General features: G+C 49.7%; 6 protein-coding genes across 13 annotated transcripts; 1 reads left to right on the top strand and 5 right to left on the bottom strand.

Moving 5' to 3' along the window:
- Window positions 1-35,537: 35,537 nt before the first annotated feature.
- On the bottom strand, window positions 35,538-44,036 carry MGST1 (microsomal glutathione S-transferase 1). Its single transcript, XM_066590726.1, has 4 exons — window positions 43,879-44,036; window positions 39,296-39,413; window positions 36,902-36,996; window positions 35,538-35,905 (listed from the first exon to the last, which is right to left on the bottom strand). Exons 2-4 carry the CDS (start codon window positions 39,410-39,412, stop codon window positions 35,659-35,661), a joined length of 459 nt encoding a protein of 152 aa, XP_066446823.1. The 5' UTR covers window position 39,413; window positions 43,879-44,036; the 3' UTR covers window positions 35,538-35,658.
- Window positions 44,037-67,376: 23,340 nt separating this feature from the next.
- Window positions 67,377-74,177, bottom strand: LOC136611270 (uncharacterized). Its single transcript, XM_066590725.1, has 2 exons — window positions 74,098-74,177; window positions 67,377-68,605 (listed from the first exon to the last, which is right to left on the bottom strand). The coding sequence occupies exon 2, from the start codon at window positions 68,601-68,603 to the stop codon at window positions 67,692-67,694; it is 912 nt and encodes a 303-aa protein (XP_066446822.1). The 5' UTR covers window positions 68,604-68,605; window positions 74,098-74,177; the 3' UTR covers window positions 67,377-67,691.
- Window positions 74,178-79,637: 5,460 nt separating this feature from the next.
- Window positions 79,638-95,519, bottom strand: DERA (deoxyribose-phosphate aldolase). The gene is made up of 9 exons (XM_066590724.1): window positions 95,409-95,519; window positions 94,473-94,570; window positions 94,258-94,405; window positions 92,874-92,969; window positions 89,506-89,640; window positions 88,721-88,849; window positions 81,688-81,800; window positions 80,172-80,321; window positions 79,638-80,016 (listed from the first exon to the last, which is right to left on the bottom strand). Exons 1-9 carry the CDS (start codon window positions 95,437-95,439, stop codon window positions 79,960-79,962), a joined length of 957 nt encoding a protein of 318 aa, XP_066446821.1. The 5' UTR covers window positions 95,440-95,519; the 3' UTR covers window positions 79,638-79,959.
- A 6,475-nt stretch (window positions 95,520-101,994) lies between these two features.
- Window positions 101,995-110,348, bottom strand: STRAP (serine/threonine kinase receptor associated protein). Its single transcript, XM_066590723.1, has 9 exons — window positions 110,184-110,348; window positions 109,137-109,272; window positions 108,980-109,061; window positions 106,198-106,270; window positions 105,728-105,827; window positions 104,972-105,109; window positions 104,766-104,902; window positions 104,537-104,686; window positions 101,995-102,345 (listed from the first exon to the last, which is right to left on the bottom strand). The coding sequence occupies exons 1-9, from the start codon at window positions 110,293-110,295 to the stop codon at window positions 102,284-102,286; spliced, it is 990 nt and encodes a 329-aa protein (XP_066446820.1). The 5' UTR covers window positions 110,296-110,348; the 3' UTR covers window positions 101,995-102,283.
- Window positions 110,349-110,422: 74 nt separating this feature from the next.
- Window positions 110,423-196,209, top strand: EPS8 (EGFR pathway substrate 8, signaling adaptor). 8 transcript variants are annotated; one of them, XM_066590714.1, is made up of 22 exons: window positions 110,423-110,520; window positions 161,305-161,407; window positions 162,401-162,472; window positions 163,911-163,975; window positions 165,320-165,381; window positions 165,528-165,689; window positions 166,408-166,557; window positions 170,625-170,707; window positions 173,699-173,835; window positions 173,949-174,022; window positions 174,551-174,671; window positions 177,336-177,424; window positions 178,163-178,237; window positions 178,321-178,469; window positions 178,551-178,728; window positions 178,951-178,985; window positions 182,932-183,034; window positions 183,525-183,668; window positions 192,386-192,596; window positions 192,919-193,099; window positions 194,157-194,286; window positions 195,663-196,209. In XM_066590714.1, the coding sequence occupies exons 3-22, from the start codon at window positions 162,411-162,413 to the stop codon at window positions 195,774-195,776; spliced, it is 2,325 nt and encodes a 774-aa protein (XP_066446811.1). In that variant the 5' UTR covers window positions 110,423-110,520; window positions 161,305-161,407; window positions 162,401-162,410; the 3' UTR covers window positions 195,777-196,209. The 8 variants fall into 8 exon arrangements, with proteins under 8 accessions (XP_066446811.1, XP_066446818.1, XP_066446819.1 ...); XM_066590716.1 differs by lacking the exon at window positions 110,423-110,520 and adding an exon at window positions 130,565-130,589; XM_066590720.1 differs by lacking the exon at window positions 110,423-110,520 and adding an exon at window positions 130,568-130,585.
- Window positions 196,210-220,674: 24,465 nt separating this feature from the next.
- RERG (RAS like estrogen regulated growth inhibitor) lies at window positions 220,675-257,132 on the bottom strand. Its single transcript, XM_066590713.1, has 5 exons — window positions 257,089-257,132; window positions 246,278-246,410; window positions 233,763-233,819; window positions 232,337-232,410; window positions 220,675-224,769 (listed from the first exon to the last, which is right to left on the bottom strand). The coding sequence occupies exons 2-5, from the start codon at window positions 246,336-246,338 to the stop codon at window positions 224,362-224,364; spliced, it is 600 nt and encodes a 199-aa protein (XP_066446810.1). The 5' UTR covers window positions 246,339-246,410; window positions 257,089-257,132; the 3' UTR covers window positions 220,675-224,361.
- Window positions 257,133-288,358: the final 31,226 nt, after the last annotated feature.

The following is a 288,358-nucleotide window of genomic DNA, read 5'->3' as shown; positions in this document are numbered from 1 at the left end:
AGCTTCTCTTGTCCCCGCGACATTACCGCCGCTCATTCAATTACATTCAGATTGTTTAATAGAAAATATAATTGCTTCTTCATACAGAATTCCCATTAAGGCGAAGTAAAACCCTGCGGTGACGTGTCAGCTGTGCGAGGAATCAAAGGCACAGCGACGCTGCTCACTGCCACGACGCGCATCCGGCCACGTTTTTAGTTAGTGCGGTGGCTAGCTCAGCAGATAGATAATGCTGATGGCTGAAGATTGAATGTCTGATTACCATAAGCAATTTACATTTTATTGATCTGCCCTTCTGAATGTTGCAATTGAGCAAGGATGTTGGGTCCTCTGACTTGTGCGCCGCATTGCGAGGCCGAGATGTGGATTACTCTCCGGATCAATAATCATTCAGTCAAATTAACAAAAGAACAGAGCTATTAATGAGCCACAGGGCAAAAAACACTTCATTTATTTATTTGTCCACTGATTATAGCAAGAGCTCCACCAATCATAATGTGACCACCATCAGTCATAAGATTACTTCCATCAGTCCTAACAAAAGCTTCATCAGTCATGATGTGACCTCAACCAGTCATAATGTGACTTCCACTGTTCATACTGTGACCACCATCAGTCCCAACAAGAGCTTCACATGTCATGATGCTTTCTCCACCAGTCATAATGTGACCAGCATCAGTCCTAACAAGAGCTTCACCAGTCATGATTTGACCTCAACCAGTCATGACGTGACCTCCACCAGTCATAGCAAGAGCTTTACTGGTCATAATGTGACCTCCACTAGCCATAATGTAACCTACACCAGTCATAATGTGAAATACACCAGTAATATCAAGAGCTCGACTAATCATAATGTGACCTCCACCAGTCATAATGTGACCACCATCAGTCGTAACATGACCTCCACCAGTCTTAGCAAGAGCTTCACTGGTCATGATGTGACCTCAACCAGTCATAGGCTGGATTCACACGAACGTATATCGGCTCGGTTTTCACGCCGAGCCGATATACGTCGTCCTCATCTGCAGAGGGGGGGGGGGGAGGATGGAAGAACCAGGAGCAGGAACTGAGCTCTTGCCCCCTCTCTGCCTCCTCTCCACCCCCTCTCCGCCCCTCTGCACTATTTGCAATGAAAAGAGGCGGGACGATGGGCGGGGCTAAGTGACGTGAATTAGCACCGCCCCATGTCCCGCCTCTCCCCATTGCAAATAGTGCAGAGGGGCGGAGAGGAGGCAGAGAGGGGGCGGGAGCTCAGAGCACTGATCCGCCCCCTCCTGCAGATGAGGACGATGTATATCGGCTCGGCGTGAAAACCGAGCCGATATACGTTCGTGTGAATCCAGCCATAAAGTGATATACACTAGTCATGATGTGACTTCCAAGAGTCTTAGCAAGAGCTTTACTGGTCATAATCTTACCTCCACTAGCTATAATTGACCTCCATCAGTCATTATGTGACCACCATCAGTTCTAGCAAGAGCTTTACCAGTCATGATGTGACCTCAAGCAGTCATAATGTGACATACACTATTCATAATGTGACCTCCACTAGCAATAATGTGACCTACATCAGTCTTAAGCTTCTTTCCTACGAGCGTATATCGGCCGCCGTTTTCACGGCTGGCCGATATACGCTACATTGGGAGAGATAAAACTGGTGAACGGGCACACAAATCAAACGTTTGTGCACCCGTTCAGATGGCATGGGTCCCGGCGCATATACGCCGAGACTACCATGCCGTCATCCCTTTCCCCTCCCTCCCCATCAAAGGCTCACCTCTGCTCTCCTCACTGCTCGTTCTTTGCAATGGGCGAGGGCGGAGCTAAGCGCCATCCCGTCCCGCCTCCTTCCATTGATGGCTATGGACAAGGGGGGGAGAGGGTGGGAGCCAGCAATGGGAGGAGGCGGGACAGGCCTCGTCCCCCTCCTTTTGCAAAGCGCCAGTGGGGAGGAGAGCAGAGGTGAGCCTGCATGGGGGGAGTAGAGCAGAGGAAGGGAGTTTAGCAGCCACGCTGTTAAACTCCCTCCCACCTCTGGCCGCTGCTATGGGCTCCCATAGGAGCCTATGCAGCGGTCGACGTATTTTGGCCGAAAAGATTGTTCCAGGACTATATTGGCCTGGCTGGGCGCTTTTACATCTCAGGAATACGGCCATGTGATCTGATGTATTAGAATCCAATGCATCAGATCAATACATATATCGGCCGGCCGATATAGGCTCGTGGTAAAGAGCCCTAAAGGTGTCTGTGTGCAGACAGGCTCCTGTCTTGAGCACTCCCAAGTGGAAGACTTATAGAAGGCCCGCGGGAAAGAGCTTACTCATGCACCTTGCAACCACATATATAAAACAAGGTCACATGACAAACGAAAGATACATTTCCAGTCATAACCCAGACAGTAACCCACTCAGTGCTGCAGCTATGCAATACACAACATATTCACTCACATAGAAGACACAGACAATACATAGGCACAAGACACACAAAGATCATTCAGAAACATCTAGAAACTTCTGTATATTAACTTTTGTACACTACATAGCCAAATGCATTGGTCAATGTATTCCGGCCCAAAAGATAGTTCCAGGACTATCTTTCGAGCCGACGTAAAAACGCCCGGCGCTATATTGGCCTGGCCGGGCGTTTTTACATCTCAGGAATCAGGCCATATGATCTGATGCATTGGAATCCAATGCATCAGATCACAGCGTATATCAACTGGCCATAAAAACAACCGGCCGATATACGCTCTTGGGAAAAAGCCCATAATGTGAGCTTCACCCATCATATTGTGACTTCCATCAGTCATGATGTGACCTGCACTATTCATATAGTGACCTCCACTAAGCATGATGCTACCTCAACCAGTCATGATGTCACCTGCACCAGTCATATTGTGACCTCCATCAGTTATAATGTGACCTCCACTAGTCCACTGGTGTATTTTGTGCTCTTGTCTGTGCAAATACAGAGTCTATTGGTGCAGGCACTGCTCATTCACACAGGCGGGGAATCACCCCGTCCTAATTTAAATGGCTAATTAGCCTAACTCAGTATCCCTGATTGCGGATATGCACAGCGTTTAGCACATACCCGCCCATGCAGATGTGCATGTTTGTGATTTCCCGTAGACCTCTATGGGGTTCTTTGGTGCAAAAACATGCACAAGATAGAGCAGGTCCTATTGTTTTGCGCCCGTGAAAACAACGGGAGGAGAAAAAAGATGTGAGAATGAACCCATTAAAATCAATAGATTCTATTCTCTGCGTTATGCGCACAGGAATTTCTCGCTTACAAAATTGTGATGTATCACGCTCATCTGGTTAAGCCCTAACGCTTGTTTTTTTGCCAAAACACATCGGTCCCTGTTCACACATGTGAGTGTTCTTACCTTTCTATGGATACATCCTAATAGAGATTCATTTTTTATGAGAAGTGTTGGAGCTTTACACATCGTTTTATGCATCATGTGACCTCCACCAGTCATGGTGTGACCTCTATTAACCATACAAGTAAGGGGGATGGAACAATACCTCTGCAGTGCCACCTATTAGAAGGCAGCATTCCTGCAAGTCAATGTTAGACTCTTTATACAAGCCTTGTAACATTAATTGTGAATTGAAAGCCTATTAACTATTACATGAGCTCTACCAGTCATATCAAGAACTGTGGAGTCATAATACGACCTCCAACAATCATAATATGACTCCAATTAGCAATTTCATGACCTTCACCAGCCATATAATGTGACCTCCACAAGTAGAAATGAGTGAACTTTTTAAAAGCTCAGTTTCACCAGTACACCGAAGCTCATCAAAAAGTTTGGTTCTGTCTGAGTTAGTTTGAACCGAATCAGTAGTTGATGAGAACCCCTAAAACTACTATTGAACACTGTCTAAGAGCCCTGAAACAAGAGCAATGGTAGACCTTCAATGGATGTGGCTCTGTGGTCCTGAGTCCAAATCTAATTATAGCAAGTCTTAGCAAGAGTTCCACTGGTCGCAGTGTAAGACTTGTTATAGTAATGTGCAGACCATTGATCCCTCACCCTCCTGAGTCATAGTGATCTAATAGGTTGTGTCCAAATACTGGCGGAGAAAAGCCACAGGCTTGTGCGCAAAAGTTTTGCAACTTTTCTTCCCAAAAAAGTGGGCAGGACTTGTTGGGAGGGGGTGTGGCACCCTGGCCCAACACATTTATGTATCATTTAAGCCACAAAGGGGACTTGTTATTTTGTGCAGCGCCAACTTATTCCACAGCGCTTTCAGGTAATTTTTATTTATTACCCCACACCAAGCTGGGTACTCATTTTACTGACCTTGGAAGGATGGAAGGCTAAGTAAACTTTGAGCCAGCTACCTGAATCCTGTGGGGATTGCACCTGCAACCTTCAGGTTGTGAGTAAGAGTTTAGGACTGCATACTGCTGCCTTAACACTCTGCACCACATGAGGCACAAAACAGTGGAAATTATGCCAGAAACGCATGCCTGGTCTGGACCTAGCGTACAGTTCTTTTAATGCACACAGAGGTGCTGGTGATCCGCTTAATGCATGAAGAGGCGTGCATTAGGAAAATCGGACTAAGACCTGCTCAGGAAATGCCAGAGGGGTTGTCTCGCGAAAGCAAGTGGGGTTAAGCACTTCTGTATGGCCATATTAATGCACTTTGTAATATACATCGTGCATTAAATATGAGCCATACAGAAGTTATTCACTTACCTTCCCTGCGCTGGCGTCCCCGTCTCCATGGCTCCGTCTAACTTCAGCGTCTAATCGCCCGATTAGACACGCTTGCGCAGAAGGGTCTTCTGCCTTCGGCTCGGTCTGGCATGAGCGGCGTTCTGGCTCCGCCCCTTCTACGCGTCATCGCGTAGCCCCGCCCCATCACGTGTGCCGATTCCAGCCAATCAGGAGGCTGGAATCGGCACACATGACGGGGCGAAGCTACGTGATGACACGTAGAAGGGGGCGGAGCCAGAACGCCGCTGCTGCCGGACAGACCCAAAGGCAGAAGACCCTTATGCGCAAGCGCATCTAATCGGGCGATTAGACGCTGAAGTTAGACGGAGCCATGGAGACGGGGACGCCAGCGCAGGAAAGGTAAGTGAATAACTTCTGTATGGCTCATATTTAAAGGGGTTGTCCCGCGCCGAAACGGGTTTTTTTTTTTTTTAAACCCCCCCCCCCCGTTCGGCGCGAGACAACCCCGATGCAGGGGTTAAAAAAACCACCCGCACAGCGCTTACCTGAATCCCAGCGGTCCGGCGTCTTCATACTCACCTGCTGAAGATGGCCACCGGGATCCTCTGTCTTCATGGACCGCAGGGCTTCTGTGCGGTCCATTGCCGATTCCAGCCTCCTGATTGGCTGGAATCGGCACGTGACGGGGCGGAGCTACACGGAGCCGGCATCCTGCACGAGCGATCCCATTCATAAAAGAAGAAGACCCGGACTGCGCAAGCGCGGCTAATTTGGCCATCGGAGGGCGAAAATTAGTCGGCACCATGGAGACGAGGACGCCAGCAACGGAGCAGGTAAGTATAAAACTTTTTATAACTTCTGTATGGCTCATAATTAATGCACAATGTACATTACAAAGTGCATTATTATGGCCATGCAGAAGTGTATAGACCCACTTGCTGCCTCGGGACAACCCCTTTAATGCACGATGTATATTACAAAGTGCATTAATATGGCCATACAGAAGTGCTTAACCCCACTTGCTTTCGCGAGACAACCCCTTTAATAAACTTCCCCCATAGTCTGCAGATTATCACCTATCAGGTGACATTTCTCAGTACTGCTCAGCACCACGGACCCCTCTACATTACTGATATGGCACCTGACAGAGAAGAAGGCGGAGCTCCCCTTGAGTAGAACTTTGTTGTTTGGGAAAAGACAGAATTAAAAGTTGAAGAGAACTTTGAGGTGACACAAGTCGAAGAGAAGAGGAATCTGTGATGAGAAGTCGTCACCTCTGCACAGACCCTCCTCTGATTATGAAGTGCCGTCTTCTCGGTGACAACAAATATCCTGCGCTATTTATCTCCTGAATGGTGGTGACAACTGAGGTAAATATTGATGATCCAGGCGCGGTATAGAGACAACAGAGACGCTCAGAGTAAACGCCACACTCTTGGAGCAGCACTGCCATCAGATGGGGGCTCCGCAGACACCTCGAAGGTTTATTGCATTTACAGAGCCCATCGTATACCTTCATTAATCATTATTGTGTCATCCAACTGATAACCGTCCTCAGAAGAGTTTCACTGGGGGCGGACGGACACATTAGGGATGCCCTAGAGCAGTTGTGATGATCCTGTGACACGCAGAGCCCTCCCTGCTAGCACACGCGCCGGCGGTTGCTCACCATAGTAATGAATTCCGGAAGGGGTGCCGTGGTTTCCCTGCCAGTATTCTCTCAGTGGTGCTGCTAGCAGCGCTGACCCTGGGCGCACACTGTGACGTCAATCTGCACCCCGGGATTCTCCTCCCTCCTTCCCTGACGTCTCCTTCACGGTTCTGTGAGAGCAGGGGAAGAGGTGTTCGTCACAGTGTGCACCTGGAATCAGTGCCAGGAGCAGCAGCGGTGCTTCAACAGGGTCTCAGGGACGCACTATCACTACTGGGGCTGATATAGGGGATAATATTAGTAACAGTATCATAGGGCCACTGTGGGATGTCACTATTACCACTGGGGCCGCTGTGGGATGTCACTATTACTGCTGGGGCTGCTGTGGGATGTCATTATTACTGCTGGGGCTACTGTGCGGTGTCACTATTACCGCTGGGGCCGCTGGGGCATGTTACTATTACTACTTGGGCCACTGTGGGGTGTCACTATTACCACTAGGGCTGCTGTAGGATGTCACTATTATTGCTGGGGCCGCTGTGGGATGTCACTATTACTGCTGGAGCCACTGTGGAATGTCCCTATTACTGCTGGGGCCGCTGTGGGATGTCATTATTACTGCTGGGGCTACTGTGGGATGTCACTGTTACTGCTGTGGCCACTGTGGGATGTCACTATTACTGCTGGGGCCGATGTAGGATGTCACTACTACTACTGGGGCTGCTGTGGGGTGTCACTATTACCTCTGGGGAAGCTTTGGAGTGTCACAATTTTCGCTGGGGCCTCTGTGGGATGCCAATATTACTGCTGGGACCGCTGTGGGGGGTCACTTTTACCGCCGGGGAGTGCTGTGGGATGTCACTATTACTGCTGGCGGCCGTTGTGAGGTGTTACTATGACTGATGAGGCCGCTGTGGGATGTCACTATTACTGCTAGGGCTGCTGTGAGATGTCACTATTACCGTTGAGGCTGCTGTGAGATGTCACCATTACTGCTGGGGCCGCTGTGGAATGTCACTGTTACTACTGGGCCGCTGTGGGATGTCACTATTAACTCTGGATCCGCTGTGGGATGTCACTATTACTGCTAGGGCCGCTGTGGGGTGTCACTTTTAGCGCTGGGGCTGCTGTGGGATGTCACTATTACCGCTAGGGCCGCTGTGGGATGTCACGATTACCGCTGGGGTCGCTATAGGGTGTCACTATTACTCCTGGTGCCGATGTGGGGTGGCACTATTACTGCTGGAGCCACTGTGGGGTGTCATTATTACTGCTGGAGCTGCTGTGGGATGTCACTGTTACTGCTGTGGCCGCTGTAGGATGTCACTACTACTACTGGGGCCGCTGTGGGGTGTCACTTTTACCACTTGGTCTGCTGTGGAATGTCACTTGTTACCATGAGAGCAGTCAGGTACCCCGGGTGGCAGTGGCGCGGCTAGCCGCGGCGTTCTGGGATGGTGTTGCGCCCACGTTCGGGTCGGCGAACAGCGGCTCCGGTGTGCGGGCACGGCTAGAAGAGGCGCGTGCGCTCTATCTCTGTGAGTTATAGTGGCATGATGGTGAGCGCCGCTGGCCTGCATGGTGGAGGACATGGGGAGCGGCGGTGGGCTGCTTTGTGTGGAGAACATGGTCAGTGGCGATGGCCTGCATTGGGGGAGGACATGGTGAGCGGCGCTCGGGTGGCTGAAGCTGTGCGATCGAAGGCTCCATTGAAGCTCTGCTGATCGGCGCCGGGGCGAGGCGCTCCAGCCGCGCGCAGAGTAATAGGAGTAGGAGGACGACAGCAGGGAGCCCTTACAGCGCAATTGGGGGGACAGTCACTCATGGCCTCAGGGAGGCCACAGAGGTGGGGGACAGTCAGTGACAGCCAATGGTGGTGGCGGTGGCTGACAACAATGCATCCTAGGACCTTCCAGGACCTTGTATTCTTGCACCAATCGGGAGCTAGGGGTGTGACAGGGGCATTCCTCCTGTCAAACCCCTAGCTTCTAGTGGCGTCAAGATACACTAATACCCTGTATACCCCTGTATACTCTAAGCTCCTCCTAGTGGTGGCTGTATACCTCCTGTGTCCTGTGAGCTACCCCTAGTGGTGGCTGTATAAACCCTGTGTGCTGTGGGCACCTCCTAGCAGTAGCTGTATAGCTCCCGAGTGTTGTAAGCTCCTCCTAGTGGTGACTGTATACCTCCTGTGTTCTGTGAGCAACCCTTAGTGGTAGCTGTATAACCCTGTGTGCTGTGAGCTACTCCTAGAGGTAGCTGTATACCCCTGTATGCTGTGAGCTCCCCCTAGTGGTGACTGTATACCTCCTGAGAGCTATGAGCTACTCCTAGAGGTGGCTGTATACCCCTATATGCTGTAAGCTCCCCCTAGTGGTGGCTGTATACCTCTATGTACTGTGAGCTCCTCCTAGAGGTGGCTGTGTAGAGTACGGAAGTTAATATACAGAAGTTTCTAGATGTTTCTAAATGATCTCTGTGTGTCTTGTGCCTATTTATTGTCAGTGTCTTCTATGTGAGTGAATATGTTGTGTATTGCATAACTGCAGCACTGAATGGGTTACTGTCTGGATTATGACTGGAAATGTATCTTTCATTTGTCATGTGACCTTGTTTTATGTATGTGGTTGCAAGGTGCATGAGTGAGGTCTTTCCCGCCGGATTTCTATCAGTCTTCCACTTGGAGTGCTCAAGACAGGAGCCTGTCTGCACACAGACACCTTTAGTCTGTGTGTAGGAAAGATGGAAGAGGTAGAGAGAATGGCATGTGTATGTCTCGGGCCCCTTCTACCCAGACTTCTTTACTAAGGACCAAGAGAGAAGCCGCAAGTCTGCGAGAGCCCATCGTGCAGTGCTGAGTGCAGATCCTAGTCTGTGAGTGTGTACCAGTAGAGAGTGAGAAGAAGAGTGACTGGGAGCAGAAACCCACAGTTATGTAGGCCTGTGGAACTCCTCTGTCGTCTCGTGATTCCTCCCTGTCACAAGTCCTCTTGCATCAGTATCCAATCGGTGGATGTAAATTGTTTTGGACTGTTTCCAAGATTGTTCAAGTTTCTTCTTCAAATAAACGACTTTACGGACCATTCCTAATTCAGCCTTTAAAAGTCAATTCTGTGTGTGTAGACTCTTTATTACGCTTCCTGGAATTCACCGCACCAGAACAGTGGTGTCACACGTGACAAAAGACTAAGGTAAATCACGGTTGGGTTACCCCCATTTAATAGCCTGTCCTTGGCCCCTTGGATGTGTACTTGGTTACCCTAAGAGTGGGAGACTGTAGAGCCTCATGACAAGGCCCAAACTATACCCCACTGTCTCCTAGACTGGGTCCCACTCCTCGGACGCTGCAGCTGTATACCTCCTAGTGATGGCTGTAAACCTCCTGTGAGCTGTGAGCTCCCCCTACTGGTAGCTGTATACCTCCTTTGTGCAGTGAGGTTCCCCTAGAGGTGGCTGTGCGCCTCTGTGTGCTGTGAGCTCCCCCTAGTGGTGGCTGTACACTTCCTGAGTGATGAGAGCTACTCCTAGAGGTGGCTGTATACCTCTACGTGCTGTTAAATCCCCCTAGTCATAGCTGTATACCTCCTATATGCTGTGAACTCCTCCTAGTGGTGACTGCATAACCCTGTATGCTATGAGCTCCCCCTACTGCTAGCTGTATATGACCTGTATGCTGTGAGTTCCTCGTAATGATGGCTGTATACCTCCTGTGTGCTGTGACCTTCACCTAGTAGTAAATGTATGTCTCTGCATGTTATGAGCTCCACCAACTGGTAGCTGTATACGGTCTGTATGCTGTGTGCCCTTATAGTGGTAGCTGTGTCCTTTTGTGTGCTGTAAGCTCCTCCTAGTGGTGGCCGTATACCCCTGTGCACGTGAACTCCCCTAGTGTTAGCTGTATATCCGTGTGTGCTCTCCCCAGTGGTTGCTGTATACTTGTGTGCTGTGAGCTCCCCCCTAGTGGTAGCTGTATACTCCTGTATGGTGTGAGCTCTCCCTAGTGATGGCTGTATACACCAGTGTGCTGCTCCTAGTGCTAGCTGAATACCTTCTGTTTGCTGTGAGCTCCCCCTAGTGGTGGCAGTATACATCCTGTATGCTGTGAGCTTTCCCTAGTGTTGGCTATTTACCTCCAGTATTCTATCAGCTCCTATTGGTGGCCATATACTTCCTGTTCGCTATTTACTCCCATGTTGGTAGCTATATACATCTGTGTGATGCGAGCTCTCTCAAATGGTAACTGTATACGACTGTGTACTCTGAAGTCCCGTAGTGGTAGCTGCACCATGCATGCTGTGAGCTTCTCCTAGTGGTATCTGTATACCTCCTGTGTGCTGTGACCTTCACCTTGTGGTAGGTGTATGCCTCTACGTGTTGTAAGCTCCACTTAGTGGTAGCTGTATACTTCTGTGTGCTGTGAGCTCCCCCTAGTGGTAGCTGTCACCCCTATGTGCTCCCTCTAATGGTGGCTGTATACCCCTGTATTCTGACTCAATAACATGGCTGTAAGCGTATCGGCTGAAGTAACTTCTCTTGTAGTTATGAACCAGTACTCACAGCAGGTATATGTTGTCAGACAGCATCCAACTCGACTGCAGAGGCATGTGAGAAGATTCCAGGGTTTATTCAGGTAGAAATCTTGTATAATGCACATTCAGCAGTAGGTAAAAAGAATGATGATTAGCCAAAGCACAGAGTAGAGACCTAACACATAGGCTACAGACAGGAAACTCCCTAGCAGGAGGAAAAGGAGGAGTTATGCAATACAGGGGGTACAGAGAACCAGAAGGGACAAACTAAAGAAGGCAAACACTTGCAGATACAGTACAGGTTATACATGTCAATGAATAGAGTCAGGTAGATGAGACATGACACCCTGTGTGCTATGAGCTACTCCTAGTGGTAGCTGTATACTGCTGTATGCTGTGATCTCCCCCTAGTGGTGTCTGCATACCCTTGTGTGCTGTGAGCTCCCCCTAGTGGTAGCCGTACACCCGTACGTGCTCCCTCTAGTGGTAGCTGTATACTGCTGTATGCTGTGAGCTTCCCTTGGTGGTAGCTGTATACTCCCTGTACGGTGTGAGCTCCACCTAGTGATGGCTGTAAACACCTGTGTGCTGCTCCTAGTGATAGCTGTATACCTCCTGTATTTTGCGTGCTCCTCTTAGTGGTGGTTGTATACCTCCTGTATGCTGTGAGCTCTCTCAAGTGGTAGCTGTATACCCATATGTACTGTAAAGTCCTGCAGTGGAAGCTATAGTACCCTTGTGTGCTGTGAACTCCCCCTAGTGGTGGCATTTTTACCATTGTCTGCTGTGAGCTCCCCCTAGTAGTGGCTGTATATCCCTGTGTGCTTTGAGCTCCCCCTAGTGATGCTTTTGTACCGATTGTGTGCACCCCCTAGTGGTGGTTGTATACACTTGTGTGCTGTGAGCTCCTCCTAGTGGTAGCTGTATGACTCCTGTGTGCTGTGAGCTCCCCCTGTGTGCTGTCAGCTCCTCTAAGTGGTGGCTGTATACCTCCTGTGTTCTGTGTGCTCCCCCTAGTGGTGGTTGTATACACCTGTGTGCTGTGAGCGCCTCCTAGTGGTAGCTGTATACCTCCTGTGTGCTGTGAGCTCCCCCTGTGTGCTGTAAGCTCCTCTAAGTGGTGGCTGCATACCTCCTGTGTTCTGTGTGCTCCCCCTAGTGGTGGTTGCATACCTCCTGTGAGCTATGAGCTCCCCCTAATGGTGGTTGCTTACGCTTGGCCGCAGCAAAAACCGCGAGATTTCCGCCGCGGAAAAAGCCGCGGCGGCTTGAAGCGGCCCGGCCGCTTGCTTTTCCGTTGCGGCCGGCGCTCCATAGAGGAGAGCGCGGCCGCGACGAAAATAAACAAAAAAGAAAAGTAAATAGACATGCTGCATCTTTTGAAGCTGCAGCCGCGGTTTCAGCCGGACTTACCGCAGCGGATTGGCCGTCCCATGTGGACGAGATTTCTGAGAAATCTCGTCCGCATGGCTGGCTAATCCCGAGATTAGCGGCCACGGGCGGATTTGCTGCGGCAAGATTCCGCGCGGCAAAACCGCGGCAAATCCGCCCTGTGTGAACCCAGCCTAAAAGGTATCAAATCTACAAGATGACTTGGTTTCTCTTGCTGGGAACAGTCACACTTAGTTACATTAAATTACATTATCTAGTTTTTAGCTTTGTATCAGAGATGATGAGGATGAAGGAGATGATCAGATATATGATGACCGTAGTGCCTGTTTGTAATATGCTGGGGGATGATGAGGGTGATGCTTCCTTTGGGCCGACTTTCTCCATGAGGACTGTGCATCTGTTACCGTCAGGATCTTTTCTCTCACCTTCACTGGCGAGGGGCACATACTTTCGGCCTGCGGGGCGGCTGTGGAGACAGATAAGCGTCGTCCTCCGGAACTAATCCCTTTGTTAGGTGGAGTGTGGATATCACTGCGTCCCGCACAGGTAAAGTATTGATGCCGCTGAGCGTTGTGTCGTGTGGGGAGGGGGTGCCACTGAGCCGAAACTGCTGGAAAGAGCCCCCAAAGACGGAATAAAGCCTTCAATACAAGAATCCCCAAGTCATAAGAACTCAGTGCAATACATACAGCTGACGGGAAAAGTAAGTGACCCCCCCCCCCCCAATTGTAATGTAACTAATAGCACACAGCTGTACTGCCTATCATCCACAGTGCAGGAGGAAAGTAAGTGAACCCCTATGTAATGTAACTAATAACACAGCTGCATCTTCCATCACACACAGTACAGTAGGAAAGTAAGTGAACCCCTGTGTAATGTACCTAACAACACACAGCTGTACCTTCCATCACACACAGTACAGGAGGAAAGTAAGTGAACCCCTGTGTAATGTACCTAATAACACACAGCTGCACCATCAATTATCCACAGTGCAGGAGGAAAGTAATATGCTCTATCCAATGGATTCTCCTCTATCACCTCCACCAAATGTTTCCTGTAGCTGCAAATAAGATTTGTACAGTGTTACAGAGATAGTGATTACAGTGCAGTTACCTCCAATGACCACATGTGGCATATTCTCTCATTGTGCTTTGTGTACGGCAGAGTCTGACTCCTCCCTCATCTTGCAGTGCAGTGAGGATTGGAGGTGAGGGAGGAGTCAGGCTCTGCACTGCATGGTATGTAGCATCTAGACCAGCAGCAGTGTGAGCTATCACGATTGGGAGTGCCAAATGGGACAGTGGAGGGGTGGTCTGCAGGCGTGCGGCCATTCAGCCAAAGATCTTTCTGCCTTTTTGGCCCCATAGTAATTACAGCATTCTACAGCCTCCAATCATAGTGTTGTGCATTTGTGATAAAATGTTCCCTTTTGTCTCTTCTATCTATAGAACATTTCCAAGCAGCATTGTGGATCATACCGGTGGTCTCAGGTAGACTAGAGATGGGCCACAGTGTTACGTTTGGCCAGTAATTGGGTATCCTACGTGGTCTCCTACCACGATCACGATCCTCGGTATCCCCATTGTACTCTGGGAGTGATAGAACAGGATAGTCCTGGCGAGAGTAAAACAGTCCTGAATGTCTTCCATCTGCAGATTTAACTGGGAATTAATGGATCGATGGTCTTCAGCTTTTGTAGCCTTTTCCATCTCTGTGTATCTCTAGAACACGTCTTTTGGAAGTTACTTACATCGAGGCCAAGCTAAATAGCATCATGAGGGGCATCAGAAGAGGTCTAGGGGTGCATGACGAGAGGATTGTTCTTCCTCTTTACAAGTCACTGGTTAGACCACACACAGAATATTGTGTACAGTTTTGGGCACTGGTACTCAAGAAGGACATATCAGAGCTTGAGCGGGTACAAATGCAAATGGGTGGACTACAATATCCAGAAAGGTTATCAAAAGAAGGTTTCTACACAACATAGAAGGAGGTTCTTTACTGTAAGAGCAGTGAAACTACGGATTTCGGTGAGGGTGATACGATATAAGAAGGGCCCGAACGTCTGTCTTGAGCATTACAATATTACATTTTATATCACTGATTACTCAGAAGGGTTGTTGATCTGGAGATTATTCCGACTGCGAGATTGGAATCAGGAAGGAATTTTTTCCCATAAATGAAGAAAATTGGCTTCTACCTCATTGACGTTTTTAACTTCCAGCTGTAACTGTAATCAACCTCCATTACAGAGGTCCATACTAGTATGTAGTGCATCATCATACTGTGATAAACTGTGGCTACATTCCTCTATAGTTTGAGGTCCCCAGTAGTAACAGTGCTCCCCTTGTGGCCCCAGGTAGTAACAGTGCTCCCCTTGTGGCCCTAGGTACCAAGCGCTCTCCATGTGGCCACCAGTTGTAATGGTGCTCACCATGTGCTACTGTAGTGACCCGAAGTGTGGCACTACAGTAAAAGTACTTAACTGCATGTCAAGATCCACTGTCCTATTTACAGCTCATTTAGCAAAGGGTAGTGATGCTGGATTTCATTTAATAGAAGTTGGTGCTAGAATAAGGAAACTAAATAGTTAATTTAACTTAGTCAATTCACTGTAAAACAATTGTTTTAGGATCTGTGCAAAAGTTTAGGCATGCAACATAAGGACCTTCCACTGTCATTGTTCCACCTGACCAGAAGAAGAAATGAGCTCTCAGATTGGTCGAGGAGTGGAGGTAACTGCTGACAATGTGAATCCTTTGTGGCAGTCTCTCTAGCTGTAGTCCCTGTAGCTCTGTTCTCTCACCAATGCTGGTTGTGCTGCGTCATAGAGCTGCGCCTCTCAAACATTGGCTGCCTTCTGTCTTGTGCCACTGTCCCTCTATAACAGGCACAGATTCTGCAGGACACGTCCTCTACATTCCCCCAACTTGACTTCGCATTCCTTTGCTCTCTTTCTCTCTCCCATCAATGCAGTCTCTCTTAAGGCTCAGCACCACTGGAATTGCAGTCCAGCTTGCAGCTCTTTATAATGTCAGGTCCTCCAGATTCCACATGTGATCTCTGAAGCCAATGGGAAGTCGCATACAACACTCCGTAGAAAAATTCACAAACTGCAGTAATGTGTAACAGCCAGTGGAGGTCGCCCTTATACCATCCAGATTATATACCTATAGGAACCGTAACAGAGCTCATTACAGCACAGACTCGAACCCTCCTTACAATACTGCAATCTTCATGAAATACAACTTTCTTTACATCAGGCTCTTGATGCTCTTCTTATGTCCTGCCACTCTCTAAAATCCATTGTAATGTACAATATGTAGTAATTAATTAGGAGGCGTTGAGCACCAAGTGTTCAGTGCGGCATAACCTATACTTACATAGAGACAATATGAAATATTCACCAACAAGGGAACATTTGCGCCATTCTTCTCTGACAGATCTTTAGTGCCTATGCCTCATGCCTCCAAGCAAGAACCAAATTTCAAATTGTCTTTCTACAATAATTCATAAGTCCTTCGCTGCTTCTGACACTTCTTAAAGCTCCTGAGTAAATACAGAAGGCAACAAATCAGTTTTTTGTAGCACAGAGGAGATGAAAGCAGCCCAGGCAGACCCTGAGCAGCGGCTGGAGGATCAGCTCCGACTTGAAAGTGCACACGACAATATATGAGAGCAGAGTGCCAGCCCAGGACCCTGGAGACTGTCAGCAGGGTGGACAGCAGCTCACCCAGGCTGTGGGAATATATGTATAACTGCACAGGGGCCCGGCCATGAACACATCCATCATTATGGATTATCAGTAGAGATGAGCGAGCACCAAAATGCTCGGGTGCTCGTTACTCGAGACGAATTTTTCGCGATGCTCGAGGGTTCGTTTCGAGTAACGAACCCCATTGAAGTCAATGGGCGACTCGAGCATTTTTGTATATCGCCGATGCTCGCTAAGGTTTTCATTTGTGAAAATCGGGGCAATTCAAGAAAGTGATGGGAACGACACAGAAACGGATAGGGCAGGCGAGGGGCTACATGTTGGGCTGCATCTCAAGTTCCCAGGTCCCACTATTAAGCCACAATAGCGGCAAGAGTGGGCCCCCCCCCTCCCAACAATTTTTACTTCTGAAAAGCCCTCATTAGCAATGCATACCTTAGCTAAGCACCACACTACCTCCAACAAAGCACAATCACTGCCTGCATGACACTCCGCTGCCACTTCTCCTGGGTTACATGCTGCCAATTCCCCCCCCCCCCCACGACCCAGTGTCCACAGCGCACACCAAACTGTCGCTGCCCAGCCTTCAGCTGCCCTCATGCCACGCCACCCTCATGTCCATTTATAAGGGCGTCTGCCACAGGAAAAGCAGGCACACACTGCAGAGGGTTGGCACGGCTAGGCAGCGACCCTCTTTAAAAGGGGCGGGACGATAGCCCACAATGCTGTACAGAAGCAATGAGAAATCCAATCCTGTGCCACCTCCATCTGGAGCTGCACACGTGGGCATAGCAATGGGGAACCTATGTGCCACACACTATTCATTCTGTCAAGGTGTCTGCACGCCCCAGTCAGACCGCGGTTTTTTATAAATAGTCACAGGCAGGTACAACTCCGCAATGGGAATTCCGTGTGCACCCACAGCATGGGTGGCTCCCTGGAACCCACCCGCTGTACATAAATGTATCCCATTGCAGTGCCCATCACAGCTGAGGTAGTAATGTTGTGCTTAATGCAGGTGGGCTTCGGCCCACACTGCATGCCCCAGTCAGACTGGGGTTCTTTAGAAGTGGAAACAGATGCATTTACAACTCCCTGTGGACCGACAGCATGGGTGGGTGCCAGGAAGCCACCGGCGGTACATAAAAATATCCCATTGCATTGCCCAACACAGCGGATATAACGTCAGCTGTAATGCAGGTGGGCTAATTCATTTGATTACACTGTAGGCGAGGGCCCACAAAAATTGCTGTATCAACAGTACTAATGTACATCAGAAAAATTGCCCATGCCCAACCAAGAGGGCAGGTGAAACCCATTAATCGCTTTGGTTAATGTGGCTTAATTGGTAACTAGGCCAGGAGGCAGCCCAGTTAAAATAAAAATTGTTGGAGGTGAAAGTTTCAACGCTTTAATGAACATTGAAACGTATAAAAATTGTTTAGAAAAATTATATGACTGAGCCTTGTGGGCCTAAGAAAAATTGCCCGTTCGGCGTGATTATGTAAGGTTTCAGGAGGAGGAGCAGGAGGAGGAGGAGGAATATTATACACAGATTGATGAAGCGAAAAGGTCCCCGTTTTTGATGGGGATAGAGAACGATGCTTCCATCCGCGGGTGCAGCCTACGTATTGCTTAGGTATCGCTGCTGTCCGCTGGTGGAGAAGAGAAGTCTGGGGAAATCCAGGCTTTGTTCATCTTGATGAGTGTTAGCCTGTCGGCACTGTCAGTTGACAGGCGGGTACGCTTATCTGTGATGATTCCCCCAGCCGCACTAAACACCCTCTCTGACAAGACGCTAGCTGCAGGACAAGCAAGCACCTCCAGGGCATACAGCGCGAGTTCAGGCCACGTGTCCAGCTTCGACACCCAGTAGTTGTAGGGGGCAGAGGCGTCACGGAGGACGGTCGTGTGATCGGCTACGTACTCCCTCACCATCCTTTTACAGTGCTCCCGCCGACTCAGCCGTGACTGGGGAGCGGTGACACAGTCTTGCTGGGGAGCCATAAAGCTGTCAAGGGCCTTAAAGAGTGTTGGCCTGCCTGTGCTGTACATCCTGCCTGATCTCCGCGCCTCCCCTGCTACCTGGCCCTCGGAACTGCGCCTTCGGCCACTACCGCTGTCGTATGGGAATTTTAGCATCAGTTTGTCCGCCAGGGTCCTGTGGTATAGCAACACTCTCGAACCCCTTTCCTCTTCGGGTATGAGAGTGGAAAGGTTCTCCTTATACCGTGGGTCGAGCAGTGTGTACACCCAGTAATCCGTAGTGGCCAGAATGCGTGTAACGCGAGGGTCACGAGAAAGGCATCCTAACATGAAGTCAGCCATGTGTGCCAGGGTACCTGTACGCAACACATGGCTGTCCTCACTAGGAAGATCACTTTCAGGATCCTCCTCCTCCTCCTCCTCCTCCTCCTCCTCCTCAGGCCATACACGCTGAAAGGATGACAGGCCAGCAGCATGTCTACCCTCACCAGTGGGCCAAGCTGTGTCTTCCCCCTCCTCCTCATCTTCCTCCTCCTCCTCCTCCTCCTCCTCCTCCTCACCGCGCTGAGATATAGACAGGAGGGTGCTCTGACTATCCAGCGACATACTGTCTTCCCCCGGCTCTGTTTCCGAGTGCAACGCATCTGCCTTTATGCTTTGCAGGGAACTTCTCAAGAGGCATAGCAGAGGAATGGTGACGCTAATGATTGCAGCATCGCCACTCACCACCTGGGTAGACTCCTCAAAGTTTCCAAGGACCTGGCAGATGGCTGCCAACCAGGCCCACTCTTCTGTAAATAATTGAGGAGGCTGACTCCCACTACGCCACCCATGTTGGAGTTGGTATTCCGCAATAGCTCTACGCTGCTCATAGAGCCTGGCCAACATGTGGAGCGTAGAGTTCCACTGTGTGGGCACGTCGCACAGCAATCGGTGCACTGGCAGATTAAACCGATGTTGCAGGGTGCGCAGGGTGGCAGCGTCCGTGTGGGACTTGCGGAAATGTGCGCAGAGCCGGCTCACCTTTCCGAGCAGGTCTGACAAGCGAGGGTAGCTTTTCAGAAAGCGCTGAACCACCAAATTAAAGACGTGGGCCAGGCATGGCACGTGCGTGAGGCTGCCGAGCTGCAGAGCCGCCACCAGGTTACGGCCGTTGTCACACACGACCATGCCCGGTTGGAGGCTCAGCGGCGAAAGCCAGCGGTCGGTCTGCTCTGTCAGACCCTGCAGCAGTTCGTGGGCCGTGTGCCTCTTATCTCCTAAGCTGAGTAGTTTCAGCACGGCCTGCTGACGCTTGCCCACCGCTGTGCTGCCACGCCGCGCGACACCGACTGCTGGCAACGTGCTGCTGCTGACACATCTTGATTGCGAGACAGAGGTTGCGGAGGAGGAGGAGGAGGAGGGTGGTTTAGTGGAGGAAGCATACACCGCCGCAGATACCACCACCGAGCTGTGGCCCGCAATTCTGGGGGTGGGTAGGACGTGAGCGGTCCCAGGCTCTGACTCTGTCCCAGCCTCCACTAAATTCACCCAATGTGCCGTCAGAGAGATATAGTGGCCCTGCCCGCCTGTGCTTGTCCACGTGTCCGTTGTTAAGTGGACCTTGGCAGTAACCGCGTTGGTGAGGGCGCGTACAATGTTGCGGGAGACGTGGTCATGCAGGGCTGGGACGGCACATCGGGAAAAGTAGTGGCGACTGGGAACTGAGTAGCGCGGGGCCGCCACCGCCATCATACTTTTGAAGGACTCCGTTTCCACAACCCTATACAGCAGCATCTCCAGGCTGATAAATTTTGCTATGTGCACGTTTAACGCTTGAGCGTGCGGGTGCGTGGCGGCGTACTTGCGCTTGCGCTCAAACACTTGCGCTAGCGACGGCTGGACGGTGCGCTGAGAGACATTGGTGGATGGGGCCGAGGACAGCGGAGGTGAGGGTGTGGGTGCAGGCCAGGAGACGGTAGTGCCTGTGTCCTCAGAGCGGGGTTGGATCTCAGTGGCAAGTTGGGGCACAGGGGGAGAGGCAGCAGTGCAAACCGGAGGCGGTGAACGGCCTTCGTCCCACCTTGTGGGGTGCTTGGCCATCATATGTCTGCGCATGCTGGTGGTGGTGAGGCTGCTGGTGGTGGCTCCCCGGCTGATCTTGGCGCGACAAAGGTTGCACACCACTGTTCGTCGGTCGTCTGCACTCTCAGTGAAAAACTGCCAGACCTTTGAGCACCTCGGCCTCTGCAGGGTGGCATGGCGCGAGGGGGCGCTTTGGGAAACAGTTGGTGGATTATTCGGTCTGGCCCTGCCTCTACCCCTGGCCACCGCACTGCCTCTTGCAACCTGCCCTGCTGCTGCCCTTGCCTCCCCCTCTGAAGACCTGTCCTCAGTAGGCGTAGCAAACCAGGTGGGGTCAGTCACCTCATCGTCCTGCTGCTCTTCCTCAGAATCCTCGGTGCGCTCCTCCCTCGGACTTAATGCCCTTACTACTACCTCACTGATAGACAACTGTGTCTCATCGTCATCGGCCTCCTCACCCACTGAAAGGTCTTGAGACAGTTGCCGGAAGTCCCCAGCCTCATCCCCCGGACCCCGGGAACTTTGCAATGGTTGAGCATCAGTCACGATAAACTCCTCTGGTGGGAGAGGAACCATTGCTGCCCAATCTGAGCAGGGGCCCGAGAACAGTTCCTGGGAGTCTGCCCGCTCCTCAGAATGTCTCATTTTCATGGAGTGAGGAGGCTGGGAGGAAGGAGGAGCAGCAGCCAGAGGATTCTGAGTTGCAGCAGTGGACGGCGCAGAACTCTGGGTGGACGATAGGTTGCTGGAAGCACTTTCTGCCATCCACGACAGGACCTGCTCACACTGCTCATTTTCTAATAAGGGTCTACCGCGTGGACCCATTAAATGTGCTATGAATGTGGGGACGCCAGAAACGTGCCTCTCTCCTAATCCCGCAGCAGTCGGCTGCGATACACCTGGATCAGGAGCTCGGCCTGTGCCCACACCCGGACTAGGGCCTCCGCGTCCTCGGCCGCGCCCACGTCCTCTAGGCCTACCCTTACTCCTCAGCATGTTGTATTACCAGGAATGCAGAAACACAACACTGTAATTTAATGTGCCGCTTATTGGCCTGTGGTTGTAGGCTGAGTTCGCTTACGGAACGCCAGGAAATAATTTTGCGCAAGCCTGCTGTAACACTTAGCTGGCTGCGTATTTATTTGGAGAACTACTACCCCCAGCAGACACAGACCCAGAACACTGAGCAGAGTGACAGGCAGGCCAAATAGTTTTTTTTCAAATATTTTTTTCAAAAGGACCACTGCGTATATTCAATCTATATATGTCTTCTGGCCCTGCCTACACAATTCTGTCCCTGATGTGTGTGTCACGGAACTGCAGTGTTGCACTGTTATTAAGTGCAACAGAGCGGTGATTTCAGAGCCAGGAAATAATTTTGCGCAAGCCTGCTGTAACACTTAGCTGGCTGCGTATTTATTTTGAGAACTACAACCCGCAGCAGACACAGACCCAGAACACTGAGCAGAGTGACAGGCAGGCCAAATAGTTTTTTTTCAAATATTTTTTTCTAAAGGACCACTGAGTATATTCAATCGATAATATATGTCTTCTGGCCCTGCCTACACAATTCTATCCCTGTAGTATTACTGCAGGGCGCAATGCTCTGCACGGCCGATATAGCAAAAAAAAAAAAAATGTGCAACACTGCTAAAAGCAGCCTCCACACTACTGCACACTGTTAGATGTGGCCCTAAGAAGGACCGTTGGGGTTCTTGAAGCCTACACTAACTCCTAACACTCTCCCTGCCTAACCACCACTTCTGTCCCTGTAGTATTACTGCAGGGCGCAATGCTCTGCACGGCCGATATAGCAAAAAAAAAACATGTGCAACACTGCTAAAAGCAGCCTCCACACTACTGCACACTGTTAGATGTGGCCCTAAGAAGGACCGTTGGGGTTCTTGAAGCCTACACTAACTCCTAACGCTCTCCCTACAGCAGCTCCAACACTATAGCACTGTCCCTCAGCTATCTCACAACGCATCTGAGGCGAGCCGCGGGAGGGGCCGATTTTTATACTCGGGTGACACCTGATCTCCCCAGCCACTCACAGCAGGGGGGTGGTATAGGGCTTGAACGACGCAGGGGGAAGTTGTAATGCCTTCCCTGTCTTTCAATTGGCCAGAAAAGCGCACTAACGTCTCAGAGACGAAAGTGAAAGTAACTCGAACATCGCGTGGTACTCGTTACAAGTAACGAGCATCTCGAACACGCTAATACTCGAACGAGTATCAAGCTCGGACGAGTACGTTCGCTCATCTCTAATTATCAGCTGTTTCTTTCTGGAGCCACACCTTAGCTACCCCCCAAATGACTACTTCTACAACCCCTATAGCTACACTCCCTGACTTCAACCACCAAACCTGCTATGGCTACAGCCCCGACTTCTTCCTCTGTATCTCCTATAACATTAGTGGCGAACCTATGGCACGTGTGCCAGAGGCGGCACGCAGAGCCCTCCCTGCTGGCACGCGCTGCCATTGGGGGCTCACCACGTTAGTGAATACTGGCAGGGGCCGCGGCTCCTCTGATAGTATTCACTCAGCAGCACTGCTAGGGGCGCTGATCCTGGCATCTTCTACTTGGTTTTGCGAGAACAGGGAAAGGAGGTGTCTGGCAGCACACTGACGTCACAGTGTGCACCTGGGATCAGCGCCAGCAGCAGTGTCGAGCAGAGGAGGGGGGGTAAGTATATGGGTCTCGGGGGGCAGGGGTAGCTATTAACACTGTAGCCGCTCTGGTTGGGAGGGTAACTATTACTGCTGGGGCCGCTCTGGGGGGTCACTATTACCGCTGGGGCAGCTCTGGGGGTGTCACTATTACCGCTGGGGCCGCTCTGAGAGGAGGGTTACTATTACCGCTGGGGCTGCTTTGGTTGGGGGGGTAACTATTACCACTGCAGCCGCTCTGGGGAGGGGGGGGTCACTATTACCGCTGGGGCCGCTCTGGGGGGGGGGGGGTCACTATTACCGCTTGGGCCGCTCTGGGGGGGGGGTCACTATCACTGCTGGGATATGTTTACACGAGGCGGAAATGCTGCAGAATGTCCTCAGCGGAAATGCCCGTGTTAAATTCCACAGCATTTCCGCATCCAAAAGCAGTCAAAATCTTCACCCGGTTTATTTTGAAACAGCCTTATCCTTTTAAGAATGACGGAGGTAAAAATCATACGTTGTGATAAGCCCTGCCCTGTGACATGTTGGCACTTTGCGATAAATAAGTGGGTTTTGGGTTGCAGTTTGGGCACTCGGTCTCTGAAAGGTTCACTATCACTGCCCTACAGCTACACCTCTGACTACTCCGCCTACACCCTCTATAGCTACACTCCTAACTGCTCCCTCTACACTCACTATAGCTACACCCCTGACAGCTCCCTCTATACCCCCTTAGCTACTCCACTGACTACTTTCTCTGTACCCCCATATATACACCCTTGGTGATCTCGTCATTGAGCACAAGTCTCAGCACTGTGTGAAAACATCTTGTATTTCATGGATTGCCGGCCGCTGACTGATGACAGGAATGTGTGGAGCGCAGCAGAAGTTGTGAAGAAGTGATGGTGGCGGCGGAGTTTTAAGCAATTCTGTCCCTAAAGATGATATGACAAGAAGTGTGAGGGGTGACGAAGAGATCTTGGCAGGAGAACGTCTCCTTCACAGCAGCAGCTTCATCCAAAAGGCTGAAGAGCGCAATCATCCCGATTGTCGGAAGCTGTGATGACACCGTATCTGCTGCTCACACTTCAGCACCTGCCGCCGGCACCTGCGGAGAGCAATCTACATTGGTACAACTTCATGTCACATCTCAGCCACTCGTGGTCCTTAATGCAAAGTCCCAGGAGACCCCACAGAGCCCAGGAAGAGCCGCAGCAGGAGCCGTCCTTATGGTAGGAAGTAATCACACCTGACGCTCTGCTGCACATAGGGCCACTTTACCTGCAGAGAACCCCAATGGGCACGATGATATGGGATCTAGAAGGCGTCTTGCAGGATGTAACCTGGACTAGTGCGACCTGCAGAGCTTCAGGATGGACATCAGGTCTCAGCTGTCTTCTTGTCTGATGAAGAACATGGCCCTTAATTACGCCCCTGGACCACCGGTGTAAATGAATCCTACAAGAAACAGAAAGACGAGACTCTAGCGGGCAAAAGAGTGCAAAACTTGTATCACTGAGCAGCAGAAAAACATCTCCAGGTCACTGGAGTCCAGATTCTGTTGCTTATGGGAGGGCAAAATTTTGCACAAGCAGCACTAATCGATGACCCCTTCCTGTCAACTGGTCAGAATATGTCAGTATAAGGGGCTAAGCCTAGCAGAAGCGTATATATGTATCTGCAGGACCTTCCAGGCTGGCCACCTGATTTAACCCCTTCATGCTCCACGCTTCATTACATCCTGGGACCACAGGGTCTGTATGGAGTCGATCCCATTCACACACAGTAGGTGCTGGCTGATTGTGACTGTTAACCCTTTAAATGCTGCTGTTAAATCTGACAGCGCCATTTAAATGCCCGATGAAAAATTAACACAAAGTTAGGTTATCAGGTCATTATTGCTGCAGTTTGTATGCCATGAAAACAAGACCCCCCCCCCCCCAATGACGTCAGAATTGCATTAATTTTAGCATTTTACTCTACTTACAGTTTTTTAAAAGCTTTTCAGTACATTGTATGGTACATTACGTAGTACTGCTGAAAAACATACCTCGTCCCGCAAAAAACAACAACACGCTCTCAGACGACGACGGATAAATAAGAGTTAGGATTTTTTTTTAATTATGAGGAAAAGACAAAAACAAAAAAGGGCCGCATTATTAAGAGGTTAATTCAGCGCTGCCCTGTTTAGTGAGTTGCCAGGATATTAAGCTCTAAACTGACTGGCTGAGAGACTGGGCTAATAAAGGGAAGTCTCAGAACTTTCCAGAAAGTGATGCAGTAGAAAAGGAGCAGAACAGAATGGTGTTCAATCCATCTGTTGAAGTGGCAGAGGCCACCAAGAAGTATGGTGAAAACCACAGAGCAGTCTCATCTATCCTGCAAGAGTGCAGAGAGGAGCTACTTAAAGTCGCAGGGCCGCGCCAATAGGGAGATCAGCTGCAACGCCATATCCCCATACTAGGGAGCCGCGATCAAGAGCCACAATTAGAGAGCAGCCTTCATTAAAGGTCTGTGAACGGGTGCTGAGCAGGCAAAGAAAAGGCCTGCTGCAGTGAATGAAGGAGCAGCCAAATCAAAGGGAGAAGATGACCCCACGGTGTGCAGGTAGAGAGGGAGTCTCCCCGTTGTTTTCCAACACCAAGGTGGCGGTGTTGAAGGTGGAATGCTGCTGGACTGTCAGTGTGAAAGCCGTGGCTCGATATTGAGTGCTACAAAAGAAGGGCTGTGGAGCACTGAACCTGGTGGATAATCCATGGCAGGACCAGTAATAAGTGATATTGCATATTTACACGTGAAATTGCGGTAAAGCTGCAACCCCAATAACCCGATGAGGCTGTTGCACATTTAACAAAGTTGTTGTTCTGGGTGATTCCAAGAAATTTAAAGTAAATCCACGAGAAGTGTATAGTTATGGGAAGGCTTCCGTGCATGTGTAGAGCTCCAGGATGTGTAGAGCTCTGGGGTGTGTAGAGCTTCCATGATGTGTAGTACAGCTTCCATGATGTGTAGAGCTTCAGGATGTGTAGAGCTCCTGCATGCATAGAGCTCCGTGCATGTGTAGAGCTCCGGGATGTGTAGAGCTCCAGGATGTATACAGCTCCGTGCATGTGTAGAGCTCCGGGATGTGTAGAGCTTCAGGATATGTAGAGCTCCGGAATGTATAAATTTCCATGCATGTGTAAAGCTCCGGGATGTGTAAAGCTACAGGCATGTGTAGAACTTTGGGTTGTGTAGTGCTTCAGGATGTGTAGAGCTCCACCATGTTTAGAGCTCCGAATGTGTAGAGTTCCAGGATGTGTAGCGCTACTCGATGTTTAGAGCTCTGTGATGTCTAGAGCTCAAGGATGTGTAGAGCTCTGGAATGTGTAGAGCTCCAGGATGTATAGAGCTTCAAGATGTGAAGAGCTTTACAATGTGTTAGAACTTCACGATGTGTAGAGCTCTGGGTTGTGTAGAGCTCCGGATTGCATAGAGCTCTGGGATGAGTAGAGCTCCATGCATGTGTAGAGCACTAGGATGTCTAGAGCTCTGGGATGTCTAGAGCTCCATGATGTGTGTAGCTTCGGGATGTGTAGAGCCTGGGAATATGTACAGCTCCAGGATCTGTAGAGCTTCATGCATGTGTAGAGCTTAGAAGTGTCTAGAGCTCTGGGATGTGAAGAGCTGTCTGCATGTGTACAGCTCCAGGATACGTAGAGCTTTGTGCATCCGCAGAGATCCAGGATGCATAGAGCTTTGAGGTATATAGAGCTCCATGCATGTGTAGAGCTCCGGGATATGTAGAGCTCCATGCAGTGTAGAGCTGCAGGATATGAAGTGCTCCGGAATGCGTGGAACTCCGGAATGTGTAGTGCTTCATACATGTGTAGAGCTTCAGGATGTCTAGAGATCTGGGATGTGCAGAGCTACTTGGATGTGTAAAGCTAGAGGATGTGTAAAGCTTTGTGCATGTGTAGAGTTCTGGGATGCATAGAGCTCCATACATGCATAGATCTTTGGGTTATGTAGAGCTCTAATATGTGTAGAGCTCTGGAATGTGTAGAGCTCTGTGCATTTGTAGTGCTTCGTGCATGTGTAGAACTCCAGGATGTGTAGACCTCTGGGACACGTATAGCTCAGGGATGTGTAGAACTCCAGGATGTGTAGAGCTTCAGAATGTATAGAGCTTTGAGATGTGAAGAGTTCTGGGATGTCTAGAACTCAGGGATGTATAGAGCGCGGGAATGTGTAAAGCTTCATGCAAGTGTAAAGCTTTGGGATGTACAGAGCTTCATGATGTGTAGAGCTTCATTCATGTGTAGAGCTCCGTGCACGTGTATAGCTCCGGGATGTGTATAGCTCTGGGATGTGTAGAGCTCCATGCATATGTAGAGCTCCATGCCGTGTAGAGCTCTAGGATATGTAGTGCTCCGGGATGTGTAGTGCTTTGGGATGTGCAGAGCTGTGTGGATGTGTAGAGCTTTGGGATGTATAGAGCTCTGTGCATGTGTAGAGCTCCGGAGTGTGCAGAGTTCCGTGCATGTGTAGATCTCCAGGATGTGTAGAGCTTCAGGATGTGTAGAGCTTTGGTATGTTTAAACCTCAGGGATTTGTAGAGTTCTGGGACATGTAGAGCTCTACGATGTCCAGAGCTCTACGATGTCCAGAGCTCTGCGATGTCTACAGCTCAAGGATGTGTAGAGCTCTGGGAAGTGTAGAGTTCCGGGATGTGTAGAGCTTCGGAATGTGTAGAGCTCCGTGCATGTGTAGAGCTTCGAGGTGTGTATAGCTCTGGGATGTGTAGAGCTCCAGATTGTGTAGCACTCAGGGATGTGTAGCGCTCCATGCAGTGTAGAGCTCCAGGATATGTAGAGCTTCAGGATGTCTAGCGCTCTGGGAGGTGAAGAGCTGTGTGCACGTGTAGGGCTCCAGGATATGTAGAGCTTTGTGCATGTGCAGAGATCCAGGATGTATAGAGCTTTCAGGTGTATAGAGCTTTGGGATGTGTAGAGCTCTATGCACGTTTGGAGCTCCATGCATGAATAGAGCTGCAGGATGTGTAGAGCTCTGGGATGTGTAGAGCTCCGGTATATGTAGAGCCCTGGGATGTGTAGAGCTCTATGCATGTGTAGGGCTCCATGCAGTGTAGAGCTCAATGAAGTGTAGAGCTCCAGTATATGTAGTGCTCTGGGATGTGTAGAGCTCTGGGATGTATAGAGCCCTGGGATGTGTAGAGCTCCGGTATATGTAGAGCCCTGGGATGTGTAGAGCTCTATGCATGTGTAGGGCTCCATGCAGTGTAGAGCTCAATGAAGTGTAGAGCTCCAGTATATGTAGTGCTCCGGGATGTGTAGAGCTCCGGTATATGTAGAGCCCTGGGATGTGTAGAGCTCTATGCATGTGTAGGGCTCCATGCAGTGTAGAGCTCAATGAAGTGTAGAGCTCCAGTATATGTAGTGCTCTGGGATGTGTAGAGCTCTGGGATGTATAGAGCCCTGGGATGTGTAGAGCTCCGGTATATGTAGAGCCCTGGGATGTGTAGAGCTCTATGCATGTGTAGGGCTCCATGCAGTGTAGAGCTCAATGAAGTGTAGAGCTCCAGTATATGTAGTGCTCCGGGATGTGTAGAGCTCTGGGATGTATAGAGCCCTGGGATGTGTAGAGCTTAAGGATGTCTAGAGCTCCGGGATGTGCAGAGTAGCATGAACGTGTAGAGTTCCAGAATGTGCAGACATTTAGGATATGTACAACTTCGTGCATGTGTAGAGCTCCAGAATGTGTAGATTTCTGTGCATGTGTTGAGCTCCAGCATGTATAGAGCTCCAGTATGTGTAGAGCTCCATGGATGTGTAGAGCTCTGGGGTGTCTAGAGCGCCAGGCTGTGTAGAGTTCTGTGCATGTGTAGAGCTCTGGGATGTATAGGGCTCCGAGATGTGCAAAGCTTCTTGCATATATAGTGCTTTGGGATGTCTAGAGCTTTGGGTTGTCTAGAGCTTCAGGATGTGTAGAGCTGCGTACAGTGGGGGAAAAAGTATTTAGTCAGATACCAATTGTATAAGTTCTCCCACTTAAAAAGATGAGAGAGGCTTGTAATTGACATCATAGGTAGACCTCAACTAGGAGAGACAACATGAGAAAACACATCCAGAAAATCACATTGTCTGATTTTTAACAAATTTATTTGCAAATTATGGTGGAAAATAAGTATTTGGTCAATAACAAAAGTTCATCTCAATACTTTGTTATATATCCTTTATTGGCAATGACAGAGGTCAGACATTTTCTGTAAGTCCTTACAAGGTTGGCACACACTGTTGCTGGTATGTTGGCCCATTACTCCATGCAGATCTCCTCAAAAGCAGTGATGTTTTGAGCTATCACTGGGCAACACGGACTTTCAACTCATTCCAAAGGTTTTCTATAGGTTTGAAATCCGGAGACTAGCTAGGCCACTCCAGGACCCTGAAATGCTTCTTATGAAGCCCCTCCTTCATTGCCCTGGCAGTGTGCTTGGGTTCATTGTCATGCTAAAAGACCCAGACACATTTAATCTTCAGTGCCCTTGCTGATGGAAGAAGGTTTGCACTCAAAATCTCACGATACATGGCCCTATTCATTCTTTCATGTATACGGATCAGTCGTCCTGGTCCCTTAGCAGAGAAACAGCCCCAAAGCATGATGTTGCCACCCCCATGCTTCACAGTAGGTATGGTGTTCTTTGGATGCAGCTCAGCATTCTTTCTCCTATAAACACGACGAGTTGTGTTTCTGCCAAACAGTTCTACTTTGGTTTCATCTGACCATATGACATTTTCCCATTATTCCTCTGGATCATCCAAATGCTCTCTAGCAAACTTCTGTCGGCCCCGGACGTGTACTGGCTTAAGCAGGGGGACACGTCTGGCACTGCAGGATCTCAGTCCCTGACGGCGTAGTGTGTCACGGCGTAGTATGGTAGCCTTTGTTACGTTGGTCCCAGCTCTATACAGGTCATTCACTAGGTTCCCCCGTGTGGTTCTGGGATTTTTGCTCACCGTTCTTGTGGTCATTTTGACCCCACAGGGTGAGATCTTGCGTGGAGCCCCAGATCGAGGGAGATTATCAGTGGTCTTGTATCTCTTCCATTTTCTAATTATTACTCCCACAGTTGATTTTTTCACACCAAGCTGCTTGCCTATTGCAGATTCAATCTTCCGAGTCTGGTGCAGGGCTACAATTTTGTTTCTGGTGTCCTTCGACAGCTCTTTGGTCTTCACCATAGTGGAGTTTGGAGTGTGACTGCCTGAGGTTGTGGACAGGTGTCTTTTATACTGATAAGTTCAAACAGGTGCCATTACTACAGGTAATGAGTGGAGGACAGAGGAGCCTCTTAAAGAAGAAGTTACAGGTCTGTGAGACCCAGAAATCTTGCTTGTTTGTAGGTGACCAAATACTTATTTTGCACCATAATTTGCAAATAAATTCCTTAAAAATCAGACACTGTGATTTTCTGGATGTGTTTTCTCATGTTGTCTCTCATAGTTGAGTTCTACCTATGATGTCAATTACAGGCCTCTCTCATCTTTTTAAGTGGGAGAACTTGTACAATTGGTATCTGACTAAATACTTTTTTCCCCCAATGTACATGTGTAGAGCTCCAGGCTCTGAAGAACTTCAGCACGTATAGAGCTCCAGGATAAGTAGAGCTTTGGGATGTGTAGAGCTTCATGCATGTGTAAAGCCTCGGGATGTCTAAAGCTCTGGGATGTGCAAAGCTCCATACATCTGTAGAGCTATGTGTATTGTATTGTGGATCTCCATGCAGTGTGAGTTCTGAGATGTGTAGAGCTCCGAGATGTGTAGACCTCTATGCTAGTGTAGAGCTCCTGGATGTGTAGAGCTTCAGGATGTCTAGAGCTCTCGGCTGTGTGCAAGTGTAGAGCTCCAGGATGTATAGAGCTTCGAGCTGTGTAGAGCTTCGGGATGTGTAGAGCTCTGGGATACGTAGAGCTCCGGCATATGTAGTGCTCCGGGATGTGTTGCGCTCAAGGATGTGTAGAGCTCCAGGATGTCTAGGGCTCCGGGATGTGCAGAGCTGCGTGAATGTGTGGAGCTCCAGGATGTGTAGAGCTTTGTGCATGTGCAGAGCTTCAGGACAAGTAGAGCTTTGTGCATGTGTAGAGCTCCAGAATGTGTAGAGCTCCGTGCATGTGTAGAGCTCCGAAATGTGTAGAACTCCTGGATGTGTAGAGCTCTGGGATGCGTAGAGCACCAGGATGCTGCACACTTGTTGCTCATTATGGTCGGAACCATTTAGAAGACAGTTGCCGAAGGTTCCGATAGATCGGAAAAAACATCCCATCCCCCTGGTACATCAGCACCTCTACTTAATCTACTGCAACTACAAGAAGCTTCCTGTCCACTGGGGCTGATATTCCTGCAGAGCGATGCCATCACCTTATGGAATTTAAGCTATGACAAATTGCTGCAGTTCTGAAGGGCCAAGGAAGGAGGTTCCAAAGTGCTACCAGATGGAGGGCTAATAATGGGGTTGTTCAGTGAACGTCTCACATAATCAACTGCAGAACAGAGCCTGCGAGGAATTGCGCAGGTCTCAGGCTGCAGCGCTGACGGCGGCTCCTGGAGGGGCAAGGACCTTATCAGGGATTCACATCCACTGTCACTTAATTGGGTTTTCCAATAAGTTCTGCACAAGAAGATTTCAAAGTTGTATGAAATGAGAAGTTGCTGATCCAGCTCTGATATAAGCAGAACGTCTCTACTGGACTCCTCAGTTCTGGATTAGCCTTCATGAGCCCCAACCCAGCACAGGACCTTTTGCACTTCCCTTGACCCATGTGCCACCACCTCTATGAAGCACCCCGGGGTGTTGGATGCTGTGAAATACCAGGGATAATACCAGGGGTGTACCTGCTCCGGTTACACTTGGAGGACTATGCAGCGATTGACCCCTAAATGCAGTGATCCGTGTCCATGGAGGGTGCGAGGAATTCCCAGGTTTTCTGCAGGTACAATATTTGCTTTCATCGCTGCATTCAGCAGCATCCACAACGAGGGAGATTCTGCACGTCAGCGTGAATTCTTCATCGTTCTCAGGAGACGTTGTGGCTTCAAGGGGAAATCTGAACAATTACAAGGAAGAAGTAAGAGCGTTAACGAATGCAGCGAGCGAGTCCTTCAGAGATGAGGCCTAAACAGGTCTGAGGAGGCGCTAATCACCGCACTTCTCCAGGAGAACCATCCAGAATCCATCAGAATCAGCGCCACTTGTCAACCTGAAATTAAAGGCACTTGAAGGAACTCGCTCAGGAGCTGCGCCATTATCATTATCAGATGTTTATTAAGTGCTTAAGATTCCATCTTCTCTAATTATATCCATGTGAGGAGGTAAAGACACCCTGGAGACGGCTGAGAGCCTCCGCAGCTGCATGATCCTCTGGGAATGTGCTGGCCACTCTGGAGGTCATATAGGGTATATATAGGACATATACTGTACATAGGACATGCGCTGAGACAGGAAGAACAAGGTAAAGACTCCCTAGCAGAGGCCGGCCACTATGGGGGGCATATAGGGTACATACAGGACACAGCAAATGTGCAAGAACACCAGCACAGAGTCCTTCACCCGACCCCAAACCATGGATTACAGCAGACAAGTGGCTCAACCGGCAAAGATGGTGATTGTTGTGCCTGGTATGCGGTGGCCTACTGTGCACAGTCTTAATGTACAGATCTGTGATGCCGCCTCATTGCCCACAGACTCTCTGTGTGACCGAAATCGTGCAGCTCCATCAGCAGCCATATTACAGAGCATGACATCTAGCAAATGGTCACATGATAAGTCTTTGAATTGTTCTTTGTACATATGAATCACTAGGTTTAAGACAAGGGGTTAAAGTCAGCATCCGTGGTGGTCTAGAGAAGAAGGGGTTAATAAGGTTATAAGGTAGTGAATCCTAGAATGGTGGAGTTGGAAGGGTCCTCCAGTATCATCGGGACCTGCAGGGTCATCGGGTCCAACCCCCTGCTCAGTGCAGGATCACTAAATCATCTCAGAGAGATGTCTGTCCAGCCTCTGAAAACTTCCATTGAAGGAGAACTCACCACCTCCTGTGGTAACCTGTTCCACTCATTGATCCCCCTCTCTGTCTAATATCTAATCTGTGTCTCCCCCCTTTCAGTTTAATTCCATTGCTTTTAGTCTTTCCTTGTACATATGACAATAGGGCTGATCCTTCTGTACTGTGACAGCCCTTCAGATATTTGTAGACAGCTATTAAATCTCCTCTCGGGCCTTCTCTTCTGCAAGCTAAACATTCCCAGATCCTTTAACCGTTCCTCATAGGACATGATTTGCAGACCGCTCACCATCCTGGTAACTCTTCTCTGAACTTGCTCCAGTTTGTCTATATCTTTTTCAAATTGGGGGTCCCCAGAACTGGACACAGTATTCCAGATGAGGTCTGACCAAGTAAGAGTAGAGGGGGATAATTGCCTCAAGTGATCTAGACTCTATACTTTTCTTAATACATGCCAGAATTGGGTTTGCCTTTTTTGCTGCTGCATCACATTGTTGACTCACATTGTTCAGTCTATGATCTATTAGTATACCCAAGTGCTGCTTAGCCCAATTCCTCCCATTCTGTATGTGCTTTTTTTTTCATTTTTCTTATCAACATGTAGTACCTATATCATTTTGTTATTCGTCAACCCCTTATCAAGCTTTTTTTGATCTTTTTGAATCCTCTCTCTCTTACCTAGTGTTAGCTATCCCTCCTAGCTTTGTGCCATCGGCAAATGTGATCAGTTTCCCCTCAATTCTTCCTCCAGATCATTTATAAAAATATTGGTCTAGGCCAGAGAAGGTGATAATGTCAGCAACTTTGGTGGTCTAGTGCAGAAAATTTCTATTTCATACCTGGTACCCAGTGGTTGCTGTCTCCTCCAACTTTGTCCTTGGGACAGAAGGCAGATCACTGAACATAACTAAGGAGGAGGATAGTTACTGAAACTGATTATAGGCACTAAAGCCTCCGTATGCATGTCAAGTTCTACAACTTTCTACTAGACTTCGAGTCACCATCTTCAAATTCCCTATTTGCTGTCAGTGAATGGGAGCATTCAGTATTTACATACAAAGATTAAAAAAACGTCTTGACCTAACACTTGTGATTGTTCCCAGCAAGAGAAACCACGTAATCTTGTAGATCTGATACCTTTTAATGGCTAACAAAGATACATGATGTAATAGCGAGCATGCGAACCTCTCAGGTTCTTCTTCAGGCTGAAAAAATTAGAAAAGTGTTGCAATAGTGCTGAGATCGCTGCCGGAGTAGCGAAGTATGGTGCAGGTTTTAGATTTAGTTCTGCACCTTCTAGCTCAGTAGGTGTGACGTGATGCAGTCACATCTGTGGATAATTAGCTGAGTATTTACCTGGGCTGGATACTGAGCTAAAGTGCTGTGAATTGCCAGTTGCTTGCTGTCTGAGCTAGTAGTAAGTGGCTCCCGTGGACAGCATGGTCTCCGCTGTGACGTGAACAGAGGACGACTCCATGTGCTGCGACTTCACCACCAGCTAAGTGTGGTGCTTCATTTGTGTTTCCTTTTGGGGTTTGCTTCGTCCTTTATTTTGTTGGCCAAATAGGGTTACTTAAGTCTCAGGAACAAGTGGAGGCCCGCATCTATCGAAGCTATCAGTCTGCAGTGCTAGGCAGGGCCCTCTACCTCGTCGTCACGTATTTAGGGAAAGACTTCCCATTTATTTTATGTTTATTTCAGTTGCTGCACTTTTGGGCTATAATCATGCATAATCGCAGATGATGCTCCGGCATGTCATTTGCAGATGTAACAAAAAGAAGATATTTTTAGCCTGAAGAAGAACCCGAGAGGTTCGCAAGCTCGCTATTGCATCATGTATCTTTGTTAGCCATTACCACACTTTTGTTTTGATTAGATTTAACACTTCTCACAGGTAAAAGTTTGTTACAAGGCATCAGTGTAGACCATAGTTGATGCCAATGTTTTAGAGTCCACTAGCCAGGAGTGTTGTCATAGGGACACAGGATCATTATTGTCAATGCAGAATGAGGAGAATATGGAGGTTTATGGGTCCTTTAAGGGTCATGCCGGTGATTCCTTCACTATGTAGCTCTCACCCCCAGTATATATAAGAGGTATTGTGGTACCTCCATTAGTTCTTCTTCTCTATCTGAGACCCCCAGACTCCTCAGATAGTCATGTGATATCAGTCCTGAACAGCTTAAATCTACTTTTGGTTATGTGTTCAGTTTCTAGTCAGTTTCTCAGTCTGTGTGATGCTGTTACAAGGATCTACCACTAGAGGGAAACATACTCCCGTCATAGTTACTGATGATGATCACACAGGAATAATAGAGGAGATCACAGCTCATCCTCCTGACTGGATATTTATGGTCCATAGCCTATTTAGGTGAATATGGAAGGTAACGATAATTAAACTGAACCCCCTGCAGGCAAAAATGGTACAGCCTCTAGCTAATGGTGTGCTGATGCATCATGGGATTGATATGAAACTGAAAGTAAAAAAATGCCAGCCTCAAGATGGTGACTGATCAGCATCAGACAGGGGGCTGTACTGCAGGGAAGTGGCTGCAATACACAGAGGAGACCTCAAGAGTCTGACCAGCGATTAGCGGGACAGGGATGGCAAAATATGTTTTCACTAGAGTGGCCTTTTAATCCTGCGATAGACAGGAAGATTGATGACAATACTGTGGTGGGTGTGAGATACAGCACCCACTGCTGTCCACATACATAGTATTCAGAAAAATGGTGCTAAGCTGCAGTACCGTACATGACCCTAGACAAGAGGGGCGCCATTTTTGGACACCAACTGATCTTTATTTCTAATGTTAAAAGGAAAGACAAAAAACAAGAAAACATTCACTAAAGACGCAAATGTGAGGGGCTCCTCGGACATCACGCCATCAGGAGGTGCCTTCAGATGTAGGCCAGACTGCGCACCGTAGAGTATGCCATGGATAACGTGACCAGGAATCCAACGAAGAAGGTCAGACCACGACTGGGTTGCGGAATAGGTGCCAGGTAGGCGATGGTGTGCAGCACGCGGCTGGCAACAAAGATGCGGAAATGCAGCAGAGCGTAGAACAGGTCCGGATTACTGAGCGTGTAGAGAAGACCCACAGTGACAAACGGGACGATGTTCTCAATGTCATTCAGGTGACACCTACAGGGGAAAAGCAGCCATCATTACTGGGGGGAGGAGCAGAGGGGGAGGCGGTTCTCTATCGGACGCAGAGCGCTAACGATACAAGGCTGCTGCAGATAACTTGGTGGCACCTTCATTGCAGATAACTGCGAGTCACGGTCGGGTATCCTAGATACATGTGGACGATTGGCGCCCTTATGCCGCTCCCTCCATCTCTAGCCCCACCTCTAAATCTGTATCAGGACTGACACCCAAAACCCAGATTCCGCACTCCACTGCGAGACGCTCCCATTGGACTGTCTGCGTCAGTGACATCACAACACCCAAACAGGAACAGACCCCCCAATAATAAGACTCCACCCAGTGACACAAGGGCCATTGATGCTCTTTCGTCTCTTGCATACCCGTGTCTCGGCGTCCTCCCTCCTTTCCCGGGCTGCACCCACTCCACCCGCCAGGATAGCAGCGTGACATACAATGTATACAGCAGCGCCATTATGGCAGTATACTACATGTCGCATTGGAGGAGCGCTGCCGTTACCTCACGCAACGATCACCACTTTTGGAGCCCGTGCGGGCGTCCTTGATGTGGAGAACATCGATTGCGTCATTTTGTTAACGTAACGTTACTTTCATACAATAAATGTTCTGTACGGAGAGAAAATATTAGCAAGAATACAACGGTGAGGAGAGCGACTCTCAGAAGCACAAGAGACATCGGCGCAGTGATTGCAGGGAGGTCTACTGCTGCCCTCCGGTGGCCTCACACCGCAGTGCACCTACAGCTACAGGCGCCACTCTCAGATCACTGCTGCAGAGCCACCAAGAAACAGACAGTGAAGTACGATCCACAATTACCAACAAACAAATTTCCATCTCTTGCTGTGCAGATGGGGAATAGTAACACCCCACATGGGAAAAGATGATGGCGCAGCGATGCTCCGCTAAGGATGGGAGTGTTAAGGGGAGCAACAATCAGACCCCCCATGCAGGCAGAGGGTTGGCAATTATTACCTGCGCACCCGCTCCACAGCTGGGTCCGTCCGGACATATTTTTTGAGGTCACCACCTTTGCTGACCATTGTGGCATCTTCAGGATTGGCAAAGACCTGGAACCGGGAGAAGATGGCTGGGTTTATTATGCTGCATTGCATTGTGGGTAACAGTATAGCATTGAACAAGAGTGCTACAGGTGAGGTTAATAGTCACTGACGTCCCTCATAACAGGTACACAGGAGGGGCATGTGCCCCGGGTACTGCATCCTGACAATACTTGTGCGAACACAAACTTTATTCAGTGATAAACAGGGAATGCTGGGAAGGAAGGGGGGAAGGGGGGGCTAATGGACTATATACACTTGTGTCAATCACCTTTCTACACAGATGGAGACCATTGACTCTAGGGTCCTTCAATAACTTTATCTACAGGCTCCTAGATCCCCGCTATGACCTCATCTAAAGGATCCTAAGGCCCCGTTATAACCTCATCTACAGGCTCTTAGGGCCCCGCTATAACCTCATCTACAGGCTCCCGGGTCCCTCTAAAACACATACTGGTCTCTGGGTGCCAATTCAACATTTTAGGGCCATGCTATGGTATCACCTCATCTATAGACTCCTAGGTCCCAGCTATCACCTAATCTACAGGCTGCTAGGGTCTAGCTATAACCTCATCTACAGACTCTTTAGGATCTGCTATAAACTTATCTACATGGCTACTAGGGCCACACTATAATCTCATCTACAGAATCCTAGGGCCCTGCTATCACCTCATCTATAGACTCCTAGGCCCCAGCTATCACCTCATCTATAGACTCCTAGGGTCCGGCTATAATATCATCTACAGGCTCTTAGGGCCCTGCTGTAACCTCATCTATAGGCTCCTAGGGCCCCCTATAACCTCATCTACAGGCTCTTAAGGCCGTGCTATAACCTCATCTACAGGCTCTTAGGGCCCCGCTATAACCACATCTACAGGCTCTTAGGGCCCCGCTATAACCACATCTACAGGCTCTTAGGGCCCCGCTATAACCTCATCTACAGGCTCTTAGGGCCCCGCTATAACCTCATCTACAGGCTCTTAGGGCCCCGCTATAACCTCATCTACAGGCTCTTAGGGCCCCGCTATAACCTCATCTACAGGCTCTTAGGGCCCCACTATAACCTCATCTACAGGCTCTTAGGGCCCCGCTATAACCTCATCTACAGGCTCTTAGGGCCCCGCTATAACCTCATCTACAGGTTCCCAGGGTCCCTCTAAAACACATACTGGTCTCTAGGTGCCAGTTCAACATTTTAGTATCCATGTTCCCTGAACAGAAGTCCCGAAAAACCAGTGATGTATCCAGACCTCAAAGAACTTGACCTCCTCCCACACCCAGTATTGCCCCTGCCCCGTGTTCTGCACCCAGCACTCCACCACCCCTCGTCTCACACCCAGTATTGCCCCTGCCCCATGTTCTGCACCCAGCACTCCACCACCCCTCGTCTCGCACCTAGTATTGCCCCTGCCCTATGTTCTGCACTCAGCACTCCACCACCCCTCGTCTCGCACCTAGTATTGCCCCTGCCCTATATTCTGCACCCAGCACTCCACCACCCCTCGTCTCGCACCTAGTATTGCCCCTGCCCTATGTTCTGCACCCAGCACTCCACCACCCCTCGTCCCTCTTCTCTTGTGCCCAGAATTCCAACAGCCCTTTGTCCTTAATCCTTAAACACCATTGAACCGCCTGGAGGTATTCAGACGTGCATTTTAGGCGCGTGAAAACAACGCAGCATTCTCTATTTCGGTGCGCATTTGCCCCGATACCACCGATTTGTGCAATGAACTGCACAATTTTGTGGTGAAAACAACACGCTGGAGACTAATTAAGGCTCCTCAGTCTTTTAAATCATGGCATGCGTGTGTATTACTCCGATGTGAATGGTTCCCAGCAGAGCAAAAAGTACAGTTAAATGTGCAGATACATGTGCAACAGTGCAACTTTTTGAGCAGTGAAGGTCACGCTATTGAGTGCGTTTTTGTGCTCACGCTCATGTGAAGCCACCCTAACGAGGCTGTGGACTCCAATGTACCTATAAGGCATTTCTTCCTTTCCACCTCTTTAGAGCTGAGCTTCCTAACTTGAAGGGTGGCAAGGTGCTCGGAGCTGTGCTGCCACGTGTGAGCTGTTGGACAGAGCAGTGTGAAGGAGTGCACCAGAGCTCAGAATACAAGATGGCATCTGCTTCCTGTTTTGGCACCACCCCCTCTAACATGCGCGGACTATGTCCTCTGGGGAAAGTATAGAACCAGTCGTCCCACGTCCGGATCTTGTCATGGGCCACATAAAATGACGTGCCTTGAGTTTTACACATGCTCTAGAGAGATGGCCTCAAAAGTGGGGTGTAGGTGATGACCCTTACCTTTCGGGTGACTCTGTAGAAGGCGGTTACCAGACTCATTAGCATCATTTTCACAAGAACGATGGTGGCGTAAGTGGCGTACGCTCTGAATACCTCATTATCTGCTAAGTGCGTCATCCTGAAAAACAAAAAAACATCAAACCAATGAGGACAATAAGCAATTGCCAGGGTAAAAGGCACCACACGTGAAGGTCAAGGGGCCATGGTTCCTGTAAGAATTAGGCACAAATGACTGAAACCAGAAAAACATTTCTTCGTACAAAACCAGATCTCCTCTCCTCTATGTGTACAGTATATGGGAGAGGTAGGGAAAGGGGTGCACAATCTCCTCTTCTCTGTGTCGATAGTGTATGTGGAAATGGGAGAACAGGATTTCCTCTCCTCTGTGTACAGTGTATGGGAGCAGGATCTCCTCGTCTGTATATACAGTGTATTGGGAGATAGAAATAGGGGATCAGGATCGCCTGTTCTCTATGTGTACAGTCTATTTGGAGATAGATGTAGGAAAGCAGGATCTCCTTTTCTCTATGTGTACAGTGTATACAATGGATAGAGATAGGGGAGCAGGATCTCTTTTCCTCTATGTGTACATTGTATTGAAGAGACGGGGATAGGGGAGCAGGATCTCCTTTCCTCTATGTGTACAGGGTATGGAGAGGAAGAAATAGGGGAGCAGTATTTTCTCTGTGTGTACAGTGTATGGGAGATATAGAGATATGGGAGCAGATTCTCCTCTCCTCTATATGTAAAGTGTATAGGAGAGATAGAGCTAGGGTAGCAGGATCTCCTTTTCTCTGTATATACAGTGTATTTGGAAATAGACAGGGGATCAGGATCTCCTCTTCTCTATGTGTACAGTGTATATAAAGATAGGGGAGCAGGATCTCTTCTGTGTGTACAGTGTATGGAGAGCTAGAAATAAAGATAGCGGCGCAGGATCTCCTCTCCTTTATGTGTACAATGTACGGAAGAGATAGAGATAGGGAAGCAAGATCTCCTTTGTGTGTACAGTGTATTTGGAGATACAGATATGGAAGCAGAATCTCTTCTATATGTGCAGTGCATGGGAGAGATAGGGGAGCAGGATCTCCTCTCCTTTATGTGTACAGTGTATGGGAGAGGTAGAGCTAGGGGTGCAGGATCTCCTCTTCTTATTCTGTACAATGTACGGAAGAGATAGAGATAGGGAAGCAGGATCTCCTTTGTGTGTACAGTGTATTTGGAGATAGAGATATGGAAGCAGGATTTCCTCTTCTCTTGTACAGTGTATGTAGAGATAAAGATAGGAGAGCAGGATCTCCTCTCCTCTATGTGTACAGTGTATGGAAGAGGTAGAGCTAGGGTAGCATGATCTCCTCCTGTCTGTGTGTGCAGTGAATGTAGAGATAGTGAAGCAGTATCTCCTCCTCTCTCTGTGTACAGTGTATGTACAAATAGAGATAGAGGGGATCCTGCTCCCCTATGTGTACAGTGTATGGGAGAGGTAAAGATAAAGAAGCAGAATCTCCTCCTCTCTGTTTGTACAGTGTACATGGGGATAGAGACTGGGATCTCCTCTCCTCTAGGTCTACAGTGTATGAGAGAGGTAGAGCTAGGGTAGCATGATCTCCTCCCCTCTGTACAGTGTATGTAGAGATATAGTGTAGCAGAATCTCCTCTCTCTGTGTACAGTGTATGTACAAATAGAGATAGGGGAGCAAGATCTCCTCTCCTCTATGTGTACAGTGTATGAAAGAGGTAGAGCTAGGGTAGCATGATCTCCTCCTCTCTGTGTGAACAGTGTATGTAGAGATAGAGACAGTGTAGCAAAATCTCCTCCTCTCCGTGTGTACAGTGTATGTACAAATAGAGATAGAGGAGCAGGATCTCCTCTATGTATACAGTGTATGGGAGAGGTAAAAATAAAGGAGCAGGATCTCCTCCTCTCTGTGTGTACAGTGTATGTAGAGATAGTGTAGCAGAATCTCCTCCTCTCTGTTTATACAGTGTATGTAGAGATAGAGATAGGGGAGCAGGATCTCCTCTCCTCTATGTCTACAGTGTATGGGAGAGGTAGAGCTAGGGAGCTTGATCTCCTCCCCTCTGTACAGTGTATGTAGAGATATAGTTTAGCAGAATCTCCTCTCTGTGTGTACAGTGTATGTACAAATAGAGATAGGGGAGCAAGATCTGATCTCCTCTATGTGTACAGTGTATGGGAGAGGTAAAGATAAAGGAGCAAGATCTCCTCTCCTCTATGTCTACAGTGTATGGGAGAGGTAAAGATAAAGGAGCAGGATTTCCTCCTCTCTGTGTGTACAGTCTATGTAGAGATAGTGTAGCAGAATCTCCTCCTCTCTGTTTATACAGTGTATGTAGAGATAGAGGAGCAGGATCTCCTCTAATCTATGTCTACAGTGTATGGGAGAGGTAGAGCTAGGGTAGCATGATCTTCTCCTCTCTGTGTGTACAGTGTATGTAGAGATAGAGATAGTGTAGCAAAATCTCCTCCTCTTGGTGTGTACAGTGTATGACAAATAGAGATAGAGGAGCAGGATCTCCTCTATGTGTACAGTGTATGGAAGAGGTAGAGCTAGGGTAGCATGATCTCCTTCTGTCTGTGTGTACAGTGTATGTAGAGATAGGGAGCAGGATCTCTGTTAGGTTGGCTACCCAGGGCACCCAAGCTATTGCTGTTCTGGACAGACGCGGGCGTCGCTCTGTTCCTCTGTGAATAGTCTTTTACTTTCCATCAGCACCGCAGGAGTTAACCCCAGTGCTCTCACCCAGCGGCCGCTATCTCCCTATTTAGCTGCACTTCCTTGCCTGAGTATTAGTGTTGTTTGTTTTCTTGTTCCCAGCTCGCTAGTCTGATCTACTGTGTACCAACCCTTGGAACTGTTTACCGGACTTGCCTGAACTCTGCCTGCCTTGACCCTTGGAATCGTGACCTGGACTTGCTAGAACTCTGCCTGCCTTGACCCTCGGACTTGTGACCTGGATTTCGTATATAATCAGCCTACTTCGATATAAGGTCTGTATCCGGCCTATCTCGTGTTGTGTTGCACCAGTGTCGCCAGCCCCCATGGGTCAGCCACCAACTACACCAGGATTACTCCAGTAGGTGGCGGCCTGGTCAGTTTCCCGCAGCAAAGGCCAGATCCCTGTACAGGGGTTAAAGGGTGAATACCATGGAAACACCAGGATAACGCCCTCATGTTTAGTCCAAAGCCAAATCGGTTAGTTGGCACAGTGGGTCCACACCCGCTCGTCATAAAAATCTCCTCACATCTATGTGTATAGTATATGTGAGAAATAGAGTTAAAGGAGCAGGATCTCCTCACCTCTATGTGTACAGTGTATGGGAGAGATAAAAATAGGAGGGCAGGATCTCCTCAGCTCTATGTGTATAGTGTATAAGAGAAAGATAAGGGAGCAGAATCTCCTCACCTTTATGTATACAGTGTATGAGAGAGACAGAGAAAGGAGAGCAGGATCTCTTCTCCTCTATGTGTACATTGCATGGGACAGATAGAGATACAGTAGGTGAACAGGATCTCCTCTTCTTTATGTGTACAGTGTATGGGAGAGATGGTGTAGCAGGATTTTCTATCCTCGATGTGTAGATTGTATGGTAGATATAGAGATAGTTGAAGAGGATCTCTTCTTCACCACAGTGTATTGGAGAGATAGTGTAGCAGGATCTCCTCTATGTGTATATAATGTACAGGAGGTATAAAGATAAGGGATGATGTAACTCAGGCTGATGTAAGGTACATATTAGGGAGGATTTACATGGTGACTCAGCAGATTTTTCCTGTGTGGAGTAAGGTTGTCAGTCATGTGAGGGAGGGGGGGTGAGGTCAGACACAAGGCAGCGGGTTTCAGTTATTTAAGATGGGGTGATTTTAAGCCAGTTTCTTCTTATGTGATGGTTATCACATGTTGGACCTATGTTATGAATAGTGGAGGTCAGGAAGGGGGGGGCACTTTTTCACATAGGTGGTGTATGTGTGTGGGTGGGACTTCATTCTCAAGTCATGTGACTCCTTCCTACATGTTATATAATAATCTTATAATGTGTTACTTATTGAACCCCTGGAAGGAGCAAATACTTCTGCATAGTGTGGCAACTGTCCCACCCTGAAGCAATTGAGAGAGGGGAATGCAGTAATACCATGTGATTACTGAAGGACTGTGAGAAACATGGAGAAGCTGTACACTTTTTGCACAGGGGCCCCTGCTGACTGTTTCCACCCCTGATGTTGAGTAATACATACATCACACCAACCTCGGATTGCAGAGCTCGCATAGCAGAGCCCACACAGTTGAGCCTGCACAGTTGAGCGCACATAGCAGAGCCCATACAGTTGAGCCTGCACAGTTGAGCGCACATAGCAGAGCCCATACAGTTGAGCGCACATAGCAGTGCCTATACAGCTAAGTATCCATAATAGAGCCCACAGAGCTGAGCATGCACCACAGAGTTCACATAGTAGAGCCCATACAGCTGAGCTAGTATAGCATAGTCCACATAACAGCATGCATCACAGAACATAAATAATTCAAACAGCAGAGTCCACAGAAAATTACTTGAATCCCACCTGAGAGCACTGAGGGTTCTGGAGCAGAACTTGCTGTGATCTGGAAACCAGACTTCCTGCTTCTCTGGAGACCACCCTCAGCCCACACCCCTAGTCTCAGCCTGTCCACCACAAGCCCACACCCCCTAGCCCACACTGCCTAATCCCAGCCTGTCCACCCCCAGCCCACACCCCCTAGCCCACACCGCCTAATCCCAGCCTGTCCACCCACACCCCTTGTCCCAATCAGTCCATCCTCAACCCACACCCCCTAGTCCCAGCCTGTCCACCCCCAACCTACATTCCTTAGTACCAGTTTGTCCACCCCCAGCCCACATTTCCTAATCACAGCCATTCCACCCCCAACCCACACACCTTGGTCTCAGCCGAGCCACCTACAGCCCACACCCCCTAGTCCCAGCCTTTTCACCCCAGCCCACACCCCTAGTCCCTTTTTGTCCACACCCAGTCCCAACCCTCTGCGCTCAACCGGTCCACCCCCAGCCACCCCTTTTCCTGGTTCAGGAGATACCACCCTTGAACCATTACCTTTACTACTAGATATACCTGTTCACCCCTCACACACCTGGAGTTTCATGAGTAATGAGGAATTGATAATTTCCAGTGTGATAGTAGAAGTCAATTATTGATGAGCTTCTCGCTGTCCTTTGGGTCATTGTTACTTATTGACTTGTATGGTGACTTATCCCCCATCCAGTCTTACTGGTCTGACTGGGAAGCGTTGCTCATGTATGTTGTAGTTCTGTTGGTGGGAACATTATTGGGAGTTTGCGGCTATCGCTGGTGTATAAAATTTAACGTCCATACTAATATTATAAATGCAAAAGTAACTCTGTCTGTCTGTTACCTTTTCACAGCTAAACCGCTGAAGCGATTTTGATGAAATGTGACAGGGAGATAGCTTGCATCTTGAGGAAGGTCATAGGGGACGTTTTATCCCGAAAATCTGTAGAGTTCGCTAGGGAGCGCGACAAGACAGATTTATTTGGTGATGCGCAGGCGCACCTACGCCGCGGTGCTGTGCCATGTGGTTAGGCAGAGGGGAAGGGGGTGCACATCATAAGCATGCCTACACAAACGGGCAGATACGTAAGGGCAGATGTCGTTGCCACACGTATGCGATTATTCAGCTAGCAGGGGATACTCGGCGTTGACCGGGATTAAAACTTAAATGTAAGACACATTACCATTGATTGAGATTTTAAAGAAAATCTGTGCTGTCCATAACAACCAATCACAGCGCAGATTTTATTTTATCTCAGCAGTATAAGATACCTACCAATCACAGTGCAGCTTTTATTTTACCTCAGCTGTGTAAGAAATTATTTGCTTTTGATAATCATATTTCCTACCCAGTTTTTGGTCTTCTTTTAATATGCCACGCAAGCGCAAGTCAGATGTAGCGCGTTGGTCTAGCAGAGCTCGAACTACAAATATTACTAGAACCCAAGAATCTGATGACTAAGAAGGCATCACCAAGCTGAAAGACAATCTGTTCTTAGAGTAGTAGAGACCCCAGAGCAGTCTCAGGCCTGTCGGATTTCAGATTATGAGCGTCACGCGTCTCTTAGAGCTACAGAGACATTGGAGCAATCTCAGGTCTGCCAAATCCTAGATGCTGACCATCACACATCTCTCTAAAGATACAAATTCCACGTGGTTAAAGCCACGGGTAACAAGCTAGTGGTTTAATAGTTTCTTTAAGAGACTAATGCCACAGAACTGCGCATATAGTAATATTTCAGGGCAACCTGATGCCTACGTGTACTGATAACTACCATGTGCAGTCACTTATACTCACTGTAACCTAACCTAACTAACTTAACCCACCGCAACCCTCTGTGTAAGAGCTTGACCAACTACGACTCTTTGTGTGATAGCTTGATTGACTCTCTGCAGCCCTCTATGTGATTGCATCATTCTTCATCATGTGGGGTTGATGAAAGGTCATCTTCTTCCGATCTATTCTATATCTTGTGGGGTTAATATGGGGTCTTCTTCCTCTGGTCTTTTCCTCATTTTCTGGTTCTGATGTGCGATCGTTTTCCTCCAGTCTGTTCTCCATTTTCTTTGTTAATGTGGAATCTTCTTGTTCACTTCTGTACTTTATATTGTGGGAATGATGTAGGATGGTCTTCCTCCAGACTATTCTCTATTTGCTTGGGACAATCTTCCTCTGGTCTGTTCTCCATCTTCTGTGTTGATGTGGAATCTTATTCCTCTGTTCTGTTTTTCATCTTGTGGGGTGGATGTAGGATCTTCTTCCTCTGGTCTATTCTCCATCTTTTGTGTTGATGTGGGATCCTTATCTCCTGTTCTTCATCTTGTAAGATTAATGCAGGATTGTTTTTCTCTGGTCTATTCTCCATGTTCTGGGGTTGAAGTGGGATCGTCTTCCTAATGAGGTTAATGTAGGATCTTCTTCTTCCTCTGGTCTATTCTCCATCTTGCGGAGTTGATATGAAATGTTCCTTCAGTTTATTCTCAGTCTTTGAGGGTTGATGTGGGATCTCCTTTCTCCAGTCTATTCTCTATCTTCTGGGGTTGATGTGGAATTTTTTTTGTTCTCAGTCTATTCTAAATCTATTGGGTTTAATGTATGATCTTTTTCTTTCAGTCTATTCTCCAACTTGTGGGGTTGATGTAGGATCATCTTCCTCCAGTCTATTCTCCATCCTTTGTGTTGATGAGGGATCATCATCTTCTGCTCTTCATTTGGTGAGGTTGATGTAGGATTATCTACCTCCAGTCTATTCTCCAACTTGTGGGGTTGATGTAGGATCTTTTCCTTTTGGTCTATTCTCCATCTTGCGGGGTAATGTAAGATCATTTTCCTCCAGTCTATTCTCTGTCTTGTTCGGTTGCTGTGGGATCTTCCTACATTCTGCTCATCTTGTGAGTTTGATGTAGGGTCTTCTTCCTCTGGTCTATTTTTTATCTTCTGGGGTTGATATGAGATCATCCTCCTCTGGTCTATTCAACATCTCCTAGGGTTGATGTGGGATCGTCTTTCTCCGGACTAGTCTCTATCTTCTGGGGTTGATGTTGGATCTTATTCCTTTGGTCTATTCTCCATCTTGTGGGTTCACTGTGCGATCTTCCTCCATTCTGCTCTTCATCTTATGAGGTTGATGTAGGATCTTCTTCCTACGATCTGTTTTCTGGGCTTGATGTGGTATCTTCTATCTCCAGTCTTTCTCCATGTTGTGGGGTTAATGTAGGATCTGTTGGGCCAGCTACCTATGTCTGCCGCCTCCTTGCTGTTCCGGGCAGACAAAAGCATCTGCTCCTCCTGTATGAATGGGTTTGCAGTGTACTTTCCATCAGCACTGCAGGAGTTAATCCTCCTCAGGGTAATAGGCAATTGCCCTCCTACTTATTAGCTGAGCTGAGGATCCACCTCCTTTGCCTTAGTGTTGGTGTGCATTTGCCTCAGTCACCCAGCAAAGGTCTCCTCTCTCTGACTTCTGTATCTGCCCTGATTTCTGGATTTTTACCTGGATAATGTTTGTTCTCTGCCTGCCTCGACATTGCACGGGATTCTGTTTACAGTTCAGCCTGTTTTGTGGTACTTTGCACTGGTGCCTCTGACTCCCGTGGGTCAGCTGCCATTCACACTGGGACTACCCCAGGTGGTAGTAGCCTGCTTGGTTTCCCACATCGAAGCCCGTATCCCTATACAGGGTTTAAAGGGTGAATACCAGGGAACCGTCAGAATAACGCCCTTAAGATTAGCCTAAAGCCAAACTGGTTAGTTGGCACAGTGCATCCACAGTCACTGTCCAAAACAGAATCTTCTTCCTCTTGACTATTCTCCATATTATGGATGTGATGTGTAATATTCCTCCAGTTTACTGTCCATCTTCTGTTATTGATGTGGGATATTTTTCTCCAATCTATTTATCTTCTGGGGTTGAGGTGGAATATTTTTTTTCCAGTCTATTCTCTGTCTTGTTGGGTCACTGCAGGATCTTCCTCCATTCTGCTCTTCATAGAATTATAGAATGGTAGAGTTAGAAGGGTCATCGGGTCTAACCTCCTGCTCAATGCAGGATCACTAAATCATCCAAAACATATGTCTGTCCAGCCTCTGTTTGAAGACTTCCATTGAATGAGAATGCAACACCTGCTGTGGCAACCTGTTCCACTCATTGATCACCCTCACTGTCAAAAAACGTTTTTCTAATATCTAATTTGTGTCTCCTCCTTTTAGTTTCATTTACACGCAAAGATGATCGCTCAAAATTCGTTCAAAAGATAGGAGGATTGACAGTTTGAGCGATCGTTTTGCATAAGCTGCTAATGGGCACTAATGACCATTAGCAGCTTATTACCTTCATTTGCATGTAAATGAGCCTCCCTGAGCTGTATGCAGAGAACAGCAGGTGGTCTGTTATCTGCATAGTCCCTTTGTTCTGCCGTGGGACTGCAGCTGAGAACATTATCAGCGCTCCTGTGGAGAGTCACAGTGTGCGGTCCCTGCTCTCAGCTCTCTGGCTGAACAATGGCTTTTAAACTCAGCTAAAAATCATCATTCAGACGAAAAGCAAATGATGGTAGCATTTACATGCAATGATTATCACTCAAAAGACATTGAGTGAATTTTGAGCAATAATCGTTGCGTGTAAATGAGGCTTTAGAAAGAGTAGAGGATAATTACCTCACATGATTTAGACTCTATGCTTCTCTTAATACTTCCCAGAATTCTGTTTGCTTTTTTTCCTGCTGCATCACACTGTTAACTCATGTTCAGTTTGTGATCTATTAGTTTACTCAAGTCTTTTTCAAATGTGCTGCTGCTTAGCCCGATTCCTCCCTTTCTATATGGGCATTTTTCATTTTTCTTGCCCAGATGTAAGACTTTGCATTTCTTCTTGTTAAATACCATTCTGTTAGTCACCGTGCACTGTTCAAGCTTTTCTAGATCTTTTTTTAATCCTCTTTCGCTCGCTCTTTCTTCTTTAGTGCTAGCTACCCCTCCTAGCTTTGTTTCAGCAGCACATTTGTTCAGTTTTCCATCAATTCCCTCCTCCAGATCATTTATAAAAATGTTGAACAACCCTGGGCCCAGGACAGAGCCTTGTTGTACCCCACTTAACACATTCTTCCAATTGGTTGTGCAGCCATCTATGTTCACTCTTGAGTGCCATCGCTCAGCCAGTTATGAATCCACCTTATCAATCCCATATTTGCTCATTTTTTGAATAAGGGTAGTTTGAGATACTTTGTCAAATGCATTACTAAAGTCAAGAAATACTATATCTACTACATTTTCCTGATCAACCCAGTCATTGATTCTGGCATAGAAGGGAATTAGATTAGTCTGGCATGTGTTACAAACCCCTGCTGGCTCTGGTTAATTAGTCTATTCTCATCCAAGTACTTGCATACCTCCGGTTTTATATTTTGTTTAGAGGTCTTTCCTGGTATGGAAGTCAGGCTTACAGGCCTGTAGTTTCCTGGATCCACCTTCTTCCCTTTTTTAAAGATGGGGACAACATTTGCCCTTCTCCTGTTCTCCAAGAATTACTGCAAGTGTTTCAGCAATTACCTCTGCTGCTTCCTTCAGTATCCTAAGATGTAATTTATCTTGACCTTGAGACTTGAATTCATTTAGGCTGGTTCACATGGGACGGATTTGCGGTGGAAATTCCATGGCGAATTTCTGTGCGGCAAATCCGCCTGCGGCTCCTAATCCCAGAATTAGCCAGCCATGTGGCCGAGATTTAACAAAAATCTCGTGCACACGCGGCGGCAAAGCTACGCTCAACCGGCGCTGAGGCGCGGAATTGACAGCCTCAGCATGTCAATTTTATTTATTTATTTCCGTTGTGGCCTCTCTCTTCTCTATGGGGAAAGAAAGCCGCAATGGAATGCTTTGAGAATCTCATTTCACAATATTCCCCAACCTTCTTGGACATTTCTGTTCTTAAGAACATCCAGCCATTGGATTCTACCTACCCTCTTTCTGAGTCCATTAAAATCTCCTTTCTGATATCTAACCTTGAGGTCTGTGTCTTCTCAGGTCTTCCTCCCCTAGTTATTCAACATTCAAGGATAGCATGATCACTGCCTCCTAAGGTCCCAGCCACCCTTACTTCCTCAACCATTTCCAACCTGTTGGTAAGAATTAGGTCCAAGATGGCAGATCCCCTTGTTTTCTCTACGACCTTTTGGAAGACAAAGTTGTCAGCAAATCTTGTGAGGTTGATGCAGTCATCATCCTCTGATCTATTCTCCATCTTCTGGGATTGATCTAAAATAATCTTCCTCCAGCGTATTCTCCATCTTCTGTGTTGATGTGGGATCATCTTCCTCTGTTCTGCTTTTCTTCTCCTGAGGTTGATGTAGGATCTTCTTCCTCCGGTCTATTGACTATCATGCTTGGTTGCTGCTGGCCACTCTTTCTGTGTACCGAGCTGCTGGCAAGGCTGGAAGTGGTGAACTATTGTCTGGCGCAGGCAAAATTGCACCTTTTCTGATAATTTGTTATAAACGTGGATCCATTTTCATCCTAAATATTATTGCCACTGTCTTTAATTTGGCACCAGTCGTACATCACTTCTGCCATTGAAGGCCGCACTGTGTCTTAGATCTTCTGATGGCAGCCATTACACAGAGAGACACTGCCACTGAAGCAGCTCATTCTAGGTTTCCCTTTTACTGTACGGGCAGCCAGAGGTGGGACAAGTCAGCTGGAAGCTTCGATGATCAGTTTACACATCTCATCGGGTCATCACACAGATTAGTGGGCACAGAAGTCACATAAGAATCAGAGGAAGATGAGGACAGTAGTACTCCAAGTGTTATCGGATAACCAAGGGAGCCCCCTTACCTGTCTGGACACATCTTCATGATCTTTCCATGATCGCTGAACAATCCACTGGGAGCTCTTGTAAAGTTTTAGGTCCCCCTGTCCACGGGTGTGGTAGAATAGCGACATTCCGCTGCCGTGGAGCAGGGGAGAGAACTGCCAGTTCTCTGCGGTGAACCTGACGGATAGGCTTACCTCAGAGAATCGCAGCAAATCGCAGCATGCCACGATTTGAGTCCCGCGGGCGGAGAATCGCTATTATTCTCTGCTCGTGGACAGGGGGCTGCGCTTTCCATAGCAACGCATTGGAAAGTGTGCACTGTGTTACTCGCAGCCGGATTATCGCTGCGAGTAATGCAATGCACTATCGCCCGTGGACAGGAGCCCTTAAATGTACTAATTGTGGCTGCAATTAACAGACTGTCTACCATGTACAGAGCCTTGTCTCAGGTCATGTGGTGTAGCCTCCAAAACCACAGATGTCTTCACTTCCCACCAACTGAACTTCCTGGACCTGACAAAGCGAGAGACAGCTCACAAACTCTTATCTTGTGTTTCATCACATCACTAAGATAGGAATGAAGGTTATCAATGGGAAAAGGGCAGAAAGTGGGGCAAACGTAACACTGAGGCCCCTCCTGGGAAAGTGCGCTACTTCATCTAGAGTCACTCTTTTAATGTACAGGTATATAAATAAGGTCATGAAATACAGCAAGGGCAGAACAAAGGGGTTCACTTTAAAGCTGTTACACTATGAAGCTCTCTACTGTAAGAGCGGTCACACTATGAAGCTCTCTACTGTGAGAGAGGTCACACTATGGAGCTCTCTACAGTAAGAGCGGTCACACTATGGAGCTCTCTACAGTAAGAGCGGTCACACTATGCAGCCTCTACTGTAACAGCAGTCACACTATGGAGCTCTACAGTAAGAGCTGTCACACTATAGAGCTCTCTACAGTAAGAGCGGTCACACTATTCAGCCTCTACTATAAGAGCGGTCACACTATGGAGCTCTCTACAGTAAAAGCGGTCACACTATGGAGCCCTCTACAGTAAGAGAGGTGACACTATGGAGCCCTCTACAGTGAGAGGTGACACTATGAAGCCCTCTACAGTAAGAGAGGTCACACTATGGAGCTCTCTACAGTAAGAGCGGTCACACTATGGAGCTCTCTACTGTAAGAGCAGTCCCCCTATGCAGCCTCAGTATTATTGGATCTTGTCACCACCAGGAAGCTTGGGGTTTGACAGGGCTTGGATGGATGAATGCCCCTGTCACATCCCTAGATCCCGATGGGGTGACTTCTGTAAGGTCCTTAAAGGTCCTAGCAGAAGCGTGTGTAGTGATATTGTGGCTGTGCTGGAGGGTTAGAGTAAGCGGTTAGTCTTCATATTAGGCTTACATAAGTAGCTGTAAATGCTGAAGCCTTTACAGCTAAAAATGTAAGCCTCATAGGGAAAATAACCCCTGACCCTAACCCTCCAGGGCAGGCAAAAATCACGACACAGGTTGCATCTGTCCCAGCGTTCCATGAGTCCTCCGTGCGGCCAGTTTTAGCCTGGCGCTGTGCTGGCTCTCGGTCCCGGCCACGAATTGCCCCAGTGACTGACTGTTCTGGTCGGCTGTCGGTGTGCGTCAACTGGCGCCTCTGCCACCGCTCCCAGTGTTGCCACAGTCCTCCTGACGTCTGTCGACGGCACTTGCAGGATTACATACACAGCCGCCGCTGCCAGTGTCGCTGGTGTCCTCCACCACGTCTGTATGTGTCGGCTCTCGCTGGCTCGCCGATGCATTTCTGCCATCTGAGAACGGCACTGGGTGATGTCCTTCACCGGCTCTGGCTGTCGTCCTGCCCTGTGTTAATTTAGTAATGCCTCCCAGCCAATCAGAAGCTGGGGGGGGGGGCGTTACTACATTGTTTGACAGCTGCTCCCTTGGTGGTGACAAGGTACAATAATATCTGCAACCCTTTACTGTAAGAGCGGTCACACTATGCAGAATCTACTGTAAGAGCATTCACACTATGGAGCTCTCTCTACTGTAAGAGTAGTCACGCTATGAAGCTCTACTGTAAGAGCGGTCACAGTATGCAGCCTCTACTGTAAGAGCAGTTACACAATGCAGCCTCTACTGTAAGGCTGCCTGTCAACAGGCATTGCGGTATGACCTACAGGCCACTTAAGAATGTCTTATGTTTGTCTTGTACATTTGTATTGTCAGCAACTTCTGTGTGCATGAAGTATGTATGATGCCCCTCTGCAGCATGGAATGTGTGCATGAGCTGTCTCTGTCTGGAAATGTATCTTTTTGAGTTGTCAGTCTGTGGTCACCTGACCATGCTTTATATTAATGTTTGCACAGTGTGAGTAAGTGTGGAGATTAGTCTGGAGTCAGCCAGAGCCTGGTCTAGCAAAAGTCTAGTTTAGTCAGTCTGTCTGCAAGTAATCTGGCCTAAAACACTTGGAATATCCGTTGGTGTGGCTTGGAAGCGTTGTGGAAGTGAGGCATCACCTGTCTCCATTGGACATTTCTGATCTCAGGAGGCAGGAACTAGGTAACTGGGAAATGTAGAACAAGGCTAGGTTCCAGCAATGGAACTGTCAAAGTGCTTGACTAGCCTAGTGGAGAGAGCTGCTGACTGAGACACAAGAGTTTATGGGTTTGAGCCCTTACAAGAGGAGTTTGCCATGCAGTATTTAGAGGTGTCTGAAAAGTGAGTGTTGGCAGGTCGAGGTTCAGCAGAGGAGAAGGTGTGTGATTTTCCAGGAGCTGAGCTGTGCAGATAACTAGGACGGTGGGCCTAATATTCATCCTGTGTTCTGCTGCCCTGTCTCAACACCAGTTCTGCTATAACCCGTGCTGTATTTCAGTTTATCAAAGATTTGACCCATAGCGGTCTTGAAGGCGTCTAGGTTGTTGAGGAGATTGCTGCCAGTCTTTATATATGTCGACGCCCAGGCTAGTGCCTTGTCAGTGGGGAGATTAATAATAAAGAATACCTTTTTCCGGTCAGTGGAAAACAGGGTATGCCGCATTTGGAAGTAGATCTGGCATTGATTTAAGAATCCTCGGTATTGGCAACGATCTCCTGCAAATTTAGCTGGCAGAGGCGTGCGGGCATCCAAGCCTGAATGATGCAAATCCAGCAGTTGTTTCTGTAAGGTAGTTATCTTCTTCTGCTGATCCAGTACGAAGGTCTGTAATCCAGAAAACTTCTCCTGGTAGGAGGCTCAGAATTCTACGGACTCCGTTTTGGGTGTGATTATTTTGTAAGCATCTTTCCGGCACTGGATTGGAACCGCTGTGTAGTAGCCAAGCCGACCACTGGAGAGTAGTCAGAATAACCGGGAGTCGTTATCAGGTAGTCACGGAATGCGGTACAAATGGATGAGATGGAAGCGTAGTCAATGGAAGCCAAAGGTCAGCAGCAGTAGGTATTGATATGCAGTGCAAAGGAGGAGACAGAGGAAGAGGCGCTTGATCACAGTCGTAGAACACAATAATCACGCACTGAAGGAGTGTGCAAGGCTAGGCTTTTATAGGAAGTGCAATCAGGAACAAAGATGGGGTCAGGACCAGGAGGGAGGAACTAGGTAACTGGGAAATGTAGAACAAGGCTAGGTTCCTGCAATGGAACTGTTGAAGTGCTCGACTAGCCTAGTGGAGAGAGCTGCTGACTGAGACACAAGAGGTTATGGGTTTGAGCCCTTACAAGAGGAGTTTGCCATGCAGTATTTAGAGGCGTCTGAAAAGTAAGTGTTGACAGGTTGAAATTCCGCAGAGGAGAAGGTGTGTGATTTTCCAGGAGTGGAGCTGCACAGATAACTAGGACTGTGGGCCTGATATTCATCCTGTGTTCTGTCTCACCACCAGTTCTGCTATTGCCCATGCTGTATTTGAGCTTATGAAACAGTTTAATTTACTGGATTACAAGTAAAGCAACATTGACGACCATGCCCGGTCAATTACTCTGTATGTGGACCATCTTTCCATAATCCAGCAGTAAGGAACAGTGGCGTCACCTGTGACAATACATCAGAAGAAGCCAGGTAAATAAGTCTCTGGTTACCCACACTTTAATAGCCTGCCCATGCCCCTGTTGGACGTACCCCTGGCTTCCCCTTCAGGTGGGAGACAGTAGAGCCACCGTGATAAGGTGATCCCACTGTCTCCTAGGCTAGACCTTGTCTCTTAGTCTAGAGGCCCCATAGTGTAAGAGCGGTCACACTAAGGAGCATATTCTGTCTACAGGCTTGTTGTAAGTAGTGATAGATGAGGCGGGGCTGTGACTACTTTGCAAACAGGGTATACTGCACTGGCTGTGTCAAATACAGAATACAATTTAAACTCACTACCCTCATCCATAAAGCACGGGCGCTGACCAACATTGCTTCCCTCATTTCAATTCACTACCCAGCCCGTGCCTCCGCTCTGCTAACGAAATCAGACTAAGTGCTCTTGTAATTCGAACCTCTCTTTCCCGCCTCCATGACTCCTCCAGAGCAGCACCAGTCCTCTGGAACATTCTACCAAAAGCTATCTGGGCAATCACTGACACATTAAACTTCAGGTGTGCTCTAAAAACACACCTCTTCAGGCAGGCATATCATATCCCCCAAACCAAAGCCCTCTGTACTTCGCCTGGTAACATGCATCCTATTCTACCGAATGCAATTCCTGCTAGCTGTAATCAACTGGCACCTGCAGTCATACCGATTCACCCACTATACGGCCCAATTTTACTATTGTCTATGTGTATAGCACCCCTCACTATCCATCTCGCCATATCGTGCACATCTCCAGCCCCTTTACCTTCTGTATCACCCCATTATTTGTAGTATGCAAGCTCGTTTGAGCAAGACCCTCACCCCTACTGTTTCCATCAATTGATTACTTCATGTAACCGTGGTCTTGTTTTTTTTCCCTCCTGTTTAGTAAGCACTGCAGAATATGTTGGCGCTATATAAAGATTATGGTTATATACACGCTGGTTGTCTACCGTAATATATGGGGGTGGCGCTGTGGCTTCCTCTCACACATAATATACAGGCTGGTTGTCAAGAGAAAAAGATGGGGCGGGGCTGTGACTATCAGACATGATATACAGACTGGTTGTCAGCAGTAATAGATGGGGGCGGGGCTGTGACTACCTCTCAGACAGGATATACAGGCTGGTTGTCAGTAGTAATAGATGGGGCTGGCTAAAAAAAAAAAAATCACCAAGTGAACCCCATACCTGTTGCCACTCATCTCTGACCTGTTTAGTCAACTGAATGGTGCCAACTGGTTTTCATAGTTCAATTTCCATGGAGCGTAGAACTTAATTTATGTATAAAAGGGTGATAAGTGAAAGATGGCCTTTAACACTGCCGAGGGACATTGTGAGTAGCTGGTGATGCCCTTTGGTCTGATCAATGCTCCTGCTGTTGTTCAGGCTCTTATGATGTACTTCACAAATTCTTCGGCTGTTTTTATCTTTATGATATTCTAATGTTTTCACTTGATTATGACTCATGTTTTGCATGTTCGCCAGGTACTACAGGGACTGCGGGAGAATTATGTATTTGTTAGAAAAGAAACATGTCTTTGCTGTTTAAGAGATTACATTTTTGGGTCATAGTTTTCAGAACAGTTTTTCTTGTACAGCACACGTATGAAGACTTTAACCCCAAAATAGATCCCCCTGTTTGTCCTGATTGGTTTCAGGGCGCAACTGAATAAATTCCAGCCCCCATTGCACACGTATAGAGCCATCAAGGTGCCAAAACGATAGAACACCCCCCCACAGGTGACCATATTTTGAAATCGAGACCCCTTAGCTCATTTATCTAGACGTGAACTGAACATTCTGATCCCACAGTTTTTTTTGCAAACAGTATTATAGAGCAGATGAAAAATTAATTATTTTTTTTTCCATAAATGTCACTGGGGAGACGCACCCCAAATTTTACAGCACTAGTTCTTCTGTGTTCAACAATACCCTCATTGTAAGCCCAATCTACTTATAGGGCACATGGCTAGGCCTAATGGAGGGAAGACCCATTGTGTCCACTTTCAGGGCACAACTAAAAAAAAAATTGACTTCTTAAAAAGAACCCCTTAGGCCTCCTTCCCACGAACGGATTTACACCGCGTAAATTCGCGGCAAAAATCCGCTGCGTGGCCCCCTGCTATTAGGTTCTATTGAACCTAATAGCACAATGCTCACGATGCGTAATTCCACCGCGGAATTACGCACCGCGATTTCTCCCGTCCTCACCCGCAGCATGCTCTATTTGCTGCGGGTGAGGACGGGCTGTACGCGCTGACGGCTTCCATTGCAGTCAATGGAAGCCGTCCGTTCACGCTATCTCCCGCTGTAACCAGCGGGAGATAGCGTGAAAAAACGCTTCCCCACCTACCGCCGCAGCGTCATTTGACGCGGCCGGCGCGTCACGTGACACTGCCGGCCGCGTCACGTGACGCGGTGGGCGTGTCACGCGACGGCGGTGGGCGGGGAAGCGTTTTCACTCTATCTCCCGCAAGTAAGTATAGGGGCTCTGGGGGGCGCCGTGACGGGCTTCACTGCGTAATATTACGCGGCGGAGCCCGTCATGCTCGTGGGAAGGAGGCCTTAGGGGTAATTACAGAGGCCTGGTTGGGATGGGCACATGGTGCAATAAAAACTGCTTCTCCCATGCTTTTTAGGAGGTATTTTTTGACCTCAGCGGCAGGGATGGGGTGTAAAAAGTAGTGCTATAGGAGGCTTTGTATGCTTGCTGAGGTGCGGAGGTCTCACACAGAAGGCGCTCAACAAGCTGCTCCTGGAATTGCAGGAAGGCGAGCGTTCCCGGGGCTTCTTGTAAATTACGTATTGCATGTGGCTTTCTGAATAATGCCAGGCTCACACGGCCGTATGTGGAATCCGCGTGCAGAGCCCCGCAGCGGATCCCAGCTGTGAGCCCGGCCGCATACTGCCCATAACTGCATACTCATACAGGCGGTCATACGCACTACATCTTTTTTTTTATTTAGATTTTTTGCGCCGTCGCTTTGCGATGACATGGGTAATTGGTACATCCGCGACCATAGAGCACAATGGGATCTAGGTCACGGATAGCTGCTGTAAAACAGAACATGCTGCATTCTGTTTTCTCTGAGTGGATTACATCATTCTGACAACTAATGTGAGTGGAATTGTGCAATCCAATGCATTTGATTGATCCGCGTATTACCACAGATCACACGCAGTTGTGTCCTTTTTATATTATTTGATAATGGCAATCATGTGATCAGGGACCGCTCATCGAGGCCCTCAGTCACTGCTCCAGGCTCTTGGTTACCTTTAGTAGCCAGGAGCAAGGAAATTTTAAATCAGAAGCCAGGGAAAGGTCTGTGGAGAAAAAACGCGGTGGGGGACAAAGCCAAAGGCCTATGTAAGTAATTTCATCTCCTTTTACAGATGTGATGCCTGAGGGGAGATGAAACGAACTTTTTTTAAGCTTTTATGTGATCGCACACCACAACCCCCCCATGACAGCTCCAGTCTAGCGGCTACCACCGGCAATCGATAGCACAGAGCGGTCACACACACAGTCCCCGCCTACAGGGTCAGTGTATTTTTAATGCCCTTGGGATTTAAAGGCCAAACACCCAGGACGTGAAAACAGGTAAGGGTGGTCATTAAGGGGTGAAGGCACAGGTTATAGCACTGTCGGGTCTACCTGAGGGAAAGCTTTTCATTCCTGTGCATACCAAGACTGCAAGTTCTTTCGGAGATGCACATCCTGTTGTAGAGGTAGTCACAGCCCCGGCCCCATCTATTACTACTTACAACCAGCCTATACATCCTGTCTGGGAGGTAGTCACAGCCCCGCCCCCATCTATTACTACTCACAACCAGCCTGTATATCCTGTCTGAGGGGTAGTCACAGCCCATCCCCATCTATTACTGCTGACAACCAGCCTGTATATCCTGTCTGAGAGGTAGTCACAGCCCTGCTCCCATCTAGTACTGCTCACAACCAGCCTGTATATCCTGTCTGAGGGGTAGTCACAGCCCATCCCCATCTATTACTGCTGACAACCTCCCTGTATATCGTGTCTGAGAGGTAGTCACAGCCCTGCCCCCATCTATTACTGCTGTCAGCCTCCCTGTATATCCTGTCTGAGAGGTAGTTACAGCACTGCCCCATCTATTACTGCTGACAACCAGCCTGTATATCATGTCTGAGAGGTAGTCACCAGCCTGTATATCCTGTCTGAGAGTGGCCAGTAGAGAGTGAGATGGACTCAGATGCCGTTTTTCAGACTGTCAGTTATACAAATCTTGAGAGACTGTCTCAGAAGTCTTTGGGTTTTCGGCAACTTACAGCCAGGGATAAGGTCTGCAGAACAATCTGTTTCTCTGTAAGACAGCAACCTGCCTGCCCCTACCCGAGAAAAGCATTCCTCTGACTCATTTACAGACATACAACTAAAGGCCCTTTTAAACGGTCGACAATCTTTAGGACGACCGCTGAGGTCACCGCTAAGGTCACCAGTGTTCGTGCAAAGCATTCAAACCGAAAGACTTGCCGCCAGCTCGCGGGCTTCTTGTCAGCTTCTCGCTCAGTGCTTCCCCCTTTTATGGGAAGCGCTAAACTTGGAGCATTCACACAGAACGATGAGCCAGCGGCCAACGCGTTCTTTAAAGCTGACGGAAAACTCCGCTTAATCAACTTCAAATGATAAGTGAGTGAATTTTTCACATTCACAACGAATCTCTTAATGATCCTTTTGTGCACTACTTCTATACAGAGTCTAGGGGACCACATCTGTACATGTCCCCAGGGGACCCATCTATGGAACCATATCTAGACATAAGCCTAGATGGCCACACCTATATGTGGGCTCAGGGGGCCCCATTCATACATGAGTCCAAGGGACCAAATCTGTAAATGATCCTAGTATGGCACATGCATGCAGGAGCCCAGGGACTACATGTATTCAGAAGCCTAGGGGGAACATTTCATCACATGCTACATTCCTAGAGATCGGAGTACTTTCATGCATTTGTTCTCCGACAGATACTGGAATTTGGATGATCAGAAGCACCCTGGTTTGAGCCCAAGTCTTCTAGAGGAGAAGCTACTGCTCCATGAGAAGTCACTGAGATCCTACAAAACTCTTCTGGCCTGGCTCTCATCACTTGGTCCAATAGTGGTGAGATTAATATACTGTGACCTTAGAAGGTGAAGGCTATATAGAGCTCACCAGGTGGGGAGCAATATTGAGACCTCTTGTGAGGGGCATATCCACTGGAGACTGCCTTATTTGGTATTCTATCTTTGAAGATTATATTGAAACCTTCCACAGGGAGACGCCAAATCAATGATCTACAAGGTGACCTAGTGATGTAGGTTCTGAAGCTACAGTCTTTAGTCATGTATATGTGTTCGGGGTCCCAACAGACACATTGTTACCCCCTCATATGCTGAACCACAGAAAAGCTTCTCTTTATAATCCAGATCATTCCATACGAGTCTTCAGGGCCTCAGTCACATGATGTAGTGTAATCAAGAAGACAGAGATATGACCACAGGAACTCAATTTACACTTAAAATATAGCACTTGTCCAGATAATAGTAATACAGGAACTAACTTTTGTCGAATAGTAGATGAGAGTACCCTCTGTCCACACTCAGGCTTTTTTATATGCGGTTTTTTATGTGATCTGGTGTTTTTGCCCTATTTCCCGGCTGGGGTAATAAATTATTTATAACAAGAAGCCGAGAGCGTGGACGATTTTTACTGCCTAGGCAGTTTCTCTTTCCTTTGGACTATCACCGCTCCACTTATTTAGTGTTGGGGGTTCCTCTTGCTGCCACCTGAATCCTTGGACCACCACGCAACCAGGAGCGACTTCTGTTGTCCTACAAATACACTTGGACTACAAGTGCTGAGCGGTTAGATCCCTTATTGCAGGTGTCCCGACTCAGTGCCCGGTGAGTCCTTATTTCCAAACTGAGTGATTTATGTTCCTATTTTATTTAAGATCCGCCTGGCACTTTCCTGTTTATTCTATACACAGTTTCTCATAGGGCTCATGTCCAGCTACATCTTAGCTCAACATTGTACACCACACATAATCCTTTTCTGACTTTATAGACCTTTGGATCAGGTTTATAGATGACGTCCTGGTCCTGTAGATGGGCTCACGTGAGGAATTCCATGTTTTTGTTCAGCACTTGAACAAGAACACCTTGGGCCTCTTCTTCAAGGCGGAGATTGATCCAGTGGCCATAACTTTCCTGGACCTTCAGATTGAAAAATCTGAAACAGGGACTTTGGAGACAACCATCTTCCGGAAGTCGACGGCGACTAATGCGCAGCTGCATTTTAGTAGCCACCATCCTCTGCCTCTCAAGAAAGGGATCCCAAAGGGTCAAATGATTAGGACCAGAAGAAATTGTTCACAGAATGAGGACGTTGAAGAAAAGACGCAACAGATGGCACACCGGTTCACTAATAGAGGGTACCCGGAAGAGGTTATAACATCTGCCAGCGAGTATGCAAAGAACTTGAACAGGGAGGATCTCCTGGCGAATCGAACACAAAATAGGAGATGGGCAGATCAGGGTGATTGGCACCTATGACGACCAGTCCGGCGAGGTGAAACGGATCCTCCAGAAATATTGGGGGATTCTCCTCAAAGATAATGATCTGGTGGACCACCTACATGATAAACCACTAATTACTTATAAGTGTGGGAGGAATCTACGTGATCGTCTGGTCCATAGCCATCTTCCAGCACCTAGTCCATCCAATACATGGTTACAAAGTAACCCTCCAAAAGGCTTTTTTAAGTGTTCAGGTTGCAAAGCCTGCAAATACATGCAGCGGGGATCCTCTTTCAAAAGCTTGGCAACTGGTAAGGTATACACAATAAGGGATTACATAAATTGTAAAACTAGTTCATGCCCCCTCGATTATGTGGGGAAGACCACTCAACAGCTTCGCAGAAGGGTCTTGGTGCATATCGGTAATATTAACCGTGGGGAATAGACAAGCATAGCCAACCATATTAGGGACAAACACGACAACAACCCAAATGCCCTGCGATTTCGGGGGAATTGAGGTCATTAAACCCAACGGCAGGAGAGGTAACTTAGATCTTAAACTTCTCCAGAAGGAAAGCGGGTGGATCTATAGCGGGTTGAAATCTTCCAATCCAAAAGGCCTTAATGAATGTTTATTCCTTACGTCATTTATTTGAGTACCTGCTGGCAAGAGTTGCAACCTGTCCAGATTGTCAGAAGTAGGTGAATATAACTATATTTATAATCCTTATAAGTTACGGAGTGTTGGTCCTTTTTTGAATATTACGATGGATAAGAGTATAAAGTTCATGGGACACTGATGTATAATTGGATACTCTCCCTCATTGGATTAGTTCAATGATGCTCTTTGTGGATCTGGATGGGACTTGCTCTAAATCTTATTCAAAGATATAATATAGAACGCCATAAATGGAGAGTAAGGAAAGGAATTATCCTATGGTGGTGTTTCAACACTGATGAATTTCCCTACTGTGTGATAGACCGAAGCCCGCACAATATTTACCCTAATTCAAACGTAATGACATAAGAGATACCATGAATAAGGAATATGGTAATTGGCCCCGTTACTTTTGTGTTACCAAACGGGGGTCAATCCATAAATTAAGTGACCTTCTGGTATATGGGATTCTATATCATGTGAGGTATTGATAATATATGATTTAAAGTGACCTCTATAACCTTCTGATATAAACCCCTGACTTTAGATCAAGTGAGGCATTAGAAATAAGTCTATCCTATACTAATCAGGTGACCTCTATAACCTTTTTATACATGTCATGTGAGGTATCGACAACATATGAATTGAATGACCGCTATAATTTTCTGATATATGGGATTCTATGTCGTGCACGGTATGGATAACATGTGCTTCAAAACCCCTATTCCACATTCCTCCCTACATGAGATAGTGCTATATGTTTGCTTATACATAAGGATATTCCTTCTCTTTCCTTAGACATTTAAAAATTGAATGCAAAGTATCATTCAGCTGACTTATCGATGTATTTGGCCTGATCTACATCGCTCTGTAGGGCTATAGGATGCCCTGTGTGATCAGCTGTTCCCTGGGGTCTTGTTGTCACGCTCGGGTCCTGCGCGGCTGTGGTGCTTTGGCAACTACAGCAGATTGCCATGGAGGCGCGTCATTGTGTCACGTGATCGGGGCACCCGTGTGTGATCTTGCGCATGCGTATCCATCACAATATTGCGAGACTTCGGAGCCCTGGAGACTCTGACACTGCATAGACATTGGTGTAGACAAGACGAGCCCCGGACCGAGGGAAGCAGAGTTACGGGTATAAGAGCCCTAGCATTCACAATACTTACCATCTCTGCTCATTTACTGTGTGACAGCCGATAGGGCTGGTTCATACCACCTCTCAGCTCCATCCTGAGGAAACAGCCAATGCATCTGGTTGTAGAAACGCGTTAGATGGAGAGTTTGGCAAGATAGATCCAGCCTCTCCTAATAGCTCTCAATTTTGGCAATTAAGTTTGAATCATCGAAAACTGTGTATGCCATCCAGGGTCAGAGGTGAAGCATAAGTGCTGGGCTGCATATTAGGAGATAGATTAGAGAAAAGCACACAACTAGAAGTCACAGTTTATCAAATTCACCCCTATAATGTCTAACAGCACGCATGTGGATATGTGTAGCGCATTAGTTAATATGATGGGTGCACAGTGAGCACAGAAATAAATTACTACATAAGGGGGAATAGATCAATCTACCCAATATTCAATCTACCCAATATTTACACATCAAGGGGTTTGATTGATCTGTCAGACCTACGTCTTCGTCCTACTTTAAAGCACACATTGTGGTGGGGGTACACGAGAATTAGAGTGGTCTGGCTGTACGATCATATCAGTATCCGGATCGATAATAAAGCCAGTTCACTGTGGTGCTAGTTTACAGCAGCACATCTCGATTCTCAGCCGTGAACCCCTTAAATATCCAAAAGGGTGTGCGCATTGGGCGCTTACTGTATATCGGTTCACGTCAATAGAAAGTCTTTGTACTTTATATGATAGAGCGCTCTAGCTATTGAATATTGGCTGGATGACTATGTTGAATATTCAGTGAGTAAGTGACAATAAAATCTAGTTGCGCATAGGACTGAGGAGTAGACACGGATATTGATATCGTCTATCTAGACAGACCATTGTCAACAGGGTACCTCAGAAGTTCTATTTTAAATTAGTGTGTGACTACGGTTACATTAGAGAGTGAAGTAATTACGCCAATTTTAAAAGGAATTAATAAAAGTTAGGTTTTACAATTAATGGTCCTTTTGGTGACTAGTCCTCTTGTCTAAAGGACTCTATTGCCACGGTGATAGTTTTCTGACTTCTCAGTTCTTTCATTCTCTGGTTTCCCAACACCACATTTAGTTCAATACAGCTCTAGTTGTCGCCAAATTTGGCACAAGCATAGATTATGTCCAAAATAGGAAAAGTAAAGAGGTCCCAACTCGATTATTCAATTCTAGCGCAAAAGAATTAGTGTCCAAATTTTACGTACAGAATCTAATTCCCTCACTTCCCAATGTTGTAGAACCATGAAATTTGGCACAAGCATTGCTTATGTCATACATAGGAAAAGCTAATAGGTCCCAACTTGATTATTCAATTCTAGCGCAAAAGAATTAGCGTCCAAACTTTACATACGGAATCTAATTCTCTCACTTCCCGATGTCATAGAAATATGAAATTTGGCACAAGCATTGCTTATGTCATACATAGGAAAAGCTAATGGGTCCCAACTTGATTATTCAATTCTAGTGCAAAAGAATTAGCGTCCAAATTTTATGTACGGAATCTAATTCTCTCACTTGAAATTTGGCACGAGCATTGATTATGTCATAAATAGGAAAAGCTAATGGGTCCCAACTCGATTATTCAATTACAAGCACAAAAGAATTAGCGTCCAAATTTTATGTACGAAATCTAATTCTCTCACTTTCCGATGTCATAGAAACTTGAAATTTGGCACGGGCATTGATTATGTCATAAATAGGAAAAGTTAATGGGTCCTAAGTTGATTATTCAATTCTAAGTGCAAAATAATTAGCGGCCAAATTTTACGTACGGAATCTAATTCTCTCACTTCCTGATGTCATTTTATATAAAGGAAACGTTGCATGGTTACAGCCACGTGGTGTTTCCTGGGTAACGCAAAGAACCACGCAAAATGGTGAACATATTGTTTTCCTCGGTATCTCTAAAGTAACGACGACTTCATAAGATTTTCCATGTGAACACCAGATAAACACCAGTACCAGATTAACTCGGGCGAAGCCGGGTATATCAGCTAGTTATATATATATATATATATATATATATATATATATAATCTCTTTAAACACTCATGTTGGTGCTCTAGGAAGTCTTTTGAGTACTGCTTATGGAACCATGAGTGATGGAGAAGAAGCTGATGCCACTGATTGTCCTCTGTCCAACTTATGCCATTATACAGATAACATCCGTTCACTAAACCTCCTCCCATCCTCTGTCATACATGGAGATTGGGATCCACTCATCAACTTCCTTTAAAGCGCTGCAGAATAGGTTGGTGCTATACAAATAAGATTATTATTATTTTGCAACGTACTTATCAGACTTGTCAAGTACACAACCGTCCCACCACTGTTCCAGCATCACAACTCAACAGTAGTCAACAAGCAAAACCCACTACACTGAATACACTGTGTACTTGTGTTGTGCAGGCATCAAGACTATATATTACACACACACACACACACACACACACACACACACACACACACACACACACACACACACACACCTTCTCTGTGAGGTTAGTTTGTGTTAAGGAGGGTAAAACCTATTACATTACAGAAACCTTACCTATATTGCCGCCCCCCCCCCCCCCCCCCCTTTACTTCACCTAGCTCCATCCCTGGTGGTCTGGCTAACTGTTTGAGCGTCTCTCTTTGTCTTATGCCCAGCCATTCACATAACTTCTACAGACAAGACACAAATACATATGCATGGGCCCTTCCCACACACAAAAATTTTCAAATAACAGCAAATCCACATTATTAATGATCATTTATCCAGCCTCCACATTTGCCTCTAAACCTTTTTTTTTTTCTTCTTTCGCAACATCAAGACAGACAGTTTTGGGTATACACACCTTTTTAAACACTCTTCGGTACTCCACTCCTCAAGTACCTGTACCAGACCCATGACCTCTGCTGCAGTCATGCCTCTGTCCCCAGGACAGATACTGCCTTGGTTCCCCATCCCAGATGGACAGAGTTGTTCCCGTAACGACATCACAGAGACTTTCTGGATAAGTCCTTAACCTGTTCGTCCGGAATCCCAGATTCCAGTTAAATCAGTCTGACAGTCTGTAGCCTTTCCTTTAGTCTCTCATCGTTTTAACACACAACCACAAAACAAAGAAGCACAACAATGTTAACATGAGGCAGAAGCCTTCAATGCAATGTGCTTCTATCTACAGGAAGTTTGTCTCAAACACGGTTGCACTCATGAATCTCCAGTTCATTCACGATAACCCTTGTCCAAACTTTGATTGTTCACTCTATTCCTGGTGCAAACTATTCGCTTACCAACAGGGCACATACCATCTACATCCAATGATGTATTTTGGTCATAATTTAACACCACCCAAAGAGGCACAACATGAAATACTAAACCATTATATATAAACAATTAGGCCGCCTGCAGACGGGCGGAAATTCCACAGCGGGATTCCCCGCAGAATTTCCGCCCGTACACACCTGCATAGGATTGCATTACAATACGCAATCCTATGCAGACGGCCGCGGTTTGTCTGCGCAAAATCACGTGCAGAAAACAAATCGTGGCATGCTCCAATCCTGTGCAGGGCTCGCAGAGCCCCACACAGAAATGTCACTCCCCTGCCACCGTCTCCGCTCTCCGCATGCACCGGCTGCCCGGCAGACGGCAATGAAAGAGCCGGAGCTGCGGGAGCAGGTGAGCTCTGTGCTGCTCTCTGCAGGCGCTCGGGTCGGGTCCCGCTGCGAGAATTCTCGCAGCCGCATCCGACCCAGCCGTCTGCAGCCGGCGTTAGATATAGAATTTTTTGATCTTGCTTATGTAACAAACCCTACACACACTGTTTGGACATTGTCTATTCATTCACACAGAATCCACTGATTTGGCAAGTGTAATGAAAACAGAGGATTATACCTTTCTCAGGATAGCAGACAGGGCAAACGTGTAAAAAGTATCTTACTCACCACAGTTTTGTCTTTGTCCGGTGTTTACCGTCCTCAGAACATTCCACTTGCCCGCATTCTCCACCAGAAATGTTAGTGTATTCGGTTTAATTTGAATACTACTCAAATTGTATCGCAGCTTTATCAATCAGGTATGCCTAATCTGTACTAGAATAGAACTTGGACAATGCAGATGTGGTTGAATCAGAGCTCTTCTAAACAGAACTTCCTTTTTTTTTAAATCTATACACAAATGAGAAATAATAACCAATCAGCATCTGACAATGCCCAATAACTATCCTATAACTGATTGACATGTATGTTATTTTTGTTACCAAATCATTTTAAAGAACAATATAGGATTCATGAATTTATTAATCTTATGAGCAAGTGGATATCTATGAAGCACATATAGTAATGCCTTAACCCTGGAGATTCTCCGCTCAGACAGGTCAAATAAAGTTCTGTCTATCTGCTGTTCCTCTTCTTGATATATTTCACAAATCTTAAACGAAACTGTAATAACCCAAAAGAAATAACGTATATAAAACAATGTGGATCGATTGTTCTTACATGCAGAATGGCGCTGATTTATCGACTGCATAAGTGACAACCGCTTCATCTATTTCTATTACATAAATCTGGCTCTATATTAGGAGGAGCAAGGCAGCTAATAGCAGAGAGCATCAGAGGGGAGGAGATGGGCCACCATGACAGCACAGGTGGGAGGTGCAGGGGCAGCAGAGTTTTGGGAGGAGAGGAACAGTGATGGATATGTCATCCTCTTCTGGGCTGTTAGGTGATGGCCACGGCTTGAGGGATATGACTGGGACACCAGATGGAGAGATGGGCAGCACTGGCCTGCGCAGAGGATCACTTTTCCGATTTCTCATGGTTTTGCTGAAACTGCCCCCTCGGTCAAGTGGGGGATGATTGGGGTCTTCCTTCTTGGAAGGGTTTGGAGTGCAGACGTTTGGTGGACTCTGGGTCTGAGTGGTCACATGCGTCAGGAGTGGCTTCGTACACAAGTTGTATTGATTACGAGTTGTCGCTTCTTGTCTATGCCGTTGGTCACAACTGTGAGATTCATATCCAGTGATGCGATGCAATGCTCTGCGCGGTTTTCCAGCATTTCTGGATAAAATGCTGTATGCAGCGAATCGATAGTTCCACCAGGACTCAGAATCCGCCGCAGCCAATGGCCTTCCGAACTGATGGAGGAGGTGCTGTGCTTGGGAGCTAGAGGGGATGAGCGGACGGCCGTGAAGAGTGATGTGTAATGGTCTGGAGTAGGAGCAGATGATGGGGACGTTCTCTACTGGCGCTGGCTTCAGCCTCCACCCACTGGTTTGCGCCCAGGACATGTTACTGCCGCCATGTTGTGCTGTGGACACTTTCTGACGGCTTTCTACATTTTGATCTCTTAGTCTGGAGACAGAGATTCCAGTGATACAAAGGTCTCGTGCGTCCACACGACTCGTGTGCTCATCGCTTGGAAGCTTCTGAAGCCGATAGCTTTGCACGCCTGGGTATTTTGGTGTTAGAGGACGACAATTAGGATGAATATTCTGCAGCTTGTTGGATCTCTGGGGGTCCATGCCTGCAAGGACAGAAGAGGAGTATACTATTATATCATCTGTGCGTCCGCCCCCCCGCCCCATCTGATGGTTACATGGATACACACTGGCCATCCGGATATCATAATCATCATGTCACTACCACATTGCGATGAACGACTTCCTCTGAACGTCTTCCTCTGGGCCTGCCAGTAAAAGGTGTTGAGGGACCACAGGATGGGAGTTCTAGTGCCTAGTCCACTCGACTGTGTTCATGCACCACAGACCCACCATTTCGATGGGCCTCTTCGCAGCACCAATTCATAGATTACCCCATACACACATGAGCAGCGCTGGCCAATAAGAGCAGCGTGTTGTGCGCCTTACCAGTGCACAACTTGCATTGAGTAGTCTGGGAAGCGGTGCGGCGATCATGCAAGACCCCCGAGGAGCCCATGGAAATGTTGGAGGTGGTCACCAGGTAGTATAACTCCCAACCTCTGGTCTCTGGCCAAATTATGTCCTAGGAGTGGAGATTCACTTAATGGCAGAGATCGCTGGACGCTCACCTTGCACCCCTCCGCCAGGAAGCTGAGATGAGGAGCTACTTATACGCTCCTCACACTAAACGTCCCTGTGCAACCTGTGACTGTGGGCACCTAGGACTCAGTTCAGTGGGGTCATCACCAAATCCTCCATCCTGCAGAGCCACTTTAGCACAGCGCCCCCACCACGTCACAGGCAGCACAAGGTAACTACAGCGGCTGGGGACAAACAAGCAGCACCTCACAGCTCGGCTGCGGGTTCACAGCCCTGTGTAAGTTTTGGTTGTTTCGGGACTTCTGTTCGCACCTGGCAGGCGACATGAGGGTTGTGTAACATGCAGCTGTATATATGACTGGATGGAGAATATAGGGACAGGTCAGAGCCCCCTCCTTGTCACCCTCCAGCCGGCGCCATCACGTCCTAATTACTTATTAATGGTCCCAATCATCCACTTAACAAGTGACAAGTGCTGCTGGTCAGACGTCTCACTCCTGGATCTCAGGAGCTAATAAAGACGTTTAACCCATACCGTCCTGCGCCAAAAATCAATCATTCACTGCTGTAGCATCTCGACACACCTGCAGAGCATTGCACCTGAATCAACTAAAATGTTGTATGTGGTGGCACCAACAAAAGAGGAACCCCTCCAGCGGCTGTGTAGAACGAAGGCCGCACCCCAAGCCATGAGACGGGTGCTACGCGAAATTCTCTACTTTGCAGTTTACTTCCACAGCTCCACCGAATCTGATTATTTCTCCACGAGAGAAAAGGAGTATCAGACGTTGTAGAAATAATGGCGCAGCCGCCGCTCTCCGTCTTTATAGAAAAACCTTCAATTTCTTCTGCACAAGGATGCACTGAAAGGCCGTGGCTGAAGCACCTGCCATTGTGAATGAGGTGCGCCATTTTGTGTGGATCATCACGGGAGGACATGGCTCCTTCTAGGATATACCATGTTCTTATGGCCCACCATGTCACTACTGCCACCACAGACACCAATCTTAGCCAATCAAAGCTAGACTAATCCATGCACAATCGCAGGCGGAGCCGCTCAGTTCCAGGGCTTCTATCTTAACCCTTTCATGGCTGAGGGTGCTTTGGAGGCTCCATGTCTTCCTCCTGATCTCTTCCATGGTACTCTGAGAAATCATTTATCCAACAACCGACTATGTCGTAAATATCGTATGTTTGACTCCATTTTATATGAGCGCTGTAATTAGGACAAGGAACGCTCTCGGACGCAGGAAGCGCAGAGGGTATCAAGCACGTAACCTGGCAGGGACTACGTTGTAGGCACATGACGTTATGCGGTGAGTCAGGAATTACTTTCTGCCACAAATACAACTATAAGGCGGAACAACTTCTCGTTGATCAGACAGGAGAATTTTTAACAGCGCCGGGAGCGGTTGCCGTAATAGACCGCACCGCAATTGGTCGCCAAAGCTGAAACAGATTTCAATCATCGTCAGTTGGGTGAAATATAGCAATAAACTGTTTTGGCGACCGGCGGCGCACCGTCATGGTCTACAAAGGAGTCCATTATGAAATTCCTCTCTTTATAAAAAATTTGTTTGTCACTCAGCGTCACTGATCTTGTACGGTCAGGATGACGACTGCGACGGCCAGTATGTACTTAAAGGAGTATGACTGCGTCTGCGAAGTGCTCGTCCACCTTCCCATTTCTGTCTAATGGCAGCAATCCACTCGTCGTCGCTGATGTAGCTGAGTTGTTTGTGTCCTGCACCTAGACATCATCACTGAGAGCAGACGGGTGCTGAACCGCTGCCTGGAGAACCGCGGAGCTCCGCGCTCATTTGGCGCAGGTTAATAACATTGTATAATGGTGGCAGACACTCCGTATCGTATTTGACCTTGAAGTCAGGATAAAACTTCCTCTCAGCCATGAAAACCCTCGTAGGAAACTTTCCTTTTTTCAGTGGCAATTAAAAAAAAATTCAGCTGAGCTTAAAGAGCGTGAATGGCGTCAAGAGGCCTCGCGGCTTAATTACAAGCTGCCAACTGCAATAACCAGATCAGCGTCTCCAATCTGCGCGGATCCTCCAGAAACGCAGCCACTCTTGTCTGTGTGCAGCTGAATATACAGAGCCCCCCACTTGTCTCTTCAGCCGGGAAGGGGGGGGGGGGGGGACTGCACACACCAATCCTTCCTTGACCGGAGAGGATCAATAACGTCTTGTGATCTGGTCATTATACGGTGGGAGGACGACTCTCGTCTCTTCTCTGCCCCACTCTAATTAACTAGACTTTAAAGGAGATGAGACACTAATGCTGACAAGGTTCCTGCTCCAGAGACCGTCAGATCAATTCATCTCACTCTAATTACTACTACATCAATCTCCAGCGCCGGCCCAACCTTCAGAGCGCTGCGCAATTTACTGACTAGCAGCAACAAAGGGCTCCAGTGCAACATCCCCAACACAGAGAATGGCAACACAACCGAGTGCAACATCCCCAACATGGAGAATGGCGACACAAGGCAGTGCAACATCCCCAACACAGAGAACGGCAACACAACCGAGTGCAACATCCCCAACATGGAGAATGGCGACACAAGGCAGTGCAACATCCCCAACACAGAGAACGGCGACGCAAGCCAGTGCAACATCCCCAACACAGGGAACGGCGACACAACCGAGTGAAACCTGCCCAACACAGAGAATGGCGATGCAAGCTAGTGCAACATCCCCAACACAGGGAACGGCGACACAACCGAGTGCAACATCCCCAACATGGAGAGTGCCGACACAAGGCAGTGCAACATCCCCAACATGGAGAGTGGCGACACAAGGCAGTGCAACATCCCCAACATGGAGTGGCGACACAAGGTAGTGCAACATCCCCAACACAGAGAACGGCAACACAACCGAGTGCAACATCCCCAACATGGAGAATGGCGACACAAGGCAGTGCAACATCCCCAACATGGAGAGTGGCGACACAAGGCAGTGCAACATCCCCAACATGGAGAGTGGCGACACAAGGCAGTGCAACATCCCCAACATGGAGAGTGGCGACACAAGGCAGTGCAACATCCCCAACATGGAGAGTGGCGACACAAGGCAGTGCAACATCCCCAACATGGAGAGTGGCGACACAAGGCAGTGCAACATCCCCAACATGGAGAGTGGCGACACAAGGCAGTGCAACATCCCCAACACAGAGAACGGCGACACAACTGAGTGCAACATCCCCAACACAGAGAATGGTGACACAAGCCAGTGCAACATCCCCAACACAGAGAATGGCGACGCAAGCCAGTGCAACATCCCCAACACAGAGAATGGCGACGCAAGCCAGTGCAACAGTTCCAACATGGAGAACTGCGACGCACGCCAGTGCAACAGCTCCAACACAAAGAACTGCGACGCAAGCCTTCCAGTCAAAATCTACACCAATGATCCAGATTTTGACTGTTTTTGGATTCGGAAATGCTGCAGAATTTGCAGCGGACATTTTCGCTACAGACATTTCACAGCATTTTTGCCACGTGTAAATATACTCCAAGTCATCTAGAGGTATGCTGCCTCATGCAGAGTGGCCTCAGAGGTAATAGTGACCCCCCAAAGTGGCCTCAGAGGTAATAGTGACCCCCACAGTGGCCTCAGTGGTAATAGTGACACCCACAGTGGTTCCAATACTAATAGATCCTCTCCCTGAAACAGATCTACTTACTTACTCCTGGTCTTCAGAGCACCACTGCTCCTCTTCTCAGAGCTGCTGCGGGCTGAAGTGTGTACACCCACGGCAGCGCCTCCTCCTTTAAATCATTTTCATCAACAACCCAATACAGTACAACCAGCTATGTCAGCAACTCAGAACACTGCGACACAAGCAAGTGCACCTGTCTCCAACACTGCTGTAAGACACTGCGACAAGCGAGCAGACCTGACTCCACCACCGCTATAGGACACTGCAACAGAAGTCCTTGCACCCGGCTCCAATAATGCTGCAGGACACCGACACAAGCCAGTGGACCAGAGCTACTACCGCTATAGGATATTGTAACACAAGCCATTGCACCTAGCTTCATCACTGCTGTAGTACACTGCGACACAAGCCAGTGGGCCCCGCTCCACCACCGCTATAGGACACTGTGACACAAGTGTTAGCTTCTGGCTCCACCACCACTGTAGGACACTGCAACACAAGCCAGTGAACTCAGTGCTACTACCGCAATAGGACACTGCGACACAAGCCAGCAGACTCTGTTCCACCACCACTGTAGGAAACTGCGACAAGTCCTCACAACCGGCTCCACCACCGCTGTAGGACACTGCGACACAAGCCAATGCACCCAGCTTCATCACCGCTGTAGGACACTGAGACGCAAGCCAGTGGATCCGGCTCCACCACCGCTGTAGGACACTGCGACACAAGCCAAACCAGTAGTAGTCAGCAGCACAGCCTGTTCACCATTGTTTTATTTACTGTGACACAAGCCAGTGCACCCAGCTCCACCACGGCTAATGGACACACGCCAGTGCACCAGGCTCCACCAATGCTAAAGAACACTGCGACACAAGCCAGTGTACCTGGATCCACCACCGCTGTAGGACACTTTGACACAGGCCAGCGGACCCAGTGCTACTACCACTATAGGACACAAGCCAGCAGACTCTGTTCCACCACCGCTGTAGGACACTGCGATGAGTCCTCGCAACCGGCTCCACCATCACTGTAGGACACTGCGACACAAGCCAGTGGGCCCGGCTCCACCACCGCTGTAGGACATTGCGACAAACCAGTACACCTAAATTCAACAGCCGCTGTAGGACACTGACACAAGCCAAACTAGTAGTAGTCAGCAGCACCGCCTGTTCACTATTGTTTTATTTGGTGCGACACAAGCCTGCGGAACCAGCTTTACCACCGCTGTAGAACACTGACACAGCTCAGCTCAGATGAGATCTCTCAGCGCGCTGTAGGCCTGATACTGTGCATTTAAAACAGGTTCCTGACATGTTATTACCTCTTGAGGATTTCCCGGTCCGGCAGGGATAGATACGCCATCTTTTGGGAGCCGCTATTTTTACTGTCGCTAACAATTTCTTCGTCTACGAAATAATGATGAAACCTTTTCCATTAGCAACAAAACGACCAGTCAGTAGAAAAACAAAGAAAGTCTGAAACAGTCTGTAAATCTACTCCTGACCCAAAACTAGTAAAATCATTTATTCTGACTGAAACTAGATCAATATCAGGATGCAAATTACCACCACCGCTCACAGTCTGCGGTAATACCCCTAGGCTACTACTCTTCCCGTTACCACACTGCAGGTTATACCCCTAGGCTACTACACTTCCCGTTACCACACTGCAGGTTATACCCCTAGGCTACTACTCTTCCAGTTATCCACACTACAAGTTATACCTCTAGGATACTACACTTCCCGTTATCCACACTGCAGGTTATACCCCTAGGCTACTACTCTTCCAGTTATCCACACTACAAGTTATACCTCTAGGATACTACACTTCCCGTTATCCACACTGCAGGTTATACCCCTAGGCTACTACACTTCCCGTTATCCACACTGCAGGTTATACCCCTAGGCTACTACACTTCCCGTTATCCACACTGCAGGTTATACCCCTAGGCTACTACACTTCCCGTTATCCACACTGCAGGTTATACCCCCTAGGCTACTACACTTCCCGTTATCTATACTGCAGGTTATACCCCTAGGCTACTACACTTCCCGTTATTCACACTGCAGGTTATACCCCTAGGCTACTACACTTCCCGTTATTCACACTGCAGGTTATACCCCTAGGCTACTACACTTCCCGTTATTCACACTGCAGGTTATACCCCTAGGCTACTACACTTCCCGTTATCCACACTGCAGGTTATACCCCTAGGCTACTACACTTCCCGTTATCCACACTGCAGGTTATACCCCTAGGCTACTACACTTCCCGTTATCCACACTGCAGGTTATACCCCCTAGGCTACTACACTTCCCGTTATTCACACTGCAGGTTATACCCCTAGGCTACTACACTTCCCGTTATTCACACTGCAGGTTATACCCCTAGGCTACTACACTTCCCGTTATCCACACTGCAGGTTATACCCCTAGGCTACTACACTTCCCGTTATCCACACTGCAGGTTATACCCCTAGGCTACTACACTTCCCGTTATTCACACTGCAGGTTATACCCCTAGGCTACTACACTTCCCGTTATTCACACTGCAGGTTATACCCCTAGGCTACTACACTTCCCGTTATCCACACTGCAGGTTATACCCCTAGGCTACTACACTTCCCGTTATCCACACTGCAGGTTATACCCCTAGGCTACTACACTTCCCGTTATCCACACTGCAGGTTATACCCCTAGGCTACTACACTTCCCGTTATCCACACTGCAGGTTATACCCCTAGGCTACTACACTTCCCGTTATCCACACTGCAGGTTATACCCCTAGGCTACTACACTTCCCGTTATCCACACTGCAGGTTATACCCCTAGGCTACTACACTTCCCGTTATCCACACTGCAGGTTATACCCCTAGGCTACTACACTTCCCGTTATCCACACTGCAGGTTATACCCCTAGGCTACTACACTTCCCGTTATCCACACTGCAGGTTATACCCCTAGGCTACTACACTTCCCGTTATCCACACTGCAGGTTATACCCCTAGGCTACTACACTTCCCGTTATCCACACTGCAGGTTATACCCCCTAGGCTACTACTCTTCCCGTTATCCACACTGCAGGTTATACCCCTAGGCTACTACTCTTCCCGTTATCCACACTGCAGGTTATACCCCTAGGATACTACTATTTCTATTATCCACACTTTAGGTAATATCCCTAGGTTACTACACTTCCCGTTATTCATGCTACAGGTAACACCCCTAGGCTACTCCTAGGATGTAAACTATAGACTAACAATGCCAGATGGACACTAGATGAAAAGGACTGTGTGTCACCTATAGCAGTTGTATTTCCCCTGTACTAATAGCATCTTCCAGCACCCACAGACCCCCAGGACTTCCTGTAGAGCCCGATCAGCATGAGGAAACAGAGATGGAAGAAGTCACAATAGATGACCGAAACAGGAGCGTAATCACATGAAGTAGGCGCGCAACGGCAGTCAGACAATGAAGCGTGCACGCGACGGCAGTCAGATAACTATAACTCTAGCTTTCCCCAAGTCTTTCCCTCATCTGTCTCTGACACGAGATACCGCTGTCCTTGACTATCCATAAAGATACCCCTAATAAAAATTGACCCTGACAAGCAATGGGAGGACACCAAGACGGAGAGACCAGAAAACCAAACGGAGCAGAGCTGAACTAGGAAGCAAGATAAGAGATACACAGACCGAGCAGAACAACAAAGTACAAAGTACAAAGACCAAAGTTGAAGCAACCAGAAGAACAAGACTACACTATCAAGAAAGAAGCTAGACCAATAGCAGATACTAGAAGCATACAAGGTCTACTGGCTAAAAATGCACATAGCTTACACCATAACCAGCACAGATAACAGGAAGATCCCCGTTTAGAGGAGGGGATCCACTGCTGATAATGATTCTTAGGGGAGCGTAAAAGATGTAAGCAATAATAAATAAGCGAATTATCCTTCACTGTTGGATCTCTGACTCCTTTACACTGGACAATGATTGAGAACGATCAAGCGATTATAGTCCCACGCAAAATGCCCTTAAAGAGATATTCACATCTCAGACATTTAGAGACACAACCACAGTATATACCATAAATGTCTGCTAGATGCAGTTTCCAACCTCTGGAATTTAACATGTATCGCCAGAATAGGCATCACCGGAGCCCATCCAGACTTAACGTTCTGCTCTTCAAGTGCTTCCTAAAACCATCTGCACCATCTACTCACCGGCATCGCCTCATTCATCCCACCAGCAAAAGGAAAGGAGCGTCCGGGCAGCGAGGAGATGAACAGACTGTTTACAGGAGGAGGCTGCATGGTAACAGTGCTCAGGCGGCATCCTCAAGGGACTCTTCTCCCTCATCTCATGATTCTCCATTGTGAAACAAACCAGTGCTGGGCCTGGAGGTGAACCTGCTCTTCAGCCATGAATGTGGGTGCAGTGCATGTAATTAACTGTACAACAATCAGCAACCACCCAAGAGCCCAGAAACACTGCAGGGTCTACAGCAAGGAAAAAGCTGTAGAAGTGCAAAGGTAGCAGTCACACCCCAGCCCAGGTGCCTGAAGGGACCTCAGGGGTGCAGAGGTAGCAGTCACACCCTGGCTCAGGTGTTTGAAGGGGCTTCAGGGGTGCAGAGTCCATACTTGCAAACAGTTCTAGGAAAGGCGCATAAAAGGGGTTGGTGGTTTGTCTGTATTCCTTGACATTTTGGGATAGTCCTCGGTGGGGTGATGACGGAGAAGTTTCTGGTCACATCCTGGTTCTAGCTTCTCCCCATAGGACACCTGTGCACCTTCGGCTCCTGCAAGGTGACAACAGACTGGGTTCTAGTCTCACTTCGGGCAGATAACTTCAGACTGTTGTCAGAGGCTCTGAAGGCGTCATCTATATATATCTACTAGTAATTATTAGGAAATAATAGTACTAGTGCTTCTGGTGGCGCAATGTGATACACAGCTGTAACTACATGGTACATGCATTATGATTCCCACACATCACACACAGCTCTACTACACCCACACATCACACACAGCAGCTTGATTCCCCCACATCACACACAGCTTGGCTCCTCCCACAGCAGTGACATCACCACAGGTCCTTCAGCCCACCGGATCTATGTGGTGGTGGTAGGTCAGTGTGTTCTGTCAGGACTGCTGAGTTGTGTCTTCTGACATAACGGCTTAGTTGTATTCTTATTTTATTATTTTTGTCCTCCCCTTCCAAGAGCCTTAACTGTGGTGTCCTTCTGTCGGTCAGACTCTGTGTTTTATATCTGTTGTAGGACCATCAATGGCGTCACCAGGGGGCGGTGCAAGGACGTTACAAGTGGCGGAGCATCAAAAGCACTCACACACATACATACATAGGCAAGTGGTCGTTAGTAGTTTGATAACACTAGTGTATTTGTCAACACATCCAGAGTCCTACCACCACTCCACACCAGATCACTTTATCCAGAGATCCACCATGTACGACGTCAGCTGGAGGGGCAGTTAACCCTTAGTTCCCGTTAGGGGCCCAGCTCCATCATTGCACCTGTTTGGAGTTTTCCTTTCAGCTCGTCTCTCGGTACTTTTTACTTAAAGTTTGTGGTAATTACGGAGCTCCATTTAATCCCTCTAATATGCGACACCATCCAGAATGCAGAATGAATGTAATTTGTGGTAAATAGTCTCCATCTGTATTCAATTACAAGAGACCCTGCAGGGAGAAGTACCTGGCAGCACGTACAGCGACAATTAGTGGCCAGGAATGAGCGCTCGGCGCCAGTTAGTGTCGGCGCCGCTATGTAATTTTATAGTCACAGGTTTTCAGCTTTCTCGGGCTCACTCATTAATTCTCTGCATCTCCATTGTGTCCATATCTGCAGCTGTAAATACCGGAGACTGCAAGAGACCCGACACGTACCAGCGGACGGCAGATCGCCACGCTTCAGAAGCCGCCATGATCAGATTTTTAAAAGGCCACTAACCTGCAGTCGCACCTCTACTTTCTGTATACTTGTTCTTGGCGTTCTCACGCTGCGGAGACACCAAAATCGGCACAAGGAATTGTTCCTCCAGAGCGCCACAGACATCTCCAAGCCAAGCAGCCAAGAACACCCTGTGAGGTGCCGAGCGTCTGAGGCGGAGGGGTCAATGCTTCCGAATGTAGTGCTGAAGACTAGTTGGATGGATGGTGGCAGGAGGAGTCGGTGCACAGCCCGCTGCACAGTGGAGAAGGAGACGATTTAGGCGTTTTGTTCTTGTCTTCACGTCACAAATGCAGAAAGGGTAAGTTGGCAGCGTGCTGGAGCAGTTTATCTCCAGACAGACCCCGCTGCTGAAAAAGTGAAGAGCAGCAGAGATGGATGTGGGTACAGAAGAGGCAAATGCCCTCATAAACCTGTCATCCGACACCGCCTCGCGGTTGACTCGCCTCATTTTGGCCCAATTTTGGATCATTAGAAGCCCCCTAAGCCACGTTGTCTAGGAGACACTTTAAGACTGGTCAGTGAGGTGCAAAGTGTCTAAAGCAAATAATAAATTTGACACTCACCACGTACAACAGCTTGTTAGCACAAATTGAGCCAGAATTGTGGAGCATTCAGCTCACCAAATGATTCCAGTAATTGGGAATGTAAGGATCATATGATATTTAGGGTCCACAAGTGTCTCACCGTCCACCCTACCCATCACCGCTAAACATCTAGCAGAATTTGTGCACTTCGCTGTAGACATCCACCTTTCTGAACAAGAGGCGCCTCCACTCTAAAGTTCTAGTACCCAGCAAGGAGCACACCGATCTTCATAAACAGGAGGCGCTCCGCAGTGCAGTTCTAGTACCCAAGCCCAGATGACAAATCATACTAGACAGAATGATGCAGAAAATGAAGATTTATTCAGAATTTAGGGTACAGACAGGAGTACACAATGTGCAGAAGATGCCTTACTTCTATCCTGGAGCCCCCAGAAGGGACTTTTTAGTGATGCCTCCCTGCTGTGTTCTGAAATGCAGGTGGATCCTCTGATAATCAGATGATGGAGAATAGCAGAGGCTAACAGTTAGAAGACGGGAAGCCTCATGTGGAATGCAGGACGGAGCATTGTGGCCCCCGCGACCTCTGACCTAGTCTTCGTGTGGGGGGGGGGGGGGGGGGATCCTGAGTTTCTAAGGCTGTACCTCAGTGAACATTGGGATGTCTCAGGCCATCGGTAGATCATGGTGCGCAGCGTACCGTCCGGTCACATGATGGTAAATCTAGAATAGAAGTTACAAGTCTGTAAATTAAGTGTGGTGCCAATAACATGGTGACCCCAATAGGTAGCCCCCTCAACAGTAATATCCCATGTAGATCTCAGTACTACCTGCATGGATCATCACACCCATCATGGACTATTTCAAGTCAGACTCACCTGTCTTTCAATATCACCCAGCAGAGTACTGGCCCCGACACGGAACAGGTGAGGCGTCAGCCAATCATCACCCAGCTCTTCCTTTATCAGTGACAGCCAGACCAGCGCTTCCTTGGCGCTACGGATCCCTCCGGCAGGTTTAAATCCAACCTAAGAGATAGTAATAAAGGAGATGAGAGGAGCAGCAGCAGAAGTCAGGTAGGTGCGTAAGTACGGCTCTGTACACATTTGCATTGTCCGTCTACAATCCCATAAATAGATTCAAAAACAGATGGACATGAAGGGTTAATTTTTTTTGAATGGCTCAATTAAACAGATTTTTCTAAAAACATAAAAAACAGCCTCAGCTTTAATTAATTTTGCGTCCGGTCGCATCCGTTTTCTTTAAAGGGGTTGTCCCGCAAAATGAAGTAAAGTTAAACATTTCTGTATGGCATGCGCAGACCAGCTGTGCGGCGCGAGCACGGTGGAGTGGCCCCTTCAATGGGACAGAAGAGGCAGACTGCGCATGCGCGTCTAATCGAGCCAGGAGAAGGATTCGGTCGGCGCCATGGCGACGCCAGCACAGGGGGGGGCCCCCTGTAGGTAAGTGAATAACTTCTGTATGGCCAATATTTAATGCACGATGTATATTACAAAGTGCATGTATATGGCCATACAGAAGTGCTTAGCTTTACTTTATTTTGCGGGACAACCCCTTTAAAAAACAAAAAAAAAAAAGGAAGGATCCGTTTCACGGAACAGATGACGAATACAAACGGGAAGCGGTTTACATCGCTTCTCTGCTGACAATGAAAAGAAGCAGAGGGCAACTTTCCACCAGATTTTTTGGATGAATACACACAGAGCGCCATAGAAACCTCACTGAAATCAGAATAAAGAGACGTTCCCGGTTTTCTGTCTCTAACAGAAAAATAGAATGTAAACACTGAACGCAGCTGTGAATAGAACCAAACCGTGCCCGCCCACGTGACCATAATAGTTCAAGATACATATGGCGGACATCAACATGCACAAGCGAATCCGAGAGCCAGAGGTCCTGCTGCACCATTATCGGATGTGAGCACCTACGATACCCAGAAACCCCGCAACCTTGTTCACTTTGCAGAGGAACGCATCCAACCGGCATTCTGACATTATCCCGATTGTTGCAGGAGCCTCTGCTCATCATCCAGACAGTGCGACATATGATAGCAGCAGTTACATAGGGAAAGGGGACTGAGCAAGCATACGCCATACACAAACCTGGATGTGTCATGTAGGCCAAGTTTGTGGTCTCTGAAGATGTGACACACAACTATGGCCACATTGGACAGTTCAACCTAAGGGCGATGAGAAAAGTTACTTGCTAACCCCTCACAGGAGACAGAGAAGAACACAGCGTCCTCCACGCTTAGGACAGGAGAGTTCCGTGCCCGCTGCTCTTAAGACAGGAGAGCCCGGTACCTGCTGCCCTCAGGTCAGGGCTTGTATCCCGTTGCTCTACTCTAGTTCCAGACAGAATGCAATAATTTACCTTGAAGCCAGTTTTCCAGTAGTAATCCCGGATGGCTCGCACCATTACCAAGGCCACGGGGTACGTAGCGTTGACTGACTCTTTTCCTGTGGACGTCTTGATGAAGTCAGATCCTAAAATAAAAGAAAATATGATTTGATCACCACGTTAATCATTCTCTACACCAATATGGAGACCCAGGGAGGCAACAGCATGCAGGCCTGTACAGGACAATCTACCAGAAATGGCACCAAACACCATGAAGGACTCCAAACATGACCACTCTTTGGCCAGTGTTTAACAATGAGGGGTGAGTCCTAGACCAAAGTGCGGGCAGAGGGGTGTTTGGGGTTAGAATGTGACACCGGCTGTGATGGAGGGGCCTATTCACAACTCTGCTGACAACGCCGATTCCTTCTGTGACCTTGATAACCGAAACGCTCAGATTCATAGAATTTGGTGGGTGGAGGGGCATCTTACCTGTACTTTATCTTTGCTACTTGGACTCTCCATTCTGCTGTTTATGTGGGTCACTTTCGTACATCCATGATGGCCACCAACATTTTCTAGTGCTCTGACACTAAAGCACTCTGTAATCGGGCAGCAGTGATCATATAAGCAGCACAGGCCAATCACAGAGCAGCTACAGTATATAGGTAACTTTAATACTACCAATACACTATAGATGCTCAGGTTGTCCAAAGATGGCGGTGGCCATCTTGACGGCTAAAGAATGGAACCAGCGAAACGAAGGGCTAGGAAGAGAAGATAAAGTACAGGTAAGATACCTCTCCACTCTGCGGCCCCAAAACTGGAGTCGCTTTATTTCACAAATATCTGTTACATAGAAAACAGGAGCTGAAGGGACGGAGGACATAGTGAATGAGCACCCAGTGTCAGGCAGCTGCTACCAAAGCGGAGAAGAACACGGCAAGCACCAAAAGAGGCCTAGATGTAACTGTAGTGTTGCCATTAAATATCACAAAGTAGGCAGGACCCATTATTGGGGTCATTTAATCTGAAGTGGCGGACTAGAAATAGGGCCATGGGGGCAACTAGGAGATCTACAAGGAAGCAGAGCTCATCAGCATGGGAAGATTCTTTACCTTCACACAACAGTGTCCACCGCTATCAGAGCAGTCACTCTCTGGGGCCCCCAACTGTTGGGGTCTGGATGTCTGTAGGCTGTAATATTACTGTCGTAGTCGCCGATTCCACCATTTATTCTGTTGCCAGATTTGGAGTCAGGAAGGAAATTTTCCCCAAGATGCGGTCAGTTGTCTGATGGAGGTTGTTTTCCTTCTGCTGGCTCGGAAACTGATGATGGGAGGACCAGTGTCTTTTCTAACCTTGCCCCGTGGCACATAGTGGGTTGATTGCTGGGCACATTGAGGGGTGTGCCGGCCCCCACATGTCATTAGCAGCAGACAATGGCTGGCGCCTCCATTACACAACAGCTGGCCCTGCGTACGGCTTCTAATCAATTTGGTCAAACAGAATGACTTTTAATCAGCTGTTGATAAAAATAGAAGCTGAAATGTTAATTCTAATGGATGACGCCTCAGAATCCATCGCCGCCGATTCTCCCGCGAATTTAATGACTATTCAGCAACTCATTACCGCTCCGAACAAGATGAACATTTTCCAGTTCATTAAAGAAATGTTCTATGTATTTTTGCATTGTCCTCGTGATTCGTTACAGGGAGTCTTAATTACAGGATAATGGATAATGGTTATTAAATGCAGCTCCATTCATCGGCGAGACGGCGGAGAGGGCGCAATAAAATTACTACCTTCAAAGATTAACCCATCAAATTATTATTCAATTCGCAAAATCTTTTTTAGGCTTTGTGGTAACGAGAGGAGATTAAAGTCTCACATTAGAAGTCACCGCAAACCTTACAAGGAGCGGCCACCAAAGACTATTAGAAAACAAAGACCATATTATGGGGAGATGCAATCGAGGTCACTGGCGCTCATATGTTATATACAGCAATATTCAGGGACAATTCTAGTTACCAAGCTGAAAAAGACGTGAGCGCAGAACAAACCCTGAGGATCCAAAATGTCTGACCCTCAGCCATAAAGAGATCATGACCAAAGGGACACTGTCAACATGTCATCCGCCCAATATCTACCATCCATCATCTGCACCCCATCCGCCCCCCCCTCCCCATTTCCTCCTCCTCTTCTCTGCCTTTCCTTCCCAGGCCTTCCTAAGCCTCTCCCCTGACCAACACCCACTCCCCCCCGTGTTTTCCCTCCCCCTCCCCTGCTCCCCCCCCAGTCTGCTTCCGCTCCCCTGCTCCCCTCCCCCGTCTTCTTCCGCTCCCCTGCTCCCCTCCCCCGTCTTCTTCCGCTCCCCTGCTCCCCTCCCCCGTCTTCTTCCGCTCCCCTGCTCTCTCTCCCCCCCCAGTCTTCTTCCGCTCCCCTGCTCTCTCTCCCCCCCCAGTCTTCTTCCGCTCCCCTGCTCTCTCTCCCCCCCCAGTCTTCTTCCGCTCCCCTGCTCTCTCTCCCCCCCCAGTCTTCTTCCGCTCCCCTGCTCTCTCTCCCCCCCCAGTCTTCTTCCGCTCCCCTGCTCTCTCTCCCCCCCCAGTCTTCTTCCGCTCCCCTGCTCTCTCTCCCCCCCCAGTCTTCTTCCGCTCCCCTGCTCTCTCTCCCCCCCCAGTCTTCTTCCGCTCCCCTGCTCTCTCTCCCCCCCCAGTCTTCTTCCGCTCCCCTGCTCTCTCTCCCCCCCCAGTCTTCTTCCGCTCCCCTGCTCTCTCTCCCCCCCCAGTCTTCTTCCGCTCCCCTGCTCTCTCTCCCCCCCCAGTCTTCTTCCGCTCCCCTGCTCTCTCTCCCCCCCCAGTCTTCTTCCGCTCCCCTGCTCTCTCTCCCCCCCCAGTCTTCTTCCGCTCCCCTGCTCTCTCTCCCCCCCCAGTCTTCTTCCGCTCCCCTGCTCTCTCTCCTCCCCCAGTCTTCTTCCGCTCCCCTGCTCTCTCTCCCCCCCCAGTCTTCTTCCGCTCCCCTGCTCTCTCCCCCCCCCCCAGTCTTCTTCCGCTCCCCCGCTCCCCCCCCCCAGCCTTCTTCCCCCCTCCCGCTCCCCCTCCCCAGCCTTCTTCCCCCCTCCCGCTCCCCCTCCCCAGCCTTCTTCCCCCCTCCCGCTCCCCCTCCCCAGCCTTCTTCCCCGCTCCCCCTCCCCAGCCTTCTTCCCCGCTCCCCCTCCCCAGCCTTCTTCCCCGCTCCCCCTCCCCAGCCTTCTTCCCCGCTCCCCCTCCCCAGCCTTCTTCCCCGCTCCCCCTCCCCAGCCTTCTTCCCCGCTCCCCCTCCCCAGCCTTCTTCCCCGCTCCCCCTCCCCAGCCTTCTTCCCCCCTCCCCCTCCCCAGCCTTCTTCCCCGCTCCCCCTCCCCAGCCTTCTTCCCCCCTCCCCCTCCCCAGCCTTCTTCCCCCCTCCCCCTCCCCAGCCTTCTTCCCCCCTCCCCCTCCCCAGCCTTCTTCCCCGCTCCCCCTCCCCAGCCTTCTTCCCCCCTCCCGCTCCCCCTCCCCAGCCTTCTTCCCCCCTCCCGCTCCCCCTCCCCAGCCTTCTTCCCCCCTCCCGCTCCCCCTCCCCAGCCTTCTTCCCCCCTCCCGCTCCCCCTCCCCAGCCTTCTTCCCCCCTCCCGCTCCCCCTCCCCAGCCTTCTTCCCCCCTCCCGCTCCCCAGCCTTCTTCCCCCCTCCCGCTCCCCAGCCTTCTTCCCCCCTCCCGCTCCCCAGCCTTCTTCCCCCCTCCCGCTCCCCAGCCTTCTTCCCCCCTCCCGCTCCCCAGCCTTCTTCCCCCCTCCCGCTCCCCAGCCTTCTTCCCCCCTCCCGCTCCCCAGCCTTCTTCCCCCCTCCCGCTCCCCAGCCTTCTTCCCCCCTCCCGCTCCCCAGCCTTCTTCCCCCCTCCCGCTCCCCAGCCTTCTTCCCCCCTCCCGCTCCCCAGCCTTCTTCCCCCCTCCAGCTCCCCAGCCTTCTTCCCCCCTCCCGCTCCCCAGCCTTCTTCCCCCCTCCCGCTCCCCAGCCTTCTTCCCCCCTCCCGCTCCCCAGCCTTCTTCCCCCCTCCCGCTCCCCAGCCTTCTTCCCCCCTCCCGCTCCCCAGCCTTCTTCCCCCCTCCCGCTCCCCAGCCTTCTTCCCCCCTCCCGCTCCCCAGCCTTCTTCCCCCTCCCGCTCCCCAGCCTTCTTCCCCCCTCCCGCTCCCGCTCCCCAGCCTTCTTCCCCCCTCCCGCTCCCCAGCCTTCTTCCCCCCTCCCGCTCCCCAGCCTTCTTCCCCCCTCCCGCTCCCCAGCCTTCTTCCCCCCTCCCGCTCCCCAGCCTTCTTCCCCCCTCCCGCTCCCCCTCCCCAGCATTCTTCCCCCCTCCCGCTCCCCCTCCCCAGCATTCTTCCCCCCTCCCGCTCCCCCTCCCCAGCCTTCTTCCTCCCTCCCGCTCCCCCCCAGCCTTCTTCCTCCCTCCCCAGCCTTCTTCCTCCCCCCCCCCAGCCTTCTTCCTCCCTCCTGCTCCCCCCCCAGCCTTCTTCCTCCCTCCTGCTCCCCCCCCAGCCTTCTTCCTCCCTCCTGCTCCCCCCCCCAGCCTTCTTCCTCCCTCCTGCTCCCCCCCCCAGCCTTCTTCCTCCCTCCTGCTCCCCCCCCAGCCTTCTTCCTCCCTCCTGCTCCCCCCCCCCAGCCTTCTTCCTCCCTCCTGCTCCCCCCCCCCAGCCTTCTTCCTCCCTCCTGCTCCCCGCCCCAGCCTTCTTCCTCCCTCCTGCTCCCCGCCCCAGCCTTCTTCCTCCCTCCTGCTCCCCCCCCAGCCTTCTTCCTCCCTCCTGCTCCCCCCCCCAGCCTTCTTCCTCCCTCCTGCTCCCCCCCCCCAGCCTTCTTCCTCCCTCCTGCTCCCCCCCCCCAGCCTTCTTCCTCCCTCCTGCTCCCCCCCCCAGCCTTCTTCCTCCCTCCTGCTCCCCCCCCCAGCCTTCTTCCTCCCTCCTGCTCCCCCCCCCCAGCCTTCTTCCTCCCTCCTGCTCCCCCCCCCCAGCCTTCTTCCTCCCTCCTGCTCCCCCCCCCCCAGCCTTCTTCCTCCCTCCTGCTCCCCCCCTCAGCCTTCTTCCTCCCTCCTGCTCCCCCCCCCCCAGCCTTCTTCCTCCCTCCTGCTCCCCCCCTCAGCCGCCTTCCTCCCTCCTGCTCCCCCCCCCCAGCCTTCTTCCTCCCTCCTGCTCCCCCCCCCCTCAGCCTTCTTCCTCCCTCCTGCTCCCCCCCCCCTCAGCCTTCTTCCTCCCTCCTGCTCCCCCCCCCCTCAGCCTTCTTCCTCCCTCCTGCTCCCCCCCCCCAGCCTTCTTCCTCCCTCCTGCATCCCCCCCAGCCTTCTTCCTCCCTCCTGCATCCCCCCCAGCCTTCTTCCTCCCTCCTGCATCCCCCCCAGCCTTCTTCCTCCCTCCTGCATCCCCCCCCAGCCTTCTTCCTCCCTCCTGCATCCCCCCCTCAGCCTTCTTCCTCCCTCCTGCTCCCCCCCCTCAGCCTTCTTCCTCCCTCCTGCTCCCCCCCCCAGCCTTCTTCCTCCCTCCTGCATCCCCCCCAGCCTTCTTCCTCCCTCCTGCATCCCCCCCAGCCTTCTTCCTCCCTCCTGCATCCCCCCCCAGCCTTCTTCCTCCCTCCTGCATCCCCCCCCAGCCTTCTTCCTCCCTCCTGCTCCCCCCCCAGCCTTCTTCCTCCCTCCTGCATCCCCCCCTCAGCCTTCTTCCTCCCTCCTGCTCCCCCCCCCAGCCTTCTTCCTCCCTCCTGCTCCCCCCCCCCTCAGCCTTCTTCCTCCCTCCTGCTCCCCCCCCCTCAGCCTTCTTCCTCCCTCCTGCTCCCCCCCCAGCCTTCTTCCTCCCTCCTGCATCCCCCCCAGCCTTCTTCCTCCCTCCTGCTCCCCCCCCCCAGCCTTCTTCCTCCCTCCTGCATCCCCCCCAGCCTTCTTCCTCCCTCCTGCATCCCCCCCAGCCTTCTTCCTCCCTCCTGCATCCCCCCCCAGCCTTCTTCCTCCCTCCTGCATCCCCCCCAGCCTTCTTCCTCCCTCCTGCTCCCCTCCCCAGCCTTCTTCCTCCCTCCTGCTCCCCTCCCCAGTCTTCTCCCCCCCCCCCCCCAAGTCTTCTTACCCTTCCCTGCCCCCCCAGTCTTCCTCTGTAGTTTGTAGGACAGGTGAGTACAATCTATTAGTTCCTGTTATCAGCCATGTGAGGCTAGGGGAGGTGACACACTATCACCTGTATGACCGGTAATCTGCTCTTTCCCTCCCGTGTTTGCAAACAGCCCCTTTGCATTCTTAGCTGCACCTTTTGATGATGGAATGCGCGAGGTCTCTACTGTGCCTGCGCCACACTGACCATGGCGCATGTGCTGAGAGTCACAGGCCAGCAGTGAGGTGACAATGCAGCATTGTGGCGATGATAGAACTTACTTCTCATCTGCCGACTATGCTGAAGCTAATAAGATAAAGAACGTTTACAATCTTGCGCCAAAGTGAATGCAACTTGTTTTTCCCTAACATACTTTGTTAGCATGAAATGGATTGTGGGGCTGGTAGAGCGCAAAAAAACAACGACTTGGAAGAAATGCATCCATCTTCTCAGGGTTGGTGGGATAGCATCAGCCGTTGCAGGAGGCCAAGACACTTTCCTGTCTCTCAGAGGAACGCGGGGATCATCTGACTGGAATGATGATAATCTGCAGAGCAGCAGACCAGGAGCGCCATCTGGTGTACAGAAAGTGGTACTGCAGTCCTTGCTCTGTGCCGCATGACCAGCTGTCCCCCAGTAACGGTGCCCCCTCCAGTCCTGTGTCTGCATACATAAGTGCGGTGAGGGTAACCACCCTCATACATCCTTGAAGGTTCGGCGACAGCAAACTCTTCTGTGCACCTGCATGCGGCGGACTGCGATATGGGGGTGACACAGCACAAGAGCAACCACGACTGAGCAGCCACGACTGAGCAGCCGTAAGCCGCGGGACATCAGGAGAGCCACCACGACACCAGTATGCTCTAGTTCGTCATTTTGGTTTCCATCTTGCCGCCTATGTAAAGAACTGAGTAGGAGGGGCACATACCTGCCATCATGGCCACCAGACTGGCCTTGTACACGTTGGTGAGGGAGCCAAGCTCTCCGGTGCCCAGGATGGTTTTCATGTGCGCCTCTCCGCACGCCTCGCGGAACATCCGGATTTCCTCATACAGTTCTAGGGAAAGAGACAAGACGGTGACGAGGACCCCGTAAAGGATGACTGACCGACAGCCGCTGCTCCAATCACAAGATACCGGGAGAGCAGGACACTAGCAGACTTATGGCCCATCTACACAGTACAAGCCGTGGCGCAAACGATGGCTCGTCCCACTGACGCCTGTAGTGCTAGACAGTAGCGAGTATTGCACGGAGGTGGAGCCATCTTCCCTTTGTTGCCTCCATCCACAGTAAGGGGGCAGTCGCCGCAGCCATTTACACGATTGTGACTCAGGATTCTGACATATAGTCTGGTTTAGAAGGGCCAGAAGCTCCATCATCATAAGGCCAACAATGCCGTCTGCGCATCCCCAACCAATGGCAGCGTATTATCTAGTGTGATGTCACCAGAACACACACCCTACAGAAAGTGACATCCCTCCACTGAGGTCATCGTCTGCTGAAAGGAAGGGGTCCAGAGTAGCCCCCCTCAGAGTAGAAGCGCGGATCAAGTGCTCAATCTCCAGACAACACTTCCTGTCACTGTGTGGATCAGAGCGGTTAGACACTGTGCAGACCCACTAACACTAAAAACGGGGACCCCGGTCAGAAACTCTGGAACAAGGCAATAACGCAGACAATTAGGGGCCGCTGCAAACGGGTAGTAAGAGGCACCTTCCCAGCGACCGGTCAGAACCAGCGTCCTGTTTATCACTATGTCGATCTCTGAGGCCCCATCTTCCACAGCCATCCTGACCTCTTCCAGCCGGGTCTTCAGGGATGTCTGACCGGCCGGAAACCCGGTGGCCACTGTGGAGAAGAAAAAAAAAAAAAGGTGTTGGCTACAGTTATCAGCAAGTGTACGAAACAGCATAACCCCCGAGAAGGGGAGACCCCACCGCCGCGGCAGCAGCGAGGTACAGCACGGAGACGCAGCCTCATCGCCACCCCTGCAGCAGCACGGCGCGGAGACCCAGCCTCATCGCCACCCCGGCAGCAGCACGGCGCGGAGACCCAGCCTCATCGCCACCCCGGCAGCAGCACGGCGCGGAGACCCAGCCTCATCGCCACCTCGGCAGCAGCGCGGCGCGGAGACCCAGCCTCATCGCCACCTCGGCAGCAGCGCGGCGCGGAGACCCAGCCTCATCGCCACCTCGGCAGCAGCGCGGCGCGGAGACCCAGCCTCATCGCCACCTCGGCAGCAGCGCGGCGCGGAGACCCAGCCTCATCGCCACCTCGGCAGCAGCGCGGCGCGGAGACCCAGCCTCATCGCCACCTCGGCAGCAGCGCGGCGCGGAGACCCAGCCTCATCGCCACCTCGGCAGCAGCGCGGCGCGGAGACCCAGCCTCATCGCCACCCCGGCAGCAGCGCGGCGCGGAGACCCAGCCTCATCGCCACCCCGGCAGCAGCGCGGCGCGGAGACCCAGCCTCATCGCCACCCCTGCAGCGGCGCGGAGACCCAGCCTCATCGCCACCCCTGCAGCGGCGCGGAGACCCAGCCTCATCGCCACCCCGGCAGCGGCGCGGAGACCCAGCCTCATCGCCACCCCGGCAGCGGCGCGGAGACCCAGCCTCATCGCCACCCCGGCAGCAGCACGGCGCGGAGACCCAGCCTCATCGCCACCTCGGCAGCAGCGCGGCGCGGAGACCCAGCCTCATCGCCACCTCGGCAGCAGCGCGGCACGGAGACCCAGCCTCATCGCCACCTCGGCAGCAGCGCGGCGCGGAGACCCAGCCTCATCGCCACCCCGGCAGCAGCGCGGCGCGGAGACCCAGCCTCATCGCCACCCCTGCAGCGGCGCGGAGACCCAGCCTCATCGCCACCCCTGCAGCAGCACGGCGCGGAGACCCAGCCTCATCGCCACCCCTGCAGCAGCAAGGTACAGCACGGAGACCCAGCCTCATCGCCACCCCTGCAGCAGCAAGGTACAGCACGGAGACCCAGCCTCATCACCACCCCTGCAGCAGCAAGGTACAGCACGGAGACCCAGCCTCATCACCACCCCTGCAGCAGCAAGGTACAGCACGGAGACCCAGCCTCATTACCACCCCTGCAGCAGCACGGCACGGAGACCCAGCCTCATTAACACCCCTGCAGCAGCACGTCGGAGACTCAGCCTCATCACCGCCCCTGCAACAGCAAGGCACCGCACGGAGACCCAGTCTCATCACCGCCCCTGCAGCAGTAAGGTACGACATGGAGACCCAGCCTCATCAACGCCCCCTGCAGGAACAAGGTACAGCACGGAGACCCAGTCTCACTACCGCCCCTGCAGCAGCAAGGCACGGCATGGACACCCAGCCTCATTACTGCCCCTGCAGCAGTAAGGTAAGGCATGGAGACCCAGCCTCATCAACGCCCCTGCAGCAACAAGGTACGACACGAGACCCAGCCTCATCACCGCCCCTGCAGCAACAAGGTACGACACGGAGACCCAGCCTCATCAACGCCCCCTGCAGCAGCAAGGTAAGGCACGGAGACCAAGTCTTTCTACCGCCCCTGCAGAAGTAAGGCGCGCAACGGAGACCCAGCCTCATTACTGCCCTTCCAGCAGTAAAGTACGGCACAGAGACCCAGCCTCATCAATGCCCCTGCAGCAACAAGGTACAGCACGGAGACCCAGTCTCCGTACCGCCCCTGCAGCAGAAAGGCACGGCACGGAGAGCCAGCCTCATTACCGCCCCTGCAGCAGTAATGTACAGCACAGGGACCCAGCCTCATCAACGCCCCTGCAGCAACATGGTACAGCACGGAGACCCAGTCTCATCAAAGCCCCTGCAGCAACAAGGCACGGCACGGAGACCCAGCCTCATCACCGCCCCTGCAGCAGTAAGGTACAGCATAGAGACCCAGCCTCATTACTGCCCCTGCAGAAGCAAGGCACGGCACGGCGACCCAGTCTCATCACCGCCCCTGCAGGAACAAGTTACGGCACGGAGACCCAGTCTTACTACCGCCCCTGCAGCAACAAGGCACGGCACGGAGACCCAGCCTCATCACCGCCCCTGTAGCAGTAAGGTACGGCACAGAGACCCAGCCTCATCACCGCCCCTGCAGCAGCAAGGCACGGCATGGAGACCCAGCCTCATCACAGCCCCTGCAGGAACAAGGTGCGGCACGGAGACCCAGTCTCGCTACCGGCCCTGCAGCAGTAAGGTACGGCACGGAGACCCAGTCTCACTACCGGCCCTGGAGCAGTAAGGTACGGCACGGAGACCCAGCCTCACTACCGGCCCTGCAACAGTAAGGTACGGCACGGAGACCCAGCCTCATCACCGCCCCTGCAGCAACAAGGTACGGCACGGAGACCCAGCCTCCACCAGCTAGGGAGCATGCGCCTAGCCTGTGTGATCATGTGACTAAGGGGGAACACCTCGGGGACGTCAGGGCAGCGCCCAGCTATGGATTAGCGGGAGCTATTCCATGCTAGGATTAGATAGGTGTGCATCACTATTTATAGACATGTTGTTGGTTTATCTCCATGCATGATAAAGGCGTATTATACGCGCCGAAACGCGTTGCATCTGAACTGTATGGCTAATTTTTTGTGGACTACGTTTTTTATGGAGTTCACTTGTATGTGATTAATAAAAGGACTGTTGGATTCTATCTCTGGATCTGATTATATTGACTATTCCAAGGACCCCCACACGAGCGAAGATATGGTTTTTCTATCAATTCTTGGGGTTTTCTTAATTGCTGCTCTCCATGGGACATAGATCATTGGTGGACCTAGACAACAGCTTTTGTTGAGCCTGTCAGGATCTCCGATGTGGGTGGGTACCTTCATTTATGGGGGGTCCTGCCTAGCACCAGGTGAGTTAATCCTGTTATTCAATACTTTCTGTTTGCATCCAGGCACTGTCTCCATTATCTACTGTCCCTTCCAAGAAAACCTCACAAAACTGGCACTGCAGCGGCGAGAGTCCCACCTCCCACGCAACTACCTTCGACCCCCAAACATGGCAGCCACCGGCCACTGACACGGCAACTAGCCTCAGCACCAGATGAACCACAAGTACCACACAGCACTCGACTAACCTGAGGCCACCGGTATGTGACAGCCAGCGTCCTTTAGAGCGTGCACGGCATCCTTTACCCTCGCAGGATAGACGCACACAGCGCCGGTCGCAATACCTGCAGGAGAGAAGCCAGAAGTGAAGAGCACCATCATACAGTTATTCCATAGCGGCAGATGCAAAAAACGGCGCAATTGTGAAGTCGTCTTGTAGTCCTCGTCATGTTTCTGCAGCCCTGCCTCCCTCCGTCCATCCATCCATCTCACCCGTGTTCGGTCCATTGGTAAGAGGTTTGGGACAGCTGCATTACCACAGAGAACGCCAACGTCCAGCGATCGGCAATTGTACGTATCTAGGAGAAACTCCCACAGCCACGACACATGCAAGACGTATGACTGCGCTCCGAGCGTACCGCCATCTTTACTCACTTCTCTAAAACATCCACAATGCAACATTAGCATTTCAGAGCCAATTGCGTCCTCATTCACGGAATCACCGTTCGTACAGATGAGGAACGTGTGAGCCGGACGGCGACGCTTACGGTCCTGAATACGCTGTACAGACTCAGATCTACACATCACGAGCGCCTGTCGCCATCGTTCCAAGCTTGTGTCGAGGCTTTGGACGTATCAGCGAGATGCGTGCAGCGAGGAAGGGCTTATTCACATGGGCGTCTGTGTTGCATAATACGCAGTAAATGGCGCCCGTTTATTTCAATGCGTTCGCTCACATGAATGCATTTTCAAATATTTTGTTTTCCGCAAAAAAAAAAAAAAAATGCAGCACGTAACGCGCACAAACTAAACTTCACCGCCCAACAAGATCAATGGGAGCCGCTTGTGTGATCTTTGGTGTACTCAAATACACAGAGGACGTTCATGTGGACATACGCAATATTGGTACACGAAAATCAGGATGGTCTCACATTACATTGGATCCTCCGGTCGGAGGTTCATCGCAGACCCAACCGAATGCACCGGAAGACAAAGCCGGGCGGACAGTGGGCAGCCCCCCTCATAGCTGCTCCTCAAGGTTCCGCTCTCCGGCTCCCTGAAGCGGTGTCCCGCCTTCCGATATTAGCGCGGGGCATTTTTCTCGTGTACGAAAAACATTTTCGCCATCTCCTGGCGACACCAGTAAGATGCAGAAAATTCATGTCCAAGTATATATTCGCCATGTTCTTATGTGATCTTGCAGACTTATCGGATGACTTAAATCATACGGACCAAAATACAACGTGCTGCGTAAACTGCGCGTCTGACCCCCCCCTCCCCGAGCAGAAAACAAACTGGATGGATCTCTGCAGGAACCCCATTTGCATCACTCTTCACTGGAGACAGGACCTAACTCTGTTGCAGACCTGCTACGCTGGAGCACCATCATTGCGAAGCTTGTAGCGTCCATACCTGAGTCGGCCATCTTGAGGCTCCGCAGGAGGTCATCTCTGATTGGACGTTTGGCCTTGAAGCAGAGGCGGTGCACGTTGGACGGCGTGTCGTCTCCGGAGAGGGCAGTCAGATCGATGCACGTGACGGCTCTCAGCAGCCAGGCCACCTGCGGAGGACACGAAGGGTTAATGGTCGTCACAGGCTGCCCCAACCGATGTCCACCTTCCCCTCACCTGCCAGTCCTTCTTCACCGTCCTACGACTCTCAATCTGCTCAGCCCGTCGCAGGACCGCCGGCTGGTTCACCGCGATTCGCGAGATCCACCCGAGATCTGAGGAGATCCACAGATCAACTACAAAGCTCAGACCCCAGAAACCACAAACACTGCGGATCCCCTACAAGACACCGAGCACTACTTCACCCACCATCCGTCGCCCCTTCAGACCCCCTATAAAATACCGAGCACTATCCCACCCACCATCCGTTGCCCCCTGCGGAACCCCCTATAAGACACCGAGCACTACCCCACCCATCATCCGTCACCCCCTGCGGAACCCCCTATAAGACACCGAGCACTACCCCACCCATCATCCGTCACCCCCTATAAGACACCGAGCACAACCCACCCATCATCCGTCGCCTCCCTGGGGAACCCCCTATAAGACACCGAGCACTACCCCACCCATCATCCGTCACCCCCTGCGGAACCCCCTATAAGACACCGAGCACTACCCCACCCATCATCCGTCACCCCCTATAAGACACCGAGCACTACCCCACCCATCATCCGTCACCCCCTATAAGACACCGAGCACTACCCCACCCATCATCCGTCGCCTCCCTGGGGAACCCCCTATAAGACACCGAGCACTACCCCACCCATCATCCGTCACCCCCTGCGGAACCCCCTATAAGACACCGAGCACTACCCCACCCATCATCCGTCACCCCCTGCGGAACCCCCTATAAGACACCGAGCACTACCCCACCCATCATCCGTCACCCCCTGCGGAACCCCCTATAAGACACCAAGCACTACCCCACCCATCATCCGTCGCCCCCTGCGGAACCCCCTATAAGACACCAAGCACTACCCCACCCATCATCGCGGACCCCCTATAAGATACCAAACACTACCCCACCCATCGCCCCCTGCAACCCCGCATTACTCAGCCCGCTGCCCGGGTTTCTGGAGGACATCACCGGTCGCGGCTATAGACACAACACTTCCGGCACTTAATGCCCCGCCCTCCCGCACGTGAACGCAGAGCACATGATGTGTTCCCCACTCGCATATTTAGGATTTCAGCCGCAGTTCAGTAGAGCTGCTGATTAGAGCCACCTGATTGGCTCTTCGGCACCACGTGACACTGCGTGCACGCGGATTGCCTTTAGCAGCTGTGCACAGACACCCCATTTAGGGTTAGGGATAGGTTTAGGGATAGGGTTAGGTTTAGGGTTAGGGTTAGGCTTTGGGTTAGGTCTAGGGTTAGGTTCAGGGTTAGGGTAAGGTTTAGGGTTAGGTTTAGGGCTAGGGTTTGGTTTAGGGTTAGGGTTAGGGTTAGGTTTATGGTAAGTATTAGGGTTAGGTTTAGGGTTAGGGTTAGGGTTAGGTTTACGGTTAGGTTAAGGGTTACAGTTAGGTTTAGAGTTAGGGTTAGGTTTAGGGTTAGGTTAAGGGTTAGGTTTAGGCTGGCTGCACATGGAAGATGTGCTACAGCTGAAGATAGCATGAACGGACGGCTTCCATTGACTGCAATGGAAGCCGGCCGCGCGTACACCCGCGGCAAATAGAGCATGCCGCGGGTGAGGACAGGAGGAATTCCGCACCGTGAGCATTGTGCTATTAGGTTCAATAGCAATCGGTTCGTGGGAAGGAGGCCTTAGGGTTAGGGTTGGGTTAGGTTTAGGATTAGGTTTAGGGTTTGGGTTAGGGTTAGGTATAGGGTTAGGCTTAGGTTTAGGCTTAGGTTTAGGGTTAGCACTAACCCTAAACGGGGGGTCTGTGCACGGCTGCTTAACTGTAGTGTGTAGTGCACGGCTGCTTAAGGCAATCCGCGTGCACGCAGTGTAGTCACGTGGTGCCGAAGAGCCAATCAGGTGGCTCTAATCAGCAGCGCTACTGAGCCTATTCAGAATGTGTATATATGCCCCCTCCCCATACCAGCCTTGAGGACAGCCGTAGTGACATCACGTGACGTCACGCCCACGGAGGTTTACAGGTTGTTTCTGCTAAGAAGTTGTGGGAGAAGTGAGAGGGTCTACACCATTCGCAACCTGATTGGTTGTTTGGATTTACTCATTCCCGGTGTTTGGTTATTTTGGTTGGCTGATTCACCGTTATTGGTTATTTGGTTTGGCTTATTCACGGTGATTGGTAGTTTAGGTTGGCTCATGTAGAAGTGGAGAGTAAAACGCTAATATGCCGACAGGTGAGGGGAGGATGGATGGGTGGGTGGGGGAGGGTTTCCTTCCTGACAGGTGAGGGGAAGAGGGGCAGATAGGGGAGGGTCTCCTCCCTGAGAGGTGATGGAGGGCGGATAGGGGAGGGTCTTCTCCCTGACAGGTAAGGGGGGTGGATTGGGGAGGGTCTTCTCCCTGACAGGTAAGGAAGGGCGGATGGGGGAGGGTCTTCTCCCTGACAGGTGAGGGGGAAGCAGATCTTCTTCAGGACAAGTGATGTGGGCAGGTCTCCCCCAGGACAGTTGGGGAGGGTCGATTGGGGGGGGGGGGGGGGGAGGGGGGTTACTCCGGACAGCTGAGGGGAGAGCCGATAGGGGAGGGTCTGCTTTTGGACAGGTGATGGAGGCGGATAAGGGGAGTGCTCTTTGGGACAAATGAGAGGGGCATATGGGGGAGGGTCTCCTCTGGGACAGATGAGGGGGGGAATAGGGGGAGGATCTCCTCTGGGATAGATGAGTGGGGCGGATAGGGTAAGGTCTCCTCCAGGACAGGTGGGGGGGAACGAATGGGGAGGGTCTCCTCTGGGACAGGTGATAGGGGGCGGATGGGGGTGATCTTCTCTGGGACAGGTGAGGGAGGACAAATAGGGGAGGGTCTCCTCCAGGAAAGGTGAGAGGGGTGAATGGGGGAAGGTCTCCTCGGGACAAGTGAGGGGAGGTTAATATGGGAGAGTCTTCTCCTGGATAGGTGACAGAGGACGAATGGAGGGGTCTTCTCCAGGACAGGTAAGGGTGGGTGGTGGATGGGGGTGGTCTCCTCCAGGGCAGGTGAAAGGGGGTGGAAGGGGAAAGAGCTCCTCTGGTACAGGTGAGGGGGGAACGTATTGGGAGGGTCTCTTCCGGGACATTTCAGGGGGGATGAATGTCTTCTCCGGGACAGGTGAGGGAGAACAAATGGGGGAGGGTCTCCTCCTGGACATGTGAGGGGGGAACAGATGGGGAGGGTCTTTTCCTGGAGAGTTGAGGGGGGAACGAATGGGGAGGGTCTCTTCTGGGACAGGTGATAAGGGGTGGATGGGGTGGTCTTCTCCGGGACAGGTGAGGGAGGAGGAATAGGGGAGGGTCTCCTCCAGGAAAGGTGAGGGGGGTGGATGGGGGAAGGTCTCCTCTGATACAGGCTAGGGGGGAAACGAATGTGAAGGTTCTCTCCTGGATTAGTTGAGGGGGGATGCATGGGGAGGGTCTCCTCTGGGACAGGTGAAGGGGGGCGGATGGAGGAGGGTCTCTTCTGGGACAGTTAAGCGGGACGGATGCGGTGGGTCTCCTCTGGGACAGGTGAAGGGGGGGGCGGATAGGGGAGGGTCTCCCCCCAGACAGTTGAGGAGGGCCGAATAGGGGGGGGGGGGTCTCCTCCGGGACAAGGCGAGGGGGGCAGGTGGGGTGGGGCCTCCTCTGGGACAGGCATGGGGTGTAGATCGGGTAGGGTCTCCTCCGGGAACAGGTGAGGGGGGGGGGGGGTAGGTTGCGTCGGATGGGGAAGGTTCTCCTTCAGGACAGGTGAAGGGGGGCGGATGAAGGAGGGTCTCCTACGGGACAGGTGAGGAGGGACAGATAGATCTGGTCTCCTCCTGGACAGGTCAGTTGGGGAAGATAGGGGGGGGGGGGTTCTCCTCCAGGACAGGTGAAGTTGGGCAGATGGGGGAGGGTCTCCTCTGGTGAGTATGGGTGGATAGGTGGGGTTTCCTCCTGGACAGGTGAGTGGGGGCAGATGGGGGAGCGTCTCCTCCAGGACAGGTGAAGGGGGCAGATGGTCACCCCTGGGACAGGTGAGAGGTGTGGATAGATGAGGATCCCCTGTGGGAAAAGTGAGCGGGGGCGAATAAGGGGAGGGGGGGGGCTTCTCCGGGACAGCTGAGAGGGGCGTATGGGGGAGGGTCTCCTCTGGGACATTTGAGGCGGGACTGTTGGGGAGGGTCCCATCTGGGACATGTGAACGGGGGCGGATTAGGAAAGGCCTGCTCTTGGAAAAGTGAGGGGGGGGGGTGGCAGACGAGGCAGGGTCTTCTCCAGGACAGGTGAGAGGGGGGGGGGGGGGTGAGACAGATTGGGTAGGGTCTTTTCTGGGACAGGTAAGTGGAAAAGGATGGAGGAGTTTCTTCTCCGGGACAGTTGAAAGGGGACAGATGGTGGGGGGTGCAGGGGGGGGTGAATGGGAAAGGGTCTCCTCCGAGAGAGGTCAAGGGGGGCGTGTCTCCTCCCGGACAGGCAAGAAGGGACATATTGGGGAGGATTTGCTCCGGGACAGGTAAGGGGTGGCAGAAGTGGGAGGATCTACTCCAGGACAGGCCAGGAGGGTCGAAAAGCGGAGGGATTCCTCTAGGAAATCTAAAGAGTGTGGATGAGGAAAGGTTTCCACCGAGACAGGTGAGAGGGAGGTAGATGAGGAAGGATCTACTCTGGGACAAGTAAGGGGGTGCAGATGGTGGGAGCATCTCCCTTGGGACATGTGAAGGGGAGCTGGATTGGGAAGGACAGGTGAAGGGGGGCATATGGAGGACGGTCTCATCCAGGACCAGTGAAAGAGGGTGGATGGGGGAGGGTCCCCTCTGGGACAGGTAAGGTGGGGGCGGATGGGGGAGGGTCTCCTCCAGTAAAGGTGAAGGGGGTGGATGGAGGGGTGGGTCTTCTTTGGAACAGTTGAGAGGGGTCAGATAGGTGACGTCTCCTCCTGGACAGGTGAGTGGGGGCTGATGGGGGAGGGTCTCCTCTAGAATAGGTGAAAGGGGACGGGATGGGGAATGGTCTTCTCCGGGACAGGTGATGGGGGGGGGCAGATGGAGGGTCTTTTTTGGGACAGGCGAGTGGGAAATAGATGGAGAAGGGGATCTCCTCTGGGATATTGTGAGGTGGGCGGATAGGGGAGGGTCTCCTCTAGGACACCCGCACTGAACTCCTGTAAACCGACGGCTGTATTTACATCCACAAAATAGCACAAATACATTGCAGTGAGGAGTGCACAAAAATCTCATCCGTGTGAACGAGGCTTCAGGCCCCGTATTCTTCCCCAACAAGGCTTAAAACCCTTTCTGTATAAAGACATTATCACCTCCTGTGTCCCAGTTGTCATCCTCTTTCCTCTGAGCAGAAAAATCCCGGTGCACTGCAGCCAAGAACCTCCTCATATCTGATACCTGCAGCACGCAGAAAAACTACTCCCCTCCTGCATCACAATGTGAATTCAAGTGCTACAGCGGAGACAGATCATCAGCTTCACTGAAGGCTCAAGTTATGCGCTACCATAGAAGGCAAGGAGGAGGAAAAAATAGCTGTGGAGAGAGACTGCTGCTGACATCCCAGCTACACTGCTCAGTACTACTGTACACTGCTAATCGCACACATTTACAGGTGTATTGGCCCAGTACATGCTTTTCTGGCCCCCTCCATAATGTCATACATGTATGTTTTATGTAGATGCTATGTGCAAAACTGTCTTGTCATCCTGTTATGTGTATTGCACAGCTGCAGCAAATGGTTAATGTTTCAAAAGTGTGAGCTGACTGTAAATGTAACAATTCTATCCTGTCATGTGGTATGAGTGAAGGGATAAATATGAGTGCTTGAGAACTGGAAAAAGTTCTTCCATCTGAGTTTTGTCTTGGCTTGCACCTAAAGCACAGAGACACATGCCATCATGTGTTGAAGATGGAAGAGGATTTCCTGAACGCAAAGATCAGCATGAACAGTAAGTGAGAGAATGTTCTGTAGGAGAAACACGCAAACGGCCAGTATCGAAGGGGTGGCGCTAGATGATGTAAAAGTACGTAATGTTTCATCCCTCTCTTGTCCACAAAGGAGGGGAGTGAGAAGCTTGGGCAGTTAGGGAAAGTTTGTTTTTTTTGTCAAATTTGATGAGACATTGCAGGCAGGATCAGATTAATAATGAATTTGCTTAAAGAATATAATATTCCAATATGGCTAGATGTTTGTGGATTATTCTGCCTTGTTGTAATTCATGTCTCTGTTATTTGTACTGATATCTTATAAGCCTTATCTGCATGCATCAAATTCTCACCAGATGGATCGGTACGGGTTGAGACCTCAGGTGACAGTTCAGAAGAGTTTTGTAAACTAACTGCTCTCTTGGTGGATCCGGCTCATGTGTTTGTCTTGACAGCTACTGCAGAAACTCAGCTTTCCGCAGGTCCTGACAAATAGTAAGCCACCTCCAAGACAGACATAGGGAAATTGAATATACCCCCTATGATGGTAAATCTGAAGCCAGGATACACACCCCTGGGTCAAACAGTATCCCTTTAGTTTCCCACAAGAAAAATGCTGATTGGGGAACAAGTGGGAGACTTGATTCCGATGGGGGATTTGCGTGAGATACGTTCTCCAGCAAACACCCCTCTTTTTCCAGTAAAGACGCTAAAGGGTCGCGATGCCTCACGCGCTTCCTTGTGCTGGAAGGTCCTGAAAGCATATTGGGAACCGATGTGATGGGACCCTTGTGATGTTGTATCGAACTTCACCCATCCGGTGAGGCTCGTATACACTCCATGTCTGAAAGTCACCCGACCTTCTGCCGGATGGCAGCAGACCTAGCGACACCTCTCCCTGTCCTCACTCTTACGCACGCAGAGGAACAAGCTCTTAAGTGTCGTTCCTTCGAGCCTTTGGGCTACCAGTCAGACGGACCTCGGCAGACTGTCAGTCCCACCGGTAATGGTTTACCTAAAAGAAGGGGAAAAAGCCTCCATGGTCCGTCAGTAGCCCCTGGCACATGCCCAGGAAGATGCAATTGCAGACACTGTCTCTTCTTTATGTCAACTTAAAGCCCTCAAGGAATGTGTCTCCCCAGCCAATACCCCTTTGTTCCCCGTCAAGAAAAAGGGTATAAAGGGCCAGCCAGACTGTCAGTATTTGTTTGCATTTACTTTCAGAGGAAAGCAGTACTGTTGGACAGTGCTGCCACAAGGGGCACAGAATAGCCCAAACCCAGTTCACCAGATGCATGAAGCTGGTATTAGACGCCTGGCCGATTCCCGAGGGCACCGCCCTCTTGTAATATGTTGATGACTTACTTTTGTGTGCTCCTGACCCAAATAGTTTCCTCAATGCATCACTAAGCCTCTAGAGAGGAGATCTTGCTCCCGCGTGTACAGCGGGCAGGGAGAGCTCCCGCGTGTACAGCGGGCAGGGAGAGCTGGCGGGGAGAGATCCTGCTCCCCTGCGTGTACACCTGTACAGATCACACCTACCGACATAAGGCTCCATGTCACAGGATACCATGACATTATGTTGGACCCTCCGACCCCTCTGGATCATCAACCCACACAGACCACAAACTATAGACTTTGTACACAGTTTATTCAGAGGACTGAAAATACATTACGTAAATAGGGAGAAGCAGATAAGGTAATGGCGGTGGTGGTGGTGGGGGAGCGGAGCCTCCGCATCAGACCCTCCCACCAGAAAATTCATCCGGGCCGCCTCCCGATAGGTCAACATGTCACCGTTGTCTCACAGTCACTATGCGGCCAGGTCCCTCCTGCGCCGTCGCCATAGATGGAGGACTCCACGAAGCGGACGTTCCTGGACATTTACTTGAGTCTCATGATATCGCTACAAGACTGCAGCGCTTAAGCCTTAATCTCAGAGGAGACGTTGTAGATGGCGTCCGAGTTCTCTGCGACCAACTCCTCTGCTCAGGGAAACATGAGGTTATTGACATAGAACAGACCCCAAGACAAGTCCCTCTCCAGAGTAACGTGACCTCCCAGAGCGGAGGGCATCAGCAGCATGCCAGGACGGATAACCCCCCCCCCACACACACACACACTTTTTACTGCGATTTGCACGGCGTCCCAAGTGCAGCGCTAACTGCGGCACAACGCTTCCATTGATTTTAATGGGGCTTTACAGACCTGTGCTCGAAATCACAGTACAAATGCCTCGATATTGAGCAGCACTTTCTGACACGTGCGAGAGTGGCTTTAGGCTCCCTCACCTTCAGAGTTGCAGTTCCTAATTCTGCTGATTGGGTTAAGGGTGCATAGCATTGTCCGGGAGGATTCTAGCTCACTATGATCAGTTTTGTAGTCACTGACTACAATGGTGACAGACGAGCTGAAGCTGACGCATTTCGTCATCAGGAGGGAGGCTGGACATTCATCAGAAAGGGGAGCTAAGAATTAAAGGTTTGAGGCAAATCTGCTTCACCTCTGCCTGAACAGCACTCCTTCTGTCAATGATGGCATCCGGTACTGCATCTCAGTCCAGACAAGCACCAGAGGAGGTAAAGCTGAACCTTCCCTCTAATCTCAGGCTGTTACTTTAACCCTTTCCATTCCAATTCGCTTAGTCACCTGTACGCTTCCCGCTCAGATTTATTTTGGGTGGAAAGGTACGCTGCGTATTCCTTGGAATTATTCCAAAGACACAGAAAAATTGCCGTCAGGATGATTTCATTAGCCATTTTTTGAGAATTAAATGTGAGTTCTGAGCGTTTCACGTCAGGAAGATAATTTCTAATAATTCTGTAAATATATTGGATATTACACTTCTATAATAGGACGCAGATATGAGCTAGATATCCCTAATACAGTGCAGTACAGAACACCACATATAATATGTACTAGCTGATCTGCCCGGCTTCACCTGAGTTAATTTGATACAGGTATTTACTTGTTGTTCGCATTTAAAGTTTTATGAAGTAGTGGTTACTTCAGAGGAACCGAGGAATAAAATATCTATACACAGAGAGGAGCATTAGATTCTCCTCAGACTGCATGTACCAATGTCCTCTGTAGAATGTGCCACCCCTCCCACTTTCCTCACTTAGGACCTAAAGAATGCTCGTGCCACATTTCACATTTGTACAACACTAGGAAGTTACATTACATAGGGGTGCACTTACTTTTGCACTTAGCATTGAATAATCGAGTTGTGACCCCTTTACTTTTCGCATTTAGGACCTAAAGAATTGCCGTGCCAAATTTCGTGTTTGTATGACACCGGGAAGTTAGAGAGGTACTGGAAAGTCAGTCAGGTCAAATATATTAGCTTGTAGTGTCGGAGACTTTTTTTGTCTGAATGGAAGGCACATTTCAAGTTTTATGTAAATAGCGTATGCCGATTTCAAAAAAATCAAGACAAAAAAAAAAATTCTCCGAAAACCAGAACACCTCCCTAAATGACCAGAAAAAAAAACTGAAAAATTCACTGCCATGTTTCGTTACAAGAAAGACTAACTATCCTTCTCCTAAATCGTATGAGTAAATGGAGTCTGCTAATGAGTCTATGACTGTTGTAAAAATTGTAATTTTTTTTGTACTGTACATACAGAAATATAAACAAATAATATGGTTATGATGTTTCATGTATTTTGGTTTTAAATAACAAATAAATATGTTTTCTTTTATTTTGGGCATAAAATAAACAAATATCTAAAATAAGAAAATTGATAATGATTTTTCGTTTTTTTTTTAAAGTGTAAATAGTTCCGGTTTTCAGAGAATTTTTTCGCCTTGATTTTTGAAATCAGCATCCTTGATTACATAAAACCTGAAATGTGTCTTCCATTCAGACAAAAAAGGTCTCCAACATTACAGGCTAATATATATAGCACAGGCTTGTAACAACATGCAGAGCTCTGATGTAGGACCATAGTGTAGTATACAGATACAGAAGAGACCTCCGAAATAGGACTCCCCCCCCCCCATAGTGTAATATACAGATAGAAATGTGTCAGCCATCACCCAACATCAGAGCGATGCAGGGAAATCTCAATGTGGGACGAGGTCCGACAGTGGATTGGAAAGGGTTAATGTCAGTGATGTGCTTGAACCGCCTACAACCCCCCTTTGTGGAGCAGCAGACCCCTACAACATTACCTGGCAGGACACACTTCCACAGGCCGTATGTCTTCCCCACCGCGGTTTGCCACAATCGTAGCGTGCCGTCCTCAGAGCCGCTGGCATAAAGCTCCCCGTCCGGACTGAAGCGAACACAGTGGACTGGACCAAAATGACCTTTGTAGGATTCTGTCAGGGAAGAAAGGGAAGGAGATTAGTGATTAGTAGGATGTGGGACAAGACCACGGCCATGTCCAGGGGTCCTTACCGAGCTCCTCCCCTGTAGTGTAATCATACTTATACAGCTTGAAGTCATCGCCCCCAGCCACAATGCACTCTTTTTCTGGGTGGAGAGAAGCGGAGTTGATGGGCGCCGGCGCTTCAAAGGACTTTATCAGCTCCAGGCTGGAAAGAGAAGATTATGAGATACCCCGGTGTTCCTACAGAGAGCACACGGCAAGGACACGGCTGTACCTGGAGGTGTTATAGAGGGCGATGGTTCTCCCGTACGTGATGAGCAGAGTCTCTCCTTCCGGAACGTACTCCATGCTGCTGACCGACAGGTTAAAGTTCAGCGTCTTTACTTCCGTCATGCTGGCTCGGTCCCACAGGCTAAAGGCGAGACACCAGTGTTATTAGAGAACTCTGCCACCACCCTCCATATACACCGAACCGCCACCACCCTAATACACCAAACTGCCATAACCCTAATAAACCAAGGCCAGAAGACAGCTCGATGTCAATTAGCCCTCTCGCAAGGCAATAGCTCCAGTGGACATGAGGCCCCCGCAGTTTTCATAGACCCCGCTACAGCGCCTGTTCTGTGGCAACTGGAGATGTAGGGGAGGCCGACAAGGTCCAAATCTGTCCCGACATACCAACACACAACTGCAGTCATGCTTGTAAATTACCTCCGTCAATGCTAACGAGATTCCTACACCTCCTTTGTAGCACCAGGTTAGTCCCCCCCCGCTGCACTGCCCCCAGAGACCATCTGGGAGTTGCATCCTCCTCAGCAGTGAGTGGCTGCATCATGCAGGGGGCGCTCTTCCCACCAGTACACGCAGTGCAGCTGCCTCCTTCTCAGAGAGCATATTGTACCTGCCTTCCAGTAAGGGGCGCTGCAGAGGGATTGTTTCATTTAAATATTGTTCTGTAGTGATGGCTGTATCACTCACACTGCGCAGTGGGCGGAGCCAGCATATCACATGACGGTTCAGCACCACTCACCGCACAGTCTTGTCATCCGCTGCAGAAATGATCTGTCTGTCATCGTTGTACCACAGCGCCTTCTTGATGGCAGAAGTGTGACCACCGATCTGCTCCGGATCTGAGGAGAGAGGACAGCGGCGTGATACAGGGGTTCAACTGCACCCCACAACCCCCCCAGGGGGACCCATCACATCCGCAGACCAGCTGCCTACCGCCTCTCTACAGAAGGGATCTCGGAGACATTGCCCCAATCAGACCCAGCTGGATGCCTGCTGATAACTAGTGACATTGGTGGTCTGATGGCAGAACCCCCACTGATTGCCAGGATCATTATTTAGGAATGGCTCATCCCCACGGAGTAGGCAGGGCAGACAGTAACCAATGTAATCAGCAACCTTCTGATAATGGACAGGGGTCTTCTGATCAGACCAAAGAAGTGCAGCGTCCGGCCTGCAAGCGACAGCCGCGCCGTAGAGCCTCCCACGTACCGGCCTCGGGTCTGCTCAGGTCATAGATGCGCAGAAGCTTGTCCTGTCCTCCCGTAAGCAGGTGATTGCTGTCCTGCAAGACAAGGAGACCCCAAAATATAACACACGATGTTAAAGCCACACCCACCTGTCTGTAACCCATCTCACAGCTCCCAGCATCAACGCGGCTGACACCCCCCTTCACCATAGCTCACAGCATCCCTGGGGCCGCAGTTTCCCCCCCTTCCCCCAAGCATCCCTCCGGCCGCCGTCTCCCCCCCCCCCTTTCCCGCAGCTCACAGCATCCCTCCGGCCGCCGTCCCCCCCCCCCCCTTTCCCGCAGCTCACAGCATCCCTCCGGCCGCCGTCTCCCCCCCCCCGCCTTTCCCGGAGCTCACAGCATCCCTCCAGCCGCCGTCTCCCCCCCCCCCCTTTCCCGCAGCTCACAGCATCCCTCCGGCCGCCGTCTCCCCCCCCCCCTTAGCTCACAGCATCCCTCCCGCCGCCGTCTCCCCCCCCCCCTTTCCGGCAGCTCACAGCATCCCTCCGGCCGCCGTCTCCCCCCCCCCCCCCCTTTCCCGCAGCTCACAGCATCCCTCCGGCCGCCGTCTCCCCCCCCCCCCCCCTTTCCCGCAGCTCACAGCATCCCTCCGGCCGCCGTCTCCCCCCCTCTTTCCCGCAGCTCACAGCATCCCTCCGGCCGCCGTCTCCCCCCCTCTTTCCCGCAGCTCACAGCATCCCTCCGGCCGCCGTCTCCCCCCCTCTTTCCCGCAGCTCACAGCATCCCTCCGGCCGCCGTCTCCCCCCCCCTTTCCCGCAGCTCACAGCATCCCTCCGGCCGCCGTCTCCCCCCCTCTTTCCCGCAGCTCACAGCATCCCTCCGGCCGCCGTCTCCCCCCCTCTTTCCCGCAGCTCACAGCATCCCTCCGGCCGCCGTCTCCCCCCCTCTTTCCCGCAGCTCACAGCATCCCTCCGGCCGCCGTCTCCCCCCCTCTTTCCCGCAGCTCACAGCATCCCTCCGGCCGCCGTCTCCCCCCCCTCTTTCCCGCAGCTCACAGCATCCCTCCGGCCGCCGTCTCCCCCCCTCTTTCCCGCAGCTCACAGCATCCCTCCGGCCGCCGTCTCCCCCCCTCTTTCCCGCAGCTCACAGCATCCCTCCGGCCGCCGTCTCCCCCCCTCTTTCCCGCAGCTCACAGCATCCCTCCGGCCGCCGTCTCCCCCCCTCTTTCCCGCAGCTCACAGCATCCCTCCGGCCGCCGGCTTCCCCCCCCCCCCTTTCCCCGTAGCTCACAGCATCCCTCCGGCCGCCGGCTCCCCCCCCCCCCCCTTTCCCCGTAGCTCACAGCATCCCTCCGGCCGCCGGCTTCCCCCCCCCCCCTTTCCCCGTAGCTCACAGCATCCCTCCGGCCGCCGGCTTCCCCCCCCCCCCCTTTCCCCGTAGCTCACAGCATCCCTCCGGCCGCCGGCTTCCCCCCCCCCTTTCCCCGTAGCTCACAGCATCCCTCCGGCCGCCGGCTTCCCCCCCCCTTTCCCCGTAGCTCACAGCATCCCTCCGGCCGCCGGCTTCCCCCCCCCCTTTCCCCGTAGCTCACAGCATCCCTCCGGCCGCCGGCTTCCCCCCCCCCTTTCCCCGTAGCTCACAGCATCCCTCCGGCCGCCGGCTTCCCCCCCCCCCCCCTTTCCCCGTAGCTCACAGCATCCCTCCGGCCGCCGGCTTCCCCCCCCCCCCCCTTTCCCCGTAGCTCACAGCATCCCTCCGGCCGCCGGCTTCCCCCCCCCCTTTCCCCGTAGCTCACAGCATCCCTCCGGCCTCCGGCTCCCCCCCCCCCCCCGCCGCCCTTTCCCGTAGCTCACAGCATCCCTCCGGCCGCCGGCTCCCCCCCCCCCCCTTTCCCGCAGCTCACAGCATCCCTCCGGTCGCCGGCTCCCCCCCCCCCCCTTTCCCGCAGCTCACAGCATCCCTCCGGTCGCCGGCTCCCCCCCCCCCCCTTTCCCGCAGCTCACAGCATCCCTCCGGTCGCCGGCTCCCCCCCCCTTTCCCGCAGCTCACAGCATCCCTCCGGCCGCCGGCTTCCCCCCCCCTTTCCCCGTAGCTCACAGCATCCCTCCGGCCTCCGGCTCCCCCCCCCCCCCGCCGCCCTTTCCCGTAGCTCACAGCATCCCTCCGGCCGCCGGCTCCCCCCCCCCCCTTTCCCGCAGCTCACAGCATCCTTCCGGTCGCCGGCTCCCCCCCCTTTCCCGCAGCTCACAGAATCCCTCCGGTCGCCGGCTCCCCCCCCCCCCCCCTTTCCCACAGCATCCCTCCGGCCGCCGGCTCCCCCCCCCCCCCCTTTCCCGCAGCATCCCTCCGGCCGCCGGCTCCCCCCCCCCCCCCTTTCCCGCAGCATCCCTCCGGCCGCCGGCTCCCCCCCCCCCCCTTTCTCGCAGCATCCCTCCGGCCGCCGGCTCCCCCCCCCCCTTTCCCGCAGCATCCCTCCGGCCGCCGGCTCCCCCCCCCCTTTCCCGCAGCATCCCTCCGGCCGCCGGCTCCCCCCCCCCTTTCCCGCAGCATCCCTCCGGCCGCCGGCTCCCCCCCCCCCTTTCCCGCAGCATCCCTCCGGCCGCCGGCTCCCCCCCCCCCCTTTCCCGCAGCATCCCTCCGGCCGCCGGCTCCCCCCCCCCTTTCCCGCAGCATCCCTGAGGATGGGGGTGAGGAGGGGGCTGTGCTCCCGCCTACTCACAACAGAAGCCATTTTGGATCTCCTAGGTAACCAGCATCTCCATAGATACGCGGCGGTCAGTGGAGATGTATTAGCGCACTTACGTGAGTGAAGTCGCTGCTCTTTACAATGTGTTTATGAGCCAAGGTCATCAGCTCGTCACCCGTCACCGCGTCCCACACTTTACTGCAAGACAAAACATGGCAGTTACTGCGACAATCCTCCTCTATTATCAGCCACTCTGCCCAGGCCTATACTTACGCCGTGAAGTCTGCCGCTGCCGTGGCGGCTTTGGTTGCATTCTTGTTAAGGGTAGCTCCCCACACCGCCCCCTTGTGGCCGAGAAATGTACCGATCCAATCTCCAGTGTCGCCCTGCCGCAGCATCGGCTTCCCGTCTGTAAAGACAACATGCAGATAGAGCCATGTATAAGTGAGGGGCGGCAGCATACCGGTGGCAGTGGCGGGGGGCGCAGGGGACACAGCAGGGGCGGCAGCATACTGACAGCAGTAGCGAGAGGTGGCAGCGGCGAGAGGACACGGCAGTGGCGGCAGCATACCGCTGGCAGCAGCGCGGGCAACACAGGCAACCCGGCAGCATACCGGCAGCAGTAGCAAGAGATGACAGCATACCGGTGGCAGTGGTGAGGGGACACAGCAGCGGCGCAGGCAACACGGCAGCGGCGCGGGCAACGCGGCAGCAACGAGAGGTGACAGCATACCGGTGGCAGTGGCAAGAGGACACAGCAGTGGTGGCAGCATACCACTGGCAGCAGCACAGCAACGCGGCAGCATACCAGCGGCAGTAGCGACAGGTGACAGCATACTGGTGGCAGTGGCGAGAAGACACAGCAGTACACAGCAACGCGGCAGTATACTGCTGGCAGTGGCAAGGGTTGCAGGGGACATGGCAGTGGTGAGGGGCGGCAGATTACCGCTGGCAGTGGCGAGAGGTGCAGGGGACGTGGCAGTGGCGAGAGGCGCAGCATACCGGTGGCAGTGGTACAGGGGACACAGCAAAGTCGGCAGCATACTGGCGGCAGTGGTGGCGAGGGGTGCAGGGGTACATGGCAGTGGCGAGGGGTGGCAGCATACTGGTGGCAGTGGCAAACAACATTATGGTGGCAGTGGCCAAGCGAGGGGACACAGCAGCAGCACGGGACACAGGGGAAGGGGACACAGGACAGCGAGGTGAGTAGGGAAAGGGGGACACAGGAAGGCGAGGGGCGCTGAGTGCAGCACGGCGCTATAAGTCTATCATCGTTCCGTACCGTCTCCCATAGCAACAAGTCACATGACCGGCTCTCACCTTTGCAAGCGCTGATGAGGAAGTAGCCGTACGGCGTTATACCGGAGAAGGCCAGGTCCACCACAGGCCGGGTGTGCCCGGAGCAGGTCAGCGGGGTCTGCCGCATCGCCATGGTGCCCGAACAGCTGCCGCACGCTACCGGAAACTGCGCTCCGGAAATGCCGCAACGGAAGCCGCCGCCATATTGGATGAGGGCGGAAGTACGCGATGCGTGCGCCGCTACATTCCGCTCAGACATGACGTAACTAAGGCGGGAAAACAGAAGGCTGCGGCCCACGTGAGGTGCAGCCCCCTCGCGGCAAGAAGACAGCGGCTTGTGTTGTAGGCCCGACTGCAGGTAGACGGAGCAATGGCGGCTGCTCCCTCCGAGGCCGCTGTGGGAGCCGCTCACGGTGATGGTGTCAACTGCATGTTATCACTACTACTCCCCCTTGTGAGCAGCGAACACATGTCAGGGCGCTCTCGGATAGGAGCGGGCAGAGCGCTGCAATTTAAATTTTGCTTTAAGAGGCAGCATTTTTGTCTCTGAAAGTGGCTTTAGTGTCCCCGACCGCTGGTGAGGTGCGCCAAACGCACAGAATGGTACAAACAGCGGTGCTGGAAAGTGCTGTCCGGCGGCGTGATCGAGCGCGTGTCTGAGAGGCTCCACTAAAAGCAATGGGAGCCGCACGTGGCTGTGTGAGAGTGGCCGTACCCGCACTGCTGCATCGCCCTGAGCAACCGCAGCCGAGCCCACAGTGACCCGCCATATACACCGAACCACCCCCCTCCATCTACCAAATGCTAAACTGCCGTCAACCACATACACACCGATCTGGCGCACACACCGACCCACCACATACACCGAACCGCCACCACCCTCCATTTGCCACATACACCGAACCGCCACCACCCTCCATTTGCCACATACATCGAACCGCCACCACCCTCCATCTGCCACATACAAGGAACCGCCACCACCCTCCATCTGCCACATACACCGAACCGCCACCACCCTCCATTTGCCACATACACCGAACCGCCACCACCCTCCATTTGCCACATACACCGAACCGCCACCACCCTCCATCTGCCACATACACTGAACCGCCACCACCCTCCATCTGCCACATACAAGGAACCGCCACCACCCTCCATCTGCCACATACAAGGAACCGCCACCACCCTCCATCTGCCACATACACCGAACTGCCACCACCCTCCATCTGCCACATACACCGAACCGCCACCACCCTCCATCTGCCACATACAAGGAACTGCCACCACCCTCCATCTGCCACATACACCGAACCGCCACCCTCTATCGGCCACATACACCGAACCGCCACCACCCTCCATCTGCCATAAATGCTGAATTGCCATCAGCCACATACACACCGAACTGCCACCACCCTCCATCTGCCACATACACTGAACAGCCACCACCCTCCATCTGCCACATACACCGAACAGCCACCACCCTCCATCTGCCACATACACCGAACCGCCATCACCCTCCATCTGCCACATACACCGAACCGCCACCACCCTCCATCTGCCACATACACCGAACCGCCACCACCCTCCATCTGCCACATACACCGAATCGCGACCACCCTCCATCTGCCACATACACCGAACCGCCACCACCCTCCATCTGCCACATACACCGACCCGCCACCACCCTCCATCTGCCACATACACCGACCCGCCACATACACCGAACCGCTACCACCCTCAATCTGCCACATACACCGAACCGCCACCACCCTCCATCTGCCACACACACCGAACCGCCACCACCCTCCATCTGCCACATAAACCGAACCGCCACCACCCTCCATCTGCCACATACACCGAACCGCCACCACCCTCCATCTGCCACATACACCGAACCGCCACCACCCTCCATCTGCCACATACACCGAACCGCCACCACCCTCCATCTGCCACATACACCGAACCGCCACCACCCTCCATTTGCCACATACACCGAACCGCCACCACCCTCCATTTGCCACATACATCGAACCGCCACCACCCTCCATCTGCCACATACAAGGAACCGCCACCACCCTCCATCTGCCACATACACCGAACCGCCACCACCCTCCATTTGCCACATACACCGAACCGCCACCACCCTCCATTTGCCACATACACCGAACCGCCACCACCCTCCATCTGCCACATACACTGAACCGCCACCACCCTCCATCTGCCACATACAAGGAACCGCCACCACCCTCCATCTGCCACATACAAGGAACCGCCACCACCCTCCATCTGCCACATACAAGGAACCGCCACCACCTTCCATCCGCCACATACACCGAACTGCCACCACCCTCCATCTGCCACATACACCGAACCGCCACCACCCTCCATCTGCCACATACAAGGAACTGCCACCACCCTCCATCTGCCACATACACCGAACCGCCACCCTCTATCGGCCACATACACCGAACCGCCACCACCCTCCATCTGCCATAAATGCTGAATTGCCATCAGCCACATACACACCGAACTGCCACCACCCTCCATCTGCCACATACACTGAACAGCCACCACCCTCCATCTGCCACATACACCGAACCGCCACCACCCTCCATCTGCCACATACACCGAACCGCCACCACCCTCCATCTGCCACATACACCGAACCGCCACCACCCTCCATCTGCCACATACACCGAACCGCCACCACCCTCCATTTGCCACATACACCGAATCGCCACCACCCTCCATCTGCCACATACACCGAACCGCCACCACCCTCCATCTGCCACATACACCGAACCGCCACCACCCTCCATCTGCCACATACACCGAACCGCCACCACCCTCCATCTGCCACATACACCGACCCGCCACATACACCGAACCGCTACCACCCTCAATCTGCCACATACACCGAACCGCCACCACCCTCCATCTGCCACATACACCGAACCGCCACCACCCTCCATCTGCCACATAAACCGAACCGCCACCACCCTCCATCTGCCACATAAACCGAACCGCCACCACCCTCCATCTGCCACATACACCGAACCGCCACCACCCTCCATCTGCCACATACACCGAACCGCCACCACGTTCCATCTGCCACATACACCGAACCGCCACCACCACCCTCCATCTGCCACATACACCGAACCGCCACCACCACCCTCCATCTGCCACATACACCGAACCGCCACCACCACCCTCCATCTGCCACATACACCGAACCGCCACCACCCTCCATCTGCCACATACACCGAACCGCCACCACCCTCCATCTGCCACATACACCGAACCGCCACCGCCCTCCATCTGCCACATACACCGAACCGCCACCGCCCTCCATCTGCCACATACACCGAACCGCCACCGCCCTCCATCTGCCACATACACCGAACCGCCACCGCCCTCCATCTGCCACATACACCGAACCGCCACCCCCCCCATCTGCCACATACACCGAACCGCCACCACCCTCCATCTGCCACATACACCGAACCGCCACCACCCTCCATCTGCCACATACACCGAACCACCACCCCCCATCTGCCACATACACCGAACCATCACCACCCCCCATCTGCCACATACAACGAACCATCACCACCCCCCATCGACCACATACACCGAACCATCACCACCCCCCATCTGCCACATACACCGAACCACCACCACCACCCCCCATCTGCCACATACACCGAACCGCCACCACCCCCAATCTGCCACATACACCAAACCGCCACCACCCTCCATCTGCCACATACACCGAACCGCCACCCCCCTCCATCTGCCACATACACCGAACCGCCACCACTCTCCATCTGCCACATACACCGAACCGCCACCACTCTCCATCTGCCACATACACCGAACCGCCACCACTCTCCATCTGCCACATACACCGAACCGCCACCACCCTCCATCTGCCACATACACCGAACCGCCACCACCCTCCATCTGCCATAAATGCTGAATTGCCATCAGCCACATACACACCGAACTGCCACCACCCTCCATCTGCCACATACACTGAACAGCCACCACCCTCCATCTGCCACATACACCGAACCGCCACCACCCTCCATCTGCCACATACACCGAACCGCCACCACCCTCCATCTGCCACATACACCGAACCGCCACCACCCTCCATCTGCCACATACACCGAACCGCCACCACCCTCCATCTGCCACATACACCGAACCGCCACCACCCTCCATCTGCCACATACACCGAACCGCCACCACCCTCCATCTGCCACATACACCGAACCGCCATCGCCCTCCACACCGAACCGCCATCGCCCTCCATCTGCCACATACACCGAACCGCCACCACCCTCCATCTGCCACATACACCGAACCGCCACCACCCTCCATCTGCCACATACACCGAACCGCCACCACCCTCCATCTGCCACATACACCGAACCGCCACCACCCTCCATCTGCCACATATACCGAACCGCCACCACCCTCCATCTGCCACATACACCGAACCACCACCACCACCCCCCATCTGCCACATACACCGAACCGCCACCACCCCCAATCTGCCACATACACCGAACCGCCACCACCCCCCAATCTGCCACATACACCGAACCGCCACCACCCTCCATCTGCCACATACACCGAACCGCCACCCCCCTCCATCTGCCACATACACCGAACCGCCACCACTCTCCATCTGCCACATACACCGAACCGCCACCACTCTCCATCTGCCACATACACCGAACCGCCACCACTCTCCATCTGCCACATACACCGAGCCGCCACCACCCTCCATCTGCCACATACACCGAACCGCCACCACCCTCCATCTGCGATAAATGCTGAATTGCCATCAGCCACATACACACCGAACTGCCACCACCCTCCATCTGCCACATACCATGAACAGCCACCACCCTCCATCTGCCACATACCATGAACAGCCACCACCCTCCATCTGCCACATACACCGAACCGCCACCACCCTCCATCTGCCACATACACCGAACCGCCACCACCCTCCATCTGCCACATACACCGAACCGCCACCACCCTCCATCTGCCACATACACCGAACCGCCACCACCCTCCATCTGCCACATACACCGAACCGCCACCACCCTCCATCTGCCACATACACCGAACCGCCACCACCCTCCATCTGCCACATACACCGAACCGCCACCACCCTCCATCTGCCACATACACCGAACCGCCATCGCCCTCCACACCGAACCGCCATCGCCCTCCATCTGCCACATACACCGAACCGCCACCGCCCTCCATCTGCCACATACACCGAACCGCCACCACCCTCCATCTGCCACATACACCGAACCGCCACCACCCTCCATCTGCCACATACACCGAACCGCCACCACCCTCCATCTGCCACATACACCGAACCGCCACCACCCTCCATCTGCCACATACACCGAACCGCCACCACCCTCCATCTGCCACATACACCGAACCGCCACCACCCTCCATCTGCCACATACACCGAACCGCCACCACCCTCCATCTGCCACAATACAAGGAACCGCCACCACCCTCCATCTGCCACATACACCGAACCGCCACCACCCTCCATCTGCCACATACACCGAACCGCCACCACCCTCCATCTGCCACATACACCGAACCGCCACCACCCTCCATCTGCCACATACACCGAACCGCCACCACCCTCCATCTGCCACAATACAAGGAACCGCCACCACCCTCCATCTGCCACAATACAAGGAACCGCCACCACCCCCCATCTGCCACATACACCGAACCACCACCACCACCCCCCATCTGCCACATACACCGAACCACCACCACCCCCAATCTGCCACATACACTGACCCGCCACATATACTGAACCGTCGCCACCACCCTCTGTCTGCCACATACACCTACCGCCGCCAGCCACATATACCGAACCGCTACCACCCTCAATCTGCCATACACTCGTGCCACCACCACCCTCCATCTGCCACATACACCGAACCGCCACCACCCTCCATCTGCCACATACACCGAACCGCCACCACCCTCCATCTGCCACATACACCGAACCGCCATCACTCTCCATCTGCCACATACACCGAACCGCCACCACTCTCCATCTGCCACATACACCGAACCGCCACCCCCCTCCATCTGCCACATACACCGAACCGCCACCCCCCTCCATCTGCCACATACACCGAACCGCCACCCCCTCCATCTGCCACATACACCGAACCGCCACCACTCTCCATCTGCCACATACACCGAACCGCCACCACTCTCCATCTGCCACATACACCGAACCGCCACCACCCTCCATCTGCCACATACACCGAACCGCCACCACCCTCCATCTGCCATAAATGCTGAATTGCCATCAGCCACATACACACCGAACTGCCACCACCCTCCATCTGCCACATACACTGAACAGCCACCACCCTCCATCTGCCACATACACCGAACCGCCACCACCCTCCATCTGCCACATACACCGAACCGCCACCACCCTCCATCTGCCACATACACCGAACCGCCACCACCCTCCATCTGCCATAAATGCTGAATTGCCATCAGCCACATACACACCGAACTGCCACCACCCTCCATCTGCCACATACACCGAACCGCCACCACCCTCCATCTGCCATAAATGCTGAATTGCCATCAGCCACATACACACCGAACTGCCACCACCCTCCATCTGCCACATACACTGAACAGCCACCACCCTCCATCTGCCACATACACCGAACCGCCACCACCCTCCATCTGCCACATACACCGAACCGCCACCACCCTCCATCTGCCACATACACCGAACCGCCACCACCCTCCATCTGCCATAAATGCTGAATTGCCATCAGCCACATACACACCGAACTGCCACCACCCTCCATCTGCCACATACACTGAACAGCCACCACCCTCCATCTGCCACATACACCGAACCGCCACCACCCTCCATCTGCCACATACACCGAACCGGCACCACCCTCCATCTGCCACATACACCGAACCGCCACCACCCTCCATCTGCCACATACACCGAACCGCCACCACCCTCCATCTGCCACATACACCGAACCGCCACCACCCTCCATCTGCCACATACACCGAACCGCCACCACCCTCCATCTGCCACATACACCGAACCGCCACCACCCTCCATCTGCCACATACACCGAACCGCCACCACCCTCCATCTGCCACATACACCGAACCGCCACCACCCTCCATCTGCCACATACACCGAACCGCCACCACCCTCCATCTGCCACATACACCGAACCGCCACCACCCTCCATCTGCCACATACACCGAACCGCCACCACCCTCCATCTGCCACAATACAAGGAACCGCCACCACCCCATCTGCCACATACACTGAACCACCACCACCCCATCTGCCACATACACCGAACCATCACCACCCCCCATCTGCCACATACACCGAACCACCACCACCCCCCATCTGCCACATACACCGAACCACCACCACCCCCCATCTGCCACATACACCGAACCACCACCACCCCCCATCTGCCACATACACCGAACCACCACCAACCCCAATCTGCCACATACACTGACCCGCCACATATACTGAACCGTCGCCACCACCCTCTGTCTGCCACATACACCTACCGCCGCCAGCCACATATACCGAACCGCTACCACCCTCAATCTGCCATACACTCGTGCCACCACCACCCTCCATCTGCTACATACACCGAACCGCCACCATCCTCCATCTGCCACATACACCGAACCGCCACCACCCTCCATCTGCCACATACACCGAACCGCCACCACCCTCCATCTGCCACATACACCGAACCGCCACCACCCTCCATCTGCCACATATACCGAACCGCCACCACCCTCCATCTGCCACATACACCGAACCGCCACCACCCTCCATCTGCCACATACACCGAACCGCCACCACCCTCCATCTGCCACATACACCGAACCGCCACCACCCTCCATCTGCCACATACACCGACCCGCCACATACACCGAACCGCTACCACCCTCAATCTGCCATACACTCGTGCCACCACCACCCTCCATCTGCCACATACACCGAACTGCCACCACCCTCCATCTGCCATAAATGCTGAACTGCCATCAGCCACATAAACACCGAAGCACCTGCCACATACTCAGGCCCGCCACATACTCAGGCCCGCCACCTGCCACATACACCGGGCCGCCGCCACCCTCCGTGTGCCTCATACACCGGGCCGCCGCCACCCTCCGTGTGCCTCATACACCGGGCCGCCGCCACCCTCCGTGTGCCTCATACACCGGGCCGCCGCCACCCTCCGTGTGCCTCATACACCGGGCCGCCGCCACCCTCCGTGTGCCACATACACCGGGCCGCCGCCACCCTCCGTGTGCCACATACACCGGGCCGCCGCCACCCTCCGTGTGCCACATACACCGGGCCGCCGCCACCCTCCGTGTGCCACATACACCGGGCCGCCGCCACCCTCCGTGTGCCACATACACCGGGCCGCCGCCACCCTCCATCTGCCACATACACCGAACCACCACCACCCTCCATCTGCCACATACACCGAACCACCACCACCCTCCATCTGCCATAAATGCTGAATTGCCATCAGCCACATACACACCGAACTGCCACCACCCTCCATCTGCCACATACACCGAACCGCCACCACCCTCCATCTGCCACATACACCGAACCGCCACCACCCTCCATCTGCCACATACACCGAACCGCCACCACCCTCCATCTGCCACATACACCGAACCGCCACCACCCTCCATCTGCCACATACACCGAACCGCCACCCCCCTCCATCTGCCACATACACCGAACCGCCACCCCCCTCCATCTGCCACATACACCGAACCGCCACCACTCTCCATCTGCCACATACACCGAACCGCCACCACTCTCCATCTGCCACATACACCGAACCGCCACCACCCTCCATCTGCCACATACACCGAACCGCCACCACCCTCCATCTGCCATGAATGCTGAATTGCCATCAGCCACATACACACCGAACTGCCACCACCCTCCATCTGCCACATACACTGAACAGCCACCACCCTCCATCTGCCACATACACCGAACCGCCACCACCCTCCATCTGCCACATACACCGAACCGCCACCACCCTCCATCTGCCACATACACCGAACCGCCACCACCCTCCATCTGCCATAAATGCTGAATTGCCATCAGCCACATACACACCGAACTGCCACCACCCTCCATCTGCCACATACACCGAACCGCCACCACCCTCCATCTGCCATAAATGCTGAATTGCCATCAGCCACATACACACCGAACTGCCACCACCCTCCATCTGCCACATACACTGAACAGCCACCACCCTCCATCTGCCACATACACCGAACCGCCACCACCCTCCATCTGCCACATACACCGAACCGCCACCACCCTCCATCTGCCACATACACCGAACCGCCACCACCCTCCATCTGCCATAAATGCTGAATTGCCATCAGCCACATACACACCGAACTGCCACCACCCTCCATCTGCCACATACACTGAACAGCCACCACCCTCCATCTGCCACATACACCGAACCGCCACCACCCTCCATCTGCCACATACACCGAACCGGCACCACCCTCCATCTGCCACATACACCGAACCGCCACCACCCTCCATCTGCCACATACACCGAACCGCCACCACCCTCCATCTGCCACATACACCGAACCGCCACCACCCTCCATCTGCCACATACACCGAACCGCCACCACCCTCCATCTGCCACATACACCGAACCGCCACCACCCTCCATCTGCCACATACACCGAACCGCCACCACCCTCCATCTGCCACATACACCGAACCGCCACCACCCTCCATCTGCCACATACACCGAACCGCCACCACCCTCCATCTGCCACATACACCGAACCGCCACCACCCTCCATCTGCCACATACACCGAACCGCCACCACCCTCCATCTGCCACATACACCGAACCGCCACCACCCTCCATCTGCCACATACACCGAACCGCCACCACCCTCCATCTGCCACATACACCGAACCGCCACCACCCTCCATCTGCCACAATACAAGGAACCGCCACCACCCCATCTGCCACATACACTGAACCACCACCACCCCATCTGCCACATACACCGAACCATCACCACCCCCCATCTGCCACATACACCGAACCACCACCACCCCCCATCTGCCACATACACCGAACCACCACCACCCCCCATCTGCCACATACACCGAACCACCACCAACCCCAATCTGCCACATACACTGACCCGCCACATATACTGAACCGTCGCCACCACCCTCTGTCTGCCACATACACCTACCGCCGCCAGCCACATATACCGAACCGCTACCACCCTCAATCTGCCATACACTCGTGCCACCACCACCCTCCATCTGCTACGTACACCGAACCGCCACCATCCTCCATCTGCCACATACACCGAACCGCCACCACCCTCCATCTGCCACATACACCGAACCGCCACCACCCTCCATCTGCCACATACACCGAACCGCCACCACCCTCCATCTGCCACATACACCGAACCGCCACCACCCTCCATCTGCCACATACACCGAACCGCCACCACCCTCCATCTGCCACATACACCGAACCGCCACCACCCTCCATCTGCCACATACACCGAACCGCCACCACCCTCCATCTGCCACATACACCGACCCGCCACATACACCGAACCGCTACCACCCTCAATCTGCCATACACTCGTGCCACCACCACCCTCCATCTGCCACATACACCGAACTGCCACCACCCTCCATCTGCCATAAATGCTGAACTGCCATCAGCCACATAAACACCGAAGCACCTGCCACATACTCAGGCCCGCCACATACTCAGGCCCGCCACCTGCCACATACACCGGGCCGCCACCACCCTCCGTGTGCCTCATACACCGGGCCGCCGCCACCCTCCGTGTGCCTCATACACCGGGCCGCCGCCACCCTCCGTGTGCCACATACACCGGGCCGCCGCCACCCTCCGTGTGCCACATACACCGGGCCGCCGCCACCCTCCGTGTGCCACATACACCGGGCCGCCGCCACCCTCCGTGTGCCACATACACCGGGCCGCCGCCACCCTCCGTGTGCCACATACACCGGGCCGCCGCCACCGTCCGTCTGCCACATACACCGGGCCGCCGCCACCGTCCGTCTGCCACATACACCGGGCCGCCGCCACCGTCCGTCTGCCACATACACCGGACCGCCGCCACCCTCCGTCTGCCACATACACTGACCGGCCACATTTACTGAACAGGCACATACAATGAACCTCCACAACCCTAATACTCTGAACTGCTACCACCCTCCGTCTACAATAAATTGAATGACAGCTGAGCGCTGCCTGTGATTGGTCCAGGAACAAGTGGCTGAACGCGCCTGAGCCTCGACTGCGCCGGAGAGGTGAGCATTTATTTTTTGACGTTAGGGATGATTTTCAGGGAAGGGCTTATATTTAAAGCCCTTCCCCGAAAATCACTACACGCAGCGGCGGCCCCATTGAAAGAAATGGTGCACGTACCTCACTCGAGTATAAGCCATGGGGGGCTTTTTCAGCATAAGAAATGTGCTGAAAAAGTCGGTTTATACTCGAGTATATTCGGTATAACTGATGCTGGAAGGAAGAGGGTGCCGGCTGTTTCATCCCATTTCTTTTCGGTTCATTAAGGAGATTTTTTTCTCCTTACAAGTCTGCAGGATTGAAGGAGTTAAGCGCCCATTATAGGGAGATCATCACAAATTTCTTAACCGAGGGGCATTCTGGATGCATATATTGTGGACCTAAGAACCGCATGGAATGAACTGCCGACTGGACTTTTTTTTGCACTATTGTTTATTTTTTTTCTGTCTCCCTGTAATTGTGTTTTGCCTCTGGGGTCATGTGTTCTTGTTCCAGGCACCCCATTGGCTGTCTATTGTGATATGTTACACTTGCCTTGATATCTATGATTAGGGGCAACATACTTGCTGAAACATGCAAGACGGCACATGCTCTCTGTTCCTTCATGTCTGTCTGGATTGTTTAACCCCTTAATGCTATAAGACGTACAGTTACGTCCTGCAGCGTTGGAGTATGTATGAAGGGTGATCGCGGGGCGATCCCGCTCCATACAAGACGAGTGCTGGCTGTTTCTCACAGCCGACACCCGCCTGCAACAGCTCCGATAAGCTGCGTGGTTCATCAGATCTGTTAACCCTTTAAAAGCTACCAGCAATTCTGACAGCGGCCCTTAACGCTATAGGGCATACAGTTACTTCCTGCAGCGTCGGGGTATGTATGAAGGGAGGGAGATCGACAATGTGGGCACCTGCTGGCAACAGCTCTGATAAGCCATACAGCATTTAAATCCCCGGGCCAATTTTTAAGTGGCCTGTAAGGCCCCCCGCGATAAGATCGTAGGGAGATGTGCGGGTGTCATGGCAGCCGGGGGCCTTCTGATAGACCCCAGGGCTGTCATGGCAGAATACCTATCAACCAAGCCCATGGGATATCTTGGTAGAATGCCTGCCTGATCGCAGTGTAATGTAATGCTATGTCATTACATCATACTGCAGGAGCGATCAAAGCATTGTATATTCTTGATCCAGCTGGGGACTAAAAAAAATATTAACAATAAGTTTAAAAAAAGTTTTACTAATTAAAGTTTTACTAAAAAAAATCCTTCTGCCATATTTCTAATGAAAATATCTAAATAATAAAAGAAAAATACATATTTGGTATCGCTGCGTCCGTAAAAGTCCGATCTATAAAAGTAACGCATTATTTACCCCCCACGGTGAACGTCCTCAGAAAAAAAAACACCAGAATTGTGATGTTTTTGGCCACCCTGTTTCCAAGAAAAATTGTAATAAAAAGCGATCAAAAAGTCATATGTACTCCAGAATGGTAGCAACAAACTACAGGACGTCTGGCCAAAGAAATGACCCCTCGCACAACTATGTCAACAAAAAAATAAAAAAGTTAGGGCTGTCAGAAGATGGCGGCAGAAAATAATTGAAATTAAATATCTTTGAAAAAAAAAAAGTAGTACAGCAAAAAAAAAAACTATATAAATTTGGTATCGTAGTTATACTGACCCATAGAATACAGTTATCAGGTCATTTTTGTTGCAGTGTGTACGCTGTAAAAACACGATGCACCCAAAGATGGCGGAATTTCTTTTTTTTTTTCATTTTACTCCACTTAGAATTTTTTTAAAAAGTTTTGCAGAACATTATATGGTACATTAAATAGCACCATTGAAAAATACAACTCGCCCCGCAGAAAATAAGCCTTCGTACAGCGACTCGCTGGATAATTAAGAGTTATACATTTTTAAAGGGGGAGGAAAGACAGAAAATGGGAATTTAAAAAAAGGGCCGTGTACTTAAGGGGTTAATAAAGACTAAAAGCTTTTAACCCAACGGTGGACTTTCATCACCATCCTAATAAACCGAACCGCCAGCAGCGACATACACTTAGCCACCACCTTCCATACACACCGAGCCGCCACCACCCTCATACACACTGAGCCGCCACCACCCTCATATACACCGAGCCGCCGTCTGCCATATACACAGAACTGCCACTGCCCTAATCTGTGTCCCTGTCCGAGGTGCCCGGGACATTGCTGCGTTAGCTATGCATTATGGCAGTCTCTCCAATCTGCACACGTCTCCGTTTTTCCTGCTTCAGGATACTATTCACTTGCCGGGCAGCGGGCGTACTTCTATGGATGACGGGCGTAGAGATGTACATGGTGATTCTCGCCCTCTGCTTAAATTGTATGAATGGTGGAGTTATATATCACACGTGTGCCCTCTAACGTGTTTGAAGACCCTGCATATTGTGCCCTCCGGAGGAGTTCCTGCACCCGTGTATTGTACGGCAGTGTGATGTGCGGCGCTCTGTGTAGAAGAACGCTGATCCATCTGTCAGTGGTATGAACGTCGCCTCCATCTGTCAGTGACTCTCATAGTAATGTGGGTGGGGGGTGAGAATTTTCCATTCACGCCCGATACGGTTACTATGGAAACATCATAAATGTGCAAAGTGGTGGAAATATTTTTGCAGACAGAATAACAGAAGAGAGAAGCGATTGACTCCCCCACATCAGGTGGCAGATCGGGGCAGTTGTTTGCAGGGCTCATACATGATGGATGGGTCCTAGGACTCTGTTATGACTTCAGGATTCCCCTACCGATCCCTAGGACTCAGTTGTGACTTTAGGACTGCCCTACCTGTCCCTAGGACTCGGTTGTGACTTTAGGACTGCCCTACCTGTCCCTAGGACTCGGTTGTGACTTTAGGACTGCCCTACCGGTCCCTAGGACTCGGTTGTGACTTCAGGACTGCCCTATCGGTCCCTAGGACTCGGTTAGGACTTCAGGACTGCCCTATCGGTCCCTAGGACTCGGTTAGGACTTCAGGACTGCCCTACCGGTCCCTAGGACTCGGTTGTGACTTCAGGACTGCCCTACCGGTCCCTAGGACTCGGTTGTGACTTCAGGACTGCCCTACCTGTCCCTAGGACTCGGTTGTGACTTCAGGACTGCCCTACCTGTCCCTAGGACTCGGTTGTGACTTTAGGACTGCCCTACCTGTCCCTAGGACTCGGTTGTGACTTTAGGACTGCCCTACCTGTCCCTAGGACTCGGTTGTGACTTTAGGACTGCCCTACCGGTCCCTAGGACTCGGTTGTGACTTTAGGACTGCCCTACCGGTCCCTAGGACTCGGTTAGGACTTTAGGACTGCCCTACCGGTCCCTAGGACTCGGTTAGGACTTTAGGACTGCCCTACCGGTCCCTAGGACTCGGTTAGGACTTCAGGACTGCCCTACCGGTCCCTAGGACTCGGTTAGGACTTCAGGACTGCCCTACCGGTCCCTAGGACTCGGTTAGGACTTCAGGACTGCCCTACCGGTCCCTAGGACTCGGTTAGGACTTCAGGACTGCCCTACCGGTCCCTAGGACTCGGTTAGGACTTCAGGACTGCCCTACCGGTCCCTAGGACTCGGTTAGGACTTCAGGACTGCCCTACCGGTCCCTAGGACTCGGTTAGGACTTCAGGACTGCCCTACCGGTCCCTAGGACTCGGTTAGGACTTCAGGACTGCCCTACCGGTCCCTAGGACTCGGTTAGGACGTCAGGACTGCCCTACCGGTCCCTAGGACTCGGTTAGGACGTCAGGACTGCCCTACCGGTCCCTAGGACTCGGTTAGGACGTCAGGACTGCCCTACCGGTCCCTAGGACTCGGTTAGGACGTCAGGACTGCCCTACCGGTCCCTAGGACTCGGTTAGGACGTCAGGACTGCCCTACCGGTCCCTAGGACTCGGTTAGGACGTCAGGACTGCCCTACCGGTCCCTAGGACTCGGTTAGGACGTCAGGACTGCCCTACCGGTCCCTAGGACTCGGTTAGGACGTCAGGACTGCCCTACCGGTCCCTAGGACTCGGTTAGGACGTCAGGACTGCCCTACCTGTCCTCGGTAGGGACGTCAGGACTGCCCTACCGGTCCCTAGGACCCGGTATGGACGTCAGGACTGCCCTACCGGTCCCTAGGACCCGGTATGGACGTCAGGACTGCCCTACCGGTCCCTAGGACCCGGTATGGACGTCAGGACTGCCCTACCGGTCCCTAGGACCCGGTATGGACGTCAGGACTGCCCTACCGGTCCCTAGGACCCGGTTAGGACGTCAGGACTGCCCTACCGGTCCCTAGGACCCGGTTAGGACGTCAGGACTGCCCTACCGGTCCCTAGGACCCGGTTAGGACTTCAGGACTGCGGACTTCAGGACTGCCCTACCGATCCCTAGGACCCGGTTAGGAGTTCAGGACTGCCCTACCGATCCCTAGGACCCGGTTAGGAGTTCAGGACTGCCCTACCGGTCCCTAGGACTCGGTTAGGACTCCAGGACTGCCATACCCTATCCCTGGGACTCGGTTAGGACTTCAGGACTGCCTTACCAGTCCCTAGAACTCTTATGACTTGAGGACTGTTTCTCCCCTGTCCCTAGGATTTTGTTATAACTCCAGGACTGCTCCACCCTGTTAGAGGTGTCTGCATTATGCCTTTCATCTTCTAATACTCAGAAGATGTTCCCAGGATTAGGGCCATGGTCACCTGGTGTGAGACTGAAATTACTCAATTACCCAGCATCTACTGATTCCTTCCTTTACTTCATCACTACTCTCCACTCCCCATGGAATTGTTTCTTCCTCTACCGCACGTCACCGGCCTCCACACTCCACTGGGTTTGTTCCTTCCCCAGCCACACTCCACTGGGTTTGTTCCTTCCCCAGCCACACTCCACTGGCCTTGTTCCTTCCCCAGCCACACTCCACTGGCCTCCACAGTCCACGGGGGCCGTGCGTTCCTGTCCCCTCTCCTCCACGGGGGGCCGTGCGTTCCTGTCCCCTCTCCTCCACGGGGGGCCGTGCGTTCCTGTCCCCTCTCCTCCACGGGGGGCCGTGCGTTCCTGTCCCCTCTCCTCCACGGGGGGCCGTGCGTTCCTGTCCCCTCTCCTCCACGGGGGGCCGTGCGTTCCTGTCCCCCCTCAACGAGGTGGTGGCAGTCATCAGGCAGCGTCAGGAGGGTGATGGCGGTGATCATCAGGCAGCGTGAGGATGATGGTGGTGGTGGTGATCATCAGGCAATGTGAAGATCGTGGTGGTGGTGGTGATCATCAGGCAATGTGAAGATCGTGGTGGTGGTGATCAGGCAGCGTGATGATGATGATGGTAGTGATCATCAGGCAATGTGAAGATGCTGGTGATCATCAGGCAGTGTGGGGATGATGCTGGTGATCATCAGGCAGTGTGGGGATGATGCTGGTGATCATCAGGCAGCGTGGGGATGATGCTGGTGATCATCAGGCAGCGTGGGGATGATGCTGGTGATCATGAGGCAGCGTGGGAATGATGCTGGTGATCATCAGGCAGCGTGGGGATGATGCTGGTGATCATCAGGCAGCGTGGGGATGATGCTGGTGATCATCAGGCAGCGTGGGGATGATGCTGGTGATCATCAGGCAGCGTGGGGATGATGCTGGTGATCATCAGGCAGCGTGGGGATGATGCTGGTGATCATCAGGCAGCGTGGGGATGATGCTGGTGATCATCAGGCAGCGTGGGGATGATGCTGGTGATCATCAGGCAGCGTGGGGATGATGCTGGTGATCATCAGGCAGCGTGGGGATGATGCTGGTGATCATCAGGCAGCGTGGGGATGATGCTGGTGATCATCAGGCAGCGTGGGGATGATGCTGGTGATCATCAGGCAGCGTGGGGATGATGCTGGTGATCATCAGGCAGCGTGGGGATGATGCTGGTGATCATCGGGCAGCGTGGGGATGATGCTGGTGATCATCGGGCAGCGTGGGGATGATGCTGGTGATCATCGGGCAGCGTGGGGATGATGCTGGTGATCATCGGGCAGCGTGGGGATGATGCTGGTGATCATCGGGCAGCGTGGGGATGATGCTGGTGATCATCGGGCAGCGTGGGGATGATGCTGGTGATCATCGGGCAGCGTGGGGATGATGCTGGTGATCATCGGGCAGCGTGGGGATGATGCTGGTGATCATCGGGCAGCGTGGGGATGATGCTGGTGATCATCGGGCAGCGTGGGGATGATGCTGGTGATCATCGGGCAGCGTGGGGATGATGCTGGTGATCATCGGGCAGCGTGGGGATGATGCTGGTGATCATCGGGCAGCGTGGGGATGATGCTGGTGATCATCGGGCAGCGTGGGGATGATGCTGGTGATCATCGGGCAGCGTGGGGATGATGCTGGTGATCATCGGGCAGCGTGGGGATGATGCTGGTGATCATCGGGCAGCGTGGGGATGATGCTGGTGATCATCGGGCAGCGTGGGGATGATGCTGGTGATCATCGGGCAGCGTGGGGATGATGCTGGAGATCATCGGGCAGCGTGGGGATGATGCTGGTGATCATCGGGCAGCGTGGGGATGATGCTGGTGATCATCGGGCAGCGTGGGGATGATGCTGGTGATCATCGGGCAGCGTGGGGATGGTGCTGGTGATCATCGGGCAGCGTGGGGATGGTGCTGGTGATCATCGGGCAGCGTGGGGATGGTGCTGGTGATCATCGGGCAGCGTGGGGATGGTGCTGGTGATCATCGGGCAGCGTGGGGATGGTGCTTGTGATCATCAGGCAGCGTGGGGATGGTGCTTGTGATCATCAGGCAGCGTGGGGATGGTGCTGGTGATCATCACGCAGCGTGGGGATGGTGCTGGTGATCATCACGCAGCGTGGGGATGGTGCTGGTGGTGATGATCAGGCAGAGTGAGGATGGTGCTGGTGGTGATGATCAGGCAGAGTGAGGATGGTGGTGGTGGTGATGATCAGACAGCGTGAGGATGGTGGTGATGATCAGTCAGCGTGAGGATGGTGATGGTGGTGATGATCAGGCAGCGTGAGGATGGTGATGTTGGTGATGATCAGGCAGCGTGAGGATGGTGATGCTGGTGATGATCAGGCAGCGTGAGGATGATGATGCTGGTGATGATCAGGCAGCGTGAGGATGATGTTGCTGGTGATGATCAGGCAGCGTGAGGATGATGATGCTGGGGATCATCAGGCAGCGTGAGGATGATGAAGCTGGGGATCATCAGGCAGCGTGAGGATGATGAAGCTGGGGATCATCAGGCAGCGTGAGGATGATGAAGCTGGGGATCATCAGGCAGCGTGAGGATGATGAAGCTGGGGATCATCAGGCAGCGTGAGGATGATGAAGCTGGGGATCATCAGGCAGCGTGAGGATGATGAAGCTGGGGATCATCAGGCAGCGTGAGGATGATGATGCTGGGGATCATCAGGCAGCGTGAGGATGATGATGCTGGGGATCATCAGGCAGCGTGAGGATGATGATGGTGGGGACCATGAGGCTGCGTGAGGAGGATGATGGTGGGGACCATCAGGCAGCGTGAGGGTGATGATGCTGGGGACCATCAGGCAGCGTGAGGGTGATGATGCTGGGGACCATCAGGCAGCGTGAGGGTGATGATGCTGGGGACCATCAGGCAGCGTGAGGGTGATGATGCTGGGGACCATCAGGCAGCGTGAGGGTGATGATGCTGGGGACCATCAGGCAGCGTGAGGGTGATGATGCTGGGGACCATCAGGCAGCGTGAGGGTGATGATGCTGGGGACCATCAGGCAGCGTGAGGGTGATGATGCTGGGGACCATCAGGCAGCGTGAGGGTGATGATGCTGGGGACCATCAGGCAGCGTGAGGGTGATGATGCTGGGGACCATCAGGCAGCGTGAGGGTGATGATGCTGGGGACCATCAGGCAGCGTGAGGGTGATGATGCTGGGGACCATCAGGCAGCGTGAGGGTGATGATGCTGGGGACCATCAGGCAGCGTGAGGGTGATGATGCTGGGGACCATCAGGCAGCGTGAGGGTGATGATGCTGGGGACCATCAGGCAGCATGAGGGTGATGATGCTGGGGACCATCAGGCAGCGTGAGGGTGATGATGCTGGGGACCATCAGGCTGCGTGAGGGTGATGATGCTGGGGACCATCAGGCTGCGTGAGGGTGATGATGCTGGGGACCATCAGGCTGCGTGAGGGTGATGATGCTGGGGATCATCAGGCTGCGTGAGGGTGATGATGGTGGGGATCATCAGGCTGCGTGAGGAGGATGATGGTGCGGATCATCAGGCTGCGTGAGGAGGATGATGGTGCGGATCATCAGGCTGCGTGAGGAGGATGATGGTGGGGATCATGAGGCTGCGTGAGGAGGATGATGGTGGGGATCATGAGGCTGCGTGAGGAGGATGATGGTGGGGATCATCAGGCTGCGTGAGGAGGATGATGGTGCGGATCATGAGGCTGCGTGAGGAGGATGATGGTGGGGATCATCAGGCTGCGTGAGGAGGATGATGGTGGGGATCATTAGGCTGCGTGAGGATGATGATGGTGGGGATCATCAGGCTGAGTGAGGAAGATGGTGATCAGGCAATGTGAGGATGATGGTGGTGGGGATCATCAGGCAATGTGGGGATGATTCTAGTCATCATCAGGCAGTGTGAGGAAGATGATGATGGTGCTGATCATCAGGCAATGTGAGGATGTTGGTGATCATCAGGCAATGTGGGGATGATGGTGGTGGGGATCATCAGGCAATGTGAGGATGGTGATGGTGGTACTCGGCTCATTGACAGTGCTGATTAGACAGGAAGCAGTGTGATCCCGCAGCAGTCAGTCAGGGGTTAATGCTGCTACCCTCCCCCTCGCCCTCCTCCTCCCCGCCCCCGGACTCGGTATTAATGATTAATAGCAGCTCCCAGCACAGGTGTCCTTGTGGTCGGAGCGGCAGGTGCAGCGCCAGTGAGTACGTCCTCCTTCTTCTTCCTCCATTACATGGAAACATTTCCTCTGGCGAATGTCGTCTCTGTGGTGTCCTCCCTGTGCGTGCCGTTACCTGCCCACGATGTCGCTTATCTCACCTGTCCGGGGCTGCCACTGAGGTTGCTGCTACATGGCTTCTTATCTCACCTGTCCGGGTCTACTGCTGAGGGTGTCGCTACATGGCTGCTTATTTCACCTGTGCGGGGCTACTGCTGAGGGTGCTGCAACATGGCTGCTTATCTCACCTGTACGAGGCTACTACTAAGGGTGTCGCTACATGGCTGCTTATCTCACCTGTACGGGGCTACTGCTGAAGGTGTCGCTACATGGCTGCTTATCTCACCTGTCTGGGGCTACTGCTCTGGCTGCTGCTACATATCCACTCGTCTCACCTGTCCGGGGCTACTGCTGAGGGTGCTGCTACATGGCTGCTTATTTCACCTGTCTGGGGCTACTGCTCAGGCTGCTGCTACATATCCACTTGTCTCACCTGTCCGGGGCTACTGCTGAGGGTGCTGCTACATGGCTGCTTAGCTCCCCTTTCCAGGGCTACTGCTGGGGGTGCCTCTACCTGCTGCTTATCTCGCATGTGTGGGGCTACTGCTGAGGGTGCTGCTAAATTAACACTTCTCTCACCTGTCCGGGTCTACTGCTGAGGGCGCCGCCACATGGCTGCTTATCTCACCTGTACGGGACTACTACTGAGGGTGCCGCTACATGGCTGCTTATCTCACCTGTACGGGATTACTACTGAGGGTGCCGCTACATGGCTGCTTACCTGTACAGGACTACTAGTGAGGGTGCCGCTACATGGCTGCTTATCTCACCTGCCCAGGACTACTGCTGAGGGAGTTGCTACATGGCTGCTTATCTCACCTGTATGGGGTTACTGCTGAGGGTGCCTGCTACACATCTGCTTATCTCACCTGTCCAGGGCTACTGCTGAGGATGCCACCACACGGCCACTTATTTCACCTGTCTGGGGCTACTGCTGAGGGTGCCGCTACACCAGGAGTCCCCAACTCCAGTCCTCAGGGACCATCAACAGGTCATGTTTTCAGGATCTCCTATAGTAAGAACACCTGTGGCAATGTCTGAGGCGCCGACAATAATTACATCACCTGTGTAACACTGAGGAAATCCTGAAAACATGACCTGTTGGCGGTCCCTGAGGACTGGAGTTGGGGAACACTGCGCTACACGACTGCTTATCTCATCTGTCTAGAGCTGCAGCTACACATCCACTTATCTCACCTGTCTGGGGCTACTGCTGAGGGTGCTGCTACACATCCACCTATCTCAGCTATCCGGGGCTACTGCTTAGGGAGCCGCTACATGGCCACTTATCCTACCTGTCCGGGGCTACTGCTGAGGGTGCCGCTATACACGACCGCTTATCTCACCTGTCCAGGGCTACTGCTGAGGGTGCCGCTACACGGCTGTTTATCTCCACTGTCCGGGGCTACTGCTAAGTGTGCCGCTACATGGCCACTTATCTCCCCTGTCCAGGGCTACTGCTGAGGGTGCTGCTACACATCCACTTATCTCACCTGTCCAGGGCTACTGCTGAGGGTACTGCTACATGGCTGCTTATATCACCTGTCCAGGGCTACTGCTGAGGGTACTGCTACATGGCCACTTATCTCCCCTGTCCAGGGCTACTGCTGAGGGTGCTGCTACATGGCTGCTTATCTCCCCTGTCCAGGGCTAATGCTGAGGGTGCTGCTACATGGCTGCTTATATCACCTGTCCAGGGCTACTGCTGAGGGTGCTGCTACACATCCACTTATCTCACCTGTCCAGGGCTACTGCTGAGGGTACTGCTACATGGCTGCTTATATCACCTGTCCAGGGCTACTGCTGAGGGTACTGCTACATGGCCACTTATCTCCCCTGTCCAGGGCTACATGGCTGCTTATCTAACCCCTGTCCAGGGCTACTGCTGAGGGTGCTGCTACATGGCTGCTTATCTCCCCTGTCCAGGTAGAGCTCACTCTTACTGCGTGCATCTCACAATTAGCGCAGTTACAGGAGCATTCGCGGCACTGATGTGATGGCGCCCTCCGGCACATTCACGTGGGTGCAGGACCGCTGCAGTAAACCTGGGGTGTTTTTGCTTCAAAGGTGGCAGAGAAGTGACGGCATCCCGACTGTTCCTGTGTGACTGCGGCTCGTGTTGTCTGTCCGTAATTACCAAGAGCGGCGGTTTTGTTGTGTGAAGTAATGGACTGATATGTCCTTATTTTGCGGCGCCGCACGTCCACAGCTTTTACCAAGTTTAGTGAATTGAAGATCGTCTAAAAGAAAATGACATTTTTGCCGGATGCGAGCAAACACGCTGCAAAACAGTTTCTGGCACTTCTCTTAGTAAATGGCACCCACTCCGATAACAGCGCCCGCTCTCATATCTGCATTCACTCTGACACCTTACAAAATTGGCAAATTCTGAGAAACGTTGCACGGTTTTACATAAATCTGGTGCAGCCGGGATTGTCAACTAGGTCACAGTTTATACCAAAAATTGTCGTAAACTGATAAATGTGCGCCAAAGACTGCCACGACGTCCTAGAAGCATTGTGCGGATGTAGTGTGTGTGATGTGTGCGGGCAGGCAGAATTCCACAGGGATGTATTGCGTGTTGTCACGTGTGGGCAGGAATCCACGGTTACATGTTGTGTGTGATATCGTGTGTGTATGGGGTCAGAAATCCACGATGACAAGTTGCCTGTGATATCCTATGTAGGCAGGAATCCATGGTGACGTGTTGCATTTGATATTGTGTGCATGCAAGTAGGAATCCATGGTGACTTGTTGCGTGTGATGTCGTGTGCGGACAGGAATCCACGGTGACATGTTGCATGTGATGTCGTGTGCGTGTGGTTAGGAATTGACAGTGACTAGTTGCATATGATGTCGTGTGTGAGCAGAAAATCCACAGTGACTGGTTGTGTGTGATGTGTGCGTGTGGTCAGGAATCCACGATGATAAGTTGCCTGTGATATCGCGTGTAGGCAGGAATCAATGGGTGACGTGTTGCGTTTGATAATGTGTGCACGCAGGCAGGAATCCATTGTGACATGTCGCGTATGATGTGTGCGGACAGGAATCCATGGTGACATGTTGCGTGTGATGTTGTGTGCATGCAATCATGAATCTATGGTGACGTGTTTTACGTGTCTGCTGTCAGGAATCCACTGTGGCGTGTTACGTGTGATGTCATGTGCGTTTGGTCAGGAATTGACAGCGACGTGTGGGCAGAAATCCACAGTGGCGTGTTGCGTGTGATATCGCGTGTAGGCAGGAATTAATGGTGACCTGTTGCGTTTGAAATTGTGTGCACGCAGGCAGGAATCCATTGTGACATGTCCGCGTGTGATGTCGTGTGTGGGCAGAAATCCACAGTGACGTGTTGCGTGTGATATGTGCGTGTGGTCAGGAATCCACGATACGTTGCTTGACATGTCATGTGTAGGCAGGAATAAATAGTGACATGTTGCGTTTTTAATATTGTGTGCATGCAGACAGGAATCCATTGTGATATGCCGCGTATGATGTCGTGTGCGGGCAGGAATCCACTGTGACTTGTTGCGTGTTTTGTCGTGTTTGTGTGTGCGCTCAAAAATCCACTGTGACATGTTGCATGTGATGTCGTGTGCGTGTGGTCGGGAATTCATGGTGAAGTATTGCATTTGATACCGTTATGTGTAATGTGTGCGGGCAGGCAGAAATCCACGGTGATGTATTGCGTGTGTTGTCATGTTTGGGCAGGAATCCACTGTAACATGTTGCGTGTGATGTCGTGTGCGTGTGGGCAGGAATCCACAGTGACGTGATGTGATTCTGGCAGTAATCCACGGTGACGTAGTGCATGTTATGTCGTGTGTGGGCAGAAATCCAAAGGGACATGTTGCGTGCGATATGTGCGTGTGGTCAAGAAGCCACGATCACAAGTTGCCTGTGATGTCGTGTGTAGGCAAGAAACTATGGTGACATGTTGCGTGTTATGTGTGCGGGCAGGAATCCATGTTGACATTGCATGTGATGTCATGTGTGTGTGGTCAGGAATTCACGGTGATGTATTGCATTTGATGCCGCTACGTGTAGCGTGTGATGTGTGCAGGCGGGCAGAAATCCACAGTGATGTATTGTGTGTGTGTGTGGGCAGGATTCCATGGTGACGTGTTGCGTGAGATACGACGTACATGCAATCAGGATTCTATGGTGACATGTTGCGTGTGATGTGGTGTGCATGCTGTCAGGAATCCACGGTGACATGTTGCGTGTGATGTCACGTGTGTGCAGTCAGGAATATATGGTGACGTGTGCTTTTGGTCTTGTGTGCAGGTAGGAATCCAGGGTGATATGTTGTGTGTGATGTCGTGTGCGTACAGGAAGGAAACTCTTGGTGTCGTGGTGTTATGTCGTATGTGTGTGGTCAGGAGTTCATGGTGACATGTTGCATGTGGTGTCGTGTGTGTGTGCGGGCAGAAATCTACGGTGATGTGTGCTTAAGATCTCATGTTCATGCGGGCAGAAATCCAAGGTGACGTGTTGCATGTGATGTCATGAGCATAGGGCAGGTATCCACAGTGACAAGTTGCGTGTGATGTCACGTGTGTATGTGGTCAGGAATCTACGGTGACATGTTGCGTGTGATGTTGCGTGTGTGTGCGCAATCACAACACTGCTGGAATCCTGTTACTGCCAAGATCTGGTTGGCGTCTACGCCATTTCCTACAGTTGCTGCTAGCGTGGAGCCACCGCCTGAGGACTGGTTGTAAGCTCTGCCCAGGATACGGCGCCATTATAATTCCTCTTAGTTGGTTCCACTCCCTGCTTACAGATGCTGACCACAATATCGCCATGTGTCGGCCTTCACTGTGGTGTTTGAATACAGCCGTCTGCTGCGGTTGGTTACCCCCGGCGTCCTGCGGAGCGGCACAAGCCGCCATGGTGGTGGAGGCCTTACAGTTGACTGTTCATACTTTTTGGACTTTTTGTTGCCCAAGATGTAGACTTTGAAGACGGACGGCAACGTGTCTGCGGTGTGAGCCTGTTGTCTCTGGTAGAGGTGATCGCAACGCCCATCCCGACCTGTGGAGGGCGCCACTCTTCTATGTCCATACAGACCCTTGCAGTGCCTGATGAGAGGCGGTGGCTGACCTGGTTGTGACTGAAGACAACGGGATAGGACGGCTTGGGGCCAGTGACTGACCCCCAGGGGTGCTTCGTGTACCCCCAACTGATGTCCCTCCTTTCCACCGTCTCCTGGTGACGTGTAAAAACCGCAGTGACTACGCATCGAGCATCCGTTTTCACAGCGTTTCTTATTTATCCTCCATAGGCTTTCTAGTTATTAGTCCATGAATACGGACCGCAATACGTCATACTTCCATTTGTTTCTTCTTTTATACTTGACATCCGTGTAAATATCGCATGTCTGAACACACCAGTCTCCTTCTGGTCTGTAACCGGTGAGCGGACAATACGCCCGTGTGAATGGGCCCTCGCTCGTCCAGCTTACCACTGTGGGACCAGATTACTTCCTAAATTCCGTGCGAGGTTTGCAATGCGGTTGTGATTTTCCAGAGTGAAGCCGATGGATAGTATGAGTCGTCGGATCCCTTATAGATGACATCAGCGCGTGCGGCCGGAACACGTGCCCTCGGGGCTCATTTAATCACATACCTGGAAATCCATCACAAAAGTCAGCAAAGAGTGAAATGTGCTGCAAAGGGCGTGCTGCGAAGTCTGTCGTACGCCCCCAGATCCGCAAACTTCAGTTAGGGCAGCTTCATACGCAGAGAGTAGAACCCGTTAGTGTCAACCTTTGTGTGCATTTCTGCACTGAAGATCCCCATAGAAGTCTATGGGGGGGGGGGGGGGCGGCTAATGCACGTGCAATACACTGCGCAATTCTGCAGTTAAAAAAAACATATCTGGAACTCATTAAGCTGAATACCCGTTTAAAAAAAAAAAAAGTGCCTTGTGCGCCGAAAAACAACATTAAAATACGCTGATGCGCACGCAGAAGACACATATAGGTTACAAATACTCGTATGTTGTGTCTTATACGCAATTGTGAATCCACCAGTGTGAAGCCGCTCTTAATTGAGCTTTTAGTTAAACCGCATACACATGCGCAGGAAGCCCACTACAGGATCCTGTAGGTGGCACCCCTGTATGCACCCACCTGTGGGGTCCTGTAGGTGGCACCCCTGTATGCACCCACCTGTGGGGTCCTGTAGGTGGCACCCCTGTATGCACCCACTTGTGGGGTCCTGTAGGTGGCACCCCTGTATGCACCCATCTGTGGGGTTCTGTAGGCGGCACCTCTGTATGCACCCACCTGTGGGCGGCACCTATGTATGCACCCACCTGTGGAATCCTGTAGGCAGCACCTTTTGTATGCACCGCTCTGTGGGGTCTTGCAGGCGGCATCTCTGTATGCACCCATGCAGGCGGCATCTCTTTATGCACTCCTGCAGGCGGCACCTCTGTATGCACCCACCTCTGGGGTCCTGTAGGTGGCACCTCTGTATGCACCTACCCGTGGGGTCCTGTGGGCGGCATCTCTGTATGCATCTACCCGTGGGGTCCTGTGGGCGGCACCTCTGTATGCACCCACCTGTGGGCGGCACCTCTGTATGCACCCACCTGTGGGCGGCACCACTGTATGCACCCACCTGTGGGCGGCACCACTGTATGCACCCACCTGTGGGCGGCACCACTGTATGCACCCACCTGTGGGCGGCACCTCTGTATGCACCCACCTGTGGAATCCTGTAGGCAGCACCTTTTGTATGCACCGCTCTGTGGGGTCTTGTAGGCGGCATCTCTGTATGCACCCATGCAGGCGGCATCTCTTTACGCACTCCTGCAGGCGGCACCTCTGTATGCACCCACCTCTGGGGTCCTGTAGGTGGCACCTCTGTACGCACCTACCCGTGGGGTCCTGTGGGCGGCATCTCTGTATGCATCTACCCGTGGGGTCCTGTGGGCGGCATCTCTGTATGCACCTACCCGTGGGGTCCTGTGGGCGGCATCTCTGCATGCACCCACCTGTGGGGTCCTGTGGGCTGCACCTCTGCATGCACCCACCTGTGGGGTCCTGTGGGCTGCACCTCTGCATGCACCCACCTGTGGGCGGCACCTCTGCATGCAACCGCCTGTGGGCAGCACCTCTGTTTGCACCCGCCTGTGGGGGCCTGTGGGCGGCACCACTGTATGCACCCATGCAGGAGGCACCTCTGTATGCACCCACCTGTGGGGTCCTGTAGGCGGCACCTCTGCATGCACCCAACTGTGGGTGGCACCTCCGAATGTACCCACCTGTGGGCGGCATCTCTGTATGCACCCACCTGTAGGGTTCTGTGGGCGGCACCTTTTGTATGCACCGATCTGTGGGGTCTTGCAGGCGGCATCTCTGTATGCACCCATGCAGGCGGCACCTTTGTATGCAGACGGCATGTCTGTATGCAGCCATACAGGCGGCACCTCTGTATGCCCCCCGCCGGTGGGCGGCACCTCTGTATGCCCCCCGCCGGTGGGCGGCACCTCTGTATGCCCCCCGCCGGTGGGCGGCACCTCTGTATGCCCCCCGCCGGTGGGCGGCACCTCTGTATGCCCCCCGCCGGTGGGCGGCACCTCTGTATGCCCTTGCCTGTGGGGTCCTGTGGGCGGCACCTCTGTTTGCACACGCCTGTGGGCAGCACCTCTGTTTGTACCCGCCTGTGTGCGGCACCTCTGTATGCACCCGCCTGTAGGCGGTCCTCTGTATGCACCCATGCAGGAGGCACCTCTGTATGCACCCACCTGTGGGGTCCTGTGGACGACACCTCTGCATGCACCCACCTGTGGGCGGCACCTCTGCATGCAACCGCCTGTGGAGGCTTGTGGGCAGCACCTCTGTTTGCACCCGCCTGTGGGGGCCTGTGGGTGGCACCTCTGTATGCACCCATGCAGGAGGCACCTCTGTATGCACCCACCCGTGGGGTCCTGTGGGCGGCATCTCTGTATGCCCGTGGGGTCTTGTGGGCGGCATCTCTGTATGCACCTACCCGTGGGGTCCTGTGGGCGGCATCTCTGCATGCACCCACCTGTGGGGTCCTGTGGATGACACCTCTGCATGCACCCACCTGTGGGCGGCACCTCTGCATGCAACCGCCTGTGGGCAGCACCTCTGTTTGCACCCGCCTGTGGGGGCCTGTGGGCGGCACCACTGTATGCACCCATGCAGGAGGCACCTCTGTATGCACCCACCTGTGGGGTCCTGTAGGCGGCACCTCTGCATGCACCCAACTGTGGGTGGCACCTCTGAATGTACCCACCTGTGGGCGGCATCTCTGTATGCACCCACCTGTAGGGTTCTGTGGGCGGCACCTTTTGTATGCACCGATCTGTGGGGTCTTGCAGGCGGCATCTCTGTATGCACCCATGCAGGCGGCACCTTTGTATGCAGACGGCATGTCTGTATGCAGCCATACAGGCGGCACCTCTGTATGCCCCCGCCTGTGGGCGGCACCTCTGTATGTATGCCCCCCGCCTGTGGGCGGCACCTCTGTATGCCCCCCGCCTGTGGGCGGCACCGCTGTATGCCCCCCGCCTGTGGGCGGCACCGCTGTATGCCCCCCGCCTGTGGGCGGCACCGCTGTATGCCCCCCGCCTGTGGGCGGCACCGCTGTATGCCCCTCGCCTGTGGGCGGCACCGCTGTATGCCCCCCGCCTGTGGGGTCCTGGGGCGGCACCTCTGTATGCCCCCACTTGTGGGGTCCTGTAGGCGGCATCTTTGTATGCACAGGTCTGTGGAGTCTTGCAGGCGGCATCTCTGTATGAACCGATGCAGGCGGCACCTCTGTATGCCCTAGCCTGTGGGGTCCTGTGGGCGGCACCTCTGTATGCCCTAGCCTGTGGGGTCCTGTGGGCGGCACCTCTGTATGCCCTTGCCTGTGGGGTCCTGTGGGCGGCACCTCTGTATGCATCCACCTGTGGGCAGCACCTCTGTTTGCACCCGCCTGTGGGCGGCACCTCTGTACCCGCCTGTGTGCGGCACCTCTGTATGCACCCGCCTGTAGGCGGTCCTCTGTATGCACCCATGCAGGAGGCACCTCTGTATGCACCCACCTGTGGGGTCCTGTAGGCGGCACCTATGTATGCACCCACCTGTGGGGTCCTGTAGGCGGCACCTCTGCATGCACCCACCTGTGGGTGGCACCTCTGCATGCACCCACCTGTGGGTGGCACCTCTGAATGTACCCACCTGTGGGCGGCACCTTTGTATGCACCGATCTGTGGGGTCCTGCAGGCGGCATCTCTATATGCACCCATGCAGGCGGCACCTCTGTATGCACCAACCTGTAGGTGGCACCTCTGAATGCCCTTGCCTGTGGGGTCCTGTTGGTGGCACCTCTCTATGCACCCACCTGTGGGCGGCACGCTGTATGCAGACGGCACTTCTGTATGCTCCCGTGCAGACGGCACCTCTGTATGCCCCTGCCTGTGGGCGGCACCTCTGTATGCCCCCGCCTGTGGGTCCTGGGGGCGGCACCTCTGTATGCACAGGTCTGTGGGGTCTTGCAGGCGCCATCTCTGTATGCACCGATGCAGGCGGCACCTCTGTATGCCCTTGCCTGTGGGGTCCTGTGGGCGGCACCTCTGTATGCCCTTGCCTGTGGGGTCCTGTAGGCGGCACCTCTGTATGCCCTTGCCTGTGGGGTCCTGTGGGCGGCACCTCTGTATGCCCTTGCCTGTGGGGTCCTGTGGGCGGCACCTCTGTATGCCCTTGCCTGTGGGGTCCTGTGGGCGGCACCTCTGTATGCCCTTGCCTGTGGGGTCCTGTGGGCGGCACCTCTGTATGCCCTTGCCTGTGGGGTCCTGTGGGCGGCACCTCTGTATGCCCTTGCCTGTGGGGTCCTGTGGGCGGCACCTCTGTATGCCCTTGCCTGTGGGGTCCTGTGGGCGGCACCTCTGTATGCCCTTGCCTGTGGGGTCCTGTGGGCGGCACCTCTGTATGCCCTTGCCTGTGGGGTCCTGTGGGCGGCACCTCTGTATGCCCTTGCCTGTGGGGTCCTGTGGGCGGCACCTCTGTATGCCCTTGCCTGTGGGGTCCTGTGGGCGGCACCTCTGTATGCCCTTGCCTGTGGGGTCCTGTGGGCGGCACCTCTGTATGCCCTTGCCTGTGGGGTCCTGTGGGCGGCACCTCTGTATGCCCTTGCCTGTGGGGTACTGTGGACAGCACCTCTGTATGCACCCACCTGTGGAATCCTGTAGGTGGCACCTTTTGTATGCACCGATCTGTGGGGTCTGGCAGGCGGCATCTCTGTATGCACCCATGCAGGCGGCACCTCTGTATGCACCCACCTCTTGGGTCCTGTAGGTGGCACCTCTGTTTGCCCCTGCCTGTGGGGTCCTGTAGGTGGCACCTCTGTATGCCCCTGCCTGTGGGGTCCTGTAGGTGGCACCTCTGTACGCTCCTGCCTGTGGGGTCCTGTAGGTGGCACCTCTGTATGCCCCTGCCTGTGGGGTCCTGTAGGTGGCACCTCTGTATGCCCCTGTTTGTGTGGTGCTGTAGGTGGCACCTGTGTGCACCCGCCTGTGGGGTCCTGTGGGCGGCACTTCTGTATGCACCCACCTGTGGGGTCATGTGGGCGGCACCTTTGTATGCACCCATGCAGTCGGCACCTCTGTATGCACCCACCTGTGGGATCCTGTGGCGGCGGCGGCGGCGTGTCTGTATGCACCCATGCAGGCGGCACCTCTGTATGCACCTATCTGTTCGATCCTGTGGGCGGCACCTCTGTATGCACCCACCTGTGGGATCCTGTAGGCGGCACCTTTTGTATGCACCGATCTGTGGGGTCTTGCAGGCGGCATCTCTGTTTGCACCCACCTTGGGGTTCTGTGGGCGGCAACTTGGTATGCACCCACTTGTGGGATCCTGTAGGCGGCACCTTTGTATGCACTGATCTGTGGGGTCCTGTAGGCGGCACCTTTGTATGCACTGATCTGTGGGGTCTTGCAGGCGGCATCTCTGTATGCACCCACCTGTGGGGTCCTGTAGGTGGCACCTCTGTATGCCCCTGCCTGTGGGGTCCTGTAGGTGGCACCTCTGTATGCACCCACCTGTGGCATCCTGTAGGTGGCACCTCTCTATGCCCCTACCTGTGGGGTCCTGTAGGTGGCACCTCTCTATGCCCCTGCCTGTGTGGTGCTGTGGGTGGCACCTTGTGTGCACCCGCCTGTGGGGTCCTGTAGGTGTCACCTCTGTGTGCACCCACCTGTGGGCGGCACCTCGGTATGCACCCTCCTGTGGTGTCCTGTGGGCGGCACTTCTGTATGCACCCACCTGTGGGCGGCACCTCTGTATGCACCACCTGTGGGATCCTGTGGGGGGCACCTATGTATGCACCCATGCAGTCGGCACCCCTGTATGCACCCACCTGTGGGATCCTGTGGGCGGCACCTCTGTATGCACCGATCAGTGGGGTCTTGCAGGCGGCATCTCTGTATTCACCCATGCAGGCGGCACCTCTGTATGTACCCACCTGTGGGATCCTGTGGGCGGCACCTCTGTATGCACCCATGCAGGCGGCACCTCTATATGCAGACGACATCTCTGTAGGTGGCCCCTTCTGTATGCCCCTGCCTGTGGGGACCTGTAGGCGGCACCTCTGTATGTACCCATCTGTGCGGGTCCTGTAGATGGCACCTCTGTATGTACCCATAAGGAGGTGGTACAGTCTGTAGTTTTATGTTCGGGTGGTGTCCCGGCTGACGCAGGAAGTGCCATAAATTCCTTGGTTACTGTTTTACCTTCCATCACGTCACTTTCTCTTTGGGCATTACACAATCCCTTCTCGACGGGCGAGGGGAGAGTCTGCACACAGGCTGGTTCTGGGGAGCTTGCGGGTAAGTTTTTAGGGCCTTATTCTATGAGCTTGTTCTGATACGAGGTGGTGGCCGTCCTGTACAACCTGGGACCCTAATGCTTATGAGACCCTAACATTATGATCTCCGGGCGGTCCTGGTTGGGACTGTGATGTAAGGAATCGCAGGACACCGGTTGAATCGCAGGAGCCCTCACTCACGTTCTCCATATGCAAAAGTAACTGCCCCCTTACATTTGCGTCGGTAAGGGTCGCTGGATCATTCCCACAGTTCGGCTTCAGTCTTTCTGGGTGTTGAGGACTACTTGTACATGAGTGCGCAGGGCATTTCGGCTCCTTGAACAGAACAGGCAACTCTGAGACGGGTGCACACCTTACCTGTGGCTTTTAGTTTCATATTACGGCCCGTCTGACAGAATGTGCGATCCTTGACGTTGCCAACATGTCTTCTTAGCCCTTGGTTGTCTCATTTGCCAATCTGGAGCTTCTCAAATGTAGTCTTTTATCTTCTACGAAGATTTCATGGCGGCCCTCTGTTGTCTGCCTCTGGAGCGGATGTTACGGGAGTACCTAGCGCCCTATGAATGGTCACGTCGCCCTTAACGCTGACCTGATGGTGACTTTCTCTTCATTGGTGGTGTGTTGACATGACTTCATGTTTATTGTTTGCTCGAAGGTGTCTTCTGTCGGTCCTTCAGTCACCAGTGGGGTAAGGAGTTGGTGGCTTTGATACCCTCCGCTTATAAGAAGGGTCTGAGACGGAGCCTGGTAATTCCCCCATTTCTGGGACGCCAGGCCTCGGGGTTAGGGGTATGATCATAAGCTCAGAAAGATACCGGTATTGGCAGAACAGCAGCTGCCCAACACCAGGAAGCCACCCACCGATGCCACCTTCATGCGGCACTCTGCACAGGGTCAGTAACTGTTTGACCTGTGTCCGTCCATAGCTGGACATTATCTTTGAGTCCAGGAGCCGTCACCCTTGGCCCAGTTGTTGATGAGCCCCTACACGCCGCATGACCTGGACTCCTGTGTACACTAAACGGATGAGGATGTGCCATGTCCCATGTAGGCCTTGTCCTCTACTGACGGCTGGTTGGAGTACCCAGCAGGAGGAGGACGCTGTAGTGCAGTATGGGAGATGACTTATAATGGCAGAGCAGTCTCCGCTCACAGCCTTGGTATAGCTCCTGCCCGCCTCATGGGGCGTGTGTGTATTTGCAGTGCGTCTCCATTGTTGTGTTACTGGATTTGATCTCCTGCTGTATTGACCCGTGTATGCAGGGATGGGGACATGGGGGTCTGTGTTTGGGGAGGTATCCATGGTGACTGCGGATCAGCTGCCGTGCACCGTGCCGGTGATGGGATCCTGTAGATCTCTGTCTGCTCTGTATGTAAAATCACGGCAGGGATTTGGTTTACAAATGAGCTGTTTACTCTCGCCCGGGAAGCTTTCCTGGAGGCAGAGCAGCAACGGTGGAGGTGTGGGAGGGGGGTGAGCTATGTAATACGGGGGTACTATAATCAGGATATGGGATGTGTCAGAGTTCTAATATGTGAGGTGAATGTATGATGGGGGGAGTGGGGTTATACAAGATGAAAGTGTGGTGGTTTGGGGGTGTATTATGAGGTGAATATATGGAGGTGTGGGGGGCTATTATATAAGGTTAATGTGTGGAGGGGTATTATACAAAGTGAATGTATGATGCTTGGAGGGTGTATTTTACGAGGTGAATGTATGGTAGTGTGGGTGGGTGGGTTATACGAGGTGAGTGTGATGCTGGGGGGTGTATTATATGAGGTGAATATATGGAGGTGTTGGGGGGAGGGGTATTATACGAGGTGAATGTATTAAGTGTAGGGGGGTTGTATTATACAAGGTGAATGTATGGTGGTGTGAGGGGGGTGTATTATACAAGGTGAATGTATGGTGGTGTGAGGGGGGTGTATTATTCAAGGTATGGTGGTGTGAGGGGGGTGTATTATATGAGGTGAATGTGTGGGAGTGAGTGTATTATATGAGGTGAATGTATGGAGTTGTGGGGCGTGTATTATAGGTACATGTCTGCCCTAATATCCTGAAACCCCACCACATGTAATCTATATACAACTTGTCCCCACCATACATCTGACCTAATATCCTGATACCCCCCCCCCACAAGTAATCTATATGCATGCCCCCCATGCATCTCTGCACTAATATCCTGACACCCCCCCCCACACACACACACACGTAATCTATATACAACCTGCCTCCTCTATACCTCTCTGACCTGATATCCTCCACCAAACATATCTGACCTAATATCCTGATACCTCCCGAATGTAATCTGTATACGTGTCCCCCCCCCATACATCTTTGCACGAATAACCTGAACCCCCCCCCACACACACGTAATCTATATACAACCTGTCCCCCCATACTTCTTTGCCTTAATATCCTGATATCTCCCACATATAATCTATAAACAACCTGTCCCCTCCATACATCTCTAACCTAACATTCTCATACCCCCACATGTATTCTATTTACAACCTGTCCCCTCCATACATCTCTAACCTAACATTCTGATACCCCCCACATGTAATCTATATACAACCTGTCCCCCCATACTTCTTTGCCCTAATATCCTGATACCCCACATGTAATCTATATACAACCTGTCTAGAGTTGAGTGAACATACTCTGCCGAGCTTGATGCTCGTTCGAGTATTAGCGTACTCGATGGTACTCATTACTCGAATGAGCATCAAGCCGTGTTCAACCCTGCCCCAGTTTTTGGCTCCTCCCTGCTGTCACGTGTCTGTTTTGGTCCCTCCACGCGGACTCGAGTATTTGGGTGCTCACTCATCTCTAAACCTGTCCTCTTTATACATCTCTAATCTAATATCCTGATACCCCCACATGTAATCTATATATAGCCTGCCCCCCCCCTACGCCTCTGACCTAATATCCTGATACCTCCCCACATGTAATCTATATACAACCTGTCCCATCCATCCATTTCTGACCTAATATCCCCCACATGTAATCTATGTACAACCTGTCCCCCCACCAAACTTATCTGACCTAATATCCTGATACCTCCCGTATGTAATCTATATACGTGTCCCCCCCCCCCCCACACACACACACATCTCTGCACTAATAATCTGAACCCTCCCCCCCACATGTAATCTATATACAACCGATCCCCTCCATACTTGTCAGCCCTAATATCCTGATACGCTAGAGATGCCACCCCGCCTGTAATTCACCAGCCTGACCGGTATTTTGCCTGCCAGGCCAGTGCCGATTTTTTTATTTTTATTTTTTTTTACCGGCCGTATTACAGGCCAGTATTTTTTAATTCTTCCTGGAAGCGGGGCTTGAATTCCCGACCTCTAGCAAAGATAATGCTCTGATTGGCTAGCCAGCGTCAGCCAATTAGAAGCCGGCACTGGGTTAACCAATCACGGCCATAAAATGACATATAAGTAGAAGATGTGGCAGCATCAATAGGTGTAGAAAGTAAAAGTAAATTTATTCTCCCATAGTACACAAAAGTGCGACGTTTCGGTCCCCAATTGGACTTTTTTGTACTATGTGAGAATAAATTTACTTTTATTTTCTACACCCATTGATGCTGCCACGTCTTCGACTTATATGGTACTACGATACGGAAGAAGTCCAGGCTCCGTGTGGCGGTTGCATCAACTAAAAGGTGTGGCCATAGGCCTGGTATACCTTATGTGCTGTTGGCATATCCGTATATAGCCATTCATCTTTGCTGGAGGCGGGAAATTCAACCCCCGCTTCCAAAAAGAAATGCTCTGCCAGCACGGAGGACATCGCAGCAGCCTGCAGGAGCGACGGGGACCCGAAAGTGCACCGAAACACCAGCGGTAGGTGGGTATTGGTGTTTGTTTTAGGTATAGTGTAGCGTAGTTAGGGGTTATATTTGTGTAAATTTTTTCCAGAACTTTGGGTGGGAAGTAAGGGGTGCATCTTACGATATATGGGTTTGGGGGAACTATTACTACTGAGGGGGTTACTACTATTGCTGATTGGGGGGGGGGGGGGGTGTTTACTACTACTATTGCTGATTGGGGGGGCTACTACTATTGCTGAGGGCGGGGGGCTACTACTATTGCTGAGGGGGGGGGGCGGGTTACTACTATTGCTGAGGGGGGGGGGGGCTACTACTATTGCTGAGGGGGGGGGGGGCTCCTACTATTGCTGAGGGCTCCTACTATTGCTGAGGGCTCCTACTATTGCTGAGGGCTCCTACTATTGCTGAGGGGGGGGGTGGTTACTACTATTGCTGAGGGGGGGGGGGGGTTACTACTATTGCTGAGGTGGGGTGGTTACTACTATTGCTGAGGGGGGGGGGTTACTACTATTGCTGAGGGGGGGGGGGTTACTACTATTGCTGAGGGGGGGGGGGTTACTGCTATTGCTGAGGGGGGGTGGTTACTACTATTGCTGAGGGGGGGTGGGGTTACTACTATTGCTGAGGGGGGGGGGGTTACTACTATTGCTGAGGGGGGGGTTACTATTGCTGAGGGGGGGGGGGTTACTACTATTGCTGAGGGGGGGGGGTTCCTACTATTGCTGAGGGGGGGGTTACTACTATTGCTGAGGGGGGGGTTACTACTATTGCTGAGGGGGGGTTACTACTATTGCTGAGGGGGGGTTACTACTATTGCTGAGGGGGGTTACTACTATTGCTGAGGGGGGGGGGGTTACTACTATTGCTGAGGGGGGGGGTTACTACTATTGCTGAGGGGGGGGTTACTACTATTGCTGAGGGGGGAGGGGTTACTACTATTGCTGAGGGGGGAGGGGTTACTACTATTGCTGAGGGGGGAGGGGTTACTACTATTGCTGAGGGGGGAGGGGTTACTACTATTGCTGAGGGGGGAGGGGTTACTACTATTGCTGAGGGGGGAGGGGTTACTACTATTGCTGAGGGGGGAGGGGTTACTACTATTGCTGAGGGGGGAGGGGGTTACTACTATTGCTGGGGGGGGAGGGGTTACTACTATTGCTGAGGGGGGGAGGGGTTACTACTATTGCTGGGGGGGGAGGGGTTAACTACTATTGCTGAGGGGGGGGAGGGGTTACTACTATTGCTGAGGGGGGGGGAAGGGGTTACTACTATTTGCTGAGGGGGGGGAAGGGGTTACTACTATTGCTGAGGGGGGGGAGGGGTTACTACTATTGCTGAGGGGGGGGAGGGGTTACTACTATTGCTGAGGGTGGGGGGAGGGGTTTACTACTATTGCTGAGGGGGGGGAGGGGTTACTACTATTGCTGAGGGGGGGGGGAGGGGTTACTACTATTGCTGAGGGGGGGGGAGGGGGTTACTACTATTGCTGAGGGGGGGAGGGGTTAACTACTATTGCTGAGGGGGGGGAGGGGTTACTACTATTGCTGAGGGGGGGGAGGGGTTACTACTATTGCTGAGGGGGGGGAGGGGTTACTACTATTGCTGAGGGGGGGGAGGGGGTTACTACTATTGCTGAGGGGGGGGGGAGGGGTTACTACTATTGCTGAGGAGGGGGGGGAGGGGTTACTACTATTGCTGAGGGGGGGGGAGGGGTTACTACTATTGCTGAGGGGGGGGGAGGGGTTACTACTATTGCTGAGGGGGGAGGGGTTACTACTGTTGCTGGGGGGGAGGGGTTACTAGTGTTGGGGGGGGGGGAGGGGTTACTAGTGTTGCTGGGGGGGGGGGAGGGGTTACTAGTGTTGCTGGGGGGGGGGAGGGGTTACTAGTGTTGCTGGGGGGGGAGGGGTTACTAGTGTTGCTGGGGGGGGGAGAGGGGTTACTAGTGTTGCTGGGGGGGGAGGGGTTACTAGTGTTGCTGGGGGGGGAGGAGGGGTTACTAGTGTTGCTGGGGGGGGGGAGGGGTTACTAGTGTTGCTGGGGGGGGGGAGGGTGTTACTAGTGTTGCTGGGGGGGGGAGGGGTTACTAGTGTTGCTGGGGGGGGGGAGGGGTTACTAGTGTTGCTGGGGGGGGGAGGGGTTACTAGTGTTGCTGGGGGGGGGGAGGAGGGGTTACTAGTGTTGCTGGGGGGGGGGGAGGGGGTTACTAGTGTTGCTGGAGGGGGGGGAGGGGTTACTAGTGTTGCTGGAGGGGGGGAGGGGTTACTAGTGTTGCTGGAGGAGGGGGGGAGGGGTTAAGAAAATTGATGACATCCGTCAGGAAATAACTTCCCAATCCCAGACTAGCCCTGACCCTAGTTTTGTCAGCACTATATCTAGCTCCTACTCACTGTCTGTACTCAGACCAGCGACAGAGAAAGAAGTCTCCAAATTGCTCTTCTCTGCTCGCCCCACTACCTGCGCTAGTGACCCCCTCCCCTCACACCTCCTCCGTTTCTTCTCACCCGGTGTTCATCTCTCATCTCACCACTATATTCAACCTCTCTCTGACCTCTGGCATCTTTCCCCTCTTCTTTCAAACACGCCATCATATCCCCACTGCTAAAGAAGCAGACTCTTGACTCGACGATGCCTGCCAACTACCGACCCATCTCTAATCTCCCCTTCATCTCCAAAACTACTAGAACGCCTGGTTTTACTCTCCGCCTTGTAAGCTACCTATCAGAGCACTCTCTCCTAGACCCCCTACAGTCTGGCTTCCGACCTCAACACTCGACAGAAACTGCCCTTACAAGGGTATCCAATGACCTACTGACAGCCAAATCGAGGGGCACCTTTACTCCAAAACATCACCGACTGTATGTCCGCTGTCTCTAACACTATGTCCTCTCTCTACCTAAAACTAAATCTCTCTAAAACTGACTTACTGGTATTTCCACCCTCCACTAACCGACCTCATCCTGACATCTCCATCTCAGTGTGTGGCGCCACCATAACTCCCAGCATGCCCGCTGCCTTGGGGTCATATTCGACTCCGATCTCTCATTTACCCTCTACATCCAATCTCTCGCCCGACCATGTCAGCTGCACCTCAAGAACAACGCAAGAATCCGCTCTTTTCTCATTGTGGACACGTTAAAAACGCTTACTGTTGCCCTCATCCACTCCCGGCTCGATTATTGCAACTCGTTGCTGATCGGACCTCTCCCCTGCTCCAGACTCTACCTCTCTCCAATCTATCCTGAATGCAGCAGCCAGGCTCCTCTTCCTGTCCAGCCGCTACTCGGACGCCTCTGCCCCTGTGCCGGTCACTGCACTGGCTGCCCGTTAAATACAGAATTCATTTTAAACTCACTACCTTCATCCACAAAGCCCTCCATAGCGCAGCAGCGCCCCCCTATATTGCCTCCCTCATCTCAATCCATCACCCAGCCCGGGCTCTCCGCTCTGCTAACGAAACCAGACTGAGCGCCCCTTTAATTCGAACTTCTCATTCCCGCCTCCAAGACTTCTACCAGAGCAGCACCGGTCCTCTGGAACGCACTATCAAAGGCTACCCGAGCAATCCAGGACTCGCAGAAACTTCAGGCGTGCTCTAAAAACGCACCTCTTCAGGGAGGCATACCGAATTCCCTAAACAAACCCCTCTGTACTCCGCCTGATAACATGCTCCCTGACCTACTGACTGCAATCCCTGCTAGCCATCATAAAACCGCTCCTGCAGTCATACTGTTTCTGCCGTCACACGGCTAAATGTCTGACCATTGTCTATGTGTATATCACCCCCTCACTTTCCACCTCGCCATACTGTGCACATCTCCAGCCCCTTTACCTTCTGTATCACCCCATTACTTGTAGTATGTAAGCTCGTTGGAGCAGGACCCTCACCCCTATTGTTTCCATCAACTGATTACTATGTAACCGTGGTTCTGTCATTTTTGTACTTTTTGTCTTTCTGTATCCCCCCTGTCTATGTAAGCGCTGCAGAATATGTTGGCGCTATACAAATAAAGTTTATTATTATTATTACTACTATTGCTGAGGGGGGGGAGGGTTACTGCGGTACTATTGCTGGGGGGGGAGGGTTACTACTATTGCTGAGGGGGGGGGGGTTAGTACTATTGCTGGGGGGGGGCTACTACTATTGCTGAGTGGGGTGGTTTACTATTATGTGGGGTTAATATTATTATTTTGAGAGGGTTTATGTTCCTGAGGGGGAGGGGAGGGGGGGGGGGGGTTGCTATTTTCTACTGGGGCCACTGTGTGGGATCGCCATTTCACTGTGTAAAGCAGGGGTGTCAAACTCATTTTTACCGTGAGGGCCACATCGGGCTTATGATGACCTTCAAAGGGCCCGATTGTAAGACAGTATATAGTAAGGGCTTGTTCACACAAGCGTATTTACGTACATAATATGCAGCGAATAGAAGCCATTGATTTCAGTGAGTCCATTCACATGATGTATATTTTCACACAGCATGACCTATTTTGTTTGTGTCCTACGCACCGCAATAGGGCATTGACGTGAATTGGGCCGCGCAGGAAACCTGTGTATTCACTGCATATTTGCGCACTATTTCAGTGGGCCCATTCTGTGCTTTTTGCGTGCCCAAATATGCAGGCATAAGCGATTTTCGATTTCGCAAATACGCAGCGTATTTGTTGCGACCTCGAAGTATGATTACACCTGTATGAACGAGCCCTAATAGTGACCCCTATAGTGCTCGCAGTTTGTCATAGTGACTCTCCTACTGGCCCCATTAGTAATAGCGAGCTCCACAGTGGCCCCATTAGTAATAGCGAGCTCCACAGTGGCCACCATTAGTAATAGCGAGCTCCACAGTGGCCCCAGTAGTAATAGCCAGCCCCACAGTGGCCCCAGTAGTAACAGGGTACCCCCACAGTGGCTCCAGTAGTAATAGTAACCCCCTCAGTAATATATACCCCCTCACTAGTAATAACCCCTCTCAGCAACATCATCCCCAGCAGCAATAATATTACCCCTCCACCCCCCCCCCAGCAGCAATAATATTAACCCCCCCCCTGCCGGAAGCAGCAGTAATATTAACCCCGCCCCCAGCAGCAGTAATATTAACCCCGCCCCCCAGCAGCAGTAATATTAACCCCGCCCCCAGCAGCACAGTAATATTAACCCCGCCCCCAGCAGCAGTAATATTAACCCCGCCCCCAGCAGCAGTAATATTAACCCCGCCCCCAGCAGCAGTAATATTAACCCCGCCCCCAGCAGCAGTAATATTAACCCCGCCCCCCAGCAGCAGTAATATTAACCCCGCCCCCAGCAGCAGTAATATTAACCCCGCCCCCAGCAGCAGTAATATTAACCCCGCCCCCAGCAGCAGTAATATTAACCCCGCCCCCAGCAGCAGTAATATTAACCCCGCCCCCAGCAGCAGTAATATTAACCCCGCCCCCAGCAGCAGTAATATTAACCCCGCCCCCAGCAGCAGTAATATTAACCCCGCCCCCAGCAGCAGTAATATTAACCCCGCCCCCAGCAGCAGTAATATTAACCCCGCCCCCAGCAGCAGTAATATTAACCCCGCCCCCAGCAGCAGTAATATTACCCCCCCCACCCACCCACCCCAGCAGCAGTAATATTACCCCCCCCACGCCCCCCCCCCAGCAGCAGTAATATTACCCCCCCCCCCCACCCCCCCCAGCAGCAGTAATATTACCCCCCCCCCACACCCCCCCAGCAGCAGTAATATTAACACCCCCCATGCCCAGCAGTAACATTAACCCTCCCCCAAACCTTATGCTTACCTGCTCCCTGCAGTCAGCGCTGCTCTCCTTCTGCTCGCGCTGAGCCCGGCTACACTCTGACAGCAGTGTGTGCGCTCAGCATGCTTCCTCCCCGAGTCCTCTCCTGCGGAACTGAAGAGCAGGGGACTCTGGGAGAAGGATCCTGGCTGCACACTTACGTCAGTGTAAGCCGGGGATCAGCACGATTACCAGCGGGGAGCTGCGGCACCCCAGCTGGTAATCGCTTCAGTGGTGAGCGGCGTCGGCATGCCGCGGGCCACATAACACGAGGCAGCGGGCCGGATTCGGCCCGCGGGCCTTGTGTTTGACATATGTGGTGTAAAGTGATGCAGCAGCCAGCGAGACTGCGATCAATAGAAGCCACCGGGTGCCCGGAGGTAAAGTAATATGCCGTAATAAGTCACACCCCTTTTTACTATTGCCGGTATTTTTTTGACAAAGGTGGCAACCCTATGATACCCCCACATGTAATCTATATACAACCTGTCCCCTCCATGCATCTTTGCCCTAATATCCTGATACCCCCACATGTAATCTATATACATGCCCCCCATACATCTCAGCCCTAATATCCTGATACCCCCACATGTAATCTATATACATGACCCCCCCCCCATACATCTCTGCCCTAATATCCTGATACCCCCACATGTAATCTATTTACATGCCCCCCCATACATCTCTGCCCTAATATCCTGATACCCCCACATGTAATCTATATACATGACCCCCCCTCCCCCATACATCTCTGCCCTAATATCCTGATACCCTCACATGTAATCTATATACAACCTGTCTCCTCTATACATCCACTGACTCCTTCCCTCACGTCACATCCAATCCTCATAAGACCATGTGATCAGTCCTGACCATAGGAGCTTACACTCTGGAGAAGAGCTGGCAGGCTGTGGTGGATGCGTTCCACTCGGTGTGTCGCCATCTGTTGTCTCTGGGAATATTCAGTAATGGGCAGAAATTCAAACTCTTCACAGAGTAAATATCATGGGGAAACAATGCGCTATTGTGTGGTGGCTATATGGGGAGGGAAGAGCTGCCTGCGGAGCAACTCTGCCAGCAGGGGGTGTTGCACGAGTTTGCCTATCACTAGACCCTGCTATTACTGAAGAGTAAGCAGCTGTATATAGGTGGCGGTATGTTGTGCGTTGGGCCCTGTAGTTGGAATATTATGCAACATCCCCACATTGCCTTTACTTTGTGTAAGGGGTCTTTCTTATGTATGTAACACTTGGGGGCTATTCCCAAGTGCTGCTGGATTTCCGTTGAGCGAAGCCGCGGGGAAAATCTGCATCATTTATAGTAAAGCGTCGTGGATGAGGTTTTTACACCTTTCCCTCCTTCGCATACAGGGACTTCGCTGACATCTTATCTGCGCTTGCGTTGTCTCAGGCTATCATGCCCTGATCGCGAGCAGCTCTTGTTGGAGGGCGTGTTTACTACATTCTCCCATAGAAATGTGTGAGGTTGTCACAGCTAACCTCCTCCCCCTTCTCTGCACACGTCACGAAGCATGTGAGCGCTGTTGACCAATCTGAGTGACCTGTACTGTCTAAAGGCCCTTGTACATGGAATAAGTTGCACAGGAGCGAGTACCGCTGGATCTCTCACAGAGCTGGAGGCCGGGGCGGCTGAAGGAGAGTTCTCTCGCCCTGCCCCTCTTCATTCACTGTAAGCAGTGGCTGTTCAGTACTGAGCGATGGTTGTTCAGGATTTTAAGCATGCTTAAAAATCAATGACTGGGCGATTCTTGTCCAGTGATTTGGTTTCTGCGTGCTTTGCACCCTCACAAATACACATTTTATCTGCTCCTGATACCTCCTGAGACTCTTACCCCCGAATGCCCTCCTCTCTCTTAACTTGACCCTACACTGGGGGTTCTGAACTTAGAAGTACCCTGCAGTACATTGGCAGATACCCCGTAAAGCATACTAAGGTCCCCTAAATGTCAGTAGATTGGGGACGGCTCAGGAAATTACCACATTTGTTCCGCTGTTCCTCACCCCCTCCCTTCCCGAATCCTCTCCAGGATGGGTAACATAGGGCTGCAGAGCCTCTCGGTAGACCCCCAGCCCTTCTGTAGAGCTGCTGTATTTCTCCAGGACATGCTCATCAAATGTTAAATGACTCTTCTTAAGACGGTGAGCGATTTGATAAGACTTAATAAGAAGCTTTTCATAAGACGCAGGTGACCTGGCAGCGGCTTCTTCCCCGACGCCTGCAGGCGCACTCGGAAATCTCATGAGACGTCAGACGGGCTCCTGCAGTTCCGATGTCTCCATGTCACAGCTGGTAAAAGATCCTCAGGCTTATTACTGGGGTCTCGCATCATAGCTGGTAAGGGGCCTTGAGGTTTATAATGGGGTTCTTGCATTACAGCTGGCGAGGGGGCCTTAGGCTTATTATAGGGGTCTTGCATTATAGCTTGTAAGGGTGCTTCAGGCTTATAATGAGGGGGGGGGGGGGGGGGGGAATCATGTCACAGCCAGTAATGGGGCCTCAGGCTTATAATATAAGGGGGGGGGGGGGGAGTGCCAGGCTTATTAAAGGGGTCTTGCATTATAGCTGGTAAGGGGGCATTAGGGTTGACACTCGTTCATCAAAGTTCTTGTGTCTCTTCGTAGTAGTAAACATTTTAAATTCTATGGAGTCCGGCTGATGTGTGATGGCAGAGTCGAAGGACTTGGAGTCATAGATGTCCTGTAGATCATACTGGCGCTCTATGGAGTCCTTCTTTATATAGTGGCAGTGCTCCGTAGTGTCTTTGTAGCAATTTAATTCAGCTTTATTGATCGAACCAAATATATATTATTATTGTCAGAGCAAGAGAAATGGGAGTTGAGGGATTGGGGAGAATATTTGGGAGATTGGGACACATCCAGGCTAGGAGGTATAGAGGTCCATGGTATATCACGTTCTTCTCAGGCTATGGCAGGCACTGACGTAATGTGCTGCTATGGGTGTTGTCTTCCTCTTCCCTCTGAAGGATGTGGAGTTTCTCCTCCTTCATGTAGATGGAGTTGAAGTCCGGGCGAAGATGAGTCTCCTGAAGTGAGTATCTCTCACCGCTGAGTATCTGGGGCATCCTAGCTGGAAGTGGGCCTCATCCTTCTTTGCCTCCTGGTGGCACAGTCTGCTCTCCTTGAGGGGGGTGTAGTTCTGTCTGATCCACCCTGATTCAATGGCCAGGCCATTGTCAATCAGTCTACAGTGACTCAAGACCTGGCTCTCTCTGGGCTCTGGTATTATTTCCAGATTTCAGCTCCAGGGCTGTGGTGGAGTGGGAGACCTGGTACTGAGGAGGACTCCAGGGCTGTGGTGGAGGGGGAGACCTGGTACTGGGGAGGACTCCAGGGCTGTGGTGGAGGGGGAGACCTGGTACTGGGGAGGACTCCAGGGCTGTGGTGGAGGGGGAGACCTGGTACTGGGGAGGACTCCAGGGCTGTGGTGGAGGGGGAGACCTGGTACCGGGGAGGACTCCAGGGCTGTGGTGGAGGGGGAGACCTGGTACCGGGGAGGACTCCAGGGCTGTGGTGGAGGGGGAGACCTGGTACCGGGGAGGACTCCAGGGCTGTGGTGGAGGGGGAGACCGGGTACCGGGGAGGACTCCAGGGCTGTGGTGGAGGGGGAGACCTGGTACTGGGGAGGACTCCAGGGCTGTGGTGGAGGGGGGAGACCTGGCACCGGGGAGGACTCCAGGGCTGTGGTGGAGGGGGGAGACCTGGCACCGGGGAGGACTCCAGGGCTGTGGTGGAGGGGGGAGACCTGGCACCGGGGAGGACTCCAGGGCTGTGGTGGAGGGGGGAGACCTGGCACCGGGGAGGACTCCAGGGCTGTGGTGGAGGGGGGAGACCTGGCACCGGGGAGGACTCCAGGGCTGTGGTGGAGGGGGGAGGACTCCAGGGCTGTGGTGGAGGGGGGAGACCTGGTACCGGGGAGGACTCCAGGGCTGTGGTGGAGGGGGGAGACCTGGTACCGGGGAGGACTCCAGGGCTGTGGTGGAGGGGGGAGACCTGGTACCGGGGAGGACTCCAGGGCTGTGGTGGAGGGGGGAGACCTGGTACCGGGGAGGACTCCAGGGCTGTGGTGGAGGGGGGAGACCTGGTACCGGGGAGGACTCCAGGGCTGTGGTGGAGGGGGGAGACCTGGTACCGGGGAGGACTCCAGGGCTGTGGTGGAGGGGGGAGACCTGGTACCGGGGAGGACTCCAGGGCTGTGGTGGAGGGGGGAGACCTGGTACCGGGGAGGACTCCAGGGCTGTGGTGGAGGGGGGAGACCTGGTACCGGGGAGGACTCCAGGGCTGTGGTGGAGGGGGGAGACCTGGCACCGGGGAGGACTCCAGGGCTGTGGTGGAGGGGGGAGACCTGGTACCGGGGAGGACTCCAGGGCTGTGGTGGAGGGGGGAGACCTGGTACTGTGTGTTTTGGAGCTGTGCGGGGTGTCGATGGGATCCGTGCTGTGGTGGTTTGGGGTGTATAGGGTGTAGCTGTGGTGCAGTGGTTTGGGGCTGTTCGAGGTGTTGATGTGGTCCATGCTGCCGTGGTTTGGTAACGTGCTGGGTAAAGATGTAGTTGTGGGGCTGTCTGGGATGTAGATGTGATTCAACGGTTTGGGGCTGAGCAGGGTGTAGATGGGGTTGGGAGCTGTGCAGGATTTAGATGTGGTCCAGTGGTTGGGAACTTTGGAGGTTGTAGATGTGGTGTGTGGTTTGGGGCTTTGCGAGTTGTAGATGTGGTCAGGGGGCTGTGGATGTAGATGAGGTTGGGGGCTGTGCGGGATGTAGATGTGGTCGGGGGTTAGGCAGGCTGTAGATGTGGTCCGGAGGTTGGGGGCTGGGCGGGCTGTAGATGTGGTCCGGAGGTTGGGGGCTGGGCGGGCTGTAGATGTGGTCCGGGGGTTGGGGGCTGGCGCAGGCTGTAGATGTGGTCCGGGGGTTGGGGGCTGGCGCAGGCTGTAGATGTGGTCCGGGGGTTGGGGGCTGGCGCAGGCTGTAGATGTGGTCCGGGGGTTGGGGGCTGGCGCAGGCTGTAGATGTGGTCTGGGGGTTGGGGGCTGGCGCAGGCTGTAGATGTGGTCTGGGGGTTGGGGGCTGGCGCAGGCTGTAGATGTGGTCTGGGGGTTGGGGGCTGGCGCAGGCTGTAGATGTGGTCTGGGGGTTGGGGGCTGGCGCAGGCTGTAGATGTGGTCTGGGGGTTGGGGGCTGGCGCAGGCTGTAGATGTGGTCTGGGGGTTGGGGGCTGGCGCAGGCTGTAGATGTGGTCTGGGGGTTGGGGGCTGGCGCAGGCTGTAGATGTGGTCTGGGGGTTGGGGGCTGGCGCAGGCTGTAGATGTGGTCTGGGGGTTGGGGGCTGGCGCAGGCTGTAGATGTGGTCCGGGGGTTGGGGGCTGGCGCAGGCTGTAGATGTGGTCCGGGGGTTGGGGGCTGGCGCAGGCTGTAGATGTGGTCCGGGGGTTGGGGGCTGGCGCAGGCTGTAGATGTGGTCCGGGGGTTGGGGGCTGGCGCAGGCTGTAGATGTGGTCCGGGGGTTGGGGGCTGGCGCAGGCTGTAGATGTGGTCCGGGGGTTGGGGGCTGGCGCAGGCTGTAGATGTGGTCCGGGGGTTGGGGGCTGGCGCAGGCTGTAGATGTGGTCCGGGGGTTGGGGGCTGGCGCAGGCTGTAGATGTGGTCCGGGGGTTGGGGGCTGGCGCAGGCTGTAGATGTGGTCCGGGGGTTGGGGGCTGGCGCAGGCTGTAGATGTGGTCCGGGGGTTGGGCGGGCTGTGGATGTGGTCCGTGGTATGCGGGTCATGAGGCTGCCGTTCCAGGTTTTGGGTTATTAGCCAGCACTGATCATGATGTTGAACAGTCTGGCTGTGTTTAATATTTTGGGTGTAATACTGTCCGGGCCGTCGGCTATTTTGCACCTCGTGGACGGGATTCTCCCCGTTAGTTCCTGCAGTGTAATCTGTGCATCCAGAGAGGCTTGGAAGTCTTTCAGAACTTCCTCCGTAGTCGTTAGTTACATATTTAAGTCTTCCTGTTCTTTCTTCAGGATTTCCTTATAGAGGTCCTTGAAATAATTGAGCCAGGTGTTGCCGAGTCTGATAATGGGGGCTACCCTCTGCAAGATCTCAGAGCTGCGGGGGTTGTAGTACGGGGACTGGCAGTGTGATGTACTCTACGCAGCAGTCGGACTAGGCTGAGGATAGCGCTGTGGAGGTTGTACGGGGACTGGCGGTTGGACTGAGGTGAGGATGGCGCTGCGGGGGTTGTAGTACGCGGACTGGTGGTGCTATGTACGCAATGCGGTGCTCGGAGTGAGGTGGGGATTGCGCTCTGGAGGTTGTAGTACGGGGACTGGCGGTGCTATGTACGTTGCACGGCGGTTGGACTAGTGAGGACGGCGCTGTGGGAGTTGTAGTACAGGGACTAGTGGTGCGCTGCGGTCAGGCTGAGGTGAAGATGGCGCTGCAGTGGTTGTAGTATGGGGACTGACGGTGCTATGTACGTTGCACGACTGTTGGACTGGGGTGAGGATGGCTCTGTGGGGGTTGTAGTACGGGGAGAGGTGGTGCTGTGTATGCTGCACGGTGGTTGGACTGGTGAGGACGGCGCTGTGGGGGTTGTAGTACAGGGACTTGCGGTTTTATGTATGCGGCACAGCAGTCGAACTGAGAAGTGAGGATGGACCTGCGGATTCTTATCCAGATCCTCTTTGGCCGATTGATTTGGAGCCTGGATTGATATCCCTCCTGCGACCAGCCCTGATTGACACTGCTATGAGTTTCTCTGGCCTGGGGGGCGCCAGGTATTCATTCTCCGTCTTGGTCCGTGTTTCCAGGAGGGTCTGATATCGATAGTTTTCGGATCACTTGTGCACACAGCGGTTTCACTTGAATGGAAACCTGCAGCGTTGTATTCGCAACTCTGCACGGCATCCGCATTGTGGGGCAGAGATTCCAGAAATACTGCGGCGCGTCTAGAGGCAGAGTCCGCGTTACATCGGATGGGTCCGTATACTGATGAGCTGCGCAGGACACAAGGGGTTGTTGGCCGGTTGCTGCCGGAGGTGTATCACCTCCAGGTCTCAGCATCTCTTTGTGGTGCCGGTGTTCTCCTCCATGGCTGATGTTGGGGGACCACCGATGGTCTGTCTCATCAGTACCGTATGGAGTTGTCTTATACCATATCGTTCTACATACTGTTGGTGTGGAGTCGCCTTGTTACAGGTGAGCAGGTAAGAAGGGGTTAATGTCGGTACAAAGATGACAGGAGACACCATCATGCATCTTGTACAAACCCCTGGTCTGCAGGCGCACTATTTTCTGCCTGTACAGGCCTGATTGGTGGGGGCTGGTCTGCAGCCAACGGACAGGTGTGACCACCATCTTGGCAGTGTACAGGTAAGAAAAACATGGCTGCCAATGGCATGAGCTATGTGGCATCACGGCTCAGTGACAGGCGTGGCGCTATTTAAAAGAAAATATAGCAGTTTTTATCGGTGCCATTTTTGGACACATAGACTATATTGTAAAACTTTTATTGTTTTTTTTTTATGATCGTAGGGAGAGAAAACGCATCAATTCTGCCTTAGATTTTTTTTATTTATTTATTTTTTTAAAGCATTAATTATGCAGCATAAATGACCCACTACTTTTTTTTTCTGCGGGCCGGTACGGTTACAACGATACCAAAATTCTTCTATATTTTGTTAGGTTTTTCTACTTTTCTGCAATAAAAACCCTTCTTTTGGAAAAAATTTTTTTCTAAATCGCTGCATTCAAAGTCCTGTAACTTTTTTTATTTTTCCATGGACAGAGCTCTCTGAGGGCTTTTTGTTTTGCGAGACGAGCTGTTTTTATTGGTACCATTTTGCGGTACATACGTTTTTGTTTTTTTATAGCTTTTATTGCGTTCTTTGGGAGGCACAAGGCTAAAAATTTGCATTTTGCTTCAGTTTTTTAGCGTTTTTATTTTACGTTTTTAGCTGTGCAGGATAAAAAGCGTGTTCAATTTATTGAACGTGTCTTTACGGACAAGACGATACCAAATATGTGTGTGGGGTTTTTTGTTTTTTTATGCTAATATGAGAAAAAGCATTAAAGGGTAGTGTTTTTTACATTTTGTAAATTATTTAGATTTTTTTGTTTTTACATCATTTTTGTCCCTCTGGTGTACTTGCAGCAAAGCACCGATAATCGCTACGATTAGGCATTGCAGGACTTCTCTCCTGCAATGCATTTATCGCTTAATACAGTGATTAGAGATGAGCGAGCGTACTCGCTAAGGGCAAATACTCGAGCGAGTACCTCCCCGCTCGTCTCAAAAGATTCAGGTGCCGGCGGGGAGGAATGGGGGGGGGGGGGGGATCTCTCTCGCTCTTCCTTACATTATGGGGAGGGAAGGCGTTAAAGACTATCCAGGCGATCCTCCGAAAACTTGTAGCAAACCTCCAAAGCCCCCCAAACCAATGTTAGCGCTGATCTCCACGGCAGACCCCCATTATCTGCTTGTGTCACATGTTCTATTCCAGGGGTTCTAGTACTGACTGTGTACCTACCTGCTGAGGGCCGTCCATGTCTTCTAGTGGTACAATCTATATACCCCCATCACTGAGAGACGTCCGAGCATCTTATAGTCCAGCACTATTGTCAGATGTCCAGGAGGGCTAAGGATCGGGGCTTAATCAATGGGATCTCTGCATACACTATGCTGACCCCACCACCATCACTGCTGCGCTTCAACCGCTGCTCATGTTTTGGGCAAGTTGTCAGCAGGAAGCATTACCAGCTGCCTTGTGAGAGATCCGGCGTGGCACGTTGTGTGGAGCGCTGCTGCTCTGGCTTTGCGGTAAGCTTTCCTGGAGGCCACGTGACGGGCGCAGAGTATAATGTACGTTTCGTCCCCTGTGTTGTCTCTGAGCTGCGGTACAACGCTGTCAAGAAGTGCCTGGAGAACTTTTCTCCTTTGCTGGGGAGGTTCAGAAATGCTTTGAAGCGAGTGACCTCTTATGAGGACCACAGAGTCCTGTGGGATCCTGCGCAGCGCTGTGGGGGGTTGCCATCATCTGTGTAGGGTGCTGCTGTGCCTCGCACCGCCTTCTACGAGTCTATAGTCATGGTACCCTGGGTGCCTTTTACTGACTCTCTTGTCTCTCCACAGTTTGAAATCTGCAACTTTACCCCAGGGCTGAAGGGAAGAGATGGAACCATCGGTGACCTCCTGACACCAGGACGTTATTTCCAGGACCTGTCGGTGACGAGGGGTAAGTAGTCCAATGATGGCCCGATCATTCACTGCACGGCTCTGGGTATGATTAAGGTTGTAGGAGGCCCCAGAGTAACCATTGTTATGGGGACCCTATTCCCATCTACTGAATATGCAAGGGGCACCCAAAAGAAACGGGAATCTTATTATGTTGAGCCGGAGTTACTAGTTCGGGCTTCTGAGCGGCTTCACCAGCCGCCGCTGTTGGGAAATTTTGTGTTCGGCTTCAGTGACTGATTTTTTTCTCAGCGAGTTCAGTTTTTCGCCTATTATGTGATGGTGGATTCATTCAAGTGAAGTCCGAGGTAAAAGCATCGCTCACGTTAGGCGACGGGGGACCGCGCACACACAATTTGTAACGCCATCGTATGTCACGATGTCCGGAGAAAACGTCCCGATTCGTGGCAAACGGATGACAGGTTCTTCCATCCTGACATTGCACCGGTGCGCACAGTGCTGAGTGTTACGCAATGTTTGACACACGCAGCCCGCCCGCTGATTTGGCTCCGGGCGGCTTTATTTAAAAATTTTGGTGATTCTGAAGAGGTGAAGCAAAAAAAGTGCTAAAGACGTCGGTATCAACACATTTGCACAAATATATTGCATCATGCGGAGGGGGGACTGAAGGGTTAAAATGTAGATTATTCTTAATTCCCGTCTCTTTTGGGTCCTCCTTGTAGATGCTGGTGAAGGCATACACAAAGTACACCAAGGGTATATGAGGGGCGGTTTATAGGTACGGTAACAGAATCAGGACCGCTACGTAGATACTGTATCCTTGTTCTGTTACTGTAACAGGAAGCCTCCTCTATGGATACAGTAACTGGACCAGGAAATTCCACATAAATATGGTAACAGGATACCAGGAGCATAACACGGGTACAGTACCAGTACATGGCTGTTTTCTGCATTATAACTGGTTCTCCTCTCTTCCGGAGGGTTTAGGTTTCTGGCTTTAGCCTAGTTGCTCTTCATGTTTTCTCCATTACAGGTAATCCATCATGAATGGACATTTATCCAATTACTATCAGGGGGGGTTGAGAAACGCCTCCCCAGAACTCAGGTATGTAACTAGACTGCCCCCTTATTTATAGGGAGAATTCGGCTTTTGGTTGTTGGCGACCCGTCTAATTCAGCTGTTGGTCAGTGTCCGTCTGTGGACCGGCCAGTAGTTGTTGCTTGTTGGTGTGCAGTCTGATTGTCTGATCCTCTGAGAAAGAACATAAGAGGGAGGGACAACGCCGAGAGCCCCCATTTACCAACACTGCTGTGTCCGAGACTGCCATGGAAGAGAGTAGTAGAAGTAGCGCCTCTCCTGTCCATGGCTGTGTCTGGTATTGCAGCTCAGCTTTGGGGTTCACTGACACCTGCATTGTTTCACCAATATAGGCAATGCAGATTTAACATGCGCTGCAAATACGCGTTCCATTTGTGTTAACGGTGTACTGCGTGTACGTAAAATATGTGGGCCACATACACCTGTGTGAGTGAATGTAACACACGTGGTATCCGCGTCACACGAGGCTTATGATGGTTGTGGCTTTATAGCCGGCACCGCTCGCTCTGGGATTTGGCTTCATCTTTTGGCTCATTTATTTTATTGCTGCTATTGAAAACAAATTGCAGAAAATGGCGTATGAATTGAAAAGTCACTGAAGGCAGCCGTACTTGTTGGTATATTAATACGCAATACAAGGGCGGGTGTAGAACTACAAGCCTCAGCATGCAGACGGTTATGTGGAGGACCGTTGCTCTTATGACCAATCGCTCACACCGATTGCAGGGGCCAGACTCTATTGTGTGTGGCGTCATGCGTGGGCTGTAAGTCTGCATGCTGCACCACACGTATCAGTGGGACGGCGCCCTTTGTAGGCCTTATCTATGGGCAAGACTGCTTGTTCTGTATTGATGACTGTTGTGTTAAGGACACCACCAGGCACCTGTACATGCCGCGCACAGATTCACTGTGAGTTGCTCTCGCATTGGAATGACAGAGTACCAGGCAGCTATCGTTAGATCAACTTCTAAACCAGATAACCTTTCTAATGTTTCCTGGTCACTTGCAGATGCCTCCACTGACCCCCTGTACACTTCTCCTGACCACTTGCAGACTCCTCCGCTGACCCCCCCCCTCCTGTAAAGTCTACTGACCACTTGCAGATTCCTCCGCTGACCCCCTGTACATGTCTCCTGACCTCTTGCAGATGCTTCTGCTAACCCCTTGTAAACTTCTCCTGACCATTTGCAGATGTAGTCCTGAACATCATCTAGAAGTGCAGTGTAGTGATAGGTGGTGTGTTTATATCGTGCTGTGTGTGTGAGCTTCCTTTAGCAGCAGCTTCCTGACTCTGAGGCTGCAGTTTGGTGCGCAACCTTCTGCTGTCACTCAAGGGGGTCATTTCTTGCTGTGACCGCATTACATAACATCCCTGATGAACTGGAGCGCTGTGACTGTTCTTTGGGTAGGATGACAGTCATCTACTTTTTCCTCTTTCCCGCAGTGGTTATGATTTGTCCTCAGCAAAGTCAGAAAAAACTGGAAGACCCAGCGCCAAGAGTCTCTACGGTAAGGCAGAAACCCTTGCTCCACGTAACGGAATGCACTGGTGTCTGTGTAGAGATTTATACTTGCTTAATGGTGGGTGTGTGGCGTTTTCCTGGGGGGCGGGAGGAGGTGGGGCAGGAGTACAGCTGGGGGGGCTTTGGAGGGTGAAGGAAGACTGCGTGCACCTGAGTAGTGGTTAGGGTGGGACAGGTGCCCTGGACCCCGCACAGGTTGGCATAGAAGTGTATACATACCTGTGTTGGGTCCTCCCATAGAAAAAGAAGGCGGAGCACAGAGGGTTTTCCAGGACATAGACTTTCATAAGAGATTGTGCATTTTGAAAAAAGAAACTCCCGAGAAGCGAGAGACCTTCGAAGCGGCCGTCCAGGTCACACAGGGTTAACTGCATTATCCAACAAGGAATAGTATGGCACCAAATTAAAAAGTGATCCCATGCAGAGTCCTGACACTCTGTATAGTACATCGCCCCCTGGAGTTCAGTCTGATGAGCCAAGTGCTGGTGGACGCACATGCTCAGTCACGCTCTGCACTGTGACCCTCTGTTCTCTGCAGGATAGCCAAGAGAAATGGCTTTCTACTTGTCATGAAGGAGCAGCTTCTGCAGTATATGGCGGTATAGCTGTGGAGACTCCTGCTGAGGGGGTAGGAAGGACTGTATTGTCAGCTGCCAGAGGAGGACACGTGGAATAAAAAAAGCTATTTTTTACGCTAGAAACCCTGTGACTGGCCCTATAGTGGCTACAATCAACCTTCGGGACCTGTTTTATGAAAATGTTTCATAGGACACCCCAATATAGTCACTCCTCCCCCACCCATTACCTTCTGGTGTCCTGATATTGTACTCTGTCCAATCACAGGGGACGGGATTTATTTCTTCCGATCTTCATCCAAACATAAGAGGAAAGGTAGACGTGTGTTTGTGTGCCGTTTGCTGCATCGTGTGACTCTCTATCCTGCACTTCCCTATATAAGAATGACGGCGCTCTTAGGGAAGCGGACTCCCCTTCCCACAAGTCTCCGATTAATGGCGGCCGTGTAGTTGTCGTTACGCTTTATCCTAGACTCTCACGTTGAGCTTGGTTTCCTTTGCTTCCCCGTGAGAGGACCCCTCTGTAGATGATGTTATGCCCCCTGTTCATCCCACCTCCTGTACTTATGGGTGGGTACATGCATGTGTAAGGGGGCTGCTCCTCGGAGGAGTTGATGGTGCCGGCATTGGAGTGTCAGAGAAGATGCATCTGCTGGTCGCTCTCGTTTGTACATGCAGTGGTCGATGGTCCTTAGTGCGCACGCAGCAGACATATCTTTACAATGTAATGGTTTTCATGGCTTGTCTATTCACAGAGCAAAGAAAGAGCTACGCCCGGGACAGCATCATGTCTGAGACCTCCCAGTATCACGTCGAGGTAACGTTCTCCATGTATTGGGGGGTCGAGGGGGGTTACTGTCTGCAGTCCCACAATCCCCAGTTATGTCACTTAGCCAGATCTTCCATTAGTTGTCCTCCTTTCTTGGCTTGTTGACATGTTGTGAACCCTACAATGTACTGCAGCACCTCACCACCTTCATCATGGATCGCAAGGATGCGGTGCTCACCATCGACGATGGAATCCGCAAGCTAAAGTTACTGGATGCGAAGGGGAAGGTGTGGACACAGGATATGCACCTTCAGGTGGATGACAAGGCAGTTAGTCTCTATGATATAGAGACTAAGGTAACTCCAGTTGTCCCATTGTGTAGTGGTGGTGTGTGTGGTGCCGTGCTGGTGGCATGAGCGGTGCGGCGGGTCTGTCCCTTCCATGTAGCACATATGGAGAGTCCTGCACACCAGCCACTTCTCAGGCAGCCATACACTTCATTCTGCTCACTTTGCACTTTCAATTGACTCTCGGCTGATCCTCATGGTTATCTACTGAAATGGGACCGGTGAGGTACACCAGTGCAAATATCTGTCCACAATTTGGGGTTCCAACTGGGTGCATCTAAGGAGGGGTCTACGTTGAGGTCTGTTCCGGTGCACGATCCCTCCATCTCTATACATGGGGGGGCTGTTACAAATAAACAAGGACCTAACCTTTGCTGCCCTTTATCTGTAGAGCTACAGTCACCAGCATGCATTTAATTCCCATGAGTAAAGCCTGCGTTATAAACCTTTGAGAACCAAGTGAGAAGCTCTGACCCTCTCCTGCTATGATCCGGCATGACAGTTGCTTTCTAATGTTTACACTACACTGTTCATGTTTTCTACCCTTCCCTGGTGTGAGAGCTGTGGGTATAGAGTCCATGCACTGACCCCTCACTTGGGATCCGGCTTGGCTTCTTAGTGGTTACACGCATGTTCTGATATCCGTGCATGTCGTGTCCTCCTACATGATAGATGCAAGTGTTCCCTCCAGGAGCGGCACAATCGTTCTCCTTTCGTTTCTGCACAGACTGAATTAGAGAACTTCCCCGTCGGCACCATCCAGCACTGTAAAGCTGTGATGAATTCCTGCAGATACAACTCCATTCTCGCCCTTGTTTGTAAAGAGCCAACACAAAGCAAAGCTGATCTGCACCTCTTCCAGTGCGATGAGGTCAAGGTAAGAACGTGCTCCCACCCCCCTTGCCCTGCACGGTGGTCCTGGTGTGTGTAGATGGGCATGCTGCATGCTCTCTGGTGGGGGTCTTCATGTCACCTGCTGCCAACCATAATGGATGCTATAAACTCGAATGCAGATCAGGCTGCTACCCTGCCGGACACCGAAGGGTTAATTGAATGCTGAAGATTTCTTGCCTATCAGATTTGAGGAGTTGTTGTCTATTAATGCCATGTGATTGTGCTAATGACCTGGGAATGATAGAACCAATAGGGAGCAGGATTCTGGAAAAGTCACCTCCGATGGGGAGACGTTGTATGGAAAACTCTGTACATGCCAGAACACCGATTACTTCCAATCATCATCCAAGCTGCGTAGTGGTGGAGAATCGGTACTTGTACAAAATAGCGTCCTGTGGCTGTGATAAAAGGACTGGAGAGACAGACGACTCCTGAAGTCTAAAGACCTCTGAAGCTAAAGAGCACAGATTATATCCTTAACTCATAGCGATTACATTGGGGTCTGCGGGCCCCTCCATTTTCTTGCTCCCATAGTGATTAGAAGATGAGGAGAGTGCTGATTGTGGGGGATTCCCTATTGAGAGGAACAGAAGCCGCTGTCTGCAGACCTGACGCCTCACGAGAGGTGTGCTGTCTTCCAGAAGCACAAATCAAAGATGTGTCTGATAGGCGGTCAAGACTCTTCAGTCCTACAGAACACCACCCATTCCTACTGATACATGTTGGGGCAAATAACACTGCAAAAAAGGACCTTGCAACTATTTGCAGAGACTTTGAAGACCTCAGAAAGAAGGAACTAAGAGCACAGGTGGTAGTCTTATCCATCCTTCCAGTGAACAAAGTTTTATAGGTGAACTGGCTACGTCGATGGTGCCGTCAGCAAAGATTTGGATTTCTAGGCAATGGAATGAATTACCTATATGATGGACTGCTTGCTAGAAGCACCTTAGGGGCACCTTACAAAGATAGGTAAGCATATATTTGGCTGTCGCCTTGCTTCACTCATTAGGAGAGCTTTAAACTAGAACAATATGGGAACAAAAATATACAGCTAACTAATACAATTTTGAACCTTGTTGTTAGAAGTGAAAAAGAACAAACAATACAGAAGGAAAGTAGAGGAGCAAGAGACACTGATCACAAACTAAAATGTTTTTATACAACTGTACAGAGCATGGGAAACAAACAAGGAGAATTGGAGCTCCTAACACAGGAAGAGAAATATGTCATAGGCACCACAGACACTTGGTGGGATGATACCTAGGATTGGAATACAAGGATGGACGGATACAACCTATTTATAAGAAACTTCTCCAGAGAGATTCAAGCTTCAGAGCATGGTAGTTCTGTAGAAACTGTTTGGGTAAGAATACAAGGAGAAAACAACAGAAAGGACACCATTGTAGGCATTTACTATAGGCCGCCTGGACAAGCAGAAGATGTGGATGAACTCTTTCTACATCAGATTGCCAAGCTCTCAAAAAAGCACAACATGGTGATCATGGGAGATTTTGCCTATCCAGACATCTGTTGGGAATCTCTCTCCGGTAAAAGTAATGGATCCAACAAATTCTTATCCGCTCTTGCTAACAACTTTATCTTTCGGAATGTAGAAGAGAAAACAAGGGGATCTGCTATCTTGGACAAAATTTTTACCAACAGGGAGGAAATGGTTAAGGGAGTAAGGGTGGCTGGGACCTTAGGAGGCAGGAATTATGGTATCATTGAATTTTGGATAACGGAGAGAAAGACCTGAGAAGCCTCAGACCTCAAGGTTTGATGTCAGAAAGGCAGATTTTAATGAACTCAGAAAGAGGGTAGGAAGAATCCAATGGCTGGATGATCTTAAGGACAGAAATGTCCAAGAAGGTTGGGAAATATAACAAAATGAGATTCTCAAATCACAATTGTTAACAATCCTTAAAAGAAGAAAGAATGTGAAGCATTTAAAGAGACCAGGATGGATGAACACAGAACTTACACACATGTTAAAAAGGAAGAAAAATATGTTGTTTATCAAATTGAAAAATTTGAGAGGGGGGAATATCTATAGAAGAATCTAATGCGGTCTGCAGAAACTGTAGGACAAGTGTCAGAAAAGCTAAAGCTAAGAATGAATTGATGCTTGCTAGAGAGGCCAAAAGCAATAAAAATAGATATTGAGGGGGGGGGGGGGGGGTCAAAAGCAAAGGTCAAAGATGCTTTTGAATGCTTACAAGATGGAAATGGTGAATTCGTTAAAAATGATCTTGAGAAGGACAAACTTTTAAATTCCTATTTTGTATCTTTCTCATTGAAAGTAGATGTAACATCAGCTGATCTTCCCTGTGCTATTGTGGGAATACACGAATGCAGGCTATCTATAAGCAGAGAGATGGTGAGGGAACACTTAGCTAACTTTAGATAAATCCAGGTCTCCAGGTCCAGATGAATTACATCCTAGGATACTGAAAGAAGCAGCAGAGCTAATTGCTGAACCACTCGCTGGAATCTGTGAAAATTCATGGAAAATAGAAGTACAAGAAGATGGGAACAACATTTGCCCTTTTTTCAATCTTCATAAAAGAGAAGAAGGTGGATCCAGAAAACTACAGGCCTGTGAGCCTGACTTCTATACCGGGGAAGACCTCTGAACAGATTATTAAACAGCATGTATGCAAGTACTTGGATGAGAATGGAGTAATTAACCAGACCCAGCATGGGTTTGTAGCAAACAAGTCATACCAGACTAATCTAATTTCCTTCTATGGTAGAATCACCGACTGGGTTGATTAGGGAAATGCGGTAGATGTAGTATATCTCTTGACTTTAATAAATCATTTGACAATAAGGATCTCATACCATCCTTATTGAAAAAAATGACCAAATATGGGATTGACAAACCTGTTAGGTGGATTTACAACTAGCTGAGTGATCGTACTCTGAGTGGTCATAAATGGCTGCACAACCAAGTGGGAGAATGTATCAAGTGGGGAACCACAACGCTCTGTCCTAGTCCCAGTGTTTGTTAACATTTTTATAAACTATCCGGAGGAGGGAATTGAGGGGAAACTGATATAATTTGCCAATGACACAAAGATAGGAAGGTTAGCTAACACTAGAGAAGAGAGAGAGAGTGGATTAAAAAAGCTCTATACAATCTTGAACACTCGGCGGCGACTAACAGAATGCTATTTAACAAGGAGAAATGGAAATATCTGGGCAAGAAAAATAAAAGAAGCACATACAGAATGGAAGGAATTGGGCTGAGCAGCAGCACACGTGAAAAAGACTTGGGTATAATAATAGATCATAGATTGAACATGAGTCAGCGATGTGATGCAGCAGCAAAACAGGCAAACACAATTCTGGGATGTATTAGGAGAAGCATAAAATCTAGATCACGTGAGATAATTACCCCCCTCTACTCTGCCTTTAGTCAGACCTCACCTGGAATATTGTGTCCAGTTCTGGACACCCTACTTTAAAAAAGACATCAACAACCTGGAGCAAGTTCAGAGAAGAGTTACTAAGATGGTGAGTGGTCTGCAAATCATGTCCTATGGAGAACGGTTAAAGGATCTGGGAATGTTTAGCTTCCAAAAAAGAAGGCTGAGAGGAGACTTAATAGCTGTCTACAAATATCTGAAGGGCTGTCACAGTGTAGAGGGCTCAACCATATTATCATCTGCACAAGGAAAGACTAGAAGCAATGAAACTGAAAGGGAGGAGACACAAATTAGATAGTTTGGGGAATCAATGAGTGGAACAGGTTGCCACGGGAGGCGGGGAGTCCTCCTTCAATGGAAGTCTTCAAATAGAGGCTGGACAGACATCTCTCTGGGATAATTTAGTGATCCTGCACTGAGCAGGGGGTTGGACCCGATGACCCTGAAGGTCCCTTCTAACTCTACCATTCTAGGATTGCATGATTACATTGTGATCTGCGCCCCCCCCCCCCCCCCCCCCCCATCTTCTCGCTTCTATAGTGTCATGCATACAGGCGTATAGAGGGGACCTGTGTATGTTGCCGGACCTCCTTGTGTCTGACTGCTTTTTTGCACCTTTCAGGCTTCTGCAATCCACCAAGATATCTACAGTGCAATGGTTGACAGCAAAGGAGGAAAACTACGGACCCGCCCAGAGACGCTCAGGTAATTGCACCTCCTATGGAGTGGCTGTCTGCTTCGCTCCATCTTTAGGAACTGATGACTGAAATACATTTTTTGCATGAAAAAGTGAACTCTTTGGGATTCCCGGGATTTCTGCATTAATTACTAATACAATGTGATCTAACTGTATCTAAGTCACAATTATAGGCAGATGGGAGAAGGAGCAATGCCTCTACAGCACCCCCTATTAGAAGGCAGCATTCCTGCCAGTCCGTGTCAGACTGTTAACTGTCCTTGCAACAATGACTGGGGAGATAAGCCAGAGTCTCCTCCAAAAGGAAGAGATCACAGTGTACAGCTCCCCACCCCCCTTCCCTAGGGCTTCTGCCCACCATTAGTGTGTAGCAGGCCGGTGGCTGGTGGAGCACTCTATGACACATGTCAAGAGTGGAAAGCTTCTCCTTAGAGCTCATCTCCCAGTCATTGTTACATGGCTGGTTCTATTTGACATTGTTACCTCCAGGCCCAAGGAGCAAAGCAGCCCCATACCATGATGTTCTCGCCACCAGGTTTCACAGTTAATGTTCTCTTATTTGTGTTGAGTGTTCTACCTCGTTGTTGCCCATTTCTGCTAAAAACATTCCACTTTTGTTTCATCTATGAAAGAAGCTTCGTGGATTTTCCCGGTGGTCTGGGACATTCATGAGATGGGCCACAGTGTTATTTTTGACAGCTGTGGCTTCCTTGGTCTTCTTCCATGTTCACCATTCTTGGTCAGTGTTTCTCTAGTAGAGGACACATGAACAGAGGTCTGTGCAGTCTGTAGACTCTTCTGTAGGTCCACTGATGTTCCTCTTGGTTTCCTTCTCTTTCAGGAGCCCCGTTGTACTCTGGGAGTGATAGAACAGGATGGTCCTGGGAAGAGTAGAACAGTCCTTAAGTCCCTCCATCTGTAGACATAACTAGGGAGTGATGGACACCCGGGTCTTCAGCTTTTGTACCCCTTTCCTGTTTCATCCATCTCTATAACACGTCTTCTGTGGTTTCTAGAGTTGATTACATTGGAACACGATGAGAACAGATCTGTCAGTAACCAGTATTTGTGAGCCTTTATTAAATGGGTAAAGCCACTGTGACACTCCCACTGCCATTTCATTTTTAAGGGCTTATTCACGCAAATGATATTCTCGTGCGAGTTTTGTGTGATGCGATGCAGTTCGCACAAGTATGAAATAAATCCGTTCTGTTAAATGACTTCATTCACATGAACTATTTTTTTCTTTTTTCCCTTCACAGCACGTTCTGTCTTTTGGCGTTCCCTTGGAAAGTCTTGCCCATTATTTTCAGTGGGACCTTGAAAGATCTCGCTTGGCACTTGCATGTCGTGTGATGTGATGTTTCCCATTGAAGTCAATGGGAAACCCTTGTGATCCCATCACGTGCGTGAAAATCACAATTTCACAGAAGCGATGCAATTTTTAAAAAAATTTAAAACACTTTGTATCGCTGTGAAAATCACATGTTGGTAAGCGCAGTATGAGAAACTCGGCCCGATATTGTGCTCTCCTAAACCTAGCCTAATGGAAACCCCTTTATCCAATTAGCTCCTGGAGATGTCGGTAACACAGCGATTCACTTAATTCTCTCCCTATACTGTGGATGATGAGCGGTACAACGGTCTGTGCTTTCAGTTACATTGCGTCTGTGTATATTAGTCACTGATTTAACCCCTTAAGGACATGGCCTATTTTGGGCTTAAGGACGCAAGGATTTTTGGCAGATTTTCTTCTCCATTTATCAAAAGTCATAATTGTTTTATTTTTCCGTCGACGTGGCCAAATAAGGGCTTGTTTTTTGCGTGGTGAACTGTAGTTTTTGATGGTGCCATTTTTGGGTACATAGACTATATTGTAAAACTTTTATTATTTTTTTTTATGATAGCAGGCAGAGAAAACGCATCAATTCTGCCATAGATTTTTTTTTTCTTTTTACAGCATTAATCATGCAGCATAAATGACGCAATCCATTTTTTCTGCGGATCGGTACGGTTACGATACCAAAATTCTTTTAATTTTTTTTTAGGTTTTTCCACTTTTCTGCAATAAAAACCCTTTTTTTTTTGGAAATCCTTTTTTTTTATGGGCTTATTTGCGAGAAGAGCTGAAGTTTTTATTGGTACCATTTTAGGGTACATACGGCTTTTGTGATTACTTTTATTGCGTTTTTTTTATCGTTTTTTTTTTTACGCTATTTTCCGTGCACACTCAAAAGCATGTGCAACTTATTGTATGCGTCGTTACGGACGCGACAATATCAAATATGTGGGGTTTAAATTTTTTTAACCTTTTTTATGCTAATATGAGAAAAAGCATAAAAAAAGGGGTTTTTCCTTTTTTTTTTTTTATTCATTTTTAAATTTTTTTTCTGTTACACAACTTGTGTCCCCCTGGGGGACTTTCACCACAGTACGGCCCATCGCTGTGATATGGCATGGCAGGGCTATCATGGGGGGGGGGGCTTTTTTCAGCCTTACATGCAGTTACTATATTTGTGACTTTTATACAATGTAGCCAGACTACAATAGTAGTCAATGCAGAAATCCAGGGAATTCCAAAGGGTTCACCAACTTGCAGCTGTATATCTATAGCATTCATATTTCTTGCCTCTCCCCCGTGATAATAGAAGTGTAGTTATTAGAACGACTGTGTGCCGGTATTGCTGAAGTGCCATGGTGGTAGGTATGTTCACTATAACCCTCTTTCCTGTGACGGCCACATAACGTTCTAGGGATTCTCGCATTCGTGCTTCTGCTGGATATGTTTGTGTTTGGGTTGAAGCTATTCATCAGAAAATAAGCAGTTTCCCGTCTGTCCCTCTGTTCTTGGGTGGAGCTGGCGTGCTGGATAGCGTTAGGGTGTACATTTTATCAGCGCCCCCCCCCTCCTAGAAAGTCAGAACTGTGACCCTAACTGTTCCATAAAGCCGGTGTGACAGACATGCGGCTCTGGTAATGACCGTTTTCTTCTGCCATAGGACCATCAGTGCAGGTGACAATAAGGTCCCTCCACCTCCGCAGTCTCCTGCCCCTCAGCCTCCCGGATCTGTTACACAGGTGGACGTGCGAAGCCGTGTGGCGGCCTGGTCAGCCTGGGCGTTGGAGTACGGAGACAGTGAGTAATACATAGCGTGTGAGAGCTGTGCTGGCTAGGTGTCTGTGCAGCCATCACGCTCTTCTTGGTGCCGCTCTTTGTGTTCTGACCTTTTACCTTGTTTTGTGTGATAGACGACCGGTACCGGCAGTCCGTCGATCAGGAAGAAAGTGCGCAGATGGCTGAGGCCAGGATTGACAGAGACGTGGTAATTGGAGTTCATTGGTTTTATTTAATGTTGTTTTTGGTTTGGCTTAATCTTCCCTTCAGGAAAATTTCTGCAACTCTAATTTCCTTTGGTTCAGTCCCTCCTCATTCTGAGAGTTCTGCTTGCTTTCAGTGAGTGATATCCAGCAGATGAAACTTCTGCTTGGCAATGTGATGACGGCATAACTCCTTGTGTTAAAGTTGTCAGAGCGCTCTTGTGTGATCACATGACCAGGGCAAAGTTTCATCCTCTGCCGTCAGAGTGTGAACAGTCATTCCCTGGGTTCAAAGCCTAAGAAATTAGGACATAACCAGGACCCCTTTATATTGTTTGGTCCTGCAGTCACGGCTAGGATGCTTTCAGGACTTTCCACAGTTAATTCAAGTGGGTAGCAAATATGCCAGATGTGAATATGGCCTCACCCCCTGTGTTTGTGTATGTGCACTGCGCTGCACAGTGTGTGGTATGTGTGTGCCTCACTAACCTGTGTTTTGGCACGCCTCACTGACCAGTCTCTTCTCCTTGCAGCAAATTCTGAACCATGTTCTCGACGACATTGAATTCTTTATTATGAAACTGCAAAAAGCAGCTGAAGCCTTTTCGGAGCTGTCCAAGCGGAGAAAGTCGAGGAAGAAAAAGGGTCCTGGAGGTAAGGAGAGGGGAGACCTCTTGGGTGATGCGGGCCTGGTGGAGGTAACATAGTATATAGGGCTAAAAAAAAGACACACATTCATCCAGTTCAACCTATTATCCCACAATGTTGATCCAGAGGAAGGCAAAAAGAAAACAATCAGGTAGAAGCCAATTTTCCTCATTTTGGGGGGAAAAAATCCTTCCCAACTCTAGTCTGGCAATCGGAATAATCCCCAGATCACTGACCCTTCTGAATTTATTAATAATTATAACATACAATATCGCTCAAGAAAGGCGTCCAGGCCCCTCTTATACTCTTTTTATCAAATTTGCTATCACCACGTCCCCAGGCAGAGAGTTCCATAATCTCACTGCTCTTACAGTAAAAAAAAAACCTTTTATGTCAGTATAGGTAAGGAGTGTAGAGCTGTCTTGGTTGAAGCAAGCCTTGTGGATGTAAGGAGAGGGGAGACGTCTCGGAAGTTGAGGGCCTGATGGATGTAAGGGATGTGGAGATGTCACGGGTGATGCATGCCTGGTGAATGTAAGGAGAGGGACAACATCTCGGGTGATGAGGGCCTGGTGGAGGTAAGGAGAGGGGGAGACACCTCGGGTGATGCGGGCGTGGTGGAGGTAAGGGATGTCAAGATGTCTCGGGTGATGCTGGCCTGGTGGAGTTAAGGGATGTCGAGATATCTCTGGTGATGCTAGCATGGTGGAGGTAAGGAGAGGGGAAACGTCTCAGGAAATGAGGGCCTGGTGGAGGTAAGGAGAGGGGAGACATCTCGGGTGATGCGGGCGTGGTGGAGGTAAGGGATGTCGAGATGTCTCTGGTGATGCTGGCATGGTGGAGGTAAGGAGAGGGGAGACGCCTCGGGTGATGCAGGCCTAGTGGATGTAAGAAAAGGGATGATGTCTCGGGTGATGCAGGCCTGGTGGAGGTAAGGAGAATGAGCCGTCTCAGGAGATGAGGGCCAGGTAAAGGTAAGGAGAGGGGAGACTTCTCAGTTGATTAGGGCCTGTTGGAGGTATGGAGAGGGAAAACGTCATGGGTGATGAGAGCCTGGTGGAAGTAAGGGATATGGAGGGGTGTCGGGTGATGCAGGCCTGATCGATGTACGGGGAGGTGTCTTGGGTGATGAGGGCCTGGTGGAGTTAAGGTATTTGGAGAGGTCTCGAGTGATGCGGACCTGTGGAGGTAAGGGATGTAGGGGTATCTCAGGTGATGCAGGCCCTTGCATACACGGCCCCCTCTGCAAGCGCAAGACCGCACAGAGGACGTAAGGGAGAGCTGCCATGAATGCTCAGAACACCACCCATCCTATTCTGGTGGATGTAAGCAGAGGGATGACGTCTCGGGTGATGCAGGCCTGGTGGAGGTAAGGAGAATGAGATGTCTCAGGAGATTAGGGCCTAGTAGAAGTAAGGAGAGGTGAGACGTCTCAGTTGAGTAGGGCCTATTGGAAGTATGGAGAGGGGAAACCTCTTGGGTGATGAGGGTCTGGTGGTGGTAAGGTATGTTGAGACGTCTCGGGTGATGCGGGCCTGGTGGATGTAAGGAGGAGAGGGGAGATCTCTGGAGTGATGAGGGCCTGATGGATGTAAAGAGAGGGGAGGCGTCTCGAGTGATGAGGACCTGATGGAGGTAAGGAGAGAGGAGATGTCTCAGCTGATACTGGACTGGTGGTGGTAAGGGATTTGCGGCATCTATGTCTGGTCTTCCTGCAAGCAGCACTGAGTTCATCATTGGAGGATTGCATTTCTTTACATCGTCCTTGTTGTACTTGTGAACTTCTATAAACTTGTGATGTTCCCTGCATGCAGCTCAGCTATAGAGTAATATGGCCACTTACCTCACAACTGCGATGATTGACTGCAGGATCCAGCTACACAGGGGTTGTTAATCGGTTTACATGGAGGTGCCTAGATCTACAGAGGAGCTCGGCACACTAGACGGAAGCAGATTTGTTATCCAGACTAAATGGAAGGTCGCTTTGTATTTCATTTAATGTGCCTACCCACTAGCGATATTTTTTCTTGCGATGCAAGAGCGATGATTATGAAATCAATGATTTTCAATGGTTTCATACTCATTTGTGTTTTTTACTCTCAAGCCTCGCAGCGCAGAGAAAAAATCTGCAATATCGCTCAGTGTTTTAAATGGGGCAGCAGCAGCCCCATTGAAAACATAGGGAGTACATCGTGGACTTCTGCCACAGCTGTGACAACTATGGCAGAGGATTCTTAAGGAATCCTCTGCCACAGCTGTGGCCAAGAGTCAGTGATGCTATCCCATTGCTTTCAATGTGGTCGGCACTGCTGTGGCCCAATTGAAAGCAGTGGGTTGCAGCGATGAGTTTTGGGGAAGGGCTTGAAATATAAGCCCTTCCCTGAAAATCATCCCTAGCTGTTAAAAAAAAAAAAAATTTGCCTAGAAGAGCCTTCCGGCTCTTCTCTCCGACACTGCAGTTGTCTTCTATGTTCTGGAGGCTGAGGATTGAAAAATCCCCACCCCCAGGAAGAGCTGTTCTCACAGTGCTTAGCTAATCACAGGCAGCGTTTAGCCATTCATGAATTCAATGGGTGTATTATGGATCTCCTCATTTGCTGGTAATAGGACAGGTCCATTGATATATCCTATAAGATGATGTCTATCCTCACTTAACTCTGTTTCCTTTAGAGGGAGTGCTAACTCTCCGTGCCAAGCCCCCCTCTCAGGAGGAGTTCATTGACTGTTTTCAGAAGTTCAAGCATGGTTTCAACCTCCTGGTGAGTGATGCCAGCTACATGACCTGATGAGGGACAGTCATCTGCTGCCTTCTTCATAGGTCATAAGTCACATAAGCTCTTGAGCCCGCCCTCGTGTCCTCCTGTCGTAGAGGCTGAGCTCTTGTGGCAGTCCTCACGTCCTCTTGCCGTAGAGTTCTAAGCGCTACTGCCTGCCCTTCCGCCCTGATGCTGCAGAGTGTTGTGTTCTAATGTCCACCCTTTTGTACTCTTGCTGTAGAGCAATGAGCTCTAGTCCCCTTTCTGCCGCAGAGCGCTGTGCTTTAGTTTCCGCCCTCTTTCCGTAGAGCGCTGTGCTCAAGTGCCCGCCCTTCTCTCCTCTTGCTGTAGAGCTCTGGGCTTCTGTGCCCACCCTTCCGTTCTCTTGCCGTAGAGCACTGCTCTTTATGCCCGCCCTTCCGTCCTCTTGCCGTGGAGCGCTGTGCCCTAGTGCCCGTCGTGGAGCGCTGTGCCCTAGTGCCCGCCGTAGAGCGCTGTGCCCTAGTGCCCACCCTTCTGTCCACTTGCCCTAGAGCACTGTGCTCTAGTGCCCGCCTTAGGGCGATGTGCTCTAGTGCCCGCCTTAGGGCGATGTGCTCTAGTGCCCGCCATAGGGCGCTGTGCTCTAGTGCCCACCCTTTCGCCCTCTTGCTATACAGTGCTGTGCTCTTGTGCCCATCAACGGATTTTTCGGCTGGAGGTTGAGTTTCGGTGAATTAATTTTTATTTATTTTTTTGCAGGCCAAACTAAAGTCCCATATCCAGAACCCAAGTGCAGCGGAGCTTGTCCATTTCCTCTTCACACCGCTAAGTATGGTACGTGGAGGACACCTATGTGATTTAGGCTTAATCTATACGTTGATTGTTGGCCCAATGGCTATAAATGTACTGTCCCACAGATGGTGGAGACCACAGGAGGCCCAGAACTTGCAAAAAGTGTCTTGAGCCCTCTCCTGATAAAGGACGCCATTGATTTCTTAAACTTTGTTCTCAACCACGAGGAGAAGAACCTGTGGCTGTCACTCGGCGATACGTGGAGCAAATCCAGGTAATGATCCGCTTGAAATGTGTCAGAGGTTTCGCCAGAATTCACCCGTCATCACAGATGTGCCCTACCTTCTCTCCATAGGACAGAATGGCCAAAAGACCACTTTATTCCCCCGTACATCCCACGCTTCAGGAATGGCTGGGAGCCTCCCTTGATAAACTTTGGAAATGTTCCTAAAGAGCCAGAACGAAATCACATAGTGGAAACGCTGACAAATCTGCCAGAACCAAAGCAGGAAGCAAGAGGTTTACCCCAGGAGGTGAGCACCATTGTGCACTGTGCGTGCCGTGTCCAAGCGGTGGGCAGGAGAGTGAACACAGCTCCAAAACCTGTACAAATCATGGTTCCACCTGCTACCATTTTACTTGTGGGGTTTGGGGCTCGCAGTTCGCTCGGCTCCCTGATAAAGCAGGTGAATAACGTCTTGACATTTGTGCTTATCACTAATGGTCATGTAATAGCTGACTTTCCTCTCTCACAGATATCCCACAGCACTGACCTCCCTCGTCCGGACAGGTAAGTGCCATCTGTGTACACTGTCTTCTTTATTTGCTTGTACTCCCAGTGTGTTTCCTGCAGGTGGCAACGGGTTACGTACCTGGACGGCTGTAGTCCCCCCACGTTCTTGATGCCGCTTGATCTCTCTCCATTTAGCACTGACTCCTCTACTTCTCTTCTTGTCGCAGGAACCCTTATGTCTATAATTTCTAACCCGATGTCCCCAACCTCCCGCACTGCGTCTGATACTCGCCAGTCATCGTCCTCTGAAGAACACGGCCCGACCTCCCTGTCTCCGGCTCTCCATCCGTCTCGTCCTGCGCCGTGTCGTACATAATTAGCTTCCACCAATCGCATAACAATCTGGTCCTAAATCCGCTCAGAACGCAGTAATCAAATGACCCGTGATCGTCCGCTTCTTGCTTCCTCCTATAGCAGGTGACCTGTAGTGCCACCTGCAATGTACTAATTAAAAAAAGCCTCAAATCACCCTAAATTCCTCCTGATTCTCTAAATGGCATCAGTGATACAAATCTGCTGCGTCCGCTATATATTTTGTATTATCGCGCCTCTGGTAGGCCTCTAATAAACATCATATCTCACTGATTATTTCTCAATGCTGGTTTATGGATTGTTGCACATACACCCCAGAAGACACAGAGCAATGCAACCTGTCGCACACTCCTGGGCATAGAAACAGGGTATAATGCTGAAGAAAGCCTCCCCCCTCCCCCTCCCCATTCAGTGAAGCCTTATTTCCCCCCACGTTGACCAGAGGAAGGCTCAAATTTTTCAAATTTAAGGAACTCTACTCTGGCAATCAGAATAATCCCCGGATCATCAACCCTTCTGAGTAATCAGTAATATAACATGTAATAGTGTAACACTCAAGAATGATGTCCAGAACCCTCTTATATTGTATCACCATCACCGTGTCCTCAGGAGAGAGTTCCATAGTCTCACTGCTCTTACAGTAAAGACCCCGCTTTTGTGTTGTGTAGAAACCTTCTTTCCTCTAGATGTAGAGAGCCCTCCCTTGTTGCAGTCACAGTCCTGGATATGATAGCTGATGGGAGAGATCTCTGTACTGACCTCTGATATATCAATACATAGTTATTAGGTCGCACCGACCATCTTTTTTCTAAACTAAATAATCCCAATTTTGATAGCCTCTCTGAGTCTTGTAGTCCGCCCATTCCATTTATTACTTTAGTTGCCCACCTTTGTACACGCTCAAGCTCTGATATGTCCTTATTGAGTACTGGTGCCCAAAACTGTCCCCAATATTCCATGTGTGGTCTGACCAGTGACTTGTAAAGAGAAGGAACAATGTTTTCGGCATGTGCCCCTAGACCTCTTTTGATGCCCCCATGATCCTGTTTGTCTTGGCAGCAGATGCCTGACACTGGTAGCTCCAGTTAAGCCTACACTTATAGAACCCCCAAGTCTTTTTTCATGTCAGTGTTTCCCAGTGGTTTCCCATTTAGTGTGTAATGGTGACATGTATTTCCCTGCCCATGTGTATAACATTACATTTATCAGTGTAAAACCTCATCTGCCCCTTTTCTGCCCCCAACTTATCCAGATCCTCTTCCAATCTCCGTGCGTCCTCTCTTGTGTTAATTACTTTTACATAGTTTTGTATCATCTGCAAATATTGATATCTTACTGCACAATCCTTCTACCAGGTCATTTATAATTATAATAGAGGATAGGGTCCAAAACCACCCCCTGTGGTATCCCACTAGTAACTATGAACCCTCCAATACTGCCCTCTGTGGTACCCCACTAATAACGATGGCACCTCCAATACTGCCCCCTGTGATACCCCACTACTAACGATGGCCCCTCCAATACTGCCCCCTGTGGTACCCCACTAGTAACAGTGACCTAATCTGAGTATATACCATTTATAGCCCCCTTCTGCTTTCTATCGCTGACCAGTTACTTACCCACTTACACACATTCTCATCCAGACCAAGCATTCCCATTTTATATACCTTTTATGCGGCACAGTATCAAACGCTTTGAAAAAGTCCAGATACATGAGATCTAGTGACTCTCCCCAGTCCAGTCGAGAACTTACCTCCTCCATAGAAGCTTAAACAGGTTGGTGTGGCAGGAGGGATCTCTCCTAAACCCATGCTGATATGGAGTTATACAGTTATTTTCCTTGAGGTTCTCCAGAATAGCATCTCTTCGGAACCCTTAAAATATTTTACCCACGATAAACGTCACTTACCGGCCTATAGTTACCAGGGTCACTTTTTGACCCCTTTTTGGATATCTGCACCACTGTTAATGCTTGACTCTGTGCAATGGTTCAATAAAACCTCCACCTACAGATACAGACGCCTACGTGTGCCATAACATTAAAACCAGTGACAGATGAAGTGATCTGGTGACGTTATCACGTTGGCATATATCAGGCTCTATTCACCTCCTGTCTTGCCTGTATGTTGGAGAATCCCTTGATGTCCGTTGCTCTGTAATCGTACGATGATCTACGTCGGTCAGAATGGGGGAAAAAGCGTTCAACCAGATATACTTTATTATGGCGGCCCAGGTTATGAGAATCTGCTACACCTTGTATACCATAGCCAAGGTATGGCGGCATGTACACCACATCAGAGCGTCTCCAGGAGAGTGCTACCGTCCAAGGAGTAGACACTGGTAACCGGCGACTCTCATGGCTGCCCAGTGGCGATGCCTGTATAGTCCGATCCCACAGAAGAGCGTCTGTAGGACAAATCACTAACAACCTTCCTGCTGGGGATAACAGAAAGGTGTCAGATCACGCAGGACATCGCAGCTCGCAGACCAGTCAGAGCACCCATGTTCATGTTCATGCCCTGTCCATGCAGAAAGTGCCTTCAATGGGCATCAAAACTGGAGCAATGGAAGGTGGCCCGTTCTGATAAATCACATCTTATATCATGTGGGTGGAGGCGTCACTTATCTGGGGAAGAGATGGCACCTGGATGGGTAGAAGATAAGCCGAGGGCAGTGTGATGGGCCATGTTCTACTGGGTACTTGGGTCCTGGCGTCCTGTGAATGTAACACATGCCACCTAACATTATACAGACAAGTCCCCCCTCCTCCCCCCCCCCCCCTTTATGACAGTGGGATTCCCTAATGACGGCACTTTTAGCAGGATAATATGCTGCACTGCAGGAACCGGACAGAGATGGAGATGATGACTTATCTGATCCATGGAGGCCGCAGTGAGCGATGTACCGGACTGCTCCGCAGCTCAGACAGGGACACAGTATTAGGCCGAGTGTAATGTTATGGCTGACCTATGTATCGTGTACTGATGCTTCATATGTGACTATGGCCGCTCTAGTCCTAGATGAAGCTTTCCTGGCTGGAGTCTGAACTTGGGGTACGACAGGATGGAGACGACTCCCCAGTTTACTCTGATCTTCCTAAATACTAGACAGAAGCTGAACCTGCAGCAGAGTAAATATTACTGACATATTAGACCACCGGAAACGACGTGCCGCAGATACTGCTGCTTCGGCACACCTACTTCTCGTCTCTGAAGCTGCATTAGAGGTGATGGCCACGATGGAAGTAGCTCGGCCGTCCCAGTGCAGGCGATGGATTAGTGGGGAGACTGATGGTGATACCAGAGTATGACAAGCGGGCGGTGGATCTGGTGGGACTAGTATATGACATGGTAGATGGGGGTGACAGAGCACACACGCTGACATTACATGGATGGAGAACCTCCATGGTTGACTGTAAAGCCCCAGCCTACAACTCCTTCTCCCTCTCCCACCCGGCCGCAGTTACTTTCCATTAGGCACTCGCAGTCATGATGTAATACATGAGATGATGGGCAGTCCACAAATGGGCCCCATGTCAAGACAGGAAATCTGATCTAAACGTGGGGGCTTCTGTTAGGAGGGGTCTTCCTGAGTTGGTCCCTCAGGTTCACCCTTGTGTCTTCCATCACAGGACCCAGGAGACGGCGCTACCCAAGAAGTCCGCCATCTGCAAGTATGACTTTGTGGCCAGGAACCTGAATGAGCTCTCCGTGCTGAAAGATGATGTAGTGGAGGTAATCAGTGATGCCCACCAATGGAGGTGTCTGGGAGAAGCCTATATGGTGTCTATACACCTGCCAAAAACAGGCCTACCACTGACAGATGGTACAATGCCTTTGCAGCGCCTCCTCTTAGCAGGGTTCACCCCTGTAAATTAGTGTCTGTCTTCCTAACATGTCCTGTAACGTAGCTAAGGCTAAGGCTAGAAGCCACACCAGAGTCTTCACCAGGTGGCGCTATGGAGGCATTACACCTGCCATTTTTATACCAACTTCCCCAGCGAGCGGTGGATGACCTAGAAGCCTCCCAACGCCTACTTGGCATGAGGAGGTCGTCATTGTCGCCATTGGCCTTCGTTCATAGAAGGACACTAGTTTTCAGAGTTGGGGGTCACCCCACTCGCCCTGTGAATCCTGCACCCATGACGAGAACTGCCTGCGGGTGACCCCCCGGAATGCAGTGCTGCAGCTCCTGCGGCTCCATCTGCTTCTCTCTGCATTTCAGGTTATGGATGACAGAAAACAATGGTGGAAGGTCCGGAATTCCAGCGGCTCTTCTGGATTTGTGCCAAACAACATCCTAGAAGTAATAAACCCTGAGGAGCCGTCTTTAGGGCGCTTGGAGCCGGCGTACAGCCAGACGATCCAGGTACCTACGGCCTGTCCAGTCCTAAGAGTATGGTGTGACTTGTAGTGTTCTCCTCTTCATATAGTTTAGTACATATAGCAGGTACGTGGAGGAGGGCTTGCTATACAATGTGCGTCGCTCATGGACGTCCTCACCTGGACAGACTATATAATATAGCGGGGGATCCTAGGTGGTGGCAACTGTATATGACGGATCAATGTGCACGTAGGTGGTAGGCACTGTATATGGCCAAATACCGGGCTTCTAGGTGGCGAGAGCAGTATATGGCGGATTACTGGGCTCCTAGGTGGTGAGCACTGTATATGGCGGATCAATGGCCGCCTAGTTGGGCACTGTACATGACTGATCACTGGGCTTCTTAGGTGGCGGGCACTCTATGCCGATCAATGGGCACCTAGTTGGCGGGCGCTGTACATGACTGATCACTGGGCTCCTTAGATGGCGGGCACTGTATATGGCGGATCACTGGGCTTCTTGGATGGCGGGCACTGTATATGGTGGATCACGGGGCTTCTTAGATGGCGGGCACTGTATATGGTGGATCACGGGGCTTCTTAGATGGCGGGCACTGTATATGGTGGATCACGGGGCTTCTTAGATGGCGGGCACTGTATATGGTGGATCACGGGGCTTCTTAGATGGCGAGCACTGTATATGGTGGATCACGGGGCTTCTTAGATGGCGGGCACTGTATATGGTGGATCACGGGGCTTCTTAGATGGCGGGCACTGTATATGGTGGATCACTGGGCTTCTTAGATGGCGGGCACTGTATATGGTGGATCACTGGGCTTCTTAGATGGCGGGCACTGTATATGGTGGATCACTGGGCTTCTTAGATGGCGGGCACTGTATATGGTGGATCACTGGGCTTCTTAGATGGCAGGCACTGTATAAGGCGGATCACTGGGCTTCCTAGATGGCAGACACTGTATATGGCAGATTACTAGGCTTCCTAGGTGGCGGACACTGTATATGGCGGATCACTGGGCTTCCTAGTTGGGGGACACTGTATATGGCGGATCAATGGGCACCTAGTTGGGCACTGTATATGGCGGATCACTGGGCTTCTTAGGTGGCGGGCACTGTATATGGTGGATCATGGGGCTTCTTAGATGGCGGGCACTGTATATGGTGGATCACTGGGCTTCTTAGAGGGCAGGCACTGTATATGGTGGATCACTGGGCTTCTTAGATGACAGGCACTGTATAAGGCAGATCACTGGGCTTCCTAGGTGGCAGACACTGTATATGGCGGATTACTAGGCTTCCTATGTTGCGGACACTGTATATGGCGGATCACTGGGCTTCCTAGGTGGGGGACACTGTATATGGTGGCTCACTGGGCTTCCTAGGTGGCGGGAACTGTATATGGCGGATCAGTGGGCATCTGGGTGGCGGGCACTGTACATGACTGATCACTGGGCTTCTTAGATGGCGGGCACTGTATATGGCGGATCACTGGGCTCCCTAGGTGGCGGGCACTGTATATGGCGTATCACTGGGCTCCCTAGGTGGCGGGCACTGTATATGGCGGATCACTGGGCTCCTTTGGTGGCGGGCACTGTATATGGCGGATCACTGGGCTCCCTAGGTGGCGGGCACTGTATATGGCAGATCACTGGGCTCCCTAGGTGGCGGGCACTGTATATGGCGGATCACTGGGCTCCCTAGGTGGCGGGCACTGTATATGGCGGATCACTGGGCTCCCTAGGTGGCGGGCACTGTATGTGGCGGATCACTGGGCTTCCTAGGTGGCGGGCACTGTATATGGTGGATCACTGGGCTTCTTTGATGGCAGGCACTGTATATGGTGGATCACTGGGCTTCTTAGATGGCAGGCACTGTATAAGGCGGATCACTGGGCTTCCTAGATGGCAGACACTGTATATGGCAGATTACTAGGCTTCCTAGGTGGCGGACACTGTACATGACTGATCACTGGGCTTCTTAGGTGGCGGGCACTCTATGCCGAGCAATGGGCACCTAGTTGGCGGGCACTGTATATGGCGGATCACTGGGCTTCTTGGATGGCGGGCACTGTAAAAGGTGGATCATGGGGCTTCTTAGCTGGCGGGCACTGTATATGGCGGCTCACTGGCCTCCTTAGATGGCGGGCACTGTATATGGTGGATCACTGGGCTCCCTAGGTGGCGGGCACTGTATATGGCGGATCACTGGGCTTCCTTGTTGGCGGGCACTGTATATGGCGGATCACTGGGCTCCGTAGGTGGTGGGCACTGTATATGGCGGATCACTAGGTTCCCTAGGTGGCGGGCACTGTATATGGCGGATCACTGGGCTCCCTAGGTGGCGGGCACTGTATATGGCGGATCACTGGGCTCCCTAGGTGGCGGGCACTGTATATGGCGGATCACTGGGCTCCCTAGGTGGCGGGCACTGTATGTGGCGGATCACTGGGCTTCCTAGGTGGCAGGCACTGTATATGGCGGATCACTGGGCTCCCTAGGTGGCGGGCACTGTATATGGCGGATCACTGGGCTCCCTAGGTGGCGGGCACTGTATGTGGCGGATCACTGGGCTCCTTTGGTGGCGGGCACTGTATATGGCGGATCACTGGGCTCCCTAGGTGGCGGGCACTGTATATGGCAGATCACTGGGCTCCCTAGGTGGCGGGCACTGTATATGGCGGATCACTGGGCTCCCTAGGTGGCGGGCACTGTATATGGCGGATCACTGGGCTTCCTAGGTGGCGGGCACTGTATATGGCGGATCACTAGGCTCCCTAGGTGGCGGGCACTGTATATGGTGGATCACTGGGCTTCTTAGATGGCAGGCACTGTATATGGTGGATCACTGGGCTTCTTAGATGGCAGGCACTGTATAAGGCGGATCACTGGGCTTCCTAGATGGCAGACACTGTATATGGCGGATTACTAGGCTTCCTAGGTGGCGGACACTGTATATGGCGGATCACTGGGCTTCCTCGGTGGGGGACACTGTATATGGCGGATCAATGGGCACCTAGTTGGGCACTGTACATGACTGATCACTGGGCTTCTTAGGTGGTGGGCACTCTATGCCGATCAATGGGCACCTAGTTGGCGGGCACTGTATATGGCGGATCACTGGGCTTCTTGGATGGCGGGCACTGTATATGGCGGATCACTGGGCTTCCTAGGTGACGGGCACTGTATGTGGCAGATCACTGGGCTTCCTAGGTGGCGGGCACTGTATATGGCGGATCACTGGACTCCCTAGGTGGCGGGCACTGTATATGGCGGATCACTGGGCTCCCTAGTTGACGGGCACTGTATATGGCGGATCACTGGGCTTCTAGGCGGCGGGAGCTGCATATGGCGCCTTAGTGAGTTATTACTTGGCCAGGTGGGGCAGTACTCCTAGGTGCACACGTGAGATCCCACAGACCCCTTGTTATTAGTGGGTAGCATGATCTGCTTGCATGTTTGGCCACTGGCATGCTCTCCTCTGAGTTGGTTGCTGTGTGCTTGACCCTTGTTTTGTACCGTTGCTGAGACTGACTCAATTGTCCTCTGCTAATAGCTTTTGATGCCAAAGAAGGAGTTTGAGATCTTCAAGGTAGGCTGGTTGTGATGGGCGGTGTGCATGCACCTAGAGAAACACTCTTCCTTCTGCTCCTCTCCTGTATACTGTAGTGCCCTGGCTCCCGCACATGCCGCCTCCCCTGTAGTAAGCTCCTGTATGGAAGGGGATGGCAAGTGAGCCCGATCTTGGTACGGAAAACCTTCAGAGCCCCCCCAGAAGAAACATTGCTGGAGACCCCTGTAAAGACTGCAGCTGTTAGCAGCACGCGGATCCCATGAAGAGCAGACAGCCTCCAGTCGTCCGGCACATGGTGTTTCCAATCCTTCTCAGAATTTCTTCTATGCCAGTATCTGGCAGGAAGGGCCAATCTTAGAGGTTGAGAAGGGACAACGACCCTCATGGGCGAGGACACCCATGTTGTGTCTCCTAGGAGGAGTGTCCTGCAGCATTAGCCCCGCCCCCGCTTCAATCTCTGCTGTCTGCTGCGTGGTGTGACTCTGTACCATATATAACTGTGGATTCTCTCTTTACTGGCAGCAATTACTGGGAGAACTGTCTGAGGTAACCAGCGGGTTTGTCATGTTCCCATCTTGTGTGTCACTCACTCTATCTAGTGACCAATACTAGTCGGACGAATGCTAAGACCCTCTTCACACTACCTAGAACTCAGCTGGAAGTTGACAGCGGGAATGCTCATGGATCTGATGATGAATGATGGGAGTAGTGACAACAAGGGATGCTCATGGATCTGATGATGAATGATGGGAGTAGTGACAGCGGGAATGCTCATGGATCTGATGAATGATGAAAGTAGTGACAGCGTGGGGGATGCTCATAGATCTGATGATGAATGATGGGAGTAGTGACAATGAGGGATGCTCATGGATCTGATGATGAATGATGGGAGTAATGACAGCGGGGGGTGCTCATGGATCTGATGATGAATGTTGGAAGTAGTGACAGCGTGGGAATGCTCATGGATCTGATGATGAATGATGAAAGTAGTGACAGCGTGGGGGGTGCTCATGAATCTGATGATGAATGATGGAAGTAGTGACAGCGGGAATGTTCATGGATCTTATGATGTATGATTTAAGTAGTGACAGCGGGGGATGCTCATGGATCTGATGATGAATGATGGAATTAGTGACAACGGGGGATGCTCATGGATCTGATGATAAATGATAGGAGTAGTGACAGCGTGGGAATGCTCATGGATCGGATAATGAATGATGGGAGTAGTGACAGCAGGAATGCTCATGGATCTGATGATGAATGATGGAAGTAGTGACAGCGGGAATGCTCATGGATCTTATGATGTATGATTTAAGTAGTGACATCGGGGATGCTCATGGATCTGGATCTGATGAATAATGGAAGTAGTGACAGCGTGGGGGATGCTCATGGATGTGATGATGAATGATGGGAGTAGTGACAACGGGGGATGCTCATGGATCTGATGATGAATGATGGGAGTAGTGACAGTGGGAATGCTCATGGACCTGATAAATGATGAAAGTAGTGACAGCGTGGGGGGTGCTCATGGATCTGCTGATGAATGATGGGAGTAGTGACAGCGGGAATGCTCATGTATCTAATGAATGATGGAAGCAGTGACAGCGTGGGGGGTGTTCATGGATCTGATGATGAATGATGTAAGTAGTGACCGCGTGGGAATGCTCATGGATCGGATAATGAATGATGGGAGTAGTGACAGCGGGAATGCTCATGGATCTGATGAATGATGAAAGTAGTGACAGCTTGGGGGGTGTTCATGGATCTGATGATGAATGACGGAAGTAGTGACAGCGTGGGAATGCTCATGGATCGGATAATGAATGATGGAAGTAGTGACAGCATGGGGGATGCTCATGGATCTGATGATGAATAATGAGAGTAGTGACAGCAGGAATGCTCATTGATCTTATGATGTATGATTTAAGTAGTGACAGCGGGGATGCTGATGGATCTGATGTATGATGGAAGTAGTGACAGCATGGGGGATGCTCATGGATCTGATGATGAATGATGGAAGTTGTGACAACGGGGGATGCTCATGGATCTGATTATGAATGATGGGAGTAGTGACAACGGGGGATGCTCATGGATCTGATGATGAATGATGGGAGTAGTGACAGCGGGAATGCTCATGTATCTGATGAATGGTGGAAGTAGTGACAGCGGGAATGCTCATGGATCTGATGAATGATGGGAGTGGTGACAGCGGGAATGCTCATGGATCTGATCATGAATGATGGAAGTAGTGACAGCGTGGGGGGCTCATGGATCTGATTATGAATGAAGGAAGTAGTGACAGCATGGGAATGCTCATGGATCTGATGATGAATGATGGAAGCAGTGACAGCGTGGTGGGTGCTTATGAATCTGATGATGAATGATGGAAGTAGTGACAGCAGGAATGCTCATGGATCTTATGATGTATGATTTAAGTAGTGACAGCTGGGAATGTTCATGGATCTAATGATGAATGATAGAATTAGTGACAACGGGGGATGCTCATGGATCTGATGATGAATGATGGGAGTAGTGACAATGGGGGATGTTCATGGATCTGATGATGAATGATGGGAGTAGTGACAGCGGGAATGCTCATGGATTGGATGATGAATGATGGAAGTAGTGACAGCGGGAATGTTCATGGATCTTATGATGTATGATTTAAGTGGTGACAGCGGGGAATGCTCATGGATCTGATGTATGATGGAAGTAGTGACATCGGGGGATGCTCATGGATCTGATGATGAATGATGGAAGTAGTGACAGTGGGGTATGCTCATGGATCTGATGAATGATGGAATAGTGACAACGGGGGATGCACATCTATCGGATGAATGATGGGAGTAGTGACAACGGGGGATGCTCATGGATCTGATGATGAATGATGGGAGTAGTGACAGTGGGCATGCTCATGGACCTGATGAATGATGAAAGTAGTGACAGCTTGGGGGGTGTTCATGGATCTGATGATGAATGACAGAAGTAGTGACAGCGTGGGAATTCTCATGGTTCGGATAATGAATGATGGAAGTAGTGACAGCATGGGGGATGCTCATGGATCTGATGATGAATGATGAGAGTAGTGACAGCGGGAATGCTCATTGATCTTATGATGTATGATTTAAGTAGTGACAGCGGGGATGCTGATGGATCTGATGTATGATGGAAGTAGTGACAGTGGGGGATGCTCATGGATCTGATGATGAATGATGGAAGTTGTGACAACGGGGGATGCTCATGGATCTGATTATGAATGATGGGAGTAGTGACAACGGGGGATGCTCATGGATCTGATGATGAATGATGAGAGTAGTGACAGCGGGAATGCTCATTGATCTTATGATGTATGATTTAAGTAGTGACAGCGGGGATGCTGATGGATCTGATGTATGATGGAAGTAGTGACAGCGGGGGATGCTCATGGATCTGATGATGAATGATGGAAGTTGTGACAACGGGGGATGCTCATGGATCTGATTATGAATGATGGGAGTAGTGACAACGGGGGATGCTCATGGATCTGATGATGAATGATGGGAGTAGTGACAGCGGGAATGCTCATGGATCTGATGAATGGTGGAAGTAGTGACAGCGGGAATGCTCATGGATCTGATGATGAATGATGGGAGTGGTGACAGCGGAAATGCTCATGGATCTGATGAATGATGGAAGTAGTGACAGCGTGGGGGGGCTCATGGATCTGATCATGAATGATGGAAATAGTGACAGCGGGAATGCTCATGGATCGGATAATGAATGATGGGAGTAGTGACAGCGGGAATGCTCATGGATCTGATGAATGATGGAAGTAGTGACAGCGTGGGGGGGGGGGTCATGGATCTGATCATGAATGATGGGAATGCTCATGGATCTGATCATGAATGATGGAAGCAGTGACAGCGTGGTCGGTGCTTATGAATCTGATGATGAATGATGGAAGTAGTGACAGCAGGAATGCTCATGGATCTTATGATGAATGATAGAATTAGTGACAACGGGGGATGCTCATGGATCTGATGAATGATGGGAGTAGTGACAACGGGGGATGTTCATGGATCTGATGATGAATGATGGGAGTAGTGACAGCGGGAATGCTCATGGATCTTATGATGTATGATTTAAGTGGTGACAGCGGGCAATGCTCATGGATCTGATGTATGATGGATGTAGTGACATCGGGGGATGCTCATGGATCTGATGATGAATGATAGAGGTAGTGACAGCAGGGATGCTTTTGGATCTGATGATGAATGATGGAAGTAGTGACAACGGGGGATGCTCATGGATCTGATGATGAATGATGGAAGTTGTGACAGTGGGGTATGCTCATGGATCTGATGAATGATGGAAATAGTGACAGTGGGGGATGCACATGGATCAGATGAATGATTGGAGTAGAGACAGCGGGGGATGCACATGACTCAGATGAATCCATCGGCCGCCCCCTCGCAGGGGTTTCGGGGGGCCGATCGGACACGGATGTTGCCCCCTCATTAGGAGACCTGAGATTCGCGCTGGATATACGCAGTATAACCTGACAAGTCGCTGCGGATGTTTTCTTGCGGTGTGGATAAGATCTGTTAAATGCAGGATCTGCTGCGGCTCCCGCCAGACTCTTCAGGGGGCTCCTGGTGTAATATTCTGGCTAATTATGTTTGTGAATAATGAGATGAGGATGGCGATTTTGGAATATGATGGTTAACCAATAAATCCTTAGTGGTGGCTGACGAACGAGCGCTGCTGGGCGCACATGCTCAGTCCCCCTCTGCACTGTGACCCTCTGTTCTACTTGTCATGAAGGTGTGGCCTCTATATAGCTGAAGATACTCCTGCTAAGGGGGTAAGAAGGACTGTATTGTTAGCTGCCAGAGGGGGAAGCAGACTGATTCTGTACTCTGCCACCCCAGCAGCACCAAGGAGGACACAGGGACCAAGATATGCTGACAAATGTATTATTGATGCTAGAATCCCTGTGAATAAGACTCTAGCGGCTATTACCGGCCCTCTGGACTCGTTGACACTGACCGATTCCGACGGTGACTTGCTGGTAGGTTGAGGTTTTTGCTGTGTGCTGTGTTGCTCTATCTGCTGACGGACGGACACTCTTTCATGATCCGCCGTGATGAGTAAAGGACATGATGTCCGTCTGATGGCTCCTTCATCTGTTCCTAGAAACAAAAGTCAGAATTTACTGCAAAGCAAATGGAGCCAAATGTGACGGCGCCGAGCCCCCCGCCGACTCCGGTCCCTCCCCCTCCAGGAATCTCCATTCCCACGTCACGGTCATACCCGTCGGGAAAGCTTGTGAGCCGACAAAGCAGCACTTCCAGTGACAGTGGCGGTAGCGGAGTGCGAGATCCCCAAGGGACCAAGCTGTTTGATCGTAAGTTCCCAAATGCTTCCGTGTGTCTTTCTATTGTAGACGGGCGGAACAGAGACCGTACACCTCCAGCCGCACCTACCTGACGGGATCAGTGCTCAGCCAGGGGCTTCTGTCCCTTCGTCTCAGCAATTTGAAGAGTGTCTTAGTGTTTGGACCATGGTCGTCACATGTATACATGTCCATAGATGTCCGATGCCACAAGTGCTCGCAATGGGGCTGGCGACCTCCCCCTGCAGGTGGCGGCCTGCGTTACACACGTTGGTTCCAGGTTTACAGCTGCTCCTCCCTGGAGACTCTTTTTGATTCTTGTCATCTTCTCTAGGGAGGAAATCTCAGATGGAAGAAGTCCAGGATGAATTGGCTCATAGACTGACCATCGGGCGCAACGCAGCGCAGAGAAAATTCACTGTTCCTCGACAAAATGCGCCAGCAGTCAATATCTCCTACACTTCCCCTGCAGAGGATGTGAAAACATGGCTGCTCGCAAAGGGCTTCAGTTCTGTGTATGTATAAGTCTTTAAGAGATCTTCAGAAAGTACCGCGTCTGGCCGTCCGTGCGCCAGAATGTGGCATCCGCACTATGAGCTGCATAGATTTCCACTAGTAGCAAGTTCTGGTGTCGCTGAAGGCCAAATCACCCTTCTGTAAGCGGGACGGCATCAGTCAAAAAATGTGATGCTGAACTTAATATATAAACTCCAAAAAAGAGGTGTGGCTTCCTGGAAAGGGGCGTGGCCTAAATGAGTATTCCATTGCTCAAGGTCTGTCCTATTACAGATATGATGCGATTCACATTCACATAAAAAGCGTACGGACGGTGATGTGCTTCCTCACAAGACGCACTGCATTTCCGTAAAAAAACAAATGTCAGGTTTACAAGTGTGATATCACTCGAGAAACCAATCTTCTATTCGCCCGTGTAAATATACGGCATGCACCAACATTTTGTCCCAACTAACTTTATGCCAACTATTAGCCGGATTTATCGTCCAGCAGTTTAAGATCACTGGGACGTTTTTTCAGTCTTTCACACCAGCTTAAGAAATGGTAATTTATGTAGCCTGGACAATTTAGTAAAAAGTGGGTGTGGTTTGTTAGGAGGGGCGGAGACTTCCCAGACCTACTGATTTATGTATGATTTACACGAGAAACCGCCGTAAATTGTGCCAGAAATGTACATCCGGATGGACCTGGCGTAGATTTCTGGAGCCACTTCGTGTATTGGGTGCATCATGTGCCAGGGACAAATATACGAAGATTGGTACAAAACGCAGATCGTAGCGCAAGCGTAGGGGAAAATTTACTATCAGATAGGGTTAATAAATCTGCCCTGTTGTTCCAATCTATTGACTGCAAGCAGAAATCCTACAAATGGTGAGGAAATAAAGACTCTTTATTTCCGAGCGGTCACTGCCGGACTGTAGAAACATCGGTGACAGTGGCACGTGGTCCCCTATCTGGCACCGTGGACGCCAGCTGCATCGCAGGGATCATCAGCTGGTACTATTAACCCTTTACTACTTTGCTCCATTTCACACTTATTATTGGTCTGTTTTCTAGAACCATCGATTGTCTGGGAGTGTTGACTGGAGCGCAGCTCTTCTCTCTGACTAAGGACGAGCTAAAGACAGTCTGTCCTGAGGGGCCGAGAGTCTACAATCAAGTGACTGTGCAGAAAGCGGCTCTGGAGGTAACGTTCACATTTATAGTTAGGGGTCCAACCCTTCCAAACCCAACTGAGGCTCTCGTGACGGCGGTTCACACCAAAATGCCTTTCTTTCTCCAATAGTAGCGCGATATTTGGTAATTGACCATAGAAAAATAAAGAGCCTTCAAAAACCAGTGACCGAAGGCAGCGGTATCCTTCAGTCCAGCAGAATCCACAGGGCACTCACCTTATGGCGTTCTTAAACATGACACAATAGCTGCGATGTTCCAAATAATCTGTCCGGGCATGTGTGTGCGCGCCACCCTTCCCCCAGATGTGTTTGTGCGCATGCACTCCACTCCCCGGGGCGTGTTTCTGCACGTGCCCACCCCTGCCTCGGCATGTTTGTGCGCATGCCACAATTTTGGATCTGTGTACCCCAAGCATGTGTTGGGGGGGGTGTGCCCCAAGTGTGTGCGTGTAACCTAAAGTGTGTGTATTCCAAGTGTGGGTGCACAGGTGTGTGCCCCGAGTGTGGGTTTGTGCCCCAAAAGTGTGTCCCAACTGTGTGCGCCCCAAATCTGGGTGGGTGCGTGTCCCAAGTGTGGATGTGCATGTGAGTACCCCAAGTGTGCCTATGCCCCAAGCGCCTGTGTGTGCATGCGAGTGCTCAAAGTGTGCCTATGCCCGTAGTACCTGTTTTTGTGTGCCTCAAGTGCGCCGGTGTCCCCTCTCAGTAGGTCCTCATGTCGGGTCGCTTTGCGCTCGGTCGGTCCCCCTCCCCCGTGTCGGGTCGCTTTGCGCTCGGTCGGTCCCCCTCCCCCGTGTCGGGTCGCTTTGCGCTCGGTCGGTCCCCCTCCCCCGTGTCGGGTCGCTTTGCGCTCGGTCGGTCCCCCTCCCCCGTGTCGGGTCGCCGTGCGCTCGGTCGGTCCCCCTCCCCCGTGTCGGGTCGCCGTGCGCTCGGTCGGTCCCCCTCCCCCGTGTCGGGTCGCCGTGCGCTCGGTCGGTCCCCCTCCCCCGTGTCGGGTCGCCGTGCGCTCGGTCGGTCCCCCTCCCCCGTGTCGGGTCGCCGTGCGCTCGGTTGGTCCCTCTCCCCCGTGTCGGATCGCCGTGCGCTCGGTCGGTCCCCCTCCCCCGTGTCGGGTCGCCGTGCTCTCGGTCGGTCCCCCTCCCCCGTGTCAGGTCGCCGTGCTCTGTCGGGCCCCACCCTGTGTCGGGTCGCCGTGCTCTCGGTCGGGCACCCCCACTGCCCCACTCTGTGTCGGGTCGCCGTGCTCTCGGTCGGTCCCGTCTTGGGTCGCTTTGCTCTCGGTCGGTCCCCATGCCGGCTATACAGCTGCCAGTAACCGTATTCTGTCTGAGTTCTGAATGACATGACATGTGACTGGAGTAAAACTTTCATCCTCTCTCTCTTCCAGAAAATGAATGGAAGTTCTGAGCTGCAGGAGATCATGAGGAGGCGCCAGGAGAAGATTAACGCTGCTGCCAGCGATTCTGGGGTGGAGTCTTTTGATGAGGGAAACAATCACTGACTTTCTGTAGTCATTTTGCCAATCTCGTCTCGCCGTTTGGTCGCTGGACTCGTTTCATGATTACGTTTTCTTTGTACGTTTTTTTCTTCAGGCAGATCATACGTTCATGAAGGGGAAAGTGACGCAGTCTGACCTTTTCTACCGGCTCAGTCTGCGCTGGTGAACGAGCGGGTTGGAGGGGAGCAGTGACGCCTACGGCGGTCGGGCCCCATAGTAAGGAATACTGTGAGGACAATAGGTGGCCGGTCTGTCCTGTCTGCCGCAGTATTAGATGTTTCGCCATCATCCGTTGCTCTGCGGGCATTGCAGGAACAGTCCGGGGAGCGACAGCCATGTTTGTACTTCTTGTATATTTGTCTTCAATGAATAAAAGTTTAGATCGTTATTGAGTAAATGCTAAATAGAAATTATTTTTCTGAGGTTTTTGATGAGTAAAGTGTTTTTACCAACCTGATCTTCACGTGTCTTATGTAAATGTCCTGTCCGATCATCATGTGACAACTGTGAGGTGTAAGAACACGTGTGTGGGTGCATGTATGTAGGGGTGCATGTCATGGCATGTTAAGTCTATATCTGTAATCTTTCATATATGTAGAGACCAAAGCATCTAAATATGACTTGTCCAAATGGAGGGGAAGTGGCAGCAGGGGAGCCCGGACCTCCAGGACAGACGGACATGGATGCCAATTGCTGCAATTATGGATCACTCTTCTAGGAAATCCTGTTTACAAAATTTTAAGTGAACTAAAATGGAAGAAAAGCAAATATAATTCCGCCATTTTTGGGGGCTCTTGTCTTCACGGCGTACACACTGCTGGGAAAAATGGCCTGGTAATCTTATTATGTGTGTCGGTACCCTTGATTTCTATTGATGCCATTTTGAAGAACATACAAAGTACATACCCAAATAATGCGGTATTGCAGTATATGGTATTTCTGCCGGTATCTATTAGGATGAGAGCCACAAGCCGATATCTATGGCAATGTCAGAGGCCTTGCTGCCAGGACAACCCAACCGCTCGTCATTGCAACGTTGAGGTCAGTTCATGACCACCAATCAGGGCATTTAAATGCCCCTGTCAGAGTTAATAGTGGCATTTAAAGGGTTAACATCTGCGGTCAGTGTGAGCTCTGCGGGTATCAGTGGTCAGACACTTTTCCACTGGCCGTGTATGGAGCGGACTTGGGGAATCTTAAGTGTGATATACTAAATAGCTACAAAGTACTAAGATCCGTCAGGCCCACAAAGGAAGCGGGTGGCGGGCGCCATGGTGGCAGTGATAGGTTCTATCGTGCTCATGAAGAACATTATTAGCTGACACAAAAGTCAGGACGTGGTGGGATGTTCAGATCCGGTGTCCTCCTTACATTTAGTGTAGATGTTGGGAAAGAATTGCGTTGGTTGCGGCTGATCATTGATTGTCATCAAGGATAAAGCTGGTCTGTGTGAACGGCGCGACGGACGAATGCTTCTACTGCTGATCATTTGTCACCACAGCAGCAATTTTTTGGCCAGAAGAGTAAATGCTTTTCGATTGGCACTTGTTACATCGGGCAAGGAGTGCACTTGTAGAAAGTTCCTAAGCACAGCAATAAAAATGTAGGCTGTGGAAGTTTGTGTCCCAGATGGTCCCATACATTGTTCTAATGGTGATAAATCTGGAGACTGGGCAGCCACGGAAGTGTGACAATGTTGTGGGGGCTTCCTGTGACCCTCGTGTGTGCGGCTGAGCATTATCCTGCTGAAGGAGGAACACACGTGGCTGCAGGATGTCCTGAACATATCGCTTGTCGAGTTGTCGTTTTCAGTTGTTACCATGTGGAGGTAGATGTCATTTTTGATTGGTTTTATTTGCCCTTTTTCGGAGGTGAATGAAAAAATGGCGGTTCTGGGATGAAAAAAAAGTGTGCTGCAATTCCCTGCGTGGAATCACGGACTTGACACGTATAATGTAGCACCGGTCACTATGACGTGCTGGTGCCTTATTTGTTTCCAAGGCACTTTGTAGGAGCGGGTTTCTTTTTGTTTTCTTTACAGTTTTACATTTTATTAAACTTTTTTGTTGGTCAAGGGCAGCTGAAGGTGCAAGATGATTGGGGAGCATTGCAAGAGATCAGCGGATATAGCCGCCACCTGGTCAGATAAATGTCACTAAAGCTGTGCCTGCTTGACTAACGCAGGTGACTGTTCAGAGGTTTCATCACAAAGGGGACCTAAGACGCCATGATGAAGGCCAGCAGAGTGCCTGGATCGAAAGCACCACATCTTTCATGTACCACTCTTTGCCCACTTCCTCCACAGAGGGAGACTGGGAGAGCACAGAGCTCAGCACGGTTGAGACCAGGCCGGCACCTGGAGCAAAAAGACTGCAAATTGTTTGCAGTATTTCTCACTTTTTTCAAAGACGGAAAGCAGGATTAGCCACAAAATTGGCATGGTGAGTAGCATGATCCTCAACTAGCAAATGCCAGTGGCTGCTCTTATCCTCATGGTCTTCTCAGCTTTAGAACCAACACCTTTTACCCACATTCTATGGAACTGTTGTCTGTCGCAAATCTGTTCTCATTCTGATTCTGAACGCTAGGCCAGCAGATCTTACCTGACAGCGGTGACACAGGGGCCTGTGATGCTCCCTTCCCAGCTTGCAGCCTTGAGGAGATGCTGGACTATGCCACTCAACCCACCAGGGGTGCAGAAAGAGACTCTGGTTGACAATCACCATGGGAAAGCCAGGGGCCCTGACTGCTTTTGGCATGGAAAAACCAGGCAGGCACCAAGAGCTAAAAGATTTTGATATTTATGCCCATCTCCTTGAGAGAGAGAGCGCGGATCTGCCAACCATAGAAGCTGTCTGAAGGAACATGTTCCATGGACGTGGCTGAGACCAGAAGAGTAAATGAAGTAATGGAAAGTTGCCTATATTTGTTCTCTTTTCCAACTCTTCCAGGGAGGGAGAGTAAGGGTGACTACGCACTAGCATTTGCGAATTTGCTGCATTTTTTTCCCCAGGTGTCTATGGGGCTTTCTAATGTTAAAAACGCATTGCGGCAAAAATCGCAATTTACCGTGAAATCGTGATTTTTGCGCAATGCGATTTTTAAGATTAACAAGTCCCATAGACCCCATGACAAAAAAAACCTTGAATTTCGCAGTGAAAAAGAACTGTAGTGGGTAGGCACCCTAAGACTAATTGCAAGAAAGAACAACCAAGGAGCAAAATCTTCAGACATTCGATGCCAGGCTCTTTGCCTCACAATTCTTCCAGTATGAAAGGAGAAGGAAACCCTTCTCTCTCTGGTGACATCACTGCAGATTTTATCAACACCGTTCCAAAAGATTGGCAAACTCCCGATACCCACAGGTTCCAGGATATGACTTTGTGGAGCTTTAGTTCGGTCTGTGGAACAGAGTGACACCTGCTGCTTCCAGTGCTTGACTTGTTGGAAATAGGAACCTTGGCCACGGCCTATGGTACACGTCAACATCCTCCATCACTGTGATCTTTTCTTTATTCCATGTATTCAATCTCTCTTGCATGCTCATGTCATCTGCATCTCAAGATGTATTGTTTCATCTGTCCATTTGCATATTTCACATAGGCGCATGGATGGCCTTATAAGTCTCCTTACACACCTAGGTGCTCTCCTTCAGGACAGATGATACCCACCCTGACCCATGCATTGGTCCTCTCACTAGCCAAACCTAGTAGAAACCTAAACTTAAAACCCAAAACAGCTGTCTGTGTATGGTACTTTCACTTGGGTTACAATTCCATTCATTGTTCTAAGACTTGTCTTATGAGGCTGACATTGACTTGCAGATATGCTGCCTTTCATTAGGGGGTGCTGCAGAAGTATTGTTCCATCTTTCCATTTGCATCTGCACTTCAGAATATCCCAAATCAGCTTTCTTCTTACTGTGGAAACGGCAAAATTCTTATGAAATTCTTACCCTGATTCTTGTCTTGACTCCTGTAACTTACTGACTGGTATTTTCTCTCACAGTCACTATACTGATGCCTCAACCCTGTGCCAGTCAGTATACTAATGCCTCCACCCTGTGCCTGTCAATACGCCGAGGTCTCCACTTTGTGCCAATGACTATGCTGATGCCTCCAATCTGTGCCAGTCATTATTCTGATTCATCTACCCTGTGCCAGTCACTATACTGATGCCTCCACCCTGTGCCAGTCACTATACTGATGCCTCTACCTTGTGCCTTTCACTATACTGATGCCTCCACCCTGTGCCAGTCACTATACTGATGCCTCCACCTTGTGCCTTTCACTATACTGATGCGTCCACCCTGTGTCAGTCACTATACTGATGCCTCCACCTTGTGTCTGTCACTACACCGAGGCCTCCACCCTGTGCCAGTGACTACGCCGAGGCCTCCAACCTGTGCCAGTGATTACGCTGATGCCTCCAATCTGTGCCAGTCATTATTCTGATTCATCTACCCTGTGCCAGTCACTATACTGATGCCTCCACCCTGTGCCAGTCACTATACTGATGCCTCCACCTTGTGCCTTTCACTATACTGATGCCTCCACCCTGTGCCAGTCACTATACTGAGGCCTCCACCTTGTGCCTTTCACTATACTGATGCGTCCACCCTGTGTCAGTCACTATACTGATGCCACCACCTTGTGTCTGTCACTACACCGAGGCCTCCACCCTGTGCCAGTGACTACGCCGAGGCCTCCAACCTGTGCCAGTGATTACGCTGATGCCTCCAATCTGTGCCAGTCATTATTCTGATTCATCCACCCTGTGCCACTCACTATACTGATGCCTCCACCTTGTGCCTTTCACTATACTGATGCCTCCACCCTGTGTCAGTCACTATACTGATGCCTCCACCCTGTGCTAGTGACTATGCCGAGGCCTTCACCCTGTGCCAGTAACTACGCTGATGCTTCCAATCTGTGCCAGTCATTATTCTGATTCATCCACTCTGTGCCAGTCACTATACTGATGCCTCCACCCTGTGCCAGTCATTATACTGATGCCTCCACCTTGTGCCTTTCACTATACTGATGCCTCCAACCTCTCAGTCACCTTATGCCTGTCACTACACCGAGGCCTCTACCCTGTGCCACTCACTATTCCAATGCCTCCAATCTGTGCAAGTCACTATACCAATGACTCAACCCTGTGCCAGTCAGTATACTAATGCCTCCACCTTGTGCCTGTCACTACACCGAGGCCTCCACTCTGTGCCATTGACTACACCGAGGCCTCCACTCTGTGCCAGTGACTACACCGAGGCCTCCACTCTGTGCCAGTGACTACACCGAGGCCTCCACCCTGTGCCAGTGACTACACCTATGCCTCTAATCTGTGCCAGTGACTACGCCGATGCCTCCAATCTGTGCCAGTCATTATTCTGATTCATCCACCCTGACAGTCATTATACTGATGCCTCCACCCTGTGCCAGTCAGTATACTGATGCCTCCACCCTGTGCCAGTCACTATACTGATGCCTCCACCTTGTGCCTGTCACTATACTGATGCCTCCTCCCTGTGCCAGTCACTACACCGATTCCTCCACCTTGTGTTTGTCACTACACCGATGCCTCCACCTTGGGCCTGTTACTACACTGAGGCCTCCACCCTGTGCCAGTCACTACACGGAGGCCTCCACCCTGTGCCAGTCACTACATCTAGGCCTTCACCCCGTGCCAGTCACTATACCGATGCCTCCAATCTGTGCCAGTCACTATTACGATGCATCCACCCTAGGACAGTCAATATACCGATTTTTCCACCCTGTTCCAGTCACTACACCGAGGCCTCCACCCTGTGCCAGTCACTACGCCGACGCCTTCACTGTGTGCCAGTCATTATGCCAGTGTCCTTACTCTGTGCCAGTCACTAGACCCAATGTCTTCACCCTATGCCAGTGACTACACCAATGCCTCCACCCTGTGCCCTGCAGCATTTCGGTGATCCCCCTTGTGTGTGCAGCCGAGCATTATTCTGCTGCCTCTTGGAAACTGCCATGAGAGGAACACATGTGGATGCAGGATGTCAACATATTGCTGAGCTACTGTGTCATTTTCAAAGATGGAAAGCAGCTGCCGCTCACCGAATCTACCATGGAAAGTCCACATATCAAGGCTGCAAGCTGGAAAGGTCTGCATGGAAGATCCTTGAGATGTTTGACACAAAATACCAAGGACCCCAATTCGCGTCTCAACAATAATTAACTAAAGAATGCTTTATGTATTTCAGATATTAAAAACACTATCACCAATTTTTTAAATGATCACCCATCAGATCCTACCTCAGCTCCTTTAGGCCGCCTGCAGACGAGCAGGTCGGATCCGGCGGCAAGAATTCTCGCCGCGGGACCCGACCCGAGCGCCTGCAGAGACGAGCGTGTACTCACCTGCGCCTGGCGGCCCCCCCTCTTTCATGTGCCGGCTGACGGGCAGCTGGCGCATGCGCAGACCGGAGCCGCCAGCTGCGTGAGTGACGTTTCTGTGCGAGGCTCTGCGAGCCCCGCACAAAAATAGGACATGCTGCGGTTTGTTTGCCGCGCGACATTTTGCGCGGCCAAACCGCGGCCATCGGCATAGGATTGCGTTTGTTAACGCAATCCTATGCAGGCTTTGAGCGGCGGAAATCCCGCGGGAAATCCTACCGCGGGATTTCCGCTCGTCTGCAGGCGGCCTTACAATGGGAAGCACTGAAGTGTGTGCTTGGAGGATATTTGTTTCCCATGGCACATGATTGAAGAAAGCTAGCTCTCTTAGACTCTCTCAACTTATACAAACCCTGAACACTAAAGAAGAAGCCAATAAATCACTTCCCTCAGACGTCATTAGGGTTGAAATATCGGGCCCCAGGCATGAGATCTTATGAATTCTCAACCAAAAAACTTTATGCTTAGGGATAAGATGAGGGCAAAATATTGTGAATACGGGGACAGATGTGGAAAATTACTGGCAAGGGCCCTTTACCCTTGCTCACCTCCATCCCATGTCTTCTCCATTAACTCCTCTGTAGGTAGCAGAGTATACTCTACCCAGGGAATCTTAGAAGAGTTCCGCTCCTATTATTCAAAATTATACAATATATCCTCACCGACTTTTACCCCGAAAGTCACCCACAAAATGACGCTGACAAATATTTAAAACTTAATTCCCCTGGATCTATTCCCATGAATGAGGCACCAGCACTTGATTGCAACTTTGACACAGACTAACTTAAATAGGTCTTACAAACACTAAAGACTGGGAAACGTCCCAGACCTGGTGGTTTCACCCCCAGATTCTATAAAATATATGGAGAGCTGCTTTCAGACCCATTATTAAAAGCGTTTAAGGCAGTCTCTCAGGGTTGCCCTTTACCCCTACAAGCTCACATAATTGTTATTCCTAAGGCCTCATGTCCACGGGGAAAATCAGGCCCGCTACGGATTCTCCTTGGAGAATCTGCAGCCGGTCCCTCCTGCCCTGCGGACATGAGCGCTGAAAATAAGAATAAATCAGAATTAACTCACCTCCCGCACGCTCCGGATCCTTCCTTCGCTGCGGCGTCATCTTCTCTGCGTCGCGGCCGGATCTTCTTTCTTCGGCCCGGCGGATGCGCAGGATGACATCGGTGACGTGCCCCGCGCATGTGCCGGCCCGAAGCAAAATGATCCGGCCGCGGCGAAGAGAAGAAACGGAGCGGGTGAGTAAAATCTGATTTTTGTCTCCCGCAGATCCGGACGGCTTCCATAGGCTTCAATAGAAGCCCGCAGGAGCCGTCCCTGCGGGAGACCCGCACGAAAATGGAGCATGGTCCAGATTTTTTCATGCTCCTTTTTTTTAAAATCACTTTTATTGACCATCCGCGGGTATTTATCTACCAGCGGGTGGTCAATGCATCCCTATGGGGCGCGGATCCGCGGGCAGGAGAAGAGTTAAAATCTGCTGCGGATTTTAATTCTTCTTTTGCCCGTGGACATGAGGCCTAAATCAGGGAAGGACTCCTTCCTTAGCAGTAACTACAGACCCATCTCCCTAATAAATAATGATATAAAGCCGTTTTCCAAAATGATAGCTCTCTGACTGAGCCCATATATTCCACACCTTATACATGGGGAGCAGGTTGTTTTTTTGCTGGGCAGGGAGGTGTAAGACAATATCATTAAAACCCTATTATTAATTGCAAAAACCCATTGATCTGGAGAACCATTATGTCTACTATCCATAGACACTGAAAAGGCTTTCGACGGGGTCTAATGGGATTTCATAGAAATTACCCTAACTGAAATAGGGCTAAGCCCAAGAATACTTTAATACTGTATATTTTATTTTAAAAACGTAAAAACTATACATTTTTAAAAAAAACGTATTCGAGGCTCAAGACAAACACAACAAAACTATCACACAAAAAGGATGTGGGCGTAATAACGTCACGTAAAGCTATAGAGAGACTTTTTTTTTTAAGATTGTAACCTACCATCAAGGTTACACATCTAGATCTCACTCTTTATTATTTTGGTATCACTTTGCACTTTTGGCTTTAGATAGGGTATTTCAGAGCTGCCGCTATCTTAGGAGATAGAGCCTTTTCCCCGTATAATTTTGGGAGCTCTTCTCTTTCATTTCATGCATTGCAAAAAAACTTTTTTGCATGCATAGGACTATATGGGTTAACAACACCATCTTTTCCCATTAATCCATAACTAGACGACTGCTCTGATATTTCATTTTTCTCCCTTGTATTTTGGAGGAAGTTATCTTTATATCTTTTGTTTCTTCGTTTTATGGTTCCTGATGAGCTGTTACATCAACGGCGAAGCGCGTTGAACCATTAATGAACCATCAAAACACCACTATTTGTATTGTGATTAGAGATGAGCGAGCCTACTCGGCCACGCCCCTTTTTCGCCCGAGTACCGCGATTTTCGAGTACTTCCGTACTCGGGCGAAAAGATTCGGGGGGTGCCGTGGGTGAGTGGACGGTTGCAGCGGGGAGTGGGGGGGATAGGGAGAGAGAGAGGGCTCCCCCCTGTTTCCCGCTGCTACCCCCTGCGCCGCCACGCCTCCCCCCGCCCCCCGGCGCCCCCCGAATCTTTTCACCCGAGTACTGAAGTACTCGAAAATCGCGGTGCTCGATCGAGTAATTACTCGAAACGAGTAGGTTCGCTGATCTCTAATTGTGATCATTACAAACACCTTAGAGAGTTATAATCTTCCTCTTTTAGGTCAATTATCCAAGTAATTTTCTTTCTAAAGTCTTCTTCTAGTATACATTGAATATGTTACCCTGTTCATCATAGGTTCATTTAAGTCTTGAAAAAAAAATTAGTTTTTTTCATTTAAAAAAAACTATCTCTATATCCTTACATGACGACTTTATTACAGCCACATCCTATTTGTGTGATAGTTTTGTTCAGTGTTTGTCTTGAGCCCTGAATGCCGTAAGTTTTTTAAAAAATTTTTTAAAATTTGATAAATAAAATATAAAGTTTTAGCCATGTCTACCCTGTGAAGGATTCTAAAGTTAAAGTAGATTGGTCTGCCTCTGTGATTTAAATTCAAGAATACTTTAATGGATCATGTGTCTCTACTAGAGATGAGCGAACACGTTCGGCCCCGCCCCTTTTTCGCCCGAACACCGAACTTTGCGAACACTTCAGTGTTCGGGCGAAAAAAGTTCGGGGGCCGCCGTGGCAGCGCGGGGGGGTGCGGCGGGGAGTGGGGGGGAGAGGGAGAGAGAGAGGGCTCCCCCCTGTTCCCCGCTACTGCCGCCCGCGCCGCCGCGCATCTCCCCGCCCCCCGGCGGCACCCGGACCTTTACGCGCGAACACTGCAGTGTTCGGCAAAGCCGGTGTCCGGGTGCGGATGTGTCCGTAACGGACATGTTCGCTCATCTCTAGTCTCTACCATAACCCGTCAACACAGGTACAAGTCAATGGGCATCTGTCACCCCCCTTCTCCATCAGGAATGGAACGAGACAGGGGTTCCCCTTATCAGCTTATCTGTATATATTGGTGATGAAATCCTTAGCCAACACCCTCAGACATAATGCTTCAGTCAAAGGAGTAACCATAGGGAAACAGGAACACAAGCTATCCTTTTTTTGCAGATGATCTTTTAATATATGTCCTAAATCCTAGAATAGGCCTTCCTGTGATTTTACAGGAATTTGCTACATACAGCAGACTTAGCAATTTTAAAGTAAACACTAGAGATGAGCGAGCGTACTCGTCCGAGCTTGATGCTTGTTCGAGTATTAGGGTACTCAAGACGCTCGTTTCTTGAGACGAGCACCACGCGGCACTCGAGTCAATTCCATTTCCTTCCCTGAGAAATTTGCGCCATTTTCTGGCCAATAAAAACACAGGGAAGGCATTACAACTTCCTCCTGTGACGTTCCAGCCCTATCCCACCCCCCTGCAGTGAGGGGCTGGCGAGATCAAGTGACCGCCGAGTATATAAGGCAGCCCCACCCGCTGCTCGCCTCAGACACATGCTGGCAGAGATTAGGGACAGTGCTGCTGCTATAGGGAGAGTGTTAGCGTCTACAAGAACCCAAACGGTCCTTCTTAGGGCCACAGCTCACCTAGTGCATTACTGTTGTGGCTGCTGTGAGCAGTTTTGCACTTTTTTTTAATGTATATCGGGCGTGCAGGCTATAGCGTTCTCAGGCTGCAGTCTGTACTTGAGTATAGGGGCAGTATTGGTCAGGCAGGGACAGTGGTAGTGTAGAATCCTGCCTACAAGTACCTCAAAAAAGCTCCTGCTTAGGGCTATCTGTGACCGTGTGCATTTAACTCCGTGGTTGCTGGGAGTTGTAGTACCTCAGTATTGCACAGCAAGGCCTGCGTGCAGCCTTCATTTAAATATTTTTCTGCCCGCAGTTAGCGTAACGTCAGCGCTGTCTGCCTCCAAGTGTACGCCAAGAGACCCCAAATTTTGTACACCGCTCTGTGTTACACGTCAGCTGCCTCAGAAGTGTACAGTGTGTCAGACACCCATAGATTGAAAGTGCAATACACACTGCATAGCCACAGCCTGCATTGCATAGAAAAAAAAAAAATTTAAAAAAGAAATCCTTTTTACGGCTACCGGTGACCCAGTGCATTTGCCTGCGTGGCCTGTGGGACTTCACGTCCATCCAAACTGCATAGTGCACAGCGAGGCCTGCGTGCAGCCTTCATTTAAATATTTTTCTGCCTGCAGTTGGCGTAATGTCAGCGCTGTCTGCTTCCAAGTGTACGCCAAGAAACACCAAATTTTGTACACTGCTCTGTTACACGCCAGCTGCCTCAGAAGTGTACGGTGTGTCAGACACCCATAGATTGAAAGTGCAATACAAACTGCACAGCCTCAGCCTGCATTGCATAGAAAAAAAAGGAAATTAAAAAAAAAAAACCTTTTTACGGCTATCGGTGACGCAGTGCATTTGCCTGCGTGGCCTGTGGGACTTCACATCCATCCAAACTGCATAGTGCACAGCAAGGCCTGCGTGCAGCCTTCCTTATAATTTATCTTTGGCTTCATTTTGCGTTATATTACCGCTGGCAGCCACCAACTGCGCGGCAATAATTTACAAACATTTTTACACCGCTCTGTCTCTGCTCGATTCTTAATCCACCATGCTGAGGGGTAGGGGCAGAGGACGTGGATGCGGTCGAGGACGCAGAGTTCCACGTGAGGGTGTGGGCATAGGCCGAGTTCCTGGTCCAGGTGAATTGCAGCCGGCTGCTGCGGGAGTAGGAGAGAGAACAGTTTCTGGGGTCCCCAGCTTCATATCACAATTTTTGGGTCCACGTGGTAGACCTTTATTAAAAACCGAGCAGTGTGAGCAGGTCCTGTCGTGGATGGCAGAGAGTGCATCCAGCAATCTATCGACCACCCAGTCTTCTACGCCGTCCACTGCTGCAACTCTGAATCCTCTGGCTGCTGCTCCTCCTTCCTCCCAGCCTCCTCACTCCATGAAAATGACACATTCTGAGGAGCAGGCAGACTCCCAGGAACTGTTCTCGGGCCCCTGCCCAGATTGGGCAACAATGGTTCCTCTCCCACCGGAGGAGTTTGTCGTGACCGATGCCCAACCTTTGGAAAGTTCCTGGGTTCCGGGGGATGAGGCTGGGGACTTCCGGCAACTGTCTCAAGAGCTTTCAGTGGGTGAGGAGGACGATGACGATGAGACACAGTTGTCTATCAGTGAGGTAGTAGTAATGGCAGTAAGTCCGAGGGAGGAGCGCACAGAGGATTCGGAGGAAGAGCCGCTGGACGATGAGGTGACTGACCCCACCTGGTGTGATAAGCCAACTGAGGACAGGTCTTCAGAGGGGGAGGCAATTGCAGCCGCAGGACAGGTTGGAAGAGGCAGTGGGGTGGCCAGGGGTAGAGGCAGGGCCAGAGCGAATAATCCACCAGCTGTTTCCCAAAGCACCCCCTCGCGCCAAGCCACTGTGCAGAGGCCAAGGTACTCTAAGGTGTGGCAGTTTTTCATTTAGACCGCGGACGACCGGCGAACAGTGGTGTGCAACCTTTGTCTCGCCAAGATCAGCCAGGGAGCCACCACCACCAGCCTCACCACCACCAGCATGCGCAGGCATATGATGGCCAAGCACCCCACAAGGTGGGACGAAGGCCGTTCACCGCCTACGGCTTGCGCCACGACCTCTCCCCCTGGGCCCCAACCTGCCACTGAGATCCAACCCACCTCTCACGACACAGGCACGAGCGACACAGGCACCCTCACCTACGCTCTCCTCGGCCCCATCCAGCAATGTCTCTCAGTGCAGCATCCAGCTGTTGCTAAGAGAATCGTTGGAGCGAAAGCGCAAATACGCCGCCACGCACCTGCACGCTCAAGCTTTAAATGTCCACATAGCCAAATTGATCAGCCTGGAGATGCTCCCCTACAAGCTTGTGGAAACTGAGGCTTTCAAAAACATGATGGCGGCGGCAGCCCCGCACTACTCTGTCCCCAGTCGCCACTATTTCATGGTGTGCCGTTCCAGCCCTGCATGACCACGTCTCACGCAACATTGTACGCGCCCTCACCAACTCGGTTACTGGCAAGGTCCACTTAACAACGGACACGTGGACAAGCACAGGCAGGCAGGGCCACTATATCTCCCTGACGGCACATTGGGTGAATTTAGTGGAGGCTGGGACCGAGTCAGAGCCTGGGACCGCTCAAGTCCTACCCACCCCCAGAATTGCGGGCCCCAGATCGGTGCTGGTTTCTGCGGGGGTGTATGCCACCTCCACTAAACCTTCCTCCTCCTCCAACACAACCTCTACCTCGCAATCAAGACGTGTCAGCAGCAGCATGTCGCCAGCAGTCGGTGTTGCGCGGCGCGGCAGCACAGCGCTGGGCAAGCGTCAGCAGGCCATGCTGAAACTACTCAGCTTAGGAGAGAAGAGGCCTACGGCCTACAAACTGTTGCACGGTCTGACAGAGCAGACCGACCGCTGGCTTTCGCCACTGAGCCTGCAACAGGGCATGGTCGTGTGTGACAACGGCCATAACCTGGTGGCGGCTCGGCAGCCTCACGCACGTGCCATGCCTGGCCCACATCTTTAACTTGGTGGTTCAGCAGTTTCTGAAAGGCTACCCACACTTGTCAGACCTCCTCGGCAAGGTGCGCCGGGTCAGCGCACATTTCTGTAAGTCCAACACGGACGCTGCCACCCTGCGGACCCTGCAACATTGGTTTAATCTGCCAGTGCACCGTCTGCTTTGCGACGTGCCCACATGATGGAACTCTATGCTCCACATGTTGTCCCGGCTGTATGAGCAGCGTAGAGCTATAGTGGAATACCAACTCCAACATGGGCGGCGCAGTGGGAGTCAGCCTCCTCAATTCTTTACAGAGGAGTGGGCCTGGATGGCAGATATCTGCCAGGTCCTTGGAAACTTTGAGGAGTCTACCCTGATGGTGAGGGGCGATGCTGCAATCATTAGCGTCACCATTCCCCTGCTATGCCTGTTGAGAAGTTCCCTGCAAAGCATAAAGGCTGATGCTTTGCGGTCGGAAACGGAGGCGGGGGAAGACAGTATGTCGCTGGATAGTCAGAGCACCCTCATGTCTATATCTCAGCACGCTGAGGAGGGGAAGGAAGAGACAGCTGGGCCCACTGCAGAGGGTACCCATGCTGCTTGCCTCTCATCCATTCAGCGTGTATGGCCTGAGGAGGAGGAGGAGGAGGAGGAGGAGGATCCTCAAAGTGATCTTCCTAGTGAGGACAGCCATATGTTGCGTACAGGTACCCTGGCACACATGGCTGACTTTATGTTAGCATGTCTTTCTCATGACCCTTGCGTTAGACGCATTCTGGCCACTACGGATTACTGGGTGTACACAATGCTTGACCCACGGTATAAGGAGAACCTTTCCACTCTCATTCCCGAAGAGAAAAGGGGTTTGAGAGTGATGCAATACCACAGGGCCCTGGTGGACAAACTGATGGTAAACTTCCCATCTGACAGCACTAGTGGCAGAAGGCGCAGTTCCGAGGGCCAAGTAGAAGGGGAGGCGCGGAGATCAGGCAGCATGTTCAGCGCAGGCAGGGGAACACTCTCCAAGGCCTTTGCCAGCTTTATGACTCCCCAGCAAGACTGTGTCACACCTCCTTAGTCCAGGCTGAGTCGGAGGGAGCACTGTAAGAAGATGGTGAGGGAGTACGTAGCCGATCGTACCACCGTCCTCCGCGACGCCTCTGCTCTGTACAACTACTGGGTGTCAAAGCTGGACACGTGGCCCGAACTCGCGCTGTATGCCCTGGAGGTGTTGGCTTGCCCTGCGGCTAGCGTCCTGTCAGAGAGGGTGTTTAGTGCAGCTGGGGGAATCATCACGGACAAGTGTACCCGCCTGTCAACTGACAGTGCCGACAGGCTTACACTCATCAAGATGAACAAAGCCTGGATTTCCCCAGACTTCTCTTCTCCACCAGCGGACAGCAACGCTACCTAAAGACCTTTGTCAATCTGTGTATGATATTCGTCCTCCTCCTCTGGCTCCTCCTCCTGAAACCTCACGTAATCACCGCGAACGGGCAATTTTTCTGTGGGCCAAAAGGCTCATATAACTTTTCTAAATGATATTTATCTGTTTCAATTCTCATTAAAGCATTGAAACTTCCACCTGAACCAATTGTTTTTTAGACTGGGCTGCCTCCAGGCCTAGTTAAAAATTAAGCCACAGTACGCTAAGCGATTAATGGGTTTTACCTGCCCTCTGGGTTGGGCATGGGCAATTTTTTGTGGGGTACATTTGTACTGTCGGTACACCAATTTTTCGGGCCCTGGCCTACAATGTAATCCAAGTAATTTTTATGAGCTTCGCCTGCACTCATGCTACACCACTGTGTCTGGGGTGGCCTACACTTTTGCTACAGAAATGTAACTCTGTTCTGCCTACCTATACTTCTGCCACAGTAATGCTACAGGGGTCTGACTATACTTCAGCAACAGAAATGTAACTTCGGTCTGCCAATACTTCTGCTCCTGAAATGTTACCTTGGTTGGTGTATACTGTTACTACTGTAATTTTACTAACACTGGGCTCTGCCCATACTGCTTCAACAGAAATGTTACTGGGGCATGTCTATACTGCTTTAACAGAAATGTAACTAATAGTGGGCTCTGCTCATACTGCTTCTACGTAAATGTTACTGGGGCCTGTCTATACTGCTACTACTGAAATGTTACAAATGCTATGCTCTCCCTACACTGCTGCCAGGGAAATGTTTTTCTGCTGCTTTGCCCATACTGCTTCTACGTAAATGTTATTGGGGCCTGTCTATACTGCTACTACTGAAATGTTACAAATACTATACTCTCCCTACACTGCTGCCAGGGAAATGTTTTTCTGCTGCTTTGCCCATACTGCTTCTACGTAAATGTTATTGGGGCCTGTCTATACTGCTACTACTGAAATGTTACAAATACTATGCTCTCCCTACACTGCTGCCAGGGAAATGTTTTTCTGCTGCTTTGACCATACTGCTTCTACATAAATGTTACTGGGGCCTGTCTATACTGCTACTACTGAAATGTTACAAATACTATGCTCTCCCTACACTGCTGCCAGGGAAATGTTTTTCTGCTGCTTTCACCATACTGCTTCTACGTAAATGTTACTGGGGCCTGTCTATACTGCTACTACTGAAATGTTACAAATGCTGTACTCTCCCTACACTGCTGCCAGGGAAATGTTTTTCTGCTGCTTTGCCCATACTGCTTCTACGTAAATGTTACTGGGGTCTGACAATACTGCTACTACTGAAATGTAACAAATACTGTGCTCTCCCTACACTGCTGCAAGGGCATTATGAATCTGCAGCTTTGCCCATACTGCTTCAACGTAAATGTTACTGGGGTCTGTCTATACTGTTATTACAACTGAAAAGTTACTGCACTCTGTCAATACTGCTGCAAATGAAATGTTACTGGGCTCAGCCTACACTGCTGCAACGGAAATGTTAAAGGGGTGTGTCTATACTGTTACTACTACTGAAATGTTACTGGGGTCTGTCCGCACTGCTGGAACTGAAATGTTACTGGGGCTTGTCCCTAATGATACTACTGAAATGTTACTGGGGTCTGTCTGCACTGCTGGAACTGAAATGTTACTGGGGTCTGTCAATACTGCTGTAAATGAAATGTTACTGGGGTCTGTCTATACTGTTGCTACTGAAATGTTACTGGGGCTTGTCCCTAATGATACTACTGAAATGTTACTGGGGCCTGTCGCTAATGATACTACTGAAATGTTACTGTGGTCTGTCTGCACTGTTGGAACTGAAATGTTACTGGGGTCTGTCAATACTGCTGTAAATGAAATGTTACTGGGGTCTGTCTATACTGTTGTTACTGAAATGTTACTGGGGCCTGTCGCTAATGATACTACTGAAATGTTACTGTGGTCTGTCTGCACTGTTGGAACTGAAATGTTACTGGGGTCTGTCAATACTGCTGTAAATGAAATGTTACTGGGGTCTGTCTATGCTGTTGCTACTGAAATGTTACTGGGGCCTGTCCCTAATGATACTACTGAAATGTTACTGGGGTCTGTCTGCACTGCTGGAACTGAAATGTTACTGGGGTCTGTCCGCACTGCTGGAACTGAAATGTTACTGGGGTCTGTCTGCACTGCTGGAACTGAAATGTTACTGGGGCATGTCGCAACTGATACTACTGAAATGTTAATGGGGTTGTCTACACTGCTGGAACTGAAATGTTACTGGGGTCTGTCTAGACTTATACTACTGAAATGTTACAGGGGTGTGTCTATACTGCTGGAAATGAAATGTTACTGGGGTCAGTCCCTACTGCTGCCAATAAAATGTTACTGGGGTCTGTCCATACTCTTACCACTGAAATGTTACTAATTCTCGGCTCTGCCTATACTGCTGCTACTGCTATGTTACAGGGTTGTGGAAACGGAGGCTTGCCAAAGACATAATGGTGGCGAGGCCACGCTATTAGGTCCCCAGGCGCGACAGTTTTTCAGCGACACGGTTACTGGTAAGGTGCATATAACCACGGACACGGGGACAGGACACGTACTGCCTCAAAGACATCCCCCTCCTCCTCCTCCAACAATGAAAACATTCTTGGCAAATGCTTTCGCAGTGGTCCGTCTGGCGGCAGTCCAAGAATATCACCTTAAATGACACAATAAGAGAGTCCCCCACCACGGTCCACTTAATCCTGGCCACATTCCGAAAACCAACTAAATAAAACCACGCTACTATATCAACACTCTACATTTCATCCTGGCACATTCCGAAAACCAACGAAATAAAACCGCTTGCTAATAGGTTCACAGTCGCGACCACTTTCCCACCAACGTTGTTACTGGTAAGGTGCATATAACCACGGACACGGGGACAGGACACGTACTGCCTCAAAGACATCCCCCTCCTCCTCCTCCAACAATGAAAACATTCTTGGCAAATGCTTTCGCAGTGGTCCGTCTGGCGGCAGTCCAAGAATTTCACCTTAAATGACACAATAAGAGAGCCCCCCACCATGGCCCACTTAATCCTGGCCACATTCCGAAAACCAACTAAATAAAACCGCGCTACTATATCCACACTCCACATTTCATCCTGGCCACATTCCGAAAACCAACGAAATAAAACTGCGCTAATAGGTCCACGGCCCACTTAATCCTGGCCACTTCCTGAAAACCAACTAAATGCAACCGCGGTAGTATTCCGTTATCCCTAGCTGAAGCTTTGAGCCGACTGGTAGAGCATTGGTGGCTTAAAAGTTCCTGGTACTGCTAAGTCCAAAGATTAGCGTACAGCTGAGGTCGGAATACAGGTGACTATAGAACACACCATCCCTGCAGGGCAAGGGACTGAGTGGCAGCAGGTACCGATCCTAAATGGAAGCAGGCCAGCTGAGAACCACATACTCCCTGAATGATTTTGGACTGACCGATGATGAGGCCTTTACTTGTGATCATCTTTGGTAATTCCTAAGAATGATGCTTGCGTGGTAGTAGCCGGAAACTTGGATTGCTATTTGCTAACACTTTGAAATGGACAACGGAAACCATAGGAATGAAGCCTTTCCATTTTCCAGCTTGAGATGAGGAGTGCAGACTTTCAGTACCTTGAGTATCCTTTACATTGCAATCAAATGCCCCTCTCTTGTCTTAGAAAATACTAGCTTTTCCACATAGGTGTTGTCAATCTGTCTATACTGTTACTACTGAAATCCCACTAATACCGGGCTATGCCTACCCTGCTGTTACGGAACTGTTACAGGGGTCTGTCGATACCGTTACTACTGAAATGTAACTGATACTGGGCTCTGCCTATACTGCAGCTACTGAAATGTTACTGGGGTCCGTCTATACTGTAGCTACAGAAGTGTTAATAGGGTCTCCCTAGACTTCTGCAACATAACTGTTAGTGGGGTGTGCGTATACCTTAGCTACAGGAGTATTACAGGGGTCGGTGCATACTATGGGTGCACTAAGTGTTCCCATCGCGGTGTTCCACGTACATGGCCCCAAAAAAATTACCCAGTCTGACTAGGGCATGCAGTGTGGGCCTAAGCACACCTGTATGTAATCTGACGTTAGCTCTGCTGTCCATGGCACTGCAATTGGATATAGTTATGTACCGCCGGTGGGTTCCAGGGAGCCACCCATGCTGTGGGTCCACAGGGACTTCACATTGGGGAGTTGTACCTGCCCGTGTGCATGTATAAAAAACCCCGGTCTGACTGGGGCATGCAGTGTGGGCCGAAGCCCACCTGTATTTTATCTGACGTTACCTCAGCTGTGCAGGGCAATGCAATGGGATTTATTTATGTACCGCCGGTGGCTTCCTGGGACCCACCCATGCTGTCGGTCCACACGGACTTCGCATTAGGGACTGGTACCTGCCTGTGTCGACTTATAAAAAACCCCAGTCTGACTGGGGCATGCAGTGTGGGTCGAAGCCCACCTGTATTTAATCTGACGTTAGCTCTACTATCCGGGGCACTGCATTGGGACAAACTACAGCAGCAATACAGCGCTAATGAGACGTGCACAGCTACGCTAGCATTGGAGTCCGCTGTAGGCCCGCAATTGCTGAGGGTTTGTGCAGAGGCCTATGTCCTGGGTGCAGTGAAAGTCTGCCATGTTTGGCCGCTCAGATCTATTTTTTGTTCATGTCTTGGGTTTCCTAGGACCCCCCTATGCTGATGGTGCAAACTTAGTTCCCATCGCGGTATTTGACCTGTCTGGCACAAAGGCACTGACTGACTTGGGTAGAGGGCAGAGCACTGACGACTTTCCCCTTGCAATGTCGATTGAGCTATGCGACACCTTGACAGAATGAATACTGTGTGGCACATGGATTCCCCATTGCTATGCCCATGTTTGCAGCTCCTGACGGAGGTGGCACAGGATTGGATTTCTCATTGCTTCTGTACAGCATTGTGGGCTATCGCCCTGCCCCTTTTCAAGAGGGTCGCTGCCTGGCCCTGCCAACCCTCTGCAGTGTGTGCCTGCGGTTCCTCCTGATCGCAGACACACTTATAAATAGACATGAGGGTCGTGTGGCTATGCAGCCAGCGTGTGGCATGAGGGCAGCTGAAGGCTGGCAGGGACACTTTGGTGTGCGCTGTGGACACTGGGTCGTTTGGGGGGGGGGGTTGGGCAGCATGTAACCCAGGAGAAGAGGCAGCGGTGTGTCCCGCAGGCAGTGCTTGTGCTTAGTTGGAGGTAGTGTGGTACTTAGCTAAGGTGTGCCTTGCTAATGAGGGTTTGTGCGAAGTAAAAATTGTCAGGGGGGGGGGGCACTTTTGCCGCTATTGTGGCTTAATAGTGGGACCTGGGAACCTGAGATGCAGCCCAGCATGTTGCCCCTTGCCTTCCCTATCCGTTTCTGTGTCGTTTCCATCACTTTCTTGGGTTTTGCAGATTTTCACCAATGAAAACCTTAGCAGACCATGGGTGATATACAAAAATGCTCGAGTCGCCCATTGACTTCAATGGGGTTCGTTACTCGAAACGAACCCTCGAGCATCGCGGAAAGTTCGACTCGAGCAATGAGCACCCGAGCATTTTTGTGCTCGCTCATCTCTAGTAAACACACAAAAGTCAAAAATACTAAATATATCTATCCCCCCAGATGAAGCCATACACCTCCAAGAATTATTCCCCTTCATTGGAAGGTCTCCTCCCAAAATATTTAGGAATTCAGATTTCTGCAACCCCAGATCAAATTTTTGATCTAAATCACAAATCCCTTATACTGACTGTAGAGTCAGAACTCAAAGAATGGCAAAAACTTCTGATTTCCGGGTTTGGAATGCACTCAAAATGGATATTCTGTCCCAAATCCTACATATTTTTCAGACTATCCCCTGGTATTTTACCAAATGTTATTTTACTAAGCTCAAGAAAGTGATTACCAAATTTATCTGGTGAAACTTACCACCGCGCCTCAGTTATAGCATATTAACCAGACCTAAAAGGGCAGGAGGTGAAGGACTATCTCATTTTGAGGCCTCAATACCAACTGCTCTACCACAGTATAAGTGACATCTCCCTTGGTGCAAGATGTCATGGGCCCCAGGGGTGTGAGAACTCTTCTTGAACTAAAGGTCTACAAACTGGATCCAGGTTCCAGCCTTTTCAACTATGTAGTTATATCAACACCTTAACCACAAGACCAAATTTAACAGTAGATTGTACCCCTTTTGAGAAGCTATGTATAGCCCCTAAAGCACCTAGAAATGCGATTTCTCTAGTGCATGGACTGCTACTATATGAACAGACTGAGAGCTTTGAACCTAGTTGGGTGGGGAAGCGGGAGAGAACATTGAGTAGGTCCTTCTCTGGAGAGCTCTGGTCTGAATTCTACATATTGACTTATAAGATGACTATATCAAGTAGGCTGCAAGAGCTCAACTTTAAAATAGTCTCACAATGGTACAGAACCTCAACCAAACTACACAAAATGTTTCCCTTTGTTTTGGACTAATAAAAGTGACAGTTCATCCTTCAAAAAACCTCACACAGCTCCATCACTGGAAAACCAGAAACATTATGGGGCTCAGAATGCGATGACACAAAGCAATAATCAAAGAAGAAAAGACGGTTGTGAATGCGTACAATATCAATATTATATGAGCTATAAAAATGTTCAGAATCTACCTGTCTTAGATTCCAATCATAACAAGGTGTGTAAATCCTGTGTGAGCTGGTTGACCTGAGTCAATGTGACCCTTGTCTAAAACCAATCATATAGTTTATGTGCAAACAGTCGGCCAGCTCTGTACCAACGGCCTCAATGGTTACGTAATTGCCTACTGCAAAGCTGAAAAAAATTATTTACTTAGGATGCATGTGAATAACTAGAACAGGTTGCGTTGTCTTCATTGTCTACAGCACGTCTGACGGGTATTTACAGTACAAAGGAAATGTCAGAATTTAAACCTTCCCCGGCAAAATTCATTTTCTGGTTAATGCCAGTTATATGGTTGTGTTTGGGGAATCCAGCTGCTTTATATGTTCTGAAAGGCAGAATCGGAGGGTCCTAGGAACCCTCAAAACTCAATATTTACTTGACAAAGATATGACCCTTGTGTTTAGTGTCACGTGATTTCTACACATATGCACTGAAACATGACGTAATTCCTCTCTAGGGGTTTTCTAAAATGGAAAATAACCAAAATAAGAATTATAGCTGCAAAAATGTGTAATCCTGTATGTACTTTGCTTGCCCCTATCCTATGGTCAGGAGGAGCGTTATGCAGGTGTTCATGGGAAATGTTAAAAGTGTGGCCCAAGCCAAGGGACCCTGTCAAATTCCATAATATTGTATACATTTTTACAGGTCTGTCCGTACTCCATGCGTCTCTTTACACCCAGAATTAACTGATCAAATCAGGTTAGGTCTAGTATTCTTATTTTACTCTTATTTTTTTGGAACTCTTTGCTTTGTATGGGATGTCCTTTTTGTATTAATTTTTGCAACTCTTCATAAGCATTGCACCTTATTAAAGCTTTAAACATTTAGGCCTCATGTCCACGGGCAAATTATGAATTAAAATCCGGAGCGTTTTTCCTGCACGCGGATCCGCGCCCCATAGGGATGCATTAGACACCCGCAGGTAGTTAAATACCTGTGGATGTCATTTTTCCCTGCGGGTGCGGGTCCAGCGTGCAGGAAAAAATCCGGACATGCTCCATTTAGGTGCGGGTCTCCCGCGGGGACGGCTCCCGCAGGCTTCTATTGAAGCCTATGGAAGCCGTCTGGATCCGCGGGAGACCCGCACCAGAATTTAACTCACCTGCTCCGGACGGTACGGGTCTTCCCTTCTTCGCCGTCAGATCTTCTTTCTTCGGCCTGGTGGATGTGCCCGGCGCATGCGCGCGGCACACAGCCGGTGTGCCGAGCACATCCGCCGGGCCGAAGAAAGAAGATCCAGCCATGACGGAGAGAAGATCAGGCCGCGATGAAGGGAAGATCTGGAGCGTGCGGAGAGGTGAGTAATTCTTATTTTCAGCCCTCATGTCCGGAGCGGGCCTGATTTTCCCGGTGGACATGAGGCCTAATAAGTTCAGTCCATGTTGCTGTGTAAGAACTTGTAGTCACTGATAAGAGTGTTAACTTTGACTGCTGGAGTGCAGCGAGTGGAGGTGAACCCTGATACATTACCAAACGTAAGTATCTGACCTGCCTTACAATAAAAGATCAGCAGGGGCAGAATGTATTTTGGGATGTGTAGGGGTGTTGAGGTGTCATCTATGCTCCATCTTGCAATGAGTGCAAGATTGAGAAATTGGAATAAGGTCAATGCTTTGAGGTCACACTTACGTCATGTTTTAAGAAGGCCAAGTTTGTGACCAAAAATGTTAGTTAAAAGTTGTAAAACATGAAGAATGTATAAACTTGTTATCGCAGTAGTCACACTGACCTGCAGAATAAAGTTTAAAATTTCATTTTTACCAATTAGGAAATGCAGAAAGAGCAAAAGCCCAAGACAATGGCAGAATTGCCTGCTTCCATGAGTGATATATTAATGCGTTGGGATCTGACTCCCCAGAGATTATCCCATATGCTTCCTGAGGAATTGAGTTTTTGTTTTACGGGTTGTGGGGAGAAGGGACCTTTTTACACATTTGGTGGAACTGCCCCAGATTTTGTTGTTAAAGTGTACTCTTTAATATTTACCATTACTAATATCAGCCTGGGTAAGTCTCCTCGGCTGGAAAATTCCAGATATGTTCGAGCATATATTTAGATGGATCTCTTTATGTTTCCTGTCCACCCGTATAGCTATCTCTCAATCCTAGAGGAACACTTCGTTTAGTATTGACCTTTCAAAATCAAACTGTCCTGGATAATGGCTAATGGTCAACGAGAAGTTGGAAGCCCTTCTCACAGATCATGAGGAACTTTCTGAAAGAACCGGGGCACCCTGGTACCAATACTGCCTTATTATGCGGCTATGGAACCCATCTGTTCAAGCCCAGATCCATGCAGTAAATGCCAGCCAACCTATTAGTGCCCCTTTCACTCCCCCCTATTTAATCTGCATTCTGTTTTATTTGTTACCACCATCATGGGGATGATTGTATTACAACCCCCCTCCCCCTCCATGCCTTTGGTGCCTGTCCCGTCTTCCCAGATTATTGTTGAAATCGTAAAGGGGCCCCTTTCTTTTGATATATAAAGGATGCTTGAGAATGAGGATCTTACACTTTGCAACATACCACCTACTAAGCTTATTGGATTCTCCTAGTATTGGTCCCTCTTACTTCTTTACTATTCAATGATTCTGTTTACACAATGTTAAATTTTTTTGCTTAAGAAAAGATAAAAATAAATAACAATTTATGTAAACTAAAAATGTTTAAAACTTTTTTTGACACATGTCCTGCGAAGAAAGCCCTCGTGGCTTTGTCAATGGAAAAATAAAAAGGTTGTAGCTCCGGGAAGGCAAGGATCAAAAACATCAATGAAAAAATGCTGTGATGATTTATTGTTAAGGAGCCATCACAGGTGTGTTGGAAAACAGTGGGAACTGGAAGAAGACAGCAGCGATGAGATAGGACAGAGCCACACAAAGCAGTTGTGATTTGGGTGGTCGCACCACAGGGATGTCGGAGCGTCACAGGTTCTTGGAGCATTTTACACATCATTCAGTATTACTTACCAGTGAAAAACTGCTAGCAAAGCATTGAAGCCATCGTTTCTAAAGATAAAAATGGAACTGTTCTATATCTGTGTGATTCCTATACAACCCTGACCCAACGAAGACTGTCCCAAGGTGGTAAAACAAGCAGAACAGGCAGCAGACATCAGGTCACAGAAGGCACATTGTGATTGTTCCCAGCAAGAGAAAACAAGTAATCTTGTAGATATGAGACCTTTTAATGGCTAACAAAAATACATGATGTTATAGCGAGCTTTAAAACCTACTTAGGGTTCTTCTTCAGGCTCAGTGGAATAGATTCGAAGAGCCATATATATATACACATACATATGAGAAGGCACAGACATGGTGTGATTAATTTGCACTTAAAACAATACCAGAACAGGATGAGCAGAGGAATAAATACTTAAATAGTCCACTGATAAGTGATGTGAGAGTTTTATGGTCTCCAAATTAGTGTTAAGGAGTCACCAGGCGTATGTGTTAGCTCTGCTATAGATTTCTCATATTCTCCAGTGATGCATGAATCCACTTCCGATGTTAATTCTAGACTTGAGAGTATCAAAGATGGTTATAAACCTAAACTCCCAAATTCTTCTATGACGCTGAGACTTGAAGTTGCCTTTTAATATAGTAACTTTCATATGTTCTATGTTGTGTCCGTGACTAGAAAAATGCTCAGCTGCAGGTAAGTCGGTGTTTCTTTCTTTGTGTGGTGATGAGACCTCATCCTTGCGTTTAGTTTACGACCTATTTCTCCAACATAAAGACCCCCAACAGGACATTAACTGCACAGTAGCAGGTACACAACACCAGATGTGGAACATGTAAATGTCCCCGGGATCATATAGTCTTGCTGTGTGTTGGGGATTTGTATCCTGTCCACGGTCCATACATGTGAGCAGGTCTTACAGCTCCTTACATTTTGTGTGCCACAGGGCAATGCACTCCTGATTATAAAGTTTCTCAGACTTGGAGGTTGCCTGTTAGACAGAAGGGGAGGGTCCGGGAATATGGTTCTCAGACTTTCATCCTTGTGTAGAGTATGATGGAGTTTCTTTGCAGTTTTCCTTAGTACCTAAATACCTCTAGCTGTAAATTGTAGGTCACTACTAGAGGTCCACAACCATTTCCTTCCTTCTCTGTGTGTTGGAATAGTTGATTTCTGGGTATCCTGGTGGCTCTTGTAATTTGGTCATCAATTGAGGTGGAATGGTAGCCCTGATTTATAAATATCCTTTTAAGATGGTATTAATATTCTTCTCTGTCTATTGGGTTGGAGCAGATCCGGTTGTATCTGATTGTCTGGCTATAGACAATGGACATTTTGATGTGTTTAGGGTGGAAACTGTCCCATTGGAGGTATGTGGGATGATTAATACGTTTTCAGTACAGGAATGTCCAAAAAGTTGATTTCGGTATATGAGTAGCTTAATGTCATGTTTATGGTGGAGTGGAATGCATTGAATCTCTCATGGAATGTTATTAGTTCTTGTTCGGTTTTGGTCCAGATAATTATGATGTCATCAATGTAGCGGAAGTAGGCCAATGGTTTCCTGGAGCAGGAGTCCAGAAAGTCCCTCTTCAGTTTTGCCATGAAAGGTATGGCTTATGGTGGTGCCATTTTACTGCCCATGGCGGTTCCAGTGAGTTGCGGAAATATATCTTTGCCAAAGGAAAAATTATTATGTGCTAGGATGAATCTTGTGAGTTGTAACAGCAATTCAGAGGCAACCCCTGGCAGGCAGTCAGTCCATCTTCATGAGGGATGTTGGAATATAACAATTTCACATCCATGGTGGCCAGGATGGGGACCTATGGTTTACTGTTTGTTCAGTAGGTCAGTAGTGTCCAGTAAGTAGCTGGTTGTATTTCTCACTAGTGGTTTGAGGACACCTTCTACCCATCCTGAGATTCTTTCAGTAAGATTTCCCTCACCTGAGATAATTAGCCTCCCTGGGTTGCCAGCTGTGTGTAGTTTTGGAAGCATATAGAATACTCCAACTCTGGGGTTCTCCTGTATCAAGTCCAGTAGTTTTGTGGAGCCCACAGACAGGCTTCTGATGACCTTTTTCAATTCCCTCACATATTTTTGAATCAGGTCTTGATTCAGTTTGATGTAGTATCTGGTGTCCGTCATTGTTAATGGGGGAAAAAGAAATGACTGTACGAGACAGTCATGGCAATTACCGTTTACTTATAACTCGGTAAGGCTAGGGCTGCACTGGGATAGGTGTTGCCTGACATCAGAAGTCTGCAGTTTGGTTGTTAAAGAACAGCCAAATCATGCAAAAGTTGCAGTTGTGACTTATATTAATGTCTATGGTGGAAAACATCACATTCAACTTGTGACCAAAATCTAACCGTGCAGTATTCTCTTTGTCTGTCCTATGGCAGTCGCCATTGGCGTAGATACAGAAGATGCAGCGAATGCTAAGTCAGGGGAGCCCACAATCCCCCCAGCACTACAGTATCCTTTCTTGCTGCTTTCCTACATAATACAAGGCTGGGTCACAGAGAGACTCAAGCATGCATGATGCAGCAGTGAAGGGGATGCAGGTCTTTCCCAGGAGGGGGTCATCACGAATAGTAGCCAGTTGCGGGTATACCAAGTGACTCTTCATAAAATCGCCCCTGCTCCACTTACATTCCTTAGTGGCCAGGCTCTTCCACCAGACAGGTCAGCTGACAATCCTAGTTTTGGTGGGTCTGTCTGTCCAAAGGTGGAGTGAGGGGGATAAGCAAGGCAAGCTTAGAAAGAGAAGTCGGTAGAATGGCATGTGTGCCCCCTCCTCCATTTCACATCTAGATCTCACCATTTTATGTCTTTTGTGTGTTGACTCCAGTGGCATACAGTAGAGGGAGCACTATTAGTGGGGGGATGTACAGCGGGCAACATTACTTTGAAGGAGGAGAAGAAGGGGGCAGTATCGCACTAATACACAAAAGGGGCACTTTTACTGTTAGGGCACTGAGAAAGGCACTGGGATATTATCAGAATTGAAGAGAGTGCAGACAAGTTGTGGCTGGAAGACATCATGGAGGTCTGGACCCAGATAAACAAAAGGGAAAGTGGATGATCCCAATCTGAGAAAACATCACCTGTTATCACTGGAGATAACTGCACTGCAATCACTAACACTGAACACAATTGCTATCTGACCATTATTTAGTGACTAGAATAATTTAGATTTATACTAGAACTGAACTGCTGTAATATAAGGGTGACTCATAGATATTTTTACACATATGCTATCTCTTGTATGTATATACATTTTTTTTGGGGGGGGGGGGGGTTTGTTTTAGGGCTTGAACCTGATTTTTATAGACTCAAGCAACACACCTGGCTGCTCGTGCTGCATCAAGAGGTCTACTAAGAGACTCAGGAATGCATCAGAAAGTTCCGGACAGACCATGACCAGCAACCATGAGGAGTGGGTTAGCTGAAGCAGAACTCCTGGCCCGTGGCTTATGAGCCCTGAGCCAGGCGCGTAGCAACCACAGGCCTTTACATGTCTCCATTGACAATTATTACTCGATGACTGGTCTTCAGTTAGCTGTACAGGAGGATATACAGAACACTTAAAAGTCAGCTGAAATCTTCATGCTGGGAATCAAAACGGTAGAAAGGAAGCAGCACATTTCCAGGTAGACGTTCATCTACTCATCAGATTTACTAGTAGTGTTATATGGAGAGAAGCCGTTCACTATGATCACCTATCAGGAGGGACACAATTATCTCATTGGGGATTCAATTTCTTATTAAATGTGACACGATAAGAGAAATAACTGTGAGCCGTCCATCCTGCAGTAAGTGGTGACGCGGTTGCTGTAGCAGTGATGGAGAACATAGCGCAGGATGTACAATCTTGCTATGTACAATGTAGAGTCATTCGCACGGACCCTCGTCAGGAGCCGCACCCGTCACCCTTCTGCGGTTTTCAGCTGCTGATCTTGGTTAACATTTTGTTAATCGCCTGTTTAACGTGAGTGGTCGAGCTTCTCCTTCTGGTCTTTCCTTGAATCATTTTCCGCCGTCTTATTTCGCGACAAAGCTCATAAAACGCCTCCGTGATATTCCCTTCCCCAGTGCAAGCTGAGCACTCATAGAAGGCACAGGCCAGTTCTGTTGCTAGTTTCTCGCCTTCTTCGGTGCTGACTTGACGAGAGTGACCGAGATCTGCTTTATTTCCCACCAGGATGAATGTGACATTTTTGGGTTTCTTTACTTCATCTAACAGGTTCTTGAATGTCAGAACGTCTTCGAAGCTTCCTTTGTCAGTGATATCATAAACGATGATAAAGCCTTCTCCCCAGCGTACGTGGCCTTCTCTCTGCAAAGGGTCTTCCTGATGAAGAAAGAGAAGATAAATTAGTGTAGTAATGGGCGGTAAGAAAACTGCAGTGAGAACAAAGAAACGGGTTGTACAAGGATGAAGAAATATGGCAGCTTTCCTTCAGAAACAGAGCCAAACCTGTCCATAGGTTGTATGTAGTACTGCAGCTTAGCCCTGTTCACTTCAAGAAAGTGGCCATTTTTTCTTATTGTGCACAAAACCTTTAATGCAATTCCACTGGCTAATTTAAAAGTGTGTTTTTTTATTTAAGCGCATGTCAAAGGCAAACTCTAGGCAAAAAAAGATCTTGATTAAGCTGCACCAAGAAGACCTCTGAAGCTTCTCTCCTGATTTCTGCACCATTTTACCCGTTAGGCCTTTCTAACAGCGTATAGAACTCTCTGCGTCTTGTAATGTTTGCTTCACTTCCTTGCATGCTGCTGCAGCCAGTCCTGCTGACAGTGAGCGACGTGCCTATTACAGATCCCACAGCGCCCGCTTCTTCCGGAGGGGACGTAACAATGTCTTTATATTTATCAAGTCATGTAGTCTAAATGGTAACTCAGTGATATTGTGAGGGAAAATATCCTTAGTTACATTAAAGCTCATCCAGGACTCTACAGAGTTGGCCACTGCTTCTTCTACGGACCTAGAACACCCGGCTGATGTGCTGATACCAGAAGTCCATTTGTTTTCAATTATTTGGTGATGAAAAGCCTGAATGAAGACACTGATAATGTAATGTGCTGTGAATGTGGACAGTAACTGTATTATATGTGCTGAATTATTTACATTGTGCCATGTCTAAGATTTCAACTATAACGAGATGTACAAGTCCTGTGTGAAGTGCTGGACCTGAAACAATGTGGGGGACCTCCTGCTCTCCAGTCGATGGCTTTCACTACTGAGCCATGCAGTCTGTGGACAGTACCCTTGCATTACTATCAGCCTTGTTCCATGATCCTGGTTATCTAGTTCCTGCCTCCTGGTCCTGACCCCACCTCTGTCCCTCATTAGGCTCATTATAAAAGCCTGACCCTGCCACTGCACCAGCACATGCTGCTTTACAGCATCATTTGATCAAGCTCCACGTTGCCTGCTCCTCCGCTATTTCGGCAAGATAATGACTTCTGGCTTCTTCTCTGACTATGCTACCAGCCTCATCCATTTGTGCTGCTAACCGAGACCTCCAATTGCTGACATTTGGCTTTCCATCGGACTGCATTACCCTCCTCATTTATTTAAGCTGCAATCCGAGGCCTCCCGTTGCTGACTTTTGGCTCATCCTTGACTACTCTCCAGACCTGCGGTCATTACACCTGAGGCTCCACCCTCGTGCCTGGAACTGCTACACAATGTCACCTCTGCTCAAAACCAGTTTTGTTGTTATGTGCATGCAGTAGGCCAGCTCGGTGCTAATGGCCTCCATGGTTAAGCAAATTCCTACTTGAAAGGGATCAGTAGTTACATGCACCTGGACATAGCCCAAAGACAGCCACAGCTTGTCCAGTCACAGCAGGTGTGGGAAGATGTATTTAAAGTGTATCTAACTCTTCAGACAACTTCTACTCATGTAATTGTCTGTCTCATCAATCTTGCATTATACTTTCAGTAATTGTTTTGTAGTGACGATGCAAACACACAAGACCTAGTAAAGACCTAACAAAAATCAGTCCAATAGGAATTCTGCTGTTTTGTCCTCAGTAAGCTGGAAATAGAGATAATGCCTACAGATAAGTGCACATTGCAGTGCATCTGGGATGCCAACTTCCACAGCCTACGAGTTTACACGATCTAGAAAAGCAATATTTGCAGATGACACAAAATTATACAATATAATCAATGCAACGGAGGACAATGTGCGGCTACAAACGGACCTGGATAAGCTGGGGGCTTGGGCAGGAAAATGGCAAATGAAGTTCAATGTTGATAAATGTAAGGTTATGCACATGGGCAGGAGAAACTGATGTCACCAATACACACTAAATGGGGTACTGCTAGGGAAAAGTGATATGGAAAAAGACCTGGGGGCACTAGTGGATTATAGACTAAACTGGAGTAACCAATGCCAGTCAGCTGCTGCAAAGGCAAATAAAGTCTTGGGATGCATTAAAGCATTAAAAGAGGTATAGGGGCGAAGGATGAGAACATTATTCTTCCAGTATATAAGGCACTAGTCAGGCCCCACATGGAATACTGCGTACAGTTCTGGTCACTGGTGCTCAGTAAAGATGTTACAGTGCTTGAGGGGATTCAAAGAAGGGCAACTAAACTAATACATGGAATGAAGGGACTGGAATACCCAGAGAGGCTATCCAAATTGGGATTATTTACTCTAGAAAAAAGAAGGCTAAGGGGTGATCAAATAACTATGTATAAATACATGAGGGGACAATACAAGGATCTCTCCCACGATCTGTTTATACCCAGGACTGTGACAGTAACAAGAGGGCATCATCTACGTCTGGAAGAAAGCAGGTTTCATCACCAACACAGAAGGGGGTTCTTTATTGTAAGAGCAGTTAGACTGTGGAACTCTCTGCCTGAGGATGTGGTGATGGCAAAATCCATGGAGGAGTTTAAAAGGGGACTTGATGTCTTTCTAGAGCGCTATGATATTACAGGATATAAATCTTAGGTTAACTGTTAATCTGGATACACAGCAGGTAGGAAATATTATGGGTTGATCTAGGGAACAGTCTGATTGCCATTAGGGAGTCGGGAAGGAATTTTCCCCCCAAAAGGGCTACTTGGCTTCTGCTCTTGGGGTTTTTTGCCTTCCTCTGGATCAACAACACAGGAGAACAAACAGGCTGGACTAGGTGGACATTGTCTTCATTCGGCCTTACAAACTATGTTACTATGTAGTTACAGCAAATATGGAGCAATATGTGGCAGGATACCATATGGAACCTGTATATCTCCATGCCCGCCCGTATCATATTCTGTTTCCAAGCTAGAGGTGGTACAACAGGGTACTAGAGCCTTCATGTCTGCCCGTATCACATCTTGTATCCAAACTAGAGACGGTACAAGAGGGTACTAGAGCCTCCATTCCCACCCGTATCAAATCTTGTATCCAAGCTAGAGGCAATAGAACAGGGTACCAGAGCTTCCATTCACACTTATCACATCTTGTATCCAGGCTAGAGGTGGCACAAAAGGGTACCAGAACCTCCATGCCCGCCCGTATCACATCTTGTATCCAAGATGGAGGCGGTACAACAGGGTACTAGAGCCTCCATGCCCATCCATATCATATCTTGTATCCAAGCTAGAGGCGGTATAACAGGATACTAGAGCCTCCATGCCCACCTGTATCATATCTTGTATCCAAGCTTAAAGCAGACCAACAGGGTAATAGAGCCTTCATTGCCACCCGTATCACATCTTGTATCCATGATAAATATAAGACATTTTCCCGCCAGACGAGCAAGCTTTCATTAGGTGTAATATAATATACAAACTTTCCTTTAAAAAGCCCTAATTTCCCAACAACACCCATTCCTGACGTGTTCAATACAAAACATATGATCCCTGCGTGAGAGTTACCAATACTGCAGGATGCAGCAACTGAAGGCACATGAGTATCCCCAGTCTCACTTTTCATGTAGACCTCACATGTGAAGAACATGTGATCTGACCTGTAGGGTAAACTTGCATAGTGTATATGTATGTATACTAGTGGGGACTTGGTAGAGTATGTACAGTGTATATGGATGTATACTAGTGGGGACATGGTAGTATATGTATATTGTAAATATATGTATACTAATGGGGACCTGGTAGTGTAAGTATAGTGTATATGCATGTATACTAATGGGGACATGGTAGTGTGTGTATAGTTTGTATACTAATGGGCAGCTAGTAGTGTATGTATAGTGTATATGTATTGTACTAGTGGAGGTCTGAGAGTGTATGTATAGTGTACATGTATGTATACTAATGGGGACCTCTCTCACTCTCCCCCCCCCCCCCGCCGCCCCACCCCCGAGCCTGCTCGGACAAGAATGCAGTTACTCGAGAAGAGCGATGCTCACTCGAGTAACTGCCTTATCCAAGCGTGCTCGCTCATCTCTACTTTAGAGAAGTCCAGATATACGAGATCAATAGACTCTCCCAGGTCCAGCCTAGAACTTACTTCATCGTAGAAGCTGATTAAATTGGTCTGATATGATCGACCCCTCATGAACCCATGCTGATGAGGAATTATTCTGTTGTTCTCCTTGATGTATTCCAGGATGGCATCTTGCAGAAACCCCTTGAATATTTTTCCAATTATTGAAGTAAGACTTACTGGCCTGTAGTTACCAGGCTCTCTTTTAGATGCCTTTTTATATATTGGAACCACATTGGCAATGCACCATTCCAGTGGTACAAGCCCGGTATCGTTAGTGTCCATAAGTATAAGAAATAGCAGTCTAATTATCACATCACTTAGTTTCCTTAAAACTCTTGGGTTTATTCTATCTGGGCCCGGCAATTTATCGATTATAATCCTCTTTGACCGGCTTTGCACTTTCTCCTGTGTTGGGCTGCATTCCCACGAATGTATATCGGCTCGGCACTTAGCCCTGCCCCCGTCCCGCCTCTCCCCATTGCAAATAGTGCAGAGGGGCGGAGAGGAGGCAGAGAGGGGGCGGGAGCTGAGTTCCTGCTCCTGGCTCTTCCATTCTCCCCCCCCTGCAGATGAGGAGGACGTATATCGGCTCGGCGTGAAAACCGAGCCGATATACGTTCGTAGGAATGCAGCCTTAGGCAAGCAATATTTAGCGGGGGAAGGGGAGGGGTTCATTTCATTCCCCTGCATCTCATGTGACATTTCTTTTTCATTTGTGAATACACTTGAGGAAAAACTATTTAGTGCAAATCCTTTAACTGTTTATATAACTGAAGAATAGTTTAGGGTTATTTTTGCTTTCTTTGGCAATCAGTCTTTCTGCCTCCTCCTTAGCAATTTTGATCTTTTTTTTACAGAATTTATTTTTTTTCTCTGTATGATTTTAGCACTTCTTCGCTGCCTTTTTGTTTTAGTAATTTAAACGCTTTCTATTTTCTGTTTATTGCCCCCCTTACAGTCTTGTTGCGCCACATTGGTTTCCTTCTACTTTTAGTTCTTTTATTTTTACAGGGTATGAACTGCTCACATGAGGTATTTAGGATGTTTCTAAACTTCTCCCATTTGTCCTCTGTACTGTTATTTTTGAGGACATTGTCCCAATTAATGTTACCGATAGTAGTTCTGAGCTGATCAAATTTTGCTTTACTAAAGTTTAGTTTTTTTGTCGCTCCCTAATAAGGCTTTCTATTGAATAACAGCTGGAAATTACAGTAATAATATTTTGGTCACTATTTCCCAAGTGTCCCTCAACCTGCACCCCCATGATTCTGTCCCATTTGTTAGTCAATAATAAGTCCAGAGTGGCCCTCCCTCTAGTTGGCTCCTGCACAAGTTGGGTAACGTAGTTGGCTTTAATTGTTCTCAAAAACGTATCACCCTTGTGAGATTTGCAGGTTTCGTCTTCCCATATTATATCTGGATAATTAAAGTCACCCATAATAATTACTTTGTTGCGGTTTGACACCTCTTCTATATAGTTATATAGTAAGTATATACTTAATAGTAAGTTTTCAGTTTATCAGGATTTGATGCTGCACATATTTCCAGCAACCCCCAAGATGTTATAGGAAGCCTTATTAGCAGAGTGGTGTGTTAGTCAGGGGTGCACATACTTCTGGCCATACAGTATACTCATTTATAGCTGCTGAGTTATAAAAGCCTTAAATTTGATTTTAAAAACCCACAAATTTTTCACCATTTTCCACTTAAAGTTAAAAAAAATGACATTAAATGGTTAACATGAAACTAAACTTTCAAAGGTACTACAGTCTATTGCGCCCCTGTGTTGCTCAAGGACAGTCAGAAAAGCTGATCAGACATAATGTTCAGATGAGAACTTCTCTGCTTTCGTCTTCAGCAATCAGTGGAGGGCTCAGAACCTCATCTCCCTAAGCAAGACTTCTGAAACTTCACTACAACCTGTCAAATCTTTATGGCAAGTCCAGTGAAATGTCACATTCTAGAGATGCAATCAGGGGAGTTGCTGTCCGGCGGACTGTCCTGTGGAGGACAAGCTGCTGCTCCAGAGCTTTATTGTAGGTTTCCCCAAAGTGTAATGATATCTATACACAGCTCAGGAAATAGTCAGGTCAGCAGCAGGCTGGAGGTCAGCCGTTGCGCTGCAGACGCTGCCAGTCACACTTATTGTTACTTTCTGCTGTTTTTCTATATATAAGACTTAGGGCGCCCACCCACTGGCGTTTTTTTTTCCCTGCGAAATTCGCAGCATTTTTTTTCTGCAAGGGTCTATGGGACTTGTAATGTTAAAATCGCGAACGCGCAAAATCGCAATTTACCGCGAATCGCGGTAAATTGCGATTTTGCGCGATCGCCATTTTAACATTACAAGTCGCATAGAGCCCTGCAGAAAAAAAATGCTGCGAATTTCGCAGGGAAAAAAAAACGCCAGTGGGTGGGCGCCCTTAAAGAGACTGTCATTATCTTCTTGCATCCCTCTCTATGGGTTGCATAAGGCACACTGATTATAGCGATATGTCTGCTGTGTGGATATGTGCAGGAGCTTTGGAGAAATTTGCATTTTATCAGTAGTACCACATACATAGAGGACTACTAAAAGTAGTCCTGCATATTCATGAGCTGCAGGCTAGCTACACCCATCTCACCTTCCAGCCAATGATTGACAACTCTCTATTTATTACTGAGCATAGGGTGGGGTGGGTGTGGCAAGTTGCAGCTCATGAATATGCAGGACTAGTAAAGTGTCTGGCTGCTACTGTTTTCCCCCAGAAATAAGCCCTACCCCTATTTTTGGGGAGAGGGACACAAAATATAAACCCTCCCCCCAAAATAAGCCCTAGCTACTCTAGGTTAAAAAAAAACCAATACTCACCTAGCCACTGGCGTCTGTGTACCTCGCGCTGGTCCCCACACTGTTGTAGTCCTCAGTGCTGACAGGATTCTCTTCTGGTGACGGGGCTTTGAATACCCCGGCTCCGGTAAGACAGCGCTGTGATTGGATTGAGCGCCAACTAATCAAAGCCAGCGCTTGATCATTCACAGCCATTCAGTGAATGACATCACTGAATGGCTGTGATTGGTTCATCGACCGGTGGCTTCGACTGGCTGGCGCGGGGACTAGCGCGAGGGACAAGGCGCTGGCAGCTGGGTAAGTATAACATACCCCGAAAATAAGACACTGTGCCTCTTTTGAGGCAAAAATTAATATAACACAGTGTCCTATTTTCGGGGAAACACGGTACTAATATAGTACAAGTTTCTCTAAAACTCCTGCACAGATACATACAACAGACACATCATCACTGTAATCAGTGTGACAGGCACTAACTTATGGTGCTCTCAGTGAGGGCAGCAAAAAGATATTGGCAGAGTCTCTTTCAAATGGGTCACCTTAGTCTATCACTTCTGCAAGCACTTGGGTAAAACTTTAGGTTTTCAAGTAGTATCTTCTGTTTAACAGATGGATGACGAATATTTTACCTGACCAGCAGTGTCCAGCAACTCCATTGCCACCGATTCATCGTCTATTGTTGTTTGATGTCGGTACGTAGATTCTGGAGGGGAGAAATGCTGAGAATAAGATGCAGCTCCTAAATACTAAACCAGATACTGACCAGGTCTTCAGAGCGTGACGTACAGCAGGTCCCCAGACTTTAAGGCTACAGATATCTAGTTGAATTCTTAGTAGTTCTTCTGAAATGTTAGGGTTCTATATATGTATAGAAGGCACAATTGGTTTCAGCATTCACTTAGTTGAACATTCTTTACATTCCATAAGTTTAAGACATTTGGACATGGACAGATTCTCCTTAACAGATAAGGAGACGGTCCACATCACAAATAATGAGACAATGGCGGCATGATATTCTCATTAGATATCATGCAAAGATCATCCATGGTATACAAGTTTGTTTCAGAAGGGTGGAGTCCACTATGGAACGGTACAGGTGAAGTCTACTCTCGACCTCTGGGACTAATGGATGAATCAACACGACTTCTTCAAGTTGTTGACTCACAACCTAAAGGTTGCGAGTTCAATCCCCGCATGTTTCACATAGCTGGCTCAAGGTTGACTCAGCCTTCCATCCTTCCGAGGTCAGTAAAATGAGCCCCCAGCTTGGTGGGGGGTAATAAGTAAATTACTTGAAAATGCTGCGGAATAAGTTGGTGCTATACAAATAACAAGATTTATTTTATTCATTTTTTGTCTCTTTTGATGATATCTCGTGATATCTTGTATGCATGTTCACTTTTCATCCCGTTAAGTAAACTTTCTTAATACTTAGTGTGAACATGTGTTCTCACATCTTAGAACTCATTGTAGGGGCTTATTCAGACGAACGTATATTCGCATGAATGAATTGAGAAGATGGCAAGAAGCAGGCTGATACGTCCATCCAAGCCGATCAATTGTATATTTTTTTTTGCAATCAAAATGAACCTAATAGCTGCGACATAATGCCGTGGATTTCCGCCGCGTAAAATGCGGCAGAAATCTGGCTGTGGGCATTAGCCCTTAGTTGTCTAGGTTTGTGAGTACTTCTGAGATTTTAGTATACTTGTACACCTTTTTTCTGTGACATTGTAGGGAATATTTCACCTTATAAATCAACAAATTGTACTTCTGTTTAACAAACTATTAGGGTACATTAACTGGTTAATTCGGGGTCACTGTTTCCTGACCCACTTGTAATTGTAGATGAGGCTCTCATTGAAATCAATGGGATTCCAGCCTGCATTTATAAGAGCAGCTCCCATTGATTTCTGCAATTACGAGCGCCGGCCACTGCACAAGGGTTGGAGCAGCGGCTTCCACTCCGACCCCAGTGTAGCCCAGCACTGATAGCTGGCGCTGCCTGGAAAACCCCTTTAACATTCCTACAGACAATAGAAGGATGTAACTTACCTAAAGTCGGGTCATATTCCCAGATGAATCGTTTCGTTAAAAACCTCACCAGGAGAGCTGAGAAAACAGAAAATCCATTAAGAATTTATACTACGATGCTAAAGAATAGACATAAGACAATCTATAACGTGTCCATTGTTATTCTCATGGGATTCATATGCCCCATGTACATAAAAAATCAACTAGAGTATAAAAGTAACAAATCCTTCAGCATAAATGAGCCCGCTACATTATATACAGACACGTTGCGAGGAACGCCTCAGGAGGACAACCATGCAGAAGACTTTCCACAATTCAGAAAGCGATAATATTGGCCACATAGCACACAACTTTTACAACGGACCCAGGGGTGTAGCTAAAGGCTCATGGGCCTGGGTGCTAAAGTTTATCTTAGGGCCCCCAACTTCTCTTAACCTCTTAACACAGAGGCAAAACTTGAAGCTCCTGGGCCCCAATGCAAAACCTGTAACAGGGCCACCAACTATAATGCTTTATTCATAGTACTGGGCTCCCTATATGGAGAAGAGAGGCCTTATGGGCCCCCTACGGCTCCTGGGCCCAGGTGCAACCGAATCCCCATAGTTATGCCAGTGAACGGACCCCTGTGGATCATCATTTGATGGCGCTCTATATAACAATGCTAGCTGATATACCTGAGTTAATTTGGTACTGGTGTTTATCTGGTGTTCACACGGAAAATCTTATGAAGTCGTGGTTACTTTAGAGATACCGAGGAAAAATGTATGCTCACCATTTTGCATGGTTCTTTGCGTTACCCAGGAAACATCACGGGAGGTAACCATGCGACGCTTCCTCAGTGTATAGGCAGATAGGAGAGAGATTTATCTCAGACTGTATGTGAAAATGTCACCCCACAGAATGTGCCACCTCACACAGGCTCCTCATTTTCACCCTGAAAGGTAACGCCCCTTTTTATTCACATTTCCTACCCAGACTGAAGGTTGCAGCCCCTTGTTATACTTAAAGGCATACTCCATCCCAGCAGTCCATGTCCACTTCCTTTTGTACTTTACAGCCTTTCAATACATACGACAGTCAGTTTTATTCCTGTCAGTATATACTCATATTTCTAGATAAGTTTTGTTTAGCTGAGAAGATAACTGTCTCATATATTGCGGGGTACAGATATGTTATTAGTTACATAACAAAGGAATGGTCATGCCAAATTTCAAGTTTGTGCAGTACAGATGTGTGTTATTAGTTACATTACATAGGCGGTCACTTACTTTTATGCATAGGATTGAACCCTTTAAATTTCCAATATTTAGTACACAAAGAATGTTCATGGCAAATTTCACATTTGTGCGGTAAAAATTTGTGTAATTATTTGTTTCATCAGGAAGTGAGAGAATTAGATTACGTACGTAAAATTTGGACGCTAATTCTTTTGCGCTTAGAATTGAATACTTGAGTTGGGACCCATTAACTTTTCCTATTTATGACATAATCAATGCTCGTGCCAAATTTCATGTTTCTACGACATCGGGAAGTGAGAGAATTAGATTCCGTATGTAAAATTTGGATGCTAATTCTTTTGTGCTTAGAATTGAATAATCGAGTTGGGATCCATTAACTTTTCCTATTTATGACATAATCAATGCTCGTGCCAAATTTCATGTTTCTACGACATCGGGAAGTGAGAGAATTAGATTCCGTACGTAAAATTCGGACGCTAATTCTTTTGTGTTTAGAATTGAATAATCGAGTTGGGACCCATTAACTTTTCCTATTTTGGACATAATCTATGCTTGTGCCAAATTTCGCATTTCTACGACATCGGGAAGTTGGAGAATTAGTGGTGAGTCAGTCAGTGAATCAGTGAGGGCTTTCGTCTTTATATATATAGATATGTCCATATCCAATCCACAGCAGGTGGAAGTGTGAGTGAACATGACATGGCCATCGCCTTTAAACGTCTTATCCTCTTGCTTGAATGTAATTTTACATTATGCGTAAAACAGCAACACAGGACTCAATAAAAGGATCAAACAGTAATTGCTGAGAGGCGCAATTGTCATAATTGGTGATCTAGAGCCACGATAGTCTTTCTGTCGTAACCTTTTACTTAGTTTTTATCAAAGCTCATCCTTTGAGAGGCAGGGTTTCTATTCTTTGCATGCATAATGTTTGATGCAATATAAAGGGGGTCTTCTTGTGTGGACGCTGTCATCCTGAACTATTCTTTTTTTTATTGTTGCCCGGGTGTGAACTGCCTTTATTTGACAATTCAGCTCCAATTCACTCTGATATCATCTGAAAAAGCCCAGACGGATTACACCATGAAATCTTTTGGCTTTGTAGTCACCGTAGCGGAAGAAGCTACAGATGCATGAAGTATTGGACATCACAATCACTTCCGGTACAAGTAGCACTAAGATGGATTGGGTTACCATACGATCACAATAAGCAGTGCGGCAAATGATTGGAACTCAGTACAAGCCAAAAAAAGTGGGGCAACAGTGCTTGTGCACATTTAATATCGGAAAAAACGTATAACTGTTATTTATACTGATCACATAAGAATACAAAACAAGTGAGCCCATCTGTCACTTCCAGACCAACCTTATTGGATGGGTTCCTACTGTAACAGGCACTTCTCTCTGGGCATAAGCCCCCAAGTGATTCAGGGATACCGGACTAAATACTATGCCCAGCTTATGCCCAGGGAAGCCTGTCTAATGGGGTTTGCCGGGGTGTGGTAGATGGGCCCACATGTTTTAATCATAATATACGCCAATAAATTAGCATTTTTATGTGATTATCACACACAACAGCTCTGCATTTTTCATATATTAAATGTGTATGCGTCTTGTTACTTGAACCACATCGTCATAGCCGCAGCTTACGTGCACCTTTATTTTTTGGACGTGCTGACTTTTCTTTCACAGGATTGGAATTTGGCATTATCCATTGGAATATTAGGAGAAATATACAAATAGTGTTTCCAAGTTCTCCATAACTTCCAGACCATAAAAAAGAGACATTTTCTCATCATCTACAAAACTATTTTACCATATAAGTCACTTGATCTTAATTTCCAAAATCTCGCTGTTGCCAGCAGTCATGCAAAACTTTTTGTATACAAAAGCACAATTTATGAGTTGTGAAAACATTCGTAAGAATATTAACCCTGAGATGTCTGCAGTTTATACAGAACATCATCAGTTTGGAGGAGCTTTAATAGAATCCAGTAGTGAGGGTATAAGATGCTCCTTCCAGACTTCATAGTGCAAACTATCTCGTACAATTACAGCTAAACGTTATAGTCCTCATGCTATAGTCTTCATGAACACATCAGGCTACTAAAAAGAAGCTGACAGACAGCTGACGGACACCAGATACTACACCAAACTGGATCAAGAACTGACTCAGAAATATGTGAGGGAATTGAGAAGAGCCATCAGAAGCCCGTCTGTGGGCTCCACAAGACTTCTGGACTTGATACCGGAGAACCCCAGGGTTGGAACATTCTATATGCTTCCCAAACTACATATAGCTGGCAACCCAGTGGCCAATTATCTCAGGTGTGGGAACCCTCACTGAAGGAATCACAGGATGGGTAGAAGGTGTCCTCAAACCACTGGTGAGAAATACAACCAGCTATTTGCAGGACACCATGGACCTACTGAACAAACTGTCAACAATAGGTCCCTTCCCTGATGGCGCCATCCTGGCCACCATGGATGTGGAATTCAAACATTCTACACAAAGATGGACTGATCGCCTGCCAGGAGCACCCTCAGGCCAATGGGGTTGCCTCCGAATTGCCGTTACAACTCATGAGATTCATCCTCACACACAATTATTTCTCCTTTGGCAATGAGATATTCCTGCAACTCACCGGAACCGCCATGAGCAGTAAAATGGCACTGCAGTATGCCATAGAGGGATTTTGAGGAGCTGCAGGAGCTAATGTAAAACATTCGGGCGATCAGAAAACTGAACAGTCAGGGATAGATTTTCTACAGTGCGTAAATGCATGGGCCAAAGTGCAGATGGATATGAACCCCCTTACACTAGACAATATCACACAAAAGAAAGGGGAGACTGTTGCGTGCTACTATACAAGGATGTGTGTGGCATGGGGGGAAGGAGAACATGGGATTCCAGTTATGAGCTGGTGAGGTTGAAAGAATTCTTTGCTGTGCATTCCTGGATGGACTCCATGAACCCATCAAAAGGTAGTCCTCTGAGCCAGACCAGAGGCCAAGACCATGAAACCTGCTGAGTTATTGACAGTGTGCTGATCAGCTGAACTTACATGGGAGCAATCTAAAAACACTGGAATTTATGTGACGCAAGTTCCCAAAGCATGAGATGGTCAGTTCCCCAGATACAAAGGAGGAATCCATAGAATCATGGAATAGTAGAGTTGAAAGGGACCTTCAGGGTCATCGGGTCCAACCCCCTGTTCAGTGCAGGATTCACTAAATTATCCCAGACAAATGTCTGTCCAGCCTCTGAAGACTTCCATTGAAGGAGAACTCCCCACTTCCCGTGGCAACTTGTTACACTCATTTATCACCCTCATGGTCCAATATCTAATCTGTGTCTCCTCCTTTTGAGTTTCGTCTCATTGCTTTTAGTCTTTCCTTGTGCAGATCCGAATATGGCTGATCCCTCTGCGCTGTGACAGCCCTTCACATATTTGTAGACAGCTATTACCAGTAAGTCTCCTGTCAGCCTTCTCTTTTGCAAGCTAAAAACATTCCCTGATCCTTTAATTGTTCCTCATAGGACATCATTTGCTCACAATCTTGGTAACTCTTCTCTGAACTTAATTCAGTTTGTCGATGTCTTTTTTAAAGTGGGGTGCCCAGAACTGCACACAGTATTTCAGATGAGGTCTGACTAAGGAAGAGTAGTGGGGAATAATGACCTCATGTGATCTAGACTCTATGCTTCTCTTAATACATCCCAGAATTGTGTTTGCCTTTTTTGCTGTAGCATCACACTGTTGACTCATGTTCAGTTAGTGATTTATTAGTATACCCAAGTCTTTTTCACGTGTGCTGCTGCTTAGCCCAATTCCTACCATTCTGTATGTGCTTTTTTTATTTTCTTGCCAGATGTAGGACTTTGCATTTCTCCTTCTTAAATACCATTCTGTTAGTCGCTGCCCACTGTTCAAGCTTGTCAAAATATTTTTGAATCCTCTCTCTCTCTCTTCTCTAGTGTTTACTATCCCTCCTAGCTTCGTGTTGTTGCCAAATTTGATCCAAGTTCAAGACTCCGTCAGGAGCATCAACCCTATTACCCACTGTTGTGTCATCAGCAAATACACAAATCTTTAGCCATTATCCCTTCTTCTATGTCACTTACCATCATATTAAAAACAATAGGACCCAGGACGGCCCTTGTGGTCACCACTGGTAACTTGTTCCTGGTCAGAAAACACTCTGTTAATAACACTCTGATATCCATCTTTTAACCAATTGCAAATCCTCCGGTCTATCAAATGAATTAAGTCCAATCATCTATATCCTATCTATGAGCTCCTTATGTGCAATTGTATCAAAAGGTTCACTGAAATCCAGATAGGTGATATCCACAGCCCCACCTTCATCAATCAAAGAAATCAATGAGATTAGTGTGACATGATCTGCCACTGTTTAGGGTCCAACAGTTTTTGGTTTTTTAAGTGGTCAAATATTCTCTTCTTCAGCAACATTTCCATTAGTTTAACTACTATAGATGTCAATCTAATTGGCCTGTTGTTCCTGTCTTCTTCTCTACTACCCTTCTTATGGATCAGCACAACAACACTGCCCATTCTCCAGTCATCAGGAACATCACCTGTTAGAATGGACTGCTACACAAATCAGAGGTGCGGCAATCACAGATTGGAGTTCTTTGAGAAATATGGCATGGAAGTCATCTGGATCCATCGTGTTATTCTACTTTAAACACACAAGTGCACCTACAGCATCAGCCTCCAAAAACACTATATTAAAGTCCTTACAACTAGTACTAACAGGCCCAAACTTATTATCATTCTGAAAACCACCTTGTGAAAATACCGAACAAAAGTAGCTATACAAATGGTCAGCAGCGTCCGTATCTTCAGTAATATAGTCAGTAATGGTCAGAGATGGCCTTATCTCCAATAGTATAGTCATTAATGGTCAGTTACAGCCTTAGGCTTCTTTCACATGAGCGCAAATCGGCTGGCCGTTTTTACGACCGGTCGATATGCGCTGTGATCTGATGTATTGGATTCCAATGCATCAGATCACATGGGCGTATTTCTTAGACGTAAAAACAGCTGGCCAAGCCAATATAGCACCGGACGTTTTTACGTTGGGCCCAAAAGATAGTCCTGGAACTCTCTTTTGAGCCGGAACACGTTGGCCGCTGCATGGGCTCCTATGGGAGCCCATGGCAGCGGCCGTAGGTGGGAGGGAGTTTAGCAGCGTGGCTGCTAAACTCCCTCTCTCTGTTCTCCTCCCCCCCCTGTGCAGGCTCGCCTCTCGTTCCTCCCCGCTCGTTCTGTGCAATGGGAGGAGGCGGGATGTGGGCGTAGCTAAGCACCCACCCTCTCCCCACCCCTTGTCCATGGCCTTATTTGCAGAAATATAGTCATTAATGGTCATCAAAGGCCTTATCGACAGTAATATAGTCATTAATGGTCAGCCATGGCCTTATCTGCAGTAATATAGTCATAAATGGTCAGCGACCGCCTTATCTACAGTAATATAATTATTAATGATCATTTATGGCCTTACCTGCAGTAATATAGTCATTAATGGTCCAGCCTTTTCTACAGTTATATAATCATTAATGATCAGTGAGGGCCTTATCTGCAGTAATATATTCATTAATGATCAGCAATTGCCTTATCTGCAGTAATATAGTCATTAATGGTCAGCCATGGCCTTATCTGCAGTAATATAGTAATAAATGGTCCAGCCTTATCTACAGTTATATAATCATTAATGATCAGTGAGGGCCTTATCTGCAGTAATATAGTCATTAAAGGGGTTCTGTCACTAAAAAAGAAAAATGCTCTACTTATCTATTCCTCCCCCATCAGTCTACTTACCAGATCTTCACCTCCCTTATCTTCTCCTGTCTCCTGCAGTCCAGGGGCTCACTTCACCTCCAGCTGCCTGATTCTTCTCCTTCCTGTGAGGTTATGTACATTAGGTTGGCAGACTGCCAATGTAGTTATGTCACAGCTCACAGGCCAGCAGGAGGACTGCCTATCTTCTTCAGAGATTGCTCATGCGAGCTGTCTCTGAAATAGATTACAATTCCTTCCTAGGCAGTGAAGCTACAGCACAGGGACCTGACTTTCACTGACCCAGCAGGAAGGAGTTTGTGATAACCAGCCCTCATAACAAGCTGGTCCCAGCCTGCAGTGAGCTGACCTGGGGCACTGGAGAAGCTCAACCAGGAGAAGATGTGATAAGGAGACAGACAGGGAAGGAATAGGTAAGTTTAGATAATTTTTCTTTTAATGACAAAACCCCTTTAATAGTCAGCGAAGGCCTTATCTGCAGTAATATATAGTTATTATTCCCATTCTTCATTTTGTAATTCCACAGTTTTTCCTTTGTCAGTAATATACCTGAAACATGTTTTATCCCCATCCCTAATGGGCTCTTTCACAAGCGTAGCAATTTTCCGTCGGCTGTATCACGGCCACAGAGCAAGTGAAGATCAAGTGAATGGGCGCACAAATCTCCAATTTGTGCGCCCGTTCCAACGGCCCAGGTGTGGCGAGTATACGCCGAGCCCAGAATGCAGTCGGGCGGGAAGAGACAGTTTAGCCCTGCTTTTTTTTTTATCTTCTTTTTCTTCGGCCCGGCGGATGTGCCCGGCGCATGCGCGCGGCCGACATGCTGAGCACATCCGCCGGCCGGAGAAAGAGGATCCGGCCGCGGAGAAGAGAAGATCTGCACGGACCCCTGCGGGTAAGTTTATTCTTATTTTCAGGGCTCATGTCCGCGGGGCAGGAGGGACCAGCTAAGGATTCTCCATGGAGAATTCGTAGCGGGCCTGATTTTCCCCGTGGACATGAGGCCTTAGAGATGCCTCTTTAAAGGGAACTTGTCACCTGCCTGAATCACCGTCAACTGGTGTTGTTAGGGCAGTAGACAGGGAGCCAGGTGAGGTATTTTTCATTCTCACCTGCTTCTTGGTTCACACGGTGCCTGCAAAGTCCTAAGCACGCACTCTTCTATATAAGTCTCTGCTCCAACTCAGATCCTGACAGTTTAACCCCTTACCTGCTGCAATCAGTAGAAATTGCAGAATGTAAGCAGATGACAGAGAAAAGGGGCTTCTTTTGTCACCCTTCAGCACAGCGAAATGCGATTGCAAGCTATCAATGGGTTCCCATGGCAGCCAGAGACCTGACAAAGGTTTCTGTGTCTTCCATGTAACTCTGCTTATTAGACCCCATCTCTGGCAGAGTATAATAAGCTGATGTCCCAGGCATAGTAGAAGGCACTACATAAGTAATGCAGTGTACTATTAGCAGCAATTGAACAATCACATCTTCAAGTCCCCTTGAGGGGCTAAAGAATAGTGTAAAAAATGTTATAAAGTTTAATAAAAAGAATATCCAGTTACAAAATACACATTTTCCCTCACAAAGAAAACTTTAAAATTAGTAAAACACCGCAAAATGTATTTTTTTTATTTTTTTATTTTTAAGCAACACATATTAGGTATTACCTCGTTCGTAACGACCCAAACACTGAATATACAGTCATTTATCTTGCATGTGAATGCTCTAAGAGTGATTTAAAATACCAATGCAAGAATTGCTATTTTTCTTTTGTTCGCCTCCCTAAAAAAAAGCAATCCAAAAGTCACAGGTACCTCAAAATGGTACCAATAAAAACTACAACTCTTCTTGCAAGAAAAACCTCACAGAACTCCTTTTACAAGAAAAAAAATACTATGGGTTGTAGAATGCAGAGATGTAGATTCAATCGTCTTCATTTAAAAACATGCTTTTATTGTGCAAGAGTAGTAAAAAAAAATTTAAAGGGGTTGTCTCGCGCCAAAACGTTTTTTTTTTTTGCATAGGCACCCCGTTCGTCGCAGGACAAACCCAAGGGAGGTGTTAAAATAAAAAAATATATATTACTTACCCGAATCCCTGCTCTGCGACTTCTTCCTTCTTTCTACTTCTTCCTTCTCCAAGATGGCTGCCGGGATCTTCACCCATGATGCACCGCGGGTCTTCTCCCATGGTGCACCGTGGGCTCTGTGCGGTCCATTGCCGATTCCAGCCTCCTGATTGGCTGGAATCGGCACACGTGACGGGGCGGAGCTTCGCGATGACGCGTAGAAGGGGGTGGAGCCAGAACGCCGCTCGTGCCCGGGCCGACCAGAAGGGAGAAGACCCTTCTGCGCAAGCGCGTCTAAAAAAGCAATAAGACCCCGAGATTAGACGGAGCCATGGAGACGGCGACGCCAGCAACTGAGCAGGTAAGTAAATAACTTCTGTATGGCTCATATTTAATGCACGATGTATATTACAAAGTGCATTGATATGGCCATACAGAAGTGTTGAACCCCACTTGCTTTCGCGAGACAACCCCTTTAAATCTCCATAAATTTAGTGTTGCAGTAATCGTGCTGATCAGATTAAAAATTATTAGGTTATTTTTAGCAAATATCGATAGCCATGAAAACAAAAGCCAAAAACAATGGTGGAATGTCTGGGATTTTTCTATCTTCCCTTAAAACATGTCATAAAAGTTCTCCAAGACATTATATGGAACCCAAAGTGCAGCCATTAAACAATACAGCTCGCCCCATGAGAAACAAGCCTCATACAGCTCCCAGCGAGTTATGGCTCTTTCAATGTGATGATGGAAAAATGTTTGGCCGCTAAGGCACAAATAGGGCGGTCATTAAAGGGTTAAAGTGTCACACGTGAGCGCTCTGTTGCTGCTGGCTCTGAAAGCAATTTATGCTTGTTTGCTGTATATGAATTTGTTTCCTGCACACAAAGAAGCTGCAAGTTTTCTGTCATCTGAGTTTTCTTTTCCAAATAGGGAACCGTAATAACTCTTTAGAGATCAAATGGTGCCAAAACCGAGGGTCGGGTCACCATGATATACTTTTTAATCCATCCAGTTGTCCATCATTGCAGAAAAGGATTTTGAAATGTTTTGATAGGATTTTAGCAGTGTTAGGGCGCATTCAGACGACCGTATATCGGCTGGGTTTTCACGCCCAGCCAATATACGGCGTCCCTCTCTGCAGGGGGAGGAGGCTGGAAGAGTCGGGAGCAGTGCTCTGAGCTCCTGCCCCCTCTCTGCCTCCTCTCCGCCCCTCTGCACTATTTGCAATGAGAGGAGGTGGGGCAGGGGCGGAGCTAAGTTATAGGAACTAGCTCCGCCCCCGTCCCGGCTCTCCTCATTGAAAATAGTGCAGGGGGTGGAGAGGAGGCGGGGAGGGGACGGGAGCTCAGGGCACTGCTCCAGGCTCTTCCAGCCTCCTCCCCCTGCAGAAAGAGACGCCGTATATCGGCTGGGCGTGAAAACCTGGCCGATATACGGTCGTCTGAATGCCCCCTTAGGGTACGTGCATACAGGCGTTCTTGTGCTGTCCAATATGTGGGAGAACGGACATTGACATGCTCGCTTCTCATCCGAAACTTGGAATATTCTTGTAATATTATTTACTCGGACTATCAGTCAAAGTGAAAGAAGTGCATGTGCTTGTACACATTCAAATGAATGGCTGGTGTTTCCATCTGATTTTCAGACCATTTTTCCATTGGACAGAAAATACGTTGATGTGCAAGTAGCCTTATCCTACAGTGACTTTTGAACTACCTATTCTCCTTGGAATCTGATATATCTTGGCAGTCGTTGAGTGAATCAAGAAAATAAGTGGCATTTCTTAATCGTGGGACCCCCAGTGGCATAGCAAGGTCAGGCGGTACCCAGTGCGGAAATTTTTTTTGTCACTCCTACTCAATCAGTTATAGCACCCGGGGCATCCCGCACCTGCTACACCCCGCTTCTTACGCCACTGTGTACATGACTATTGGCGTGGCCATCCTGCCTGAGCTGCAGTACACAGCATTCACAGAGATATGATTTACAATACCAACATGGACCATAGGAACCTATAGTCTTTAGGAAGTCTATGGGAGAGTGTTGTGGTCATACTCTGATGGGTGGAGGTCTAGGTACTGAGACCCCAACAATCACTAGAATGAAGCCGCAGAAGCGCTCAGCCCCCAAACCTCCACCAATCAACATTTTTCACATGTCCCAATGACGGCTACTTCTAATAAACTGCAGCATGTTGCCAGGGTGACTGATCAGACATTCAACAGGCGGCTGCCGAGGAGTGAGCAGCTGCTGCTAGTCAGTGACGTAGCAAGGGCACCCCCCTCAGTGATAGCACCCAGGGTGGCCCACATGTACCGCACCCCCCTTCCTACACCACTGCCCTCCCCGTACTCTCTCTTCTTCTGGGTTCCGTATTTCTTACCAAGGTAGATGTGGATCTCGTCATTCCTGCTTCTGATAATCTTCCCAGCTCCTATGTCTTGCTAAATGGTTTGCACAAAGGATGAATTTCTCACGAGCACTCTGGACCTTCACGTGGGGGTCGCGGCCTGTCTACTCAAATGTATACTATTTGCAAGCCAGGAATAGTGACCTTAATGCTTCAAAAGTGCGACAGCCTCCCACCCGAGTGCTCTCCATTTCACGTGTGCTGGCAGCAATACTCAGCGTGTGTATTGTCTTGTGCACCGTGTATACCGTTTACTGCAATTAAACTTCTCTCCCAAGTTTTATCCGTGTTACTGATATAATAAATAAAACAAAGCCTGAAAACGTGTCCATACAGTTCTGTCTGCTCGTCTTTTGTACATACCAGGGGGTTTTACACACAAGGATAATCGCTCAAAATTCGTTCAAAAGATAGGGAGAATGACAGTTTGAGTGATCCTTTTGCATAAGCTGCTAATGGGCACTAATGCCCATTAGCAGCTTATTAGCTTCATTTGCATGTAAATGAGCCTCCCTGAGCTGTATGCAGAAAATAGCAGGTGGTCTGTTATCTGCATACAGTCCCTTTGTTCTGCCAGGAAACTGCAGCTGAATACACTGTAATTAGCTCTCCCCGTGGAGAACACAGCATGCAGTCCCTGCTATCAACTCTCCGTCTGAATGATGGATTTTAAACTCAACTAAAAATCATCGTTCGGAAGAAAAGCAAACAAAGGTAGCTTTTACACACAACGATTATCGCTCAAAAGACATTGTTTGAGCGAATTTCGAGCAATAATAGTTGCGTGTAAATGGGGCTTTATGGAGGGAAACAGGGCTAAAAGAATCACTGATATCAAAAAGCAGACAGAAATGTGGAGTCATGTGAAAGAGCCCCAAATCTAGCAAAACACAAAGTAAATTAAGAAAGTCCACGACATAATAAATACAAAAACCTAACATAACAAAAGTGCAATGAAGGGAATGTCATCCCACATGTACAAAAACATGCAAACGCACCAGATTTGCCTACTCCAGCTCGGCCAAAAACAGCAATCTTCACCTCCGTGCTTTTTGCCATGTTGTTGATGTGGATCTTCTTGTCAAGCTTCAGAGCTGCAGAGTTGTCATCGGTGCCGCAGAGTCTTCAAGTCTACACAGAAGACAATACCGTCTTAATAATGAAGCGAGGGCCACCAGGGAGATTTATTACACAGTGGGGCAGATTTACTAGACAGCGCACTAGTTTTTGTGTGAAATTTGAGGCAGAATTCTCACACATTTTGTCTTCCCCCTTTAACCCATTAAGGACCAGGCACCGTAAATATACGGCGTCTGGTCCTGGGCTTAAAGCTCTGCAATCAATCAGAGGAAGGAATGGGTTATCATCTGTTAATAACAGCTGATAACCCGGTGGAGAAGGCAGGAGGGGTTTTAACCCTTCCTGCCTTTCCTTTCCCTAATACACAGAGATCAATGAGCACTGTGTACTGGAAAGTGAACCGCCGGGATTCTCTGCTACAGCAGAGCTGGAGGGTCAAACCAGACCCTAGACAGCTCTGCCAGTGACTAATGGCACTGAAGGGGTTGTTTTCCCCTGTAACTGGGGCTCCTATGGATGCCCTAGCTGCAGAGGAAAGTGTCAAATAAGAAAAAAAAAAAAAGAATGTCCCCCAGAAGTCTTATATGATGTCATGGGGGACATACATAGTAAAAAACATAAATACATAAACAAATAAAACAAAATTACAGAATTAAACAACAATATAAAGATAAGAAAGAAAATAACACAAAGCCGTCGCCAAAAAAAAAAAACGTTGCCATATGCGCCCTGTAAACTATAACCATACATACTATATATCAAAACGTCCTAAACAAATAGAGGAACCCATTCCCATACTTTATTTTATCATTAATATACTAAATAAAAAAATAACTATAAATGTTAAAAAAAATATTTTTTTTTAGCATTTTACCCCCAATAAAACAAAAAAATGGTAAAAAAAAGTCAGTGAAAAAGATATTTAAAAAACCGCCCTAGATGTCACGGAAAAAAAATGCAGTAAAAATAATTTTGGTGGCTAAAGGAAACAAAAAAGGGCAGTAAAACCGCCACATGGGTAAAATCCCTAAAAAGTTCTGGTCCTTAAAGGGGTTGTCTCATGCCGAAACGGTTTTTTTTTAATTCAATAGGCCCCCCGTTCGGTGCGAGACAAACCCAAGGGATGGGTTAAAAAAAAAAAAAAAAAAGTTTATTGCTTACCCGAATCCCCGCGCTGCGGCGACTTCTTTCTTCCTTTACCAAGATGGCCGCCGGGATCTTCACCCACGATGCACCGCTGGTCTTCTCCCATGGTGCACCGTGGGCTCTGTGCGGTCCATTGCCGATTCCAGCCTCCTGATTGGCTGGAATCGGCACACGTGACGGGGCAGAGCTACGAGGACCAGCTCTCCGGCACGAGCGGGAGAAGACCGGACTGCGCAAGCACGTCTAAAAACGCCAGAAGACAGCGAATTTAGACGGATCCATGGCGACGGGGACGCTAGCAACGGAGCAGGTAAGTAAATAACTTCTGTATGGCTCATAATTAATGCACGATGTATATTACAAAGTGCATTAATATGGCCATACAGAAGTGTATGACCCCACTTGATTTCATGAGACAACCCCTTTAAGGTACAAAATAGCCTGGTCCTTAAGGGGTTAAAACAACTTCCAATTTAAAGTCACATCCTACAAGAAGGACTCACACAACTAAAGTACAACCTGTAAACTGCTCTTTTACAATGCACTGGTCATTGGGTCAATCAACATGAAAGTTACTCTATGAATCTGGAAAGAGCCATATGTTATCGCTGTACACAGACTCAGAGGAGTCTACAAAGTCGGGCATGAGGCTCCTCCACATTCTGGAAAGGAGGGTATGAATAGTGAAGTGTAGGCCAGTAGAGGTGTTGTAGTCATGGAAAGAGCTTGTGAGAATGAAAGACTGTACCAACCTCAAAGAGAAGAATTGTTAAGCCACCCTTGCCTGCTCTGGAGCAGTGGCCCCCAACTAGTGTGTGGCGCGCCGATTCCTAAATTTCGACCAGAGGCACCGAAAGGTTATATTATTGCAGTAATATGCTATCCACCAAACAGAGCCAGTGTGGATGGTAGGATATAAGTGTTAGTCCGCCCGCACATGGCATATTTCCATTGCGGAATCCGGGGTGGGCGTCCACCTCTGGATTCCACATGCTCACTCACGGCAGGAAAAAATAAAGGCAGCTAGCTCTATTTTTGTGCGCTGTCTGCACGGACAGCTGCCATTGAAGTCAATGGAAGCTGTCCAACTCATGCCCCTTCTGCAATTAACACTGCATAAGGGTCGCGGATTCTACTATCGCCTAGTTACGGCGTGGGAAAATCTGTACTGCGAGCCGAACGGACCATCCACAGTTCAAATAAAGTAGAAAGAAGAAAGGTACGCGGGGTCACCGTCCGGGCACAGGGTCGGATTCCAATGCATGATCTAGTATCCGGAATCCGACCTGGTCGTGTGCAGGCGGTCATAGATTCTGTCCAGCGAGTGTCGACACACTCCAGATTTCTTCTCCACATTGATCTAGATCTCCTCTATTTTGATTTTACTGTGACTGTAAAATTACTCAAAGCTGCATGTGGCTCGCAGAGTGTAAAAGGTTGAAGATCTCAGTTCTAGAGCGCTGCTCCCCCCCCTCGCTCTAGAGCTTCTCCCTAAACTTACAGCAGTAATAGTTTCCATCAATTAGAGAAAGGTCACAAACTTTGCACATATAATTTGCCTCCCTATATTGTTCAGCCTGTGCCCCCCATACTCCATCTTGTCACCTGTATATACACAGCACATACATTGCACAGCTCGTACTTTCCAATCTGAGGAAAAAATGCTAGAGATAAGAGCACTATAACTCAAAACCTAATTGAGTGCGCGTGGCTGTCCTCTAACTGTGTCATATGTGTGTGACTTGGGATTAGTGGAATTGCTGAGGGCATCTTTCCTTTTGCATTTACTTTTCGGATGAAGGATGATTTTGAGGTGAGCTTAAAATCCATTGTTCAGCCGAAGAAAAGGTACAGGGACCGCACAGTGTGTTCTGCACGGGAGTCGGAGATTACATTGTATTCTGCCAAAAGCCCACACGAGAGCAAAGGAGCTGTGTGCAGAGCTCAGACTACATGCTGGGCTCTGCAATCAGCTCCCAGAGGCCCTTTTACACACAAATAAAAGTAATAAAGTGTTATTTGCATCTGTGGAACTTCCTGTGTCCATTCAGTACAAGAGGGTAAAAATGCCAAAAACTAAAGTAATAAATGGAATGGTTGAAGTAGAATTACCCAGAGAGGCTATCAAAATTGGGGTTATTTAGTTTAGAAAAAAGACAGCTACGTGGTGCTCTAATAACTATGTATAGATATACAAGGGGTCAATACAGAGATCTCTCCTATTATTTATTATACCTAGGACTGTGACTGTAACAAGGGGGCACTCTCTAGAGGAAAGAAGGTTTCTACACCAACATAGAAAGGGGTTCTTTACTGTAAGAGCAGTGAGACTATGGAACTCTCTTCTGAGGGTGCGGTGCTGGTGAATTCAATATAAAAGTATAAGAGGGTTCTGGATGTCTTTCTTGAGCGTTAGAATATTACATGTTATATCACTGATAACTCAGAAGGGTCGGTGATCCAGGGATTATTCAGATTGCCAGGAATTTTTTGCCTTAAATGGGGAAAATGACCCTATTTGCCTTGGCAGCAGCTGCCTGACGCTGTTTGTTCCGGTTAAGTTTACAGTTATAAAATCCCCAAGTCCTCTTCCATGTCAGTTATGCCCAGTGGTTTCCAATTTAGTGAGTAATGGTGATATGTATTCCTCTTCCATGTGTAGAACCTTACATTTATCCTTACCCGCTTTTCTGCCCAAATCCCAACTTATCCAGATCCTCTTGCAACCATTGTGTGTCCTCGTTAATTTCTTAAAATAGTTTTGTGTCATCTGCAAATATTGATATTTTACTGTACAATCCTTATACCAGGTCATTAATACATTAATAAGAACAGGGGTCCAATACTGCCTCCTATGGTATCCCACTAGCAACAGTGACCTCTCCAATACTGCCCCCTGTGGTACTTCCCTAGTAACGGTGACCGCTCCAATACTGACCCCTGTGGTAACTCACTACCGGTAGTAATGGTGAAGCCTTCAATATTGACCCCTGTAATACGTCATTAGTAATGGTGACCCCTCCAATACTGCCCCCTGTGGTACCCCATTAGTAACGGTGACCCCTTCAATACTGACTCCTGTGATACCCCACTAGTAATGATGACCCCTCCAATACTGCCCCCTGTGGTACCCCACTAGTAACAGTGACCCCTCCAACACTGACCCCTGTGGTACCTCACTATTAATGGTGACCGCTCAAACACTGACCCCTGCGGTACTCCACTAGTATTGGTGACAACTCCAATACTGCCTCCTGTGGTACTCCACTATTAACGGGGACCCCTCCAATACTGCCTCCTGTGGTACTTCACTAGTAATGGTGGCCTCTCCAATACTGCCACCTGTGATACCGCACTAGTAATGGTGACCCAATCAGAGTATGTACCATTTATTAACACCCTCTGCTTACCATCACTGAGCCAGTTGCTTACCCACATTCTCACTCAAACCAAGCATTCTCATATTATATACCAACCTTTTATGTGGCACAGTATCAAACACTTTGGAAAAGTCCAGGTACACAAGATCCAGTGACTCTCCCGGGTCCTGTCTAGAACTCACCTCCTCATAGAAGCTAATCAGGTTGCTTTCACAGGAGGGATTTCTCATAAACCCATTTTACCCAAAATCAAAGTAAGACTTACCGGCCTGTAGTTTCCAGGTTCATTTTGTGACCCGATTTTTGAATATCTGTACAACATCGGGATGAACCAATCCAGAGGAACCCTGTCACTTTAGAGTCTTTAGATATAAGAAACAAGGGTCTGTCTATCACATTACCTAATTCCCTTAGAACCCGTGGGTGTATGCCATCGGGACCTAGTGATTTGCCTGTTTTTGGGTGGACTACTATACCCAGAGAGGCTATCAAAATCTGGGTTATTGAGTTTAGAAAAAAGATGGCTCAATCTTTTTAAGATGGTTCTGCACTTCTTCCTGGGATAGATTGGTGAGTTTATTTTATCACTTTGCATCTCATCTGACATTTCATTTTCCTCTGTGAATACACTGGAGAAAAATCTATTTAATAGATTTGTTTTCTCCTCATCACCCTCTACAATTTTTCCTACATTATTTATTAATAGGGCAACACTTTCAGTATTAATACTTTTACTATTTATATAACTAAAGAACAGTTTAGGGTTAGCTTTACTCTCCGTGCCAATACATCTGTGCTTTCATCTTTGCTGACTTGTTTTAGTAGTTTAAACACTATTTTTTCTGTTCATTGCCCCCTTTTCATCTTTATTGAGCCACATTGGATTTCTCCTCTTACTAACCATTTTATTCCTATAAGGTATGAACCCCTCACAGTAAGTAATTAGAATGTTCTTAATTGTCTCCCATTTATTGTTTGTATTCTTATTTTTGAGGACATTATCTCAGTCAATAAGGTTAAGGGCATCTCTGAGCTGACCGAACTTTGCCTTCCTAAAGTTTAGTATTTTTGTAGCTTCCGTATAAAACTCTATCTTCAAGGACAAGTTGAAATTTATTATATTATGGTCACTATTTCCCAGGTGCCCCCAACCTGCACCCCTGTTATTCTGTCAGGTCTGTTGGTTAATATTAAGTCCCTCTAGTTGGGTCCTGTACTAGTTGGGTAAGGTAATTGACAAAAACTTATAACCTTTCTAATAATTTGCAAGTTTTGGGTTCTCAGTTTATAGCCGGATAGTTAAAGTCCCCCATAATAATTACCTCATTGTGATTTTCTGCATCTTCTATTTGCTTCAGTAATAGTCAGCACTCAATGGTAAAACCAAATGGCTGGAGTATAAAAAATATGCCCGCCGGACCAAGGGATGGATCCAAATCCCACAATGTGACAAAAGTCCAAAAAAAGTAAATGTCCGGCTGCAAACCAGTGAGCGATAACATCCATTGAGGCTTGAGAAAAGCTCCGGATAGGAGCTGAAACGTTGTCCTTGCCATTTTGTGATAACATTTTCTATTTGTCTATGGAGGAATAAATATTTTTTGCTTCACTGATTTGCTGCCGGACATTTTCTATTTTTGGACTTTTGCTTCAGCAATAGTAATGGATTTTCAGGGGCTTTTGTTATATTTGGTGGCCTTTAGAAAAACCCCTATGAGAATTTTATTACTGTTTTTTCCATCTATTTCTACCCATAGAAACCCCATATGTTCATCTCTCTCCCATATATCTTCCTGTAAAGTGGGCTTAAAACAGGATTTTACACAAAGACAAAGCCCTCCCTTTCCTTTTTTTATGATCCCTTCTGAACAGACTGTAACTTGGTACATTCACCACCCAGTCACAACCTTCCTTTAACCAGGTCTCTGTTATTCCCACTATGTCAAAGTTTTCCTCAGACATTATTACTTCCAGTTCGTCTACTTTATTGGCCAGACTTCTAGCGTTCATCGCCTTATTGGTCAAACTTCTAGCATTATTGATTGGATTTCTCCTATTGGTTTTCTCCCCATTGAGATGTTGCCCATCCCTAGGGTGGAACCTGTAGCCAACAGCAAAGTTAGCCCACTTCTCCAGGAACCCAAATCCCTCCTTCCTACATCTCTTGAGCCATTTGTTTACCTCTCTAATCTCCTGCTGCCTTTCTGTTGTGGCAAGTGGTTGAGGTAGTATTTCAGAAGACACTACTTTGGAGTTCCTCGTGCTAAGCTTACATCATAGGTCCCTGAAATCATTTTTAAGGACCTTCCACCTACCTCTAACTTTGTCATTGGTGCCAATGTGTACCATGACTGCTGGATCCTCACCAGCCCCTCCCAGTAATCTGTCAACCTGATCCGTGATGTGGCAAACTCAAGCACCACGAAGACAACACATCATTCGACGATCCCGGTCTTTGCGGCAGATTGTCCTGTCTGTTTCCCTAATAATTAAGTCTCCCACTATCAGGACCTGTCTAGCCTGCCCTGCACTATTAATCCCCTTCATACTGCAGCAGACATCCCCCTGGTGGTCAGAGGGAATGTTGTGCTGCAGGAGTGCTAATCCTGTGATGGCATCCCCCTCATCCGCCAACTTAATAGACTTGCTCTCTAGACAATGGATCTCAGTGTTCCAAGCTGTTCACATCTCATATAGCAGTATATTCCCGGCTGTTCAAGGACTTCATACATGGCACAAGATGTACAGTGGATAGTACTGTTGATCACATTCTAAATGGGGACCGTACTAATAAATTAGATAGAGAAATATATATATATATATATATATATATATATATATATATATATATGTGTGTGTGTGTGTGTGTGTGTGTAAACATTTCAAATAAGCAGTAATTATTTAAGTGACTTCCAAAACACACACTTATGGCACAATACACGTAGAACAAAATACAGTTAGAAGAACGTGAGGCATGCTCGCTTAGGTTTTGATTAAGGCCCAATGTACATGGGCGGATTTGAATTGCGGAATCCATGCGGGGCATCCGCAGGGATGATTCACAGTTCAAGCCGCCCATAGAGAAACATGGGCATCCACAGCTGAATTAAAGCATGCAGATTTGATTTGCGGATCTTTGCATGCAAAAATCAAATCATAGCATGCTCCATTTCAGTGCGATTCCTGCATGGACGGCTTCCATTGAAGTCAATGGAAGCAGTCCGATTCGTAGCCCACCCGCAATTGACATTGTAGATGAGCTGTGGATTTCGCGGGCAAGTGGAAGTTTGCTCCCACATGCGGAATCCAACCTGCCAGTGGATATGAGGCCTTACATAGCTCTAATATGTAGCACTTCTGTTCCTCTTCTGTTGGGAATGGACGCAGGAAGTTCTGCAGATGCAATTTATTAGACCCCGATGGAGTAACGAGTCTCTACAAGCAGGCTAGATGTGTTTTTTAAATGTAACAATGTTTATCAATATAACACAAGATATCTAACCCGTAGGAAGAAAAGACAATGCGCACAATGAAGAAGCTAAACAGTTACTGGGACTTGCTAAAAAACACAAATAAACAAATGCAAACAGAATAAAGGCCCATTTACACAGGAGCGAGTATCCCTGGATCGGCCAGCAGGGAGGCGGGGCGGCTGGGGGGGCGTTCTCTCATCCAGTCATTCAGTCTCTGCATGCATTTACACAACCACTAACGATAATCGTTCCGTGTAAAAGGGCCTCAAGGTAAGATGCCCTCATCAAGTCACACACTTACAAAACTGTATGTTTAGAAGACTCAGGGCTTAAGCCCTTTTTAAACGGGACTACTGTCAGAAAAATGATTCCTGACACCCGTCCCTGCATGTACACGCTCTCATGCTGCTGCACAGGAGCTAGTATCACTGGCTCGCAGCGGGGAGGCTGCAGGAGATTTCACTCCTCACTCCCCCCCCCCTCTCCGTCCCTCTCCATTCACTTAACACATATATACAACACATACATCATATATACACCGTGCACATATACACAACACATACATTGTATATACACCATGCACATATACACAATTACATTATGTATACACCGTGCATATGTACACAACACATACATTGTATATACACAACACATATACTGTATTTACACCGTGCACATATACACAACACATACATTATATATACATCGTGCACATATACACAACACATACATTATATATACACTGTGCACATATACACAACACATACATCGTATATACACTGTGCACATATACACAACACATACATTATATATACGCCGTGCACATATACACAACAGATACATTGTATATACACCGTGCACATATACGCAACACATACATTATATAAACACCGTGCACATATACACAACACATACATCGTATATACACTGTGCACATATACACAACACATACATCGTATATACACTGTGCACATATACTGTATATACACTGTGCGCATATACACAATACATACATTATATATACACTGTGCGCTTATACACAACACATACATTGTATATACACCGTGCACATATACACAACACATACATCGTATATACACTGTGCACATATACACAACACATACATCATATATACACTGTGCACATATACTGTATATACACTGTGCGCATATACACAATACATACATTATATATACACCGTGCGCTTATACACAACACATACATTGTATATACACCGTGCACATATACACAACACATACATTGTATATACACTGTGCACATATACACAACACATACATTGTATATACACCCTGCACATATACACTACACATACATTGTATATACACCGTGCACATATACACAACACATACATTATATATACACCGTGCACATATACACAACACATACATTATATATACACCGTGCACATATACACAACACATACATCGTATATACACTGTGCACATATACTGTATATACACCGTGCGCATATACACAACACATACATTGTATATACACCGTGCACATATATGCATAGCAGGTACTTTCTTTCCACCCCTGGTACACATCTATACCCAGCAGTTGCAGTGTATTCAGTATTGGTCATACTCGGCTACATTGTATATACACCGTGCACATATACTGTATATACACCGTGCACATATACACAACACATACATTATATATACATCGTGCACATATACACAACACATACATTATATACACACCGTGCACATATACACAACAGATACATTGTATATACACCGTGCACATATACACAACACATACATCGTATATACACTGTGCACATATACACAACAAATACATTATATATACACCGTGCACATATACACAACAGATACATTGTATATACACCGTGCACATATACGCAACACATACATTATATAAACACCGTGCACATGTACACAACACATACATTGTATATACACCGTGCACATATACACAACACATACATCGTATATACACTGTGCACATATACACAACACATACATCATATATACACTGTGCACATATACTGTATATACACTGTGCGCATATACAGAACACATACATTGTATATACACTGTGCACATATACACAATACATACATTATATATACACCGTGCGCTTATACACAACACATACATCGTATATACACCGTGCACATATACACAACACATACATTGTATATACACCGTGCACATATACAGAACACATACATTGTATATACACTGTGCACATATACACAACACATACATTATATATACACCGTGCACATATACACAACACATACATCGTATATACACTGTGCACATATACACAACACATACATTATATATACACCGTGCACATATACACAACAGATACATTGTATATACACCGTGCACATATACACAACACATACATTATATATACACCGTGCACATATACACAACACATACATTGTATATACACCGTGCACATATACACAACACATACATCGTATATACACTGTGCACATATACTGTATATACACCGTGCGCATATACACAACACATACATTGTATATACACCCTGCACATATATGCACAGCAGGTACTTTTTCTTTCCTCCCCTGGTACACATCTATACCCAGCAGTTGCAGTGTATTCAGTACTGGTCATACTTGGCTATGACTAGAAGCTCTGCGTATACACATACACGATGCAGAACTGCATCCATCCCTCCATGCACAGCAGTCACCATTCTCACCTCATCCTGCAGCCCTTCAGATGTCATCGCTGCTGCAAGGAGGCTGATGAGTGGGAGGCTGTACCGCCTCTGTCACAGGGAGGTCTGCTGCCACCTGGTGGTCACCATGTAGAAGACAGGGAGCCCCTGTAGCCTTTAGAACAGTTGTAGAGGGAGTGCAAGGCTTAACCCCTTAAGGAACGGGGAGTTTTAGCCTAAAGGTTCAGACAGTTTTTAGGGATTTTAACCCTGTGGTGGTTTTAAGCCGCTAATTTATTTTTTTTCAGATACCAAAATTATATTTGCTGTGTTTTTTCCGTAACGTGTAAGGCTATGGGACACCAATTCCCAATATGGAGCCGATCTTTACCCTTTGACAAAATAATTATGGCAGACTTCCTCATTGACTCCTCATTCCTCATCGTCTATCCTTGGGCAAAATGTTTTGGACCTAAGCCCATCGATTGTCAGTCCAACTTCCTCTTCCGTAATTGCTTCTGTCAAAACTTCAAGAGAAGGGTCTACTCCTAGTTCAGGAATGGTCTCCACCAGGAAAGCCGAGATTTTGTCCCAATTAAGTTCCCTTCCATCCAAAAGATGTGAGTAGAAGGATTCGATGATCTCCAGTATCCCTAATCTGGACCATTTCAGGGAGCCCGTACCGTCTAACAGACTACAACGCAAGGAACCGTGAAGTGGTTAGTGGGCTCATGTATCTTGGCCAACATCTAACCAATGCCTTGCATTTATTATCTATCATTCACATGCAGTGTGTCTTTAAGACTCCAGGGGGAGCCCAGGGTGGCAGTACCAATGTGGTTCACTGAAGGAAATGCAGGGCAACCCGCCGAATTATCATGGCGTCATTAATAGGTTGCTGGTCTGCATGGTGAACTACATATATCAGAATGGTCTGGCACCCTGTATCCACTATGTGTGGGAGTGAGCACCAAGCATCCACCCCCCTCATTATCAAGAGGCAGTGTGAGTGGTTGTTATATCGGTGTCCTGCACAGGTGTTATTGGCTCCTCCATTTGGTAGTCAGCTACCTGCATGGTGAGAGGAGGATGCATCTATATGCACTCCTCAGTCAGTAAGTAACGGCCATTTTTCTGTGATTCGGCATAGATGTTGATAAGATGCAACTCTTGACCTTCCATTAGAATATCCAAGATCAGGCACCACCCCATTTTTAGCTCGATAACCCGTCTGCATTCTACCTGTGCGGTCTTAAAAAGGACCGCCACCCCGCTATACGGCTCGGCCGCAAGAGAACAATAGGAGGCTCCACACCTCCATTCATGTTTGGCTTTGTATATGACTGACAAGTAGAGATGAGCGAACGTATTCGTCCGAGCTTGATATTCGTGCGAATATTAGGGTGTTCGGGATGTTCGTTATTCGTAACGAACACCATGCGGTATTCGGGTTACTTTCACTTCCTTCCCTGAGACGTTAGCGCGCTTTTCTGGCCAATTGAAAGACAGGGAAGGCATTACAACTTCCCCCTGTGACGTTCAAGCCCTATACCACCCCCCTGCAGTGAGTGGCTGGGGAGATCAGATGTCACCCGAATATAAAAGTCGGCCCCTCCCGCCGCTCGCCTCAGATGCCTTGTGAGTTAGATGAGGGACAGTGCTGCTGGTACCGGAGCTGCTGTAGGGAGAGAAATAGCAGTTAGTGTAGGCTTCAAGAACCCCAAAGGTCCTTATTAGGGCCAGTAATACCTGTGTGTTGGCTGCTGTTAGCAGTGCCTTTTTTTTTTTTTTTCTCAAAATCGCCTCTGCAGAGCGTTGCACCCGGCATTAGGGACAGAAGTGTTGGATAGGCAGGGAGAGTGTTAGGAGTGAGTGTAGCCTTCAAGAACCTCAACGGTCCTTTCTAGGGCCATATTTAACCGTGTGCAGTACTGTCCAGGCTGCTGTTAGCAGTGCTGCATTTTTTTTTTCTTCTCAAAATCGCCTCTGCAGAGCATTGCACCCTCCATTGATACTACAGGGAAAGAATTGTGTAGGCAGGGCCACAACACAGTTATTATTCATTGAATATACGCAGTGGGTCCTTTTGTTGTAAAAAAAGGGAAAAGAAATCTATTTGTCCTGCCTCTGTCCGTCCTAAGGGCTGTGGACACGTGTGAGCTGCGTGTACAACGTTAAAAAATCAGACGCACCCAGCTACGGTTTACTGCTGGCTTCGCCATTTGCTTTCCTTAATTGGGAAAAAAATACCTGCTCTGCCAGAGTTAATAACTCTGCTACCCTCAAGTTCTGTGACACATTAGCAGGGCCACAGCACAGTTATAAAACTTCTCATGTTCATTGAATATACGCAGTGGGTCCTTTTGTTGTAAAAAAAGGGAAAAGAAATCTATTTGTCCTGCCTCTGTCCGTCCTAAGGGCTGTGGACACGTGTGAGCTGCGTGTACAACGTCAAAAAATCAGACGCACCCAGCTACGGTTTACTGCTGGCTTCGCCATTTGCTTTCCTTAATTGGGAAAAAAATACCTGCTCTGCCAGAGTTAATAACTCTGCTACCCTCAAGTTCTGTGACACATTAGCAGGGCCACAGCACAGTTATAAAACTTCTCATGTTCATTGAATATACGCAGTGGGTCCGCACAGTTATAAAACTTCTCATGTTCATTGAATATACGCAGTGGGTCCTTTTGGTGTAAAAAAAGGGAAAAGAAATCTATTTGTCCTGCCTCTGTCCGTCCTAAGGGCTGTGGACACGTGTGAGCTGCGTGTACAACGTTAAAAAATCAGACGCACCCAGCTACGGTTTACTGCTGGCTTCGCCATTTGCTTTCCTTAATTGGGAAAAAAATACCTGCTCTGCCAGAGTTAATAACTCTGCTACCCTCAAGTTCTGTGACACATTAGCAGGGCCACAGCACAGTTATAAAACTTCTCATGTTCATTGAATATACGCAGTGGGTCCTTTTGATGTAAAAAAAGGGAAAAGAAATCTATTTGTCCTGCCTCTGTCCGTCCTAAGGGCTGTGGACACGTGTGAGCTGCGTGTACAACGTTAAAAAATCAGACGCACCCAGCTACGGTTTACTGCTGGCTTCGCCATTTGCTTTCCTTAATTGGGAAAAAAATACCTGCTCTGCCAGAGTTAATAACTCTGCTACCCTCAAGTTCTGTGACACATTAGCAGGGCCACAGCACAGTTATTAAACTTAGATTATTCATTCACTAGAGGCAGTGGGGCGTTTCGTTTTCAAAAAAGGGAAAAAATTATATTTGGCCTGCAGTCTTGCGCCAATTTATTTCCTGCCTGTGAAATCAAATCACTGGTAATACAGCATGCTGAGGGGTAGGGGTAGGCCTAGAGGACGTGGACGCGGCCGAGGACGCGGAGGGCCAAGTCAGGGTGTGGGCACAGGCCGAACTCCTGTTCTAGGTGTATCGCAGCCGTCTGCTGCGCGATTAGTAGACAGGCACGTTTCTGGCGTCCCGACAGTCATCGCACAATTCATGGGTCCACGCGGGAGACGGTTATTAGAAAATGAGCAGTGTGAGCAGGTCCTGTCGTGGATGGCAGAAAGTGCTTCGAGCAACCTATCGTCCAGCCACAGTTCTGCGCCGTCCACTGCTGCAAATCCGAATCCTCTGTCTGCTGCTCCTCCTTCCTCCCAGCCTCCTCACTCCACTACAATGACACATGCTCAGGAGCGGGAACACTCCCAGGAACTGTTCTCGGGCCCCTGCTCAGATTGGGCAGCAGTGGTTCCTCTCCCACCAGAGGAGTTTATCGTGACTGATGCCCAACCATTCGAAAGTTCCCGGGGTCCGGGGGAAGAGGCTGGGGACTTCCGCCAACTGTCTCAAGAACTTTCTGTGGGTGAGGAGGACGATGACGATGAGACACAGTTGTCTTGCAGTGAGGTAGTAGTAAGGGCAGTAAGTCCGAGGGAGCAGTGCACAGAGGATTCGGAGGAAGAGCAGCAGGACGATGAGGTGACTGACCCCACCTGGTGTGCAACGCCTACACAGGACAGGTCTTCAGAGGGGGAGGCACGGGCAGCAGCAGGGCAGGTTGCAAGAGGCAGTGCGGTGGCCAGGGGTAGAGGCAGGGCCAGACCGAATAATCCACCAACTGTTTCCCAAAGCGCCCCCTCGCGCCATGCCACCCTGCAGAGGCCGAGGTGCTCTAAGGTCTGGCAGTTTTTCACAGAGACGCCTGACGACCTACGAACAGTGGTGTGCAACCTTTGTCGCGCAAAGCTCAGCCGGGGAGCCAACACCTACAGCCTCACCACCACCAGCATGCGCAGACATATGATGGCCAAGCACCCCACAAGGTGGGACGAAGGCCGTTCACCGCCTCCGGTTTGCACCCCTGCCTCTCCCCCTGTGCCCCAACCTGCCACTGAGATCCAACCCCCCTCTCAGGACACGGGCACTACCGCCTCATGGCCTGCACCCACACCCTCACCTCCGCTGTCCTCGGCCCCATCCACCAGTGTAGTTCAGCGCACCGTCCAGCCGTCGCTTGCGCAACTGTTGGAGCGCAAGCGCAAGTACGCCGCCACGCACCCGCACGCTCAAACGTTAACCGTCCGCATAGCAAAATTCATCAGCCTTGAGATGCTGCCGTATAGGGTTGTGGAAACGGAGTCCTTCAAAAGTATCATGGAGGCGGCGGCCCCGCGCTACTCAGTTCCCAGTCGCCACTACTTTTCCCGATGTGCCGTCCCAGCCCTGCACGACCACGTCTCCCGCAACATTGTACGCGCCCTCACCAATGCGGTTAGTGGCAAGGTCCACTTAACTACGGACACGTGGACAAGCACAGGCGGGCAGGGCCACTACATCTCCCTGACGGCACATTGGGTGAATTTAGTGGAGGCTGGGACAGAGTCAGAGCCTGGGACCGCTCACGTCCTACCCACCCCCAGAATTGCGGGCCACAGCTCGGTGGTGGTATCTGCGGAGGTGTATGCTTCCTCCACTAAAGCACCCTCCTCCTCCTCCTCCTCCTCCGCAACCTCTGTCTCGCAATCAAGATGTGTTAGCAGCAGCATGTCGCCAGCAGTCGGTGTCGCGCGGTGTGGCAGCACAGCGGTGGGCAAGCGTCAGCAGGCCGTGCTGAAACTACTCAGCTTAGGAGATAAGAGGCACACGGCCCACGAACTGCTGCAGGGTCTGACACAGCAGACCGACCGCTGGCTTGCGCCGCTGAGCCTCCAACCGGGCATGGTCGTGTGTGACAACGGCCGTAACCTGGTGGCGGCTCTGCAGCTAGGCAGCCTCACACACGTGCCATGCCTGGCCCACGTCTTTAATTTGGTGGTTCAGCGCTTTCTGAAAAGCTACCCACGCTTGTCAGACCTGCTCGTAAAGGCACGCCGGCTCTGCGCACATTTCCGCAAGTCCCACACGGACGCTGCCACCCTGCGCACCCTGCAACATCGCTTTAAGCTGCCAGTGCACCGACTGCTGTGCGACGTGCCCACACGGTGGAACTCTACGCTCCACATGTTGGCCAGGCTCTATGAACAGCGTAGAGCAGGGGTCCCCAACCACCGGGCCGCGGACCGGGGCCGGGCCGTTGGGTGGTTAGCGCCGGTCCGCGGCACCGCCGGGAACTTTTGCTCTAAACACAAGGCCCGCGGCCCGAATCCGGCCCGCTGCCTTGCGTTATGTGGCCCGCGGCATGCTGACGCCGCTGACCACTGAAGCGATTACCAGTGGGGGCGCCGCAGCTCCCCGCTGGTAATCGCGCTGTTCCCGGCTCACACACTTACGTCTGTGCAGCCAGATTCCCCTCCCCGAGTCCCCTGCTCATTAGTTCCGCAGGAGAGGACTCGGGGAGGAAGCGTTCCGGGCTGCACACTGATGTCCGGGCAAGCAGAGAGGGAGCGACAGCAGGGAGGAGGTAAGTATATGGGTTGGGGGGCTGCCTATTACTGGGGGGCTGCATATTATGGTGGGGGGGCTGCCTATTACTGGGGGGGGGGGGGGGTGGAGGCTACTTATTACAGGGGAAGGGGCTGCCTATTACTGGGGGGGGGGGGGGGGGGCTGGTTATTACTGGGGGGTGGGGGCTAGTTATTACAGGGGAAGGGGCTGCCTATTACTGGGGGGGCTGGTTATTACTGGGGGGTGGGGGCTACTTATTACAGGGGAAGGGGCTGCCTATTACTGGGGGGGCTGGTTATTACGGGGGGGGCTGCCTATTACAGGGGGGGCTGCCTATTACTGGGGGAGGGGGCTGGTTACTACTGGGGGGAGGCTGCTTATTACTGCAGGGGACCTGCTTATTACTAGGGGGGGCTGCTTATTACGGGGGGACCTGCTTATTACTAGGGGGGCTGCTTAATACTGGGGGGGGGGGACTTATTACAGGGGAAGGGGCTGCTTATTACTGGGGGGGCTAGTTATCACTGGGGGGGGGCTACTTATTACAGGGGAAGGGGCTGCCTATTACTGGGGGGGCTGCCTATTACAGGGGGGGTCTGCTTATTACGGGGGAGGGGGGCTGGTTATTACTGGGGTAGTGGGGGCTACTTACTACTGGGGGGGCTGCTTACTACTGGGGGGACCTGCTTATTACTAGGGGGGCTGCTTATTACTGGGGGGGGGCTAATTATTACAGGGGAAGGGGCTGCCTATTACGGGGGGGGGCACTGCCTATTACTTGGGGGGGCACTGCCTATTACTGGGGGTGGGGCGCTGCCTATTACTGGGGGGGGGGGCTGCTTATTACTGGGCGGGGGACCTGCTTATTACTGGGGGGGCTGCTTATTACTGGGGTGGGGGCTACTTATTACAGGGGGAGAGGCTGCTAATTAATGAGGGATGGGGGCTGTCTATTACTAGGGGGGAGATAAATTATATGCTGCCCTATGTGCGTGCTGGGGGGGTAGATTATATACTGCCCTATGTGTGTGCTGCCAGGCGGGGGGGGGGGGGATATATTATACTGCCCTATGTGTGTACTGCTAGGCGTGGGGGGGGGGGGGGATATATTATACTGCCCTATGTGTGTACTGCCAGGACATTCTAAATGTCATAATTAAATAAGAATGCACTAAACTCCAACCCGCTTCGTAACCCCGCCCCCTATAACCAAAGCCCCGCCCATGTCCCGCCCAACCCTGCCGGGCCTTGTAAAAATGGTTTTGCTTGAAGCCGGTCCCTGGTGCCAAAAAGGTTGGGGACCACTGGCGTAGAGCTATAGTCGAATACCAACTCCAACATGGGCGGCGCAGTGGGAGTCAGCCTCCTCAATTCTTTTCAGAAGAGTGGGCCTGGTTGGCAGACATCTGCCATGTCCTTGGTAATTTTGAGGAGTCTACCCAGGTGGTGAGCGGCGATGCTGCAATCATTAGCGTCACCATTCCTCTGCTATGCATCTTGAGAAATTCCCTGCAAAGCATAAAGGCAGCTGCTTTGCGCTCGGAAACGGGGGCGGGGGAAGACAGTATGCCGCTGGATAGTCAGGGCACCCTCCTGTCTATTTCTCAGCGCGTACAGGAGGAGGAGGAGGAGTATGAGGAGGATGAGGAGGAGGGGGAAGAGACAGCTTGGCCCGCTGCTGACGGTACACCGGCTGATTGCCTGTCATCCTTTCAGCGTGTATGGCCTGAGGAGGAGGAGGAGGAGGAGGAGGAGGAGGATCCTGCAAGTGATCTTCCTAGTGAAGACAGCCATGTGTTGCGTACAGGTACCCTGGCACACATGGCTGACTTCATGTTAGGATGCCTTTCTCGTGACCCTCGCGTTGCACGCATTCTGGCCACAACGGATTACTGGGTGTACATACTGCTCGACCCACGCTATAAGGAGAACCTGCCCACTCTCATTCCCGAAGAGGAAAGGGGTTCGAGAGTGTTGCTATACCACAGGACCCTTGCGGACAAGCTGATGTTAAAATTCCCAGCCGACAGCGCTAGTGGCAGAAGGCGCAGTACCGAGGGCAAGGTAGCAGGGGAGGTGCGGAGATCGAGCAGCATGTACATCCCAGGCAGTGCAACAGTCTTTAAGGGCCTGGACAGCTTTATGGCTCCCCACCAAGACTGTGTCACCGCTCCCCAGTCAAGGCTGAGTCGGCGGGAGCACTGTAAAAGGATGGTGAGGGAGTACGTAGCCGATCGCACGACCGTCCTCCGTGACGCCTCTGCCACCTACAACTACTGGGTGTCGAAGCTGGACACGTGGCCTGAACTAGCGCTGTATGCCCTGGAGGTGCTTGCTTGTCCTGCGGCTAGCGTCTTTTCGGAGAGGGTGTTTAGTGCGGCTGGGGGAATCATCACAGATAAGCGTAGCCGCTTGTCAACCGACAGTGCCGACAGGCTAACACTCATCAAGATGAACAAAGCCTGGATTTCCCCAGACTTCTCTTCTCCACCAGCGGACAGCAAGGATACGTAAGCAATACGTAGGCTGCACCCGCGGATGGAAGCTACGTTCTCTCTCACCATCCAAAACGGGGACATTTCTGCTTCATCAATCTGTGTCTAATATTCCTCCTCCTCCTCCGGCTCCTCCTCCTGAAACCTCACGTAATCACGCTGAACGGGCAATTTCTCTTAGGGCCACAAGGCTCACTCAAATAATTTTTCTGAACAATTTTTAAAAGTTTCAATGCGCTTAAAAGCGTTGGAACTTTAACTTGAACCAATTTTTCGTTAAACTGGGCTGCCTCCAGGCCTAGTTACCACTTAAGCCACATTAACCAAAGCGATTAATGGGTTTCACCTGCCCTCTTGGCTGGCCATGGCCAATTTTTTGGATGTACATTAGTACTGTTGATTAAGCAATTTTTGTGGGCCCTCGCCTACAGTGTAATCAAATGAATTTTTAGCCCACCTGCATTACAGCTGACGTTACATCCGCTGTGTTGGGCAATGCAATGGGATATTTTTGTGTATCGCCGGTGGGTTCCAGGGAGCCACCCATGCTGTAGGTGCACACGGAGTGTAACCTACATGTGTCCACTTGTAAAGAACCCCAGTCTGACTGGGGCATGCAGTGTGGGCCGAAGCCCACCTGCATTAAGCACGACATTACTACCTCAGCTGTGTTGGGCAATGCAATGGGATATTTTTGTGTATCGCCGGTGGGTTCCAGGGAGCCACCCATGCTGTAGGTGCACACGGAGTGTAACCTACATGTGTCCACTTGTAAAGAACCCCAGTCTGACTGGGGCATGCAGTGTGGGCCGAAGCCCACCTGCATTAAGCACGACATTACTACCTCAGCTGTGTTGGGCAATGCAATGGGATATTTTTATGTACCGCCGGTGGCTTCCTGGCACCCACCCATGCTGTGGGTCCACAGAGAATTATAAATGCATCTGAAAGCACATCTAAAGAACCCCAGTCAGACTGGGGCATGCAGTGTGGGCCGAAGCCCACCTGCATTAAGCACGACATTACTACCTCAGCTGTGCTGGGCAATGCAATGGGATATTTTTATGTACCGCCGGTGGCTTCCTGGCACCCACCCATGCTGTGGGTCCACAGGGAGTTGTAAATGCATCTGTTTCCACTTGTAAAGAACCCCAGTCTGACTGGGGCATGCAGTGTGGGCCGAAGCCCACCTGCATTGAGCACGACATTACTACCTCAGCTGTGTTGGGCAATGCAATGGGATATTTTTATGTACCGCCGGTGGGTTCCAGGGAGCCACCCATGATGTCGGTCCACAGGGACTTCACAATAGGGGGTTGTACCTGCCTGTGTCTATGAATTAAAAAGCCCGGTCTGACTGGGGCATGCAGACACCTTGACAGAATGAATAGTGTGTGGCACATAGGTTCCCCATTGCTATGCCCACGTGTGCAGCTCCTAATGGCGGTGGGACAGGATTATATTTCTCATTGCTTCTGTACAGCATTGTGGGCTATCGCCCCGCCCCTTTTAAAGAGGGTCGCTGCCTAGCCGTGCCAACCCTCTGCAGTGTGTGCCTGCGGTTCCTCCTCATGGCAGACTCACTTATAAATAGACATGAGTGTGGCGTGGCATGAGGGCAGCTGAAGGCTGCGCAGGGACAACTTGGTGTGCGCTGTGGACACTGGGTCGTGCGGGGGGGTTGGTCAGCATGTAACCCAGGAGAAGTGGCAGCGGAGTGTCATGCAGGCAGTGATTGTGCTTTGTTGGAGGTAGTGTGGTGCTTAGCTAAGGTATGCATTGCTAATGAGGGCTTTTCAGAAGTAAAAGTTGTTGGGAGGGGGGGGGCCCACTCTTGCCGGTATTGTGGCTTAATAGTGGGACCTGTGAACTTGAGATGCAGCCCAACATGTAGCCCCTCGCCTGCCCTATCCGTTGCTGTGTCGTTCCCATCACTTTCTTGAATTGCCCAGATTTTCACACATGAAAACCTTAGCGAGCATCGGCGAAATACAAAAATGCTCCGGTCGCCCATTGACTTCAATGGGGTTCGTTATTCGAAACGAACCCTCGAACATCGCGGGAAGTTCGTTTCGAATAACGAACACCCGAGCATTTTGGTGTTCGCTCATCTTTACTGACAAGTCATTGAGCCTGGTCTCTTGTAAAAATAAAATGTCAGCTTTAACTTGGCTGAGAAAATCAAAGGCCACAAACCTAGCTGCATCTGACTTAACACTGGCAACATTAATGGATGCCAGCATCAATGAGGTGAGTGCCACCATCATTGATCATCAAGCTGGATGGCTCTCCTCTTACTCTTCCCCTCCTCTCTATCAGAGTAAGAGGTCTCCCCTTTATTTCCTTTTAAACAAATAGAAACATCCTACTCACCTCCTCACCTTCACCTTCCGTCCCCAGGGCAGCCCCCTTCCCAGAGGAAACCAGACCCTCCTTAGAAAGGGATCCAGTGTCCCTCGGGGCTTCCCCTTCAAAGACTTCCGCCAACACTCCTGTTACTACTTCCGGCACCTCACCCCCGGCCTCTACCCCTGGTAGGGAAAAGGAGGGGTTATCGAGGGCTTGAACCGGTTAGAGAGGTTGACCAGAGGAGAACTGCTTTGGCCTTCCCTGGGTACCTGTCCCAGAGTGAGTGGGACCAAATCATCCCAATCTAGAGAGGAAGAATCTCTGTTGTTCCTTCTTATTCTTACCCTTTTTCTTCTGTCTTTGCCATTTCTCGTTTTCCTCATCTGCGCTGTCTTCATGGGTGGATGCAGTGGAACTGGCAGCCACCTCCTCTCTCCATCCTTCTGGTTTCCTCATCCACATTACTATCCCTCAGGGTCTCAGCAGTGGGGCGCATCTCCTTGCCAGGAGCAATCACAAATTTTCTGGACTTATCTTTTCCCCTGGCAGTTCGACGCACCTCACACTTGGGTTGGTCAGGCACTCCACTGAGACCCCGTAACACTTTCTCCTCCTTGCCGCCCCCAGTCTTGCTTTCAGATGGACGGGCCTGCTGACCCCTCATCTGTACCTGACTGGTAATGGGAAAAGAGAAGGGACAGCGAATGGTTACACCGAATGTCTCCACAGGACGAGGGTTTGCCCTGGGAGGTGTAGAGGTGAACTACACAGAACGGCCTGTAGGGGGCAACAGACAGGCATTCTGGTGCCTGAGAAAAGGGAAAACGCCCACAGGTGTGGTCAGGAAGTTGGATATAAGAATACATTCCTGCTACACCCAGGGAGATGTTAGCTGAGAGAGCCAGAGAGACAGCTCAGTGGAGCTGGGAGGGCTGCTAGCCCCAGGGTCTAGTGCAGACCAGGAAGGCAGGAGATTGACAGGGTTGACCACCCTAACCTCAACGCCCAGGTGGGGTGTGTATATGGACTTTGTGTTTTACTGAAGTACGTTATATGGACTCTGTTTACGTTGTTTGTGCTGTGAATAAAGACTGGCAGGAGTCAGGTTTAAAGAAAATCCACGTCTCCAGAGAGTGTTTCTACACGGCTGGTGCCCATTCCAGTCTGGAAGTTGGCGATCCGTAGGCAAGTAGACCCCAGCTTACCACAGAGGTTACATATCTAAAATCCACCTCTGTGATCATTTTGCTTTTCTTTTTCTTCTTAGCCTGGGAGTTCTGTTCAGGGAGGTCATCCCCAAAATAAAAACCCTCCAGGCCTTCAGGGGATTCCAGGTGCTTTATGTATGCCATTAGTCTTGCTCCTCGGCCGCTGCCCTCACTCTCTTCCCCAGAGGAGTCCACGCTCAATATGACTCTTACTTGCCCGAATGGAAGCTCACTGCATAGAGACTACTGACTGTCCACTGCCTGCAGTTCTCTGGCTGAGGGGCAACTTCTCCCTTCTCACTCTTCTTGACTTCTCCGCTGTGTTTGACACCATCATCCATGACCTCCTTTTTGCTATGCTTCGCTATATCGGCCTAAAGGACACTGCTCTCTCCTGGTCCTCCTCCAACCTCTCTGACCACTATTTCAGCATCTTCTTTGCTAGCTCTATATCCTCTCTGCTGTTGGGGTCCCCCAGGGCTCGGTCTTCGGACCCCTTTTCTTTATCAATACAGCCCCAATCTGACGCACTATTCGCAGATTCAGCCTCCAATACCACCCCTATGCTGACGAGACCCAGCTATACACCTCTTACCGTGACATCTCTGCACCTTTCCTCCAAAACATCACTGACTGTCTGTCCGCTGTCTCTAATACTGTCCTCACTTTTTCTCAAACTTAAACTCTCAAAAACTGACCTACTTGTCTTTCCGCCCTCAACCAGCCGACCTCACCCCAACATCTCCATATCAGTATCTGGCACCACCATAACCCCCAGACAGCACACCCGCTGCCTCAGGGTCACACTGGATTCTGACCTCTCCTTTACCCTCCATATCCAATCTCTGGCCCGAACATGCCACCTACACCTCAGCAATATTGCTAAAAGCTGGCCGTTCCTCACCACGGACACGCTTAAGACACTTGTTGTCGCTGTCATCCATTCCCAACTCGACTACTGCAACTTGGTGCTCATTGGCCTTCCCCATACCAGACTCTCCCCTCTCCAATCCATACTAAATGCAGCAGCTAGATTCATCTTTCTATTCAGCCGCTTCTCGGACACCTCTGCACTATGCAGATTAAGCGCTGCGGAATAAGTTGGCGGTATACAAATAAAGATTATTATTATAGTCCACACAGGAAACTTGAGATCATTTGATCAGTCTTACTATAAACTGCAATGCTTCAGTATTGAAGTATATAGGAATATCTATTGTCTATGTCTATCACGTGGCTCGGGGCTACCATGCCAACCCATCAGCACCTCCTCTGTCTCAGGCTATCTGCCTGTATGATTGAAATGAATGGAGCCGCTGCTATGCACGTGCAATTAAGAGCCCCATTCCCCATTACACTACAGCCATGGAAGACTGTAACTTGAGGTGTGAAATAAGGAAGACATGGGTCCCCAATTTTCAAGATCGAGTGGGGGTGCAATTGGTCAGCCCTCCACTGATCTATCAGTTTTCATCCACAGTGGATGGGAGAAAACTGGAAAAATCATCCCATCATTGGAATACTCCTTTAAAGAACTTCTGTACAGCCTGAAGGAAAGAAGGGAGATGGGGGACATGGTGGAAACCTTTATATATGTTACAGGAGGAAGAAGGGAGAGGAGGGACATGATAGAAACCTTTATATATGTTACAGGAGGAAAGAAGGGAGAGGAGGAACATGATGGAAACCTTTATATATGTTACAGGAGGAGAGAAGGGAGAGGAGGACATGATGGAAACCTTTATATATGTTACAGGAGGAGAGAAGGGAGAGGGGGACATGACGGAAACCATTATATATGTTACAGGAGGAGAGAAGGGAGAGAGAGGACATGATGGAAACCTTTATATATGACACAGTAGGAGAGAAGGGAGAGGGGGAGATGATGGAAACCTTTATACATGTTACAGGAGGAAGAAGGGAGATGGGGGACATGATGGAAACCTTTATATATGTTACAGGAGGAGAGAAGGGAGAGGAGGACATGATGGAAACCTTTCTATATGTTACAGGAGGAGAGAAGGGAGAGGAAAACATGATGGAAACCTTTATATATGTTACAGGAGAAGAGAAGGGAGAGAGAGGACATGATGGAAACCTTTATATATGACACAGTAGGAGAGAAGGGAGAGGGGGAGATGACGGAAACCTTTATACATGTTACAGGAGGAAGAAGGGAGAGAGAGGACATGATGGAAACCTTTATATATGACACAGGAGGAGAGAAGGGAGAGAGAGGACATGATGGAAACCTTTATATATGACACAGTAGGAGAGAAGGGAGAGGGGGAGATGACGGAAACCTTTATACATGTTACAGGAGGAAGAAGGGAGATGGGTGACATGATGGAAACCTTTATATATGTTACAGGAGGAAGAAGGGAGAGGAGGGACATGATAGAAACCTTTATATATGTTACAGAGGGAGGGACAGCTTATCATTCCCCATCAGAGTCATACAGTGCTTGGACTCCTCCCCCTCCGTGGCCTGGAGCTCCGTACACAGAATCTGCATAGCTAATTCTTTCAACTTAAGAAAATCGGTATTCGGATGCTATACAGACAACATTGTAAGCTGGCTCCTTGGGGTTTCTGTTAAAGAGCCATCTATGAACTACTCCCTCAGAGCCTGGTTAGCATCATCGGCTTCTTTAGGGTCAGCGCGCACTACCGCATTCATATCCTCCTCCAAGGACAATGCATATTCACGGAGCATCTCGCCCACTTTCTGTCTTTTATTAAAGAAGCTCTTTTTTATTTCGGACATTGTGTGCATATCAAATATAGCTTTTAAACGCTCAAAGATATCCTCTACCATACGTTAAGCTCATGAGGACATGTTTTAACTTCTTTAGCTGCAACTCCCTCTAATTGCCCCACTAAGATTTCAACTTTCTGTTCTGCTGCTAGAGGATATAGCCTGAACACAACTCCCATCTTTCCCCTGAAATCTCTGAGGGTATGTCTCTCTCCCTTATACTTAGGCAGCCATGGAGCACCTAGACAGTACGGCATGGTCAATGGCGCAAAACTAGACACGCTAGGGCATATCTGGGCCACACCTGTAGTCCCGGTCCTCCTATAATGGTGAATCCTTCCTATGCTTTTATGGCATCCAGTGGTGAAGAGGGGAGTTGCATGGATTTCAGGGAGCTCTAAATGAGCTCTTCGGAGCATAAAACAAACAAAAATGTTTTTTTGAAAAAAACTCCGGCGCTCACAAGAAGGCTGTGGATAGAACTGAACTTCAAGGTGTCAAATGGAGGAAATGACAGACACTTCAAAGGAGGGGAATATGGATCTCACAGAAGCCCCCTCCTAGTGATGGTAGTCAGCGTTCTTGGTAGTTAAAAGTAGTCAGAGCTGGGGGCGTGTCCTGACATCCCTTAATGGCGGACGTGTTTTACTAAAGCTATGGCAAACAGAGGAAAACCTGAGCCATCTAGCTACCCCAACACGTGGATTTCCTACCACAGACCCGATAACAGCTCACCTGGTCACCGAAGAATAGCCTGGGAGCCCGATCTGCCTGCGGAAATCCAGTGAGAGGAGAAGAGCCCGGAATCCACTGCGGCCTTTCCATCCCTGAGCGCAGTGGAGGGCGGGAAACGGCAACCGCGATCCAAAGGCTGCGTCCTCCTAGTGACTAGCACTGGCTCCCACGGTTAGACCGGCATCAGGCCGCACACAGCGCTCCTTATCTCGCGGAAAGCGGGAGCTCCGGCGGTTGAACGCAGCTCAGAAGGCCGCGGGTGTGAGGACAGAATGTATAATGCTACCATAGTTCCTGAATCCCACAAAAAGGAAATAGAGCAGCTCCATGAAGAGATACATTTTCTGCACGATAAGTTTGAAGATGTTGAAAATAGAGCACGACGAGACAACATTCGCATCCGTGGAGTCCCCGAATCTATAAAAGATCTACAATCAACAGTGACGGCCCTGTTCCAGGAGCTCTGCCCGAACATGCAAAATGATCGATTGGAACTTGACAGAGTTCATAGAGCTTTAAGAGTACCAAACCCAAATAGGCCCCCAAGGGACATTGTGTTAAAGCTTCACTTCCACCGCACTAAAGAGCAACTGATGCGTGCTGCTCGTTCTTCCCACAAGCTTACATTCCAAGGCTTTGATTACCAGTTGTTTCCCGATTTGGCACCATCTACACTGTCCAAGAGGAGGGCCCTAAAGCTGTACTTACTGATCTTGCAGCGGAAAAAGATCCAGTATAGATGGGGCTTTCCATTCAAGTTGACTTTCTCATTTCAAGACAAAAGTGCACACTATTTTATCACCTGAGGGTGCCTGACGCTGCTTCAAAGAAATAAACCTCCAACAACCTCCACCTCAGCCGGGTTCAACAGCTTCATCCCCCCGCCTCCAAAGCCTACACCGGGAGACAAGAGAAACAACACCGCAACTCCTTGAAAAATATATAACCTCCTAGAGTCATAGTTATGATAGACATGCGAGACTACAGGCCGTTGAACGTTTCTACGGACTTTCTTTCTCACTTGTGCCGAGCGTCTCCTTGAACTTAAACGACGCGAGGACACCTCACGACACGACAATGTTTATGATTTCCTATCCTACAAGTGGTGAAGGAGATACGGCAGACATATCCCTGATGATAGATTTTTGGGAGATTAGAAAAATGTACCTCCTAAACAGATTGTCACCTACAAACAATTGCCATTCAAGTATCATCGTCAGACTGCTTTATCTCTTGTTTCATTCTTTTCTTTCGGTCAACTTACCGCATTTTCTTTCTTTTCATTAAGTCAGCCTCCCCCCCAACACCACTCCAACCCCCTATAGGGTCTTCTCCGACTTTCTTTACCATTAACAATCAGCACTATAAACCACCCCATTTCAGAGCTGATGTGGCTTCCCATCTGGAAACCTTCCCATAAATATGAGGAGTTTGTTAGTTACTGCCACTAAGGCAGTCATACCCATTGCTCCTAGAACTAATTATGTCAGTTGGCCACTACCTGTTTGCCCCTACTTCTTCCTTCTCTCCCCTTCCCTTCAACCTCCTCTCCCATGGGGTGGAGGCCCTGAGACAGTCTCCATTTTTCATATTCCCTACCCCCACTCATGGACCTAAAAATAATATCTCATAACGTGCAGGGCTTTAATTCCCCACAGAAACGTTCAAAGGCATTCCGATACTACAAGAGCAGACATGCATATATAGTGTGCTTGCAAGAAACCCACTTCTCCACCAACTCAGCACCACGTTACCTCTCTCCTCAATACCCCACATTTTATTCAGCAAATGCACCAACCAAAACCAAGGGAGTCGCTATCTGTTTCAGTAAGTCAGTTCCCTTCACACTTGTCTCCACTATTGCGGACCCGGGGGGTCACTACTTATTACTAACGGGTTCCATCCAAGACGTTCCAGTAACCATCATCTGCTACAACGCCCCAAATTCAAGGCAAATTAACTTTTTCACGAAAGTTTTTGAGCTAGTTGAGACTAACAAAACAGGTACTATAATTCTTTGCGGAGATTCAAACTGCATTCTTGACCCGAATCTGGATAGGAATTCTACCACTCTCCCAGCCCACTCCCCATCGCCCCAGCACTCTATTTCACACAACTTTAAATCCCTTCTTCAACAATACCACTTAGTGGATATATGGCGGGAAATAAACCCAACCACTAAAGATTATACTCACTTCTCAGCTCCACACTCTCTATACAGGAGAATAGACCACATCCTAGTTCCTGATACCTTCGTACCCCAAATTCCACAATCTAAAATCTTGTCAGTCCCATGGTCTGACCATAGCCACAAACACATCTTGGATCCTTAACGACTCTCTTTTATTGATCCCTGAGGTAGTTTTCCTAATAGCCTGTCCGTCTGCTCCCTCATTTCTCTTTGGGAAGCACACAAAGTAGTGATTCGAGGTGATCTGATACAAATAGCAGCCCGTCGTAAACGAGAACGCTTGTCACAGTAACTGAAATTAGAACAACAGGTCTCCCAGCTTGAAGAGGTAGCCAAGAAACACCCAACTAAAAATTATCTCCAAGCCTTATCCCGCGCTAAAACTGAACTTGATCTTTGTCTTACTGACTCAATAGAACGGAGGTTGCGTTGGTCCCGTCAGCGATACTACGTATTCAACAATAAACCCTCCACACCCCTAGCTTTTAGACTTCGCTTGCACCCCAACACAAACTCTTTTTACAAATTATGTACAAACCAAAATAGAATTACGGCTAACCCACCCACAATAACACGGGAATTCCAGAAGTTCCTAGTCAAATTGTACTCTCAACAATGTGCCCTCCCAAGCAATGAAAGCACCTCTTATCTTCAAAAAATACCACTACCTAGACCTGAAAAAAACATTCCTCGATAACCTGGCATCTAAAATTACCCAAGAAGAGGTGGCAAACACCATTAAAACACTGAAGACTAATAAAGGACCTGGCCCAGATGGTTTTTCGGACCCATATTGCAAAAAATTTTCATCAATTCTTTGCTCCCACCTAGCAGACTACTTCAATGCAATGAGAGATGGCCACCAAACTGGCCAGACAGCCCTTTTGGCTTCAATGTCCATGATACCTAAGACAGACAGAGACCCATTTACAAACAAAACTACCGCCCCATCTCCTTAATAAATGTAGATGTAAAGCTCCTCACCAAAATCCTTGCGGCGCGTTTAAATATGGCTCTTCCTTCACTAATTGGTAAGGATCAAGTAGGAGTTGTCCCAGGCCGTCAGGCCCCAGATAGTATTCGTAGAGTAATCCATCTCACCTACCTCTGTAGAGTCAGAGGTATCCCAGCTATGCTTCTATCCCTAGACATACATAAAGCATTTGACACCTTAGGCTGGGAATACCTATTCTTAGTCCTTGACTGATGGGGGTTTCCCGATGAATTCCTTTCATGGCTTCGGATATTATATGCCCACCCCAAGGCATTTGTATGCTATCGGGGCTTCTGTTCTGACATATTTCCGATCCATCGGAGGACCCGTCAAGGTTGCCCACTGTCCCCATTACTCTTTATTCCATGGAACCCCTGGCTATCAAAATTCGCAATAATCCTGATATAAAAGGGATTGAAATTGCATCGGTCCATCACAAACTCTCAATGTTTGCAGATGATCTGTTCATACTTATATCTTCCCCACACACTTCCATACCTAACCTAATGGCAGAACTATCCAGATTCAGGTCAATCTTAACTATTAACCATACAAAATCTGTTGACTTGCTTCAGAGGAACTTTCCCTTTCAATGGGCGACAGGCTCTTTGGGCTATCTGGGCATCCAATTGACAAACTCCTATGCATCTTTATATAGTCAAAACTATATTCCTCTCCTTCGCAAGACTAGGGCACTCCTGGAAAGTTGGAGACGTTATCATATTTCCGAGATAGGGAGAGTTAACACGATGTCATTTCTCCCTAAACTAATATATTATTTTAGAGCGCTCCCGATCCGGGTACCCGGATATTTCCTGAAGACTCTTCAGCAGATGTCCCTCCGATTTGTGTGGAACGGATTAGTACCAAGAATCTCGCGATCCACCTTATATAGACACAGACGAAAGGGAGGTTTGGGAGTTCCTAATTACTTGAAATATTATCAGGTGGTCCAGGTGGCTCAGCTAGCTCTCTTACACTCCTCCTTTAACACCCCTCTTTGGGTGTCCTTGAAAGCAACTGAAATACACCCCCTTACAACTGACTCCATTTTATGGATTCCACCTAAACATAGGCCTCCGATCAGTAATCCCATTGTTAACCACTCCCTCCATATCTGGGACTCTATAAAGTACTCAGGGAAGCTGCTATCTCCCCATTTACCTCTTACGCCACTTTTGCGTAACCCTATGTTTCTGCCCGGAATGGGATCTCCCCACTCGTTTGTGAATTGGACGAAATTAGGCCTCGTTAAACTATACCATTTGCTTTCAACAGACGGACTCATCCCTTTTCCTATCCTACGGGAACGATTTAACTTACTGCCCTCAGAAATCTTCCGATACCTGCAGCTAAAACATTTTATATCCTCTCTCCTTAAGAACACAAGCTCTCCATTAACCTTAACTCCATTTGAGAGACACTGTTATAAATACCCACACGCGAGAGGCCTCATTTCGCAGATTTACTCGGAGTTGGTGCATTTCTCTTTTCGTACACAATTACCGTACGTAATGCGCTGGGAAAAGGACCTCGGGGGAACACTCTTCAAGGAAGATTGGATTCAGATATGGGAGTCTACCAACAGTAGCACCAGAAATATACTAATGTTGGAAACCTCATTTAAAGTTTTGCTCTGCTGGTACTTAACCCCAGATCGAGTAGCCAATGCTATACCTGTTTCCGTGGATGTTCAGCTTCGGGAGATATGCTCCAAATCGCGCCATGTTCTATTTCTGTGCAGGTCTCGCAGAGGCCCGCACAGAAATGTCAGTAGTGCCGGGCCGGTTCCGCTCTGCACATGCGTCGGCAGCTGGCAAATAGCAGAAGACAGAAGACGCCGGGAGCGGGTGAGCTGCAGGCCTCTGCAGGGGCACGGGATCGCATCCCGCTGCGAGAGTTCTCGCAGCGGGATTTGACCCGGCCGTCCGCAGGCGGCCTTACAGGAGGAAGAAGGTAGAGGAGGACATGATGGAAACCTTTTTTAAATGTTACAAGAGGAAGAAAGGAGAGGAAAAGGATGTGATGGATACCTTTATATATGTTACATGAGGAGAGAAGGGAGAGGAGGACATGATGGAAACCTTGACATAAATTACAGGAGGAGAGAAGGGAGAGGAGGAGGACATGATGGAAACCTTTATATATGTTACAGGAGGAGAGAAGAGAGGGGAGGACATGATGGAGACCTTTATATATGTTACAGGTGTAATTAAGGTTCATGAGGGATGTATATTTACTAGTTGAAGGGAAGATCAGAAGCAATGACAGGAAATATTACATTAGAGTAGTAGATGCTTGGAACAAACTACCAGAAAACGTGGTTGGGAGGTCAACAGTAACTGAATTCCAGCTGGGGATAATCATATATCCTAAGAGAGAAATACCGTAATATAAGAGCTGACAAGATGGATCATATCAACAAAGTTTGATCAAGAGAAGAAATAGGATGTAGGATAAGGATAAGGGATGGGATGTAGGATAAGGGTTTCTTTTCTGGTGTAGTATATTCAAGAAAATGTGCACAATAGCATGAACCGCATCAAATCCTGAATGTGTATGTCCAACATAGAAAGGTGTTGCAAGCCCTTGAGAGTTCACCGGAGAGCCTTTCCCAAAGCTCAAATCGACCAAAAAACAGAAACACAGTAAGAACCACCAATCGAGGCGTTACTCCTATGGCACTTGATCCATTTATAGACACAGTACGAACCACCAATCAAAGGGCTACTCTTATGGCACCAGTAATAGTAATGCCCAATTGTAAACAAAGGTATAAACATACAAAACTATCTTTCTCTAGCCTGATGAAGACACCATTTATGGGTTAAAATGCAAAGCTTTGTATGTTTATACCTTTGTTTTGAATAATAAAGAGTAATTTTAATTTGGAACATATTTGGCATTACAATCACTGGTGCCATAGGTATAGCAGCTTGATTGGTGGTTCTTACTGTGTCTATAGATTCATCATGTAGCTCCTTGATTGGTGGTTCTTATGTTGTCTACAGATGGATCATCTTCCATAGGAGAAACACCTCAATTGGTGGTTCTTATTGTGTCTATAGATGGACCATTACAATCACTGGTGCTATAGTGATAGAACCTCGATTGGTGGTTCTTACTATGTCTATAGATAGATCCTGTACCATAGGAGTAGTACGTCGATTGATGGTTCTTACTGTGCCTGTAGATAGATATTGTGCCATAGGATTAGTGCCTTGTTTGGTGGTTCTTACTGTGTCTGTAAATGGTTCATATGCCATAGTGTCAGGGTAGAATTCTAAGTACAGCACCAATCAGGCCCACCCCACTTGCCCCGCTGCCGGCGGTAAAGAAGAAAACACCACACGGAGGTCTGGTATAGTTTCTCACACGGGGACATGACTGCGCTGCGCTCTTTATTACAGATTACATGAGATCTTATACCCTTTTGTCTCACCACCAGGAATGGGTGATGGGCTCATTGGCTAAAATTCACAGCATAACCATATATGGGAAGTCCGGATTTCCGGCCTGAGACAGTGAAAGTTATGTACATAGTTGAACAGTTGTTATCTTGCTACGGCGCCTCTGGAAAAACACCCAAGTACGCGTCCTTGTGTCTGGTTCTTCCTTTGCTGGGTTTTAAGATACATTTTGTCTTTGTCTCGCAAGGCCTTTGGAATATCTGATGTAAGGCGACAGATTAAGTTTTTTCTCATTTGGAATTGAATAGAACTTGCATATAGTATAAAGCATAAAAAACATATGGCAATATATACATATACCCTCACAAACCCCCCTAAAAAACTTAATATGGAGATCAAGCATCAGACCTTGCACTCTTCCTCGGTCGTCTCTCCCTTGCGTCAGGGTTTCTCCACTGCCCGTAAGGCCCTACTCCTAGGAGGGGGATCCTTACCTCACCTCAGAAGGAGGCCATGGATTCCCTGGGCTTATTTCCGGGCATCCATACCCTCTATCTGTACGAGTTAACACCCCACAGGGTGTGCCCTCGCCGGAACCTAAGGTCTTCTGCACTATCCCTAGGCAAATGGGAATTCCACTGACAGTCCATCTTATGAGACCGGGGCGGCGCAGTACTAGTACATTTCTCCATCCTTCTGGTAACGTACGTGGTTGGCACTATCGGAACTGGCTCTTCATCTTTTTCAAACAAACGAAATTTTGGTGTCACATTATCCAGTCCCTTACTCATACTCTTTTTGTAGTTTACAAACCTCTGCTGATTGGAATAGATATAATTCATCCAATCTACATTATTATTAACAGTGACAATAGCAAATAAGGACTCAAAACCTGCTTTAACCTGATCTCTAGAATTAAATTCATCTGGCACCCCCCTTGGCACTCCTATTACATCTATGTATACATGTGGATCAAAGTTACCACCTGGAGCGTCAACGTCTCTCTTAGCACGATGCGGTGTTGGATTCTTACCCTCAGTGTAGTCTTCATATTGCACATTTGATTGTATTAATTTGTTCTGATCCCTGAAACACGAGGCTAGTGTACAGTAGTCAAAGGTGTGTGTTAGAGGAATTGTACCAAATTATAGCATGTAAAGGATATGCAGGATCATGAGTTTTTTCAGTGCGAAGTGTGGATCCAAGTGGACTTTCTTTCGAGCTTGACTGCAGTTGGGGTGGTGAACAACATCTGGTAGGGACATTCAAACAGGGTTTCTCTCTCAAACTTTTTCACATAGACCCTGTCACCTGGTTTCAGATTGTGACACTCATCTGTAGGACCTGGGAGAAAAGCAGAGACTACAGAATGCATTATTGACAATTCCTTGGAGAGACCTATGACAACATTAACAAGAGAATCATTCCCCAAACTCGGCCACTGTGGCATGTATCCTCCTAAGAAAAAGAAAAACTAATGGAAGACACTCAATTCAAAATTTGCCCATTTTCTTCATTGCCTTTTGTATCTACTTTCCCCCTACTCCGCGGATGGTAGGGTGTGTGAAAAGCCTGGAATATACCCAAAGCAGACATGATGTGTTGCATTATTTCACCTGTGAAGTGTGTACCTTTGTTTGACTCAATCACTTCCGGTGCCCCATATCTGCGGATTACCTCATTCATGAACTTCTGTGCGGTTACCTGCTTATTTACTTTGGTAACAGGGTAGGCCTCCAACCTGAAAAGACATCAATAACAACAAGCACATATTCATGCTTCCCAACACGTGGGAGCTGAATGTAGCCAATTTGCAATCCCTGAAAAGGGTAGAGTGGTCTAGGCAAGTGTGATGTGGCAAATTTACTTCTGCCCGGTTGCTTACGGCAAAGATCATGCAAAATTGGACAAATGATGCAGCAGCTACAGAAAACCCAGGAGCCACCTGTCCTTGTTCAAGCATCGACATCATTGCTGCTTTAAGAGGTGCGTCTTTCCGTGCGTCAGCTGGGCCATCATGGGGCCCAGGGACCGTGGTAGGCAAGTTCTGTTGACTGTTCACCATATGCCGTCCCTTTTTAGTCCATTTTTCCTTTTCTTCCTTGCTGGCTTGTAACTGTAAAGTCTTTAGCATATCAAAGTCCAAATTTTTATCAAAGTCCAAGTTTTTATCAAAGTCCAAAGTTATTATCAAAGTCCAAGGTTATTGTTAAATTCTTCTTTTCTTCTTTTCTTCCACGGCTTGAGGGCCGCTGCTTTTGCTGTGTGGTCTGTGATGGCGTTGCCTCTTGCTTCTCTGGTGTAGGAATTGGTGTGAGCTTCCACCTTGTCAGGTAGCAGTAGGGTCTCCATGAGACTGCACCGCTGCATCATTCTTAATTGGCTGTCCTGCTGAGGTAAAAAACTGTCTGGCCTTCCATGTTGGGCCGTAATCATGAGCTATGCTAAATGCATACCGGGAGTCAGTGTAAATGTTTGCCGTCTTACCTTCCTCCACTCTACACGCCTCAGCGGGGGCTTTTAGTTCCGCTTCTTGTACTGCAACATGCGGAGGCATTCTGCTTTTAGGACATCTTGTTGTGTAACCACTGCATAACCGGAGTGTAGTTGTCAATCACCCTGGGTACCATCTATAAAAAACAACTCAAAATATGCATTGTTAACAAGGGCTTTCAGTAACTTTTTTTTTTTTTAAACTTAAATTTTCTTGTTGCATCAATGCTAGACAATCAGGCTGGTATTCTATTTGAAAAAGATCAGAATCTTGTTGCAAAAAATTAAAAAATTAAAAAATGGCTTGCAAAAAAAATTAAAAAATGGCTGACTTGCAATACCTAGATCACCTATGCCTTCTCCTCCCCCCCTTTGAACCCGGGTACTCAATTGGAAGAAATAGTAGCCGGGTTCAAGTTAGTACAACATTGTAAAAAGATTTGATGGATGCAGATAAGGCCTGTAAAATGTTAGCACCAATAACAGAGACATGAGTTACACCGGGGAAGAATAACCTACAAAACATCTATTCATATTTGAAATGTGAGATCCTTTAACCCCTTAATGACCGCCCCATCGGGAAACTACGTCCTCAGAAAGTGGGCCTTAATCCTAGAGGACGTAGTTTTATGCATCCTCTTTGGATTGATGCCCACTGGCCTGAGGACGTGACAGCTCCATGCTGTCGGTGCCCACAGGTAGCCGACAGCATGGAGCTGTCATCCCAGGATGCGGGCAGTCCCCCCCGGCATTGCGATCGGCGCTATAAAATGAATAGCGCCGATCGCAAAAAAGTAAATAAAACAGTGTAAAAAAGTAGTAATTCAGCTGCTATGATGGATCGGATCCATCACGGCAGCTGAAAATACTCACACGGCTTGTCGGCGGTGTCCCCCAGAGATCTGGTCCTCCCGGACCCGCCGGCGGCCTTCTGCGCATGCGCGCCAGACGATGACGTCACGCGCACGCGCAGAAGCCCGGGTGTCCCCGGCAAATTTAAAATCTCCTGGCTCCCGGCTCCTCAAGGTAGCCGGGAACCAGGAGGTGTTACCGGGGACCACTGTGAGCGGTCCCCGGGCCCGCGATCACCGATATCCATTGCGATAGCGGTGATCGCGAAAAAGTTGAAAAAGTAAAACAAAAGTAAAGTTTCACCTCCCCTCATGGATCGGATCCATGAGGGGAGGTGAAGATACTCACCCCCGGTCCTCTGCGATGTCCCAATGTCCCGGGACCCGAAATCCCCGTCTGCGCATGCGCGCCCGATGATTGACAGCGGGCGCGTGCACAGAGGGGCTCGAGCCCCGGGAAATTCAAAATTGCTCTGCTCCTGGCTGCCATGTGTAGCCAAGAGCAGAGGGATGTCACCAGGGACATGATCACTGTCATCCAATGGATGACAGTGATCATGTAAAGTAAAAAAAAAGTGCAAAAAGTTAAAAAATAAAAATAAAAAAAGGGGTAAAAGGTAAAAAAAAAAAAAGTGCAAAAAGTAAAAAAAAGTTTTAAAAAGTTTTAAAAAGTTAAAAAAACCTTGCGTTTCATCTTCCCCCACGGATCATATCCGTGAGGGAGGATGAAATGACATACCTAAGGCCTGCGGATTTATCCGCGGACCTCACCCCAGCTTCTGCGCACGCGCCCTTCGCCAATGTGGCAGGCGCATGCGCAAAAGCCGTGTTTTTTTAAAATCTCCCTGCTCCTGGCTACAAAACTTAGCCGAGAGCCTGGAGATTTCACGGAGAGCCGCGGTGAGCGGTTCCTGATCACGTGTTCGCCATTATCCAAAGAATAATGGCGATCACGTAAAAGTTAAAAAAAGGGGAATGTTCATCTCCCCTCACCGATGCGATCGGTGAGAGGAGATAAAACTTTTTACCGGAGGCCTCCATATTTGCACCCCGACGCAATCTTCTTCCGTGAACTTTCCCGTATTCTGCGCATGCGACCGCTGGCAAAACACCGGACACATGCGCAGGAGTCGGGGAGCCCAGGAAACTTAATATCTCCTTGCTCTCGGCGACCAACGGTCGCCGAGAGCCTGGAGCAGTGACGGGTGGCCTCGTTGAGCGGTCCCCGGTCACGTGATAAAAAGGTAGCGATCTACCTTTGGCCGGTCTCACATGACCGGATAGGAATTACGGATTCCGCATGCGTTTGATTAGCGGTAATACGCAGATCAATCGCATTGGATTACACAATTCCGCTCACATTAGCGGGTTGGAATTGTGTAATCCACTCACAGAAAAGAGAACGCAGCATGTTCTATTTTACCGCGGATATCAGCAACATAGAGCCCATTGTGCTCCATGGTCATGGATATACCCGCAGCCCATACGCAACTACGTTGTATACGGGCTGCGGGTACCCGCGTCATCGCTAAGCGACGGTGCGGGAAATACAAACAACAACAAAAAAAAAAAAGTACTGCGAATGACCGCCCGTGTAAGTACGCAGTTATGCGCAGTACATTACATGACCGTACGCAGGGTCACAGCCGGGATCCACCTACGGCTGCGTAAGTCTGGCGTTATTCAGACCGCTATCTGTAATACGCAATTTACAAGAAGCCCCGGGAACACTCGCCTTCCTGCAGTTCCAGGAGCACCTTGTTGAGCGCCTTCTGTGTGAGACCGCCGCACCTCGTCAAGCTTACGGAGACTCACGGAACGCCACTTTTTACACCCCATCCCTGCCACTGAGGTCAAAAAATGACCCCCAAAAAGCATGAGAGGAGGGGGGATACCCGATTTTATTGCCCTATGTGCCCATCCCAACCAGCCTCCATAATTACCCGTCTTTGGAAATACCACACAGTTCACATTATTACTTTTATCTAAGATTTGGGGAACGCCGAAAAGGGCGCGAAGGGGGATTTTTAGGGAGTCAATTTTTATTCCGTACAAATGAGCAATGGGGCCTGGAATGTATTCAGTTGTGCCCTGCAATCCAACGGGTGTTCCCTCCATTACAGGCCTTGCCATGTTTCCTGTAAGTAGATTAGGGCCACAATGGGTATGTTTTTGAACACGGGACAAACGGGGGTATCCATTTTGGGGTGAAGGTCTTCATTCCTATGTACACTGTACAAAAAAAACCTGTTTTTAAATTGACAAAATTGCCAAAAAAATGAAAATCGTAATTTTTTCCTTCTGCTTTGCTGAAATTTATTCAAATACTGTGGGGTCAAAATACGCAGTACACTCCTAGATGAATTCGTTAAGGGGTCTAGTTTTTAAAATGGGGTCATTTGTGGGGGTTCCTTATCGTTTTGGACGCTCAATGGCTCTATAAGTGGGCAGTGGGGCCTGGAATTTATTCCGTTGTACCCTAAAATCCAACGGGTGCTCCTTCCATTATAGGCCTAGCCATGCGTCCTTTAAGTAGATTAGGGTCACAAGGGGTATGGTTCTGAACACGGGACAAACAGGGGTATCAATTTTGGGGTGAAAGTCTTCATTCCTATGTGTGCTGTACAAAAAAACCTGTTTTTAAATTGATACAACTGCCAAAAAAATGAAAATTGTAATTTTTTTCCTACTGCTTTGCTTAGATTTATTCAAAAATTGTAGGGTAAAAATACACAGTACACCCCTAGATAAATTCGTTAGGGGGTCTAGTTTTCAAAATGGGATCATTTGTGGGGGTTCTCTGTCGTTTTGGCCGCTCAAGGGCTCTACAAGTGGGCAATGGGGCCTAAATCACCTTCATGCTAAATTTCTGTTCTGAAAGCCACCGCCTACTCCTTTCATTTTGGGCCCCGTTGTGCATCCAGACAAACGATTAGAGCCACAATGAGTATGTCTCTGAACACGGGAGAAACAGGGGTATCTACTTTGGGGTGCAAGTCTTCATTCATGTGTGTGCTGTACCAAAAAAGCAGTTTTTAAAACGACAGAATTGCCAAAAAAACGAAAATCACAATTTTTTCCTTTTGCTTTGCTTCAATTCATTCAAAAACTGTGGGAACAAAATGGTCAGTACAGCCCTAGATAAATTCGTTAAGGGGTCTAGTTTTCAAAATGGGGTCACTTGTGGGGGTTCTCCTTGATTTTGGCCGCTCAAGAGCTCTACAAATGTGCCTAAAACGCCTTCAAGGAAAATCTATGTTCTGAAAGCCACCGACTACTCCTTTCGTTTTGGGCCCCATTGTGCATCCAGACATGAGATTAGGGCCACAATGGGTATGTCTCTGAACACGGGAGAAACAGGGGTATCCATTTTGGGGTGAAAGGCTTCATTCATGCGTGTGCTGTACAAAAAAAGCTGTTTTTAAAATGACAGAATTGACAAAAAAACGAAAATCACAATTTTTTCCTTTTGCTTGGCTTGAATTCATTCAAAAACTGTGGGGTCAAAATGGTCAGTACACCCCTAGATAAATTCGTTAAGGGGTGTAGTTTTCAAAATGGGGTCACTTGTGGGGGTTCTCTGTGGTTTTGGCCACTCAAGAGCTCTACAAAAGTGCTATGGGGCCTAAAACGCCTTCAAGCAAAATTTATGTTCTGAAAGACACCGACTACTCCTTTCATTTTGGCTCCCGTTATGCATCCAGACATGAGATTAGGGCCACAATGGGTATGTCTCTGAACACGGGAGAAACGGGGGTATCCATTTTGGTGTGTAAATCCTCATTTTCATGGGCTCTATAGGAAAAAAATATGTCTTTAAAATGACATATTTGCAAAAATATGAAATTTTATTTTTTCTCCCCTAAATTGAACTAATTCCTGAAAAAAACTGGTGGGGTCAAAATACTCATGACCCCCCTCAGTGAATACACTAAGGAGTGTAGTTTTTAAAATGGGGTCATTTGTGGGTGTATCTATTATTCTGACACTTATGAGCCTTTGCAAACTTGCCTTGGTGCAGGAAAACAAAGTGCTCCTCAAAATGCTGAAAAGTAATGTTAAATTTGTACATCCTCTAAATGGTTAAAAAAAACACAAAAGTTTTTCAAGTGTGCATTCAGAATAAAGTAAACAGATGGAAATACATATCTTATCAAAAATTTGTACAGTATGTTTGGACATATTTGAGATATTACGGTTGAAAATGTGAAAAAATGACATTTTTTTTCAAAATTTTTCCAATATTGGTACTTTTAATAAATATACACAAATTATATCGGTCTCTTTTTACAATCTAAATGAAGTACAACATGTGCTGAAAAAACAATGTCAGAATCACTGGGATATGTAAAGCCTTTACGGAGTTATGCCACGTTGAACGACGCATGTCAGATTTCCAAAATTTGGCTCCGTCACTAAGGCGCAAACAGGCTTCGTCACTAAGGGGTTAAGTGAATTCATTATTAGTCTGTTCCTGCCTGCAATGTCTTATCAAATTTGAGACAGGAGAAAAAACAAAACAAAAACTTTTACTAGCTGCTCAAGATTCTCACCCCCTCCCTTGTGGACAAGAGGGATGAAACACATTACGTACTTTACATCATCTAGCTCCACCCCTTCGATACTGGCTGCGTGCGTCTTTCTTCACAGCTCATTTCAGCTTAACAGTCTACACGTCCACATCTCAACCAAGCAAAGTCCCATGCATGGGGGGGACTTTTATCCCCAGTCAATATCTGCATCACACACTCACCACAGCCCGAACACGGGTCACTAACTCTCATCCATCCATGCGCTCAAGTCTGCTCCGTCACCCCCTTTGAAGGTGTACCAGTACATACAGATGCACAGACAAGAAAAAAGTTTGACAAACAAACATACATCAGTTGAAAAACATTGAGGTGAGTGCTATAATGTTATAAAGTACATGATTCTATTGAGATGAGATTGTGAATGAGCGCTATCTTTGACAAATTATGTGGAAAAATTTGCTGAGTGACTGAGACATTCTATCTTTCTTATTTACTGAAGCTATTATATGCTGTATTAAACGCTGAAGTATTTTAGAATCTGTGGGTATCTTTCAGCCCCCCTTGTCTCTCTTTCTTCCCAGACTGTGACCCTGAACAAAAAGTGAAGTCTGAAAGCCCCCACCTTTTCAAAACATCTGTTATCTCTCTACGAATATGAAACACAGACTGAATAGAGTTGTTTTAGTTTAACTATTGCCTGCATTTGAACTCATAATTAACACATATGCTGGGACCTTACAACATTCATTTTCAACCCCTGTATAAGTAAGAATATACCTTAGAAATTGCTATATTTCCTGCCTACTAAGACAGTATAATTAATTAAATTCATTTCAATTCATTTTAAGCAAGCAAAGATATTTTCCAGGGTCAGTATTTCATTTTCTCTGCTTTGTTATCTCTTGACCTTGAAAACTAAACACAAGCTCTAGCTTTAAGTAAACAATCTTTCTCATCTAAAAGCAAGCTCAGTTAACTATTTGCACATACAGTATATATATATATATATACACACATATATATCCATATCTATTATCTATCTTGTATTATACACCTTTTCTTCTTTCTCTCTGCCAACAAATCACATGCTTTGTAACTTTCTCCTCGACTTTGCTTGTTCCTTCAGCACTTTCTCCCTACCTAACTGCCAATGTAACCTTTAATAGACACTCTCCCGACACCCTCCAGATCACTTACTGTACTTTCCAACATTTCACTTACGGATACTTTCTTAATACGTGTAGATACTTAACTTTCTCTGACTGTCTCTCTCTCCTCCTCCTCCAGCACTTTCTAGAAAACCTTGGTCTTTTAAGGCATGCTTCTTGGTCCTAAAGACCTCCTAGTCACCATCATCTGCCGTGCGGGTCCTTGTTACACATTTTCATAAGTTTTCTTACATT

This window comes from Eleutherodactylus coqui, chromosome 2 (assembly GCF_035609145.1).
Source record: "Eleutherodactylus coqui strain aEleCoq1 chromosome 2, aEleCoq1.hap1, whole genome shotgun sequence".
NCBI lineage: Eukaryota > Metazoa > Chordata > Amphibia > Anura > Eleutherodactylidae > Eleutherodactylus > Eleutherodactylus coqui.
The sequence above is the reverse complement of the archived record's forward strand: the minus strand, read 5'-3'. Positions and strand labels throughout refer to the sequence as shown.

What these genes read in the sequence shown, in the direction of transcription:
- STRAP (XM_066590723.1), bottom strand. Translation starts at nt 110,295, where the DNA reads ATGGCGATGCGGCAGACCCCGCTGACCTGCTCCGGGCACACCCGGCCT. An exon ending in GCCCTCTATAACACCTCCAG is followed by an intron (nt 104,903 to 104,971) that starts GTACAGCCGTGT and finishes TTCTCTTTCCAG; the next exon opens with CCTGGAGCTGATAAAGTCCT. An exon ending in GTGGAAGTGTGTCCTGCCAG is followed by an intron (nt 102,346 to 104,536) that starts GTAATGTTGTAG and finishes TTCCCTGAGCAG; the next exon opens with AGGAGTTGGTCGCAGAGAAC.
- DERA (XM_066590724.1), bottom strand. Translation starts at nt 95,439, where the DNA reads ATGTCCTCCAGAAACCCGGGCAGCGGGCTGA. An exon ending in TCACATACCGGTGGCCTCAG is followed by an intron (nt 89,641 to 92,873) that starts GTTAGTCGAGTG and finishes TCTTCTCCACAG; the next exon opens with TGGCCACCGGGTTTCCGGCC. An exon ending in ACTGGAAAACTGGCTTCAAG is followed by an intron (nt 80,322 to 81,687) that starts GTAAATTATTGC and finishes ACTATCTCTTAG; the next exon opens with GTTGGATTTAAACCTGCCGG.
- RERG (XM_066590713.1), bottom strand. Translation starts at nt 246,338, where the DNA reads ATGGCAAAAAGCACGGAGGTGAAGATTGCTGTTTTTGGCCGAGCTGGA. An exon ending in AGCTGGAGTAGGCAAATCTG is followed by an intron (nt 233,820 to 246,277) that starts GTGCGTTTGCAT and finishes CTGTTTTCTCAG; the next exon opens with CTCTCCTGGTGAGGTTTTTA. An exon ending in GGAATATGACCCGACTTTAG is followed by an intron (nt 232,411 to 233,762) that starts GTAAGTTACATC and finishes TCTCCCCTCCAG; the next exon opens with AATCTACGTACCGACATCAA.
- EPS8 (XM_066590714.1), top strand. Translation starts at nt 162,411, where the DNA reads ATGAATGGACATTTATCCAATTACTATCAGGGGGGGTTGAGAAACGCC. An exon ending in CAGCGCCAAGAGTCTCTACG is followed by an intron (nt 163,976 to 165,319) that starts GTAAGGCAGAAA and finishes GTCTATTCACAG; the next exon opens with AGCAAAGAAAGAGCTACGCC. An exon ending in TCTTCACACCGCTAAGTATG is followed by an intron (nt 178,238 to 178,320) that starts GTACGTGGAGGA and finishes ACTGTCCCACAG; the next exon opens with ATGGTGGAGACCACAGGAGG.
- LOC136611270 (XM_066590725.1), bottom strand. Translation starts at nt 68,603, where the DNA reads ATGGACCCCCAGAGATCCAACAAGCTGCAGAATATTCATCCTAATTGT.
- MGST1 (XM_066590726.1), bottom strand. Translation starts at nt 39,412, where the DNA reads ATGACGCACTTAGCAGATAATGAGGTATTCAGAGCGTACGCCACTTAC. An exon ending in TCTACAGAGTCACCCGAAAG is followed by an intron (nt 36,997 to 39,295) that starts GTAAGGGTCATC and finishes TCCCGGTTCCAG; the next exon opens with GTCTTTGCCAATCCTGAAGA. An exon ending in GCTGTGGAGCGGGTGCGCAG is followed by an intron (nt 35,906 to 36,901) that starts GTAATAATTGCC and finishes TTTCCCCTGTAG; the next exon opens with GTGTCACCTGAATGACATTG.